The sequence below is a fragment of the Microcebus murinus genome, chromosome X, assembly GCF_040939455.1.
Source record: "Microcebus murinus isolate Inina chromosome X, M.murinus_Inina_mat1.0, whole genome shotgun sequence".
Classification (NCBI taxonomy): Eukaryota; Metazoa; Chordata; class Mammalia; order Primates; family Cheirogaleidae; genus Microcebus; species Microcebus murinus.
The window spans coordinates 8,713,779-8,967,500 of NC_134136.1; the positions used below are offsets into that span (position 1 = coordinate 8,713,779).

Here is a 253,722-nt window from a genome sequence, read left to right on the forward strand (position 1 = left end):
ATCACCTTTTCCCTTTCTTCTTCACTGACTTCCTGGCAATTCCCTGTATTTCCTGTAAAGGAAATGATAACTGGTCAAAGCTGTCTCTTTGTAACCTCCCCTGCCAACTTTCAAACACACACTTACTCTTTCTCAGTTTAGCTTTTGGCACAGAAAGAGGTGGCGTTGAGTTTGCTAACTCTCTCTTCCCTCCACATTTGAGTTAATCAGCCAGGGTATTCAATAAATCGAAACTTTAACATTCCATAAGTGCTTTAGCAGTCAACATTCCAGCAGGGTAAAGTAGGCCAGACTTAAGATATAAAATATTATAGATTTCTGCTTGGGGGGAGGAGGTAGTCTCCAAAGGCCATGTAAAGTAAATAGCTATTTGTTGTAATTGGAGAGCAGGGCCTCCAAGGATTACCCTGGAATCCATGTGTTCAGAACAAGTCAGGCTGAGCCCAAGAGCAGCCCCGACTCCAAATAATAACCTGTTGGCACAGCGTATGCTCCCCTCTCTCCATCTGCAATCAGTAGCCAGGAGTATTTCAATCCTGCCTGGCTGGTGGTATTTACATGAGGTTCACAGGGATCCTGACATTCTTGAGAGGCACCTGTGGACGCGCAGAGCAGAGCCCAGAGCCAGACTGGAGGAGAGGCCTCCCACCAGGTGGGACGGAGCAGGCTCATGCAGCTGCTTTGGTTTTTGAGTGAGCTGGTTCTTATGTGGCAAGATGCCAACGCAGCACTGTCTTGGCCCCGAAGGTCTGGAAGGATGGCTGAGGGAGCTTGGGCAAGTTCTAGAATCAGATTAAATGACACATTAACCTGTCATCCAGCTAGATTCTAAAGCAGTGGGGCTCAGGACAGATCAGTTGCGACTGAGGCCCTAGGGAGAGAGGTGTAAGAAGAGAAAAGTTTGGGAATTGTCAAGAAAAGGCCAGAGCCTGGGGTGGACAGGTCAAGATGAGGCAGATCCTGGGCCTTGAAAGGGTGAGAGTACTGAGGACAAACTTCGTCTACTTAATACTTCGCCTCAACACTTCGCTGTTAACACCCCTGTCCAGCTGTAGCTGGGAAAATATGAAAATGGCTTGTTTTCTCTCCCCCTTCATGCTGGCTGGGATTCAGGAGAAGGTTTAGGAATATCTATTCCATCATCATGTGCCACTGGGTTCCCACAGTTTGAATCCAGCTAATAGGAAAGTTGGCAAAAGGAAATGATGCCCAAAGACAGCTGGGCAGAGATGATTCCAGCTGTTGGAGACCCCTGTTACTGGACACAACCCAAGTGACTTCCTGTATGATCTGTCCTTTGGCATCAGGGTTAACAGAGAGTTGGAGAAAAACTGTGGTGACTCAAGTGGCCACACCTCTTTGGTTTCATGATTTGTTCTCACACCAGGTCTTGGGCAGTGAGATCACAAGCTGCCCTTGCTACTTAATGAGCTCGGGGTGGTCAGAGACATGAGATACTTAGAGAATGAGGGAAGTAAGACTTGAAGATCAGGAATAATCTGCCTGAGCAAAGCAAAGAACTGAAGGCTCCTGTGGATTGGTGTCCCTCGGAGTTTAGTATCCAGAACTGAATCATGACCTGGTTTCTAGTTTCTTTGCCATACTGGCCACTCTCCTTTGAACATGCTCCTGTTTTTTTCATATTCCTCTCTAAGCATACTAGAACTCAACACAGTGCTCTCAGTGTGGTCTAACCAGGTCAGAGCAGAGTGAAGCAATCCCCCCCCTTATGCTAGTTATTAGACCTCTATCAATGCAGCCTTGGATCACATTAGGTTTTTTCCCTTTTTATTCCTATTGCTGTATACTAGCTTTTTAATGATTTTCATATTGCCAGTTTTACATTAGCTTTTTAATAATCTCTCTAATCGCCCATCATACTGAGTTTACCTTGTTCAGTCGAATCTCTTAAGCCATTATTGTGTATGTTTTGGTAAGCCACCTCTCCCCATCGCAGAAATGGGCAGACTTGCATGTAATTAAAATGCATAGAACACAAAATAACAGTACATGTTTTCAAGAAAATATACATGGCCTGAAGTAGAGAGGTAGATGGGAGCAGGGCATGGAGATAAAAAAGAAAGAAATAGATAACTAAAAAGCTCTTGCACAGACTAATTATGATAATAGCCCATGAACTAAGGGATATGGTTAACTGTCTGCACTGAGGCTCACCCTCCCTCAACAAAACCACAGACACAAAACACCATGGGAAATTGGTTTGGGGGACCAAAGTGCAGGACTTCACAGTGATTCTAATTAAGCATGTTTTATTGTAGCCAGCCCATTTTTCCATCCTCTTGAAATCTCTCTGAATCCTGATTGTGTCATCCCTCTCTGCTATATGTCTCCTAGAACCAGGGTAAGCAGTCCTATGTCCTCTTTTTTTTTTTGAGACAGAGTCTCGCTTTGTTGCCCAAGTTAGAGTGAGTGCCATGGCATCAGCCTAGCTCACAGAAACCTTGATCTCCTGGGCTCAAGCAATCTTTCTGCCTCAGCCTCCCGAGTAGCTGGGACTACAGGCATGCGCCACCATGCCCAGCTAATTTTTTTTTTCTATATGTATTAGTTGGCCAATTAATTTCTTTCTATTTATAGTAGAGACGGGGTCTTGCTCTTGCTCAGGCTGGTTTCGAACTCCTGACCTTGAGCAATCCACCCACCTTGGCCTCCCAGAGTGCTAGGAGTGAGCCACCACGCCCGGCCTAGTCCTATGTCCTCTTATAAATCATTTGGTAAAATGCTAAACAGAGCAGAACCTTGTATGGTGCAACTGAAGATTTAGGTCCATTAAATCAGTGTCTGATTAACCCCTACTTCGGACTAGGTATTTTCCCTTGCCCTCCTATCATCTTATACCAGTGTTTTATTCCCTGACTCCTTTCTTTGTACTGTAAGAGTTAGTAACAACCAGACTGAGATGAAAACTTGGAGGATTTCGATGAGAGAGGCCAAAGGCCAAACCCTGAGTATTCTACAGAATGGCACCAGCAGAACCTTACATCCTTCTAACAGATCTGGGGGGGCTGAGGAAACATGTGCTCCCCAAAGCTGCTGCACCTGAACACCAGCCCACCAGCTCGAGTCACTGGGGTTCCACAGAGGACTTCTTAGTAGAATTTTGAACCTGATTTCAAAATTAGCCTATTAAAATTTTTTTTCCCTTTAAGAAATCAGTTCAATTCCCTCTGTAGATTACATAGAATATTATTACCCTTAAGAATTGCATTTTTGGGGCTGGAAGCGGTGGCTTATGCCTGTAATCCTAGCACCCTGGGAGGCCAAGGCAGGAGATCACTCAAGGTCAGGAGTTCGAGACCAGCCTGAGCAAGAGTGAGACCCGGTCTCTACTAAAAATAGAAAAAATTAGCCAGTCAACTAAAAATAGAAACAAAAAAATTAGCTGGGCATGGTGGCTCACACCTGTAGTCCCAGCTACTCAGGAGGCTGAGGCAGGAGGATTGCTCATGGTCAGGAGTTCGAGACCAGCCTGAGCAAGAGTGAGACCCCCGTCTCTACTAAAAATAGAAAGAAATTAGCCAGTCAACTAAAAATAGAAACAAAAAAATTAGCTGGGCATGGTGGCTCGCACCTGTAGTCCCAGCTACTCAGGAGGCTCAGGCAGGAGGATCGCTCATGGTCAGGAGTTCGAGACCAGCCTGAGCAAGAGTGAGACCCCGTCTCTACTAAAAATAGAAAGAAATTAGCCAGTCAACTAAAAATAGAAACAAAAAAATTAGCCGGGCATGGTGGCTCTCACCTGTAGTCCCAGCTACTCGGGAGGCTGAGGCAGGAGGATCACTTGAGCCCAGGAGTTTGAGGTTGCTGTGAGCTAGGCTGACGCCACGGCACTCACTGTAGCTGGAAGAACAAAGTGAGACTCTGTCTCAAAAAAAAAAAAATTGCATTTTGGGATAAGAAAGCCAGATAGGAGCTCATTTGATACCTCTGGATGCCTCAAACAGTCATAACAAGTTTTCGGTCTATATGTTGAAAAACATGGTTAGAGACAAGAAAATCAAAGAGGAATCTATTATGTCTGTATCCAGATTACTATTTTAGGACAAAACTGTAATCTTCAGTGTCACCAGGATTTCAGTTCTGGGTCCTTTTTCTCTCTTAACAGTTGATTTTTTTCTTTCTTTTTTTTTCCTCCCTCCTGCTGCTATTGGGTAAATGAAAACATTCTCAAATCTTCACCTGTAACCTTGTCAGCTAGAAGGACATTTCTGAATTTATTCCCTTTCGCCTTAAAGTTGCAACATCTCAAATCAGGGTTGAGTCCAATACCACCTGCCAACTCTTCACCGTGGATAAACTTAAAATTCTCAAGAGCGAAGGGGAGAATGACAGGCTTGTCAGCTTGGGGCAGTACTAGCTGAGAACACTTTTCAGGAGAAAGCTCTCATGAAGCCAAGTTTTGCCTCCTGCCATAAGCAGGGGGAACAAACTTCGTGAGTGGCCTGTGTGGCCTTTGTTACAGTCAGCTAGAGGCAGTTGACAGCCTCATTTGGCTTTAAGGACATGGAAGCTGAGAGGGTGCAAAACAAGTTCAGCCTAGAGGACAGTAAGGTACTCTGTACTCTAGGGAGGAGGGAAGTGACTTTGGGAAAGATACAGAAACCTAGCCTCATTCCTGCATTTAGAAAGCTGCCTTCCAATTTCTTGAAATGAGTGGTATTTGACAGCAATAGGACCTTGTACTCCTGTGGAGTTTTTGTCGCCAAAGCCTTCTCGTGGTCTCTTCCTCATAATGTGACTAAGAGTATTGAATACAGGCGGAAATGGTTTCCCCCATTTAACATATGGAAAAACTGAGGTCCACAGTAACTGAGTGCCTTCTCTGTCTGAAGTAACATATTTGCAGCAAAAGATGGTTTTGGTTTTTGGAGTTTTTTTTTTTTTTTTGAGACAGAGTCTCACTCTGTCATCCGGGTTAGAGTGCCAGGACATCAGCCTAGCTCACAGCAACCTCAAACTCCTGGGCTCAAGCGATCCTCCTGCCTCAGCCTCCCAAGTAGCTGGGACTACAGGCATGCACCACCATGCCTGGCTAATTTTTTCTATATATTTTTAGTTGGACAATTAATTTCTTTCTATTTTTAGTAGAGACAGGGTCTCATTCTTGCTCAGGCTGGTCTCAAACTCCTGACCTCGAGCAATCCGCCCGCCTTGGCCCCCCAGAGTGCTAGGATTACCAGCATGAGCCACCACGCCTGGCCAAAAGATGGGGTTTTTTTAGGATACCTTAAGATTTTATTATCTTTTTAGTGAAATACATATGTCTGCTCTTTTTTTTTTTTTTGGCATCTTAAACAGTTCTTCAGTCTTGATTTGGTTGTAATTATCAGTGACAGAGGGGACTTTTTTTTTTTTAACTTTTCAGAGTTTTTATTCCTGATGACAAAAGAAGTATAAACTGATAAGCCTCCCTTGTTTTCTAATTATCTTTTTTTCTTAAGACCAAGGTTTTTTATTTATTTTTATTTATTTTTTTATTTTAGCATATTATGGGGGTACAAGTGTTAAGATTACATATATTGCCCATGCCCCCCTCCCCCCTCGAGTAAGAGCTTCGAGCGTGTCCATCCCCCAAACACTGCACATCTTACTCGTTGTGGTTGTATATATCCATCCCCTCCTCCCCCCCACCCTCCCGACACCCGATAAATGTCACTCCTATATGTCCACTTAGGTGTTGATCCGTTAATACCAATTTGCTGGTGAGTACATGTGGTCAAAAGATGGTTTTTGTCAGGCAATTCACCAAAGGCACACAGGGCTGGCCTCCTGGGGACAAATGACTGGTAGCTCATGTCACCTGAACAGCTTTCTCTTAACTTGATGTCAGTAGCAGGAATGGTGTTCACTTTTTTGCCCTAGGAATCCTGGAGTTTATCAGCCTGGCCGTGGGGCTGATTAGCATCCGAGGAGTGGACTCTGGCCTGTACCTAGGAATGAATGAGCGAGGAGAACTCTATGGGTCGGTAAGTTTAAGGTTTTCTTTTCATTGGAGGCTGTTACCATCAGTGTTTGGACAATGTAAGGCAAAAGTATAAAAACATTTATCTAGCACTTGAAAGCACTTTTGTCAGCTGTAAAGGATTAGTGTCTTCTAGTTACTTCTTGGCTGCTCAGGGTCTGGCTACATAACACCTTCACTAATTCAGCCCTCATCGAAACGTAAGATTTTCTGTGATACATTTGCTTTTGCCTTTTTCGTTAGAGGGCCAGCTTGTCCGATGATAACAGTAAGCTGTGCTGGTTTGTCAAGTAGATGGGCAGGATTTGGGGCATTAACCACCCCCAAGGAGTACATCTGAATTTTAATGTGTGCCCAAAGGAGTAGCAGACACGCAGACACAAAAAATAGTCAGTGGAAGATTGAGGATTCTGAGGTTAACAACACAGTCCCTGATTTCCAGATTGCTTCAGCTGAGTCCCGAAGGCCAAATGAAACAAACAAATGAAGAATGAGGGTTCCAGGGTCTGGTGACAGCCCCAAGCCCCCAGCTAGGACTGGGCTGGCTGCAGTACGTTTTCTCTATTCTGGAAGCTAGCCCAGAGCTGGGGAATGGTGAGTGATTTGCTGACCTTAACCCTTTCAGAGGATCCCAACTCCTGGCTCTGGCTTTTGAGTCACATAGCATACTTTCTGGCTGCCTGCACCCCATGAAATCAGAACACATTTTTCCCTGACACCTACGAGATAGGCCCGTCCCCAGCACTCGGTATCGGCAACCCTAGCAAGTAGTATGGCGGCCGGATCAAGCGTGAGAAGGGACAGAGGCAAGAGACCCAGGAGCTGCCAGCTTGAAGTAGCCAGATTGGAGGAGCTTTTCAAGGAGATCTTTTCTGAGCTTTCCAACTGACAGGTCTGAGACCCTTCATTAGGAGAGATCACAGCTCACCTCCCATAGAGCTTTATATAGATCCGAGGCCTTTGCTGTCACTTGATGTGGTTGACTGTAATCTCAATGGATTTGAACATCATCAGCCCTAAGTAGAGAGAAAGGTTGGTGGGTGCCAGCAGGGCCTTGGGAGGCCATAGCAGCAATTCTCGGGCTCAAAGGGCCAGATGAAGCCATCTTCTCGAGTCTCCTCCCTTCAGGAAAGATCTCACCGAAAACATTTTTGTGTAGCTCATGAAAGAGAATGAAGGAGGTACAGTTAGGAGAGTGTTTTGTGCTACTTGGAAGAAAGATACCTCATTAATACGAGGAGATAGGACTGACATTTTCTAATATCAATGTGCTATTGCTATTTCAGGGTTTCTCCCCCAGCAAGCTGGGATGGGAGAAATAGTCATATAATGGGCTCTGCTTTATTTTCTTACCCTCACAGAAGAAACTCACACGCGAATGTGTTTTCCGGGAACAGTTTGAAGAAAACTGGTACAACACCTATGCCTCCACCTTGTACAAACACTCGGACTCGGAGAGACAGTATTATGTGGCCCTGAATAAAGACGGCTCACCCCGGGAGGGACACAGGACTAAACGACACCAGAAATTCACTCACTTTTTACCCAGGCCGGTAGATCCTTCTAAGTTGCCCTCCATGTCCAGAGACCTCTTCCGCTATAGGTAATGGACCTCTCGTGTGACTTCTGGGACCCATATACTCTGGGGCCACAGTTGTCCCTACAAGCACTATACTCATAGCTTTTCAATCCTTCCTTCCTATCAATTTAGATAACGGAGAAGCACTTACTGTTCGACTCAACCCAGTTGTTCTCTTGTTGTTCAAAGTGTATATCAGGGTTGGGTTACTTTGGGGGAGGGATGTTGGGGGAGGGGGTGGGCTTGAGGGAATCTTGTATATACTTTTTCTTTTCTCATGTTCTTTCCCCTGAGGTGGCATGACAAAGAATGGGGGCCCTTGGCCAAGGGCCAGGGGTGTCTTGCCCCACAATCTACCCAAATACCTTGACAATGGGTATAAACAAAAGACCAAGGAATCTGCCATAGACGCTACCTACAGAGCTTCGGAGAAGTCTCATTAAGAAAATCCTGGGGGCTATAGCCCTGCTGCAGATTTCTCATCTGTCCTGACATGCAGTTTCCCTGCCATTGGAAGTGGGAGATGGGGTAGGTTGTAAGAAAAATGATATTAAAATGTAAGCATGGATACTGTGCATAAGGACAAACTATTTATGAAATGTATATGCTATTTATTTTATATATTTATTTATTTCAAAATAATTTTATTTTTAATGAGAGATGCTATGACTGGATTTTCATCAGAAAGAATAAGGTCCTACTGAAACAGGATAAAACAAGTTATTAAAGGCTTTTATTGGCAATAAAATTGTCTTTATATTGTAAGCTTCTGTCTAATTCTATTTATTTGTACATTTAGTAGGATTAAAAGGTTGGCCAGTTTCTTTCTCTCTCACTTACTAGAACTTTCTGATGTCAGCATCATACTGTCTATGATACATGACTCCATTATCCAATATGTTAGCATTATCTAGGGGCCTTATGTGAAGGCCTAGTGATTCTTTCCGGTTCTGTGACTTTAAATGTAGTGGTGAATCAAAGCTTCAGGAAGGTCTGGACCAACAGCTCTTACTGAAGGTCCCATTTGTGCTTAGAATGAGGCATAGAGAAACTCTCTCTTGGGACTTGGCTAGGGCCCAAAGCCCTAAGATCAGAGACACTAATCAGTGACTTCTTACTTCAGATATGAAGATGGAAGGGATTCAAAATAAACAACAATCAACAGGGAGACTGATTTTTTTGAACCAGTCAACTTCCCTTCTGGAGATCTTCTCCCCCTCCCCCTCTGTACCTCCACCTTCAACCCCTGCCTAGTGCTTCTCCTGGGGAATTCTGGGAAGCTATGAACAAAACAGTAGTGCTCAGAGTACTGTACGTGGTCTCTTGACCAGTAGCGTCTCCTGGGAACTTCTTAGAGATTAGAAATCTCTATGGGAAGGGCCCAGAAATGTGCGTGTTAACAAGCCTTACAGCAGGATTCTTGTGCACCCTCAAGTTTGAGAACTACTGCCCTAAGGGAATATTTTGTTTGTTTGTTTGTTTGTTTGTTTTGAGACAGAGTCTCGCTTTGTTGCCCAAATTAGAGTGAGTGCCCTGGCATTGGCCTAGCTCACAGCAACCTCAATCTCCTGGGCTCAAGCGATCCTCCTGCCTCAGCCTCCTGAGTAGCTGGGACTACAGGCAGGCGCCACCATGCCCAGCTAATTTTTTCTATATATATTAGTTGGCCAATTAATTTCTTTCTATTTATAGTAGAGACGGGGTCTCGCTCTTGCTCAGGCTGGCCTCGAACTCCTGACCTTGAGCAATCCGCCCGCCTCGGCCTCCCAGAGTGGTAAGATTTTACAGGTGTGAGCCACTGCACCTGGCTGAAGGGAATGTTTTTTTAATTGTTTTTGCAGCTGTATGGCTTATAAATAAAGTTTTAGGGTAACTTCAGCCATAACACAAAGGTAGAGTGGCCCTAGGATGGTGTTATTTGGAGCTCCCTTTTCCCCCAGAGCAGCCCCTGAGGTATCTTGCTTAAAATCCCTAACCTCTTTACTGATATTTACTGAGGTAGGAGCATAGGGCTATTTGCATTTTCCTAATTAATGTTGTCAGGAGATAAGAATCAAAGGGATTAAAGTCTTATTGAGTATACAGGCACCATAAAGGCCTGGTGGAAGAAAGTTTTGTGTTTGGGGACAGTTTCCTAAGGCTCCTCAATTATATCATGTAGGCATCCACTATTTTTCCAACTAATTGTATGGCTGTGACAAACAGCTTAGGTAACAGCTCACTTAAAAAGCAAAACCAAGGCCAGGCGCGGTAGCTCACGCCTTGTAATCCTAGCACTCTGGGAGGCTGAGGCAGGCAGATTGCTCAAGGTCAGGAGTTCGAGGCCAGCCTGAGCAGGAGCGACACCCCATCTCTACTATAAATAGAAAGAAATTAATTGGCCAACTAATATATATAGAAAAAATTCGCCGGGCATGGTGGCGCATGCCTGTAGTCCCAGCTACTCGGGAGGCTGAGGCAGGAGGATCGCTTGAGCCCAGGAGTTTGAGGTTGCTGTGAGCTAGGCTGACGCCACGGCACTCACTCTAGCCTGGGCGACAGAGTGAAAGTCTGTCTTTAAAAAAAAAAAAAAAGCAAAACCAGAAAGTCTATAAAAGCTCAAATCTAAGTACCTGACAGAGAAGCCATGCATATGAGAATACATACAAAGAATAGCAAATAAGACTGTATGATAAAAAGTGCTCAATTGTGTCGCCTGTGTGATCATAGACTAGAATGCTCATCAGTGGAACCACCAAGGTGGAGATCTCAGTGGGCTAGAGTGATTAGGGTGAGTTTTGTGAAAGTGGTAATGCCTGCTACGAGGAACCAACGGGATTTGGAGAGGCAAAGGGGCTGATTGTGATGTTAGATGTTCGTGTTGGGTTGTGGGGAAGAGAAACCACCTCTAGAGGTTTCTGAGAGAAGAGTAAAAATTAGCTAGGTGACATTTTCTTATCACAATTATTTTTATGAGCAGCACACTTTATTTTCTTTTCTTTTCTTTTCTTTTTTTTTTCTTTTTTTTAGACATCAGTGGGCGTTGGATAGCACACTTTATTTTAAAACCCAAATTGTACCTATGTTATCTACGCAGAGATGTTCAACTATCTAGAACTTTTGATTCACAAGTGCAATTTCTGAGGGCTTGTGAAATACATGAGATCTGCTGTAACCACCAGTGTTGAGTCTAGCAGGGCACTTGACATAGGCCTGGCAAGGCCACAAGCAAGATACTGCAGGACAAGATTTGCAAGCAAAACGCCGCTGTAATGTAAAAGGAGAAAACTCCAAATCCTAGGGTCCTTTTTCCTCTGGGTGGAAGCAGAGGAAAGAAGACTAAAAGAATTATGTAGAGTTCCAGGGTGCAGAAGTTTACTCTTCAAGGATATTCGTGAACTTGGAAGGATAACAATGAATAGGGCATGTGGCCAGAAAATGGCAACGGGCAACTGTTTTCATTTTCAAAAAGAGGGAAAGATAAATTCTGTAAATGGAAATGTAAGATGGATGACCTAGTGCCACTAGAGCAATTGACATTTGATTGGCCCCATATCCCCAAAGTGCTAGAGTAATGGATTTTGTGCCAACCGAAAGGGAATCATAGACAACTAAGCTCTGGAACTCAGGTTTTGGATAAAAACATTTGCAGAGTTCATTTCTTATTCAGCTTTGTGCCCCTTCCCAGTGTTCAGAACATTGTTCCTCGAACAGAATAGGCACTTGGGAAATGTTTATTGAATAAACGAATGGTTGGTTGAAAGAATGAATGAGTAAATGAATGAATGGGCAAAGACATAGATGGCTTCTTTAATGAATATATATGACACAAATACTGGGCTAGAGAGAGCAAATGCATTATATAACAGGATTCTCTGCAGTGTTAAGTTCTGAGTATACTAAATAGGCACAATGACAAACTAGAGTGTGTCTTGGGAAAGATAGTTCCCTGTCACTGGAAGAGTTTAAGCAGAGACTAGACAACCACTTGACAAGGATATTGCATTATTTAGGCTGGGCGGGGTGGCTCACGCCTGTAATCCTAGCACTCTGGGAGGCCGAGGTGGGCGGATTGCTTGAGGTCAGGAGATCGAAACCAGCCTGAGCAAGAGTGAGACCCCGTCTCTACTATAAAGAAATTAATTGGCCAACTAAAAATATATATAAAAATTTAGCCGGGCATGGTGGTGCATGCCTGTAGTCCCAGCTACTCGGGAGGCTGAGGCAGGAGGATTGCTTGAACCCAGGAGTTTGAGGTTGCTGTGAGCTAGGCTGACGCCATGGCACTCACTCTAGCCTGGGCAACAAAGCGAGACTCTGTCTCAAAAAAACAAAAACAAAAACAAAAAACCCCACAAGGATATTGCATTATTTACAGGGGACAGGGTGAATATTAGATAAAGATGGCAGGATGTGGCATTAGTTTACTAACTACACAATCTGTGGGAATTCTGAGCACCAGTAGTGTTCCAAGAAAGAATATATAAGACCTAAAAGTGCTACCCAACTGCTATTCCAGGCCAAGAAAGACACTGTAGATCAGAGGTTCCAAACTTGGGATTCACAAGGTCCTTAAAGGTCCATGGAAAGCCTGAGGTCCCTGGGACCGAACTCCTCAAAACAGGACGCAAAATTTTATGTAGATGTACATTTGTCCTGAAAGGGTCCCCCAAAATGTTAGGAGCAACTACCCTGGGAGTTTCCAGAGCCTCAGAGCTCTGGCATAAGAATTGGTGGCCACTGTGATCCTAAGTGAAAACCTTAACAGAATCTTTAGGTGTTTTATTTTTTTTTCAAAAGTATAGATTTTATGTGTGAAACCTTTGACTCCCATCGTCTAGGATGATAGCTTCATTTTTTCTTTCTTTTTTTTTTTTTTGAGACAGAGTCTCGCTTTGTTGCCCAGGCTAAAGTGAGTGCCGTGGCATCAGCCTAGCTCACAGCAACCTCAAACTCCTGGGCTCAAGCGATCCTCCTGCCTCAGCCTCCCAAGTAGCTGGGACTACAGGCATGCACCACCATGCCCGGCTCATTTTTTTTCTGTATATATTAGTTGGCCAATTAATTTCTTTCTATTTATAGTGGAGACGGGGTCTCGCCCTTGCTCAGGCTGGTTTCGAACTCCTGACCTCGAGCAATCCTCCCACCTCGGCCTCCCAGAGTGCTAGGATTATAGGCGTGAGCCACCGCGCCCGGCCTAGGAGATAGCTTCATGTTTGGCAACAAGAAGGAAGGGAGGGAAGGAGGAGCTAGGATGGCTGTACTGCTCAGTGGTTCTGAACAAAGCCCAACCCCAGTTCCGAAAGTAGCAAGACTCTCCTTAGCCTCCCCACACAGTCCTCTTTTCACCCCTACTGCCACTACCAGGAGCTTATCAGAGCCATCAGGGCAGGTGCCCTCCTAAAAGGAATCTAGTCGAAGGCTTGAAATAATAAGAACCCAAGTTTATCATACCTTCAAGTCACTGCAATGCTCAGCCACCGAAGTCCTGGTTGTGTAGTCAGAAATCCATCAGGCTCAGGACTCTAGTGGGGCCACAGGTCACTCGGGCTCAGTCCATGTTGCCTGAAGTGCAGCCCAGCCTTCCTCTATCTGAAGAGGCTGGCCCTTGGGGACTACTTTCCTTCTCTGCAGGGTAGCTGGAGCTACATTGCCTTTCACCAGCACTCATGAGTTGGCCTCAGTCAGGGAAGAATATGGAAGGTACAGGGAAGGGGGACCAGAGAGGAGAGATCGTCTCTTTTGGAAAGATGCATTCTGCATCTCTGCATCAGTCATCTAACTCAACAGGAGGATCAGAACATCATTTAGTTTGTCCTTCCTAGAGCTCCCTCACCCTCAACAACAAAAAAAAAAAATGGAAGAACCTTTCTAGTAGGTCTCTACACCAGGGCCTTGTTGGCAAGTGCAGAAATACCCAACTGTCTCCTTGACCCTCGATAGCCTCTCTCCACTCTTCCATCCCAGCATGGGCCACATCTCCCCTCTGTATCTCTTTCAATCAGCCCCATTCTTTATCCTTGTACAATGGAGCCAAAGACACGCAGACAACATGTTCTTCAGGCCCTAGAATCAGACCAACCTCATTTTAAATCAGATCCCTTTTCTTCTTAATTCTTTGGCCCTGAACAAATTCATTCATTCGATGAGTATGTATTGAGTACTTGTCACATATTTAGACATATAAAGGTGAGTAAGACAGACATAGTTCCTCTCCTTGTGACATGGTATATAGTCAGGAAGACAGACATAAACAAGGAAATCTACCTGTTGTACTAAGAGCTGCCAAGAAGGAGTACAAGGTGCTATTAAAGTGTATATCAGGGAGGCATCACCTTTTGAAAGGGTTATGGAAGGATTCCTGAAAAAGTGTTGCTTAGGTTGAGCCCCGAAGGGTGACTAGGAGTTAGCATAGTGGCAGTAGACATAGCTTTCTACTATTGAAATAGTAGAATATTTCTACTGTAGAAATAGTTTTCTACAGAGGGTACAGGAATATGTGGAAGTCCAGAGGCAATGAAAACTACAAGACACTACAAGAAAATAGTCTAGCAGATTGGTAGTAAGCCGCAGTGCCCTCATCTTAATGGGGATGATCATAGTACCTCCCTCAAAAGCTGTTGCTGGGAAGATTAAATGAGATAATGTATGAGAAAATAGAAAGTACCCGGCACATAGTAAACACTCTGTGAATGTTAGCTATTACTATAACCTTTAGTATCATTATTTATTAGTAATATTAATTTGAAGACATATCTCAGAAGAAGCACGTGCATCAGTCCATCCTGTCTCCTAGATGTAAGATTCTGCTGGGGTTTTATGTAGGACAAGTGCCAGAAAGCAAGATGGCACGTGGGGCAGCCGTGCCATACAAACAAATGCTGGCCATTTACTAAAATCATCTAATTGGAGAACCTACCTAGAAATTCCATCTTCTAATGTACCTGGTATGAAACAAGCCAACGGACTCTCTCAGCCTTCCCCAGCTTCTATTCTAGTTAGATTTAGCAATGCATCCTAAGGCCCCACAGTTCTCCCTTTTCCAGGCTCCCATAACCAAAACATGAATTGAGAGTGTCATCCAGGTCCCACATATCCAGAACCCTCCTATATTCGTATCTCTTCTTTATAGTCCATATAATGCCTGCTGAGCCCAATCCCAGTCCCCCCCTTTTTTTTCTTTTTTGTTATTTCAGCATATTATGGGGATACAAATATTAAGGTTTCAAATAATGCCCTTTCTCTCCCTCCCCCCACAAGTCTGAGTTTCCAGTGTGACCATCCCCCAGATGGTGCACATCTCACTCATTATGCATATATACACCCGCCCCCTCTCCCCTCCCACCTGCCCAATACCCTATTACTGTAGTACCTATGTGTCCACCTAGGTGCTGCTCAGTTAATACCAGTTTGCTGGTGAGTACATGTGGTGCTTGTTTTTCCATTCTTTCCATACTTCACTTAGTAGTATGGGTTCCAGCTCTAACCAGGAAAATACAAGATGTGCTATATCACTGTTGTTTCTTAGAGCTGAATAGTACTCCATGGTATACATATACCACATTTTATTAATCCACTCTTGGATTGATGGGCACTTGGGCTGTTTCCACAGCCTTGCAATTATGAATTGTGCTGCTATAAACATTCGAGTGCAGGTATCTTTTTTGTAGAGTGTCATTGGATCTTTTGGGTAGATGCCCAGTAATGGGATTGCTGGATCAAATGGTAGATCCACTTGTGTCTCTTTGAGGTATCTCCATATTGCTTTCCACAGAAGTTGAACTAGTTTGCAGTCCCACCAGCAGTGTAGGAGTGTTCCTCTCTCTCTGCATCCATGCCAGCATTTGTTATTTGAGGACTTTTTGATAAAGGCCATTCTCACTGGAGTTAAGTGATATCTCATTGTGGTTTTGATTTGCATTTCCCTGATGATTAGAGATGTTGAGCATTTTTTCATATGTTTGTTGGCCATTCTTCTGTCTTCTTTAGAAAAGTTTCTGTTCAAGTCTTTTGCCCACTTTTTAATAGGGTTATTTGATTTTTTCTTGCTGATTTTCATGAGTTCTAAGTATATTTTAGTTATCGGTCCATTATCAGATGCATAGGACGCAAAAATTTTCTCCCATTCTGTAGGTTGTCTGTTTACTTTCATGACTGTTTCTTTGCCTGTGCAGAAGCTTTTTAGTTTGATCATGTCCCATTTATTTGTTTTTGTTGCTGCTGTGATTGCCAGTCCCCCTTTTAATGTGCTCTAAACTCCTAGTAACCCCCTGGTGAAAGGTACATGCTTGTCCTGTCAGTTTGCGGTTTTCCTGTGTCCCACCAGTTGTAAATGTTCTAAGTTTCCAAAGCCCATAAAACCATCCCTAACCTCAGCTAACACTATACCCTATAGATCTCCCCAGATTTCCCTCTTAGGCTATTATACCCACACCCAGGAGGTGCCAGAACTCTCCTCCAATATAAACCCAGGCATAACCTTCTTCATGTACAACCTGAGTGTCATGTATATATTTAGCACAGGGTAACCTGGAGGGCCCATACCCAAATCCCCATCCAACTCTAGTTGAAAATGCTCACTTTCTCTGCTTCTACTCCTTTATTGCCAGCATTGCTAGACAAAGCTATGAGAATTGGGTCATCACATGGCTCTGCTACAAATACAGTCTTATCAACCTCAAGCAAACTGGCCCTTTTCTGCTTGACAACCCTTTGATTTATCTAGTTTGGGTTCTGTCTGGTATTCATCATAGTGCATCATAAAAATCTCTAACATCTGAACACGTTTATATTGACTCAACATTGACCAAACTTCCCCGGTAAGCACCTGGTGTAATTATCTAAAAATACAGAACTCCTGGGCCCTAATTGGGACTTCTTAAATCAGAATTTCCAACTAAGAGGCTTGGTTATCTATATCAATTGTCTCTAACTTTTTGATCTCAGGAACCCTTATACACTTAAAAATTATTAAGGATCCCAAAAAGCTTTTGTTTATATGGACTATAGCTATTGCTATTAGAAATTAAAACTCAGAAATTATCTAATAATTCATTTAGAATAACAATAATCCAATTGCACATTAACATAACATTTTTATGAAAAATAACTATATTCTCAAAAATTCAGTGAGAAGGGTGCTATTGTTTTATATCCCAAACCCCTTTGATGTTTGTCTTGATAGAAGGCAGCTGGATTCTTATATCTGCTTCTGCATTCAATCTGTTGTTATATGTTCTTTTGGCTGAAGTGTAGAGAGAAAAATCTAGCCTGTCATTGATATGTAATTAGAAAAGAGAGGACCTCATGGGCCCCCAGGAATCCTTGGGTCACACTTTGAGAATTACTGATCTGTAGATTTAATAAATCCCCAAGTGATATATTTTTTATTATATTTTGTTATATTAAATTTTATACTAAATTAAAAAAATAAACTAAATATTTTTTCCTTATTTTATTCTTACCAAGTTCTAGAATGCACCCAAATAATTCTTATGAGAATAGGTGGCAAACACTGCATTCATTCATGTGAGATGTTACAAATCTCCATTTGTCTCAATCTCTCAGCTCCAGTCTGCTCTGGATCAGGAACTCTTCGGTCTATCACTGCAGATGAACCTCCTACGTGTTTTAACAAGAAGACCCAAGCCATCCAATAGTGGCTTCCTAGCAATCATTTTTTGGTGTTCTTCAGTTTTGCTTTTCTCTTTTTTTTTTTCTTATTTTTTTTTATTTCAGCATATTATGGGGGTACAAATTTTAAGGTTTCAAAAAATGCCCTTTCCCCCCTCCCCCCAAGTCTGAGTTTCCAGCGTGACCATCCCCCAGATGATGCACATTTCACTCATTATGTATGTATACACCCGCCCCCCTCCCCCCTCCCACCTGCCCAATACCCTATTACTGTAGTACCTATGTGTCCACTTAGGTGCTACTCACTTAATACCAGTTTGCTGGTGAGTATATGTGGTGCTTGTTTTTCCATTCTTGGGATACTTCACTTAGTAGTATGGGTTCCAGCTCTAACCAGGAAAATACAAGATGTGCTACATCACCATTGTTTCTTAGAGCTGAATAGTACTCCATGGTATACATATACCACATTTTATTAATCCACCCTTGGATTGATGGGCACTTGGGCTGTTTCCACAGCCTTGCAATTATGAATTGTGCTGCTATAAACATTCGAGTGCAGGTGTCTTTTTTGTAGAGTGTCATTGGATCTTTTGAGTAGATGCCCAGTAATGGGATTGCTGGATCAAATGGTAGATCCACTTGTATTGCTTTGAGGTATCTCCATATTGCTTTCCACAGAGGTTGAACTAGTTTGCAGTCCCACCAGCAGTGTAGGAGTGTTCCTCTCTCTCCACATCCACGCCAGCATTTGTTGTTTGGGGACTTTTTGATAAAGGCCATTCTCACTAGGGTTAAGTGATATCTCATTGTGGTTTTGATTTGGATTTCCCTGATGATTAGAGATGTTGAACATTTTTTCATATGTTTGTTGGCCATTCTTCTGTCTTTAGAAAAGTTTCTGTTCAAGTCCTTTGCCCACTTTTTTTAAAGAAAAAATCTTTGAATTTTTTATTGTGGTAAAATATATGTAACAAAATTTGTCATTTTAACCATTTTTAAGCATACAACTCATGGGTATTAATTACATTTGTAGTGTTGTATAACCATCACCACTATATTTCCAAAATTTTTCATCACCCCAAACAAAAACCCTGAAACCATTAAGCAATACCTCCTCATTACCCTCTCCTATCAGCCACTGGTGAACTGTAATCTACTTTCTGTGTGTATAGATTTCCCTATTCTGGATATATCATATAAATAGAATTCTACAATATGTGGTCTTTTGCGACTGGCTTCTTTCACTTAGCATAATGTTTTGAAGGTTTATCCATGTTGTAGCATGTGTCAGTACAAATACTACATTCCTTTTTATGGCTGAAGAGTATTCTATTGTATAAATACACCACATTTGGTTTCTTCATTTGTCAGTTGCTGGACATTTGGGTTGTTTCCACTTTTCAGCTATTATGAATAATGCTGCTATAAACATTCATGTAAACACATCCTTTTATTTCTCTTGGGTATATATCTAGCAGTGGAATTGCTGGGTTACATGGTACTTCTATGGTTAACCAGTTGAGGAACTGTCAAACAGTTTTTCAAAGAGGTTGCACCATTTTGCATTCCCACCAATAATATATGAGTACTCCAATTCACATTCTCAGCACCACTTGTTATTTTCCATCTTTTTATTATAAACATGCTAGTGGGTGTGAAATGGCATCTCATTGTGGTTTTTAAAAGTTAATATTATTTTTAAATGATAAATTTAATTGTATACATTTACAGGGTAAAATGTGATGTTTTGATATATGTATACAATGTGGAATGATTAAATCAAGCTAATTAACATATCCATCACGTCACCTATTTTTTTTGTGATGAAACATTTGAAATTTGCTCTCTTGGTTATTTTGAAATTCACAATACATTATCATTGCCTATCGTCACCCTACTGTGCAATAAGTCTCAAAATTTATTCCTCCTGTCTAACTGAATCTTTGCACCCTTTGACCAACAACTCCCCATTCCCTCCCTTCACCACCACCCTCAGCTTCTGGTGACCATCATTCTACTCTCTACTTCTATGAGTTTGACTCTTTGAGATTCCATAGGCAAGTGAGATCATGCAGTATATTTCTTCCTGTGCTGGGCTTATTTCATGCAGCATAATGTCTTCCATATTTCTCCATGTTCTTGCAAATGACAGAATTTCCTTCTTTTTTAAGGCTGAATAGTATCCTATTATGTATATATGTCACATTTTCTTTATTCATTCTTCTGTTGATGGGCACTTAGGATGATTCTATTTGTTGGCTATTGTGAATACTGCTGCAGTGAATATGAGAATGCAGATGTTTGATATATTGATTTCAATTCCTTTGAATATATACCCAGGGGTGGAATTACTGGATCACATGGTAGTTCTATATTTAGTTTTTTGAGAAACCTCTCTACCATCTTCCCTAATGACAGTACTAACTTACATTCCCACCAACAGTGTGCAAGGGTTCCCTTTTCTCTATACCCTTGCCAATACACTCTATCATTCATCTTTTTGATAAAAGCCATTCTAACAGGTAAAAGGTAATATCTCATTGTAATTTTAATTTGCATTTCCCTAATGATTAGTGATACTAAACATTTTTTCATAAACCTGTTGGCTATTTGTATGTTTTCTTTTGAGAAATGTCTGTTCAGGTCCTTTGCCCACTTTTTGCTTGGATTATTGTTTTCTTGCTATTGAGTTGTTTGAGTTCCTTATATATTTTGGATGTTAATCCCTTATCAGATGTATGATTTGCAAATATTTTCTCCCACTCCCTGGGTTGTCTCTTTACTTTGTCAAGTGTTTCCTTTGCTGTGTAGAAGATTTTTTTTGTATAATCTCATTGGTCTATTTTTTCTCTTGTTGCCTATATTTTCAGAGTCATATGCAAAAAATCATTACCCAGACCAAAGTCATTGAGCATTTTCTTCTAGTATTTTAAAAGTTTCAGGTCTTATATTTAAGTCTTTAATCTATAGAGTTGATTTTTGTACATGGTATGAGATAAGGATAAAATTTCATTTTTTACATGTGGATATCCAGTATTTCTAACATCATCTACTGAAGAGGCTGTACTTTCCCCATTGTGTGTTCTTGGCACCTTTGCTGCAGATAAATTGACCATAAATGCACGGATTTATTTCTGGGCTTTCTATCCTGTTCCATTGGTTGATGTGCCTGTTTTTATGACAGTACCATGCTGTTTCAATTACAATCACCTTATAATGTATATTTGAAATCAGGGAGTGTGATGTCTCCAACTTTGTTCTTTTTGCTCAAGATTATTTTGGCTATTCGGGGCCTTTTATGGTTCCATACAAATTTAAGCATTGTTTTTTCTATTTCTGTGAAAAATGACGTTGGAATTTTGATGGAGATTGCATTGAATTGGTGGATTGCTTTGGGTAGTATGGACATTTTAACAATATTCATTTTTCCAATCCATAAACATGACATATCTTTCCATTTATTTATATTTTCTTTGATTTCTTTCATAAGTGTTTTATAGTTTTCAGTATACAGGTCTTTTAGCTCCTTGGTTAAATTTCTAGACAACCAATGACATTGTAAAAGTATACTTAATTGTAAATATTGTAATTATATGACAATGACATTGTAAAAGTATATTTATTGACATAAAAAGATGTTTACAAAATATTGTAAAGTTAAGAAAAACCAGTTCATAAAACCATATGTATTTTATGATCTCAGTCTTGTAAAAATAATGTATAAGTAGCACAGGCTGAGCATCCCTAACCCAAACTCAAAATCTAAAATGCTCCAAAATCTGTAACTTTTTGAGCTCCAACATAATGCCACAAGTAGAAAATTCCACACATAAGTGCTTAATACAAACTTTGTTTCATGCACAATACTACTAAATATATTGTATAAAATTACCTTCAGCCTATTGTATAAGGTGTATATAAAACATAAATTAATTTTGTGTATAGATTTGGATCCCCTTCCTAAGATATCTCATCATGTATATGCAAATATTCCAAATCCAAAGAAACCCCAAATCTGAAACACTCTGGTCCCAAGTATTTCAGATAAGGGATACTCATCCTGTATATAATTTAGAATGTTATTTATCTAAACACATGCATGTGTAAATGATTGGAATATAGTCCTGATTCATAGTAAGTGCTCCACAAAAAGTTAGTTATTATTATTACACATCTTATCCCTTTTTTGAAGGGTGTCAGACCACTTTATTGAGGGGAATTGGGGACAAGGGACAAAGAAGGGCACAGGATGATGAAATCCGACGTCTTCAGCCAGGCCCTCCCAGACTTTTCAGATGCAGAAAGAACATCTTATCCCTTCTTAAACAAACTGTGGCATTCTGCATATGCTATTGTGCACCTTGCTCTTATTCATTCATAATAATATCTTAGAGATCTTTCCATCTTTATATTTGATAAATATACTTTTTTTTTTTTTTGAGACAGAGTCTGGCTCTGTTCCCGGGCTAGAGTGCTGTGGCATCAGCCTAGCTCACAACAACCTCAAACTCCTGGGCTCAAGCGATCATTCTGCCTCAGGCTCCCCAGTAGCTGGGACTACAGGCATGTGCCACAATGTCTGGCTTATTTTTTTCTATATATTTTTAGTTGTCCAGCTAATTTCTTTCTATTTTTTAGTAGAGATGGGGTCTTGCTCTTGCTCAGTCTGGTCTCGAACTCCTGACCTCGAGTGATACTCCCACCTCGGCCTCCCAGAGTGCTAGGGTTACAGGCGTGAGCCACGTAGCCTGGCCTATATTCAGTAAATATAAACCTATTTAATGGCTACATAATATTTAATCAGCTCCCATCAATGAATATTTAGGTGGTTTCTAGTCTTCTGCTACTACAACCAACATTCAAGTGAATATCCTAGTACCTCTATTTTTGTGGATATATCAGAGTATATCTGTAAGATAAATCCCTAAAAGTGAAATTTCCTTGGTCAAGTGAGATGAGCATTTTACATTTTCATAGATAGTGCCAAATTATCTTTCATGGAAGTTGTGTCAATTTATACTACAGCCAATAATTTATTAGAGAGCCTGTTTCCCCATACTCTTGTCAACAAAATAAACAATAATTTTATTTTTGTCAATCAGATATAGATGAAAATTGTATTTTAAACTTTCTTTGCATTTTATGAGTGAGATTAAGCATCTTTCCATTTGTTTAAAACAGATTTGTATTTCTTAACCTCCTTATTTTAAAAATGGGGAGACTGATGGCCAAAGAGGGTGATATGTATAAGGGTACCGACATCACTGTCAGAATCAGTTAACTCCATAGTTTACTGAATTTCAATCCTATACTCTTTGCATCACATCACTTTGTCTTTACCTGTACTACATATTACTACCAGATCATAGACAGCTCCAGTGTGCTATCTTTGTTTCAAGAACATCAGCCCTATCTTTCCAAACAAATTGCAAGCAGTACCATAAAAGAAAAAAAAAAAAAAAAGGAGTCTTTTCATGTGGCAGACTTGGGTTTGAAACCTGGATATTCCACGTTCTGCTTGTGTGAACCTTTGGCAAGCCTCAGTTTTCTCATCTATAAAATGGTGGCAATGTATATACAGGACTAAATGATATATAACCTAGGAGAGCGGTTGACACACAGAAGATACTTTATAAATGGGAGATACACACATACATCAATTTCTTTTTTTTTTCTTTTCTTCTTTTTTCTTTTCTTTTCTTTTTTCCTTTTCTTCTTTTCTTTTCTTTTCTTTTTTTCTTTTTTCTTTTCTTCACTTTTTTCTTTTTAGACAGGGTCTTGCTCTGTCACAGGGGCGTCAGCCTAGCTCACAGCAACCTCAAACTCCTGGGCTAATGAGATCCTCCTGCCTCAGCCTCCCGAGTAGCTGTGATCACAGGAGTTTGCCACCACACTTAGCTGATTTTTCTATTTTTTGTAAAAATGGGGTCTCACTGTTGCTCACGCTAGTCTAACCTCCTGGTCTCAAGCAATCCTCCCGCCTCAGCCTCTCAAAGTGCTAGGATTACAGGCGTGAGCCACCGGGCCTGGCCTATCAATTTCTTAATGCCAGGATCAAGATCAACACTTTTTCTCCACAACTTCATCTTATCCTGTCCAAGTGCAGGGAACTCAGTAACTGCTAACAAATTTCACTGACTTGACTTGAGGGGAGGCTTACAGTGTAACAGAGACTTGAAAAACAGAGAGAAATCTTATACCCCACAGCCTTCTGTCTTTTTGCCCTGGTGTCTCTTGTCCTCATGCACAATGATGGATTTTTGACATACCAAAACCATGCAACTGACTGGCAAAGGAAACAACTACGAGTTCCTCCCACACTAAACCTCAAGGCGTATCTGGATGGGTGGGGGGGCAGAAATCCTAAACTAAAGAGGCTTGAACCCGACTGGGCGCGGTGGCTCACACCTGTAATCCTAGCACTCTGGGAGGCCGAGGTGGGCGGGTTGCTCAAGGTCAGGAGTTTGAAACCAGCCTGAGCAAGAGCGAGAACCCGTCTCTACTACAAATAGAAAGAAATTAATGGGCCAACTAATATATATAGAAAAAATTAGCTGGGCATGGTGGCGCATGCCTGTAGTCCCAGCTACTCGGGAGGCTGAGGCAGGAGGATCGCTTGAGCCCAGGAGTTTGAGGTTGCTGTGAGCTAGGCTGACGCCATGGCACTCACTCTAGCCTGGGCAACAAAGCGAGACTCTGTCTCAAAAAAAAAAAGAGTTCTAATATATTAAAACATATTTTACAGTATTCATATTGGGTTTTTCAGACATTGCTGCTGGGATCACAAAAGGAAATGAAATGAGTAGCGCTACTGAAGAGGGACAGGAGGGAGTGTTCTGAAAACACCCAGGGGGAATATTCTGTTTTTTAAGCCCTTGCTTAAAGTAAAAACTGACAAGTGAGAGCTGATATGCAAAATAATAAAATGATAAGGTATTCTAAATTGCTTGTAAAAGGATGGGATTAAATCATAGTTCAAGGCCGGGCGCGGTGGCTCACGCCTGTAATCCTAGCTCTCTGAGAGGCCGAGGCGGGCGGATTGCTCAAGGTCAGGAGTCTGAAACCAGCCTGAGCAAGAGCGAGACCCCATCTCTACTATAAATAGCAAGAAATTAATTGGCCAACTAAAAACATATAGAAAAAATTAGCTGGGCATGGTGGCACATGCCTGTAGTCCCAGCTACTCGGGAGGCTGAGGCAGGAGGATTGCTTGAGCCCAGGAGTTTGAGGTTGCTGTGAGCTAGGCTGATGCCACGGCACTCACTCTAGCCTGTGCAACAGAGACTCTGTCTCCAAAAAAAAAAAAAAAAAATAATAGTTCAAGGAAGAGTTGCAGGCTTCTTGAAAGGCAAAAACAGAATCAGACATGTGCTCTGAATCCTGCCTCTTCTAGTTAGTTGTGTGACACTGGGCAAATAAGCTAATTATTTTAAACCTATTTCCTCATCTGTAAAACAGGAATAACAAAAAGCGACTGGCCATAGTGCCTGAAACATAATAAGCATTCAATAAATCATGACTGTTGTGTGAGAGAAGATTCAGAAAGGCGAGGTAATTTTGTCCAAGTTTACACAGATAGAACCAGGCCCTCAAATTCTAGCATAGTCAAATCATTTTGCTGTCTTTCAGTTCTTTGGAAATATGTCAACTATTCATGGTCCATGTGGCACATCTCTATAATTCAAGAACAGTCGCCCTTATTCTGACAGAGATCACTGTGCTAACACAGAGCTTTCTATTTTGTTTTCTTGTGAATACATCATTTCTCATTTGAAATAGAGGATTTTGAAGTACTTGGTGCATAAACTTGCCTGGTCTGAGGAAGGCTGAATGATTCTATTCTTGGCACTGGAAACTCAGATCCAGAAAGTAGAACAGAGTTTCTAGATCCCATTAGTCTAAACAATGCTGAGTGTGGTTAAAGAAGAACCTTTTAAACAAATTAAATATCCCTCTGAAAGAAAATCTGAAGCCAATGTTCTAGATGCCAAATTAAAGGCTTAGGGGATATGTCAGGGGGTCTTCGCCGTTTTATAATTGTCACTCACACAAGAATGTTTCCCTTTCACAGACAGTTCTCATTTTAAAGCTTAGTTCAATACCAATTATTCTGAAAATTTGCTTAATGTGGTCTGGCAGATTGAAAAAAAAATGAATTGGAATTTAAATGTAATAGGAGGCATCTGAATGGAGTGGAATGAAAATTGGACTATGAAGCTAAAAGACATGAGCACCATTGGCATCTTTCCTCGTCTTTGGGCCCTTTTTTTTTTTTTCCCCTGATTGTAAAGGGCAAGGCCTGGGATACAAGATCTCCAGGACCCCTACCATCTCTAGCATTCTAAGATTCTACAAGTCCTCTTCACCTCTGCCCATGCCCCACAAATTTAAGTATTAGAACAGAAGGGGGGTTTGTTTATGGATGTGTGCGGTAGAGTTGGGGGGAAATCGTTAAGGGAGAAAAATCGCAGGCAGGCACTTCATTTGAGCTTAGCCCAGCCAGGAATAGTGTATGCAAGATGTGGGAAGAGAAGGTGGCAAACTCACTGAGAGAATAAAATGTTTACTTTGCTAAGACAAGATCCAAGCAAGCCTCCCTCACTAAAGCCTGTGAAGCAAAACCTTTCCATGCTGTATTGTTGGAAACCTACTAAGAGTTGAGGATGAACTAACAAGACCTCCTCAGATGGTTATAAACCACGTTTCCCCTACTCCTTAAGTTTGGTTTTGTTTTCATTGAAATGTATTCAGCAGGTTAGACACAGGCTTATATCTGCTTTGCTACTGGCGTGTGGGGACAAGCAGCTACAGGAAAAAAATGATTACTATTAGTTTTCTTAGTTTTGTCACACGATTAGACTATAACACCTTCACCTCAAAAGGGATTCCACGTGTTGTTACACAAGAGTCAACATAAACAAATACTGCCTCTTACACTCTATAAATTTTATCCAGGCCAGACAATTTAAACATTGCTCTAATTTGGCTTTACAGTTATGGACAAAAGAATGGTAAATTACCAATCATTTGCTAAAAAGCGGAATTCACAAAAGCTGATTTATATTTTCCTTGCTGCTTTGTCATGCCCATAACCCAATCAGGCAACCAAGATACAACAATGAGATCCTTAAACATGTTTTCTCATTTTCTGCAATGAGTTCCAGAAGCAGTAAGGAACAGCTCTGGGATTGCCTCTGGGCAAAAGATAAAGGTTACAGCAAGTGGAAGTGGTAATTAGAGTCAATTACAACTTGACTTATCTGCTTTGTCATTAAAATGCTTGTCAGGCCTCTCATTTTTCTAAACAGAGGAAAAGAAAAGGTATAGCTTAGTGAGGGAGAGGGTTAACCGAAGGGAAAGGATTTCTAATGCTGTTTACAAATTTACCCTGTAACCTTAGACAAACACATCGCCTTTTGGCTTCAGACTGCGCTTTGCTCACAGTTTATCTCTGGGAGCTGAAAGGGATTTAGGAATTCACCTTGTTCATTCCCCTGCCTCCTAGCAGGTAAGGTTATTATTAGAGTCCCATTTTTTTTCAAATGAGACAAGAAAGACCCAGAGAATTTAAGTAACTAGTATGTTTTCTGCCCCCTTCTGCAATGGATTTGATTTTGGTCTCACTTTTAGCTTGTCATGAGAATATAATCATTCTATCTTCTCTCACAGATATGTTGTGTAGAGGTTAACACACAATAACCACAAAGTACTTTGAAAATACTAAGGGAAGCTTATAAATACAACATTCCCAACAGAGATACTAGTACTTTGAATGGATGAGTCTCAAGAAAAGGAATGGATTTAGCTCTTTGAAGAATTGATTTGAGGAAAGAAATAGAATTACACTCAATGTGGACCAACCTCACTTTCTGCAAATAAGTAGATGGGTATAATTAGAAGTAACAACAAATTGAAAAACAGGAAATTAATGGACATACCATTAAGTTTGAGAGAGAAATCAGAATAAGTGAAATTTTGTGTGTAAAAATCAAATCAGATATCCTGAACTAAGTCAGGTTCCTTTGGTAAAAGGAAATAAGTTTTTCTTACAAATACCATTTAAAAATGTCACTATCCTATACCTATAACCTCTTAAGATTTTTTTCCTTTGGTCCTTAACATTGTAGTCTGGCCACTGAATGCCTGGGACTCATTATCTCCGTCTCTTTCTTCGCCTTACATTCTATCCCATTCAAATTATCACCACCGCCCCCCCCAATCCCATCCCAATCTCCATTTTTATCTGCTATCTTGCACACACCATCCACTTCACAAGCGCTTGTCATCCTTTATATTGAATTACTTAATCAGGATTTCAAGGCCCTCCAATCAATCTAGTCTCTTTCCCAATCCTCTCTACCTTTGCTCCCTTTTTCAGTACTACATTTTTCTCCTCCTATACCTAAAACAAATCCCACACGTTTGATAAGCAATCTCGCTACACTTTTCTTGAAAACCAACACGTATTTGATGTTGAGGACTATAGGGATGGGCCTACCTATATTTAATGGGTAGACATCTCTTAGTACTTGCCTGATGTGCAAAGCTAGAGATTACTGCCAAGCTCACCTCCTTTACCTGTTGCTATCAGAGGAGGAAAAGGGCACAATGCTCAGGAGCAGAATGTGGAGTGTTGTTTGTGATACGTTCTGAGTATTAAAGAGGGCTTGCCTGCAATATTTTAGGATTTGTTTCATCCCTTCAATTAAAGTTGTATCTTTATTAATCATTTAACAAAGGCCTCAATTTATATGCTCTCTTCCTTGGCGAAGGTTTGTGTGCAGTGGTCACTAAGAAAAGACAGATCTATAGAGAGCAAAGAGGAAGAATAATTCCCTTAGTTTAGCAGGCAAAATTGTATCAGGAAGGTTATTCCAAAGAGAGTGGCAGTACATATTGCAAGGGAATTTTACAGTAGCACATACCCTGAGGAGTAAATCTCTTGGAGGTGGGGCACTACTCCATTATTAGATCCAACCCTAGTTTACAGTTTGGTTACCTGGCAGATATTGAGCTTAGACACAGTATGTATTTTGGATTTTTAATTTTTATTCACCCCATATAATAGCATATATATTTATAAAATGTTGCACAGATGAAAGCATTTCTGAAATGTGGTCACTCTTTTGGGATTCGCTCAGAATATCGACTTGGAAAAAAATCCATGGTGGAAAAATGTTCTTTCTCTAAGGGTAGATTTGATTTGTGGATAGCCAAAAGTCACTTGAGACTGGTAAAATAAGGCAGGCACTAACCTGAATATAAATTTTAGTGAAATAAACATGTAACAGAATTGACCTATTTTACTGTTAGAATAAGTATCTACAGCCTAACAACATGCTACCCTCAAAGAAAACGATGGTTACTAGGACAGGTAAGTATTTAGTAAACGCTTTTAAAGTTTTGTTTGGGGCACATAAATATGCATCTGATTTTACGATAATAGAGGGAAATGAGCATAGCTAAGGGAAAACTACAAAATATTCAGCTTCTTTGGAGGCCAGGTAATAAGGTTTCCATCTACCTGCTATGGCTTCTGGATGATAAGCAGCTTTTGTATTAAGTATGGGCTGGAAGCCCTGGCTTGACTTAAATGAGTGACACAGCTGTTGGGAAGCAGGAAATGGTGCTGGATTACACAGAGACAATCAAAACTAACACACACACACATAGGCTTCCTGGTATGTAAATTATTTTTGAGGTGAGAGATCTCCTTTTACAGAATTTTGTATATAACAGATCCAAAAACCAAACTTCTTGACCTCCCAATGTTAAATAACTAAATGTGCAAAAGAACCACCATTAAATAGGACATCAAAAGCTATACATTTTCTATGAAACAGTATGTGCACAGATTTTCAAAGCTGTGAAAATGCAATAAAGAGCACAACACATTTTGGTCACTTTATTAAATGACATTAAATAGTTTTAAGTTTCAACTACTAAACAGCACTTTGAATGGTGAAAACACAGATAGTATATTGTCATACTTGAATGCTTTTCTTTAAAAACACAATTCCAGTCCTTATATATATTACAAAACAGCCTTAAAGGAAGAAGTGACACCTTTCTACAGTACTTAAGATACTCAATACAGAACTGAAAAGCAGTCTAACAGAAACAAAGGCAAGTCTTCACAGCTGTATGATTTCAGCAGCCAAAGCTGGATGATGGACTGAAACATTACTATACAACTGGGACAAAAACATATACAATATCACAATACTAAGCAAAAACGCTTTACACCCAAAGAAATAAAACAGGTTACAAAATGTGGAGAATTTAGCAGGCAAAACTGTATTACAAGCAACATTTTAAATCGTCATTTTTAAGCCATTGCAACTATTTAAAACATCTAAAACAAATATAAAAATGAGCCTTTTAGTATTTTATTGATGTGATTTTTTTGTCTTTAAATATTTGTTAAAGCTTGATGTTATACTCAAAGTACATATTATGTAGCTAAAATGTCAAGTGAGAAGAGTGTATGCAAAGTGGTCCAAGTTTTATTTCAAACTCTCTGATTTCCAATGAATCCTTCTAAATATTATTAAGTTATAATTTCATTCATGGTGAAAAAGGTTTAGAAAGATGCCTAAAATGTTCACATCTATGTCTTTGAGTAAATAATTAGACCATGTTGAAAATTCTCAGGTCTAGTAAATCAGGTTTAAAGTATTCTGGACTTGTAGAAATACCAACTGATTAACAGTTGGCTAGAGTGTACTGCCTTCAAATATTTATCTCATGATTCTTGTCTTTTTCATCGCTTCTAAAGTAAACACACATTTGCCCCCCCCCCATTAAATAAATTTGATTACATGGCTGGCACAATATCCCAATATATGGAATTTATTAGTGATATCTCACCACGGGAGGGTAGGGGTGTAGATCCGCCAAACCTCACAAATTTTATATCACAAACCTAGTGTTCTTGGGATCTTTTACCACTAGTTATTCCAAGATAAAAATGGAAATCTCTTAATCATCCAAACAACTAAAAACAGTTTTAACTAATGTTAAAATCATTCTAAACCAGTGATTCCTAGAGCAAATCTTTCACCCAGCTTTCTTTTTTTCTGGAATTCTTTAACTATTTCCACTACCTATTACATCACCATTTCAAAAATGGTTTTGCCATATTGAGTTGACTCCCATAGTCAAAAACAATCTTTTTCTTTAAGACTTAAAGTAACCAAATTATACATGAATAAAATTATAGGTCATTTTTACAGACTTGGATTAAGAAAAATGTAATGATTTTCTAGTAAAACTCATAAAAGGGTATTAGATGAACTAATTTTGATCAAAAAATTGCCTCACAGATCTAAACTAAAAAAATCATACTTTGAAACAATTTGAAAAACTGTAAGGAAACTGGGGAGAAAATATGATGATGAGAGAAAAGAAGAGAGCACAGAAGCCAGTGATCCTTATCTTTAAGAGGAATTATTTCACAATACTGACAGTACTGGGAATTGTTAAAGCACATTCCTCATGTGAACTTAAAGTCAGCAATGGTTCTGCCATTTTGATGTTGTCATAAAACAGGGTGTGAATGTAACAACCACAACTTCAGCGTTAACCTCCTAAAATGCTAGAACTTGATTTTCTTAGTCTACATCCCACTGCCAGCAACAGGATGGAGCACTAGCACTGGCACCATGCAGTTAAGAGATGTGCTTTATATTAGTGCCAGGAGAGAGAAAATTCGTGTGTGGAAGATACTCCACAACCCTGAAATTTTACCAGTAATTATTTCAGCACATATAACTGAAAATAAAAAAATGGCAGAAAGACTAAAGAAGAAAAAGGAATTCTCTTCTTAGGCTGTACTTAAGGCTGTTTATACAATGCTAAGATAACTGCAAGACTCCTCCAACTTTAGAGCAGTAGTATTTAAGAATATTGCACACAATTCTGTCAAAGATAACCTTTAGTTTCTAACTTTCAATCACAGAGATGATATAGCAGGAGCCCCGTTTCAGACTTCAGTCAAAAGAACACTGAAACCATTTCAATCACTTTAATCAAGAAATGGATTAAGTACAAAAGTATTTTATAACTTGAGGAATCAACTCTAAGAACTCAGCTGTGTGTTTTTATGTAAAGAACGAATATATAAATCTTTATTCTTTCCTAAATTCATTAATTTTATGACAATTTTATTGTTGCTAAAAGCAGGCATAAAAATTTAGAGAGGAAATCTGTGGAGCTGTTACTGTTATGGAAGGACTTGTTTTCACTGAAAACAATTTGAAATATCTTCTGTACTCAATGTGTGTAAGAAGATTCTAGGCAACATCACTGACAAATGTCAGAGAGAAATGGTATGCCCTATTTTTAAAAAAAATTTAAACTAATATGGAAGATTGGCATTTAAGGGGACCAAACTATTTATACAGTTGAGTTCTGTTAAGTCATTGATTCCTAAAAAAATAAAAGATCTTTCTATGATTTTAACAATCCTTTATGCTTTTAGTGCAAAATCACATTGATTTCCCTTGGGAAGGTCCTGGATTTTTGCTTCTCATTGGGGGTGGTGCACGCTGTAATGGTGGTGGCTGCATACCACCAGCCACTGACTGATACATTCCTCTCATATCAATCTGCTGGTAGTTAGAAGGATTCATGATTAAATTTGGAGGCTTTGGCATCATGAGGTGACCCAGTGTTGCTTGTTGATAAGTCATTTGTTGCTGTTGCTGCTGATTGTACTGCTGCTGGAGCCTTCTGTTCATAAGTATTCGTTGAACACAGCTGATTAACTATAAAGAGAAAAGGGAGCTGTTACAAGTGCATGACCTGTCTCAACGAAGCAAGTATCAAGTTTTGAGTTAAAATCAATTTGTTAAGGGGGTACCATACCAAAAGAAAAACACATTATTGTTATCACCATTACTAATTTGATGGCATTCACAGGACTATTACTGTAGAAACCAGTTAGTAACACCATTTAGGGCTAAATTCTCTTAATGACTTGACTATTGTATTGCAAGCAGCATTTAGGTTAGTTGCCATAGTAACCTGTCCTACACTGTGATTAGACTCAAGTATTAGTTACAGCACTTTTGGTCAAACCTCCTTTCTTTGCCATTCTTTTGAATATTTCACATGATGACAGACAAATAAACATTTTAGTGACAAACACACCAAAGGGAAAAGCACTTGCAGTAGGAATAATTCCTACCTGGAATGTCTCAAATTTCCTAAGATAATTTAAAACCATATAATTCTGCAGTGCTTTCTAAGTAAAATTCATGCCACAGAAATTGATTCCCTGGTGTCAAGAGTTGAAATTTCCCAGTGCAGGGCAGATGGCTGGCAAACAACTGTGCTGGGAAAGATGATCAAAGATCCTAGAATATGCTAGCCTTTTAAAGAATTATATAATATAGTAGAAACTTATGATATATACCATCCCTAGCTCTACTTTTTATTCCTTAAATACATTAACATGTATACACTTTTATTCAGAAGTTGTTTAGAAATGGCAAATGTGATAAAAAGTCTAGTAAAAATTTCTATTTAGATGCCCAGAATATATTAAAAATAAAATTATATGGAATAGATCCTATAAAAACTTCAAGGAGACTCATTTGGGAAGCTGTTGCTCCTTTGTAACAGATATTGCCTTTAGCTGGCATTACTAGGTTTTTGACAAATTTTCTTCCAGAATAATCAATGACCATCCCATCCCTCCATAAGGGTGATGGTTATTGACACATCTGTCACACAAACTCATTATTATAAATTCAAGAAAATTAAATAACCTAGAGATAGTCAGAATTCTTACCATCTGTTGTTTTGTCAACACATCATTGTAGATTGCTTCTCTTCGTTTAACATCAAGCTCCTGGCTGGCTTGTCTACTTAATGCTAATGCCTGTACTTGGGCCTCTGAAAGATTCATGTTTTCCTTCCACTAAAAGAAAAAATTTCTATTTACTCTTTATTATTGTACAATTGAGGAAAAATAATTAAGGTACTTAAAGACACTCAGGATTTTACAAGCCCCCCCCCCATATCCTTTATTTTTTTCTAAAGAAAACAGCGATGGAGAAGAGAAGCAGGGTGCTAGTTGTCTACTGTTGTACATGGGTTGGCTATCTCTGGAATGAAACAACTGTTTGGATTTAATTTGTATAACTGGCAATTAAAATATGTTTATGTAAGCAATGGATACATTTCTATGCTTGATTTTGAATTCTTAGATTTTATCCATTTCTTTTTTGTGCTAACATCTATGTAAAATTGCTGGGTTACAGCTTAGCACTATTATCCAATTTACTAGCATTTTACTAATACAAATTAAGTTATAAGAAGTAAAGCAAATAAAAATAACAATTAAAAATTAAAACAAATAGTGGCCCGGGGAGGATACAAATTAGAGGTTGAAATAAGACAATTGCCAATTAGCTTACTACAGCTGAAATTATATCTTCAAGAGGCTGAATCCTCACTGCTGTCACACTATTTGTTGCTTCCACAACTTTTTCTCTTCCTTGATTAATGAGGTCCTAGAAAAGTGCAAGAAATAAGTTATACGGGACAGAAAGAAGCATAGTTTTAAAATACATGGGTCTTTCCTCTTGCCAATTTATTGCACTTGGATATAAAACTCTTTAAATAATGGAAGAGAAGAGCAAAATCCAGCATCACTAAAGTGCAGTAAAATTCATCACTGCCAAGAGGGTCTTGTTAGGAAGATAAAAGTTTGGGTTTTAATACACCAATAATTTAACAATTTAAATGAGTCCATAGGGACATTTTAAAAAGGAAACCACAGTTTCAATTAAGTTATTAAATTATTGGTATAATAAAACCCAATCTTTCCTCTTTAATTCATAATTGATTCTAGCTTTAAATTACTTATTTCATAATACTAGGTATAATCACCTATTTAATGGTACATCTACATTGCATTAGAATATAAATTAATGTATTTATCTTAATTTCAAACACTAAGTAATATGTTTATTCCAAATATTTTATAACTGAAGAAAGTGCTATTTCCCTAGCCAAGTCAGCTGCCCTATTGTTCCTTAATTAGACTAATTAAAACTACATTAATTCAAGGTCTGATTCTCTTATGCTATGAACAAACATTTTACTGTATGTTGGTTTAAAAAGGTCAACAAATAAAAAGCAAAATCTCTTGGTCTATTCAGAGGTAATCTTTTGGAGAATGTGATATTCCTGCATAGGGAAGCCTCAACAACAAGGCACTTGAAATTGCCTTTAATTTATGTTAAATTACTTTTGTAGTTCACAACTTACCTCCAGCTGTTGATTACTCATTGCTGACAGGGCTCCCAAATTAAAAGGAATATAAGGAGTTTGAGCGTTGAAAGCGACAGGGGGTAAATTGGTCCCAGTTGGGATGTTGAAACGCATGGTCAGTCCCTGAAAACAAAAAAATATGCACTTTTCACATTGTGATTTAAAACTTGAAATTCTACATCACCTACTAGTTTAGAAAAGAATCCACATTCTCAGATCCAGGAAATTATTAACACTCTTCCACACACAAACAAAACATCTTTTTCACCCGAAACCAAGATCTTATTACACAGAAAGCTTTAACCCCCTAAAGGTGTACTCTTTTCTTCCTGATAATTCCCACAGAATGGAACAACTCACAGAATTCTGATGAGACTCCTAACATCACATTAACATTAAAGACATTTGGTACAATGAGTTAGGAATTTAAAAAGGATTCAGGTATTAGGATAAGGTTTCTTATGCTCAGGCACATTTTTGCTCAAGTGGGTTGGTGTTTAAAACAGACATGGAATTATTTTCAGTAAAGTTGCTGTTGGAAATTGGCATTAATGTCTAATCGTGGAATATTTTTGTGTTCTGATAGCCCAAAGTTAGAATTCATGGTACACACGCTAAAGCAACACTGCCTCCCACCTCCAAACTCTAAGCTCCCATATGTTTGTTACTACAGAGAGGGTGTTGATGGGAGTCAAGTGATGCTGAATATATAGCTTCCCACTCAACTCTCCATTCAGCAAGTGCTAAGCAGAAATGGGGTTACATTCTTTAAGTGTAAAATACTATCTTGTTCTCGCCTACCCTCCCACTATACCACCAAAGACAACCAAAGACCATAAACAGATTCTTATAATTGGGGATTCTCTGTTCCTAAAGACCCACTATTATATATATTATTACTTGTTTCAAATGTGACCCTTTTCCTCCTCACTGCTCTCTCAAACAAATAACATAAAAACAAAAAGCATTTTGAACTACCTTCTTCTCTGCTTCATACTCAGCCCAAGCTGCTTTTCTTTCTTCTTCAGTCAACTCTTCTTCTTCTTTGTGGTCCAAAAGAGAATCATGTTCATGATATCCTACAATGTGTTCTTTATGTATCTGAAGAAGTTCTGCAAGTATGGTGTCCTATTTAGAGTGGTTGAAATAGAGAATTATTTTCTTCCTTAGGATTTTATCTCCACAGTTCTATGGCCAATTGTTAAACTAGAAACTGACTACTACACATATTTCTGATATATATGATAAATTACCTAGAAAGCAGCCACAAAACATGGACCACCAGCCTCTTTTGTAAGAATTTCATGTTTATATAGCATGTATTAGGGATTCAATTTTTTAAAATTACCATTTATCAGCTTTCAAGGTCTTTTCTCCAATTTAAAAGACTTTCATATACATTTTGTTTTGTGATTACTTTTGAGTTGATAAATGCTCATATAAGTCTGCTTAAGTTAGTGATTACACTGGATGCCTGTGCTAAAAATCTGGGCTACTCCACCTTATATATAACAAACAACTTTATTTTCACACGCACTTTAGCTACCAACCACTATACCAACAAAAAATGAATCTAATTTAATCTAAATAGTTACAGGACAGTATAACTGTAACATATAGACCTTTTATTCCAATTACAGGAAGTCGAATATAAATTATACTGTAAACTATCTGCTATACATTTTTCAATTTATTTTTTTTATTTTTTTTTTTTCATTTTTTGACCCCATTTAAAAAGTTTGAACATTTTTCAATTTATTATCATAGTGTCTTTCTAAAGAAATTATGGTATCTTAAGTCAATCTCTTAAGGTTAAAAACTTAAAAGATTAAATATTGGGATTATTTATATACTCAGTAAGAATATTAAACTTCTGCTCTGTATAATTAAGAATGTGAGAGTGAGACACAAAGAGAGATTGAGGTGGGGGTGGTTAAGGTGAATCACGAGGCCAGGTGCAGTGGCTCACACCTATAATACTAGCACTCTGGGAAACCAAGGGGGAGGATTGCTTGAGCCCAGGAGTATGAGGTTGCAGTGAGCTAGGCTGATGCCACTGTATTCTACTCAGAGTAATAGACCAAGATCCCATCTTAAAAAAAAATAAAATAAAATAAACCACAGATATGTTACTTACAATAAAAAATTTAAAATATTCACAAGGATTTTCCATAGCTTTTCACAAATGTCCCTAGAATATACTTTCTAAATTGAATGTGAATTTAGGAAAGGAACATAATTACAGATCAAATGAAGGTAAATGAGGTATATAACACATTAAATTCAAATTTAATCTGTATCTAGTGATGTTTAATTTACCATAAATTTCTGCATAGACAAAGTCCACATTTGAAAAAAATTATGTCTTTATATATTCAACTACACCTAGAGTATAGAATCCAAAAAATGGTAAGAACTCAAAAGTCTTAAATAACTGAAGATGAAAAACTCAAATTGTGAGGCCCTAAGTTTTGTTCTGTACAATAGCAAATGCGGACACTAATTCTAAATATTCTGATATTTAATATTATGTAAATAAATTTTTAGCTTGCTACCCCAATAAACATTTAAAATAATTCCTTCCTTTTGTGAAGGAAAAGGAACTGATTTTGTTAATAGATGCAGCTCTGATTGAGACTTTATAATTCATTCTGAAATGCAAGTATGTGCTATTTCCTTTGTTGAAAATAGAAAACATTAAAAGACCATACAAAGCAAGAGAGCTCAATCAAGTCTGCTGGTAGAATACATAGATACTAACAGATCCAGGTCCTTTGAAATGTTAACTAAACACTTCTCTTGTAGAGCAGTGTAGAAATCCACCATCAAAGCTGACTTCTCTGGCCTATGCCACATATGACAAGTTTATCACCACAAGATTGATCACCAAAAGCCAGAGTTATTGACCAGGCAGGCAGGGATAGGCCAGTCTGCACTGATTCATTCTAATCATGTGTAACTCTTATGTCTACCCACCCCCCACAAAGCATGATTTGAGAGAGATAAAACAGCAAAAACAAGACAATGTAATCATCTCAATAGATGCTGAAAAAGCATTCGACAAAATCCACCACGCTTCACAATAAAAAACCTCAAACTAGGCACAGAAGGAACATATCTCAAAATTATAAAAGCCATATATGACACACACACAGTCAACATCATGCTGAATAGCGAAAAATTGAAAACATTCCCCTTAAAACCTGGAACAAAACAAGGATGCCCACTGTCATCACTTCTATTCAACATAGTGCTGGAAGTCCTAGCCAGAGCAATCGGACAAGAGAAAGAAATACACAGTAACCAAATTGGGAAAGAGGAGGTCAAACTATTGCTCTTGGTTGACGATATGATTTTGTATCTAGAAAACACTGTAGATTCCACCAAGAGTCTCCTGGAATTGATAAACTAATCAATGTACATAAATCAGTAGCATTTCTATTTTTTAAAATTTATTTATTTATTTTTTGAGACAAGAGTCTCGCTTTGTTGCCCAGGCTAGAGTGAGTGCCGTGGCTTCAGCCTAGCTCACAGCAACCTCAATCTCCTGGGCTCAAGCAATCCTGCTGCCTCAGCCTCCCGAGCAGCTGGGACTACAGGCATGCACCACTATGCCCGGCTAATTTTTTCTATATATATTAGTTGGCCAATTAATTTCTTTCTATTTATAGTAGAGATGGGGTCTCGCTCTTGCTAAGGCTGGTTTTGAACTCCTGACCTTGAACAATCCGCCCGCCTCGGCCTCCCAGAGTGCTAGGATTACAGGCGTGAGCCACCGCGCCCGGCCAGTAGTATTTCTATATACCAATAATAGTCAAGCTGAGAGTCAAATCAAAGACCCAGTACTATTCAGAATAGCTACAAAGAAAACACATAGGAATTTACTCAACCAAGGGGGTAGAAAGATCTCTACAAGGAGAACTATGAAACACTGAGGAAAGAAGTTGCAGAGGACACAAAGGGAAAAACATACAATGCTCACGGACCGGTAGGATCAACATTGTTGAAATGTCCATACTACCCAAAGTGATTTACAGATTCAAAGCAATTCCCATCAAAATACCAATGTCATCTTTTATAGATCTAGAAAAAAATAATTCTACACGTTGTTTGGAACAAGAAAAGAGCCCAAATAGCCAAACCAATCTTAAGCAAAAAGAACAAATCTGGAGGTATCCCATTACCAGACTTCAAACTCTACTACCATGCTATAGTAACCAAAACAGAACAGTATTGGTACAAATACAGATACATAGAATAATGGAAAAGAACAAAAAACCCATATATAAAACTATCTACCTACAACCAACTAATCTTTGACAAAGCAGACAACAAAACACACTGGGGAAAAGATGCCCTACTCAATCAATGGTGGTGGGAAAATTGGATAGCCACATGCAGAAGAATGAAACAGGACCCCTACCTCTCACCACTCATAAAAATTAATTCAAGATGGATAAAAGACTTAAATGGAAGGCATGAAACCATGAGAATGCTAGAAGAAAATGTATATCAGCCTAGGCAAAGAATTTATGACTAAGACTCCAATGGCAATCACACCAACAATAATAAATAAATGGGATTTGATTAAACTAAAAAGCCTCACCATAGCTAAGGAAATAACAGAGTAAACAGACAACCTACATAATGGGAGAAAATATTTGCAAACTATACATCTGATAAAGGGCTAATATCCACAATCTACAAAGAACTCAAGCAAATCAGCAAGAAAAAAGCAAACAACCCCATTAAAAAGTAGGTAAAAGACATGAAGAGAAGCTTTTCAAACAAAAATAGACAAATGGCAAATATATGAAAAATGCTCAATATCACTAATCATCAGGGAAATGCAAATTAAAACCACAATGAAATATTATTACGTTACCCCTGTTAGAATGGATTTTATTAAAAAGTCCAAAAACAATAGATGCTAGCACGGATGCAGAGAGAAAGAACGCTTATACATTGTTGGTGGGACTGCAAATTACTACAACCTCTGTGGAAAACAGTGTGGAGATTCCGCAAAGAACTAGAACCAGATTAACCATTTGATCGAGCAATCCTACTACTGGGTACAGTGGAAACTTTACAAGCCTGAAGGGATTGGGGCCCCATCTTCAATGGACATAAAATGAACAACTGCCAGCCTAGAAATTTGTATTGTGCAAAACTCACTTTCACAACTGACAGAGAAATTAAGTCTTTTCCAGACAAGCAAACATTGAGGGAATTTGCCCTGACCAGATCTGCCTTGCACGAAATACTAAGAAAAGCACTATACATAAATCAGCACAACAGATACCCACCCTAGTGTAAATTCACCTAAAAAACCAAACAAACCCCAAACTCACAACTCTTATACAATAGAACAAGAGGTAAAACAAAGCAATAAGGGAACACCCAAAAAATGAATGAACCAACATCCTACATATCAATGCTGTCAATCAATGTTAAACTTTAAATCAAATGGACCTACCAGACATTCACAGAACATTCTACCCCCAAACTATGGAATATACATTCTTCTCAGCAAATTCAAAACAATCAAAATCATACCATGTACCTTCTCAGACTATAGTGGAATAAAACTAGAAATCGATTACAGGAGAAACACTCAAAACTAAACAAAGTCATGAAAATTAAACAACCTGCTACTGAACAATTACTGGGTTAAGAATAATATTAAGATGGAAATCAAAAAATTCTCTGAACTGATGATAAAAGAGAAACAAGCTATCAAAATCTTGGGACACAGCAAAAGCATTCCCCAGAGAAAAATTCATAGCCTTAAATGCCCACATCAAAAAGACAGGAAGATCACAAAAGAACAACCTATGGTCACACCTCAAGGAACTAGAAAAAGAACAAACCAAACCCAAAGGCATTAGAGGAAAAGAAATGACAAAGGTCAGAGCAGAACTAAATGAACTGGAAAACAAAAAAAATAATACAAAAGATTAACCAAACTAAAAGTTGGCTCTTTGAAAAGATAAATAAAATCAACAAATCTCTTGATAGACTAACCAAGAAGAGAAAAGGACCCAAATATGCTCAATCAGAAATGAAAATGATGACATTACAACTCATACCACAGAAATCAGTTAGATTGATACAGTCAGTATAAAAAACCTCCTAAGAAAAAAAAGCCCTGGACCAGATGGATTCACTGCTAAATTCCATTATGGATACCAGGTCTATAACATAGACCTGGTACCCATAACACAGAAATTATTCCATAATATGGAGAAGGAGAGAATCCTCCCCAACTCATTCTATGAAGCCATTATCACCCTGATACCAAAGCCAGGAATGGACACAACAACAACAACAACAAACTGCAGACCAATACCCCTTATGAATGTAGATGTAAAAATCCGGAACAAAATACTAGCAAACTGAATTCAATAACACATCAAAAAAATAATCCACCATGACCAAGTGGGCTTCAGCCCAGGGATGCAAGGATGGTTCGACGCATGTAAATCAATAAATACAATTCACCACATAAACAAAAGCAAAAACAAAGACCATATTATCCTATCAATAGATGCAGAAAAAGCATTTGAAAAATCTAGCACTCTTTCATGAAAAAAACCCTCAACAAGCTAGTAATAGAAGGAACATATCTCAGAATAAAAGCCATTTATGACAAATGTACAGCCAACATCATACCAAATGGAGAAAAGTTGAAAGCATTCCCCCTAAGAAATGGTACAAGGCAAGGATGCCCACTGTCACTTCTATTCAACATAACACTGGAAGTCCTAGCCAGAGCAATCAGACAAGAGAAGAACATTAAGGGTATCCAAATCAGGAAAGAGGAGGTGAAAGTATTGCTCTTTGCTGACAATATGATCTTGTATCTAGAACCCCACAGATTTCACCATGAGTCTCCTGGAATTAATAAATAAATTCAGCAAAGTCTCAGGGTACACAATAATGTACATAAATCAGTAGCATTTCTATATACTAACAACAGTCAAGCTGAGAGTCAAATCATAGACTCAAGACCATTCACAACAGCTACAAAGAAAATAAAATACCTAGGAATATACTTTACCAGGGAGGTGAAAGATCTCTACAAGAACTACAAAACACTGAGGAAAGAAATTGCAGAGGATACAAATAAATGGAAAAACATAGCATGCTCATGGATAGGTAGAATAAACATTGTTAAAATGCCCATACTGCCCAAAGTGATTTACAAATTCAATGCAATCCCCATGAAAGTATGCAACCTCCTTGACCCGAGTAGTGAAACCAGAAAGCCATCCAGTCATGGCAGCTGCTCCATCCATGCATATACTGACACAAAATGACCAACTCAGTTTTCCTGATATGTAATAATTCAAAGACTTGAATAGTTCTACAGCTGTGGTGTTGGCTGACAACAAAAGTACACATAAACTATCCTCATGCACATCCTCCTGAAAAACACTACCACACAAAAACAAGTATTGTTGCCTTGTTGTCAACATCAGTAGACTTGTCAAGCTGGATTGTGTACCACAGTGATTCATTAATCCTAACAATTTTGCCTCAATATCCTCTACTATTTCATCAATTTGTCTATTTATGGTATTAGCGGAAAAAGGAACACATGCCACCTTTTGAACTGCAGCCTCTCCTAAAAGTTCAAGGCAAATGTCCTTAGCAGCTGGCAAGATCAATTCTTTACCAATAGCATAGGGTTTCTTAGCTTTACCAATGTGGTTAGCCACTAAGACTGATGCTTTTAGTGCCGACACAGTTGAAGCTGGTAGCCTTCAATAATTGCTTCTGTTCTCTGTGTTCATGTTTTTTTTCCCTTTTGAAAAACTCCAAAAGCTTGTCTTGTAGTGCAGGGGGCTTGCTCATATGTGGCAAAGCAGTTTTGATGGGTTCATGGCCTTGCTGGATAGCCAGCTGCCACATATTATACAAAGGAGGCTTGGAGAATATGAATCACCTGTCGCAATGAACCCGTAATTTAAGTAGGACTCTTCGGATTTTCTTTTAAATGCAGTTTTCATTTTGTTGGCAGTCTTAGAGTCTTCTGCTGTCTCATCGTTGGGTCTTTCCCCCTTTTCAAAGAAGCTCTCCAGTGACGTTTCTTTTTTCACTGTTATTGCTAGGGTTAGCTTGTGGGCTTACCAAAACTGTGACTGAGACAAGTGTGCAGTGCATGAAAGAGGTGTGGATGGAAGTGGTAAATAAAATAATGGGTAGGCCACACGCAGACTAAAATAAGTGTCGGATTCTGACTTTAAGCCTGCCACCAGATGCAGCTTAATTGTCACTTGCCACTCACTGATAGGGCTTTAATATGAATCTATAAGCAACTGATTTAGTATGGTCTCTGCAGTTAAACCTCTCTGCTAATGATAACCTGTATTTGCAGCTGCTCCCCAGCGCTAGCATCACCGCCTCAGCTCCACCTCAGATCATCAGGCATTAGATTCTCACAAGGAGCGTGTGATCCAGATCCCTCACACATGCGGTATACAGTAGGGTTCGTGCTCCTATGAGAATCTAATGCTGCCGCTGATCTGACAGGAGGCGGAGCTCAGGCACTGATGTGAGCAATGGGGAGTGGCTATAAATGCAGATGAAGATTCACTGGCACACCCACCATTCACCTCCTGCTGTGTGGTCCAGTTCCTAAGGGGGGTTGGGGACCACAGGGTTAATGGATAAATTTTAATGTATTTCAATCACTTGTTCATACAATGATTATGCCAATAATACTCAAAAGACTTAAGATAATTATGCTTTCCATAATCTTCATTTTAACAAAGAAAAGACAATGCAAATAAGTTAACTGTTTTCTTTATAGAAAAGCATTTATATAGTTCAGAAGCAGGAAGGCAGAAATCTTTCTTTCCTCCAGAGTGCTGTGTAAGACACAAATAAGACAAAGAAGATACAGGGTTTCTGATACAAACTGTTGCTACATCTTCCCTTTTAAAATAAATGGCAGTACAGTATCAGTGTAAGAAACAAATGATGACATTAAGACTAAAAAGTATTCATAACAGGGATCTTCAGATTATTTATTTGAAAAAAACAGTTTTGCAAAGTCCAGAGCAAGTTATAAAAGTTAATAAAGAAAATTTTCATCCCAATATACAACGCAACTGGTGGAGAGGTTTTTGGTTTTTTTCCCTTAAAGCATGCATTTATATTAGTTGCTATAGTAACACTATTATTGAAAACAACACTGAAACAGAATCTATAATCACTGGGCCAACAGTCATCAAAATGAGGTTTAAATTACATCCAAATGTGTACCTTTACTTCTCTTTGTCTAAACTTTATTCTTTCTTAAATAAGTAAAAAAGCTTATAAGCTGGGAAAAGCACAGTCTCTATTCTAGTTAACAATCTAAATTATTTTAAGCTTTAAAAATGACTAGTTCGATTAATAAAAAAAATTAACAACAAATTACAAGTTTAAGTTAATTTATCTAGAAGTTTAAAGTGTTTGGCAAGCTGACAAAAATTCTCATCTAATTAATTCTGAAATTCAACCTTGAAAATAAAATTTTTAAGAAATAATCAAGGCTTTGCACCTGGGGGTAGGGAAGGAGGTTTGCCACATTTCAAAAATATTTAGCTTGCTATCACTTTGAATTTGACTTTTATATCTGGAAATAAAATCACTAGAATACTTAACTGCCAAATGACCCACTCAAAAAGCTATGAAAAAATGTCCTTTTATTACTTAAATAAGTCTAGATGTTTATTAAAGAAATTTAACATTACTCTTCAAAAAGCTTCTACTTACAAATTTGAAATCTGTTTCTTCCCAAACTACACGGGGAAAAAAATGCAGTGTATTTGATAAGTAACCAGAGAGCTTATTGAATGAAGTTCACATAACACCTCATATCAGATTTTTGGGACAAGAGCACATAACCTTTGCCAAAGAGCCTTTATAAATATATCCAGATTCCTAAATTGTTGGTATGAATAAGATAGTGACAACTACAGAACTTGTCACTTTCAATGAAAGAAAAGGCAGGCCTGCCAAACTGATTTTGGTGGCACATAAAAGCCTCCTTTGATAAGAATGTTTTCTCCCTAATTTAACATTTAAAGAATTAGATTCTATATTTAGCACTTAACCTTTAAAAGTGGTTATCCATTACAATTATTACACATGCCACATGCCACTATGAGGTAGAGAGTTGCCAGTCTAGATTTTATATGACTGTAGTGACTTTCTAGAGGTTGCGGCTTCCTAAACAGAGCCTGAATTGGAATTCAATTTTCACTCTATATAATTTGGAGTTCACATTATATCTTTATTTCACATTGTTACATCCTCTAATTCAACTATAGGTGGGTTGTAAAAAAGGAAACAGAAGACATATAAAACAGAAATGAAAGCAGTTATTTAGCATTTCAAATTATATCTTTTTTTTTTTTTTTTTTTTGAGACAGAGTCTCACTTTGTTGCCCAGGCTAGAGTGAGTGCCGTGGCGTCAGCCTAGCTCACAGCAACCTCAAACTCCTGGGCTCAAGCGATCCTTCTGTCTCAGCCTCCCAAGTAGCTGGGACTACAGGCATGCGCCACCATGCTCGGCTAATTTTTTCTATATATATTAGTTGGCCAATTAGTTTCTTTCTATTTATAGTAGAGACGGGGTCTCGCTCTTGCTCAGGCTGGTTTTGAACTCCTGACCTCGAGCAATCCGCCCGCCTCGGCCTCCCAGAGAGCTAGGATTACAGGCGTGAGCCACCGCGCCCGGCCTTATATCTTTTTTTTTTTTTTTTTTTTTTAAGAGACAGGGTCTAGCTATGTTGCCCAGGCTAGAGTGCAGTGGGTGGCTATTCATAGGCACAATCATCATATACTACATCCTCTAACTCCTGTGTTCAACTGATTCTACTGCTTCAATTTCCCCAGTAACTGGGACTACAGGAACGTACCACTACACCTGGCTTTCAAATTAAATCTTAAAGACAGAAAACATTAAAAGAAGTAATAAAAATGATATAAATAAGGTCATACAATAATTCTTATATTGATAAATCTCTCCTGCAATTTATATTCCTTTAAGGGTCCAACATAATAAATCTGACATAAAAAAAGCTTAGCTATGCAAATATTAGTAACTGAAGAGACAAAAGTGAGGTCTTCAGATACTTAAGCCCCTAAAAGTATCACAGCTTAAATTTCTTGCTATTCCTATTCCAGAAGTATTAAAAGACTTACATTCAAATCAACCTAACCAATAGAATAATACAACTGAATTTTTAATGTAAATGTAAATAGCCACATGGAGCTAGTGGCTCTTGTATTGGGCAGTGCAGATCTAGAATCCTAAGTGGAATTAAATCCTAGTTTTACCACTTATTAGCCCTATGTTCTTAAGCAAGTTTGCTTACTGAATTTCAGTCTCCTGATCTATAAAATGGGCCTAGTAAGTATCTACTTCACAGGATTATTGTGGAGATTAAACATTACACATGAAGTGCTTAGCATAGTGCCTGATTTACCAATGGCCATTGCATTGCTAAGTCTGATGGTCAGGTCTCAGACCTGATCCTATCTCACCCATCTCACCCAGTAACATCTGACAAAATTTAACCCCTCTATTTACCAAAATACTTTCTTCTCTTGGTCAGCTACTGGGAGAACTCTAATGGTGTTATTTTTGTTATTTCCAACACCTTTTATAAAGGTGGTAAAGCAGACACTCACCTACAAAAAAAAAAAAAAAAGAGCTGGGAGCGGTGGTATGTTGGTGAGCACCTATACTCCCAGCTACCTAGGAGGCTGAGGCAGAAGGATAGCTTGAGCCTGGGAGTTGGAGTTCAGCCTGGGAAACATACTGAAACTCTGTCTCTTAAAAAAAATTTAAGAAAACATCAATAATATATTTCCACAGAGAGAGAGGCATTTAATGCCTTAACCAAAGTTTTCTAATAAAAAAAAATTCAAGAGATGTTTGACAGGACAAATTGATATAGGAATTGTCCCAGAAAATCCTACATATGTAGCTGTCATGAAAAAGACCAATAAGTGATTACTTGTCCTGAGAATGTATATAAATATTTGTAAAAATGTACCTTATCATAAAGGACACCTCTTATTACCTAAAATGAAAAACATGATAAGCCTGAGCAACTATGTGGATCAGATAATGTTGAAACTATAAAGGACTTTAGAAGTAAGTTAATTTGTTGCTCTCACTTTACCAGAGACTGAGGCACAGAGAGGAAATGACCTGTTAATAATTCCTATGTTTAAGCCACATATCTACAGCCAACTGATCTTCAACAAAGTCTATAAGAACATACACTGGGGAGAAAGGACATCCTTTTTAATAAGTGGTGCTGGCAAAACTGGATTGCCATATGCAGACTATCTCTCACCATATACAAAAATCAACTCAAGATGGATTAAAGACTCAAATCTAAGACCTGAAACTATAAGAATACCATGAGAAAACCTAGGGAAAACTCTTCTAGACATTGGTCTAGGGAAAGAATTCACAACTAAGACCTCAAAAGCACAGGTAATAAAAATAAAAATAGACAAAAAGGCTTAATTAAACTAAAAACCTTCTGTACAGTGAAAGAAATAATCAACAGAGTGAACAATCTACATAATGGGAGAAAATATTTGCAAACTATGCATCTGACAAGGGACTAATAATATACAGAATTTACAAGGAACTCCAACAACTTAAAAAAAATCCCATTAAAAATACACACGCCAGGCATGGCGGCTCATGCCTGTAATCCTAGCACTCTGGGAGGCCGAGGTGGGAAGATCGCTCAAGGTCAGGAGTTGGAAACCAGCCTGAGCAACAGTGAGAACCCGTCTCTACTAAAAATAGAAAGAAATTAATTGGCCAACTAAAAAATATAGAGAGAAAAAATTAGCCAGGTATGGTGGTGCGTGTCTGTAGTCCCAGCTACTTGGGAGGCTGAGGCAGAAGGATCTCTTGAGCCCAGGAGTTTGGGGTTGCTGTGAGCTAAGCTGATGGCACAGCACTCTAGCCCAGGCAACAGAGTAAGAATCTGTCTCAAAAAAAAAAAAAAAATACACAAAGGACACAGACATGTTTCAAAAGAAGACATACAAATGGCCAACAAGCATATGAAAAAATGCTGAACATCACTAATCAGAGAAATGCAAATTAAAACCACAATGAGATATCACCTTACCCAGTCAGAATGGCTATTATTAAAAAGACCAAAAAAAAAAAAAAAAAAAAACCAAAAAAAAACCACCACCAACAGATGCTGGCAAGGATGTGGATGGAGTAAGGGAACACTTACTTATACACTGTTGGTGGGAATGTAAATTAGTACAACCTCTATGGAAAACACTATGGAGGTTTCTCAAAGAATTAAAACTAGAACTACCATTTGATCCAGCAATCCTACTACTGTGAATCCACTGAAGGGAAAAGAAATCATTCTATCAAAAAGATACTTGTACTCATGTGTTTATCGCAGCACTATTTACAATAGTAAATAGTAAAGATACAGAACAAATCTAAATGGCCATCAATGGATGACTAGATAAAGAATATGTGGTATATATACACAATGGAATACTATTTAGCCATAAAAAAGAATGAAATCATGTCTTTTACAGCAATGTGGATGGAACTGGAGGCCATCATCTTAAGATACAGAAAGACAAACACATCATGCTCTCATTTATAAGTGGGAGCCAGATAATGGGTACACATGGCTGTACAGTGTGGAATGATAGACAACGGAGACTTGGAAGAGTGTAGTTTGGGAGGGCTGTGGATGATGAGAAATTACTCAATGGGTACAATGTACATTATTCGGGTAATGTATACATTAAAAGCCCTGACTTTACCACTACCCAGTCTATGCATGTAACAAAATTACATTTGTACCTCATAAATATACACAAATAAATTCCTGATAAGGAAGGATCCCTTGAGCCCAGGAATTTGAGGTTGTAGTGAGCTATGATGCCACCATTGCACTGTAGCCATGGCAACAGAGTGAGATGAGACTCTGTCTCAAAAAACAAACAAACAAACAAAAAACTCATGTAAAGATAAAGGGCCTTGTTTTTTTTTTTTGAGACAGAGTCTCACTTTGTTATCCAGGCTAGAGTGAGTGCCATGGCGTCAGCCTAGCTCACAGCAACCTCAAACTCCTGGGCTCAAGTAATTCTGCTGCCTCAGCCTCCCGAGTAGCTGGGACTACAGGCATGCACCACCATGCCCGGCTAATTTTTTCTATATATATTAGTTGGCCAATTAATTTCTTTCTGTTTTTTATAGTAGAGACGGGGTCTCGCTCTTGCTCAGGCTGGTTTCGAACTCCTGATCTTGAGCAATCCGCCCGCCTCGGCCTCCCAGAGAGCTAGGATTACAGGCGTGAGCCACCACGCCCAGCCTGTTTTTTTCTTATCTTTATATATATGAATTTTGTTCATTAATAGCTGGGTGACCCCTTACTACAAAGAGATAATACCATCTACGGTTCACAGAATTATTGTAAGGATTAAATGAGATAATGTATTTAAAGGGACATAGTACAAGCACTCAGCATATATTACTGCTTTTTCCTCATACCTTATTCTGTTGTAAAAAAATATTAATTTTTTACACATCATATGTAAAACATTCTCGCCAAAAATATCTGTCACGAATCTAATCAAGCCCTTAGATCTAACTTCTGATTTCCAGTTTACAGAATATATCAGAGATAGAAGAATAAGTTCAAACATAGCATCAGGAAATAAATCCAGAACATAGGGAACGGAAGTTACTGCATTAAATTAAAAGATATAACAAAGAGAACCAACCAAATACAGTGTGTACAACTTGAGTGGATCTTGATGTGAATGAAGCAGCTATAACAGACATTTTGGGGTCAACTGGGATAATTTGAATATCAGTGTGCTATTAGAGATTGTTAAGGAATTAAGTTATGCATTTTGTGGTTATATAAGAAATGTCTTACTATTTTAGACACATACTGCAAAGTAAAGTATTTACAAGTGAAATACCATAATGCTTATAACTTAAAATATTTCAGGAAAATAGATGAGACAACTTATGGCAAAACATCAATAACTGATAAATCCGGGTGATGGGTATAGGAGTTTCCACATTTTTCTGGGTTAAAAATTTTCACAATGGGAAATTTTTGAAAATTAGCCAATCTTTACTTTTCAGATTTTCTTTGTAATAAGGGAGATGGAAAATATTAGAACATATAGCAGAATCCTGAGACAGCCTAACCTCTATAAAAAGAAGGCCAGTACCTTTCCCCTGGTTAGCTCTACATTTTAGCATATCAAAACAGTATTCTAAAGCTGGGATGTGAATCCAAGCATCCCTATGTAGATTTTTTTTTTTTTTTTTTGAGACAAGAGTCTCACTCTGTTGCCCAGGCTAGAGTGCCGTGGCATCAGCCTAGCTCACGGCAACCTCAAACTCCCGGGCTTAAGCAATCCTCCTGCCTCAGCCTCCCAAGCAGCTGGGACTATAGACATGCACCACCATGCCTGGTTAACTTTTTAAATGTATATATTGTTTAGCTGTCCAGCTAATTTCTTTCTATTTTTTTAGTAGAGACGGGGCCTCACTCTTGCTCAGGCTGGTCTCAAACTCCTGAGCTCAAACGATCCTCCTGCTTCGGCCTTCCAGAGTGATAGGATTACAGGCATGAGCCACCCCACCCGGCGCCTATGTAGATTTTTTTAAAGATAAAGTGAATGCATGGTTTCGTGTCAGCATTATTCTGAGAGCTTCACATGGAATATTTAATTTTCAAAATAACTATGAAGAGCATACATATTGTCCCATATTATGGACGAAACCATTAACATGGTGAACCAGCATGGGCTGCTAGCTCCCTCCCTGAAAACCAACTCTGCAGAAACTATAGAAGGAAAAAGGAAATAAGAACTCCTGAAACTTACAGACACACGTGTGCATATGTGCATGCAAATGCGCACAGACACAGACATCCCTGGAGTGACAACTGGCATCATATGCCATCTGAAGCAGAGTTATTGAAACACATGGAATAAGGGAAGGTATTACCAATATGAAAATCAAACAAAAATTATTTTTAAAAGTCAAAATATTAAGGACAAAAAATAACAGTTGAAATAAATATAAATAGTAGGAGGGGTACAGTTGAATAACTCAGTGGATTAGATCAGACTGAGGCACTCTTTCAGAAGACAGTAGGAAAGGATAAAGAAATAGGAATGCAAAATAAAAGTTAAAAGATATGGAAGCTAAAAGCAAGAAAGCAGGGAGCAGGAGATGGAGGGAGAGGAGGGGTGGGAGGAGAAGGGAAAGAGGGAAGAAAGGAGGAGGAAGAAGAAAAAGTACAGTCAAATCAAGGGAGAGTGTCTCAATTTACTTCTTGCACAAGTTTAATCTTATAAAATATTGATGTCAGCATAGTATATAGTGCAGTGGTAAAAAAGTGGGGAGGGGGTCTGGAGTCACAGCACTGAGTTCAAACATGTATGCTACCACTTGTTAGCTGGGTGACTTTTCTTCTTTTTTTTTTTATAGAGACAGAATCTCACTCTGTCAACCAGGTTGAATTGCAGTGGTGTGATCACAGTTCACTGTAACTTCAAACTCCTGGGCTTAAGTGATCTTCCTGCCTCAGCCTCTTGAAGCACCAGAAATATTTGCTACTCAAGATTATGGAAATCCCGAAATTTAAAATATCAGGTTTGTATTTAGTAAGTGCTCATTTAATAAAAGACTTACCTGATAAGAACCCTTTTTACTTTATAGACAAATTAAGCCTCTTGAGTAGCTGAGACTACAGATGCATGGCACCATGCTAGCTAATTTTAAAATTTTTTTTGTAGAGATGGGGTCTTACTATGTTGTCCAGGCTGGTCTCAAGCTCCTGGACTCAAGTGATCTTCCCACCTTGGCCTCTTAAAGTGCAATGATTATAGGAGTGAGTCCCTGCACGCAGCCTCTATGTAACTTCTCTATGCCATAATTTCATCACCCATAAAATAGAAATAAATGGTACCTGCTTTGTAAGGTGGCTATAAGGATTAAATGAGATGCTAGTATAGCATTATCTACACTATCTATACTATCATTTTATACCCTTAGCATAATGCCTGGCATAAAAAAAATCACTCTATAAAGGATAGCTACCATTTTTTTAATTCAAAAGTTTAGCTGATAATAATTGTAAAGGCAAATCATGCTACCACATACCTTGTACACACAACAGTGATGGACCTTGTTTTAAAAAAAAATCCAGATTCCCAGGGCCTACCTCCAGAAATTCTGATTTACTAGGTCATAGATGAAGCCAGGAATCTGCATTTTTATCAAGCCACCAGGTGATTCTGATGAAAGTTAGTCCAAAACTCACACAAGGAAAAAGACTATTTTAAAGGCAAGTCAACCATAGCCTCACAATGGTTAGCTTGTAATCTTAGGACAAAAGTTCATTTGTGCACATAATACATTTTTATTGAATAGTTAGTGAACAGTTGCTATGTGCTGTATTATGTATTATTCCAAGTACTGGGGACACGGTGATAAAGACACACTGATAGAGTCCCTGCCCTCACAGGCTAGTTTGAAGCTTATAGTCTAGAGTGAATAGGTTAACCTTTTAATTTGTCTATAAAGTAAAAAGGGTTCTTATCAGGTAAGTCTTTTATTAAATGAGCACTTACGAAATACAAACCTGATATTTTAAATTTCGGGATTTCCATAATCTTGAGTAGCAAATATTTCTGGTGCTTCAAACTGTCCATAGGAGACACTTTTAAAAGTCTATCCTAAACCTTTCCCAATGGAATCTCGCATACCACTCCCCAACTCTGCCCTCCAACCCAATGCTACCAGCAAGGATGCCTTATATATGTTGATATTTCCACTGGCAATTATTTGTAAGACAGCTTGCCAGGGTTAGGGAGGCTCCTATCTAGGGGCATGATTGGTACCATGGTCTCTGTAACCCAACTGTTTTCCCTAAAAGACTTGGTGCCTTTGGCTCCTTAAGAATTTTTCTTGTGTTATAAGGTGATATAATAAAAATAAGATACAAAGTAGCATTAAAAATAAAGCATGGTCAGTCTATTAATAAGTACTTATTGTGTAGTGTGTGGAGGGACACCAGAAGCACCTCCTCACTTTTAAATTTGCCACAAAGGTATCAGCTGGCCATAAGGTAGACAATTCTTCTATAGTTGTTTGTATTATTTAAGGGAAAAAACTCCTCAAACATTGGAAAAGGTAATATTCTCAGTCAACTGCATGCTAACTTTATTACAAGTGATTATCAATATCTAATCATTATCATAGTCCCTCCTAATTATATAATTGATCTCTAGGGGAGTTCAAGCTTCAAATACTTGTCTCTTCTACAGCCTAGCTGAGATGATTCTCTCTGGCTGCTAAATATTTTTACTTTTCTACTTTAATCTATCATGTCAAGCTTAATATTCTCCTAAGGAGCAAGAATTCACATGACTCCTCTGAAATTTCAAAAATTTAAGTCCATACTAGTTTCAGAGAAATGAATCTAGTATAATGGCAATATTAATAACAATTATGGAACCAAAACCAGCCACTAACATTTGTGCACTTACTATGTATGTGCTGACATTTGAGCACTTGCTATATGCTAGTGTGGTTTACATGGATAATCTCCTCTTTGAGGGAAGTACTTTTATCTTCTTATCTCCTTAAGAAAAGTGAGGCTTAGAAAGCTTATATGGCTTGTCTAATATCATACCTCGAAAAGGGTGGTTGGCAGGTTTTCTGGAAGAGGGACAGGGCTTAAATAAATTGTTCTTTTTACTTGGCCTCAACCATCCCAGCAAACACTGGAAGACTTTTGAAACTTACAAAGAAATAGTAGAATTAAAACAATTTCGCTGGAGCTTATTATATTTTCTGGTAGTCTTTTTTTTTTTTTTTGGTAGTCTAGTCTTATTCAGATGACTGATCATCATTCTTATACTAGTGAATACAAATATAAGAACAATACTATAATTTGTTTTACTAAACAAAAACATACTAAACTTGTGATAAAAGAGGCAAAAAAGGAGAAGACAATAACATCAAACCTCATATATGCTTTAATTATGAGCATGGCTTCTCAGAGGTAATTGTCAACAAATACTGAGTTCATATGCCACCACGTGGTTCATGCACTATAGGTTACTAACACTTGCTCTATAATTAAATGGGTTCTTTTGGACCTTTATTCTCAAAGTAAATGTACGCAAGTTCAGAAGTAGTTCCTAAAATAGGTTGATTAGCTATTTCATACTTCATATCAAATTATTTTAATGGAGTATATTTCACTCTAGTGTTAAAAATGACTAAGGTAAAGCCATATATTACCATCTGATGGCTAATAAAACTACACAATAACATCTCTGTTCAGTAAACTATGCTTTGAGGTAGCTTGAATAAAGGACTAAAGACAAGGGGAGAAAATTGTACATAAAATCAGGGTGGAGAAAGCAAACCTAAAGCCTTACTTAGGGCACTTTACTTTAAATCCCCATTTTGTTCTCCCTATAATTACCAACAAGCAGTCCACATTTAAAAAGACATAAGTAGTACAGTGATGGAAAAGGGAAATGTGAAAAAACCTTTTTATGCCAGTTTTACTGGCTTTTGTTTTTGTAATAAAGGGTACAGAGCTTAGATTGTGTACACCGTACTTAAGAGGAACAAAACACACACTTAAGCATGTTATGAAATATGACCTTGACCAATATTTTCATCTCTGATATCTATATAACTTATAAGTTTATTACCCGAAAAGGCACTTTCCCTAACATGATTTATATAAATGTTAACAGAGGTTAGCCATTACTCTAATATTTAAAAAACAAACAATTAAGAATCAGTCAACAAATTTACATCATTAGATATAGATTGACACGTGTTAAACTACTTATAAATTCAGATTATGCTGCGGTTTCAAAATGGCTGAAGAACATTATCCTTTACATATAGACGCTTTGTAGACATGGTTCAAGAGACCCTGAAATCAATTTATTAAAAAATAGGTTCACAAGACTACAAGATCATTATATTCCAAAAAGGTAAATGCAACAGCAGCAACAATAAGAATCCAGTGAGGAATTTAAGATAATATAAGTAATGATGTGGGATGGTGAATGAAGCTAAGATATCAGATTCAGTATAGAACTCAAGACACAAAAGACACACTAAAGCTCCAATTCTCTTCCTTTTACAAGCCCACTATGACATACCAATCACTCTTCATTTCAATTTTACTACTTGCAAAATAAGTCTGATTCTAGCACTGCTTTTCAATGATGTATGGATTATTCAGGAACAATAAAAGTTCAGTTAAATATCACTATAGAGGAAACAAGACTTTCAAAAAAGGCCCCAGATAAAAATGCCCAGCACTGTATTATTCACTACTGATGACAGACAAGGAGCAAAGAATGTAGTTCTTGCCTTTAAAGAGCTGCAAAGATCGAACTCTAGTTCTAGTGGGGGGAAAAAAAAAAAAGAGCTGCAAAGATAGGCTGGGCGTGGTGGCTCACGCCTGTAATCCTAGCATTCTGGGAGGCCTTGAGGCGGGGGAAGGATCGCTTGAGCTCAGGAGTTTGAGACCAGCCTGAGCAACAAGTCCCCGTTTCTACTAAAAAAGTACAAAAATTATCCAGGTGGCATGGCTTGTGCCTATAGTCCCAGCTACTCAGGAGGCTGAGGCAGGAGGATCACTTGAGCCCAGGACTCTGAGGTTGCAGTGAGCTATGATGATGCTACTGTACTCTACAGAAGGTGACAGAGGGAGACTCTGTCTCCAAAAAAAAAGCACAAACACAGAACTGCAAAGATAAAGACAAGGAAAATATAGTTAAATGGCTAATAAATTAAGTCTGAGATGTTAAACCAAATGAGAAGTAGAGAAGTAAAACACTAAACAAGAATAGGTCAGGCGTGGTGGCTCACGCCTGTAATCCCAGCACTCTGGGAGGCTGAGGCGGGAGGATTGCTCAAAATCAGGAGTTCGAAACCAGCCTAAGCAAGAGCGAGACCCCATCTCTACTAAAAATAGAGAGAAATTAATTGGTCAACTAAAAACATATAGAAAAAATTAGCCAGGCATGGTGGCACATGCCTGTAGTCCCAGCTACTCAGGAGGCTGAGGCAGGAGGATCACTTGAGCCCAGGAGTTTGAGGTTGCTGTGAGCTGGGCTGATGCCATGGCACTCTAGCTCAGGCAACAAAGTGAGACTCTGTCTCAAAACAAACAAACAAAAAAGAATAGAAATGCAGGAAGAGGAATTATGTAATAATGACTTAAAGAAGTAGTGATGAGGCAGAAAGAGATACGGTAATCACATATCAAGTAGGTTGCCTTCAGGAGTATTGAAGTACAAAGAAAAATCAATTCATAGAAGACATGCAATTTAATAACTATTTAGATAACAGCAATGGAGAGGTAAGAAAATATATCATTTTTAACAGTCTCTCATCTTAAAAAATTATGGGTAAGAAGGCGTTTGTAGTTGTATTGTACTTATTAATAAGAACCAACTTTGAAATATCTTTAATAAAAACAGGTTCAAATACCAAGAAATTGCTCACCACAAATATGAAAACACCTACTTGTACCCATTTCAGAGAACCAATTTTCAAATTCTATTAGAGGAGTGGCAAAGTTAAATGAAATTTCTATATATAAACCTAAGGAACAAAGTTAACATTTATTGAGTATCTACATTGTGCCTAGTCGTTCTCTGTCCCCATTGCTACCACCTCGCTTCATTTTTCCTTGCCTAACCCTTTAAAAACTAGAGTGTATCATCAGTTATTGAGTTCTACTATTTATTTTCTTTTTTTTTTTTTTTTGAGACAGAGTCTCGCTTTGTTGCCCAGGCTAGAGTGAGTGCCGTGGCGTCAGCCTAGCTCACAGCAACCTCAAACTCCTGGCTCAAGCGATCCTCCTGCCTCAGCCTCCCAAGTAGCTGGGACTACAGGCATTCGCCACCATGCCCGGCTAATTTTTTGTATATATATATTAGTTGGCCAATTAATTTCCTTCTATTTTATAGTAGAGACGGGGTCTCGCTCTTGCTCAGGCTGGTTTCGAACTCCTGACCTCGAGCAATCCGCCCGCCTCGGCCTCCCAGAGAGCTAGGATTACAGGCGTGAGCCACCGCGCCCGGCCTATTTATTTTCTTGAAATGTCTGATTCACCCCATAATCATCACCCTATTATGTTCTCATCCTGGATTTTACTACCAGGCTAATTTTCCAAAAGCCCACATTCATCATACAACAGCCCCATTCAAGAACTTATAATAAATACGATTTTAAAGCCAAATGCCTCCATTTGCTTTTCATGGCTTTCGTACTCATCCCACCTCAACTCTTCATCTGGCCAATTTCATCATCCCTTAAGCCTGGTACATAAATTCTTACCTCTCTCCCTTCACCCAAACTGTTTAATCCCTCACTCACACTTCATTCTTCCCTTTATCCAATTAAATACTAACCACCTTTTTTGGGTTGACTAGTCTGATTTTTTCCCATCAAAATTGTACCTGAATCCTCCATCCTCCCCTTCCTAACCATTTACAGCAAACATACTCAGTACCCCTCACATCAGCACTTCATTCTTTCATTTTTAAGAATGTTAATTTTTTGGCCGGGCACAGTGGCTCACGCCTGTAATCCTAGCACTCTGGGAGGCCAAGGCAGGCAGATTGCTTGAGTTAAGAAGTTCAAAACCAGCCTGAGCAAGAGCGAGACCCCATCTCTACTATAAATGGAAAGAAATTAATTGGCCAACTAAAAATATATACAAAAAAAATTAGCCGGGCATGGTGGCGCATGCCTGTAGTCCCAGCTACTCAGGAGGCTGAGGCAGGAATATCGCTTGAGCCCAGGAGTTTGAGGTTGCTGTGAGCTAGGCTGACGCCATGGCACTTACTCTAGCCTGGGCAACAAAGCAAGACTGTCTCCAAAAAAAAAAAAAAAGAATGTTACTTTTCTATTCCCAACTAGACTATCAGCTCCTTCGGGTAAATCTCATATATATCTTATTACATTCCCTTTTTAGATCCCTTGCAGGTTTTAGTTACTGTGACAGAAAGGTAGCATGGTATAGTGTTTTAAAACCATTTTTAAAGCAGATATATTCTCTCTTTAAATCTTATGCTGAAGTTTAATATATAAAAAGATAAAAGAAGAGGGACTCTGAAATGTGATGCAGGGCTTGGTGTGCTGCTTGCCTGGCCTCTCTGTACTTGTTTAACCACATAGTAGCAGCCTCTAAAGCACATCTGTGCAGATCTCTTGGGTTCCTTGGAACACAATTTGAAAACTACTGAGTTCAAGTTCTAGCTCTAACACTTACTGTCCATGTACCCATGGGTAATTACAAACTCCCTAAGCCTCAGTTTCTTGAGATATTACATATAAGAAAGGCCTTAAAAAACCTTAAAGCTTTCTATAAATTTGAAGAATTTAAACTTCACAAACCATGAGCTAAACTGACTATATTATACAATCTTAACAGTTTTATATCATATAATATTATTGACTATGAAAGCATTCTATATTTCAAAATCCAGATTTATTTAAAATAAAGGAATATAAATGTCATTCAGTTCTGGGAATCTCAGGCCCTGTGCCTTGTTGCTTGTACTTATAACTTTCTAATCTCCATGTGGGGGGCAATAAAGTACAATGATTAAGAGTATATGCTTTCGAGTTGGGCAGACCTGATTTGAAGGCCAGCTTCACCATATGGTGTGTAAACTTGGGTAAGTTAACCTCTCCAAGCCTCAATTTCTTCATCTTGAAAATTAAAACATTATCTGTTTTTCAGTTGCTGCCAGATTGAAGGAGATAATCTTAATAATGTACTGTTTTCTTTGTATGCCCTCACAGTACACTTCTCAAAGTCAGCAAATGATAAATGCTTATCAAATTAAAACAGATTTCCTACAACCAGAAATTCAACATATAAAAATTAAACTCAAGTCAATTTCTCCTTTTTCTAATTGGAATGTTTCCCTTCTATTAGAAATATATTAATAACTAATCATGAGCTATTTCTCCTAAAAGTTGAAGTCTGAGTATAATTTTAGGAAAGATGCTAATTATTTCTAGATAAAATTGGATATAAAATCATTCTCAAATTGAAAAGAGAGGGCCGGGCGCGGTGGCTCACGCCTGTAATCCTAGCTCTCTGGGAGGCTGAGGCGGGCGGATTGCTCAAGGTCAGGAGTTCAAAACCAGCCTGAGCAAGAGCGAGACCCCGTCTCTACTATAAATAGAAAGAAATTAATTGGCCAACTGATATGTATATAAAAAAAAAAATTAGCCGGGCATGGTGGCGCATGCCTGTAGTCCCAGCTACTTGGGAGGCTGAGGCAGAAGGATCGCTCGAGCCCAGGAGTTTGAGGTTGCTGTGAGCGAGGCTGACGCCACGGCACTCACTCTAGCCTGGACAACAAAGCGAGACTCTGTCTCAAAAAAAAAAAAAAAAAAAAAAAAGAAAAGAGAAACTATGCCATATTTAAAATTATAAATATAAACATATGTATAAATCCTTAAAAGAATACTTCTTTGCCATATAAAATTAAGCAAATGATACAAAAGGGTTGGGGTTAAGATATGAGTTAATAAAACAGGAAAGTAAACACTATGCTTGCTTTTAAAAAGGCAGTATAAGCCCAGGCACAGTGGCTCACACCGGTAATCCTAGCACTCTGGGAGGGCAAGACAGGAGGACTGCTCGAGGTCAGGAGTTCGAGACCAGCCTCAGTAAGAGCGAGACTCCGTCTCCACTAAAAATAGAAAAAAAATTAGCCTGAAGTGGTGGTGCATGCCTGTAGTCCCAGCTACTCGGGAGGCTGAGGCAGGAGGATTGCTTGAGCCCAGAAGTTTGAGGTTGCCGTGAGCTAGGTTGACACCCTGGTACTCTAGCCCAGGCAACAGAGCAAGACTGTCTCAAAAAAAGGAAAAAAAAAAAAAAGAATCTTAATCACATCCTGTAATAATATAATTAAGAAAGCCAAATCCTTATTAATTTAATATTTCACAGCATGGAAATTGAAATGATACTTTTTTAAAAAAGTATATTAAAATAGAACAATGGTAGATTTAAATTCCAAAGTGTCACTAAGCCATTATCCAAAGAATTTGATAAAGGTTATCACAAAAATAAACTCTCTCTTAAATGGTGTATCAGTGAACTCCAAGTAGTTCACAAAATATTTGCTCATATGTACAAATGACATTTAAAAAATATTTCCAAAATGCTAAGTGTATGTGTTACCTTGACACGTACACTAAAAATTTAAGTGGAGAAATCACTGATTTATATTAACATTAGGAAAACATTATTTCGATTACCTTTTGCTTTAATTAAATGTGTCCAACCACATGAAAAACTAATATACTTTTGAGTTTTTCACAAGTGACTACAGTGACTTTGGTATAATGATACCACACCCTCATAAGCTGCCTTCCCAATTCTCTTAACCAGGCGTCCTCAAACTATGGCCCTCGGGCCACATGTGGGTGTTTTTGCCCGTTTGTTTTTTTACTTCAAAATAAGATATGTGCAATGTGCATAGGAATTTATTCATAGTTTTTTTTAAAACTATAGTCCGGCCCTCCAATGGTCTGAGGGACAGTGAACTGGCCCCGTTTAAAAAGTTTGAGGACCTCTGCTCTTAATAGTTGCATAGAACATTAAGTGCTTGAATTTAAAACCAAGACACAGGAAATATACCCCTTCACACACAGAAAATTCCCCTAAATGGCCTTTTAGGTAACTAGAATAGGTTTAAATATATAAAATCTTTATTTAGATTAGAAAACATATAGATTTTCTCTTACATTCAAAGAGGTCAAAATGATATCTACCATCATATTAAATTTTATAAAATAAATACACAACCACCATTTTACCTAGGAGTGTGTTTACCTGTGATATTAATATTAAATAGCATGTTCTTATGCAAGAACAATGGACTAGAAGATATATGTAGATACTAGTCCTGGCCCTGCCACTTACTAGCTGAAAACTGTGGGCAAGTCACTTAATAAACCTAAATTTCCCCATCTATAAAAGAAGACAGCTTCACCAGATTGCCTCTAAGGATCCTTTTTCAAGCGTGGAAGTTTTACTTGCTTTACAAGAGTGAAAAAATATCAAGTAAAAGACACTGCTTTATTTGCTGATTAAATAGATGAATAAACAATTATTTTCCTCTGGTGGGCAATGTGTTAGAGCAGAAATAACAGAATTTATAGTGATGAAATCTGAATTACAGTACTGATTCAACAAATAAATTACTGACTTTGGCCCTGATATGTCATTTACTCTTTCTGAGACTCATGTTTTCATCTGTAGAATAGGAGTAATGATATTATTTACCATACCAACCCGAAAAGCTATTCCACTGATCAAATGAGGTAACATGAAAATACCTCAAAATTTCTAAGTACTATAGTTTTTAAGTAAAAATTCATTTAAATTTAGAGCTACATTTCCATAATTTTTTGACATACATAATGCTATAATGTATTCAACTTGGTAAGTTTGAAGAAAAGTATATACCCACAAAACCATAACCACAATCAATGCCATAAACATATCTATCACCTCTAACAATGTCCTCCCACCTTTATTATTATTTTGTGATAAGAACACTTAACATAAGATCTATCCTCTTAGTACATTTTTAACCACTTCAGGACTGCGCTCACCGGCCACGAAACCTTGCCCACACCCGGCACTCACAGTCCGCATGATAGTTTGTGCTGTGTGTGCATTGACAACGAATCTGTTTTGCTCTTGTGTGATGAGAAAAGCTTTAAAGCACTGAAAGCTTGTTTTACTTTGCAGGCAGCTTTACTTGTAATGTAAATCAGAATAGGTACCATATACATATATGTTTTCATTACGTTATTTTTTTTTTTTTTTTTTTTTTTTTTTAGAAGTTCACCATGGAAGGTAGTCATTACGTTATTTTTAAATGTTCACAATTTTATTTTGATAAATGAAAAATTAGAAAAGTCATATCACAGCTGTCGGCTAAAGTCACTGTGTGTGTTCATCTGTGGCTGTCGACTATAGTTGACGCTGGTACAGAACTGGTTAAGTATACAACACAATATTATTAACACTAGGCACTATGCTATACAGTAGATCTCTAGGACTAAATTATCTTGCCTAACTGAAATTTTGTGCCCTTTGACCAATACCTCCTCATTTCCCACTCTCCTCACCCCTGATAAATAATCATTCTACTCCTGGCTTCTATGAGTTTGAGTATTTTAGATTCCTCATACAAATGGGATCACATAGTATTTGTCTCTCTGTGTTTGGCTCATTTTACTTAGCATAATGCCCCCCAGGTTCACGCATGTTATTGCAAATGGCAGGATTTCCTTTTTCTAAGGCTGAATAATATTCCATTGTATTTATATACCATATTTTCTTTATCCATTCTTCTCCTAATGGACATTTATGTTGCTTCCATGTCTTAGCTATTGTGAATAATGACCACAATGAATATGGGAGTTCAGATATCTCTTCAAGATCCTGATTTCAATTCCTTTGGATATACACCCAGAAGTGAAATTGCTGGGATCACATCGTCGTAGTTCTATTTTTAATTTTGCAAAGAACCTCTACATTGTTTTCAATAGTGAGTGTACCAATTTATATTCCTAACAAGAACACACAAAAATTCCCTTTTCTCCACATCCTCACCAACACTTGGTATCTCTTTTTAAATAATAACCATCCTAACAAGTGTGAAGTGATATCTCATGGTGGTTTTGATTGGCATTTCCCAGATGATTAGTGACATTGAGCAACTTTTTATATACCTGTTGGACACTGGCTGATTCTTAATTGCTTTCTGACAGAAAAGAATGTTAAAAAAGAGACAGTTTAGTTTTATATAGAATTATTTAAATTGTATATGCCTGCTCTCTACTGGAGGTTTATTAAAAGAGGATAGTTTATTAAACTATACTATTTCCTTTAAGGTTTCTACTTGGAGACCTTTTTCTGGAAGGCTAAACTTTTTATTTGGCACAGAATACACTATCTTTCTGTGGTTGTTATATGAAGAACTAATCAAGCCCCCTTTCATTTATAATTATCTAGACAAAATTTATTAAATACAATTTTCTCTTTGAAAAGTTCTGAAATACAGCCTTGATCAGATGACTAACTTTCATAGCAGTAGTAAAATTTTCTTCATCCATGTTTTTTTTTAAAGCTAATAATCTAAATATGTTTACCTTTGGCAGCATGGGAGTATCCCTCTTCTTCTTCTTTTCTGAATTAGGGTCATCTAATAAGTCTGGCTCAAAAGTATAAAGTTCAGTAAGCTCATTCATAGTAAAATGACGCTCAACCTGTTGCTGATCAACGACTCGAAAAGACAGTGACTGTTTAGTTACTTGCCGATCATAAATCTTATCTTCCATGGTTCCCTTTGTAAAAAGAAGGAACAATGTACAAATAAAATTTATAAACATGAAACTTAATCAAGGAGAAACATAGTTACTGGTTAATATGTAATGGTAAAACTTCATGGTAATATATATACATAAAGAAAAATTCATTAGCAAAGTTGCTTAATTCATGAAAGATTTCAACTTTCGGCACAGTTTAACATGACAAATTAAGAAAATTAAATCAATGATAATAATTCTATACTATCTGACCAAAATGCATTCTTATGTTACTTTACTTTATATATTTCTACACTTGGTGGAAGGAGGAGAGCAGGCAGATAACCAGCACAAACAGAAAAAAAAGGGGCACACAAAATAAAAATTTAGATGGCTATTGAAGCTACAATGCAAGAAAGCAGTTTAATTTCTTTTTCAATATCATATAAGTTATCAACCATTGCTATAAACTGCCTTTATAGCATGTCTTACTTTCTATAATTTCAAGACAGAAAACTAATATAAAGTTCTATATCCATTACATATAAACTACATTACATTAAATGTATATTAAATATAATGTATTATAGATTATACATTAGAATATAAAGAAACTCTAAATTTAAATAATAGGAAAGAGTTTAGAATAAGGTTGTCAATCATATTAGGTACTAAAGAAGATCAAATAAGCAAGGATTTGCCAGTAAAACCCAGCTTCTGATTGAGAAACTCAGATTTGGAGGCAGGTGGAGAGTGGTAGCACCTGCTCCCAAAGCAGATGTACCAGTTAAAAAGGCAATTTGATCCTATAAACTTGCATTACCTTGAAATGTATTCGCTTCTTTGATTTCATTAATACTTATTTTTCTCAAATTTGAGTTTATGTTTTTTAAGACCTGAGTTTATATTTAAAGAAGAAACTTTAATATTTTTGCCTAGAAAAGTATTAAATATTCTTTGTAGTGAGTCTGTTATTTTTACCCACATTTTTCAAATTAAGAGAATATCTTGTGGCCACTGAAAAACAATGATCATCTGACTTTTTCATCCATAAGCAAATCAGATTTATTAACAGTTATTTGGCTTTTCTATCTTTGTTAATAGATGAACTAAAAATGTTTGACTTTCCTGAACTAGCAAAAAAATATCAAATTTGTTTATTCATGTAAAACAATTTCAACCTGAGAAAGCTGACATTACAGAAATTGACAAATTACAAAACAGAAAATCATGAGAGATGCCAAAATTGACTTCTGCTGCCTCATGTATAGGATTGATAGTTTCAACTTCGTTTGCCTCTCTGTAATACACGCATGTTCCACACCTTTAAAATATTATCAGTTTCATCCAGTCTTTCAATATGAAAAAGAAAATATAAATTATAAACCTACCTGAGCTAAGAACCTATATACATAAACAGGCTTAGTCTGTCCAAAGCGATAAACTCTGAATATACTCTGGATGTCATAAGATGGATTCCAAGAAGCATCAAATATAATTACTCGATTAGCCGCTACCAGATTAATTCCTAGAGATCCTGCTTTGGTGGAAATAATAAACAATCGCCCCCTGAAAGTGAAAATATAGAATAAATGTTTTAGTAATGAGTGATTTACAGATATTTCAATTATTATACGACTTTTTGATCTGTAGACAGTTTTTTGAACAATCAGTTCAGAGAATTTGTTTCTTACTTACTGAAGAAAACAAGACATTACTCTAAGGAATCAGGTTGATGATTTACATTCCCAGGGAGAAGTGCTAGAAAATGAAATAGTCTGATTAAAGAATAAAGATGAAATGAAAATCATATGTTTACAATGTAGTCAAGGTTTTATTTACAGATTGCTGAGTAAATTTAGAAAATGTCTGTGTAACTTGAAAGCCCATTCTGTACTGGGTACTATTAGGGGCACTAAGTACATCAAAATGAAGAGCAGTGTTCAAGGAACTGAGTACAATAGGGGTGACTCATATGCAAACATTTATAAAAGAGTGCAATGAATGTAAGGAGAGAAGTTAGACAGATTCACAGTACTAAGGCAGGTAAAATGGGAGCAAGAAGACAGGAAGGATGTACCTAAGGAAAAAAAAAACTGATGTGTTGGGACACAAAGATTTATAATATTTTTATGGGAGAACTGGGGATAAATTAGAAATAGGTACATAGAAAACTAAGCAAATGGTAAAAACAAATCAATACTTTAGCAAAAATAAACAGGTGCACAAAAAAGGAAAAGTAATCACAGTATTTTAAATGGCTTAAGAATATTTACATAGTCACAATAGAGCAAACACACCAAATTCATTTAGGCAAATATTATACAAAATTATGTTGAGAAAATGAATAAGGAAAGGCATGCATGTGCTTGTGGGTAAACTGCCACTTTAGACTATAGAAAGGTTATACAAGGTCTGTCCGGAAAGTATCCAGCCATTGTTAATATAAGGAGAACAGTTTGTGTGACATTGATGTAACCTGGCAGCCAAGAAGAGTGGACTGTAATGTGCATGTGTGAACAATGACAACTTCACTATACTAATAAATGGGGCACTAGATGCTGTTGAGTGAGCCTGTGTATTGTGTGGCCATCACATTCTAAATGACTGAGTGGGTAGAGCAACGAATCTCCATCAAATTTTGCGTTAAGCTTGAACACTGCCCTGCAGAAACTATTCAGATGATTCAGAAGGCTTTCGGGGATGATGCAATGAGTGTAACGCAAACAAAAGTGTGGCAAAAGCACTTCAAAGATGGTTGAGAATCTGTTGAAAGTGATCCATATTCTGGAAGGCCTGCAACAACAGAACACCTGAGAATGTTGAAAATGTATGGGCTGCAATCAACTAAGATTAGTGACAGACAGTGCAAGAACTAGAAGCTGATCTGGGGATTCCAAAAACAACTGCGTGTGAAATTTTGATGCAGGATCTTGGCACAGGATCATGGCAAAATACGTTCCGTAGCTTCTGCTACCAGAGCAGAAGGAACATCATGCTGCATTTGCTAATGACTTGCTTCAAACCGCTACCAATGAACCAGATATCCTCAAGAAGATCATAACTGGAGATAAACCGTGGGTCTATGGCTATGATCCAGAAACAAGGCCCAGTCGTCCCAATGGAAGTCACCTGGTTCTCCACGCCTGATGAAGGCGCAGAAAAGTTGCAGCAAGATCAAGACCATGTTAACTGGATCTTTTGATTGGGAAGGTGTTGTCCATCACAAGTTCACTCCTCCAGGCCAAACAATTAATAAGGAGTACTACCTCAATGTTCTTCATTGGTTGAGAGATGCAATGCGATGAAAACAGCCACAGCTATGGGTAACTGTTGATTGGCAGCTTCACCACAACGCGCCTGCCCATGCATCATGTCTCGTGCAGAGTTTCTAGGTGAAATATCAAATCACCCAGGTGAACCAGCCCCCCTACAGCCCAGATTTGGCACCCTGCAACTTCTGGCTTTTCCCAAAACTAAAATCACCTTTGAAAGGGAAGAGATTTCAGACCGTCGATTCAGGAAAATACAACGAGGCAACTGGTGGTGTTTCCAACAAAGGATTTTGCAGTGTTTTGAACAGTGGAAAAGATGCTGGGAGAACTGTGTGAGGTCCCAAGGTGCCTACTTTGAAGGGAACTGAGGCATCACTGTCCTATGTCTTGTATCTTCTTCAATAAATGTCTCCATTTGTCATATTACATGGCTGGATACTTTCCGGACAGATCTCTTAAGTAAGTAAATACAGAAGAAATGCCAAGAGTTGAAATTGGTTACTTCTAAAAAGTAGAAATCATGGGTAGAAAGAGGTTGGTCACAGGACTGCTTTTTATTTGAGGCCTTGTAAAACTATTTGGTTTTTTAGAACTATGTAAGTATATTACTTTGATGTTAATAAAAATTTAATTTGAAAAAGATTATATATAACATTTTTGGAAAATATAAACAAGTCTAAAAAAAAATTACTCAGTTCCACTCCCCAGAAACAATCTCCATTCAAATAATGATACATTTCATGTAGCTTTCTTCTTTTCTCAGTATCTACTTTTTGGGTTTTACACATCAAGATAACATCTGTACATACAGTTTATATTATGAGCATTTCCTCGAATTTCTTGGTAAACATCATTCTTAGTAGCTGCATTATATTTCACTGTATAATTATACAATATTAGTTAATTTATTGTTCACAACTTATATTAGAATAAGAAAATCCCTGGAATATAATAAGCTCTCAACAATCACCGTAAAATGCCTTTATACCAAACCTTATTTTCTTTCAAGAGAGAAAATTAAAGGCAAATGCCGTGCCTGTTATGTTTATGGCATTATATACTAGAGTGCAAAGAAACTCTAAATTTGGGGAAAGAGTTTACAATTTAGTTTACTAATCAATACTAAAGAAAAACCCGGTACAAAATGAACAGAGATACTAAATTCATATTTTATGTCAAGGTGGAGCTACCACACATTTAGGAATACAACTCCAGAAATTATCACAATAGTTGACCAATTTTCCAGAAAATACATTCATCACAGTGTTATTTATAATAATAGCATACAGTTGAAAACAAAAAATATGTAATAACATAGGGAACTAAATTATTCTCTGGCTATGTTACCATTAAAAATCCAAAATACTGGCCAGGCATGGTGGCTTATGCCTGTAATCCTAGCACTCTGGGAGGTCGAGGCGGAAGGATTGCTTCAGGTAAGGAGTTTGAGACCAGCCTGAGCAAGAGCGAGAACCAGTCTCTACTAAAAATAGAAAGAAATTAGCCAGACAACTAAAAATATATAGAAAAAATTAGCCAGGCATGGTGGCACATGCCTGTAGTCCCAGCTCCTTGGGAGACTGAGGCAGGAGGATCACTTGAGCCCAGGAATTTGAGGTTGCTGTGAGCTAGGCTGATGCCACAGCATTCTAGCCCGGCCAACAGAGTGAGACTGTCTCAAAAAAAAAAAAAAATCCAAAATATTATGTTATGTAGGGAAAAAAGCAAAAATAGAGCCTTATTAAATATAATTGTATTAAAACATATACATACATTGTTAACAATGTTTATCTCTGGTCAGTGGGATTATAATGACTATTTTCTTTTTATACTTACCTATAATATATTCATTACAGAGAACAAACAGTGGTTTAATTAGTGGACACATTTAAAGATTTAAGGGCAAATGCTACTCCAAAATTATTCAAGTTATTTAACATCTATTCCACATAAGCAAAAGATGACATAGAGCCATACAAAAGGATCAAGCACATAGAATGGTATAAACTACGTAGGTTAAAACATATACATACATACATGCACATATCCACGTACACACACCCACCCCTTACAGAGAACTTCAAAACTCATTCACTAATGAAGAGTTGAATTTGTTTAATAAGCATGTTTATCAAATTGCTAATGCTTCTCAAACACTGAGCTAAGCTGATAATACAAAAGATGAAAAAAATATTTGGTCATGGCAATAAAGGAGACCACCACCTACAATCAACAAACATACCAACAATTGTAAAGCAATATAATATAATTTGCAATAATAGAGCTATTTAATAGGTGTAGATGTGCTCGACAACACATTTTGACTTTGAAAAGCATACAAGTAGGAAGCAAACCTGTTTAACTCCCCCTAAAAGAAAAACAAAGTGTTAATAGCTGAATTGGTATTAAGAATTGATTTTATATCAGGGAAATGCAAATTAAAACCACAATGAGATATCACCTTACCCCTGTCAGAATGCTCATTACTAAAAAGTCAAAAAACAACAAATGTTGGCACGGATGTGATGAAAAGGGAATGCTTATACATTGCTAGTAGGAATGCAAATTAGTACATTCTTTATGGAAAACGGTATGGAAATTCCCCAAAGAACTAAAAGTAGACCTGTCATTCGATCCAGCAATGCTACCACTGGGTATCTACCCAAAGGAAGAGAAGTCATTATATCAAAAATACACCTGCACTTATATGTTTATCACAGCACAATTCATAGCTGCAAAGATATGAAATCCACCTAAGTTCCCATCAACTGATGAGTGGATAAAGAAAATATGATCTATATATAAACCATGGAATACTACTCAGCCATAAAAAGAATGACACAATGTCTTTTGCAGCAACTTGGATGGAACTAGAGGCCATTATCCTAAGTGAAGTAACTCAGCAACAGAAGCACATATACTGCATGTACTCACAAGTAGGAGATAAACGATGGGTGTACGGACCACACTGTATATGGAGTGGTATAATGGACACTGGAGACTCAGTGGTGGTGAGAGCGGGAGGAGGGTAAGGGATCCAAAATTACCTATCAGGTACAATGTACACTGTTTGGGTGATGGGTACACTAAAACCCTGACTTTACCACTATACAAACCATCCATGTAACAAAAAACTACATATACTCCCTAAACCTATTAAAATAATTAAAAAGTGCATTTTAAACACACACACACAAAAGAATTGATTTTAACTAATTAACTTGTAGTATTATTCAGTCTGGAATATGTAAGTCAACACTGAGATAAACTAACCAGGATATTTTAAAATTTTTTTAATACTAAGCATCAGTATTAAAGTATATACTCAAAACAAACACAATTAAAATGTGAACCATTATTTGTATAGTGCTCCTATAAACCTTCTTGTACATGTTTTTGGTAAAAGCACTTCTGTTAGGTACATATTCAAGCGTGGAATTGCTTAGCCATAGAGTATGTATATGGCACCATTAAACTGAACAAATATTTCTCCAAAGTAGTTATTCCAAATTACATTCCATTAGCAGTGTGTGATAGTTCCAGTTGCTCCAGATCTTGACAAATCATGGTACTATCTTTTTTCTTTTATTATAATCTTTTCAATATAGTTTAAGGTTCACAAGAATTTGCAATAGTAGTTTAGAAAGTTCCCATGTATCTTTCTTCCAGCTTCCCCCAATGGTAACTTACAATAACTTATACAACTACAGTACACTGTCAAAACCAGGAAATTGATATTGGTATGAACTCGGGTCCAGAGCTCATTTGGATTTCATCAGTTTTTGTTTGGAGTATAAGTTCTATGAAATTTTATCATGTATGTAGAATCGTGTAACCATTGCCACATGCAGGATATAAAACTATTCCATTATCACCAAAAAAAAAAAAAAAAAAACAAAAAACTTCCTTGTGTTATCCCTTAGTATTTACACCCATCCCCTAATCTTAAACCCTGGCAAGAACTGATCTGCTCTCCAACATCACAATCTTATCATATCAAGAATTCTATATGAGACTGGATGCGGTACCTCATGCCTATAATCTTAGCACTCTGGGAGGCCAATGCAGGAGGATTGCTTGAGCTCAGGAGTTCAAGTCCAGCCTGAGCAACAGGGAAACCTTGTCTTTACAAAATATAGAAAAATTAGCTAGGCGTGGTAGCAACGCGCCTGTAGTCCCAGATACTCGGGAGGCTGAGGCAGGAGGATGGCTTGAGCCCAGGAGTTTGAGGTTGCAGTGAGCTATGAAGACACCACTGCAACTGTAGCCCAGGCAACAGAGCAAGACTCTGTCTCTCCCCCCGCGTCCCCCCCCCAAAAAAAAAATTAAAAAAAAAGAATGCTATATGAATGGAATGATACAGCATGTAACTTTTTGAGACAGGCATTTTTCACTCAGCATAATTCCCTTAAGATCCTTCCAAGTTGTGTGGATCAATATCAATATTTCACTTGTTTTTATTGCTGAGCAGTATTCCATTATGTGGATATACCATGATTTGTTTATCCATTCACATCTTAAAGAACATTTGAGTTGTTTCCAGTTTGGGGCTATTACAAATAAAGCTGCTATAAACACTCGTGTGTAAGTTTCTGTGTGAAAATGTTTTCATTTCCATGAGATACATTTCCAAGAGCATAATGGCAGGGTTATATGATAAACATATGTTTAGTTTTATTTTTTAAAATAAACTGTCAAATTGTTCTCCAGAGTAGCTGTATTATTTTACATTCCTACTAGTAATGTAGGCCAGATCATTCCTCTGCATCCTCACCAGCATTTGACATTGTCACTATTTTTTAGTTTAGCTATTCGGATAGGTGTAAAGGGATAACTCATGGTTTTAAATTACATTGTCCTAAAGGCTAATGATGTTAAACATCTTTTCATATGCTTACTTGCCATACATACACCCTCTTCAGTGAAATGTCAGTTCAAATTTTTTGCCTGTTTTCTAACTAGGTTGCTTCCTTTCTGAGAATTATTTGTACATTCTGGATATGAGTCCTTCGTCTTTTTCTTTCCTTTTCCTTTCTTTTTTTAAGAGACAGGGTCTCACTCTGTCACCCAGGCTGGAATACAATGGTGTAATCATAGTTCACTACAGCCTCGAACTCCTGGGCTCCAGAGATCCTCCTCCTGCCACAGTCTCCCAAGTAATTCTGACTACATACATGCGCCACCAAGCCTACTTTGTCTTTTCCTTTTCTTAACAGGGTCTTTCACACACAAAAGTTTTTAATTTTATTGATATTTTCTTTAATGGATTATTTGCCTTTGGCATCATGACTAAGAACTGTTTGACTAATCCTAGTTCTGGAAGATTTTCTTTTATGTTGTCTTACACAAGTATAATAGTTTCACATTTGGATTTATGATCTGTTTTGACTTGGTTTTTTGAATAGGGGTAAGGGTTACGTCAAGGTTCGTTTTGGGTCTATGAAAGTCCAACTGTTCCAATACCATTTTTTGAAAAGACTATCCTCTCTATTGAATCTCTTTTGCACCTTTGTCAAAAACATTTTTAACTCGCATTTCTCTGATGATTAATGAAGATGAGCACCCTTTCATATGTTTATTGGCCATTTGTATATTATCTTTTGTGAAGTCCTTCCTGTTCAAGTTTTTTGTCCATCTTTTTATTGGATTGTCTGGTTTACCCTATTAATTTTCAAGAATTCATTATATATTCTGGATAAGAGTCCTTTCTAAATCTATATATTAGAACTAGCTTCTCCTACTTTGTAGCTTGCCCTTTCACTCTTAATGTGAAATGCCTTTTGTATTAGTCAGGGTTTCCCAGAGAAACAGAACCAACAGGAGTAAGAGTTGAGTGAGTGAGTTTGTGTGTATGAGTCGATTTATTATGGGACTTGGTTCACTGTGATTATGGAGGCCCATAAATCCTATAATCTGCTGTTGGCAAGCCGCAAAACTAGGGGAGTTAATGATATAAATCCTGGTCCCAGTCCAAAGGCCTGAGAACCAGGGGGGAGCAGTGGGGATAAGAGGGAGTTGGTATAAGTTGTGGTCTGAGTCTGAAGATGGAAGAACCAGGATTCTTAATCTTTAAGGGCAGGAGAAGATGCATGTCCCTGCTCAAATACAGAGAGCAAGTAAATTTGCCCTTCCTCTGCCTTTTTGTTCTATTCAGGCTCTCAATGGATTGGATCATGCCACCCATATTGATGAGGGCAATCTTCTTTACTCAATCTACTGATTAAAACGCCAATCTATTTCAGAAACACCCTCACAGACACATCCAGAAATGTTTTACCAGTTACCTGGGCATCCCTTAGCTCAGCCAAGTTGACACACAAAATTAACTACTACACATTTGGAGAATAGAAGTTCTTAATTTTAATAAAGCTCAACTTATCAATCTTTCCTTTTATGGTTAGTTCATTGTGTGTCCTGTTTATTCCATTTTTCTTACTGCAAGATGAGGAAAATAACCACAACCATTTAAGGACTATGACAAAAAAAAAAAGAATGAAAAACTTAAGGACTTTGACAAAAAGAAAAAAAAAATGAAAGAAATGACACAACCTGAAATGACGCAACAGATAGAAATTGAACGGAAAAAAAGGAGACTATATCAACAACAACAAAAAAATCTAACATTTTGGTCATCAGAGTCCTAAGGAGAGGAGAAAGATGGAGGGGCTGAAAAAGTATTTAAAGAAATGGCTGAAAATTACCAAAATTTAGCAAGAAACATAAACTTATAGGTTTAAGAACCTGAATGAACCACAAATAGGATACACTCAAAAGCCATGACAAAACACATCATAGGCATTTCTCTGAAAACTAAGATAAAGAAAAAAATCTTGAAAGAAGAGAGAATTCAAAGAGAGAAACACCTTATCTAAAGGGAAAAAATAATTTGAACAAACAGGTTTTTCATAAGAAACCATGGAAGCCAAAAGGAAGTGGCACAAATTTTTCGAGTGCTGAAAGAAAAGAACTGCCAACTCAAAGTTCTTTATCCAGCAAAAATGCCCTTTAAGAATGAAGGAGAAATCAAGAAATTCTCAAATGAAGGAACTCAGAGAATTTGTTGCCAGCAGACCTGCCCTAAAAGAATGGCTAAAGGAAGTTCTCTAAACACAAAGGAAATGATAGAAGTAATGCTGAAACACTAGGAAGGAAGAAGCAACAACGAAAAGAAAAAAAAAAGAGTAAAAGAGTGAATACAATACTTTCCTTCTGTTTGTGCTTTCTAAATTATGTTTAATGGTTAAGGAAAACATGATTACACTGACTGATATGGTTAAACACTTAAAATAGTTACATTATAAAAAGAGAACCTGGCCAGGCATGGTGGCATGCACCGGTAATTCCAGCTGGTCTGGAGACCCAAGCAGGAGAATGGCCTGAGCCCAGGAGTCTGAGGTTGTGGTGAGCTAGGATGACACCATTGCATTCTAGCCCGGGCAACAAAGCAAGACTGTCTCCCTGCCCCTGCACACCCCCCCCCCAAAAGGGAACTTAAGGGGGTAAGGTTTCTGCATGTTAATCAAACTGGTAAAATGATATCACCAGTAGACTGTAACAAGTTTATATTTACACACACACATACACACACATAATGTAATACTTAGAGTAACCTCTATGAAAGGCATAACAGGCGTCATATGCCACCCGCCTAGGACATTGATCCGGCCCACTGGGGTGTTTTTGCCACAGCTACCTGTCCTACTTAGCAGCCAACTTGTCCTGGGCCCACAGTGCACACTCTCCAATGGTCTGAGGGACAGTGAACTGGCTCCCTGTTTAAAAAGTTTGAGGACCCCTGGCATACAAAGAGAAACACTAAAAAACACTACAGATGAATCAAAAAAGATCAAAATAACCCACAGGAAGGGAGAAAAAAAGAAATAATAAACAAAAGAAAACAGAATGAAAGAACAAATTGAACAAAAAATATAATGGCATACTCAAGCCCTATATTCAATATATATGGACTATGCACACCATTTAAAAGAGATAAATGGAATGGGTGAAAAAGCATGACCCAACTATATGCTGTCTATAAGAAACTCACTTATAACAATACAGGTAAATATAACAATATAGGAGAGTTGAAAGTAAAAGAATGAAAAAATATATACCATATAAACATCAATCAAAATAAAACAGGAGTGGCTTATATTATTAATAGCATCATATAACATAGACTTCACAGCAAAGAAAATTATGAGAGACAGAGAGGGACATAGCAATCCTAAATGTGTATAAACTAAACAAAAGCTGAAAATATGAGAAGCAAAAACTGATGGAACTGATAGGAGAAACAGACAAATCCACAATTATAGTTGGAGGCTCCAACCTTCCTCTCTAAAAAATGAATAACCAACTAAAAAAAATCAGCAAGGATAAAGAAGATCAAAACAACCCCATCGAAGAACAAAATACTATCAACATTTACAGAACACTCTCCTTAGCAATAGCAGAATACACATTCTCTTCAAGGGCCTCTGTACCATATGCCAAGATACACAATATCTTGGGCCATAAAACAAAATGTAACAAATTAAAAAGAACTGAAATCATACAGAACATATTTTCTGAACATAATTAAAACACACTAGAAACCCATAACAGAAAAATAATAGAAATCTCCAGATGCTTGGAAATTAAGCAACATGTTATTAGCTATGTGTCAAAGAGGAAGTCTCAAAGGAAATAAAAAATATGCTGAACTGAATGAAAATATATCATAATTTGTATCATAGCTAAAGCAGTGCTGAAAGGGAAATTTATAACACTAAATGCTTACATTAGAAAAGAGGAAAAGTCTCAAATCAAATTGGTAATGTAAGCTTCTACTTTAAGAAAATAGAACAAGAACAAAATAAACCAAAAGCCAGATGAAATGAAAATAGAAAAAAAAATCAATGAAACAAAAAGCTGGTTATTTGAAAAGATGAATAAAATTGATATACCTCTAGCAAGACTGACAAAGAGAACACACAAATAACCAATATTAGGAATGAAACAGAGGCTATCACTATAGACCCTACAGATATCAAAAGGATAATAAGAGAATGTTATGAACAATTCTATACATAAATTTGAGATCAAGATGTAATGGACTAATTCCTCAAAAAGCACAAACTACTGTAAACCATTCAATATAAAATAAATTACAGGCCGGGCGCTGTGGCTCACGCCTGTAATCCTAGCTCTTGGGAGGCCGAGGCGGGCGGATTGCTCAAGGTCAGGAGTTCAAAACCAGCCTGAGCAAGAGCGAGACCCCGTCTCTACTATAAATAGAAAGAAATTAATTGGCCAACTGATATATATATATAAAAAATTAGCTGGGCATGGTGGCGCATGCCTGTAGTCCCAGCTACTCGGGAGGCTGAGGCAGAAGGATCACTCAAGCCCAGGAGTTTGAGGTTGCTGTGAGCTAGGCTGACGCCACGGCACTCACTCTAGCCTGGACAACAAAGTGAGACTCTGTCTCAAAAAAAAAAAAATAAAATAAAATAAAATAAATTACTTGAATAGTCCTAAAACTATTAAGGGAATTTAATTAGTGGTTTTAAAACTCTCAAAAAAGAAATCTCCAAGGCCAGAAAAGTTTCACTGGCAAATTTTACCAAACATTTAAGATTAACACAAATTCTACATAATCACTTTCAGAAAATAGAAGAGAGAATACTTCTCAACTCATTTTATGAGGTCAATATTATCCTGATACCAAAACCAGAGCAAGACAGTACAAAAACAATAAAATATGTATCACAACTCTCATGATTATCTCTCAACAAAATATTAGCAAATAGAACCCAGAACTATATAAGAAGAATTAAACACATAACCAAGGAAAGTTTATTCCAGGGATAAAAGACTGGTTAAATATTCAAAAATCAATCTATGTAACATGCCACATTAACTGGCTAAAGAAGAAAAAACAGATGATACTAAATGAGGCGGAAAGAGTATTTGACAAAATTAAACACCCATTCATAATAAAAACTCTCTGCAAATTAGGAAAAAGGGGAACTTCCTCAAATTGATAAAGAGTATCTACAAAAAAACCTACAGCTAACTTCATAGTTAATGAAGACTGAATGCTTGTCTCCTAAGATCAGAAAGAAGGCAAGTGATCTACTCTTAGCACTGCTACTCAACATATTACTAAAGTTCTAACCAGTACAATAAGGCAAGAGAAGGAAATAAATGTGATATAGATCAGAAAGGAAGAAATAAAACTATTCCTACTTTCAGAAAACATAATAATCTATGTGGAGAAAATCCCAAGGAAACTACAAAACAAACTCTTAGAACAACAAATGAAGTCGCAAGATCGCAGACAAAAGATCAAAACAAAAATCAATTGCATTTCTATATGTAAGCAATGAGCACATGGAAACCAAAATCACTTACAATCACTACAAGAAGGAGAAATACTTACATGTAAATCCAACAAGAGATATACAGGACTTGTATTCTGAAAACTACAAACACTGATGAAAGAAATCAAATAATGAAGAGATACCCATACTGTGTTCCCATACTGTTTTCTAAGATCAGAAGACTCAATATAGTAAAAATATCAATTCTCCACAAATAACAGATTTAATACATTTACTACTAAAATCTGTCTAAATTTTTTTTAGATATAGACAATATTATTCTAAAATTTATGTTGAAATTAGACTAGCTAAAACTATCCATAAAAAAGTAGAATAAAGTGAGAAGAATCAGTAAATGTGATATTAAGGCTTACTGTATAGCTATAGCAATCAAGGCTATGTGGTAATGAAAGAGGGACAGACATATGGATCAATGGAAAAGATAATGAACTGAGAAACAGCCTCACACAAGTATAGCCAACCGATTTTTCACGAAGGTACAAAAGCAATTCAATGAAGGAAGGATGGCTTTTTTTTTTTTATTTCAGCATACCATGGGGGATACATAGTTAGGTCCACACAAAAACCTAAATACAGTGTTCATAGCAATTTTATTTGTAATAGCCAAACCTAGACACAACTAAAATGTCCTGCAATAAGTGAATGGTTAAACAGCTGTGGTACATCCATACCATGGAATACTACTCTGTAATAAAAAGGAACAAACTATTGATACACATGACAACTTGAATGTAACTCAAGAGCATTTTGCTGAGTGAAAAAAGCCAACCTCAAAAGATCACATATATATTATGATACCATTTATATAAGTCTTGATATGACAAAATTATAGAGATGGAGTACAAATTAGTCATTGTCAGGGGTTAGGGATATTGATGAGGTTGATATTAAGGATGGATTTGACTATAAAAGGGCAGTATGAGAGGGATATTTGTGGTGATGAAATATTTCTGTATCTCGATTATGCACGTGATTAAAATGCACAGATACATACACACACTGAAACAGTATCAATTTCTTGGCTTTGATATTATACTATAGGTATGTAAGATCTAACCATTAGGGAAAATTAGGTGAAGGGTTCACAGGATCTCTCTGTATTATCTTTGCAAGTTAAGGAGAATCTATAATCATTTCTAAATAAAGACAAACAAATAAATAGAAACAAACAAACAAATAGAAAATAGTATTCACTTAACCAGGGCCCCTGAGACTACTGAAAACTACTTCCAGGTAACATAACACAACAAGGTTAAGTATGGTCATTATCTTAAGGTTTATCTTAATGTGTCCTTCAGATAACTTTAGTATAAACAAGGATTATATTTATAGCCTATTTTCTGAAAATTATTGAGTCATGAGAAGTTAGAATACATACAGACGTTTGTGGATTTAATCTGGATGGGTTCAGCTACCCAAGAGTAACCCTCCAAATCTGTAACATGTATACGCAGGTTAACATACCAAATCCAGCAATCTGAAGTCTGAAATGCTCTAATATCTGAAACTTGTTGAGCGCCAACATGATGCTCAAAGGAAATACTTGTTGGAGCATTCTGGATTTCATATTTTCTGATTTGGGATGCTCAACAGGTAAGAACATTCCAAAATTGCAAAAAATCTGACACCTGAAATACTTCTGCTCCCAAGCATTTCAGATAAGAGATACTCAACCTATAAGCATGAATTTGAATGAAATACTTTTTGGTATATATTTAGGGATGATTAATTCACTAGTGAGTAAGTCAAGCTGACAGCTCAGCACCTAAATTTCAATGTTGTTCCCTATTGGTCAAGTATGAATGTTATGGGACAGATCATATGCTATTGTGATATTTAAAATTTTGGTAAAGTGAGCAAGTCAAAGGTTTAGATTATGTTTAAAAAGTCAGAGTTACTGAATAAAATTACTTCTTCACAATCACACACAAATAATTTTTAAAAACAGGGCAAACAGAATATAAAATGTATTTATTCTGTAAACACTAATATAATCAATCACATATGTTTATAACTTAACTGTACTTAAACCATCCCTTTGTAAGCTTTCCTAAAACTATAGATTTTCAGTAACTATTAATCTTCCTATGATCTAACTAGAATATCTCTAGCTTTAAGCCTAAACCTAGCTCATGACTCTCCTAGAATTAAGACACATTTTACATACACAATATACTACCCTTCATAGTTTAAAACATTTCTTAAGGCATACTTTGGCCATTTTTCCATTAAATTAATCCCCTATCTAAAGGCCATGCTTTCACAGCTTTGTATACAAGGGCTATCTGGAAAGTATCCAGCCATGTAATATGAGTTGTTATATTAACTATGGCTGGATACTTTCCAGACAGCCCTTGTATGTGTGCATGTATCTATGTATAGTCATGTGCCACATAATGTTTTGGTCAGTGATAGACTACATATACGATGGTGGTCCCCTAAGATTACAATACCATATTTTCACTGTACCTTTCCTATGTTTAGACACACAAATACTCAAATACCACTGCATTACAATTGACACAGTATTCGCTACAGTAAAAGGCTGCACAGGTTTGTAGTGCAGGAGCAATAGGTTATATCATACAGCCTAGATGTTTAGTAGGCTACACTATCTAGCTTTGTGTAAGTACACTCTAGGATGTTCACCCAATGCAAAATTGCCTAACAACATATTTATCCAAATGTATCACCATTGTTAAGTGACACATGACTGTATATACAAATTTTTCTTTTCCAAATGCAGTTTGATTTTGTCAATTACTAACAGTTAAAAAGCAACATCAATAATGTAAACACAAATGTAAACACACCCTATATCTATAGCTGATGATATAAAAATGTTCAATAAGAGTACATGAAAAGATTTTCAACATCATTTATCATTAGGTAACACCAAATTAAAATCACAACAGATATCATTACACATCTATTAGAGTAAAATAATTTTTTTAAAAATATGACAATACCAAGTGTAGGCAAGGATACAGAGCAACTGGAACACTCATATGTTGCTGAGGGAAATGCAAAATTGTATAGTCACTTAAGAAAACTGGCAGTTTCTTACAAAGATAAACATAAACTTAGCATATAACACAGCAATTGCAACCCTGGGTTTTCATTTCACTTAAGTAAATACCTATGTTCACCCAAAAACTTGTACATGAATGCTTAGAGCAGCTTCAATTTTAATTCTCTGGAAACAACTCAAATGTCCCTAAACTGGAAACAGCTAAACAAAGTATGATACATCCCTACAATGGAATATTATGCAACAATAAATGAGAACACACTATTGACATATGCAACAACATGGCTGAATCACAAATGCATTTCACTAAGTGAAAGAAGTGAGACTAAAAAGGCTATAAGGGGCCAGGCGTGGTGGCTCAGGCCTGTAATCCTAGCACTCTGGGAGGCCAAGGCAGGAGGATTACTCAAGGTCAGGACTTTGAAACCAGCCTGACCAAAAGCAAGACTCTATCTCTACTAAAACCAGAAAAAACTAGGCAGGCATGGTGGCTCATGCCTATAGTCCCAGCTACTCGGGAGGCTGAGGCAGGAGGACCACTTGACCTCAGGAGTGTGAGGTTGCAGTGAGCTATGATTATACACTGTAATCTAACCAGGGCGACAGAGCAAGACTCTGTCTCAGAAAACAAAAAAAAACCCTCTCTTTCTTTCTCTCTACACATACACACAGAAAATTTTTCCTACCTCACATTAGTTTCATCATTAAATTCTTCAGCCCACTTCTTCCTTGACTGTGCAGTAGTAGAACCATCTAAACGGTAATAATCAATGTTTCGAAGCCACTTCCCTTCACCTGAAAATTTGACAAAAAAAAAAAAAGCACAAAAGGGATTTGATTAATTGCTCTGCTAATATTAGATTTTCCTCCTCGCTAAGTATTTAAAAGTGGGTTACATATAAATATTCTATTTGTATAGCAAAATACAGTATATACTTTTCTTAATCAAGGAGTAATTATATAACAAATAAATTCACCACAGATTTCATTCAAATAGATATTGACGAGTACAACTATTTTTAAAACCTATTTCATCTACATGAGAATTTCTTAAAAGAGTTTTCTTGATTAGAATCCACAAGAATATGATTAAATCACATTTTGCTTGTGAGGCTTGCTTTTAATTAAATCTATAAATGGCCAGGTTTTTCCCCTTCTTAACAACTTGATAATAATCAGATAAAAAATAGAGACAAAGAATGTCTTTATTCATTCACTGAACAAATATTTACTGAATGCCTACTATGTGCCCCAAACTATTCTACAGGCTAGCCACAAATGTCAGCATATGTTACCATTTCATGAGTATCATTTGTGTGTGTGTGTGTGTGTGTGTGTGTGTAAAGCATTGTAACTTTATAAATTGGTGATCTAATATGTCAATTTTAGACAGGTGAAATTTTACTCAATACTTGTATTGATATTAAAATACCGAGGGATTAAGTTAAGAGTTTATGATATTTTCATATTGTATCGTAGATAATTTCTATCCTAATTCTTTAATTGTAAACACAATACTACTATTCATCATCTAAGCAAAATTCGATTATAATGCCCTATCGTAGAGACTTAAAGACAGGTTAACAAAACTGAGACTTATATCTTTTCAGTAAACTCTTTAAATTTAGTATGTTAGTTAAAAAGATGCTTTTCCACACATTGATTACTTACTCATGTCTTTACTGATATTGAAAACCTAGAATTTCCTTGCTACAAATTCAGTAATGTCTAGGAAAGTAATTTTATTTATGATTTTCATTTCTTTCAATTAGAAAAAAGGCATATACATCTAAGGAAAAAAGAATTTGAGACAGATGATTGGATAAAAAGGTAAGAGGCTAGAGTCATATTTGCATTAATTGTTCACTCTAACTGGATAATTAAGGTAAATATGCTAATCATAAATGAATTAAAAATGATATGACTATTCTAAAAAGCATTTCAACATACTCACCTTTTGTGATAATGCAAATGAACAATCTCTAATAATACTACATGCATACATCCAACACTTACGACCTGATAGTCAATACAGGTTACTGGTTAAGAACACAGACTTTGGAGTGAGACTCCCTGAGTATAATCTCAGTTTCACCATTTACTAACATTCTCACTATGGCAAGTAATTAAACTCCTGTGCCTCAGTTTCTTTTTTTTATTTGCCTCAGTTTCTTTATCTATAAAAATGGGATAATCAGAGTAACTATTGATTGCACGGGGCTGCTGTAGGGATTGAATGAATTAATATTTTTTAAAAACTCACTTAGAATAGTTGTTATAAAGTACTTAAAAGCTTATTGAGGTCAGGTGTGGTGGCTCACACCTATAATCCTAGCACTCTGGGAGGCCAACGTAGGAAGACTGCTTAAGGCCAGGAGTTCGAGACCAGCCTGATCAAGATAGAGACCTCCCATCTCTACAAAACAAAATAGAAAAATCAGCTTGGCATGGTGGCACATGCTTATCTCCGGTGGCTGATGGCTTGAGCCCAGGTTGCAGTGAGCTATGATGAGGCCACTATAATCTAGACCGGCAATAGAGCGCGACTTGTCTCAAAACAAACAAACAAACAAAAAACATCACCACAAGCTTACTGAGCACTTAGTATTATGCAAGATCCCATAGTAAATTATACCTATCTCTATTATGGCAAATATTATGCGTGCTTGATCCCCCTTAATACCACGTAATGATTTTCTGTAGTACCCGTTGAACCTAGCTCAGTGCTCAATACACAGTACTAGTGGTAGTGGTAGTAGTAATAGTAGTAACTCAGAAGATAAACCAACCTGACTGATAGGTAAAACAAATGTTTGCTAAAGACAATTTATAAAATTAGAAATAAACTAGCAAGCATATGAAAAAAATATACAATCTTATTAGTTGTCAGAAAAATATAAATTAGAACAATGTGAATTGTTTTTACCCATTGTTCTAAGATAAAGACACATGTAATTAACACTACTAGAGGTATACATATTAAAAGGAACATTTTTCCATTTACTGATGGTGGCAGAGATAATGAAACACTGCCAGAACAAAGAATCTGAGTAATAAAATACGTAATGATAATAGAAAAAACATATTTAAGTGAAGATTATTCTTAACTGTAGTCAAATCATGGAATTACACATACACACTACACATATATATGTTAAAATAAGCCAATAAGGGATGCTAGAAACAAAAAGGGAGAGGATGAGAAGGACAAAAGGTGCTAGTGTATACCTAGCACTGAAATGTAAGGGGCACATAAGCAAATGCATCATTAGTGCATTATTCTCTATGTAAACAAAATGAGGGAAGATCCAAATAAGGGTAATTTATTTCCTTGCCAGTTCAACAAGTATTTATTATAGATCTACTACATGCATGTCAAGCTTAGTGCTAGACAGAGATGCAAAATGAATAATAGTGAATCTGTGCTCAATGACAGATTTTTTTTCCTTTTTTGTTTCCAACATGCTCCCCCCAATGACAGATAAAAATCCAATACACCATGAGGCACTCTGGGAAGCCTTGTTATCTGGTCTTTTACACCCCATCACCCACTTCTCATAGTCCCTGGCAAATATTATTCTACTTTAAGTCTCTATAAATTTCACTACTCTAGGAACCTCATGTAATACGAATCATACAATATTTGTCCTTTTGTGACTGGTTTATTTCACTCAGCATACATTCATGTTGCACCATGTATCAAAGTTTCTTTCCTTTTATCCATTTATCTGTCAATGGATACTTGAGTTGCTTTCGCCTTTTGGCCATTGTGAATGATGCTGCTATAAACATGGGTGTACAAATACCTCTTCAAAACTCTGCTTGTGAAGTGAAAGAAGCCAGTCATAAAAGACCACACATTATATGTTTCCATTTATATGAACAGTACAGAATAAGTCAATCTGTTAGAGACATAAAGTAGATTAGTGGTTGCTTATGTGTGAGGGAGTTGAGTAGAGGAGAGGGAAATAATAAAGGGCTCAGGATTTTATAAGGTGGTGATTAAAATGTTCAAAACTTTCAGAAACAAGATCTACAGGAAAAAAAAAATGTTCAAAACTGACTTGTGGTAATGATTGCACATATCTGTGAATATACTAAAACCTTTGAATTTTATACTTTACATAGGTGAATTGTACAGGATGTGAATTATACTTGATTAAAGCTGTTTAAAATGGCAAAAAATTTAATTTATTCTACAATTGCAACAATGAAGACTATTTTATTAGGGATTTTTGTTAACTAAGTAGATTTTTGCAGCTCTTATCACCAAAAAACACTACGTGAGATGATAGATATATTAATCCACTTCACTACAGTAAACATTTTACTATCTATATATATCCTGTAACATCATGTTGTAAACCTCAAATATACACAATAAAAATCTGTTAAAATGTTTGTATGATATGCTTAAATGAGTATTTTAAAATATATATATATATATATAAGTATTTGTAGCTCACCTTTATAAATAAGAGGTTTATCTTTATCTTCTGTCTTCTCCCTACTAGCCAATTCAAGAAAATCTTCAATCAAGTCCAGAGATATGAGGGACTGGCTGAAAACAAGGCTAAAAAAACAGATTAGTGTTCGTGGATTAGAAGATTCACCAAGTAAAGATATCACTTCTTCCTAAATTGATATACAAATTTAACGCAATTGTAATCAAAATCCCAGCAGGAATTTTTGTGTAGAAATAAGATGATTATAAAATTTATACATGAATGCCACATATAGAGTAGCCAAGATAATTCTGAAAAAGAAAAAGTTGGAGGCCTAACTCTACATGATTTCAATACTTACAAAGGTAATCAAGACAGTGTACTAATGGTAAAGGGCCAGGCAAAGTTCAATGTTCTGTTCCATTGAACTTGCCAGAGTCCAGATACAGAGCCACACTGTATGATTAATTGATTTTTGACAATAGGGCACAGGTAATTCAATGGAAAAAAGGACAGTCTTTTCAACAATGGTCTAGGCAAAACTGGATATCCATATGCAAAAACATGGACTTTGACCTAAAGCTCATACTTTATACAAAAATTAACTCAAAATGGAGCATAAATCTAAATGTAAAATGTAAAAACTACAGAATGCTTAGAAGAACACATAAGAAAATCTTTGTAACTTGGATTAAGCAAACAACTTTTTACACATAACACAAAGTATGACTGGTTAAAAAAAGTTGATAATAAACTTCATCTGTTTAATGAATGTAAAAAAAGTTTTTCCTATTAAAAGTATTTTAGTAATTTAAAATTATATGCATTCTGTAATACTTTGTCATTCCATTTCAATTATGTCCCAAATTCCTGATTCTTGATCCTAGCAGTTTTCTAAGTCCTTTTTAGCCATGAAAAAACTATTTGTTCACATGAAGTTTTATGTGGAGTTAAAATAAAATAAATAATAAAATCAAGCTGCTTTAGGCACTATGGGAAAAGAAGTAAAAATATGTGTTCCCTCACCTTTTGATCTAAGGTCACCAACTTGCAGGGGCTCTGAGAAAGTTTGCAAACCACTACTCTAACCTAACCACTACTTAGTGAGAAGTAAATGGACATAATTACCCACTGGAAATGAAAAAAATGAAAGAGAATGTAGGAGGTCTCCTTCTCTCCCTTATATATGCAAGCAAAAGTAGGTCAGTATCCAAGAAACTACATACCTGTGACAAGCATGCTTTCTTTAAGTTTTGTTTTGATTCTGAAAGCTATCCTATAGGAGAGGGAAGTGCTTATATGACTCCAGAAGATCTTCAACACATATTGCTAGATGTCTTCAGATTTAGTAGAACTAAAAGGAACTAAAGCTATGCAATATCTATTGGACTTAAACACATATGCATCTTCTATTGTATGGCTTTCTAGGTTCTGCACTGTTGGAGTCTACTATCTCCCAGTTTCCTACTTCTAGAATGCTGATAAAGAAACAAACTGACTCCTGGTGCTTAGCTTAAAGCAAAGGCTGTGCCTTAACCCTTTAGTATTTTATCTTTTCTAGAATCAAAATTTCATTGAGTTGATTCTTTATGAGCGATAAATTAAGTTCTTGACAGTTTCTATAAGTGGGAAACTTAACTTCTTAGAGATACTAATTATTTCATTGGAATTAACCTAGAATTTTGGTTACTATGCTGGAAAGAGGTTGAGCTGAGTCAGTTAGCAATTAAGGCTGTTTCTGGAAACCACTGAACTTAGACAAGTCTCATTGTGAGAAAGGTAAAGAGCTGTTAGGATTAAATGTCTATATACTAATGGTTATCTGTGTTAACCTTTTCTAGTTACAGACAACATGAAGAACTATTGTCTTGATTGATAATTCTCATACCTGCATAAACCATTTTGGTTTTATCTATTTTATTAATGATTCACATGAAAATATACTTATCAAATTTACACATAACAAGAAGCTGGGAATAAAGATTCAATCAAAATTAACATTTACATGACAGAAAAGAAATAAGTCAGAAGGGCTGAGCTGAAATCAGTGGTGTACTAGAGTTGGCTGTAACTACTCTGAAGTAGGAGAGTGGATTGTTAGCATCTCCTCCCACCTCTGATGTAATGCTGGTAGCTTGTAATTGGCTATGGTGGGAATATTTACACCATGGAAATAGCAAATGCTACAAATCAAGGCATTTCTTTTTTGTTTGCTTGCCTTCTCTTCTTCTTTTTCTTCTTTTTATACTTATTGTTATTATTATTATTATTATTATTATTTTGGGGAGGGGGAGAGCCAGTTGTTAAACATTTAATAGCACATTAGCTAAAATCACTAAAATTTGTTTATCTCTTGCTTTCTGAAATATCAAGTTTTCATTTGGATTCAAAAGATCCGCTGTGCAAATAGAGAATGGGGGGATCTGATTTGACAGCAATTCTTCTAGAATAGAAGAGTCTTAGTTGATCACGTTCAATATGAACCAATAGTGCTACTTAGATATTGACAAAATACCTCTATATTGGACTGCATGAATGGAAGTACAGGGTCCAGAATATAACTCTGTGTTAATAAGAACCCAGTTGAAGTGTTCTGTTTCTGAGACTGTGAGATGGGTGCTAACAAACTGAAGTTTATTCATGACGATGTGGTCAGGACTGAAATTATGGCATACAAAGAACAGATCAAGGAAATGAGAGGAAAAGGCTAAAAGTCACAAGAGGGATAAACACCACTGTCTAAAGAGAAGTCAATTTAAGTAGTAGTTGTGATGTCTGAAAACTTCTCTAAAATGCATCAAGAAAATAAGAAGGAAAAATAGAGGGAGAGAGAGTTAAAAAGATAGATGTATGATAAAGAAAGTACAGTAAAATGTTAATTATAGAATCTAAGTGATGGGTATACTGGTAGTCACTATAAAATTCTTTCCACTTTTTAGGATGTTTACAAATTTCCACAATAAAATGTTAGACAAATAAAGAATAGCACTAATCACAATTCTCAAAATACAGTTTTATAGTGTTAACATTGATAATATCTATGAGTTCGGCTTATAACTAAAAATAAGAATAAAAAATAAGTAGTAGATACATTGTACTTTAGATGAAAGGGGAGACAGCCATAGGGGTAAGGCCTAAGCTAAAGATAAGGACACATATCCTAACAATTTGAAGTATTCAACTATAGGGAACCTTCTGAAATGGCAAATATTCTATCATAGGAGAGGCTAGGAGGACATCTATTATGAACATGGTAGAAGAAATTCCTGCCCTGGGTAGGAAATTAAAAGACAACTAAAATCCTTCTCCCATTTTAAAATTCTTATATAGAAGCCAAGTAAAAATTAATTTTAAATCATAGAAGTTGACAGCAAAAAAAAAAGCATGTCTAACAACAATAATCTCATCTGACCTTTCAGGAACTCTGAACTCTAATATTCACTTCCCACTTGACATTTCTCAGGATATCTAATATGCCTCTCAAACTTAACATAGCCAGAGCAGAACTCTTTATTTCCTCTAATATTCCCTAATCTTCTCAATCGTAGTAAATAATACCATAATCCACCAGCCACTGAAGATGGAAGCCTAGGAGACATTCTTTGACTACTCTCTCCTCCTTACTGCCCTGTATTTAATCTATCTAACCATATTATTTCTACTCCAAAACATACCCTTTGTCTACACTACTACCACTGCAGTGGTATTAATAGTACGCCAACATCATCCCTTACATGAATCACTTGTTTCTGTGTAAATAAAGTGGCAATATACATCCAAAATAACTTTTAATGAGCACTTACTAGGTGCCAGGTATAGTGGTTAATAAAAAAGCATAAAACAGTCTGTGTCTTCAAACAGCTTACTATCCAATGGAAAGACATGTAAACAGGTACATTAAAATGCATTAAGAGCGTTAAGAGTAGAGTACAGGTATATTAAAAAATGGTATTGGAATGTAACAGAGGGTTTTGCCTCTTTCTAGGAAGGTTAAAGAAATCCAGTTTGATTTTTTTTAAAGATAAAAGATTATTTTAGTTTAGTCTTATATTAAATTATTGAGAGCATCACAGATACTTTTTAAAACTGTTTTATAATCAGATGTTGAGACCTTGCAACAGCCTAGACAATAAGTCTGATTCAGAACCTTAAAAATATGTTTTCTGAATAGTAATTTTTTTTTTATTTTGGCATATTATGGGGGTACAGATTTTAAGGTTTCAATAAATTTCCCCCCCTCCCCCCTCTGAATAGTAATTTTAAGGGTAAGATTGGAGGTGGAGGTAGAGATGCAGAGAAGGGAATGGTGGCACAAATGTTAAAAGTAAAACAGGAACAAAAAAAGAAAGGAAAAATGATAAGGAATAATCAAACAGGTGAAATAAAGTCTGAGAGCTGTCCACTAGATTTGGGGATTAGAAGGTCACTAGTGACTTTAGGGGGGAGGAAATCTCAGTAAAGTATAATAACAGGATAGAAGCCATACCACATGGACTGAAAAATAATTTTGAAGATGGCAAAACACAGATATCAACTGAAAGCTAGACTCAAGGAAACAAGCTCAAGGTGCAATAGCTAAAAGCAGAAAACAGCACTGAAGAAATAATCTAAATATTCAGTCAGAACTAGTGGCTTACAAGGAAGACAGTTGTTTGTACTGGCCTAGCACTATAATAACCAAAGAAAACACATATCTTTAGAAAGAAAAAAAACATAATAGATTTGTTCAAATAAATTGTTTAAGCAATAGAAAGGTTCTCAAAAGGTTCGTTTATATAATAAATATAGGAAAGCACTTACACTTTATCCCCAATTTCCTCTGCCATTCGAAGAATTTCAAAGAGAAGTACCATTTTTCCAGAATGCTCTAAAACCTCAGCATCAGCATCTGTAACAAAATCTTTGTACCAATCTGGAGCTGGGCTGCTTGGATTAGAAGAGGAAGTAGCTTTACCTAAATAAAATAAATGGAATATAAATAAGTAGGTAAATCAGGAAAGAAAATGAAAGTGAGCAAGAGAGACAGAAATAGATCAACCCAAAGAAACTAAGAAAGAAAGAGACTGATGGAGATTTGGGAGAGGGGAGAGAAAAAGAGACAGGCAGGAATGCATGCATGTAGCATGAAAAGAGAGACCACCCCCAGAGAGAAAGCTCTAGACAGAGAAAGACAGATAGTAAGTAGGGGAGGGAGGTTGAAAGAAAAATAGGAAGGGTGGTGATAAATGCCAAGTGAAAGAACAAGCAAGAGATGAAACCTGAGAGAATGTAAGTGTGAGAGGCAGACTCTGGGGAGAGGGGTAGGGGGGCTCAGAAAGACAGAGACCCCAAGAGATAGGAAACCCTCCCAGGCCCTGAGAGAGTAATACCCCTCAAACATACCCCAAAAGACAGGAATCAACAGAGATAGAGAGATTCAGAGATCAAGAGAAAAAAGACCTTGAGAGAGGAAACATTTTACTGTGCTACTATGATTCTGGAAAACGTAAACAGGAATGGACGCCAGAATTGCCATACCATGGTTAAATGATTTTGTCCTTACATATTTTCCCCACAAACTATCACCTAATCTATTAAAAGATTTAAATATAAATAATTTAATTTAAAATAAGGAAATGTACATGTTTAACCTGTTTATATACTTTCTTAATTGATTTTTAACACTAAGTACTTTAAAGTTATATTTTTGTTACAAAAATTTAAATACTCAGAAAAGCAGATGGAATATAATGAACAGCTATGTTTCCACATCCCATCTTCATCAAATATTAGTACTGTTAAATCTTCTTCTGATACAGTTGAAGCCTAATGTGTGACCCTACCCAATCCCCTTCTCTTTCCCTCGCTCCTTTCCCTTGAATTCTGTTTACCATTTCTATGCATGTTTTCATATTTTTACTAGTAATGCATGTGTACCCCTAAACTGTACATCATCTTTGCATGTTTTAAAACCGTATAAATGGTACCATATTATTTGTATCCTGCAAATAACTTTTTCACTCAATGTAGTTTTTTACTCAAAGTGATACTTATTCAGGCTTGTCATGGAGCTCCCATATAATCATTCTAACTGACATGTAGTATTCCACTGCATGAATAATATACCATCATTATTCAGTTCTCCTGTTCACAGATGTCTAGGTTGTTGCTTATTTTTGGCTATTATGAAATAACTGCAATGAACACTCAATGTTGTTGAGTTATATTTTTCTTGAACACCGTCCATTTTATCTAAGTTTAAAATTCTCTGACATAAAGTTATACTTATGATTTTTAAAATATAAATTTAGACATACTTATTTTATAGTCTTTATCCAATAAGCTCTATTATTCAAAGTTCTTAAAAATCTAATCATGCTATTTTGTTTTGTGTGCTAACTTTCCTCAGGTTGACTATTAACACTTTTTGTTGCTAGCTTTTCCTAAGGTTGTTTTCTCAGGTGTAGCTATACTCTGAGACTCCTGGGTAGTCTAGGTTACGGTCATAGATCTCCAGAGTGACTCTCTATTTGCTTCTGCCAGGTGCCTCAAGGGATTATCAACCTATGATTACTTTTGAAGTTAATATTTCAGCTTGGGATTCTTAGACTATATGAGTCATATAAATCCAAACCATAAAGTATGTAAGATCAAGGCACCAGTGAATCTATTTTCTCCAACTAAGAGCCCAAGCTGAAACACATAAGCTTCCCTGTCATCTCCCAAATTGATAAGCATTTTTTTTGGTATCCTGTTCTTCCATGGAATATGTACCCTTTAAAGGCATTCAGCTTTAAGAAGGGGTTTAAGAACTCTCCACCTTACAAAGGGCTTGAGGCCATCTTGTATCCTGTCTCTGGGTATGTGAAAACCAATGTCACTTGTCTCAAGACTAGATATCCCTAGGGCTTCCATGGCATACCTTCTTGACTTTACCATTTTGGTTCACAAGTTTCTTCTTTGTGTCTGGGCCCTGGTGATTTCCATTACTTTTAGAGAGCTCACTGTGCATCTGTATTCAAACCACAATGAATTACTGCTTATACATGCTACATACTTGTACAATTCCACACCTTCCCTTGAATTTCTTATATGATGTTCTCCCCTCTTTGCTAGGCAAAATTCTATTCATGCCTTACTGTCCTTCTAGTCAACTCAAATTTCATCATTTCAAAAGAGCTTCCACACAGGATGGCCCTTGGCTGGTATCTGGGAACATGAATGGTAAAAAGATCTCCCTCATACTGATATAAAACTATCCTTGATAACAGTGGCTCACTGTGCCTAGATTGTTTGTATAAACAATATGTTTTATTCTGAATACCTGCTTTCCTTGAGAGAATCTGGAATTTGCTAAGAGCCAGGCAGACAGTGCCTAGGTGACCACTCCCCAGTAAAAACCCTGCACACTGAGTCTCTCTACCTAGTTTCTCTGATAGACAACATTTCATATATGTTGTCACAATTCAATGCTAAAGAAATTAGCACATCCTGTGTGACTTCACTGGAAGCAGACTCTGGGAAGTTTGTACTTGTTTCCTCTTGACTTTTACCCCACGTGCCTTTTCTCTTTGCTGATTTTGCTTTGTATTCTTTTATTGTAATACATCATAGTCCTGAATATGACTACATGCTGAGTCCTGTGAGTCATTCCAGTAAATCACTAAGCCTAGGGGTGGTATTAGGGATCCCTGATACATAGAGCAAATGTTGACTAAACTCTTTTTTACAATTAGTCAACAGGTCAATAACCAGTACCTTTGGGAAATTCTGAACTTCCACAGATTACACACAGCTTCAGTAACTGTTACTCAAATGTATTAAAGATACTTTATGTAAGGTGAAAATATCAGAACTTAAAATATGGTGGCAGAAAGTAAAAATGTGGCAGCTGGGTAAGAGTCTCAAGGCTTAGGACGGGTGACAATTTCTGTGCAAATATAATAGATTTCATTTTAATTTTATTTCTATTGGCTATAATCACAATATCTTACAGTAATGTCTTGAAAAAGTGATCGAGAGAAACATGGGCTACTCCAATTAATATTAATAAATATCTGAGTATGTATGTTTTGTGCTGAACTTTCTTATTTCTTCATCCACATGGATTAATCATGACTTCTTTTGTAACTCTGCTATGTATATATACAGGACAAATAACAATGAATGAATTAGTTAATTAAAGTCATTACTTAAATATAAACTCTGGATATCACAACGTCTTTAGGTGGTACAGCAAAAATGAAATACAGAACAAATACAAGGCTGTGCCTTTACCCTTAATGTCTTGATGCATCTTAAATATTTAAATAAAAGGTAGTTTATTGCATTTGCAGCAAGATAACTATAATTTTAAAAAGAAAGTAGTATATCAACAAACTATTATGTGTATATATAGTAGTAAAATGGTAAGCTCCATGAATGCATTTTGTTCACTGATATAACCCAGGTCTCTAGAATAGTACCTGGGGCATAGTAAGCATTCCATAGACATCTGTTGTGTGAATATGGTGTATTAGTGCTAATATTATGGCCCTATATCATATACAATGATTCTGTAACAAAAGTTTATATCCATACAATTAATTACATACATTTTAAAATGTAAATGCTTATTAATGAAACTTTACTATAAAAATACTGAAGTAATAATAAATCTGACACTTTGAAGTTACATAGATTGGCTCATCACAAAATTTTCCTTCTAACTAACTACTTAAAACCCAGAAATGGGGATGATATAAGGCAAACTTTAATGACTTAGGCAAGATGCTGCTTCTCAGAAAAATCAGAAATCTACTGCAATAGAATTAAAGAAAATAGCAACTCTTTGAAGTGAAAATGAAATATGTAGGGAAAAGCATATAACAGCTCAATTAAATTTATCTGCCTATTTAATATCAATTTCAAATTCTAAGTGCAACATTGGTTGGTCCCTTAATACCTCCTATTTTTCTTACATTTACCATAAGACAGTGATATTTTTAAAAGTTATATACTATCACCTAGATATGTTCATATAATATGATACACTGTTTTACATGGAGTTTATTTAGATCTAAAGAACAAAAAATAGATTTTTATCATCTATTAGTTCTAGAGAATGTTTGTGATAAACTACACACGTATATAAGCTGCAAGAAATATAAAATACACCCATATATAAATGGTTTCTATTTACATACAACTAAAATGTAGCATAGGACTATGCACATGGTTGGTCTACTTTTTCTCTCCTATTCACCACAAAATATGACAGAAAACTTCAACAAGAAGTATTTTAAGAAAATCATGCCCAGGAACTTATAAACTTTATTTTTAGTGATGAGATGACAGATGGAGGAATTTAAGAGGAAAAGACAAACTGGGGGGAACAAGGTAGGAGATAAGAGAAACTTTCCATTACCTTAAACTATAACCATTTCTTTACTATTCTGGTAAAAATATTCTTTATATCTAATTGGAAGAACACTGATAGCAAACTGCCTTTCTGGGGTAGCAGGAGAGAAGAAGGAAAGAAATCTTACAGTTTAATTTTTACTATCCCCCTGATTTCTTAAGAGTCACCAGGGTCTGTGGTTAGGCTGCCATCTGTTTATTCCATGGAGGTACTAAAGAGAGAAATGTTTATAGAAGAATCATCAAGGCTAGGTGCGGTGGCTCACACCTGTAATCCTAGCACTCTGGGAGGCCGAGGTAGGAGGATTGCTTGAGCTTAGGCATTGGAGACCAGCCTGAGTAAGAGTGAGACCCCGTCTCTACTATATATATAAAGAAATTAACCAAAAAACTAAAAATAGAAAAAATTAGCCGGGCACAGTGGTGCATGCCTGTAGTCCCAGCTACCCAGGAGGCTGAGGCTGGAGGATCCCTTGAGCCCAGGAGTTTGAGGTTGCTGTGACCTAGGCTGACGCCACAGCACTCTAGTCCAGGCAAGGGAGTGAGACTGTCTCAAAAAAAAAAAAAAAAAAAAATCATCAAGTTAGTTCAGCTGCAGGCCTTAGACCAGCCAAGCTTGTTTGATCACAGGATCACACACTTAGCTGGCTCCCACATCCCTCTTCTTCTTACAGTTACCAGCTTTGTTCCACAATGCCCAAATGCCAAATATTTAGAGCCATTACATTGTTCTCTCTTTAGTTATTTGATATTTCAAATACTCAAATATTAGATACTATCTTTTAAGCTCTGAGATACACGGGCTGTAGGAGGAAAATACAGTTTTAACACTAATCCTTTAACTTATATATGAGTAAAGACAACTTAAACCACTGGGGAGTTCAATCTAAGACTTCCACTTTCATGCACAAGAGTGAAAAAGGAAGCAAAAGAGGTTACACAAACAGTACAGAATACAGGGGAAACCTAAAGTAGACAACAATTATAGATCATGAAGAATTACAAAGAAAAAAGATTAAATGATTAAAATTAGTTTTGTTGTATAACTACAATCACACTTGACTACTTGAAATACTTCCAGTCATTACCACAGAATTAAGTAACAATACTATGTGACTCTGAAATTAGACATATCCAGGTTGGAATCCGATTTCTATCACTCATTCATAAAACTAAAGATATCAACTACATTGCACGGCTATTCAAGAATTCAGTTAGCTAACACAGAGAAGGAAAATCATAGAGTTTGGAAACAAACATGTAAATAAACATTGGGTTTTTTTTCATTTTTCTTTTTTTTTTCCTTTCCTCACAAATACTAGAAAGTGCACAGTGGCTTGCCTATAATTAAACATTCATCAGATATTTGTTTTTTTTTTTTTTTTTTGGAAAGAAAGGTGATGCTGACAGATATTTGTTGTAATCACGTGTACCTGATTATCCTAGACTTTTACCAATTGAGTAAATAAATTCCTTTGAGCCAACTAGTTAGGATAATATATGACTGAAAAAAGCACTAATGACGTGACATTTTCTAAATCAATGTCCCATGATAAAGGCAAAATTCATTAGACTCACTTTCTTCCAGCTTTACAGAAACAGAAGGGTTGTTTCCTGTTTCATCAACATTTCCTTCACCACCTCCTCGAGATCTTGAATTCCAAACTTTAATCACTTCAACATCGTTGTCACTGCCACTTCCACTTGAGCTACTATCTTTTTTCCCCTTTTTCCCTTTTGTTTTCTTCTTTCTAAAAAAAGAACAAATTCAGATTAAGAAAGCATAGTAAAGATACAAATGCCAATTAGCAAAAGACAGTAGGGGTTTAAATGTGTCAATAAAGAACACAAAAAGTATTTAATTTACTTTGTATAATCATCGGAGCTTAAACTCATGGAGGTTTCATCGGAATCTGAGGCTATAAACTCATCCATACTGTCTTCATCAAAATATCCCTAGAGGAAAAAAAAATGAATGTTTTAATAGTTTATTTCAACTTATATTGGAAATTATGATGAGTTTTATTTCATTTAAGACTATGTTAATTGACACGAGCTGAGGAAGGACTAAGAAACTATCATTAGAGGAGACAAAGGAGACATGACAGGATATGACTACTAAATGCAATGAGAGGTCCTAGATTAGATCATGGAAGAGAAAAAGGACATAAGTAGAAACACTGATGAAATCCAAATAAAGTATGTTATTTAGTTAATGTTATTATACCAAAGTTAATTTCTTACTTTTGATAACTTTATTATGGTTATGCAAGATGTTAACATTAGGGGAAACCAGGTCAAATACAGGAGGAACACTCTGAACTATTTCTACAACTTTTCTATAAATATAAAATTATTTCAAAATAAAAAGTTTTTAAAAATGGGCTCGATAAAGATTAACATTGAACACTTCTTCCGTAATTATAAAGCATGCAAGACATATAGAAGTTAAATAGAAATAAGAGACTGAATTAATGTACAACAAAGCAATAGAAATTCTCAATGTACAGTAAATCCATATATCAGCCTTTCTCCTAATATTGTTCTGCTTCCAACAAATACCTTTCAAATAATTTAAGGTTACTCAATTTACCTTATTTTCTTTGCTAATGTAGTCCAGCTGCAAGCACCAAGGATGAGTCCATATTCTACTTAACATCTGAAAATCCTGGAAAAGTTTTGCACCTGCCTTTCCTCTTCCACCTTCACTGCTATTACCTACACCTGATCAAAAGAAAAAACCAAAGTCACAAAAATTCTCTATTTCAATCATGATGTTTCCAGATTAGGAGTGTTAGCCTTATTTGTAACACAGACTTTTTGGCAATGTGGAGAAGCTTGTAAGCTCTCTTTCTTAGAATATAATTTGAGACACATAAAATAAGTAGGATTACAAAAGCAACTCATCATATAGAAATTATCAAAATATTACAGAACAAATTTGTGGTACAGAAATATGTGCTATTTGAAAATAATTCCTTAAATAACAAAATATAGCAGCAGGTCTAATAAGTACCTAAAATTTTGAAGTATTCAGAAGAGCCCAGAACCAAATGGCTTCACATCTGAATTCCACCAAACATTCAAAGAACAATTAATACCAATCCTTCTTAAACTCTTCCAAAAAACAGAATTATAATGAATACTTCCAAACTTACTTTATGAGGCCAATGTAATATTTTTAAATGTTAAATTTAACTTAATAACTTATTAAAATAGCTAAAAGAAAGGATTGTGAATGTTTTCACCACAAAGAAATGACAAAGTGTTTGAGGTGATAGATATGTTAATCACCCTGATTTGATCACTATACAACATATACATGTATCAAAACATCACACTGTACCCCATAAGTATGTGCAATTATTATGCATCAAATAAAAACAAAACTTTAAAATTTTTTCTTATAAAAATTATATCTAGGCCAGGAGTGGTGGCTCACGCCTGTAATCCTAGCACTCTGGGAGGCTGAGGCAGGCAGATCATTTGAGCTCAGGAGTTAGAGACCAGCCTAAGCAAAAACAAGACCCTATCTCATTTCTATTAAAAAATAGAAAGAAATTAGCTGGACAACTAAAAATATATAGAAAAAATTAGAAGGGCATGGTGGCACATGCCTGTAGTCCCAGCTACTTGGGAGGCTGAGGCAGGAGGATCACCTCAACCCAGGAGTTTGAGGTTGCTGTAAGCTAGGCTGATGCCACCGCACTCTAGCCCGGGCAACAGAGTGAGATTGTCTCAAAAAAAAAAAAATTATATTTCTATATCTCTTAATTTTGCAATTTTTACAGAAATATAACAAGTAAAAAACAAAAGAATTAGCAATATTTCCAACACTTAGATTAAAAAAAAAAAACAAAAAACAGTTAACATTTCAGTGTAATTTCCCTATGTTCCCCTGGTCTATTTAAAACTCATCTCTTGGCCGGGCGCGGTGGCTCACGCTTGTAATCCTAGCACTCTGGGAGGCCGAGGCGGGCGGATTGCTCAAGGTCAGGAGTTCAAAACCAGCCTGAGCGAGACCCCGTCTCTACTATAAAAATAGAAAGAAATCAATTGGCCAACTAATATATATATATAAAAAATTAGCCGGGCATGGTGGCTCGTGCCTGTAGTCCCAGCAACTTGGGAGGCTGAGGCAGTAGGATTGCTTGAGCCCAGGAGTTTGAGGTTGCTGTGAGCTAGGCTGACGCCACGGCACTCACTCTAGCCTAGGCAAGAAAGCGAGACTCTGTCTCAAAAAAAAAAAAAAAAAAAACTCATCTCTTATAAAAAAAGAAGAAAAAAAAATCTGACATCATTTTCCCCACTAAAATAAAAAAAATAAAATAAAATAAATAAAACTCATCTCTTGGGTCTCAGCTTAAACTATAAACTATCTTACAAAGAAAAAAACTTAAGAGCAATGGTTCTCAAGCTAAAGGTACATCAAAATCATCTGTAGGACTTATAAAAATGCACGTGCCTGGGCCGTATTCCAGACTCACTGAATCAATCTCTAAAGGGTGGCACTTGGATCCATTCATTTTTAGAGACAAAAGCACATTATTGTGCTCCATTTTGGAGTACTTTTAAGGTTCTGGTGAAATATGCATGACAAAAACATATTGTTCTGACCATTTTAAGTGCACAATTCAGTGGCAGTAAGCAGAATCACAATGTTGTACAAACATCATCACTCTCCATTTCAAACTACAGAGTAAATTATAATGTTTATAATGTGCATGTTATTATAAACTTCTGATACTTGACAGTAAAAGGCAGACTACGGAATTACACTAAAAATGGAATCTAAAAAAATTAATAGGATTTTAGATTTCTTTGAACATCATTAAAAGCCAGTCCCTTATGACTTTCATTCTGCAAATATTAAATATATTATAAATTATCACGAATAAAATTAACATCAAATTGCTGCTAATGTTAAAAGCAAAATTTAAGTGAATTTCTTAAAAGTAAGCACAGTCTGAAAACAGTCTAATGTAGAAACAAAATAATTTTTGGAATATGTATCAGATAAAATATCAAGCTTTTTAAATGCAAGTGAGACAGATAACATTTCAAGAGAAACATTGTGATGGTCTGTACCGAGAATCAAGATAGAGTAGGTGTTAATATAATCATTTATACTTTCATGGATTTTTTTCAAAGGGGCTATTTAGTGCAGGTTATTCTACTTTAAGGAAAATGCCATATTTAGTAAGGGGAAAACCCTACATCCACAAACTGTGAAAGATTCACAGCCCAAGATGATAATTTAACAATCATACCTTTCAGAGGTTAATTTTGGCAATTAGTGCTTTAGAGATTTACTTCTATCAATCATAATAAAAAATAATGAAGCCCCTAAATTCTTAAATATTGCATTGCTCTCAAAAGAATACTTTTAAAACTGATGCATAATATTGGTACATATTTACGTGGTACATGGGATATTTTGTTACATGCATAAAATGTGTAATGACCAAGTTAGGGTATTTAGGGTATCCATCACCTTGAGTATTTGTTATTCCTGTGTTGGGAACATTTCAAGTCTGCTCTTCTAGCTATCTTGAAATATACAATACATTGTTGTTAACTATGGTCACTCTATTCTGCTATTGGGTGTGAGAACTTATTCCTTTTATCTAACCACATTTTGTTCCCATCTAAACTCTCTTTATGATCCCCTCCCTGCCACTGACATACACACACATTCTTTCCAATCTCTGGTATGTACCATTCTACCCTCTGCTTCTATGAGATCAACTCAAAAGAGTACTTTTTAAAATTCCAATATATTATGAGGGTACAAACATTTTGGTTACATTTTATATCCTTGCCTCTCCCTAGTGAGGATTAGAGGCACACCCTTCCCCCACCTCCCACAATGCACACTAGGTCCATTAGTTGTGAGTTTACCCCCCCACGCCCCATCCTTGGAGAATATTACTACCATGTGAGCACCATAGTGTTAACCAGTCAGTACCAATTTGATGTCCAGTACAAGTGGAGCCTATTCTTCAGATCTTGTGTTACCTGACTTCGGATAATGGGCTCAAGCTCAATCCAGGAAAATATAATAGGTGCTAGATCACTGTCGTTTCTTATAATTGAGTAATATTCCATTGTAAACATATACCAAATTTTAATAATCCACTCGTGAATAGACGGGCACTTAGGCTGTTTCCACATCCTTGCAATAGTGAATTGTGCTGCCATAAACATTCGGGTGCAGATGTCTTTATTATAGAATGTCTTTTGCTCTTTTGGGTAGATGCCTAATAGTGCTATTGCTGGATTGAATGGTATTTCTATTTTTAGCTCTTTGAGGTATCTCCAAATTCTTTTCCACAGAGGTTGCACTAATTTGCAGTCCCACCAACAGTGTAAGAGTGTTCCTGTCTCTGCATCCTTGCCAACATTTGTTGTTTTGGGATTTTTTGATAGAGGCCAATCTCACTGGGGTTAGGTGATATCTCATTGTGGTTTTGATTTGCATTTCTCTAATGATTAGATATGTTGAGCATTTTTTTTATATTTGCTGGCCATTATTCTGTCTTCTTTTGAAAAAATTCTGTTCATTTCCATTGCCCATTTATTGATGGGTTTGTTTGATTTTTTCTTGCTGATTTTTTTTAAGTTCTAGATAGATTCTTGTGATCAGCCCTTTATTGGATGTGTAGAGAGCAAATATTTTCTCCTATTCTGTAGACTGTCTATTAGCTCTAATGATAGTTTCCTTGGCTGTGCAAAAGCTTTCTATACCTGAGCTGTTAATATTTGTGACTGGTTACTAAAGACACCGATTCTCCAATATTTGAAAACACTGTAGTTAGCACTTTCCTAAGACAAAACAAAATTTTAAAAGGAAAAAAAATACTAAATAACCTAATTTAGTATCCCTTATTACTCAGAGATTAATGAAATATAGATCTGGACATCCCTCCCTTAAGCTACATAGTAACTACTCTCTCATTGGGATAACTATATTTGGCTACTTAGTTACGGCTGCAATTTTTATCATTCAAAACAGAATGGTATAATAAATGCAACAGCTTCTGATAGATATACAAATGAAAATGCATGCCTTATTTGAACTGATTTTCTTCCAAAAGAAAATTCTGCTTTTTAAGATAACAAAAAAGCAGTTCTATAAAATACTAATATTCAAATACTGTTTTCCCCAAGGCGGAATATTTCTTGAGGTTTATCATCATTCTACTCTGTAAGATGCACTGCTACTGCAAAAATACCACTTTAGCTATTATGAAGTATCACTTTAGTATGTGTGTACATACTTCCATCCTCCTTTATTTTTTTGACCAATTATTATATCCACAATGAGCCAATGTGCACCTTCTAAACTGCATCCCCTAACTAAATCTGGCACATCACTTGGAGAAAGGAACCAGAATAAGTGACCAACAAGTCAGAAATCTCACTCTAGACCAGATTCTAGGTTTTGTTGTGTGAAGAGGGACATCCTCAGGAACAAAGGGATGGATACACACATACACACACACACACACACACACACACACACACACACACACACACACAAAGCTTATTGATTATAAAACAATACCTATTCATTGTATTTTTTTTTATTCATTGTATTTTTTAAAAGCAATAGACAAAGACAAGAAATAAACTAGAAGGTCTTAATAACAAAACCACCCAGAAAATAAACTTCTGTTAACATTTTGGTGTATTTTAGGAATTTCTGTGTATTTTTATTATAACATGGAGAGCATACTGCATGCCCTACCTTCTATTTTGCCTGTTTTGTCTTCAACCTTTGTTATTTTAATAGCTGAGAAACAATCTCATGAATTTAATTTATATGCCATCTATTATTAATGTGGTTGAATATTTTTTACAAAATACTCTGGAATTTTGCATATCTCCTTTTAGGATTTATTCACATTCATAATTTCTCTGAAATAAAAGTTATTTACAATTAAGGGCATTATTCATATATGTTATATATGTTTTTCATTAGTTTGTTCCTAGATTTTAAGTCTATTTTGAATTAAATATTAGTATTTTTAAAATCAGAAATAGTTTATGCTTTTAAGCATACCCATTTATTAAAATGAAAAATTAAAAAATAATAAGTGACATGGTGACATTACCAGGACAGCATTCTTCAGAAAAAGAATGTCTTTATAGAGAAGATGAAAACAACAAAATGTATTAGTTACCTGTTAAGTGATCTAGGTAGTACTGATAGAGCTTGCACTGAATAGGAGTCATTCTCACAGCTAACACATATTCATGTTTTGGAGGCAAGAACTTTGTTAATGCTGTATAATCTTTCCTCTGTAATTAACAAGAAAGAGAATGAGAATTAATCTAAACATGACAGGAATGAACTGCTCTAAGAATGCTCACTGCTTGTAAATAAAACAAACATAAATAAGTAGGCATTAAACATAAAAGAAAACATTTTCTTAAACATATTTACGTTTACCCTCTAAAACCCACAATGATCACATATGATTATAGTTAATGTATTTTACATGACTATACAATATGGTGCACTTGTACAAATATATTATTAATACAACTAATCAGATAGGTTTGAAGTGGTAATATCACCAAGTGCACAATTTAAGTTTTCAAAATAGTCTCCTCTATATACAAAAAAAAAAAAAAAAATAACAAAAGGTGGGGAGGGGATGTAGTAGGTAATGCTAGCAAACTGACATCCTTTAATCATAAGGTAAAATCTATAAATCAAATTCTAATGCAGTCTGAATTGGTCTCTGGGCAAAATGTGCTAATATGTCAAATAATAACATATAACTTCAAGGGAATGCTTGCCCAATTAAGAAAGCAAACCATGTACAAGCACTCTTGAAACCATTTTATTACAGGGATAGAAAAAAAGAAGAAGAACACTAATGTGCTAGATACAAATGACTACTTAAACCAGAAAATGCTGCCTGGTAGTAGCAGCAATACAGAAACAGAGTACATGAAGTACTTAATAGTACATGAAGCCAACCTGACCAAATAGGATGACTTGCCTTATATGAGGGCAGTACAGTCATCCCTTGGTATCCACTGGGGATTGGTTCCAAGACCCTCCTGCAGATACCAAAATCAATGGATCCTCAAGTCCCTTATAAATGGTGTAGTATTTACATATAACACATGCATATCTTCCTGTATATTTTAAATCATCTCTAGATTACTTATAATACCTAATATAATGTAAATACTATGTAAAAAGTTGCTATACTGTATTGATTGGGGAATAATATCAAGGGAAAAAAATCTGTATGTGTTCTGTACAGATACAACTATTCATTTGTTAAAAAATGTTTTTGATCCCCAGTTGGTTGAATCTACAGATACAGAACCCATGGATACAAAGGGTTGACGGTATATCCAGCCAAAGAATGGCTTGTCTTATTTGTTACAATCCTTTGGCTATCGTTAGTATCTAGTGTCTGAGTGTCTGAAGAGAAAGTGAAGATCTTGAGATCTATTAACTGCTAGCTCAGTCTCTTAAGTACTTATCCATTCATCAACATAGATTCACTAAAGATCTGTATGTAAACAACACTATTAGCCTGATTATTGTCTCTACTTGAAGGTAATAAAACTGTTTTTTTAGGATTACTTTCAAAATGGCTCCTCTTTTAATTCATACTGGCCTTTCCTAAAATCATTTCAGAAAAGTGAATTTAGAATACGATACTACAGAATTAGGGTAAACATAAAAATTTCTTAATCATAACTGCTGTGTTACTCTTAAGGAACTCCCTATCTTAAGGATGAAGAATCTAAACATTAACACAATAAGATATGAGGTTTTATATTTGGCAAATGAATTAATTTAAAAATTGAATGCTACATAATTTTTTAAGTCAATGCAAAGGGATATAACTATAAAACTATACACTGAAAAAGGGGGAAAGAAAACACAAAATAATTAAGTTTAAGCTCTGAAAATATTTGGGGATTACAATATAAAAAAGTAACAATATTTTATTATTATGGAACATATTTGTACCTGAACACATCCAGCTAACATCTCATAGAGAATGTGAGCACGTTTTTTCATCACTCTGACATCTACCATGGTGGAATCTGCACACTGACCATTCTGAATTGGATTTATAAATCTATTCCTGAACTCTTTAATGGATCCAAGCAAATTTTCCTTGATAAAGTTAACCATACAATGATCTAAGGGAAAGAAGACATTAATTCATTAAAAACTAAAAAAATTCCCTGATGAAATACTTATGTCAAAAATGCATGCCATAAAAGCATTAGAATTAAGCTATAAAGCAAGAATATAAAGTACAGAATAAACATTGGTAATAAGTCTGATCTAGAACTAGATTATCTAAATCAGATGAGACATTGAACTAAAAATCATCCCTAACTACTAGGCATGAATGTTTTTTTAAAAAACTCAAGGACATTTTATTCTAACTCACTATTCTTTATAACAGATATGAAGTACAAAACAAGTGGTCAGTCTATCATTCTAACCATGATTTTATGGTCAGTGAAGGTACTATGTGAAGAAAGCAGATATTGAATCAAAATGATAAAAGTAGGTAATAAGCTACTATACCAAAATTTATATTAACTGATTCAGTTCCAGAAGTAAGGACTAATAGAAGGACTTAATAGAGCTATCAATTGTCCTATACTATATAGGACCACAATGTGAAATAGAATTTCTATAAATAGGGTAACAGATCAGAAGAAGGAAACTAGAACAGGCTGGGTGCAGTAGCTGACGCCTGTAATTCCAGTACTGTGGGAGGCTGAGGGAGGAGGACTGCTTGAAGCCAGCAGTTCCAGACCAGCCTGAACAACACAGCGAGGCCCTGTTTCTACCAAAAATTTTAAAAATAGAATAATTAGCAGGGCTTGGTGGCACATGCCTATAGTCCCAGCTACTGGGAAGGCTGATGCAGGAAAATCCCTTGAGCCCAGGAGTTTGAGGTTGCAGTGAGCTATGATGATGCCACTACACTCTAACCCAGGCAACAGTGTGAGACGCTGTCTCAAACAAACATGAAATACAGACTAAAGTGAAATAACAACCAGTATTATAAATAAAAAAATAGAAAACAGTTAAGTTATAACAAATATACTAATGGACTGTAACAAACATAAAAATAATAAAAAGCCTTTACAATAGAATAAAGAAAAAAGTAGGAGATTATAAAGGGAAATTTTTAATTTGTTAGATGCTGAATAATCTCATGTTCCCTTCTTTAGTGTCACCACATACATATGAAAATAAGGGAAATTTACAAATCACTTCCTTGGGTTCATATTATCTGTCCTCTGCCTCAGCAAACTATCCTACCATGGATTCAGGACAGCACTTCTCCCATTTCCATCTTCCTGAAATGTTCATATTTAGCATTTTTTAAATTTCTTAACAGTACCTCCTCCAAAGCTGGATACATGTCCTTACAATATCTCCTGAGTAACAATATATTCATATGTACTTTTTAAATAATCACTTCTGATACTTTTGAAATATTTCAAATTTCATATTTATATGTGAACACTCAAAATGGCACAACTCTTCACTGTGTTTACCACTCATATTTACGAAACATCTCACTTGAAAAGTATGGTATTCTTTCATAGTAGACTAAGATGGATCAATGTAGATCACAGTCAGGGACTAAACAACAGAAAGGCAAAAAGGCAAAAATATATCCGAGGCAATACCAATACTCTACAGCATAATCATAGATATTAACTCACACTCAATTAGGTTATTCTGAAGTGGTGTTCCTGTTAAAATAATCCTCCTCCTTGATCGTATAGAATTCATAGCTTTTGAAACAGCAGATGCTTCATTTTTTAGAATATGGCCTTCATCACAAACGACAAAGTCAGGACCTATAAAAATGTAGAAAAACAACACTGAATTAAAATATAACAAAATAAATAAAACTGAAAATGTGATCCACTTAAGTAAATAAAGTTAATCGTTTTAAAGTACTGGTCTTGTAGGAAGATAAAACAATGTCATTATAAGAATAATTTATGTTTATCTGCTGCTATCTTTAGTGACTATGGCACTAATTATTATTAATTATGTCCCAACTATAGAGCACTAAAGTACTACTATAGGTGGTCCTTTAGGTCCTCTAGAATGAATATACAAAAATAGGCAAGAATAAAAATAACCATGAGAAGGAAAAAGATCCCCCCAACAGATTTGGAGTATTTTAAAAAAACAAAAGCCTTTTAAAATTTAAAAGTCTATAAAGATATTTCAGCATTAGCATATCAAATTAAAACTATTGGCAAACACTAAGAGCAATTTATATATATACACACAGACAAATCTCAAAAGTTCTATTTTAATATATTTCATATAACCAAAATGTTTGTACCCCCATATCCTGAATTTAAAAAATGAAATTAAATTAAGTTTAAAAAAACAAAAGTTCTACTTTAAGAAATAATATATAAATCATAGTAGACCATGTAATGTTTCCCACTTAACTTATTACAAATAACTAATACCCACTGTTAAGAAAAATTTAACTGATAAAGGAAAGCTAAAGTGGTTACCACATGGGTATGGGCGGTGGGGAGAACACCTTTCTAGCTATAAAAGATCTCACAGCTGAGAATGATTCTTTCAAAAGAAATACTAAACACTTATTCATTTTTAAATAACATATATGTTATTTGCTAAAGCATCCTACATACACAATTTGCTTGGTTAACATACACACACATATTACTTAAATGTTGATTTCAACAAGAGCAGCTGTCAAACTCCCCCCTCACCCCTACCCCACATCTGTTAAGCATTAGAGAAAATTCATCTCCATGACCTCTAAAGTAACTGCTTCAGTATGACAGATCAAATAATACAATTGTTATTCAGTATTCAGATGGGGTTACAAAAGTAGTAAAAAATATTTTTAAATTACTAATATGTTTTCTAAAATAAAAATCTGTATCTAGCTTTGTATTAAAAGATTATATATGATTTCTTTTATAACCAAAATCATTTTTTCAGGTTTATAGCACTATTTATAGGTTATCATAGGTAACTTGACTTGTATCAGTTTTAAGTTCATTCAAACTGCATATTTAACAATTTCAGTACTAGCTGACTTAGCATGAAAATTTGCCAACAGATTTACTTGGTATTCAGTAAATTCCTGTTCTGCTTGATGTTGGGTTAGCAGTTTTATAAACTAACCAGTTTCTTCATTAGAGTTCTGGGAATTCTTACCCAGTTCAAAGGTATGATCTTAAAGTTACCAAACAACTGTACTTGTCAGAGTTCTTTCCATGAATCTCTTCAAAGACAAAACATTTTAGGTTTACAGTTGTTGACAACAGTTTTCAGGAAAAAATATTAGAGTAAAATAATTCGTTATGAATGACAAGAATTAAAATGAGCATGGATAAAGATATCATGAGAGTTAACACAATGCAACTGACAAAGAAATTTCATTATTTCTGTAACATACAAATTTGAAGATAACTAGAATTAAGACTGATAGTGTTATACCAGGACTATCAGATTTCTAATAGGAATTTTATATAATTCCTGAAACACATATTAATAACACACCCATATGATTTAAAGAAAGCTCAACATCATTTATTACTTGACAAGCTTCCCAAACAATTTAACATACCTAACAAAGATAATTAGTTTAACATCTTTCATTTTATAAGTAAAAAGATATTATTTTATGATATTCAAGGAGCACATCTGAAAACTCCCAAAGTTATTATGAAATAAAAAAAATCTTAATTTAAAATTTGATTTTGGAAAGCTGCCAAAAATCTCAATGAGTTTAAGACACCTGATTAAAGTAAGATTACAGATAACTGTGGAATAATATTTATTTAACTACAGTGATAATTAAAAGATTTCAAAGGCAAATAGGGAAAGCCATATAGCCATATGTACAATACAGTTGTACAAAAAGTCTTAACTCTTTTAATAGAGAGAACTCAGTTTTAAAGAAATCAAACACCTGAAAAAAATACATGAAATGCAGGAGATGATCTTGATAAAATAATCATTGGTTTCTAGGTCAATTACTTAGAAGGTAAAGAAAAACCTTTCACAGTTTCTTAGTAAAGGCAGAGCAATATGCCAATATCACATTATCTGAAAAAGAAATCAAAAAGCAATTCTATTTGCAACACCTACAAAAATATCAAGGAATAAACCAAGAAGGTGAAAGTTCTCTACAATGAAAACTATAAATATTAATAAAAGTGAAGAGGACATAAATAAATGGAAATATATCCTATGTTCATGGAGAAGAATTAATATTGTTAAAATGTCCCCATAACCCAAAGCAATCCTCAGATTCAATGCAATCTTTATCAAAATACAAACGACATTTTACATAGAAATAGAAAAAAAAATATGGGAGTCTGCTAACAGGTTAAACTACAGTATAAGTTGCAGAGTTAAAATTAGTCATGTATGTTGATATATTTCTCTATGTACAAACCTTGAAAGATATGCCAAATATATTATTAAATAAAAAGAAAGCAAGCTGCAGAATAGTTATCTATATTGTGATCCCATTTGTTTTTAAACCACCTCAAATAGGGTGATTTTATCTATGTATACATATATGCATGTATGTACAGTAAAGGATTATCCTTGCCCAAAGAAAGGTTTGAACTTTGCCTCCAGATCCTAGGAGGTACCTCTAAAACTCTTGGAATGTCCTGCCTGGTAAGTGTGTCTTTGTTTACCTGGAGGCCTAGGAACATGCCAGATGGACTGTCCTAATAATATGATTTATGGTAGGGGGCCTTGGGATATGTGGCATCTGACCACTGGAGGAACTAGAGACTAAGATCAGCCACATGTCACATGGGTAGTCAACCTTATCTACATGATCAAGCCCAAACTCTAGAGGCTCAGGTGAGCATGCCTGGTTGGCAATACTCCAAGAACAAATCATTGCTGGGAGAAGTAAGCACTCTCTGAATGATTCTCCTGGAAGATCATGCCTGGAACTCTCCTGGGCCCTGCTCTATATGCCTTTTCCTGTTGCTGATTTTAATTTGTATCCTTTTGCTGTAACAAACCATAACCTTGAGTATGATGGCTTTTCTGAGTTCTGTGAGCTCTTATTGTGAATTACTGAATCTGAGGGTGGCTTTGAAGGATCCCTTCAACATTCTAATATAGAAGAATATATATGAAACAACAGTGGGACAAAGAGAAAGAAACTCTTACTTTTCAGTATACACCTTTTTCTTCTGTTTGTATTCTGCTTAAGAATATGCATTATTTTTGTAATCTCTTTGACATAAGAGAGACCTATTTGTTAGCATGGTAATAGAGGGTGAGAGAAGAAGCCCTATCTTTAGTAAGAATATCTGAGGAACAAGAAGTAAAAAGAAAGAAGAAAAGCAAATATGCTTGGTAACAACCCTGAGTCAACAAAAAAGTCAAATGATGGTATTCATATTGTTAATATTTAACTAAGGTAGCAGTGTATATAACATTTTTGAACATTAAAAAAAATTTTAAATAAAAATTGTTAATGTTAAAAAGGAGTAAGTTTTAGTTAACTAGTAAATATATTTTGTGGAAAACTTCATTCCCAAACAATAATATATGTATGAGGTAGTAGGTTTGAAAATATCTATAGTTAGAAATAATTTTATAGAAACTACAAGGAGAATGGCAGCTGTGAAGCTCTGGAGAGCAGAAGAAAAGGGATTCACAGAAAGGTTTGAAGAAAATTTCTTCTGTTCAAAAATTAAAGCCTGACTGAAAGAATCTGCTAACTTAAGATGGTTCAATACACTAGGGAAAATCTGTCATTGTTTTATAAATTTACATAGATCTGTCTTACTGCTTAAATCAAATAGTACCTTGAATTAATGTGAGCTCATGCACACACACATGTATACATGTGAACTGATTATGTCCTCTGAAGCTAAAAATCTTGGAACATCCCTCTATAAACAGTAATGTGAATTAGAAAACTTCGCCAGATCAACATAAGTACATTAAATAGAAAAAGATGCCTCAGGATAACTGATAGGTTATGGAAGAAAGGCCAAATAAAGGTTTTGTTACTATTATATTTAAATATAAGTTCTTTTCAAGTATCTTACATTGCCACCTATTGGTGAATTTTTTAAAATCATAAATATATTTGGGAGAAAACTTGATGAAATGTCTGGAACTGTCCATATAAGCCTGTTCAAAATCCCTGAACCACTCAAACCAGGAGAGAGAAAAAAAAATGACTATTTATTGTCACTTTAAGCCACTAAGGTTTGGGGTGATTATTATGACTTAACATCTCTGGTCAGCTCTAAACACTGTTTCCAATCTTAATACATGCTCCCAATTTTCCAGGCTTCTGACCTAATAGCCAATTTTCCCAGTTGATGATATCACCTCATCTTTAAGAGTCTCATACTCAAAACTGTCTCTTTATGATACTTTGCTTCTATCCTCAACTTCAATTCAGATTTTTCTTCTACATTACACTGGATTTCACATACTCAGCTGCCATCTATATGATTCTTCACTACTACCAATTTGCCCAAATCAGAGAAGACAAATTGGGAAAAAGTTAAACAGTAGTGGAAAACTGAGTGTTATGCTTATCAGATCCCTTCTAATAAATTCAGAAATACTTAACAGACCCTGACACTTTAGACTTATGTGGCAAAGAAAATTATATCTAAAAGTTATTACTACCACTACATCCTGAAGCTTATTACAGTTTTAAGAATATTCTTTTTACTGTGCTACACATGATGGATATTATGAGATTCTTGCTGCAGTGCAGATAGTTTTCCAGATACAGCGAACCAGCTATCTCCAATCCTCCTATATACTTAGTTTCACAATGAACTTCCAATAAAACCTAATGGAGAGACCAAAGCCCTGCTTAGGTTCTAACAAGGGTAACCGGAGTATTTATTTTAAAAATTAACAACAACAACAAAAAAACAAGAAATAAAACTCAATGCAGAACTTATTCAACCTAATAAAATACATCTATTAGAAACCCACAGCTAACATCATACTTAAAGGTAAAAGAATGAAAGCTTTCCCTGAGAGCAGGAACAAGACAATTGCTCTCTCAACTCATATTCAACATTGTACAGAAAGTTATAGGAAGCACGATTAGGTAAGAAAAAGAAATAAAAGACATCTGGATCGAAAAGGAAGAAGTAAAACTCTCTCTACTCACAGATGACATGATCTTTTCAACATAAAACTCTAAATAATATATAACACAAACAAAAAATATTAGAACTTATAAATGGACTCAGCAATGTTGCATAATACAAGATCAATATACAAAAATCTGTTGTATTTCTATACACTTACAATGAACAATCTGAAAATGAAATTAAAACAATTTTATTTATGATAGACTCAAAATGAATAGTTATGAATAAATTTAAGAAAAGAAGTGCAAGACTTGTACACTATAAACTACAAACATGGCCGGGTGTGGTGGTTCATGCCAATAATCCTAGCACTCTGGGAGGCCGAGGCAGGTGGATCATTTGAGCTCAGGTGTTCGAGATCAGCCTAAGTAAGAGCAAGACCCCGTCTCCACCAAAAAAAAAAAGAAAGAAAGAAGAAAAGAAAGAAGAAAAGAAAGAAAGAAAGAAAGAAAGAAAGAAAGAGAGAGAGAGAGAGAGAGAGAGAGAGAGAGAGAGAGAGAGAGAGAGAGAGAGAGAGAGAGAGAGAAAGAAAGAAAGAAAGAAAGAAAGAAAGAAAGAAAGAAAGAAAGAAAGAAAGAAAGAAAGAAAGAAAGAAAGAAAGAAAGAAAGAAAGAATTAGAAAGAAATTAGCTGGAAAACTAAAAATATATATATAAAAAAAATTAGCTGGGCATGGTGGCTTACACTTGTAGTTCAAGCTACTCAGAAGGCTGAGGCCGGGCGCTGTGGCTCACGCCTGTAATCCTAGCTCTTGGGAGGCCGAGGCGGGCGGATTGCTCAAAGGTCAGGAGTTCAAAACCAGCCTGAGCAAGAGCGAGACCCTGTCTCTACTATAAATAGAAAGAAATTAATTGGCCAACTGATATATATATAAAAAAATTAGCCGGGCATGGTGGCGCATGCCTGTAGTCCCAGCTACTCGGGAGGCTGAGGCAGGAGGATCGCTTGAGCCCAGGAGTTTGAGGTTGCTGTGAGCTAGGCTGACGCCACGGCACTCACTCTAGCCTGGACAACAAAGTGAGACTCTGTCTCAAAAAAAAAAAAAAAAAAAAAAAGAAGGCTGAGGCAGGAGGATTGCTTGAGCCCTGGAGTTTGAGGTTGGTGTGAGCTAGGCTAACGTCACAGCACTCTAGCCCAGGCAACAGAGTGAGACTCTTACTCAAAAAAAAAAAAAAAAAAAAAAACCAACAAAACTACAAACATTACTGAAAGAAATTAAAGACCTAAATAAATGGAAAGACACTGCATGTTCATGGATGGGAATATTTAATATTGTTAAGTCAGCACTATTCCCCAAATTGATCTACAGATTCAATGCAATCTCTAACAAATCCCAGCTGGCTTACTGGTGGAAATATGTAAGCCAATCCTCAAATTCATATGAAATTGCAAGGGACCTCAAATAGCAAAATATCTTGAGAAAGAAAAATAAAGTTATAAGACTCACCACTTCCTGATTTCAAAATTTACTACAAGGCCACAGTAATTAAAAGTGTCATACTGGCATAAGGACAGACATATATTAATAGACCAATAGAATAGAACTGAGAGCCCAGAAACAACTATATACATCTATGGTCAATTTGTTTTCAATAAGAATATCAAGACCCATTGATGGAGAAAGAATAGTCTTTCCAAATGGTGCTAGGACAACTGGATATCAAACTGGAAAAAATGAAGTTGAACACTTACCTCATGCCATACAAAAAAATTAACTCAAAATGGACCATAGACAAAAATGTAAAAGTTAAAACTATAAAACATTGTAAAAGAAAACAGGCACAAACATTTATGACCTTGGATTAGGCAATGAATTCTTCAATGTACACTAAATACACAAGCAACAAAAGAAAAATTAGATGAATTGAACGTAATCAGAATTTTAAAATGTGTGCATAAAAGTATGATATAAAGAAAGTAAACAGACAACTCACAGAATGGGAGGAAATAGTTGCAAATTGTGTGTGTGTGTGTGTGTGTGTGTGTGTGTGTGTGTTATAGGTACAGTATCCAGACAATACAAAGAACTCTTATAACTCAATAATAAAAAGAAAAATAACCCAATTACAAAATGGGCAAAAGACTTGAAGAGACATTTCTCCAAAGATGATAAACATGGATGGCAAGATGGCTAACTAGAGCCAACTGGTGTGCACCTCTTCCTTGGAGAAGAATCAAGGTATCAATTAGATACCCACACTTCAGATAGATCATTTGGGAAAGAACACTTGAACGTAACAGAGAGGTAACAGGAGACACCCAGGGTGAAGGAAAGGGAAATGGAGCTGCCTGCTTGGGGTTGCTGAGAGCCTTGAGTGGTCACCACACCTAGACCCAGGGAAGGGATAAGTGGGAGACTCTTGCGGCCCATACTCCCATTGGAGACTTTTACAATTTTAGCTACGGAAGAGAGCTCCTCAGCCGCCACAGGCCTCCCAACTGGCACAGGGAGCTGCTTGGAGATCACACATAGGCACTGCTCAAATTTACATGCATTTCCACAGACTTCGGAACTCAGGGCACCTGCAGTGCAGAGCCATTCTGGGAGCCCTGCCCAGAGAGGGAGACAGCAACCTGGGCACTCTCACGCATCCCAAAGACAAGTTCTGCCACTGCAGCTGTAGGCAGCTATGGAACTGAGGAGTAGTCAGACCACAAACCTCACACCTTTTGGCTTTCCTCCAGAGCTGCCCACCTAGCTGCTCCACAGAGAAGAGCATGCCCATACTGGTAGTCGGTCCGCAGCACAACTACCCTGCTGACTGCCTGAGTGTTCCACAGGAAGTCCGGGACCAGCCCACCATTCCCTATCACAGCACTTAAATTCAGGGGCCTGAGGAAAGGCCCGCTCACCTGATCCTGTCCACCCAGGACCCAAACACATTGATGAAGGATATGGGGAGAAGATTTGCAATCTGATCTCAGGTGAGGAAGGAGCCCCCCCAGTCAGAACTGAGAAAAGAGTGTAGTGTGGGATCACACCTGAGCAGGGCACCCCTCCCTTCATAGGAACACGGGAAGGGTGTGCCAGAGATTTGGGTTTCTAAAATGAAGGAGGAAAGGCTTGTCGGTTTCTGTCCTAGATAAGGAGGCTTATGGCCTGTGGCGGCTTCTCCACCTGAATGCAGACTGCTTGGGACTGGCCTAGCTGGTATGGCCTGCTGCCCTTGGCCAGACTCTGGAGGGAGAGCCGCCAGGTCAGGGCAGTGGGACCTGAGCAGGTCCCACTACTGCCTGCTGAGCTGTGGATTTGATACCTGCACTCTTATGTTTATTGCAGCATAATTCACAATCACAAAGATATGAAATCAACCTAAGTACCCATCAATTAATCAGTGCATAAACAAAATATGGTGTGTGTGTGTGCGTGCACAGACACATACACACACCATGGAATACTACTCAGCCATAAAAAAGAATGAAATGTCCTTTGCAGCTACTTGGATGGAACTAGAGGCCGTTATCCTAAGTAAAGTAACTCAGGAACAGTAAATCAAATACTGCATGTTCTCACTTGTAAGTGGGAGCTAAGCAATGGGTCATACAGAGGGGAATAATGGACACTGGAGACTCAAAAGGGGGTAGAGTTGGAAAGGGGTGAGGGATGAAAAATTACCTATTGGGTACCATACAGAGGATGGTAAACTAAAAGCCCAGACTTCACTATACAACACATCCATGTAACAAAACTTCACTTGTACTCACTAAGTCTAATGAAATAATAAAAAAATAGAAGATAAACACATAGCCAACAAGCACATGAAAAATGCTTGACACCATTAGAAATTAGGGAAACATAAATCAAAACCACAATGAGACACTACTTCACACATACTAGGATGTTGATAATAACAAGTGTTGGCATAGATGTGGAAAAATGTGAACGTTCTTACACTGCCAGTAAGAAGATCAAATGGTGCAGCCAGTGTAGAAAAGTGGCATTTCTCAAAAGGTTAAACTTGGAGTTACCATGTGACCCAGCAATTCCATTCCTGAGTATATACATAAAAGAACCATAAAACAGATGCTCAAGTAAAACTTGTACATAAATGTTCACAGCAATATCATTGACAACAGCCAAAAAAAGTGGAATCTACCCAAATGTGCATCAACTGATGAACAGATAAACAAAATGCGGATATTATCCACACAATGGAATATTTTGTCGTGAGAAGGAATAAAGTACTGATACATGCTACAATGTGGATCCACCTTGAAAACATTAAGCTAAGTGAAAGAAGACAGATATTGTACCTGCCTTTATGAAATGTCCATAAATATTTTAATTAACATTCAGAAGAAGCCAGTCCATAGGGACAGAAAATAGGTTAGTAGTTACCATAGGATGGGGGAATAACCATTTAGAGAGACTTACTTATACATACAGGATTTCTTTGCAAGGTTATGAAAATGTTCCATAATTCAATGGAATAGTTGTGATGGTTACACAACACTGTGAATATACTAAATGCCACTGAATTGTACACTTTAAAATGGTTAAACGGTGAATTTTCATATTATATGCATTTCACAATTTTTAAAAATTCTAACTATTAAATTATATGTGGGAAACTGTAGACTAACAGGTTACCACTATGAACAATGCTTAGAATGATTTAACAAATACTTAGAATGATTAAAATGAATTAAAGTAACTATTAATAACTAAACTAGTTATTTTATGAAACAAAAAATCCAATTATAGTAAAGAAATAAAGGTTATAAAAAGACTATAAAAGGTTATAAAAAGATTAACTCTATTCATTTGTCAAAACCCACTAAATGCTGCATTGAAAAGAATAAACTTAATATATGTAAACAATAAAATATATTAATAGGAACTGACCTGTGTAACTTTGGAAAATGATATTTTAACTAGAAATTATAAAGCCACAGATAAAAGGAATCATACAAAAACATTGTATTCTAGTTGGTAAATTTGTTTCTCATGTAGGTATGGATGGACAATTCTGAAACTACTTTACATGTATAATGAGGAGGAACAAATAAGTAAATGGATGGTGGGAGCCAGGATCCTCATTGTTCGAATGGCAAGTTACAGATTAATTTTAAAAAAGGCAGCTAAATGAACCCAATGGTACTGGATTGGACTTGAAGACACCATTATCAAATCATATTTAGTTTAATATATACATACACACATATATGTGGATTAATACATATACACACATCATGGAGCTCTGTCTACTGAGAGGACCTAGTAGCAATGACACTTCAGTAACAACAAACACACCCGGTGCCCATATCATGGTTGGTAAATGCCATTTTCTATAAAAAGAACCATGGCATCTTGGAGAAATGGCTGATTCTGGGGCCAGGAAAATAAAACATGAACCTGGAGCATCTTATAGTACCAGAAAGTAATGAAGTGCTCAAAACCCAAAAGGATGGGGTAGGGGGATAGCAAAAGGTTACAGGAACTAAACTAAAAAGAGCTCCCTATGGCGAAAGTGAAATAATTTGAGGAATAAAATAAATAACACAGTATTATAGCCTAACATATAAACTAAAACTAGATGAGTCTATATTGATATAAATCAATGACTGAATAAATGGGTATGAAGGATACATCTTTCTTAAAGAAAAAATTCAAATATTATGTGTAGATACTGCCCACTTTAGGAGATGGAGCTTAATTTCTGCCCTCCTCCCATTAGAGTAGGCTTGATTTAGTGACTGGCTTCCAATGAACAGAGTAGGGACAGGTAAAAATAACAACTCTATAGGACAGAAACCTGGCAAACACTATCTTAACCAAGTGATGAAAGTGAACATCACCCGTGATGCCATGTGGATATGATGTACTCCCTGATATGTGACAAAAAGGATACTTCACCTCTGGTATATTCTTTCAAAACCAATAACATCATTCTAATCACAAGAAAAACTATAAATTCAAATTAGTGAATACTCCACAGGATATCTACCTAGACAGGACTCCTGAAGACAGATGAGATGACGAAAACTAAAGCCTGAGGAAACAGTCACATACCAGAAGACACTGCAGATGTGACAGGTAAATGTAACGTGGTCCTCTGGATGGAAAAACTGGTGAAATCCAGATAAAGTGTGGAGTTTAGTTAATAATAACAAGCCAACAATGTGTCAATTTCTTATAATTTTGACAAATCTACCATGGCAACACAAGATGTTAACAATGAGGGAAGTGATCGGGCGCGGTGGCTCACACCTGCAAGCCTAGCACTTTGGGAGGCTGAGTGGGGAGAACAACTTGAGCTCAGGAGTTCAAGACCAGCCTGAGCAACAGCAAGACCTTGTGTCTACCAAAAATAGAAAAAAATTAGCCGGGCATGATGATGTATGCCAGTATTCCCAGCTACTTGGGAGGCTGAGGCAGGAGGCTCGCTTGGGCCTAGGAGTTTGAGGTTGTGGTGAGCCGTGATGATGCCACTGTACTCTACCTAGGGCAACAAAGTGAGACTCCATCTCAAAAAAATCAAAAAATAGGCCGGGCATGATGGCTCACACCTGTAATCCTAGCACTCTGGGAGGCCAAGGTGGGTGGATCGCTCAAGGTCAGAAGTTCGAGACCAGCCTGAACAAGAGCGAGACTCCGTCCCTACTAAAAATATAGAGAAATTAGCTGTACAACTAAAAATATATGCATATAAATTAGCTGAGCATAGTAGCACATGCTGGAGGCTGAGGCAGGAGGATCGCTTGAGCCCAGGAGTTTGAGGTTGCTGTGAGCTAGGCTGATGATAGCACTGTAGCCCAGGCATCACAGTGAGACTCTGTCTCAAAATAAATAAATAAATAAATAAACAAAACAAAACAGAGTGAACTGGTTACAGTTGCAGAGTATATGGGAACTTTCTATGCTATTTTTTCAACTTTTTGTAAACACAAAATTATTCCAAAATAGGCCAGGCGTGGTGGCTCACGCATGTAATCCTACCACTCTGGGAGGCCAGGGAGGGAGGACTGCTTGAGCTCAGGAATTCGAGACCAGCCTGAGTAAGAGTGAGACCCTGTCTCTATCAAAAATAGAAAAATTAGTCAGGCATAGTGGCACATGCCTGTTGTCCCAGCTACTCAGGAGGTTGAAACTGGAGGATCACTTGAGCCTAAGAGTTTGAGGTTACAGTGAACTATGACGACACCACTACACTCTACCCAGGGTGACAGAGCAGGACTCTATCAGGAAAGGGAAGGGAAGGAAAGGGGAAGGGAAAAGGGGAAGGGGAAAGAGGAAGGGGAAGGAGAATAAAGGAGAAGAAAGAAAATTATTCCAAAATAAAACATTTTCTAAAATGTCACTAAATGATAAATGATAAAGGTACCCTTCATGTTAAGAGCTTTAATTTCTTTTTTTCTTCATTTCCTCATGAAAAAATAACTATACTAAGCACCTGAAATTATTTTCAGTTGTTTCAGTTGTTTTATAAGGAAACCTTATAAAAACTCTACTGCAATGATGCCAGTCACTAGCTTATAGTTCTCCAACAATAAACTAACCATAAGGTTAGTTTACTTTAATCATAAGAAAAAGATAAACTTACTTTTAGGGCTTAACTTTATAATAGCAAAAAGTTACTTTGGTATAAAGCCTCAATAGTGTCTTGAAGTAATATATGACAAGATAGCATTTGAAGAAAAAATTTGTACACACAACAATCTCAAATTTAAAAAAGTAATTTTAGTTTTATAGATAGTACAATTGTTGCTTTTCCAAATGGCAAATAATAATCAAATACTTGGCTTTCACATCAGATTACTGTCATGTAAGAATTGACAGTATTGCAAATATTAATCATAATGATGGCCCTTAAAAGGACAAGAGATAAGCAAGCAGCAATTCTTCTAATGACATCAAGTTAGAAAGAGACTTAAGAACTGTTTTCAGAGTATGAACAGACTTCTTATCATCTAATATTTATAATGTTAGAAGAATCTTCAATTATGACACAGGCATCTGGTGTATTTTTAATTGTTTACAAGGTATCCCCTGAAAACCCCAAACACTTCTAGACTCAGTAAATAAATTCTGAACAGCTGGCAACATTAAAAGTGATTTTATCTTACCGAAATACTAAGAATTTTAAAAAGGCAAAACCCTGAAGGATGAACAAAACAAAGACCAGCTACTCCGTAGTTGCTGAATTAGTATTTATTTGTTAAATAAAATATAAACACATTTTTAATTCAATTTACTTCTTTATGTCAGTGCCTGTTAATACCTTACCAGGATCAACCAAAGCTTTGTTAAATATCTCTTTAAGTTTCCGACTCTTCACATTCCTTCCTTGAGCAAGATTTCTGTACATCTCATAGCCTATGATCATAACACCACCATCTTCTTGCCACCTCTGCAGCATGTAGCTTCTCTCTTGTGGACGTTTCACAGTTGCTAATTCAGAGACCTTGGTGGGAAAATAAGGATTTTTAAAAGTAGCTATTAAAAATATATGAGTACTAAATATTCCTACTTAAACACACAGTATTGGTAATTAAAAATCTTTTTTACTATATTAATTCCATACAATTATTTTAACAGAAAATATTTAAAATATGATACCTCAAGCTTCTCATCATCTTTTAATCCCTCTTGCCACTTCTCAAATTCATTCATCCAGTTCAAAGCAGTATTAAGAGGACAAACCACTAAAGCTGTGCTGAAATCCAATTTGTCACACAAAAGAACTGTATGAAGAAAACTTACCACCTATAAAAAGAGATTAAGTTGCCACCTTCATTTAAATATCCACAAAAAATAAATTAAGCACTCTTACATCTTAACAGCTTTGTTTTGCTTTAAACAATAAAAAACCAACCAAAAAGTCATAATTTCCAAATGAGACAAATTATAGGGAAAGAGATAGCATAGTAAAATGACAAAGCTTAACTAGATGATATATAATGCCCTTCCAATGTTAAAATCTTCATGATTCTAAGATCAACATGAATGATACGTCACCACACTAAAACAGCTACTAAGTCCCTGGTCTCCACAGACTGTCCCTACAGCCTTTCAGAAAATACCACTGCCCATTTAAAAAAGAATTGTGTTATACAAAACTTTTCCATTTGAACATGTTCTGACTCACTGAATCTATGATAATTACCTTACGGTTTAAAACTATATATGTACTCACTAATCTAACATCTCTGGTACAACTCTGGCCATTTAGAAATACAATTTTAACAGTGAAAAAAATTTTACTTTCTCATTCCTGTAACATCATAGACAGTTAAAAATTATAAAGTTAATTTCCCACCTCAGTCTTTACAGTTTTTGTTGGCAATACCTGTAACCCCCACTGCCTCACTTCATTAAGATCTCTACTCAAACATCACCTCCTACACCTTCCCCAACTCAGTATCTTCCCTGAACACTTATTTTCTGAAAGTACATATTTCGTATTTTATTTGATTAGCAGCTCTCTCCTCCACTAGAATATAAGCTTCTTTAAGAGAGATCTTGTTATTCTTGTTCAGTGCTTTATCTTCAGCTCCTACAACTGTGCCTAAAACATAGTAGAATCCGATATATATTAATATATGCACAAAAACAGGATGCCTTCATATTCTTGAGTTCTTACCTGTAAAGTCTTACCAAGGCCCATACAGTGAGCAAGAATGCATCCTGAACCTGGAGATTTCTTTGTTTTCTTCACAGACTCACAGCAGCAATCCCACATAAACTGAACACCTAAAAATGACAGCTTCATTAAATTAAATGTAAAGGTCCAAGTTAAAAACCTTCATCTATAAACACATCACAAACAACTAAAACTTCTAAGAAATAGTGTTTAAAAACATAGAGCCAAAAAACGTCTTAAATGTAAATGGGATGATTTTTCCACTAAGGTAAACTAGAAATAAGTGAACACAAACACACAACAGGGTAACTTTCCTTCGTTCATCTTATCTAAGCTATCAAAGCAGACATTCTCTATTCCCTGGCATGGGTCAAAGACATATAAGAATACTCTAAAATAGAAATTTTGGCCGGGCACGGTAGCTCACGCCTATAATCCTAGCACTCTGGGAGGCCAAGGCGGGAGGATTGCTAGAGGTCAGGAGTTTGAAACCAGCCTGAGCAAGAGCGAGACCCCGTCTCTACTATGAATAGAAAGAAATTAATTGGCCAACTAATATGTATATATAGGAAAAATTAGCCGGGCATGGTGCCGCATGCCTGTAGCCCCAGCTACTTGGGAGGCTGAGGCAGAAGGATTGCTTGAGCCCAGGAGTTTGAGGTTGCTGTGAGCTAGGCTGACGCCACAGCATTCACTCTAGCCTGGGCAACAAAGTGAGACTCTGTATTAGATAGATAGATAGATAGATAGATAGATAGATAGATAGATAGATAGATAGATAGATAGATAGATAGGCAGGCAGGCAGGCAGGCAGGCAGGCAGGCAGGCAGGCAGGCAGGCAGGCAGGCAGACAGACAGGCAGACAGGCAGACAGACAGAAATTTTATCTGAAGAGGAAACCAGCCTCCTATCAAATATACCTTCAAATTTATTGAATCAATCAAGAAAAAAAAAAACCTAAAAGATAATTTATCATTTCTCCCTTTATTCAATAGTAAAGACTGAGCCAGAAAGGGGGTGAGGCACCTAAGATGTAGTTACTATAGAACTTCCCTTATGAATTAATTCACATAAACACTCAAAACTGACTTACTGATTCTACTCTACCAAAGCAGAGGGTAGGGATAGTTTGGTGTCTTTCTAATATCAATGTAAGAATATTATTTAAAAACATCTAAAAATGTAGCAAGAGCATTTCCTAAAGAAGGCTTTTAGCTAACTGTACTTCTTCCTACCCCTGCCTGCCCTTAGCCAACTACTCCAGACTAGGTGAAATCAACCTGTAATATATACTCATCTGTAAATATCACTTTCTTCCCCTTTTATACCATTCATTGTGTTTGCAATCACCCCATTTTGCTTTTCCTCATTTGTTGGTAAGTTTCCTAAGGGCAGAGGTTTGTGTATTTTTACTCACCAATGTACCTCCAGTGCTTAGCAGAATATGAGCACAAGTTCTGCCTCACACCCAACTACAGGTAAAATTTAATTAAAAATTATTGATCATCTAACAGTTTCTTACCATCTACTTGATGGGGTTTCAATTTGATAACCATATTTCTATGAACCTGCACTAAAGGTTCTTTGGTTTCTTCATCTTCATCCAAAACCAACTTGGTTGTTATTGGACATTTGGTGGGTGAAGCATCTTCAATTTCTATCACCTATAAGAAAGGGAGTTGTTGATGGTTAAGCTCATAGAAATCTTTGAAGCCACAGTCAGTCTAACCAAGGGAGACTTTCCAAATTATAGACACATTTACTACCACATCACACATCCAATATGTTGGTTCAATAAAGCCAGGATAGAGCCCTGATTTACATGGAAATGAAAATCAAAAATCTCCACAGGACTTTAAATCACTGTGTTAATGCCAGTAATTTAGCTCAATGGTTATCACTGTGGATATCTCAACACATATGTGTCACAGTTGTGAAAAAAGAAGTGCTAAAAACTAATCTGTGTGACCACCATTAAAATTGAATAGACATGCAGCTCCCAACCAGGGATAGTTCTACTCTTCTAGAGGACAACTGAAAATGTACAAGATCATCTATGGTTGTCACAACTGATGACATTTGGTATTTAAGGTAGGAGGAAGGTAGGGTAAATATAATGTGAAAGACACTCTCAAACGAGAACTCCCCCACTTAAGATGTCAACATGACTCCTAATGAAAAACACTGTGAATGTTGTTAAAGAGAAAAAACATTTAGAAACACTGGTTTCAGAACCACAAGCTCAAAAACCATGACAGGAACATAAAATACCTTCTAATTACAAAAGGAAAACAATTATGGATAGTTCCTTATTTAAAAGAACACTTAATGAGACCCACATACATGGCCAAAAGTATGTATATGCCTGTACATTTTTTGCTATCTTATCCTATCCCATCTATTACATATTATACTCAATAACTGTATAAGGTAGGTACAAGTATTACTATTCTACAGCTGAAAAAACCTGAGGGATAGAGAAGTTAAGCAACCTGCACAAGGTCATATAACTATTAAGTACTGTAACACTAAGATTATACCCAGAGAGCTGGCCTCCACAGTCAATGCTCTTAACCAATATAAAATACTACTTTAATACAAGAAATAGTGAGGGAGGGGCAAGATGGTGGAGAAGAAGCAACACGCATGCCTCTCTCAAGGAGAGGAAAAGTTGCAGGTGGATGCCCACATACAGATGGACCTTCTTGGAAAGAGCATTTTAAAACACCAGAGAAGCCGGGAGCAATCAAAGTGAAGAAGGTGACAGGGCAATTCATTCTGCAAGACTGGGAGGGGATTTGAGCAGCAAAAGCATCACAGATGCCACCCAAGAAGTCCTGCAGGGACTGCCTCTGCAGGACCTGGGTAGGAGGAAATCCCTGGCAGCCTGGGTTGGAGCCCCAACTATAGACCCAACCCTGAGAACTACCCCCCCAACAATGCCAACAGCCCCACACAGCTCCAGCTCCATGGTTCCTTGCTGCTATCCAACGACACAGCCTCACCCACACAGCTCCAGCCCTGCCTTGAAGACGCAGCTCTGGCTCCCACTGCCTAGCTTCCACCCCCACCCCCTACTTTGCCCTCTGAGGCTCCAACACTATTGCTAGGCCCTTCAGCTCTGCCTGAGACTCCTCCACTGCTGAAGGAACGTGGCTCCACCACTGAGGCTCTAGTGCTGCCACCAGGCCCTTAGACCCAGCTCCAAATCTCCTTGCTGCTATCCAGCCCACAACCCTGCCCTCAAGTCTCCCACTTGCCACTGTGTTGTGGTCCAACACTCAGTCATGGACCTGCCAGCCTTGAGCTGCCATCACGCCTGGACCCAGTTCAAGCAAACGCCTACAGCCCGGACACTCATGATCACACCTTGATAGCCTCGACCAGCTGCCACTGTCACATCCATGGAGAGATCCAGGCAGAGCAATCCCCAGCAACATCAGATTCAATGGAGAAGGACTCGCCCAGCCCCCAACTCGAGCTTCCTACAGTGGCTTAGGGGACAATCCACTATACCACACGAAGCTTATCCAGAACTGACTTGAACTATGATAATCACAGGGGACAGGACAAAAACAAACGGCTGCATTACAGGTTCTCAGTGTGCTCATCCCTCCCCTGCCAGGTTAATCGTCCAGAGTAAGACACATTCACCTGAACTTAGAAGTCTAAAAAAAAAAAAAAAAAAAAAAAAACAGAGTAAGACACAAAAGCACCATCTGGGGACCTCTCCTTCTTCTAAGTAGGAGACTTCCCAGCAAAAGAGAACAGGTGCACTGCAAACCTATCAGTCCTCAGCTGGGAGAAGATGATTCAGATGAGAAAAAGTCAGAAAAAGAACTCTGGCAACATGAAAAACAATACAGTTTGACACCGCCAAGGGATCACAAAGGAGCCACAACAATGGACTCCAACCAAAAGGAAATTATTGAAATGTCACAAATAGAACTGAGAATATGAATGACAAATAAGATGAACAAAAGTGAAGAGACAGCTCAAAACCAACTAGAAGAAGCCAAAAAAATATTTCAGGACATCCACAAAAACAATGAGAAAATCACCAGAGAACTAGGTAACATAAGAAAGAATCTAAAAGAACATAAAGAAATAAAAGAGTCATTTGTGGAATTTCAAAATACAGCAGAAAGCTTCAACAATAGGCTAAACCAAGGAGAAGAAAGAATCTCAGAGTTTAAAGACAAGGCTTGTGAACTAACAGTTACTCAAAGATACATAAAAGAAAATAAAAAATAATGAACAATCACTCAGAGAAATATGGGACTATGTCAAATGAAATAATATACGAATTATAGGTATCCCTGAGGTAGAACAAGAAAAAGCAAAAATCATGGAAAATCTATTTGAAGGAAGTATTGAGGAAAATTCCCCTGGTATTGCCAGAGAGGCAGATATCCAGACACAAGACAGTCTTCAAATACTGAGAAGAATCATATCAAATAGGACATCCCCAAGACATGTGGTCATCAACCTGGCCAAAGTCAAATGAAGGAGAAAATTCTACAAGCAGCAGGACGAAAGCAACAAATAACCTATAAGGGAACACCCATCAGGCTAACAGTAGACTTCTCAGCAGAGACCTTATGAACCAGAAAGGATCAGGGACTCATTTTTAGTGATCATAAACAGAACAACTGCCACCCAAAAATTTTGTATCCTGCAAAAAATAGTTGCCTAAATGATGGAGAAATAAAGACTTTTCCATACATACAAACACTGAGGAAATTTGTCACTACCAGAGTGCCCTGCAGAAAATATTCAGAACTGCATTGTGCATGGAACAACACAACAGATACCCATCAGTGTAAAAACAACCAAAAATTAAAGCTCACAGCTCTTAAAAAACAACAGCACAAGGGGGGAAACAAAACAATAAGGTTTCAACCAACATAATGAAGAGAACAGTATCCTACATATGATTACTAACACTCAACATGAACAGTCTGAAAGCCCCAGTTAAAAGACAGACTGGCTAAATGAATGAAAAAACACAACCAAAGTATCTGCTGTATCCACAAAACACATCTAACCCAAAAGGACTCACAGAGAATCAAGGTGAAGGGATGGAAAAAAATATTCCATGCAAATGTAAAACAAAAGCGAGCAGGTGCAGCCATTCTCATGTCAGATAAAACAGACTTTAAATAAACAATGGTAAAAAAAAAGATGGTCATTATAATGGTAAAGGGAGTAATTTAACAAGTAAATGTAACAATCCTAAATATATATGCAAATAATGTAGGAGCTCCCAGATTCATAAAGTAAATTTTACTATATCTAAGCAAAGAGATAAATAGTAGCATCATAATTTCAGGGACTTCAATACCCCCACTGACAGAACTGGACAGATCACCGAAGCATAGAATCAATACAGAAACACTGGACTGAAATGGGACTCTAGAACAAATGGACCTAACAGACATTTACATAACATTCTCCCCAAAATCTGCTGAATATACATTCTTCTCATGAGCACATGGGAAATTTTCCAAGACTGATCATATCTTAGGTGACAAAACGTGTCTCAGCAAATTCAAAAAAATTGCAATCATACCATGTATCTATCTTCTCAGACCACACTGGAATAAAACTAGAAATCAATTCCAAGAGAAACACTCAAATCTACACAAAGTCATGGAAATTAACCTGCTGAATAATCCTTGGGTCAATGATGAAATTAAGATGGAAATCAAAAGATTGCTCAAACTCAACAACAAAGAAGACACAAGCTATGGGAATCTATAGGATACAGTAAAAGCAGTCACAAGGGGAAAATTCATAGCCTTAAATGCCTACATAAAGAAGACAGAATGATCAAAAATTAACACCCTAGTGTCACATCTCAAGGAACTAGAAAAAGAACAGCAAACCAAACCCAAAGCTAGCAGGAGAAAAGAAATAACACGCTAGGCATTGTGGTTCATGTCTGTAATCCTAGCTCTTTGGGAAGCCAAGGTGGGAGGATCACTTGAGGCCATGAGTTCAAGACCAGCCTGATTAAGAACAAGATCGCTTTTCTACAAAATTAGAAAGATTAGCTAGTTGTGGTGACATGCACCTGTAGTCCCAGCTACTTAGGAAGCTGAGGCACAAGGATCACATGAGCCCAGGAGTTTGAGGTTGTAGAGAGCTATGATGACGCCACTGCACTCTAGTCTGGGGGACAGAGCCAAGATAACAAAAAAACAAAAAACAAACAAAAAAATTTTTAAAAAATCAAATAACGAAGCTCAGAACAGAACTAAATAAAATGGAAAATAAAAAAATAATACAAAGGATCAATGAAACAAAAAGCTGGTTCTTTGAAAAGATAAACAAAATTGGACCTCTATCTAGTTTGACCAGAAATTGAAAAGAAAGGATCCAAACAGGCTCAATCAGAAATGAAAAAGGAGATATCATAACTGATACCACAGAAATGGAAAATATCATCCATAAATACTATCAAAATTTCTACACACTTTAACTAGAAAACATAGAGGAAATGAATAGATTCCTGGAATTACACAACCTCCTAAGATTCAAATTAGGAAGAAAGACAAATCTTGAACACACCAATAACTAGAAGTGAGAATGAAGCAGTAATGAAAAATTTCCCAAAAAGATAAAAACCCCAGACCAGACAGATTCATGGCCAAATTCTACTGGATTCACAGCAAAATTCTACAGACCTACAAAGAAGAAGTAGAACCTATCCTACAGAAATTATTACATAACATTGAGAAGGAGGGAATCCTCCCTAACCCATTCAATGAAGCCAGTATCATCTTGATACCAAAGCCACAAAAGGACACAACAAATAAAACTAGAGATTGATATCCCTTATGAATATAGACACAAAATTCCTCAACAAAATACAAGCAAACTGAATTCAACATCACATCAAAAAGATAATTCACCATGATAAAGTGAGTTTCATCGCAGGATTGCAAGGATAGTGCAATAAATGTGATTCACCACATAAACAGAGGCAAAAACAAAGACCATATAATCATTTCAATAGATGTAGACAAAGCATTTAATAAAATCCAGCACCTTTCATGATAAAAACCGTCAACAAACTAGGCACAGACAGAACATAGTTCAAAATTATAAAAGCCATATATGAGAAACCTGTACCCAACATCATACTGAATGGGGAAAAGTTGAAAGCATTCCCTGTAAGAACTGGAACAAGACAAAGGAGGCCACTGCCACCACTTCTAGTCAACATAGCACTGGAAGTCCAGGCCAGGGCAATGAGGCAAGAGAAAAAGATGAATGGTATCCAAAGTGAGAAAGAGGAAGTCAAACTATCACTTTTCACTGACAATATGATCTTGTATCTAGAAAATCCTAAAAACACTCAGAATTGACAAATAAATTCAGCAAAGTCTCAGGTTGCAAAATCAATGTATACAAATCAGTAGCAGTTCTACATACTAATAACAGTCAAGCTGAGAGTCAAATCAAAGACTCAATATCATTCACAATAACTAAAAAGAAAAGAAAATACTTAGGAATATACTCAACCAAGGAGGTGAAAAATCTCTACAAGAACTAAGAGACACTGATGAAAGAAATCATGGATAACACAAACAAATGGAAAAACATCTCATGCTCATGGATTGGTAGAATCAACATTGTTAAAATGTCCATGCTACCGGAAGTGACTTACAGATTCAATGCAATCCCCATCCAGATACCAACAGTAATATTTCACAGATCCAGAAAAAAATAATTCTATGCTTCGTTTGGAACCAGAAAAGAGCTCAAATAGCCAAAGCAATATTAAGCAAAAAGATCAAACTGGAGGCATCACATTACCAGACTTCAAATTATACTACAAGGCTACAGTAACCAAAATAGCATGGTACTGGTATAAATGTAGAGACACAGACCAATGGAACAGAATGAAGAACCCATATATGAAACCATCTACCCACAACCAACTCATCTTCGGCAAAGCAGACAACAATATACACTGGGGAAAGTAAGCCCTATTCAATAAAAGGTGCATGCAGAAAAATAAAACAGGACCACTATCTCTTGCCATAACAAAAATTAATTCAATATGGATGAAAGACTTAAATGTAAGGCATGAAATCATAAAAGTTATACAAGAAAACATAGGGAAAACTCTTCTAGACATTGGCCTAGGCAAAGAATTTAGAATTTGCCTTTCCCAAAGGCAAATACAGAAACAACAAAAATAAATAAATAGGGCTTGATTAAATTAAAAGCTTCCGCACAGCAGAGGAAACAATCAACAGAGTGAACAGACAACCTACAGCATGGGAGAAAATATTCACAAACTATACATCTGATAAAGGGCTAATACCTAGTATCTACAACAAGCTCAAACAAATCAGCAAGGAAAAATCAACCCCATTAAAAAGGAGGCAAAAGACATGAACAGAAGTTTTTTCAAGAGAAGGTAAACAAATGGCCAACAAACATATGAAGAAATGCTCAACATCATTAATCACCAGGGAAATGTAAATTATAACCACAATGAGATATCACTTTACTCCTGTCAGAATGGCCATTATTAAATGTCCAAAAACAATATATGGATGCAGAGAGAAAGGAATGCTTATACACTGTTGGTGGGACTGCAAATTAGTACAACCTCTATGAAAATGGTATGGAGATTCCTCAAAGAAATAATTGTAGACTTACCATTTGAGCCAGCAATCCCACTACTGGGTATCTATCCCAAAGGAAAAGAAGTCATTTTATCAAATAGATTCCTGCACTCAAATGCTTAACATAGCACAATTCACAACTGCAAAGATGTAGACTCAAACTACATGCTCCTGAATTCATGAGTGGCTTAAGAAAATGTGTGTGTGTGTGTGTGTGTGTGTGTGTGTGTGTGTCTGTGTACCATGGAATACTCAGCCATAACAAGGAATGAAATAATGTCTTTTACAGCAACTTGGATGGAACTGGAGACCATCATTCTAAGTGAAGTATCTCAGGAATGGAAAAACAAACACCATATGTACTCTTTAATAATTGGAAGCTAATCAATGTGCACACAGGGGCACATAGAGTTTTATGCAAAGGTCAGTGAAAATCAAGAAGGGGGGAGGAGGGAAGAGATAAAAATCTACCTATCAGGTACAATGAACACTACTTGGCTCATGGGCACATCAAAAGCCCCAAACTAAGCATTATAAAAGCTATCAATATAACAAAAACATTTGTACACCTTTAGTATTTTGAAATAAAAAAGAATTGCTCATATAAACATTTTATGTTTCAATGAAAAGAAAGACTCATGATTCTAAAATTATAAACATTATGACATTTAAGGAATAAAATTTTAACCATATTTTTTCTTTACAATTTTAACTAGGAACAAATGGATTTTTAATGTTCAATGTAGATATTCTCAAACATACACAAAAGTAGACAGAATAATGAATCCTATTGCCCATCACTCACTTTCAAAACTTATCAACTTATGGCCAATTTTGTTTCACTGATAGCCTCTCACCCATTCTCCAACTCCCCAGATCCCACAAATTATTTTGAAGCAAACACAAAAAAATATGTAATTTCACTTGTAAATGTTGTAAATGTCTCTTTAACAGGACACTCTCTCTTTTTAAAACCATAACCAAAGGACCATTGCATCATCTTAAAAATTACAACTAAGTAACAGATTTAGATACTGTACTACATCAAATTGTATATGATATGCAAATCAAGATTAACACTGGGACACTATGTGGTGAAGTGGAACTAGCATAAGCCATTTAGAGCCAAATTTCATTTCATCAAGCTACCTAAACTCTTAGCTTCATTGTATGAATATGCAAACTGGGAAAGATTATCAATACCCCTCACAGAATCGTTGTGGAAATTAAATAAGGCAATGTATGCAAAGTACCTGGCACAGACTAAGTATTCACTAAATTATTGTTGTGTCCTAGCTTGGATGTGTACCCGCTTCATATCACTAACACAAAGCCCTTAGATAAAAATGGAAAATTCCCTAAATGTTTTATACAGTTTGTAAGGTGTGGTAGGCAGAATCTTAAAATGTCCCCCAAGATTCCCAACCCTCTGGTATAAACACCCTGCATAATTCCTTCCCATTGAGTGTGGTTGAAACCTATAAATATGATGGGATATCATTCCCATAACTGTGCTACTTAACAGTTGACTCTGACTTAATGAAAAGGGAGATTCTCTTAGATGAGCCTGGCTTAATCAAAGTGAGTCCTTTTAAGACTGAAAGCTCTCCTGTTGGTCTCAAAGATGAAGCAAAATGCCATGTGGTTGACAGAAGCCTCTAGTAGCTAAGGATCTAAGTGTTATAACTGCAATGAACTGAATTCTGCCAACAAGTGAGCTGGAAAGGTATACAATCTTAGATGAAAGCACAACCTGGTTAAAACCTTAATTTTAGTTTGGTGAGGCATTAAGCAGAGGACTCAGGAGAATCATATTCAGCTAAGCCATTCCCAACTTCCTGACCTATAGAACTGTAAGATAATAAATTTGTCTTAACAGGTTAGGTGTGTGGTAAATTTTTAATGCAACAATAGAAAACCAATACACAAAGCTTTAATTAAGAGTCTGGAACCATACATTCATCCCTGACTTGATGATAGTTTTGTTACTAAGGGCTGTCTTCGGGATTGGGGATTAGTGACCTTCATCTTGAAGGTAGGAGATAACTCATAAAGAAATCGTCTCCTTATTAATGACTAATTAGATGTGTTTATTCACTCAGGCTATAGTATAAAAGAAAGTTTACATAACTAATAATAGAAGGCAATGAAATGGAAGAACTTAGGACAAATGATCAATTAAGAAAAATAAAGACATGAAATGTATCCTACATCTGAATTAAAGGGTGAGAAAAGAAAAAAAATAAAACCATTTGACCAACACATTAAAAGCTTGAGCCTAACTTCTGCTTCCAGTCATGATGGCTTTTTAGGGACCCTCCTGCTGTAATCACTTAGAAAAGTAGGTAAAATATTTGAAAAAATATTTTCAGACATTGGATTAGAGGCACCAACTGGATCTTAACCCCTAAGAATAGGAAAAACAACAGGGAGAGCCCTATATTCTCCCTGAATTGGTACCTAAAGGTACATTCTAGAATCAGGGAAAGAGGGATGGATCCCAAGCAGAGCACTGGAGATGTGCTAAGTTGACAAGACAAAGGCCAGGCTGAGATGACTGGAAGTTGTGAGGCAGAACTGCAAAGAAAAGAGAGCTAACAAAAAGACCTCTAGAAATCAAGATAGGATTTACTGTGAGTAATAGTTGAATATTAAAATGCACACATGAGGAGTGAAACTCTGTGTGGCCAGGCAAAGAATGACCAAGAAGCTGTAAGATAAACAGTTCCCAGTGATTATACAGCACTGGGAGGCATTCAATTTCAGACAAAGCAAAGTGGAGTGTCTTCATGTATAACTCAAGGAATTCAGTAGAGACCACAGAAGGGCCACACTTAGCAGTGGGGCAAAATAATTAATTAAAGGGTACTTAAGATACCCATTAACCAAGTTTCAAAATTAAACTGAACTAAAAGTGACTTAAATGCCTGCCAAAACAATGCCAAGCACTCTCTAATACAACAACATATAGCCACTCAAAAATATCTAATTTAGAATGTACATTTTTTAATAAAACATTACTACAGTTAAGAGGAAAATATGAACAACAATGAAGGGAAAAAATAGTGAACAAAAAAGGACAAAGAAGTGAGAGACAATGAAATTGGCAGACAAGCACAGTAAACAGTTGTAAATAAATGTTCAAATATTAAAAAGAAAACATGAACACAAAGAGAAATAGGAGCCATTAAAAAAATCAAACAGAATCCCTAAAGATGAAAATTTCAGTACACTGCAATTCACTGAATAGAATTAACACCATAATAGCGCAGAAGATTAACAAAACCGAAGACAAAGCAAGAGAGAGTATGCAAAATGAAATAGATCTTATCTACAAATTACTATGTACATATAATCTTGCCTGTCTGAGGGATATCTGAAGGACTGATATAAGGCTCTAATTAATGCTTCACCTAACTCAGAACTCTGGCAGAAAAAATAGCTAGCACTGCTAAAAAGAAAAAAAATTGCAAGGTGATTACAGACCCACGGATGTCCAGGGCAAGACATTATAGGTAGATGCACACATACACCATCTAAGGCCCAGAAGAAAAGCTGGGGATGAGACAGTTTGGAATTTAGGGCATCCAAAAGCAGCCTAAGGGCTGGTCGCGGTGGCTCACGCCTGTAATTCTAGCACTCTGGGAGGCCAAGGAGGGTGGATTGCTCGAGATCAGGAGTTCAAAACCAGCCTGAGCAAGAGAGAGACCCTGTCTCTACTATAAATAGAAAGAAATTAATTGGCCAACTAATATATATAGAAAAAATCAGCTGGGCATGGTGGCGCATGCCTGTAGTCTCAGCTACTCAGGAGGCTGAGGAAGGAGGATCGCTTGAGCCCAGGAGTTTGAGGTTGCTGTGAGCTAGGCTGACGCCGCAGCATTCACTCTAGCCTGGGCAACAAAGCGAGACTGTGTCTCCAAAAAAATAATAATAATAATAAAATAAAAACAGCCTAAGTATAAAGGATAATTCAGAAAGCCATGTGTACACCTAGGCAAGATACATGCTTAATAAAGACCTAAGAAGACCTAAAGTTTTTCCCTCAGGCTGATCTTCAAATTCAGTGTGAGCCTACTTAAGGATTGAAAGAATGCCCCAGCACAGTCAATCTACAAAGACTGGGAGAAACATAAATATTTCTCTCAAAACATTAGCTGAACATGAATGAAAGGGACAGAGACTTTAGTGATGACATACAGCAAGGAACACTCTGCCAAAAATAATGTGAGGGAGTCTTAAAACTATAGGTCTACTACGATAAGTATATATTTTAAAACCCTTAAAAAGGGAAAAAACTTCTTACACAGAGTTACAAAGTTATAATCGTCAAATGCTCAATCTGCAATTTAAAAAAATATCATAAAGCATACAACAAAACAGGAAAACACGGCCCATTCAAAAGAATAAAATAACAAAAACTATCCCTGAGAAAGACCAAACTATACACTTTATATTAATAAGGTCTTCAATGCAACTGTCTTAAATATGCTAAAAGAACTAAAATAAACCATGAGCCAAAAAACTAAAGGAAATAATGAAAACAACATATGCACAAATGAGAGTATCAATAAAAAGGTAGAAATTTTAAAAAGGAACAAAACATAATAGAGCTGAAAAGTACAACAATTAAAATTAAAAATTCAATGGTGGCGCATGCCTGTAATCCCAGCTACTTGGGAGGCTGAGGCAGCAGGATTGCTTGAGCCCAGGAGTTTGAGGTTGCTGTGAGCTAGGCTGACGCCATGGCACTCACTCTAGCCTGGGCAACAAAGTGAGACTCTGTCTCAAAAAAAAAAAAAAAAATTAAAAATTCAAGAGAAAATCAATAGCAGATTTGAGCAGGCAGAAGAATCACCAAATATATACATATTAACTGAAATCATAACAGTAAAAAAAAGAAAGAAACCTGAGGGAATCCATCAAGCAGAATACCTTATTTATTATAAGAGTCCTAGAAAAAGAAAAGAAAAAGAGTCAAAGATGATTTGAGGAAATATAATGGCTGAAATATCCCAAATTTGAGAAGAAACCGAAAACTACAAATCCAGAAAGCTCAATGAACTCATCAAAGTGGAACAAGCTCAAATACATACGGACCAAGACATATTAAACTGTGGAAAGCCAAAGATAAAAAGAGAATGTTGTATGCAGCAAGAGAGAAAGAACTCATCACACACACAGTATCAGCTGATTTCTCATCAGAAATTTGGAGGTGAGGAGGCAGTGCGATAATATATTTCAAAGTATTGAATGAAAAAAAATTAGCTGAGAATTCTATATCCAGCAAAATTATCCTTCAAAAATGAGGGAGAAATTAAAACACATCTAAGCTGATGGAGTTTGTTAAAACTGGACCTGCTCTACAAAAAGGCTTGTTAAAGGGAAGCCATCAGGTTGAAAGGATGCTAGAAGTAACTCAAAGCCATATGAAGAAATAAAGATACAGAAAAGATACATACAGGAGAAAATATAAAACCCAGCATCACTGTAATTTTGGTTTGTAACTCCATTTTTTATTTTCTATAGCATTTAAAAGACAAAAGCATAAAATATAAGTATAAATGATATTGTACATAAAAGATATAAAAATATAATTTATGACATCAATAATACACAGTTACCACATAATATAAAGAGGAAAGAAGCTGTTTAAGAATACAGTTTTTGTCTGTGATTGAAATTAAGTTAATATCAGTTCAAATAAGATTGTTATAACTTTAGGATATTGTATGTAATTCTCCTGGTAACCATAAAAATATCTACAGAATATACACAAAAGAAAGTGAGATGACAATCAAAATGTGTCACTGCAAAAAAATCAACTAAACACAAAAGAAGGTAGTAATGAATGGAAGAAATGAACAAAAAAAAGCAGTTAAGACATACAGAAAACAAAAATGGCAGAAGTAAATCCTTACTTATCAGTATTTATATCAAATATAAATAGATTAAACTACTGAATCAAAAGGCATAGATTGATAAAATGGATTTAAAAACATGATCCAAATATTGGCTACCTATAAAAAACTCACTTTACATAGAAAGACAGAAATAGGTTGAAAATGAAAGAATGGTAAAAGACATTCCATGCAAATAACAACCAAAAGAGAGCTGGGATGACTACATAAACATCAGACAAAATAGAGTTGTTTTTTTTTTTTTTTTTTTTTTGAGACAGAGTCTCGCTTTGTTGCCTAGGCTAGAGTGAGTGCCATGGTGTCAGCCTAGCTCACAGCAACCTCAAACTCCCGGGCTCAAGCAATCCTTCTGTCTCAGCCTCCCAAGTAGCTGGGACTACAGGCATGAGCCACCATGCCCGGCTAATTTTTTTTATATATATTAGTTGGCCTATTAGTTTCTTTCTATTTATAGTAGAGACGGGGTCTCGCTCTTGCTCAGGCTGGTTTCGAACTCCCGACCTCGAGCAATCCACCCGCCTCAGCCTCCCAGAGAGCTAAGATTACAGGCGTGAGCCACCGCCCGGCCAGACAAAATAGATTTTAAAGTCAAAAACTGTTACAAGCCGGGCGCGGTGGCTCACGCCTGTAATCCTAGCACTTTGGGAGGCCGAGGCGGGCGGATTGCTCAAGGTCAGGAGTTCGAAACCAGCCTGAGCGAGACCCCGTCTCTACCAAAAATAGAAATAAATTAATTGACCAACTAAAAATATATATACAAAAAATTAGCCGGGCATGGTGGCTCGTGCCTGTAGTCCCAGCTACTCGGGAGGCTGAGGCAGGAGGATCGCTGAGCCCCGGAGATTGAAGTTGCTGTGAGCCAGGCTGACGGCACTCACTCTAGCCTGGGCAACAAAGTGAGACTCTGTTTCAAAAAAAAAAAAAAAACAAACAAAAACTGTTACAAGAGGGCGGGTGCAGTGGCTCACGCCTGTAATCCTAGCTCTCTGGGAGGCCGAGGCGGGCGGATTGCTAGAGGTCAGGAGTTCAAAACCAGCCTGAGCAAGAGCGAGACCCCATCTCTACTATAAATAGAAAGAAATTAATTGGCCAACTGATATATATATATATATAAAAAAAATTAGCCGGGCATGGTGGCGCATGCCTGTAGTCCCAGCTACTCGGGAGGCTGAGGCAGAAGGATCGCTCGAGCCCAGGAGTTTGAGGTTGCTGTGAGCTAGGCTGACACCACGGCACTCACTCTAGCCTGGACAACAAAGCGAGACTCTGTCTCAAAAAACAAAACAAAACAAAAAAAAAAACAAGAGACAAATAGGACATTATATATTGATAAAAGACCCAACTTATTAAGAAAATGATTATGAACATATGTAAAACAAATAGCTCTAAAATGTATGACGGAAACACTAACAGAAATAAAAAAAGAAATAGTTCTATAATAATAGCTGGAGACTTGAATACCACAATATCAATAATATACAGAACAAACAAAGATCAATATGGAAATACAGGACTTGAATAACACTATAAACCAATTAGACCTAACAGATATATAAAGAACATTCCACTCAACAATGGCAGCATACACATTTTGTCAAATGTACATTCTCAAGGACAGACCATATGATAGGGTACGAATCAAGTCTTAATAAATAAAAAACGACTAAAATCATACAAATTATCTTTTCCAATTAAAATGGAATGAAACTAGAAATCCATAACAGAGGACAACTGAAAAAAACACAAATATGTGGAAATCAAACATCACACTCTTAAACTACTAATGAGTCAAGAGATCACAAGGGATATTAGAAAATATGTTGAGAAAAATGAAAATAACAGAATACAAAAATTTATGGGATGCAGTAAACAACACTAAAAAGGATATTTATAGTGGTAAATGCATACAATAGAAAAGAAGATCACAATTAAGAACCTAACTTTGCACCTTAAGGAACTAAAAAAAGAAACCCAAACTAAACCCTAGCTAGAGAACAGAAGAAAAAAATACAGATTAGAGCAGAGATGAATAAAATGGTTCATGAATAGATAAAACAGATATGTAATAAAGCAAGCACAGAAAAATGATAAGAAATGAAGAAGCCCGGTGGTAGGTACATTAGTGTTCCTTATTACAGTTCTTTATATATATTTACAAATTTTCATAATAAAATTGGGGAAAAAACAAAAGTACTGGAAAAAAAGATGAGAAAAGATATACTGTATATTATTCAAAAACAAATTTACACTTAAGATTTGTGCATTTCACTGGAAGTAAATTTTACATAAAAAGGAAAACATGTAAAGAAATATTAAACTCTAGCTAATGATATGCATGCTAAATCATTTGGGTTAAATGAAATGTCTGCAATTTACTTTGAAATACATACAAATGTACTGATGGATAGAAATTGGTAGGTAAATAGGAATGTAATAAAGAAAATATAATAAAATATTAATGGAAAAATCAAGGAAGTGATCTCATGGTAAATCACTGAAATTCTTATAATCTTGCTGCATGTTTGAAACTTTTCATAAGCTCTTGGAAAAGAAAGAATGTGGCTACATCATTATCATGTAAAGTAGGCTCCAGATAAAGGAAAATTTCCAGACACACAGAAAGACATTGTATAATGTTAATGGGTCAATTCACCAGAAAGATGTAACAATACCTAACGTACATGTACCTAACAAAAGAACTTTAAAACACATGAAGCAAAATCAAAAAGAACTGCAAGGAGAAAGAAATATATCAGCAATTATAGTTGGAGACCTTGACACTCTAATTAGACAGAATACCATTAAAAATATAGAAGAGCTGAATATAATCAACCAACAACATAACCTAAGCAAAATGTATAGAATATTTTACCCAAAAACAGCACAATATAAACATGGAACATCCACCCAGAAAGACCATCTTCTGACTCATAAGAAATTTTAAAAAGATTATGAACATAAGAAAAATGAAACAAAATACCAAAATGTGCAAGATATAGTGTTTAAGCAGTATGCACAGTGGCAAATTTTATACCTTTAAATGCAGATATTAAAGAAGAAGATCCAAAATCCACTTTAAGTAGCTAGAAAAAGAAGAGCAAAATAAACCCAAAGAAGGATGATCATAATCAAAATAAGAATGGAAATCCACAAAATAGAAAGATCAAACAACAGGGAATATCGATGAAGCCCAAAGCTGGTATTTTTAAAAAGACAGTAAAATTGCTAAACCTCTAAACACACATACCAAGAAAAAAAGATATACAATTTACATAAAGCGGAAATGAAAGACAGGACATCATGGCAGAGCCTACAAACAAAGGATAATGAGGGACTATTATAAACAAATTTATATGAATAAATTTGACTACTTAAATAATAGATAAATTCCTTAACACATTGACTGCCACACTAGGAAAATAATTTTTTTCCTTGGGGCCATAGTGTTTTATTATGAAAATAAGAATAAAAGCTTCAAAAACAAAATAATCCTTTCTAATTTAATGAAAATTTGTTATTTTTTATTGTTTTCTTTGTGTGACTTATATTTAACTTGAAAAGCAGTTCACACAGCTCCCAAGGTGAAGAGACATGTGAGTTGCATATGCTTCATGAGGCCCTGGGCTCAAAACTAGCATGAGTTAAATACAACTCACATAACAGTTAATGTGTTAAAGTCAAAATTTAGCAAAATGACCTTTTGTATTTTCCTGGATAGAGCTGGAACCCATTCTACTAAGTGAAGTATCCCAAGAATGAAAAAATAAGCACCACATGTACTCACCAGCAAATTGGTTTCACTGATCAACACCTAAATGCACATATAGTAATAACATTTATCAGGCATAAAGCAGATGGGAGGGGGGAGAAGGGGACAGGTATATACATACATAATGAGTGCGATGCGCACCATCTGGGGGATGGACACAGTTGAAGCTCTGACTCAGGGGGGGAGGGGGCAAGGCAACACACATAACCTAAACATTACTACCCCCATAATATGCTGAAATAAAAAATTTTAGCAAAACGGACCTAACAAAGAAAAGATCAAAACAGTCCTCCATGTATTATAGAAATTAAACCTATTTTTTAAAAAACGAAGACCCCAGGCCCATTGCTTCACTGGAGCACTATACTAAACATATTAGAAAATATATAGGCAGGGCACAGTGGCTCACACCTGTAATCCTAGCACTCTAGGAGGCCCAGGCGGACGGATTGCTTGAGGTCAGGAGTTCGAAACCAGCCTGAGCAAGAGCGAGACCCCGTCTCTACTATAAATAGAAAGAAATTAATTAGCCAACTAATTAATATATATAGAAAAACTTAGCCGAGCATGGTGGCACATGCCTATAGTTCCAGCTACTCGGGAGGCTGAGACAAAAGAATAGCTTGAGCCCAGGAGTTTGAGGTTGTTGTGAACTAGGCTGATGCCATGGCACTCTAGCCCAGGCAACAAAAGCGAGACTCTGTCTCAAAAAAAAAAATAATAATAATATTTATCTTACAAATATTCTTTCAGAAGACAAAGGAGGCCGAGCATGGTGGCTCGCACCTGTAATCCTAGCACACTGGGAGGCCAAGGCGGGCAGATCGCTCAAGGTCAGGAGTTCAAAACCAGCCTGAGCAAGAGTGAGACCCCGTCTCTACTAAAAATAGAAAGAAATTAATTGGACAACTAAAAATACATAGAAAAAATTAGCCGGGCATGGTGGCACATGCTTGTAGTCCCAGCTACTTGAGAGGCTGAGGCAGTAGGACTACTTGAGCCCAGGAGTTTGAGGTTGTTGTGAGCTAGGCTGACACCATGGCACTCTAGCCCAGGCAATGGAGTGAGACTCTGTTTCAGAAAAAAAGACAAAGAAGAAAAAAATTACTTAATAGCTACAATGTGCACTATTCAGATAATGGTTACACTGCAAGTCCAGACTTTACAACTATGCACTGTATCCATGTAACAAAACTATCCTTGTACCCCCTAAATCTATGAAAATAAAAATAAATAAAAAGATGATAAAGGAGGTGGGAAGACTTCCTATTCACTTTATATGAAAACAGTATTATTCTGATACCAAAAGCAGACAATGGCATTACAAGAAAAACAAATCTAGCCTTCCTGAGGAAAAACAGTGGCGAGGCAGAAAAGAAAAAAGAAAGAAAGAAAAGAAATCTAGCCTTTCTATTTAACACTGAGATAAAAAAATCCTATTGAAATATTAGCAAATGTAAAACAACAATATATAAAAGGACTAATATACCATAACCAAACAAGGTTTATTCTAGGAATGCAAAATGAGATTTTCTTGGTCACTCCAACAGATGCATTAAAAAGCATTTGAAGGGCGGTGTGGTGGCTCACTCCTGTAATCCTAGCACTCTGGGAGGCAGAGGCGGGTGGATAGCTCAAGGTCAGGAGTTCGAGACCAGCCTGAGCAAGAGCGAGACCCCATCTCTACTATAAATAGAAAGAAATTAATTGGGCAACTACAAATATATCTATAGAAAAATTAGCCGGGCATGGTGGCGCATGCCCAGGAGATTGAGGTTGCTGTGAGCTAGGCTGACGCCACAGCACTCTAGCCTGAGCAACAGAGTGAGACTCTGTCTCAAAAAAAAGAAAAAAAAAAAAGCATTTGAAGACTTTCAGCATCTATAATTTAAAAACAGAAGTAAATGATAGACTAGAAAACAATTAGCTAAATGTTTTTTCTTTACATACAACATGAATATACATGTAAACATCCTAAAGAATTTACCAAAAACACTACTAGAACTATTAAGTAAATTTAGCAAGCTCTTAGGACACAAGGTTATTATACCAAAATTATTTGAAATTACATTTCCTGTAACATCAAACAAAGTGATAAATTTAACAAAATGCATACTAGACCTATACATTGAAAACTACAAAACATTGCAAAGAAAAATGAAAGGAGATCTAAATAGAGAGGTACACTATATTCATGCAACAGGAGAGAAAACATTGTTAAGATGTTACTTCTGATCAACCAACCTAAAGATCCAACACAATCCCAATAAAAGTTCCACAAGGACTTTTGCAAAAATCAAAACATAATACTAAAATTTATATGGAAATGCAAAGAACTGAGAATAGCCAAAATAATTCTGAAAAACTAGAACAAAGTTAGAGGAGTTAAACCACAAAAAAAGAGACAACCAGACTTAAAGTACCCCTTAGTGAGACTGAATCAATCTAAGTCTGATGAGGCCTCTAGATCCTACCATCCATTTTCAGGAAATGCAGGCACCAATGAAACTACACCACATGGATACAAACAGCAAAACTCCAAGTACAGGAAATTCTACACAAATAATCTGGTTTCTAAAACAAATGAACTATAAGAATGGGAGAAAGCACAGAAAGAACAAAAGGAAAACTATAGATTAAAATGGATAAAAGATACAGCATCCAAATGCAACAGAATAGGTACCTGGACCTTGTTAGAATCCCGATTCACACCAATTGTTGTAAGAAACCACTACTATGTTTCTGAGGAAATAAGGGAATTATGTGTAATAATAGTACTGTAGTAATGTTTAAAAGGTCCTTATCTTCTAACAATATATTCTCAACAATTTATAGATGGAATATGATTTCTGGGATTTCTTTCAAAATAGTCTCAAGGTAAGGGAATAGATGAAACAAAACTAGCCCTATGTTAGCAACTGTTGAAGATAGGTTAACAGATACAGAGAGGTTTATTGTATTATTCTTTCCACCTATTATTTTAATTTTTTTATAATATAAAGTTCATTAAATAACTGAAATCCTTTATGGATTTAAGAAATAATTTTGAAACACTTTTCTACCCCAAATACCCCATACTCATTTTGGTGATAAAAGGATCTCAACTCTTTCTATGTACTTGATTAAATTAATATGGCCTAATTGATATGGCCTAAAAATTAAATTAATTTTAAATTAGTGTTAAATTAATTAAATTAATATAACCTAAAAACAAGGGTTTTTAAGTTGCATAGAATACTGCCAATAGGAAAACACAACTGTGACTAGAATCTTTGCTCTACTCTTGCAATACTGAAATATATCTATGAAAGTTATATCTCAAATCTTAAAAATAATAGAAATAATCTGGTTACCTCTCTCAATTTTTCTCGTTCACGCTCCCTCTCAGCAATACGTTTTCGCCTCTCTTCCTCTTCCTTAAGAGCATTTTGTGTCTCTGTTCTTAGTTTGTCATCTTTAAGAATCTTTCGAATTTTTTTTCTGCCTTTTCCAGGAGACTTGGAATCATCATTTTCATCTTCTTCCTCTTCCTCCTCCTCCTCTTCCTCTTCTTTTTCTTCTTCTTCTTCGGAATTACTCTAGAAAATTTAAATAATTACAGGTAAACAGTATAAACTTATTTAATTTATCCATTTCATATTTCACTAACATACAAAGAAAAGGTGGAAGAAAACATCCTCAAAACCTTTAGAATTATTTACCAATAAAGAATACTGTTAAAAAAACAACCCAATTAAAGATGGGTTACGGACTGGAACAGACATTTCTCAAAAGAAGATTTACAAATGGCTAATAAACACATAAAAAGATGCTGAACATCACTAGTCATTAGGTAAAGGCAAATCAAAACCACGATGAGATAACATTTCATACCTATCAGGAAAACAAAAGAAACAAAAAGAAAATAAATGTTGGCGAGGATGTAGAGAAATAAGAACAATGGTATATCGCATAGAATTACTGTATAATACGGAAATTCCACTTTTCCGTATATACATAAAAGAATTAAAAGCAGGGACTCAGCATTATTCATCATTACCTTGTTTTCACTAGATGAATCTTCTTGAACTTTGATGCGTCGTCTTTTCTTTTTCTGTTTATAACTCCGCTGATTTTCTTCCAACTCTGCTTTCTTTGTAGACCTGAAGAAAATTTAAAACAACCCATATGTCCAAAATAGGCAAATCCATGGAGATAGGAAGTATATTAGTGTTTATTAGGGGACGAGGGCAGGGAGAATGGGACATGACTGGTAATAAATATGGGGTTTCTCTCTTGGGTGATAAAAATGTTCTGAAATTAGTAGCATTGGTTGCAGAACTTTGTGAATATTCTAAAGACCACTGTATTCTATACTTTAAAATATTGAATTTCACATTTTGTGACTTACATCTCAGTTTTCTTAAAACTCTCATTGTATCTTATTATTTTTATATTTCCCAGAGTATATATTGGTATACTCCATGCACAACTTGGTGAGTAAATGATTTAAAACTTACAAGTGCAGATATATATATATACACACACACACAAACACACACAAACACACACATACACACTCACACTAACACAAATATTTGCTAAGAAGGAAGCCAAATTTTAAATAACTGGTAATCTAGAGCAGTAACTGCACGTAATGTGAGAACAAACACAACTTCATTACTGTAATAGTATTAAGACCAATAATTAGTATTCATTGAGCACTTACATTGTCAGGTAGGTGCTGTTATAGCCCTTTACATGCACTGTCTCATTTAATGTCCACAATAATCAGTAAAGTAAGTATATCATAGTCTTCCACTATACAGATGAGGAAACTGAGGTATAGAGTATTCATACACATAGAAAGTAGTAAGTTAGAGTGAGGCAGTTTAACTACAGAGCCCCATAACAATCAGAAACTGGAATCAGGCCGGGCGCGGTGGCTCACGCCTGTAATCCTAGCTCTCTGGGAGGCCGAGGCGGGCGGATTGCTCAAGGTCAGGAGTTCAAAACCAGCCTGAGCAAGAGCGAGACCCCGTCTCTACTATAAATAGAAAGAAATTAATTGGCCAACTGATATGTATATAAAAAATTAGCCGGGCATGGTGGCGCATGCCTGTAGTCCCAGCTACTCGGGAGGCTGAGGCAGGAGGATCGCTCGAGCCCAGGAGTTTGAGGTTGCTGTGAGCTAGGCTGACGCCACGGCACTCACTCTAGCCTGGACAACAAAGCGAGACTCTGTCTCAAAAAAAAAAAAAAAAAGAAACTGGAATCAAGAGTGTTTTTGCACACTGAAAATCCACCCAGATTAGAACACACAATTCAACTATATGTAAGATATGCTCTTAATCACTCTTCTTAAATTAGTAATTTTAACAATTAGTTTCAGATCAAAATAATACATATTGCACTAACTTAACTTTACTGATAACAGTAAACATTCTACAAATAATTTGAAGACATGGTCAGTCAGATTAATTCCTAAAATGTTTTAAAAAACAATATAATACTTACCTTGTTCTGGGCCGCTGTTCATCTTCAGATTCACTAACTTCTTCACTAACTCCTGATTCCTGAAAATCAGAATCTTCTGAATCTTCACTGCTCACTTGAATTAAAAAAATATTTTAAATTATTAAATATTTTCTAATAACAACACAATTCATTTAATCTGCCAGTAACTTCATATAAAAGTTAGAGCACTGTAAGATATCAGTAGTATACATGTGAATGGGTATTACATCATATAGAATATACCAGTTAATGATGTAAATGGTATCTATAAATATGATTCAAATGTATTCCAAATATAATTATAAAACTATGGTTCTACATTAAAATATAAGTATTAAATTGCATGTATATTGACAAAATGAGAATAAATTAGCTATCAATAATATATACGATTAATTACTGAAGATAAATTAAAGAAAAAGAAGTCTGGCTATTCAAAACAAGCAAAGTAGGCTGTCAAGATGAAGTAAGATGATGATATATTCTCCCCTCGAATGATAACAAAAACATATGGGTAAGATACATAAGGAAACAACCTAAGGACTATGAAAGGGAAACAACAGGAGGCAGATTGGGAATTGAAATCAAAACTGGAGTAATGACTCCTCTATAAATGGGGAAGAAGGGGCAGCTATGAGTGTCATGGATTATTTTCCTCCTTTGTTTCTTGGCTTTGACTGGAAGGCAAGCTTAATTCCCTTAGTATGCAGAGGGTGCTGACAGCAAACTGTGGAAGAAACTCCCTATTTCTAGCCACACCACAAGGAAAAGGGGGCCCTATATGTCACAAAGAATCTCCCCACAAAATATTCACTAAATACAAATAGAAAAATAATATCTTTTTCTTGACAATGGAAAAACTAGCAGATACCAACTTAACCAAGTAATCAAGGTTAACAATAAGATTAATAAGACATATTGATATCATATACCTTTTATATGATGTACTGAAAAGAACACATCACTTCTGTGGTATTCTTATCAAAATGCATAATAACCTTAATTTAATTATGAGAAAACATTAGATAAATACATATCAAGAAACAGTTGAGAAAATAATAGATCAACACTCTTCACAAGTATCATGGTCAAGAAAGAAAAGACTGAGGATCTGTCGGAGATTGGAGTAGATAGATTAAGGAGACATTATAAATGAATGCAATATGGGACCCTAGATTGGATCCTTGAGCAGAAAAAGGACATTAGTGGGAAACCTAATGATATTTCAATAAGATCTATTGTTTATTTCAGAGGTCAGAAAATATTTTATATAAAAAGCCTGCTAGTAAATATTTTTCACTTTGTGGACCACATGGTCTCTGTTGCAACTACTTGTCTCTACTCAACTTTGCTATTGTACATATGTAAAAAACAGTAAATGAAAGAATATGGACATGTTTCAATTAAACTTTATTTATAAAAACAGAGAGAGGATCAGATTTGGCCCACAGGAGTAGTTTGCCAACGCCCAGCTTAGTTAATAGTATTATATCTGGCCAGGCGTGGTGGCTTACACCTATAATCCTAACACTCTGGGAGGCCAAGATGGGTGGATCGTTTGAGCTCAGGAGTTGGGGACCAGCATGAGCAAGAGCGAGACCCCGTCTCTACTAAAAATAGAAAGAAATTAACTGGCCAACTAAAAACATATAGAAAAAATTAGCCAGGCATGGTGGCACGTGCCTATAGTCCCAGCTACTTGGGAGGCTGAGGTAGGAGGATCCCTTGAGCCCAAGAGATTGAGGTTGCTGTGAGCTAGGCTGACGCCATGGCACTCTATCCCGGGCAACAGAGTAAGACTCTGTCACAAAATAAATAAATAGATAAATACATAGATAGATAGTATTACATGGATGTTAAGATCCTGGTTTTGACAATTGTACTATAAGTGTAAGGTATTAACTTGGGGAGGCCAGGTGAAAGCTATACAGGAATTGTGTACTATTTTTATAACATTTATATAAATCTAAAATTATTTTAAAAATGATCTACCATGACCTGAGATCAAAATCAACAGCTAGTTCTATTCTAGGTTTAAAAAAAAAAAAAACATGGGAGAACATAAATGCTATAAAGAATTGTTAAGGGGAATTATTATTTAGTGAGTACAGAGAATGATGAAAACATCCTGGAGACAGATAGTGGTAATGATTGTATAACAATGTCAGTGTACTTAATGCCACTGAATTGTACATTTAAAAATGATTTAAATGGTAAATTTTATATTATGTATATTTTACCACAGTAAAAAACAAACAAAAAAGAATTGCTAAGCAACTGTGAAGTTGGGAGAGCACCAAAAACACGCATACTAACATATGTGCCTACACACACACAAAAAAAAATTCTGAGGTTAAGTAAAATTTTAAACCTAGTATTAATTTTTCACCAAACACTTAATTTTTAAAAACTTCAAACCTACCAAAAACTTGAAAAAATTGTTGAATGAACACTTGTATCCCTTCTCCTAAAATCACTTATTTTTACAGTATGCCACATTTGCTTTCTTTCTCTCTCTACACACACACACATCCTTGTTTACACTGAACTGTTTGAAATTAAGTGAGACATCATGACACTGCACCCCTAAGCATAAGGATACTGTTCTACATAACTATATACCATTATCACACCAGAAAAAATAACATCATCATCTAATATAAAGGCAATATTTACAGTTTCAAAATTGTTACTAAAATAATTTTATAACATTTTTCCAATTTAGGAGAAAATTAAAGGTCCCATGCTATACTTTGTTCTTATACCTCTTTAATACATTTCAATTTAATTTTAATTTAATGATTAGATTCTATAAATAAGCTATTCTCTTTTGATTTTTCCCCATCTCCCAATTCAAGTTTCCAAACAACGTGCAGACACCAGTTTACAAAACTTGAAAATCATGTCATTTCAAATGTATCAATCGCTATGACCAGAATCCATATTAGACACATAAATATGATGAGATTTTAGGAGTTTACTCTCTCTTACACAACCAAACAACAGAAAAACACTTGGGTAACAAATTACCCACAGAAGGAGACAGCAGAAACACAGGTCACAGAAAACTTGGGTCTTAATAAAGTAAATCTCAAATGTAATCAACTACACCCTGAGGTGAGCCTCAGAGGCAAAATCAAATTGCTCCTTTCGTTGAAGATGTACACAAATACATTTTGTTACATATAACCTATAAAATGATTCAGTTCCTTCATAGAATCTGCAAGATGAGCCTGTAGTCATGCTGCAAAGAAATTTATAAGCATTCACAAAATGATGTACTATTATTTATTAACATGAAAACATCCATGGCATATTAACTGTATATGTGCATGGCAGGGACTTCCTCCTCCTCTCTATTGGAGAACTCTTTCTCAAAAGCCCCATAAATGTTTAGGATTCCAAGAATCTTTCTTTAGCCCTCAATTTGCAAAATATTACAGTTCCACTGAACAACCTCAACTATTTCTGTGGCATTAAACACATACCATGACAACACTAAAAACCTAACAATCATTCTAGACTTTTCCCTTTCATATCAGTTAAGACGACCTAATAATACAACTCCTGTATGACTCAGGTCAACCTTCCTGTTCTCCAACAACCCCACTTAGCATCAACTCTACCAATATCTTCCAAATAGATTCAATGCCTCCAGTCTCAACGAATAATAAGCAACCAATCCGATCACATTACATCCTTTATTAAAGCCTTTCCACAGGGAAAAAAGTGGTCATGCCTAGTTTGGGATCCTTGGGTAGTAGTAATAAACATCCGGTCCCTTGACCTGGATGCCCTCTGTGTGTGTTCATTAAGCTGTTCTCTTATGATATCAGCACTTCTTTGTATTATACTATATTTCAAATAAAAAGGTTTCTTTTAAAAAAGTGGTGGTAGCCGGGTGTGGTGGCCCTTGCCTATAATCTCACCACTTTGGGATGCTGAAGTGGGATGATCCCTGGAGAACAAGAGTTTCAGAACAGTCTGGAGAATATAGTAAGACGTCATTTTCTACAAAAAATGATTTCAAAAAATTAGCTGGGTGTGGTAGTACGTGCCTCTAGTCCCAACTACTTGGGAGGCTGAGGCAGGAGAATTGCTTGAGCCAGGCAATTGAGGCTGCAGTGAGCTATGATGAGGCCTCTGCACTCCAGCCTGAACAACAGAGTGGGACCCTGTCCCAAAAAACAAAAACAAAAACAACAAACCTTGCTGCTAATTCACACCTAAGTTGAGATGGATTCACTTCCACCACAGCTTTCGGCTCATTACCTACCTTGTTCTCAGGTTGCCCACATGGCTGACTTTCAAGATTAAACTCACCAAATAGAACTTTTCAAACCATTGATGCACTACGCATTCATTAGCCACACCCTTCCCAAACACTTCGTTGATATTTCGAGCTGTCTGTACAGCATTGGTTCCATGATGGAACTCATATTCTTAAATAACACCAATTTTGGGTTTATCCATGGTTTCACAAAAATTGCTCTTAAAAAATGTGAAAGATAATCACAAACCAAACTCTGCTGTTGAAAGACTAAGGATGGCAGGGTGTGGTGGTTCATGCTTATAATCCTAGCACTCTGGGGGGCCAAGGCAGGAGGTTCACTTGAGGTCAGGAGTTCTAGACCAACCTGAGCAAGCATGAGACCCCGCTTCTACTAAAAATAGAAAAATTAGCCAGGTGTGGTGGTGCATGCCTGTAGTCCCAGCTACTCAGGAGGCTGAGGCAGGAGGATCCTTTGAGCCCAGGAGTTCGAGGTTCCTGTGAGTTAGACTAATGCCACAGCACTCTAGCCTGGGCAACAGAGAAAGACTCTGTCTCAAAAAAAAAAAAAGACTAAGGATGTACCTTCACAAAGGAAAAAAAAATAAAAAAGAATTGTCAAGGTGAAATATCAGAGATATCAACTGTCGAACTTAGTACTTTAGGAATTCGGACATTTCATACTTAATAACCTAATATTAATGCTTCTGTTACACAATATGCCCTTCATAGTACTATAATATTTTATATTATAAATATCAATAATTCCTACTAAGCCAGTGACTATCCAACTTAGTTACATGGCAGAATCACTGAGATGCTTTTAAATCACTTAGATACCTAAGTCCCACTACAACCAATTATGATATAATTAGCTTGGGATGGAGCCCAGTCACAGATATATTTTAAAACCTGCCAGTTGATTCACATGTGTAGCCAGGTTGAAAACCACTATACCAGATAATTATCACCTTACTCATGTTTGTATTCTCAATGCTTACCATGATGTTAGAAACATGAAAGCCCCCAATGCAAAAGGATTCATACTTTCAATGAAATGAATATTTAATCTGACTACATGTAAGTCAAGTCTTGCATATAAGCTTGCATAAAACTACCCAAATTAATTGTATCTGCTACCTTTCCATGGGAAAGCACTATGTATTCTTGCAGTTGCATGGAATCTTATATCTATATAATATTTATGTAGATATAATCTTATATCTACATAATCATATCTACATAATCTTTAAATATATTTTATTTATTAAATCAAATTTATTTCTCCTTATAATCTAAACGTGTGTGACAACTAAAGGTTAAAAATATTTTGGGGGTCAATTCAGTTTTCTGGGTTATCTTCCCATTCTAAATTTGTTTGTCTTGAGACAGAGTCTCACTCTGTCACCCAGGCTGGTACATGCAGTGGCATGATCATAGCTCACTATAACCTTGAATTTCTGGGACTCAGGGATCCTCCTGCCTCAGCCTCCTGAGTAACTAGGACTATAGGTACACACCACCATGCCCAGCTAATTTTTTTTTTTTTTTTTGCAGAGACAGGGTCTCACAATATTGCCCAGGCTGGTCTGGAACTCCTGGCCTCAAGTGATTCTCCCACCTCAGTCTCCCAAAATGCTGAGATTATAGGCATCAACCACCGTGCCTAGCCCACTCTAAATTCTTTATTTCACTCTCATGTAAGAGAATAGTTGCTGCCGGTACACTGATATTCAATTAATATAGATTGTCAACTGAACAGATATACTTACATTTTATTCCTATAATTAGTTTATAAAATCAATATGTTCCTTACATTCAGAATGAAAATGTCTTACCCTTCCTTCTATTTCTGCCCTTGGCTTCTTTATGCTCTTTAGACTTTGTCTTTTTTTCTTCTCCAGATTCTCCATCACTCACAGTCAGTTTGTGCCTCAAAAGCCTATGTCTGTATCTTGGCTTCTTAGATTCTTCAGAATCTGAATCTGATTCAGAATTGACTTGGATTTTTGCTTCTAAATAAAGAAAATAAATCAATAAAACCTTTTTCTTCAGTCTTTTTCCTTTAAAATGCTTTGTAAAATTATTTTTTCTATTTATAATTATCACAATTTATGGGAAAGATCAAAGTTGTTCATATACCTTGGTATCAATGGTGATGCCAGGTAATCTCACACACGAGACTGGATATATTACTATTATTAAATATTGACTAAATATCACCAATATACATTTATAGAATTTTTTGTAAGATATAAAATATTACACTTTAAAAATTATGTTTATTGGCAATAACTGACAAAATTAGAGTGAAAAAACTTCCACAATTATTGTAAGATACTCAAAAGGAGTCATGGTAATAAAGTTCTAAGCATTTTAGTAAACTCTAAATGCACATATTAAGAGATTTCTTGGCCAGATATTTCTTCAAAGACTGAATTGGTCAAGGAATCATATTATGACATCCTGTACTTCTCTTTGGGGAGCTCACCCTCATCTCCTGGGTTTTCTTCATTTTGTTTTCCAGTTCTTTTTTTCCCTTCTTCTGGTTCATCATCTGAAGATCCATCCTCATCAGAGGAAAGATTGGCTTTAATTTCTTCTAAAAGCATCTTCTTGGCAATTCTTGAGAGTAAAAACACAATTAAAAAAACCATATATTTGGGAGTGAAGTATACCAAATTAAAAACAAAAACAGAATCATCTGTATCAAAACAGAAATAAATGTGCCAATAGATTTTATATTGTAAGTAAAAGGCTAGCAAAACATTTTGACCTAAGGTATATATAAAAACTTCTGAAAATGTTCTTTGCATGGATTATTTGTCAATATTCGTAATTCTGTACGATTCCACAATATAATAAAAATTTGAAGGACATATTCTATTGACTATTTTGCCCAATTGCAATTTGATGCTGGATAACCTTCCAATACTATATTTGCTTTGCTGCCATCATCCAACAACTACAATGTCAGACAGGCCAACAACAGTAAATCAGCTTATTCAGACAAGTAGCATTCCAAGACAAACTCCACGAGAGGTTTTAGTCAACAGCAAAACATATTCTTGAAAAATCAGCATGTAATAAACCATTATATTATGAAACAGTGCCTCAAACTGAAGAATATTTTTGGATCTTAGTTTCAATTTACTTCATAAATTCTATTAACCAGATGAAAGCATATACCAAATATTAAGTCTTGAAGTAATCAGGAATCTCTAAAAATATTCAAGCTAGGGCAGAAAAGAGACGGGACATGAGTGCTACTAATTACACATGGAAAAAAATACAAATTACCATAAGTAAGTTTTCACTTTTAGAAAAATACACTACACAGTAGCCTCGCTCCCACCAAAATTTCTCAAAATGCTACTGAAAGACCAATTTCCTAGGAAATTTCCATGTTTGCACTCAAAAAAGATTTCTGAAAATGTAAGATAAAAGCAATTGTGCAGATTTTATGCAAGAAAGACAAGGTGTTTTTGTAAGTCTGGGTGTCCTTTTCATATAAATTCATAAATCGCAGTAACAAAGAAATACTTTATAGAAAGGTTCAAAAAGAAGATGGCATGATTCTGGCAGTTAGCCATAGGTTAACCATTATGGGGTAAACATTCTCTTGGTAATCAAGACTGACTCTCTAACTCAGTCAAAAACTTGTAGCTGGTATTATGGAACCTTTGTTATTTCTGGATCTGAAACTCCTTTTTACATTTCTTAGCATGTACACACATTTCAATGAAGAATTCAATGGTAGGAGATGTTAATGCATGGTGATTCTTCCTCAATTTTATTTGACAGGTAGATTGTTCATTACTGTTTATATTCAAATTACATAGCAAAGACACTTAAATAGACTAAAGCAAAATAGACAATCACTTCCATAAATATTTATGATATGCCTTTTGGTGCTTTCTCCCTCAAACAGATGAATCCAGAAATATCTAGACAACACAGAGAATCACCATTTGCTAAAGGAAGCCACAGACGGGTTTGCTTTTCTGATGTTTCCTGCCCTGATTTGTATTTCAATAAAGTGAAGATCACCCCAATTTAAATCTTTAACTACAGTTGAGCTAAAAAGCTTTGCTCTTATAATTTTAGATCAATCGTTTGCAAACAGAAAACTTTTTAAAAATGAGGACTAATACAAGATTGCCAACTTTTCATTTTGTCAAGAAAAAAAATTTAAACTCAAATACCATTTACTTTCATCATTTTATAAAATAAAGAATATTCATAACATACCCTCCCCAAATTAGGATTCAGTTTCAGAATAAAAGCAAGTCCTTTAAATTGAATAAAAGTATCTTTCTGGAAAAAACTCTCTAAAATAATCTTTGATTTCACGGATATTTATTGCAATGTTTATTATAACAGCAAAGAATAAGAAAAAAATCTAAACATTCAATATCAAAAAGGGATTAAAGAGAGTATTATCACATGACTGTAAGATGAAAAGGTAGACATTCTAAATAAATAATATTCTAAATAGGATTTATTGACACAGAAAATATTTAAGTGAAACAGCAATTTATAAACCAATAGGCACGATATAATTCTATTTTATAAAAAAAGTTTCTAAAATTTTTATGTCTATAAAAAAGACTACAAGACTCTCTAATAAAATGTTAGCAATTTTCTGTGTGGCATAGCATTACAGTTTTTTTCCTGCCAGTCTATATTAAAATCATCTTTAATAATACTATGTTGCCATTTCTCATGAATCATGAAAACCTTTCTCAAACTAATTTGCAAATAAATTTTGGAATGAATGTATATGTATAAAATATGTGACACATTGGATACTAAATTAGAAATGGAAAACATAGTTTACTTGCAGTTACAAGGAGATCGTATATCATCATTTGGGTGGGACAATATATCACCAACAAAAATGCAATTGCTAATGTAGTTACTATAAAGGTTAGTTCAACAATCTGACTTCAGTTTGTGTTCACAAGTTCAAAAGAAGACTTAAAATTCTATATTAGCTATAAAGATTTGGTTGTTAATTGTAAGAAACCACACAATTTTTCTTCTTTCAAATCCTAGACTCCTAAGAATATGTCTACTAAATGAGAGATCAAAATATGTGAGGCTACCTAATTCATTCTCAAGTTCTGGACTGTCATGAAACTAAGAAAATATGATGTACATGAGATAAGATACAAGTATATCTCAACTAACAAATAAATCTTAGGAAATTAAATCAGATCCAAAAACTGAAGAATTACAATTTATCAACAACTTTCAGTAACACCATATTATGTAGAACAACCAATAGTCACTTTAGAAGCACAAAAATTACAAACTTCAGACAATGGTCTCCAAATTACAAAATTACAAGTTACCTACAAAGATGGAGACTTCATCCTCTTTAGCTTTACCTGGCTAAGATGTTTTATCTTTGCCCTCTAACACTATTTGACCAAAGGAAATCCTAATCTATAGCTATGTAAATTAAGCCCTAAAAAGAATAAATTGAATCATTCTGCATAAATTATTACTGATGGATCAAGTCCAATATGTCAAACGCCCCTGTACCATAAACCTATCCTATAGCATAACCTACATTTCAAAATTAGAACTTAAGTTAAAGGACCTAAGGGCTGAGGCTGACCTTCAACCTGAGTAGTCAGCAAGCATGCTGAGTTGAGATGTGTCCCATCTACAAAGCCTGCTGTGAGATGCTTTAAAGGGAAACTCCACTACCTTAACTCTGGAGTCACGGGCCACAGAGACTTCAAGGACATCATCACTTGAGAACCAGCTGAGGCTGGCAAAGCATCATTTTGGAGGTCTCGGCTGGACCCATGCTGGTATGCATGTGATGGATGTATAGTCATGATCCCTAGTTGATTCTGTTTGCTCTGAAGTTTCCTTTCTTGAGGCTTTCCAGGACGTTTCTGGGAAAATCATCCAGGCAACAAGGTACTGTCCCTGGAATCTCAATGCTCAATATTACATCTTGGGGCAGGTGTAGCATCCAAAGCAGTCACGACTCTATCAGAAGCATTAGAGGCACAGGCTGTGCCACTCTTGTGGCAGAAAACCTGGGCAGAACCGGAAGTAATGGAGCCACTCCTCCATTTTCCTGAAAGGGAGGGAAGGGAGAGGGGGGAGAAAGCAAAACAATATGGGAGGGAGGGTAAAAACCTACAAACAAACAATGACCGGAACTGGTGCATGAGAGAATAAATAACAGGACCCCAAAACCCACACAAACTAAGTCTCCCAAATCACATAACGAACACTAAGATAACGCCTTATTACACTTTCGTCTACAGAAAGAAAGCACAAAAAATAGTAGTAAAGAAATGAGCCTAACAAAGCATGACAAACAAGCAATCAGGGGAAAAAAAGCAAAAGCCAACAAAGCCTTTAATTCTGATCCTATCTAGAAAGAAAATGAGTAATCTCTTATTTAAGCACTTAAACAGGAAAGTGAACCATTTCTTGCTGGTAAGTAAATCAATAATTCAAAATGTTGAGTTTCTTAAAAAGGAGCAATCAAAAGAAAGATCTCTTACACCAGGGAGCTTTAGAGAAACAGCCACAACAAAAGCAACACAAAATGTTAGAGCTAGAAGAAAGGACCTTAGAGTCTACCTCCTTTATTTTATAGATGAGGAAACAGGTTTAGAGAGGGGAAATGACTAGCCAAAGAAACAAAGCTAGTTAGTAAGTGGCAAAGCCAGGAGTAGAACCCAAAATCCTAAATCTCAATGTGTTATTAATTTTACTATTATTTTGCCAGTACTATACTCTCTACTCATTAACACTTCTGTGGTAATAAGGTCCTGGAAAAATACATTATACTTGCATTTAAAAAATAATATGTATTTCACTGATTTCAAATTTATGTATTTAGAAATAAAAGAATTCAAGCTTTGATTTTTAAAGATTACAAAAAGTTCTAAACATCTTGAGTCCAGCATGTTTCACCTCTAAAATGCACTAACATGCAATCTGAGATACATCCTACAGCTACTATTTTATCTTTTAATAGGTATAAAGAAAATTGCTTAAAAATATATATATATCTTTAGAAGGCCAAAATACTAGGCGTTCATACACAGGGTGAAAAATTTAGTTTAAAAATTGTTTCTTTGCATCTGAGTCACCGCACCAAAAAATTTAAAAATTGTTTCTATGTTTTGTGTATCACAAATAATTAACAAAATTCTAAATAAAATCACAAGTTTAAATGCATGCTCTTTAGAGATACAAAATAAATAAATATATGTAGTACAAACCATATAAAGGTTGATAATATATAACAATTCAAAGGAGAACAGCCAAAGAATGTTAAATATTTTCTGTGAGAATAGGATGATAAGCACATATCCTTCTAGGATATGAGGATGTGAGGCTTTGTTTTAATAAAAGTCATGTACTTAAGGGATAGAAATTTTTTAAAATGTGTAGAATTATTATGGAATTCTTCAAAATTTATATTAGTATATATTTTAATTCTTAGGTTCAAATTTAGTAACTTCAGTTTTCTATTCAAAAATATGACTAAGGCATAATAATCTATACCCCAAAATGATAGAATTCATGAGATAATAATGAAGTCACCATATAATAAAAAAGTTAAACAATGATTTGAAACATTTTTTAGTCACATGTCTGCAGTTAACAAAAAGTAGCTAATGAAAGTTTTCTGTTTGGTGAGGGAAAAATTAATATCAAATAACATTTTTTAAAATCCTAGAAGTAGAAAAATAAAAGATGTATAATATTAAGAGCCCACAAGTCATTAATACTTTATACATAGGCTCTGATGTTTGAATAGGCATTAATAAAATGTGTATTCCCTGATTTTATACAAAAATCTAAGCCAGGTTTAGAGGGAATTTAACAAGAAAACACATATTAACACTGATATAAATATAGGAAATTTGATCATATTAAAGAATAAGTATGAATATTTTCATACTTAAATGAAAACAGAATTTACTCAAGTCTCAATTTTATTTTGAAATTTCAAAATTAAAAACAAAGAATATTAAGTGAGAAAAATGAATCACTTTTGCTAATAACAGAAATCCAAAGTCTTTATTTCTTTCTTCTTTTTTTTTAGAAAGAACTATAGAAATTTTTCTGGAAGTCCCAATATCACCAAAGAACAGAGAACAAGAAAGAAAGGCTGAATATAATGTTTAAATCTTAAGCAGAGATGAAGAAAGGTCACCACTACTGCCTATATTTGTTTCCTTACCAGGTAATTCTAATATAAAAAATAGCCAATAGCAGCTACTGGGTACCTGAGTTATACACTTAAATGACTTACAATACTTACCTGTGCTATATACAAAGTAAATTGAAAAAAATTACCTTAAAATTGCCAGATATTTAAAACCCTTACTCAAAAAGAAAAACACTTAATTTACTGAAGGACTTAATTTAAAATGCCACCTTTGTTTTTCAAGTACGATAAAGAAAAATCAAAGCAATTCTGCTAACCAAACAGGGCCACGATAGGAAAAAAAGAAAATCACAGAAAAAAATTATTCCAGATTTACCAAATTTACATAGAGAACAGATAAAAACGTATGTAGGAGACAGACATTTAGGAAAGTGTTTAAAATGGAAGTCAATGAAAGTCAAATGATTAAGGGACTTATGATATACTCATGCCATTAATTTTGCTGAAATCAGGAAAACAATCAATCATTAAATATCTTCATTAGCATAAACAACATCCAGAAATCATTAGTCTCTTCCCAAAATATGCTGGATTAACAGTACGGAGCCTTCATCAACAGAATACCCACACCAAACTAGTAGGAAAAAAAATTGCATATTTTCTAGTTTCAAAGGCAAAAGTATTACCAAACGATATAATAATTGGAAATTTAAAAGGCTACGGTCTAGTCCCACTCTAATTAAGTAGAACTTCTATAAACAATGGACTACTTCTGTGAGCAACCTCCACATCAAATTTTGCTTCTATGAAAAAAAATTATTTAGCCCCACTCACAGAGAAATTATGAAAAAAATTATGGAGTATTACTAGACCCAATGAAGTATCTTTCAACAATAAAGTGTGTGTGTGTGTGTGTGTGTGTGTGTGTGTGTGTGTGTGTGTGTGTGTGTGTGTGTGTCTATTAGTGTGGCAGTGGAGGATATCCACATAAAAATCTCAGCTTTTAGTCAAAGTTGGGGTAAAAAAACAATGCTTATTTAGAAAAATCTAGCAATTTGGTTTTTTACTCTCAAAAGCTCAATATTAAATATTTTTCACATCCTGCAAAATATAAGAATAACTTTAATCCAAAAATTCTTTTTTGGGGGGCAATGGTCTCTTCAGTGATTATTTACTATGTAATCTCTAAAGACAAGCCTGGTTTAATGATCCTTAACACTAGTAATGTTAAATTTGAACACAGAACCATCTTATCACTGAGGCTGATTCACAGTGTAGATATTAAATTAAAATATATAATATTATTAGAAAGTGTGTCATCAAAATATCTTGAGTTACATTGAAAATATAAAGCAATTATGATGCATTTTCAATGCCAGCCTAATTACTGAATTGCAACCACAATAAAAAATTATTATATATAAACAGATGTCTTCAAAGAAAGACTCAATTTAAAACGTAACAGGTATTTGAAAAGCAAATGAAACATTACCCTAATGGCACATTCAAAACAGACTTGAAAATTATGTTTATAATTTTGAAAATCTGAGAAGCTATTTGATATTACTATTCTGCCTTTCAAAAAATACATCAAACCTAAGCTATAAAATTTCAAGTAAATTTTCAGTTATACAAAATTCTAAATATAAGGCTTAGTCTACTATTCATATTTTTCCCCTAAAAAAGCTCCCCTGAAAAATAATACAAAAGTGTTGGTCAAGCGAGGTGGCTTACGCCTGTAATCTCAGAACTCTGGGAAACCGAGGCAGGAGGATCACTTGAGGCCAGGAGATTGAACTCAGCCAGGGCAACATAGCGAGACCCTGTCTCTATAAAAAATAGAAAAATTAGCCAAGCATGGTAGTGTGCACCTGTGGTCCCAGCTACTGAGGAAGCTGAAGCATGAGGATCAACTTGAGCCCAGAAGCCTGACACTGCAATGAACTATGATAATGCCACTACACTGTAGCCTGGAAAACAGACTCTGTCTCAAAAAAATAAATAAATAAATAAACAAATCCGGCCATGGTAGCCCACGTCTGTTCAGCAGTCCTAGCTACTTGGGAGGCTGAGATAGGAAGATCACTCGAGCCCAGGAGTTTGAGGTTGCAGTGAGCTATGACTGCACTACTGCCCTCCAGCCCGGGTGACAGAGCAAGACCGTGTCTCAAAAAATAAAAAAGTGTTGATCAACTTATAATATGTTGTGTCCTTGTTCATTAAATAAATGTAATTAATTAGCAATTAATTTACAGGTTAGACTACTCTATCTCACAATAATATAACTGTATTTCAAAATGTGAATCTAAATGACCTCAAAAGCTTTAGTTTTAAAATAGAAAAAGTAAATAGTGAAATGTGTGATAAAACTTTCACACAAATTTATGTATTTGTTTATAGAATTAAAAATATTTACTTCCTCAATTTCAAAATTTCAAAACTTCTTTGGCTACAAACTAGCTTATATATCTTGATTCTAACAAATTATTTCAACTCACATGAAAAAATATATTATCATTAAAATTAAATGCTTGAACAAGAAAAATGTTTTACACAAATTTATTGCATCCAAATACTTAAGCATTTGCAATAATACACTATTTACCTCTTTATAAACACCAACACTGAAAATATGTTACAATACTACTAAAAGGCAAAGCATATGAAATTTATATACAATTTATACACAATTACACAATTGTGTACAAATTTAGACATATTTACAATATGCTGTCTAGCAAAATATTTCCTACTCAAAAAATGTGAAGTTGGAAAAATAATTGCAAGACTTAACCATGATCTCCAAACAAATTTTTAAAAGTTGCTTAGTGCATATTCAAATATGCTCAAATACATCATCTATACTAAAATAGTGCAAAAAAGTATTTGCAATGCCATTACGACTAGATAATCCATGGGTATTAGATACCTCTTTGGTATAGTAAATATTAAACAAATTATTAATTGTTTATTTTATAAAAGCACATTAAACTGAATATAAAGAAAGACATGCTCAAGATAAAATTCCATTCTTCTCAAAAGTACTCAGCAGGGTTGTATTTTTTAATCACAAATACAAGATAAAATTAAAGATACTTTCCAATAAAATATTTGCCAGTTACAGAGAGATATGATCACGTAACTTAAAAGTTGAAAATGGTGTTTATTTATATTTTCACAAACTCTAACACAAAATTATCATACCTTAACAAAGCTCTTATTTGATGGTTAAATATGAAATTAGGGTTCATCCCTCACAGTTAAACTAGGATATAGAATGTTCTAAACATTATTAGCCTTTTCATAACATTTGAGGACTCATGATCTTTAGGAAAACAAATAGTAGCATATATAAATGAAGAGGGATTAAAGCATTTTAAAAGAGAATGAAATTTTAAATGCTTTCATAATCTGGCTGCAATGATATACTATAAATTCCCTTATGAATAAAGAGGATATACCTTTATCATTCAATTCTGGACCCCAGCTCCATCCCATAAAATAGCTAGATATACATTTTTGAATTTTAAAAAATGTAGGTAAGCAGAATCTGAGTCTGTGACCACAATTAAGCTCTATTCAGAAATGTAAAATAAAATTGTTCATTCACCTTAATAAAAACATTTTCTTAATCAGCAGAATGCTGATCTTTAAAACAAAGAAACCTATCAGCATCAGCAAGGTATAAAACAGAACTATACTAACAGCTGACCCCAAAGCATTTATTTAGTTAATGTCTTACAAAATTTTGACACAAAAAATTGCATGTATATCTTCATGTTTTCTTAACATTAGAGTTTACTATTGGGAATAAATGAATGGTTAATATAGTACTCTTTAATGAAATCATCTCAAATCTATCATATTTTTGGTACTAGAACTAATCAGAAAAAATTTCATCTGATCTTTTGATTTTAAAGATAGAAAACTTTGGCAAAAAGTAGTTAACTTCACGTGCCTAAGAGCACACAGATAGTTGTTAGAAACATTAGAAGTCAGATATCCTTATCCATATTGTTCCAAAATTCCATTCACTATACCACACTATCATCTTGTTGAAAGATGAGTGTGGGATATACTGTAGTCCAGGAAGTGTTTAAAAGATAGGTAGAAACACCATGGTTATATCCTTTAATACCTTTGTTTCCTTATACCTTGCTGCTATAATAGTGTGGTTTTTTTCCTTCTCTTCTCCCAGCCATCCCTTAGTTAAGTAAACCTGTACAGGCTATACTGTTTACATTTAAACCTATTATTTGAGTCTTATTAAAGTTAATACTATCATACTGTTTCCATTCTAATTTGAAAAATTCTTAAAATCTTAATCAGTCTAGACACCTTGTAAATTGATACTTACTTTGAAAGCTATTTCTTAATCTTAAATATCTGAGTTGTCACTTTTATTATTCTCAACAGGTCTTAATAAATAGGATCACAATAGTCAAATATAAAGGAGAAAGATGTCTGTTCTCACCAACTTATTGAGATATGATTCGCTTTCATCAATAATCTGTCAAAATTAAAATATTCTCAAAAAATTATCACAGTTTACATGAAAATATAAAATTGACAGTTCTGGATTTATAACACACCCTATGCTAGGTGTGTTAATAGTGATATTTACTTTCTCTTAAGGTTTCTGAGCTTTAGCCCATTTTCTGGCCTTTCTTTCAAACTTGCAGGAAGACTGTGAACGAGTCTTTCTAAGGCAGGCACTCCTTGTTTTTACAACCTGCTTGCTGTTCCGTTGCTGCTGTTTGCGCCCACGCCTAGGGTGTGTTATAATCTTTTTAAAGTCCTTACAGATGGAATCATACCTATTCTCAGGATCATTGTCGTCGTCATCATCATCCACTGTGACAGGCACTGATTTAGATAAGGCTTCATCTCCTTAAGGGAAAAAAGTGTACTTAAAATTAGTTTTGAATAACCTATATAAGTAAAACCAAGTAAAATAAAACTGAAAGCCATATACTTTAAAGCAAATTAGTGGGTTCTAAACTCTACTCTGGAAGACAAAACATGAGCAAAAAGAATCTACGGAAAACATAATGGGGAATTTACTAAGTGCCAGCTGTAAGATGACAAATAGTTGGATCTTATATGTTTCAAAGTTCCTTCCCAGAGCACAAGGGTTTTAAAGCCCACCCTTCTCAATAACAATTCTATGTCATCACCATGACACTGGCATAAGATTCTTGCTAAAATAAATCATGTATTGTCCATTTTAAGTTGAAGTTAACAGGTGTCTAATTTATCCTGTATTGCTGAAGAATAGCAAAAATTGCTATTAGTATTTTGGTAGTACCAAGTAATTTAAAAACGTATTTGAATTTGTATGGTACTCATGACCTGAATTACTCAGAGATACATTCAACTATAATAAAACTTATTTTCTTATTAAAAACTACATTTCTATTCTCTGATTAAAAAGCTCAAGAAATTACTATTTGTGCATTTCATCATACATAAATTTCACCTCAAAAGAAAAACAAACTTGGCTGGGTACAGTGGCTCACACCTGTAATCCCAGCACTTTGGGTGGCCAAGGTGGGAAGATCAATTGAGGCTAAGAGTGCGAGACTAGCCTGGGCAACATAGCAATACCCCATCTCTACAAAAAGTTAAAAAATTCAGACAGGCATGGTGGCATACACTTGTAGTCCCAGCTACTTGGGAGGCTGAGGCAGGCAGGAGGATTGCTTGAGTTTGGGCTTGCAGTGAGCTATGATGACACCACTGCACTCTACCCAGGGCAACAGAGCGATACTCTATCTGGAAAAAAAAATGCATGCTGAAGTATTTAGGGAGAAGTATGCTTATGTTTACCATTTAATTTGAAACGCATCAAAGATTTCAGGGGCATTACACTGAGTGAAAAAAGCCAACCTCAAGGCCGGGCGCTGTGGCTCACGCCTGTAATCCTAGCACTCTGGGAGGCCGAGGCGGGTGGATTGCTCAAGGTCAGGAGTTCAAAACCAGCCTGAGCAAGAGCAAGACCCCGTCTCTACTACAAATAGAAAGAAATTAATTGGCCAACTGATATATATATATAAAAAATTAGCCGGGCATGGTGGCGCATGCCTGTAGTCCCAGCTACCCGGGAGGCTGAGGCAGAAGGATCACTCGAGCCCAGGAGTTTGAGGTTGCTGTGAGCTAGGCTGACGCCACGGCACTCACTCTAGCCTGGGCAACAAAGCGAGACTCTGTCTCAAAAAAAAAAAAGCCAACCTCAAAAGGTTATGTATTTCATAGTTTCATCTCAAAATAACAAAATTATAGAAATGAAGAACAGATTGCTAGCTGTTGGGGTTAGGGATGGAGGCAAAGAGAGGGGTGTCTATAAAGCATAAGGGAGCCTTGTGATGAAATGGAAAAGTCTGGTATCTTGGTTGTGGTGGTTATATAAAGCTACACATGTGGTACAACTGCACAGAGGTATACACACAGACACACAAACACAAGTGAGTGTGTGTGAAACTGGTGAAATCAAATAAATCTTCAGTTTCCTAGTTTTGACACTGTATTATAGTTATATAAGTTATTACCACTAAGGGAAACTGAGTGAAACATATGAGACCTTCTTGTAACTTCTTTTTTGCAAATTCCTATGGATTTATAATTATTTCAAAATAAAGTTAAAAAGGCAAAAAAGTTAAATACATTGATACATACATAAAAGGATAGATATATGATCATGCAAATATAGTATAATGGTAACGTTAGAAACTTTTGTGTATATTTAAATGTTTTTCATAATAAAATGTTGGAGGGAAATATTAGAGGAAGAAATCCATAAAGAACAAAGACCCCTATGGGTTCAGGATACAAATGTGCTAAATATAGAAAGGCAAAAATAAATCTCAAAATACCCCAGCAAACTCACAATAAATACCTCAAACAAGCCGGGCGCGGTGGCTCATGCCTGTAATCCTAGCACTCTGGGAGGCTGAGGTGGGCGGATTGCTCGAGGTCAGGAGTTCGAAACCAGCCTGAGCAAGAGCAAGACCCCGTCTCTACTACAAATAGAAAGAAATTAATTGGCCAACTGATATATATATAAAAAATTAGCCGGGCATGGTGGCGCATGCCTGTAGTCCCAGCTACCCGGGAGGCTGAGGCAGAAGGATCACTCAAGCCCAGGAGTTTGAGGTTGCTGTGAGCTAGGCTGACGCCACGGCACTCACTCTAGCCTGGGCAACAAAGCGAGACTCTGTCTCAAAAATAAATAAATAAATACCTCAAACAGAATGATCTTCAAATGAATTATCACTAGAAATACTACTGTCATTCTCTCTTTGCTACACCTTTCAAAATTTAACCTATCTTCAGAAGATTCAAATACTTTCTGTCCTTTTAAGTCTCCCCTCAAATATTTAAGTAGCTCACTTGCCATTTGTTCCATAGTCTCACTGTAGTTTTATCTTTCTTCTGGTACGTTTTTTAAAAAAATTATTGATCCATCACTTTTTTGCATTAGACTACAATCTCCTAGGACCACGTTCTTCATCTTGGTTGCCCATACCATTCCTAAACTTCAATTTCTAGAAAAAATATTGTACATATAACAAGATACCCAAATACTGCTGAATAAATTAGAATCCTCCCAGGGGTCCTCAAACTATGGCCCACGGGCCACATGCGGCCCGCTGAGGACATTCATCCAGCCCGCTGGGTGTTTTTGCCACCGCTGCCTGTCCTGCTTAGCAGCTGACTCATCCCAGGCCCACAGTGCGCATGTGTGGAATGTGCGCCCGCACTCTCCAATGGCCCTCCAACAGTCTGAGGGACAGTGAACTGGCCCCCTGTTTAAAAAGTTTGAGGACCTCTGCAAGTCTAAACTCATTGTAGAGGTTGGGAGAGGCTTTTTTAAAGCTCCTGAAATTGTCACCTAAAATTAAGTTAGTCATGTTAGAGGAATATATGAATTCAGCATGCTCATATAAACAGGCAAGTAAATTCTTAAGGAATATCACTTATCATTAGCTCACACCCAAATTTATCTTCAAAAACAGTACTTTTTTACAGGGTGCTTATTTTCAAGGCCCTTCATATTCTATTCTGCTTAACTGTTTCTACTGACAAAGCCCAATATTTGATGGGTTAAATTCCCTAGAAAATTTATCTTCTTTTTTTCATTCAAAGTAATCAGCTTAATTCCAAGAAATATGCAACCAAACAGTTGAAGGATTGACAACTGCCAAAGTGATGGATTCTCAAGGTTTCTCAAGATACATACCCAAGAAAAAGTTTACCTCCCAATCAGCCCACTGGGCCTTCTGATCAAGGTCAAGTTGAATAAATCAAAACCTAGACCAGTGCTGAGTAAGGAATTATCAGGAGGTGCATCCTTAAGAGTATTTGCCATATGTTACCATCTCTTCTTTAAGGTCTAATGAATGCATATTATTTATTACACTAGGTATTAATAATTCCAAACATGAGAGATATATAATAAAAACTTTCATATGTGTCAAATCAAATAAGCTTTTGGGAAATGAAAAGTAGTAAAATATTTGAAATTAAACATATTGATTTCACCAGGGAAGCTATTTAATCACAGAAACCAATTTTCCAAAATTTAAGATGAGTTTGATAGCCTATAATTTGCTAAAGGGGATACTCCACATAACAAATAACAATTTATTATTATTAAACTCTAATTCTTAATAAGGGTTTTTTCACCTAATCTGGTAACACATTGATTTGACATTAAAACAACTATTAGATTCTGTATATTTACTACAAGTCCACAATCCCTTATGTGTAATTCTGAAATCCAAAATTCTCTCAAAACTGAGTTTTACAAGGTGGTGTCAAAGATCATTTGGCAGCAAAATCTGGTCTGAACTGTTTATTACTCTAATTGTGAATGCTCAAATGTTTTACTGCAGAAATACTATGTATTTGATTATGTGGTACTGCATCAGATCCTACTGGGGCTTTTATAAAATACATGGTAACTGTTCTATATTATCTTTTTAAAAGCCAAAAAGTTGCAAATTCTGAAATACACTGGACTCCCAAGAATTTCAGGCAAGGGACTATGAACTGGTAATTTCAATAACCGTACAAACAGAAGCCCATCTAGGCATCTGATACAGCAGAGCATTAAACTGAAGCACACATCATGCATCTCGCACTTGGTTTTGAAATCAAGTCATTAGGTAAATGCTTCATAAAAGAAATTTTAAATAAAAACAAAGATTTATGTTAATTCCATTAAAATCCAATGCAGATAAGAGGAAAACTCTAACACAAGGAATGAAAGGAAAAATGTTTTAAATTCTACCCATGTTGGGAACACATTTTTCTGTGAAACTCACTTTATAATTTTTTTTTAATTCTAAGTGTCCCTAGTTAATTGACAGTTCTTACTGACTTAAAAAAAAAAGGCAAGTGCACAATACAAATGACCAGTGCACATTTATTTTAAAAGAAATTTTAAAAATGATTAAAAAATTTTAATTATTTTTCTTGGCATCATTCACCAGTGACCCAAACCCTAATGTTCCTAGTACTCTATCTCATTAGGTTGGGGTGATCCACCTATTTCTTGGATTTTCTTTTTTCCTTTATATTTTGATGGTCTTTTTAAAAGAGAAACATTTGTTCATGTCATTAGAAACTAGTTAATGAGCATCAGCAAAGGATTTCAATGAAGTAAATTTAAACTGCTTCAGGGGATTTCATGAGACACAAAGTTATCTGTTCTAATTTAAAAAGCCATATATGCATGACTAAGCAGTTAAAACTTTCACACACCATGCCATGCCATTACCAAGCACTCATTTCTATAACATGAAATAAATATATACTGAACTACCAGCACCAGTCTGATTTTCCTTCATAAACTATCGCTCATTAACTCCAGATAAAAGCATTAAACACTGATAAAGAAATTTTGTTATTTACCCAATACATTTGGGATCCCTGATACAGAATACTAGCAATGTTTGAATTAATGCCCAATGATGGCATAAAAATAAATGGAAGAAGGCTTTGTACTAAATTTTTAACTAATTTTTAAATGGTATTTTCCTAAGCAGTAGCCTTGAATTAGAATGGCTTTAGGAAAAATTAAACAATATAGTGATTCAAGAGGGGAGGAGTACAAATTATAAATTTTTAATTTATTTTTGCATACCTGAAGACTGGCAAAATCCAGTATGTGAAGATAGCACTAAATTTTCAGTCACAGGCTTAATTTTCTGTTCATCGCTGCTCCCCTCGCCTATAGAATTCTGATCATCATCTCCTATATCAGAAGAAGATGAGGAAGTAATGTCCGCTTGCTTCCTTTTAGTGCTTGTTCTTAGGGAGTTTCTCTTTTTCTCCTTGACATTGACTGACTTCTTTTTAGATGAAGTTCTTTGTTTCTTCTTTTTATTATTATCTTCAGAACTTTCCTCAGCATCAGAAGATGATGAGCCACTTTGTATTTCCTTGGTATTTCTCTTTGAATTTAAATTTCTTCTTTCCCTCAATTCTATTCTTTTCAGTCTCTTATCAGAAGAGTCACAGCCATCTTCTTTCATGGAGTATTTCTCAGTATCAGATGATGAACAATCTTGTCTCTTCCTGGAACTCTTTCCAGGCAAGTTGCATCTTTTCTTCTCTCTACCAGATGCTCCATTCTTACTCTTTTTATCTTCTGAAGACTCACAACTATCTCCTTTTCCTGGTAACTTCTCAGCATTATCAGATAAATCATCCTTCTTTTTAGGTGATTTATGTTTTATCTTTTTACTTTTCTTTTCCCCATCAGTTGTATCATTCTTATTTTGTTTTATGCACTTAGGAAAATGGCAAATGTCTTCTCCCTCAGGTGACTTCTCAGTGCCATCAGATGATGATTCATATTGTTGTTCCATCTTAATTACTTTTTTCTTCAAGCCTGGAGTTTTCTTTTCTTTTTCTTGAGTTCCCTTCTTACTCAGCTTTTTATCATCTTCAGAAGATTCATCACTCTGCTCTTTCTTTGAGAATTTCTCAGTAACATGAGATAAGCCACGCTGTACTTTTTTACACATTTTGGTTTTCAGATGCTTGTTCTTTTCTTTAGTCTCAGCAACCTTTTTGACTTCTGAAAAATTAAAACTCTCCTCTTTCCCAGAAGGTTTATCAGCACCATCAGAGGAAACACTTGGCTGCTGTTGCTTAGAGAGTGGATCTCTTAATTCCATCATAGTCTTGTCTTTATCAACTGTGCCTTCTGAAGAGAAATTCTCTCTCTCTTGTTTCCTTTCAGCATCATCAGATGATCCTTCTTGCGCAGGCTTCAAACTTTTCTGCCCTTGATTACCCACTGCTTTTTTGCTGTGTTTTTCATCTTCAGAAGAATCATAGTCTTTCTTATTTGGAACTCTTTTTTTGGATGCTCTGGCAGCCCCAATTTTACTCATGCTCTTTATCTCCTTTTCTAATTCTGAGTCGTAATTAGAAGATTCAGACAGGTTTTGTCGTTTCTTTTTGGAAATTATAGAGCTTTTAGCTGATTTGCCTTTTTTAATATCGAAATCTGAGCCAGAAGTAGAACTTTTTCGTTTCCTTTTTCCTTTATCATCTTTCCCTGTTTGAGTCTTTAAATCATACAAAGTCTTATGATTTGTATGAATTTCATTAATATCAGTATCTGAAGAAGAACTATGATTTATCCTGCTTACCTCTTTAAGGATTGCTAACATTTCATCAGAATCTGAATTTTGATCTACAATCTCTGACTGCTTAGATTTAGGGAATTTATTAGGCTTAGGATTATCTATAGCACTGTCAGAAGAATTCCGCTTATCCTTTTTTCTCATTGGAACTGATAGTTTTTGTTTCTCCTTAACTGTTTCATTACTCTCTTCATCTGAATTAGATGTTGTAGGGTTGGTTTCTGTTTGTCGCCTCAAGGGTGTAGTTTTTACACGTGGGGATCTTCGAAGATCAGATTCTTCTAAAACTAATGGAACTTCAGTTTCAACCAAATGTTCATTATCACTGTTTTCCTGTCCAGATCCACATTTCTCTGACTTGGAGTTTAGACCAGAACTTTTATAACCATCTTTATCTTGTAGAACGTCCTGACAATCAGCACCTTTCATTGGGGAATTAGAAAGGGAAACAGGGGTGAGTTTAACATATAATTCTTTTGTTACTTTAGCTGCAGTTTTTGATTTAATACCTCCTCTGTTGTCTTTTGAAGGAGTATTTAATTTTGCAGATGAACTTTCTAGTTCTTGCTCAGTTCCACTGTTGCCATCTCCCTGATAATCAGCTGAACTCTGAACTTCCATAGCAGTCTCAAGATTCTCAAAAATGTCTTCTGGAACTGAGGAAGGAACAGACACAATATCCATGTCTAAGTCTTCCGAAGTGTTAGCAGGTTCATACTGAGGTTCTTCCTTTCTATCAGATCTCTTATGTTCACCACTGGTACTTTTATTTGCTCTTTGTTCCTCTGTTGAAACATTCTGATCTGTGTGCTCACTATCTACCTGTTTTCTTGACAGTTTAGCTTCTGACTTTGAAATATCCTTCCTTTCCAAAGCACAGGGTTTTTCTCCTTTTCGTACTTTTGTTTCAGACTTAGCATCTACGACTTTATGCTCTTTGGTATTTTTCTCTTTGTTTATAGCATCCAAAGCTCGAATCTCTAAATTCAAATCTTCTTCTAATGCAAGATGAGCCTTCTTGATATCAGCCAACACGGATTTAAAAGCCTTAAGCTGACGCAACTTTGTAGCAGGATTGATTTCTGAATTATCTGTTGTCTGCTTTAAAAATTTAACATAACTAGAGTTCATGTTGGCTGTGGTCTCAATCAGTTTTTTTGCCTTCTTAATCATCTCTTTGGGCACAATTAGTGCTGAATAAGAGTAGGTTACAGAACCAGAACATGAATCATCTAATTTCTTTTCTTCTCCATTACAATTTGAACTATTCTTCTTTGGAAAAAATCTGGGTGTATGGTCATATACTTTATTACTCTTTTCATTGTCAACTTTTATCTTCTTCTTATTTTGTTGCAATAACTGTTCTAAATTCTCAAATACACTGTTACATGCAGTGACCAAGTCCAACAAAGGCTCCGGGTGACAAATGTAGCAATACCATTGGTTGTTTTCATCCATTATTGTAGACAGCTCCTTTCGACCAAGGTTGCGTAGAATGCATTTCTTGCAGAAAGCATTATGGCAAAAGTCACAACAAATCAAGTTTCCACCTTCTGCACACCATCTGAAATGTTTTAAAGGTTAAAATATTATTCCTTTTCAGTAAAAGACCAAATTAAAAAATATTATTCCCAATAAAACTTATTTTAATTTCTTCATTACTAAAGTAATTTCCATTTTCCTGGCCAGGCGCAGTGGCTCTTGCCTGTAATCCTAGCGCTCTGGGAGGCCCAAGCAGGAGTACTGCTTGAGGTCAGGCGTTCAAGACCAGCCTGATCAAGAGTGAGATCTCGTCTCTACTAAAAATAGAAAAACTTAGCCAGGCATGGTGGTTAGCACCTGTAGTCCCAGCTACTCGGGAGGCTGATGCAGGAGGATCGCCTGAGCCCAGGAGTTTGAGGTTGCTGTGAGCTAGGCTGATGCCATACCACTCTAGCCTGGGCAACAGAGTAAGACTCTGTCTCCAAAAAAAAAAAATTCCTGCCAGCAATTTTAGTAGTAATTTAGGTCACCTGGCTATTCTTTATCAGAAATTTAAACTAGGCATAAACCCTAAAGCTTTGTGGAAAAGAACAACTTTCCGTTAAAGACATCAATGATGATACTACAAAAGATGGATCTAATAAAAGACTATGTAGGAATTCTCCCAAAAAGTAGACAACACTGAATTTTAGATCAATAGATTTATTACGTACCTACATTGTTCATCCATTCCATCTGAGTCACGGCTAATGTCATCACTCATGTAATACTTAAAGCAATTCTATTAAAAGAAAAGGGGAAGGGGAAATTTTATTAAAATTGGTAACATTCATAAGGAATAAAAACTTTATTTTCTTAACTCATTAAAAAAGTAAAGGGAATGTGTGTGTTTGTGTGTGTGTTTTAGAGACTCAAAACAAAACAGTATGCTACCTAATACTAGTATTTTCCAGACATCGAAATATTTCAAGAATTAATTCTTTGAAATAATTTTTCATATAATTCAATACCACTATTCCTTATATAATAGATGTTAGTAAAGCAAATTTCTGGTCTCTTACAACTAGCTACTAAAGCTCTACATAAAAATGTATTAGATGTTGATACTTAATAATTTTAATAGCCACCATATATATACAGCTAATATGTATACAGCTAAACAACTAATCTACGTTATCTGTAAATGTCCTAATACCTACCATTTAAGGTAGGAAGTATTATGAGAGAAAAGGCTATGGTTCATTAATATGTAAATAAATCTCATATCATATGACTAGTAAGAGGCAAAGCTGTTATTCAAATTCAAATCCATGTTTGACTGACTTCGAATTCCTTTCCAGTTGGACATTAGAAATGGAAGGGTCTGCGCTCACTGATAAAAGTATTGATTACTAAAATAGCCTAGGCTCAACAGACCGGTCATTGAAAAAAGTGATCATATATAAGAAAAAGGAAACTGATGTTATAAATCCAGCAATACAAGATTCTGCTGTTACAATTTAAAACTAGACACTATAACATGTACCCTAAATAGGCCCCCAGCTGAACTATATTTAAGGCAAGGAGGGACTGCTTAAGAACAAAGTTATGTTTAATACATTTAAGCAAGTCTGAATCTATCAAAAATTTGTGCAAGAAACTATGTAGGCTAGGTGTGGTGGCTCACGCCTGTAATCCTAATATTTGGCAGGCTGAGGTGGGAGGGTCACTTGAGACCAGGAGTTTGAGACCAGCCTGAGCAACATAGCAAGATCCTGTCTCTGAAAAATTTTTTTTTAAATTAGCCGGGCGTGGTGGCAGGCGTTTGTAGTCCCAGCTACTTGAAGGCTAAGGCAGGAAGATTGCCTGAGCCCAGTAGTTTGAGGTTTTGGTGAGCTATGATGATGGCACTGCACTCTAGCCCAGGCACAGAGCAAGACCCTGTGAGGAGAGGAGATGAGAGGGAGAAGAGAAGAAGAGGAGAGGAAGAGAAGAGGAAGGTGAGAGAAAGAGGAGAGGATTGGAAGAGGGAGAGGGAGAGAAGAAGAGGGAAAGAGAGGGGAAGAGAGAGCAAGAGAGGAGAGGAGAAGGGAGGAGAGGGGAGAAGAAAAAAGAGCTAGAATGCCAAGGAAACTTGGTTGGCTTGCCCTGACCCTGCATTTCAAAGGCAGCTTTTTATTGGTAAACAAACTAACACGGGATTAATCTTAGCAGTGAGATGAGTTGAGGAAACCATAACCTTAATAATATAGATATTTAAAATTAACTCCAAGGTATTACTCATAAAAAAGTGTACACAGGCCGGGCGTGGTGGCTCACGCCTGTAATCCTAGCACTCTGGGAGGCCGAGGCGGGCGGATTGCTTGAGGTCAGGAGTTCAAAACAAGCCTGAGCAAGACCTCATCTCTACTAAAAATAGAAAGAAATTAATTGGACAACTAAAATATATATACAAAAAATTAGCTGGGCATGGTGGCGCATGCCTGTAGTCCCAGCTACTCAGGAGACTGAGGCAGCAGGATTGCTTGAGCCCAGGAGTTTGAGGTTGCTATGAGCTAGGCTGACGCCACGGTACTCACTCTAGCCTGAGCAACGAAGCAAGACTCTGTCTCAAAAAAAAAAAAAAAAGTGTACACAGATTATCAAAACTATAATCAACATATGCAAAACATTTTTAATTGTATTATCTCCAAATTATGTCAAAATCCTGCTCCACATCGAGAGTTTAGATTTGGTGAAGTAGTGTACATAAGAGGGAAGGTTATAAAACACACAGATGCAACACACATACATTCTTCAGGTTTTCAAACACAGCAGGTTCTCCCTCAACTGCCAGCAGTTGAGTACCATGTTACCTCTGTCTAGAACACGGTGAACCAATTCCACTTACCAGGCTAATTCATTTTCATATTTCAGATATAAGCTTATATCATTTCCACCGGAAAGCCACCTAACCCAAGTCCTATTTACACAGGCTTCCTGTGTGCTCCCATAATCATAGTATCTCCCCTATCATGGCATGGCACATACCAGGCTTTTTATATAGCTGTCTTCCCCACTTCAATGAAACCCCTTCAAGGGCAGAGACCGTTTTCATGTTTCTCATGACTGTGCCCCCAAAGGTCTGGTACATGGGGAAGCATTCAAATATTTGTGGTATGAATTGTCAACAAATCATTACATACCTTACAAATAAGGACTTGAAGTGAAGGGTGTCTATAAATGGAATCTTTTTGAAAATGATTGACTTGTTGTCCACAAGCTGTGCAGCTCACAATTCCATGAAGCCCATCTTCTAGGAGAGAGGACTTAGCATTATTCACATATTTACACACACAGAGAAAAAGATATTTACTTTAGTCAGCATTTTGTAACTTTTATATTAGAAATGAAATACCTTATAATCCTTGGGAAAATGACATTTTGGACACAAGTTTAAAAAGTTAATAATTTTATTGACTTACTAAAAATATAACAACCTTGGCAAATTCCAAGCTACAAATCCTAACTTGATTACTTTTACAGATGCAAACACCATTTCTTACAACTTGATATAACATGAAGAGACCCCATAAAGTTCTAAAAACAAGGGGTAAGAGCTTTTTTTCATTTTGCTATTCCTCTGCACATAAATTCAGTATCATTTCTTAAAGAATGAGGAAGTAAGTGGCATACATGGAAGAGATCCTTTTGCAGCCTGATACTGAAGTTAGGCATGCCATAAAGGTCTCAAAGTGGAACTGTATACACAGAGGTGCAGGTCCTACCTATATAGCATGTAAAAAGTTGGTAATTTTATATTACCAATTTCCTTCCTGATATTTACTTCAAAACTAGCCATGATCCCCATTAACCTGCCTTCTTTCTATGTCTACTGCACTGTCCACTCTATAGCAATACTGTTTGCTATTTCCAAATAAAGACAAATAAGGTATTGCAGGTCTACCCATCTTGGCAGCAAAACATCAGAACGGCTGGGGGTAAAGGCAGAGCCCCATTCTGTACTGTCTGCAGAAAAACAGACCGAAGTCAATCTATGCAGAAAAGACTTACGAGGAAACCTCTTCTGCATCACTCTTGTCCCTAGTTCTGCTAAGGTAGTGCTTAATAACCTGAACTGAATATTGGAATCACCTGAACAATCTTATAAAAAACACAGCCATTCTCACACCTAAGCCACTGAATTGAAATCTCTCAGACTTTGTTTTTTAAGTTTTACAGATGATCCTGATGTGCAACCAAGACTTTGATCCAAATAAGATGGTAGATTATGATTGAAAAGCAGCCAGTGAAGATGCCTACATTCACAAATAAAAAGACGACTAAAAAGAAACAAACTCTTCTTCTATCCCCAAATAAAAGACAAAACACCAAATACATTTCTCACCTTTTAGTTTTCTATTTTGTGTTTTTGTTAGTCTTAAGGTCCCAAGCATCATGGACCCAAACATTATTGCAAATATTTTTATTTGCATAAGCTAAAAATTATAACATATAAAGATACCATCCTATTTTTTTAGAAGATAAAAGAGAGTTTGAAGGTATATTATATATATTGTTAACATTTTATTTTAAATCACATTGTCCTGTGTTTGATCTTAGGTATTCCTATATTCTGTATTTGTTTTAACAGTAACAAATACACAGTGTACTTTTTCATTTCAAATAATAATTTTATTCAGATAAACAAGATAAATAAAAGATAGAGTCTCAATGTTCATCCAATATTAAATAATATTTATTAAGCATGTTCTATATGCTTTTGTGCATATATCACTCAAGAATTAAAACTAGGTGATCCTTTGGAGAATTTCTCATGCACATGTGCACAATGAATCACATATGAGGATATTTGTTGCAGCAGTAATTAGAAAATTAGAAAAAAATATTGGAAATAACTTCATATTTGAAATAGATAAATAGTGGTTTATTCATACAACAGAATTCTATAGAGCAATGAAAAATAAACAGTACATTTATTGACATGGGTACATTTCAAAAACAATGTTGAATGAGGAATGTTCTCAAAGACTACATAGCATACTATTTTGTATATTTTTAAAATGAAAATGTTTAATGAATACATTATATAGAAAATACAGAAAAACATGCACACACATGCACATGCATAAAACTTCAAGACAATCATTACCTGTGAGGTGGGAAGAAGGGGAAATGGATGAGAGTAGGAATGAACCAATATTTTATTTAAGTGAGATCTGAAGCAAATATGGTAAAATGTTGAAATGTTACTTTATGTACTAGTTTCTGTACATGTGTGTTTTAATTTTATTTTTATGTATGAAATATTTATAAGATTTTAACAGTGTGTACATGGAAAAGAGCCAGTTTCGTTTCTGAGCTTACTACATTGTAATGGTTGTAGAGAGAGAACAAAATTATTGTGCCATGTAGAAAAGTTAGGTGTAAAATATATTTTCCAACAATTAGGGAAAGTATGTCAAAACAGGCTATGATATTTTTTAAAAGAACAGTGGTTCCTAAAATGGTCACTTTAGCTATGTCTCTGTTCTATAATTTTGTTTCACATCAACGTAAGATTTTTCTTTTCTTTTTTTGAGACAGAGTCTCACTCTGTCACCCAGGCTGAAGTGCAGTGGCTCACTGTAACTTCCAACAACATGAGGGCTCAAGTGATCCTCCTGCCTCAGCCTCCTGAGTAGCTGGGACTACAAAAGCACATGCCAACATGCCCAGCTAATTGTTTTATATTTTATAGAGACATAATCTCACTACATTGCCAGACTGGTTTCAAACTCCTGGCCTCAAGCGATTCTCCTACCTTGGCCTCACAAAGTGCTGGGATTATAGGCATGAGCCACTGTGCCCAGCCAATATAAGATTTTTTAATACATAAAGTTTACATTCTTGACAGTTTCCTAAATTAGGCTTCAATTTTGGAACTAATTTTCCCAAAGAGTTTGAATATTCACTACAGCAATTTAGTACCTCAGATCACTAGGTTATTCATACATGTGTATATAAGTAATCCTTGAATTAAATTTACTATGTGATTTCTGACAGCTTAAGATATAGGAAATCATTAAGGAAAAAAATCAACACAAAAGATTTAAGTGCTACTATATGCCTATAAACACACATATTACATAAATATTCTTACACACTCAATAAAATGTTCCAGAAACATCAGCTGAGACCAAATACCAGCAGCATACCAAAGTGGCACTAGGTAATGCCCTCCCCAACAATTGTGGTTCTTCTTTTATTTTCCTTTCAGCCCCTACCCACACTTCAAACATTGACTGCTCCAGAGTCCCTTCCCAAAAGACACCATAGACATTATTTTTAATATAATGCAGCACACTCAGTTGTCTGTCTTAACTAGAGGACTCATGAACAGAGGAAAGATCACTAGTTGTTACTCATCTTTACCATCACCTTCTACTTGCTGATTCTCTTAGGTTTTAAGAATACTACTCCAGTTGTGATGAGCTCTGGTGCTGCAATGGCAGTTTCCCTACTATGAACTAGATTCTCAAAAAGGGTTCCTTATGCTCAAAAGGGGTTGATCACCCCCTTGTGGACAAAAGACTAAACAACATTTCCTTGATTTTTGCCAACAACTTAATAAATTATTTAATCTAAATCAAATTTGAAAGTTTCTGCACAGCCAAGGAAACTATCATTAGAGCAAATAGACAACCCACAGTTGGGAGAAAATATTTGCTCTCTACACTTCTGATAAAGGTCTAATAACAAGAATCTATCTAGAACGTAAAAGATTTAACAAGAAAAAAATCAAACAACCCCATCAAGAAATGGACAATGGAAATGAACAGAAACTTCTCCAAAGAAGACAGAATAATGGCCTGCAAACATATAAAAAAATGCTCAGCATCTCTAATCATCAGAGAAATGCAAATCAAAACCACAATGAGATACCACCTAACCCCAGTGAGAATGGCCTGTATCAAGAAAACCCAAAACAACAAATGCTGGCGAGGATGTGGAGAGACAGGCACACTCTTACACTGCTGGTGGGACTGCAAATTAGTGCAACCTTTGTGGAAAAGAATTTGGAGATACCTCAAATAGCTAGAAATAGAAATACCATTCGACCCAGCAATAGCATTGTTGGGCATCTACTCAAAAGAGCATAAGACATTCTATTACAAAGACATCTGCACCCGAATGTTTATGGCAGCACAATTCATGATTGCACGGTCATGGAAACAACCCAAGTGCCCGTCAATTCACCAGTGGATAATTAAAATTTGGTATATGCTCACAATGGAATATTACTCAATTCTAAGAAACGACAGTGAGCTAGCACTGTTTATGTTATCCTGGATTAAGTGGGGTGACACAAGATCTGGAAAATGGGCTCCACATCTACTCGCCATCAAATTGGTACTGACTAAAACTATGACGCTCAAATGGTGGTAGTGTTCACCAGGGATTGGGGGGGACCTCCATTTTAGGGATGTGGCGAGCATTGTGGAGGGGAAGAGAATACCTCTAACCCTTCTCAGGGAGAGGCAAAGATATACAATGTAGCCAAAATGTCAAAAAAAAAAAACTTTTATCGGGTGGTAGACAGGTGGGGGGGGCAGGAGGGGAAGGGTGTATACTTACATAATGGGTGTGGTACGCACCACCTGGGGGTTAGACACGCTTGAAGCTCTGGCACAGTGGGGGGGAGGGGTGGCAGGGGCAATATATGTAACCCTAACAATATTTGTACCCCCATAATATGATGAAATAAAAGGAGGAAAAAAAATAAAACCTGGCATGTATAATATTTATAGGCACATATATATTTTATTAGTTCCATCAGGATAATCACAGCATTGAAATAAAAATCTACATAAAATTTCACCAATGTAAGAACTTCACTATAATTTCACAATTACATAACATGATCAATATTAAATGGACACACTTTCATCACAACTCTATTTAGAAATTTAGTGTCATGTTCTATCTTTTGAAAATTCATTCCTTTCATAGTTAAGAATTCTAGCTCTATTAATCTACCCAAAAAGTATACACATGCACTATTTAAGTCACACAAACAAGTGGGACACATATATAGTTCACTGTCATAAATTTCTGAATGAATCCTGCTCATGCAAACTTTCCTTAGAGGGTAGCCAATATGTTTGTGTGCTTAAGTGAGGGTAGACACAAAGAGAGGTGACTCAGACAGATGGAGGGAGAATTACTAGCTCTAGCTCCCTTCTCCTTCCTACTCAAATCCACATTGCTATCCAAGGATCTGAAACTTTAGTGTACATAACAATTTGGGGCACATTCTTGACCTCATCACCAGAAATATTAATTTGTTAGGAATAAAGTCAAGGGACTTGCATTTTTAATAAGTATCCCAGGTAACCCTAATGCAGATGTCCATCGCTCTATGTAACAATGTTCTAAATATGTATAAAGTTACCTGGAGGCCACAGACAAGATTTTGCACAAATCTGAAATTCTTTGAGGGTGAGGGAAGACACATGGTATTCTGGCATATAGGTTTTACAGAAGTAACATGTGGAAGAAGGAAATGTTAAACTTCTTGAGATAACTTAAAAGCCACTGAAGGCAAAGGTATTTTGATACATGGTGTTTATCCTTTTCTGCTTCAGAGCTCAGAGAGAAACAGAAGTTATTTTTAAGTAGTGCTTTTAATAAACAATGGGCAGAAAAGTGGAGGTATTTTTAGTAAGCACATCAGATTTTCCAATATGGTCATAAACAGCAATTTAAACTCATGTTTCATTTTCACTTGTATTTACCTCCGCGTTTTTTGAGATTTTCAGTTTTCATTTTACTTCTGCTTCTAAATTCAGGCCCTTTAAAATCATCTTTGTCTTCATTCAGCACTGGCTCTGGTTGTACAATCACTGTACCTAGAATGATTTCATTTAAAAAACCATTACACATATTAAATGTGCAAGTGAAGTACAAGACTTCAGTTCAGATAAAGCCAACATTGCTGGTACATAGTTTGTTTCTGTCAAGCTTTCAATATTTGTATAAGGACCTCACAAGAGTAAATAAAACAGGGAAATAGTAAAAGGGCCAGGTGTCAACAATCAGATTGCTTGTTGGAATATAGTTCATAAAAACAGGAGGGGAAGGTATTATGAACTGATCATAACATAAATGTGTGAATCAAATAGAAAGCCTCAACCCAGTTCTGATTTTTAGAGTGTTTATCACAAAAGCTATTATGAATATGAATATCTGTGCTAAGCTCCATAAAGAGTTTATAAAATACATGGTCCAGAGGGAAAAATTTTTTAAAAGACATCCTATTCGTCTCATAATTCAAATCATAAACTGAGAAAAACGATTTTTAAGTGTTGTTTTATATTACAGAGAGGATATATTGCAGGGAAACAATGAAGTTCATTCTACTACTGCTGTACCTATTCTGCACCATTTCCCAACGGGTATGTCAAAGCTTCATTACCCTGAAAAGTCCTTAAAGAGTATTAATAGAAGATTAAGAAACTTAAGCTGAAGTGCTCTAACAATAAATCGTACCAAGAGATCATTTGTTGATCCCTATGGAAGTGTTTTAGAAAGAATGTCCTTTCTTAAGTAAAAACATGTGAACTGAGAAGAGAAGTTGTCGATTTAAGTTTTCATTCGTTCTGTCAAGAGCAAATAAAACAGGCATAATAAAAAGGGTCCAGGTCTCAATGTTTACCTGCATTGTTGGGCTTAGTAATCAGCCATTATTGGCAACACTTAAGAAAGTAAAAGCAGGTAGTTGCCAGGGGTTCTTTCTGAAACATGGGACTGTGTCATTCAACAAGCAGATTTTGACAAGTTATATCATTTAGTTGTTAAATGAATTTCTGAATTTCAGAAAAAGGGGGGAAATAGGATACAGATAATTGAAATTTTATAGACTAGTAAATTTAAATAATCCCCACAAAAAAGTTATTCACAATAATCATTTCACATATATACTCTCAGAGAAACCCCAGCATTTGAAAAGAGCTAAAGATATAAAATCAACAAAAAAATAATGTAATTCTTCTGGAAGATTCTTCTCTAAATGGAAGCAAAGCAGTAGAGTGGAAAGAGCACTCACTAGCTTTGGATTCAGGTAGACCTGGGCTGAAATCATAGCTTCTCAATTTAAAGTTGAAAAAGTTCCTTGAGCTCTGAATTTGTTCCTTCATCTCTACAAGCAGAAACAATAACTACCTTACAGCACTGTTTTGAGGATTAAAAGAGTTAATTCTACAGGAGTTTGGTACCTATACATACTCAATATAGTATTATAACAATAATAACCACTCAGATTTAACCTTATGAAATGGTTCTATTTTCGTTTTGGTGTGACAGAATTAAGCATATTTCAGGTTAGTAACATTGTATACTGACTTTCTTCCACAGTACCATTAAAAGATTTGAATTCCTAGTTCTTTCATCATAAACACTCCCAGTGACAACCACTGAGAATGTAAAAAGCCAAAGTGAGTCACTGCCTATGGGACTTAAGACAATCATGTTAGTTGTTTCTGCCCTTGGCCACCAAAACCATTACATAAAATTGTCATAGATGATTTCCAAAGCCAAGTAAATGGTAGGCTCTTCAATTTTCCTTCCATCTCTCTTATTTCATTCATTTCCCTTCCTCGTTTCATTTCTCACCTCTGGTAACTCCTAAATTATCCAAGTCAAACAAAGGTCCATCCCTCCTACCCATATTTTTAAAACTTCCATAATTTAAAAATGTCACAAAAACATAAATACTGCTGCAAAGGGCTTAGTAAACACTGCTGCAGAAGATCTGACTGTGAGAATAAGTTTGCAAAATCTGCTAAGAAACTAGAACATATTATTTAACAAAGAAAAAAATCTAAAATATTGACTCTTTGAAACAGTGTGAAATTACCAAGTCCCTTGTCATTCTCTCATCATTCAATCATATAGCTCTCATACTTGGGCTATGAAGAGTCCAAGATTTTCATTTGATTTTTTCCCCCAATCTAATCAATGAGGTTGTATAGTTAGAACTGAGAGGTATGTGACAAGGTTTCTTAAAGAGGTAATAGCAAAAAATACACCTAAATCTATCTATGATAGTTAACTTCGGCTTTTAGGCTTAGGGAATTTAAGAATACAGCAAGACTAAACTAGATTATAAATATTTTTTTAAGTTTTCAGGAATAGTCATTGCATCTATGTATAAAGCAAGCACATTAACATTTACTGAACATAACATATTAAACTTTTAAACCTATGTTCAAGTATAATTTGGAAAAAAAACTCCTTTTCTAAAATGCAATAGAAAGAAAAAATAAATTTTGTTCTTTTCAAAGCTAACTGAATATTCCAAATTTTTAATCTCAATAACACAAGTTACCATTACCATACTAATACATTTCCAGACCACCACTAGTAAAATGCCCAGTTTGGTCTTTTACACACAGCTAAAAGTAATCACGTTCCAATTTTATATTAGTGATATTTAAAAATACATTTCAACTTTAACTTCCTATGAAAAATTAACACACATTACCTTTTGGCAAGCTTTGCATAGTAATATCATTTTCTGAATTCTCATTAGAAGCATCTTCATTTACAGTTTCATCCAAAGGTTTTTCATCATCGGATTCTACATACTTTGTTACAATTGAAGGCTTCCTATGAAAGAATTAAGTCCATAGAATTATGGACATTTGTGACAATTGGAACAATACCCGAAGAACATAAATGTTTACAGTGAGCAGCACTTCTCAACCAGGATGCACATCAGAGTCACCTAGGAAAGCATACAAGTCTCCGCCAAATCACTGAAGACTATGATTCAGTAGCTCTGGGATAGGACCAGGACATGTGTACTCTGAAAAGGCTACCAGGGAGATCTTGAAGGGCACTCTTTAAGAATCATTATTTTTAAAGAACAAATTAATAACAAGCAAGCTGTGTTTATTAAGGCATTTCCTCTGGTTAGAAACAACAAAAGTCCAATAGACTAAGCAGCAAACTCCTAGTAAGAACTATACTCCATAGCATTTGGGGCATTATAGTATGCTTAGAAGTAGTTTTGATCCTTATGTATAATTTGCTTTGACAATTTAGCACAAAAAGGTATTTTTACTATTCTTTGATCTCCTTATAACTTACAATTATGAAGACTATCTAACTCCCCTTCCTAGACAATTTCATATAACTTTAAAAAACCCATACTGCTTCATGAGGCATTCAATATTTCTCCTTTTCTCCTTTTTTAAGCACATAGATTATCTGAAGAAATGAACTACAAGGGTCAATCTTAAGGGCCACTGATACTTAATTCTGCTAAAAAATTTCTTTAAAATACAAACTTGGAATGAATTAATAATTGTTGGAATGAATTAATAATTGTTGAAACCAGGTGATAGATAGAAAGAAATCATTATATTATACTGCTCATTTTTAAATATGTATATTTATATAAAACAGTTTACTTAGAACAGTAGTGCTTGAAGTTCAGGGAAAAATTTTTTTTTTTTCTGAAACCATAAAGTTTTTTCTGAAACATAAAATAACCTGAAAAAGAAAACAACTTTTTTTCCTTTCAACATCAACCAACCTCTTTGATCGTGATGATCCTGAAGATTTGAATTTTTCTGAAGAGCTAGTTCCCTAAATGTGAGACATAAATACAAAGGTGAGTAAACTCTCAAAGCAACATCCATTCCTACAATTAACTATTTCCCTATAGCAAGATCTTTGATACAGTGATATAATGAGATACTATTTATATGCACAGAATATTTTTCTAAAAGGAAATTCAAAACTAATTCTCATTTACTATCAGGTTTCCTTTACTGAAGATTAAATTTCTATTTTTTTAAATGGTTGCTGTTGCATGGTTGGGGGGGCAGAGAAGAGGTACACAGCTGTATCATGACCTTGGTCCCGGTCAACAAAGACCAAACAAAGGTCCAGAAGTAATCAGATCTCAACAGATATACGGAGTTTTAAGGATCTAAAAATATGTCATTCTTCTCTATGCTAACATATGGCATGGAATAACTTCTACAATTTGCTTTAAAATACTAAATTTACCCTGATTTTGTCAGTATAATCAATATATTATATTGGGTTCAATTTTTCACCCTAAGTGGAAGAAATCCCAAAACCATAGTTGTAAGACCTGTATATCAGGTGAAGGACCTCAGCATGAGTTGCCATCATAATTCTTAGGAGACTCTGAATACCAAGTTTTGAGAGATCTCAGAACAATGAAGTCATGCCCATAACATCCACTTCAAAACCACTGGTGCAATGTAATGACAGTTAATTAAATACCTGTCTGTTAGCAAGCCTTCAGTTGTCTGACTTTAGGTAAACTGAAGTGAACCACAAAAAGAACAGGAACAATGAACATCTTATCAAACTGGAAAACTACCAAACTGAAGGATTATAATGACAACTGGGTATATCAATACCCTTAAACACATACATGCATTAACTAGAAGCAATCTAATGACATATACTCTAGTTGATTATTAGTAGTTAATAAACATCTTTAAAATGCTTTAAATTATTCTTACCTCTTCCTTGTTTTCCATCATATCAGAGTTATTTCCGGAACCACTGATTTTATCTAAAAAAGAAGAAATAAAAAATATTATTTATCTCTTCAGAATATGAATACCTAAAACTCCATGAACCTATTTCAAGCTATGAAGTATGGCAGTATTAGTAATAAATTACTCACATTAAAATATTCCTAGAAGAGTTTTCTCACTAGAATTACTCTCCTTTTGGCATACTAACCCCTTCTTACAAAGCATTCAATTTCCATAAAGAGTACTCTGGTAACAAAACATTTTTTATTGTAATTTATAAATATTGCAAGATATTTCCAAGTAAGAGAAAATTTAAGCTCTATCTTATACTAAAAAGTAAAAAATACAACTAATAAATTATATTTCATTTCGCCAAAAATACTAGAAAAAGAAGAGCAAACTAAATCTAAAGCAAGCAAAAAGAAGGAAATAATAAATGCTAGAGCAGAAATTCATGAAACTAATGGAATAGGGATATAGAAAAATAATAGGGGGGAAAAAATGAATGAAACCAGAAACTAGTTATCTGAGAAGATGAACAAGCAGGATGGTGGCCATGGAAGTTGGAATCTGCTAAGGAATGTATAAGAACTCACCTGCCAAGGGGGAAAAAAAAAGATGAATAAACTCTGGGCTAGATTGACCAAGAAAAAAAGAAACAAGACTCAACTTACTAGAATCATAAAGTAAGAGGGGATATTATTACCAACCTCACTGAAATAAAAGTATTATAAAAGAATACTATGAACAACTATATGCCAAAAAATTAAATAACTTACATGAAATGGACAAATTCCAAAACACATACAAACTACTGAAACTGACTCAAGAAAAAATAATGTGAATAGATCTACAACTGAAGATTAAATCAGGAATCAAAAAACCACCCAAAAAGAAAAGCAAAAACCCAAATAGTTTCACCGTTGAATTATACTTAACATTTAAAAAAGAAAACAAATTTTTCACAAATTCTTCTAAAAATTAGAAAAGGAAGGAACACTTCCCAGTTTGTTTTATGAAACCAGCATTAGCCTGATACCAAAACTAAATAAGATATCACAGAAAGACAAACTACAGACCAAAATCCCTTATGAATATTAACACAGAAGTCCTCCACAAAACAGTAGAAAACTTTGAATGGGAAGACAAGCCACAGACTGGGAGAAAATCTTTGCAAATGATATATTTGATAGAGGACAATTATTCCAAGTATACAAAGAACTCTTAAACCTAGACCATGATAAAACAACCTTATCTTAAAATGAGTAAAAGGTCATCTGAACAGACACCTCACCAAAGAAGATACACAGGGACAAATAAGCATATGAAAAGATGCTCAACAACATGTCATTAGGGAATTGTAAATTAAAATAATAATGAGATACCTCTACACACCAACTATGAGAATAGCCAAAATAAATAGCTATGAAAACACAAAATGCTGATGAGGAAAATATGGAACAGGAATTCTCATTTATTGCTGGTGAGAATGCAAAACAGTATAGCTACTTTGGAAGACAGTTTAGCAGTTTCTTATAAAACTAAACATATTCTTACCATATGATGTGGCGATCACACTCCTTAGTATTTACCCAAAGGAGTTGAAAACATATGTCCACAAAAAAATCTGTACATGGATGTTTATAAACATCTTTTATTATTTTTTTTTCTGTTTCAGAGACAAGGTCTCATTCTGTCACTCATGTTGGAGAGCAGTGGCATGATCATAGCCTCCAACTCCTGGGCTCAAGCTCTCCTCCCAACCTAGCCTCCCAAGCAGCTGGGACTACAGGAGTGAGCCACCACACCGAGCATTCTTATTTTATTATTTATTTTATTTATTTATTTTTTTGAGACAGTCTCACTCCGTTGGCCCGGCTAGAGCACAGTGGCGTGATCACAGCTCACTGCAACCTTTAATTCCTGGGCTCAAGCGATTCTCCTGCCTCAGCCTCCTGAGTATCTGGGACCACAGACACGTACCACCATGCTCAGCTAATTTGTTCTACTTTTAGGAGAGATGGGGTCTAGGTCTTGCTCTTGCTCAGTCTGGTCTCGAATTCCTGACCTAAAGCAATCCTCCCACTTCAGCCTCCCAGAGTGGAGGATGTGAGTGACAGTGCCCGGCCTTATTTTATATTGATATAAAACCTTTATAAGCAGCTTTTTTTCATAATTACCAAAACCTGGAAACAGCCAAGATGTCCTTCAGAAGGTGAATGGATAAACTATAGTACATACAGACAACGGAATATTATTCAGGCTAAAAAGAAATGAGCTATCAAGCCATAAAGAAACATGCAGGAAACTTAAATGCACATGACTAAGAGAAAGAAGCCAATCTGGAAAGACTACTTATGTATAATTCCAACTATACGACATCCTGGGAAAGGCAAAACTATGGAGAGAGTAAAAAGATCAGTGGTTGCCTGTGGTCATGGGGAGGAAGGGATGAATAAATAGGCACAGCACAGAGAATTTTGAGGTCAGTGAAACTATTCTGTAGGATACAATAGTGGATGCAGGTCATTATATTTTGTCAAAAACCCATAGAATGTATAAACACAAAAGGTGAACCTTAATAGAATGGATTTGGGTTGACAATGATATGTTAATGTAAGTTCACCAATTGTAACAAAAGTACCACCCTGTTAGGGAATGCTGATGGTGTGCAAGAGTATGTACGTCTGGAGGCAGGGGCATATGGGAATTTCACTGTACTTTCCCCTTAATTTTGCTATGAATCTAAAACAGCACTAAAAAAATAGCTCTAATAGCTGTCTATTTTTTAAATAAATTAATGAAAAAAGGAACTTCTTCAAAAATCTATGAAAAGCTCACGAGTAATATCATATTTAATGTTAAAAAGCTAAATTCCTTCCCTCATAAGATCAGGAACAAGACACGGAAATCTGCTCTTGCTACTTCTATTAAACTTTGCACTAGATATTCTTGTTAAAGTAAGTTTATAAGAAAAGAAGCAAAAGGCATCAAGATTGACAAAGAAGATGTAAAACTATCTCTATTAGAATATGACATTATCTTGCATATAGAATATCCTAAGGAATCCATTTTAAAAACTATTAAAATTGGACCAGGTGCAGTGGCTCACACCTGTAATCCTAGCACTCTGGGAGGCCAAGGCAGGTGGATTGTGCAACATCAGGAGTTCGAAACCAGCCTGAATAAGAGCAAGACCACATCTCTACTAAAATAGAAAGAAATTAATTGGACAACTAAAAATATATAGAAAAAATTAGTCGGGCATGGTGGTGCATGCCTGTAGTCCCAGCTACTTGGGAGGCTGAGGCAGGAGGATCACTTGAGCCCAGGAGTTTGAGGTTGCTGTGAGCTGACGCCACGGCACTCACTATAGCCTGAGCAACAAAGTGAGACTCTGTCTCAAAAAAAAAAAAAAACTATTAAAATTAATAGAGTTCAGGAAGATTGAAGGGTACAAGAATATGTAAAAACCAACTATATGTCTACACCTTTGCAATGAATGATCTGAAAATTAAATTAAGAAAAAATTCCACCTATTAATTCAATATAGAATTAAAAGGAATAAAATACTCAGAAATAAATTTAACAAAAATACAGAACTTACAGTCTGAAAACTACAACACATTGCTGAAAAAAATAAAGAAGATCTAAATCAATGGAAAAACACCTCATGTTCATAAATCAGAAGATAACATTCTTATGATGCAATACTCCTCAAACTAATCTACAAACACCATATCTGAATCCTAGCTGACTTCTTTGTAGAAACTGGCAAGCTCATTCTAAACTTCATATGGAATTAAAAGGGACTAAGAATAGGCAAATAATCTTGAAAAAGAAAAATAAGGAAGACTCACATGTCCTGATTTTTCCATTACTCCATGTTCTTGATTATCACTGTTTCGCAGTTTGCAAACAATGACAATCAAGACTATTGTTTGGCAGTTTGAAAACAATGACAATCAAGAATGTGCAGTACTGGCAAAAGAACAGACATAAAGATCAATGGAATAGAATTAAAAGAGTCCAGAAATAAATGCCTATATCTACAGCCAACTGATTTTTTGACAAGAGTACCAAGGCCATTCAATGGAGAAAGAATGGTCTTTCAAAAAAAAATTAAAAAGATTATAGTCTTTCAACAAATGGTGCTGACACAACTGAATAGACACCTACAAAATAATGAAGTTGAACCCCTACCTCACAACATATACAAAAAATTAACTCAAAATAAATCAAAGACTTAAATGTAAGAACTAAGTCTATAAAATTCTTAGAAGAAAACATGGGAGTAAATCTTCATCACCTTGGATTTGGTAATGAACTCTTAGATATGACACCAAAAGCACAAGCAACAAAAGGAAAAGTAGATAATTTGGACTTCATCAAAATTAAAAACTTTTGTGCTTCAATTAAAGACAACACAAACAACGGGGGAAAATATTTCCAAATCACATATCCTACCCAAATATCCACTGGCACATGAATGGATAAACAAAATGTGGTATATAAAGGAATGGTATTCTGCCTTAAAAATGAAGAGAATTTTGATGTGTACTATAACACAGATAAACCCTGAAGATATGCTAAGTAATAAGTCTGATGCAAATAGGTAAATACTGTATGATTATACTTAATATGATATTCCTAGAGTAGTCAAATTCATAGAAACAGAATGCAGAATGGTGGTTGTCAGGGCTGGAGAGGGAGCACTGAGGAGTTCCTGTTTAATGGATAAAAAATTTCAGCTGGACAAGATGAAAAAACTTCTGGAGATGGATGGTGGTGACAGTTGCACAACAATTGTACTTAATGCTACAGAAGTGTACAGTTAAAATTAGTTAAAATGGGTTGGGCACAGTGGCTCACACCTGTAATCCTAAGGACTTTGGGAGGTCAATGAAGGAGGATTTCCTGAGATCAGGAGTTCAAGACCAGCATAAGTAACATAGCAAGACTCTGTCTCTACAAAACTTTTTTTAAAAATTAGCTGGGCTCGGTGAAGGTAAAAAAAAAAAAAAAAAAAAAAAATCCATGTTGACTGGTGAAGGTAAAAAAAAAAAAAAAAAAAAAATTAGCTGGGCTGGCCGGGCGCGGTGGCTCACGCTTGTAATCCTAGCACTCTGGGAGGCCGAGGCGGGCGGATTGCTCAAGGTCAGGAGTTCAAAACCAGCCTGAGCGAGACCCCGTCTCTACTATAAAAATAGAAAGAAATCAATTGGCCAACTAATATATATATATAAAAAATTAGCCGGGCATGGTGGCTTGTGCCTGTAGTCCCAGCAACTTGGGAGGCTGAGGCAGTAGGATTGCTTGAGCCCAGGAGTTTGAGGTTGCTGTGAGCTAAGGCTGACGCCACGGCACTCACTCTAGCCTAGGCAAGAAAGCGAGACTCTGTCTCAAAAAAAAAAAAAAAAAAATTAGCTGGGCATAGTGGCACATGCCTGAAGTCCCAGCTACTCTGGAGGCTGATGCAGGAGCCCAGAGTTTGAGGTTGGTGTGAGCTATAATGACACCACTGCACTCTAACCTGGGTAGCAGAGCAATTCTTTCTCAAAAAAAATTAGCAAAATGGTAATTTTTTAATTTTTTTTGAGACAGGGTCTTGCTGTGCTGACCAGGCTGGTCTCAAATTACTGGCCTCAAGTGATCTTCCCACCACTCAGCCTCGTGAGTAACTGTGATCATAGGCACAAGCCACCATGCCTGCTTAAACAGTAATTTTTATGTTATACATATGTTACCAAAATAGGAAATTTACCAAAATAGGAAATAGACTATATAGAGAATTCTTAAAATCAACAATAAAAACACAAATACCCATTTAAAAACTGGGCAAAGAATCTGAATAGACATTTCTCCAAGCAACATATACAACTACCAATAAGCACATGAAAACAATGCTCAACATCATTAGCCTTCAGGTAATTGAAAACTAAAGTCACAATGAAATTCTACTTCATATGCACTAGGATGACTAGATCAAAGAGTCAAATTAGGCCGGGCGCGGTGGCTCACGCCTGTAATCCTAGCTCTCTGGGAGGCTGAGGCGGGCGGATTGCTCGAGGTCAGGAGTTCGAAACCAGCCTGAGCAAGAGCGAGACCCCGTCTCTACTATAAAATAGAAGGAAATTAATTGGCCAACTAATATATATACAAAAAATTAGCCGGGCATGGTGGCACATGCCTGTAGTCCCAGCTAATTGGGAGGCTGAGGCAGGAGGATCGCTTGAGCCAGGAGTTTGAGGTTGCTGTGAGCTAGGCTGACGCCATGGCACTCACTCTAGCCTGGGCAACAAAGCGAGACTCTGTCTCAAAAAAAAAAAAAAAAGAGTCAAATTAACAACTATTGGGGCTCACGCCTGTAATCCTAGCTCTTGGGAGGCCGAGGCGGGCGGATTGCTCAAGGTCAGGAGTTCAAAACCAGCCTGAGCAAGAGCGAGACCCCGTCTCTACTATAAATAGAAACAAATTAATTGGCCAACTGATATATATACAAAAAATTAGCCGGGCATGGTGGCACATGCCTGTAGTCCCAGCTACTCGGGAGGCTGAGGCAGAAGGATCACTGGAGCCCAGGAGTTTGAGGTTGCTGTGAGCTAGGCTGACGCCACGGCACTCACTCTAGCCTGGGCAACAAAGTGAGACTCTGTCTCAAAAAAACAAAACAAAAAAAAAAAAAAAACAACTATTGGTATGGATGAGAGAAATCAGAATCTTCATACACTCCTGGTGAGAATGTAAAATAATGCAGCCACATTGGAAAATAGTTTGACATTTGCTCAAATGACTTAACACAGTTACCACATAAAATCAACAATTCCACTCCTAGGTACATACCCAAGAGAAATGAAAATGAAATGTAAATGAAATGAAAATGAAAATGAATGGCTATACATAAAGTTTCACGCCAATGTTTATAGCAGCATTATTCATAACAGCCAAAAGGTGGGAACAAGCCAAATGTCCACTAATAGATCAATGGATAAACAAATGTGGTATATACATGTAAAAGAATATTACTTAGCCATAAAAAGGAATGGAGTACTAATATATGTTACAACACAGATGGATCTTGAAAACATTATGGCAAGTGAAAGCAATCAGTCACAAAAAAACACACATTATATGAGGCCATTCATATGAAAGTCTAAAATAGGGAAATCTATAAAGACAAGAAAGTAGATTAGTGATTGCTTAGAGCTAGAGGGTGACAGCTAAAAGGTATGGAGTTTCCTTTTGAAGAGATAAAAATGTTCTAAAATTGCGGTGATGGTTGCGCACATCTGTAAATATATTAAAAAGCATTGGATTCTATACTTTAAATGGGCAAACTGTACAATATGTAAATTATATCTCAATAAAGGTGTTTAAAATTTTACTACCCATTAAAGAAATGCAAATTAAAACCACAGTACATTATCACTAAATATCTACCAAAATGGCTATAATTTTAAAATCGTGTTAACACCAAATTTGGCAAGGATGTGGAGAAAGTGCATCACTCATACAATCCTATGGGAATATGAAATAGTACAGCCACTCTGGAAAACAGTTTAGGAGTTTCTTTAAAAAACAAACATGCAACTATCACATGACCCACCAACTGCGCTCCTAGGCATCTGTTCAAAAGGAATGAAAACTTAAGTTCATCGAGGGGGGAGGGAGACATGGGCAATATATGTAACCTTAACACTTGTACCCCTATAATATGCTAAAAAAAAAAAAAAAACTTAAGTTCATACAGAATCTTCTACACAAATGTTCACCATCAACTTTAATTGTAACAATCCAAATCTGCAATCAGCCCAGATGTGCCTCAAAAGGTGAATGGTTATGCCTGGCACGGTGGCTCACACCTGTAATCCTAGCACTCTGGAAAGCAGGAGGATCGCTCAAGGTCAGGAGTTCGAAACCAGCCTGAGCAAGAGTGAGACCCCGTCTCTACTAAAAATAGAAAGAAATTAATTGGCCAACTAAAAATATATATAGAAAAAATTAGCCGAGCATGGTGGTGCATGCCTATAGTCTCAGCTACTCGGGAGGCTGAGGCAGAGGATTGCTTGAGCCCAGGAGTTTGAGGTTGCTGTGAGTGAGGCTAACACCACGGCACTCTAGCCTGGGCAACAGAGTGAGACTCTGTCTCAAAAAAAAAAAAAAAAAAGTTTTTAAATTAGCCGGGCATGGTGGTGCGTGCCTATAGTCCTAGCTACTTGGTAGGCTGAGGTCGGAGGATCGCTTGAACCCAGGAATTGGAGGCTGCAGTGAGATATGATGCCACTGCAATCTAGCCCAGGCAACATGTGAGTTGGTCTCTACTGATTCCCTTTCTTCTTAGCAAGGGTCACATTTCCTTTCTTCATCTGCCTAGTATTTCTGATTGGATACTGGACATTGAGAATACAATGAAGACACTAAATTGTTATGTTCCTCCAAACAGTTGACACTTTTGTTACAACAAATAGTTAACTTACCTGAAATTAAACTCCAAACTATCTACCCCATGGCAGGAAACAGATGAAAGCCTTGTTCTGTTCTTACAGCCCTAAGGGGACTGCCTGGAATGTCAGCTAAACTTAGGCAATTCAGCCAGAGCTATAGGTAGAGATTCTGTTTTGTTTTGTTTTCTGCAGAATGTGGAGCTCCCATTCTGTGGCTCTCTTCTAGGTGGAATCTCTCCATTTACTTTACAGCTACTGTAGTCTCCCTAAATTTTTTCCTTTATACAACCATCCAATAAGACTGCACGTTTTTTAGGCAATCTTAACTGCCACAGATAGAGCTAACTGGATCCTTTTCTGAGGCAAAAAGGCTTAACAATGAGGAATTCAGCTCTCTCTGGGCTAGGACCTGGTTATTGGCAACCTGGTTAAACGCATCAAAAAGGTCTGAATTGTCAGTAAACACAGGACCAGCTATGAGGCCTCCCTCCAAAAAATGGTGAAGAAAATTGAAATCAGCCAGCACGCCAAGTACACTTGTACTTGGCATAATCAAGATAAAGAGATGAGCTGTGGGGATCTGGCACTATGGTTCCTGCATGAAAACAGTAGCTGGTGGTGCCTGGACCTACAAATGTAGGGCAGAGGTATTTGTAGGACAGAGGAAGGGCAGAAGAATTCTTCCAATTGTCGGGAATTTACTTGGGTGGGGCAATGAGCTAACCGCAAACTTTTGCTTCTGGTCATTGCTTGCTTGCTACACCGCTGTATGGGGAATTATGGGATGAGGTCATTGAAGCACGGGCGCCTGGCCCATCAGGCAATAGAGGGCAACCAACCCGCCAATTATTTCAAAAGGCAATAGTGGGCAACCAATCATTTTAAAGGTCAACGCATGATCCGTGTGTAGTCAGCTTGTGCGCAGCTTGTGCACCATGGGGATAAAAGGCACGCCGTTGTTCCGGTCAGGGTCCTTGCCTGCGAGAGTGGCCACTGCGTTGGTGCTCTGGGGCTTGGACCCTGGCTAGCCAGAAAATAAACCTCCTCTTGTGTGATTGCATCCTCGATGTCTCTGCTTTTCTGTCCAGTGGGGCTGTGGAAGGTCGGTCCCTAACACAAACACCACTTCTGTTGTCACAGTAGAGACCAGCATCAGAAGACTGAAGGAACTGAAAGACCAATAGAAGAAGCTCTACCTTTTCAAACATCACTAGTGTATAATAAGTGGGTTAATTTACGTAAAAAAAAAAAAGGCAGAGGGTAGGAATTCAGCCATTGGCTTTCCTTCTTCTATTGGTTGACTCCCCTCCAGTTTGTCTGCTTTTTGTCAATATCTAGTTCCTTCAGTATGCTGCCCAGAGTTTATAATTGGTATTGGTATGTGATATTTGTTAGTCTGCCACTACTAGAAGAACTCTTCAACTAACTAGTGAACAATGTAACTGCATTTTAAAAAATGAAACGAACTTTAAACAAATACTGAATCCTAGTTAAGGTTTCTTCAGTGTGGTGGTATGGTTGGCAATTCTGCAACTATGTGGGTATGATGAGGACTAGGCAAATGAATATATAAATCGAGGAGCCAAGTTTATTTCTGTTGAAGAAAGAAGTTAAAACTCTGTAAAGGGGAAGACTAAATGAAGTATCTGGTATCAAATCAGAATTGAAAATACCAATATCAGCTCATGAAAATAGAACACATATTGGCTTTCTCTATGAAACAACTTGGAAGCAAAGACCTCCTGGTGGCAATGAGCACATCATGCACCCTGATCTTGGTTTCTAAATATTATATCCCACTAAAAGGAATCATAATGCCTGGGAAAAAATAACTGATTTCAGGTTGGGAAAGGGACAGTGAAAAATAAGCCTTTGAACTTCTTGTGAGGCACAAAGTATGAAAAGTGTTCAAGAAATAATGAGGACTTGTAAAAAGGTCAGCAGGAGCCATCCAAATGGAGCTCCCACTAGCCAAAACTGGTACAATTTGAACATCTAAATAAATAATGATAGTAAGAGAATATTCATGGAAAAATAAAGAGTATATAATAAATAGAGAAGGTAGAACATAAACCCCTCCCTTACAGAATTAGATCAACTAAGAAACACAGAAGAAATGACAGATTATAACCGTCAGCATTTTGAAGCTATCGTAGTAATAAACCATTTAACCAAGACACAGGAATGGATGCTGTGATAACATCTCTAGGAATGGCCCACAAGATTCCACATCCCTAATCCTAATCCCTAGAACCTGTCAATGTGATGAAATATCACTCCCATGACTGTGTTATGCAATATGGCACAGCTGACTTTAAAAATTAGAGATTATCAGGAGGAGGTGAGAGGGAAGAGGACCTAATCAAATCAGGACTTCTTAAAAACAGAAAAATTTCTCCAGCTGATAGAAAGCAGCAGAAGCAACAAGAAAAAGGTATATCAGAAAGATTCAAAACATGAGAAAGACAATGTGCTGTTGTTGGTTTTGAAGATGGAGCCGGGGCAAGTGAAAGAAATGAGGACAGCTAAAAGGAGCTGCAAGCGAGGATCCTGGCCAATAATGAGTGACAAACAGGGACTTCAAACCTATAACCACAAGGAAGTGAATTCTGCCAACAATTTGAATGAGCTTGGAAATAGATTTTGCCACAGAGCCTTCAGAAAGGAACATGGTCCTACTGACACCTTGACTTTGACCTTGTGATATGCTGAGCAAAGCCCACTGGCTTCCTGACCTATAAAACTGTGAGATAATAAATTTGAGTTAAGCTGCTAAATTTGTGGTCATCTGCAGTAGAAAACACATTAAGTTAACTTTTGATAATAAAAAGAATACCTAAGTAATCTCAAAGTGCTCCCAATCAAATTACTTATTAGTTACAAAGGATTAAATCACAACTTTATAGTGCATTAATCTAGCAAAAACAATAAAGTCTAAATTAACAATACCAATTAAAGGGACAAATCATATCATGTGCCCTGTGGTATGTTCACTGAGAACATAATATCACTTTACCTAGTATTCCTACCCAAAAAATATATAACTTGAATCTAATCATAACTAAACAATCCACATTGAGGGCCATTGATAAAGTAAAAGACCTGTATATTTCAAAAATGTCATAGTCCCAACAGAGAAACTGCTTCAGATTTTAAAAAGACTAAACAGACATGACAACTATATTCAATATGTAATCTTGAACTGGATGCTGGACTCAAAGAGAAAAACAATTATCTGTTAACACTATTGGGGCAATTGATGAAAGAAAAATAAAAACTGTGGATTAGATACCAGTATGTATTTAGTTTTACTCACCTATTCACCCTTCCCATTGTTATTCATTACCTCCTGTATTTTGGTGTTGCCATTTCAAATTATTTTCCTTCTGATTTCAGAAAACCTTTAATTTCCTCTAAAGTAGAGGTATTTCTTCTAGTGCAGGTTTGCTGGCATCAAGTTCTCACGTATTGTCTGTCCAGATATGTCTTTATTCCACCCCTCATTTCTGAAGGATGTTTTCACTAAATATAGAGCTCTATAGTGGCAATCACAGTCACGCACCACATAAAGACATTTCATTCAATGACGAACCGCATTATGTGACAGTGGTCTCATGAGATTACAATATCATATTTTTACTGAACCTTTTCTATGTTTACATACACAAATACTTATAATTGTGTTCCAATTGCCTACAATATTCAGTACAATAACATGCTGTACAGGTTTGTAGCCTAAGAGCAACAGGCTATCCCATATAGTCTAGGTGTATAGAAGGCTACACCATCTAGGTTAGAGTAAGTACACTCCGTGATTTTTGCACAACGACAAAAGTCACCCAATGAGCCTTGCACAGTGGCTCACACCTTTAACCCCAGCACTTTGGGAGGCCAAGGTGGGAGGATCGCTTGAACCCAGGAATTCAAGGCTACAATAAGCTATGCTTGAGCCACTATGCTACAGCCTGGAGCAACAGGTTATACCATATAGTCTAGGTATGTAGTAGGCTACACCATCTAGGTTTGAGTACACTCCATGATTTCTGCACTTTAAAGAAATAATTTCATTGTTATCATTTTCCCAAAGTCCATCACCTCCCGAACCCCATCAGATCAGCAACCACATCAGACCCTCATAGAATCATGAACCCCGCTGCAAGCATGCAAAGAGTCCAGGTCGCCTGCTCCCCATAAGAATCCAACGCCTGATGATCTGAGGTGGAGCCAAGGTAGCGACACACACCCCCCCACCCGTGGAAAAACTGTCTCTCATGAAACTGGTCCCTGGTGTCAAAAAGGTTACAGACCACTGATCAAATGACATAAAGATTTCACTCTTAATACATAAATAACTGCTAAGATAATATATTTCTATACTACTCCTGCTTCTTCTAATACTATCTATTTTTTGCAGGCAACATTCATCAGCCATTCTATAAGACATTTCCATTATGCATAAAACCATAATAAGTGCTTCCTTCTCTAAGTTTCTATAACCATACAATTTTACACTTTTACTTGCCAAAATTAAAATCTCCTGTGTCAGATATTAGTAAAGATACATAATAGAGGGTTTTGCTAATCGTCATTTTCCACAAACTGAAAACCTTTAATAGCTGTTCCCCCTAAAAAATAAATGGAAAGAAGACTAGAAGATATAGCACAGGCATCCTCAAACTATGGCCTGCGGGCCACATGCGGGCTGCCTAGCACATTTATCTGGCCCTCCAGGTGTTTTTGCCATGGCTGCCTGTCCTGCTTAGCAGTCAACTCATCCCAGGCCCACAGTGTGCACTCTCCAACGGTCTGAGGGACAGTGACCTGGCCCCCTGTTTAAAAAGTTTGAGGACCCCTGACATAGCACATTCTTTTTCAATTTACCTGTGCTTTGATTCATAGGAAGTCGTGGAGGAGAACTTGTTTCTTCAGATTCTTCTGATGACTGTGCGAGGAAGTCATGAAGCTTCTGCACCAATGTATTCAACTTGCTTTCACTATTAAAACAAAAATTTAAAGAAGTCCCTTAATTGGCCTGCCATGTATTTAATTAAATATAAAGCTCTAACAAAAAGAAAACCTATCTATATTGTAAGTCTTCTGAAAGTAGGCATATTCAAAGTAAAATGAATTTTATTGTACTGAGGATATAAAAATATGAGTAACACAACTTACCTGGGATAGGTACAACTACCTGGTATCAAAATATCATTTAAGGAAAATGCTGATACTACCCACTAAACACTTCTAAGATACTGAGATATTTCAATGTGCTCTATCTGACATGTTTAAACAGAAGTTAAACTTTATTTCATGTTAAATTATTTAAGATGTATCACAAAATACTACTCTTAACCTAATTTTTAAGAAATAATACACCTACCTACCACAAAAGAGTTTTAAAAAAAAGCAAAAAAAATTGGGGGAGGAATAAAAGGCCAAAAGGCATTCATATTTACAGTATATCCATTCTTCATAATCAATAGCTGTTCCTTGTACATATCTTGTCATATTACCATTAAACACTTTAGTTACTATTTCCTCTCACTTGTGTATACCCTATATTTGGAAAAGTCTTAGAAACCAAAATATATATGTAGATCACATTTTCAAGGAAGATTTAAACTTGCCAACATCCAAAAAAGGGGAGGCCAAGATTTTGTTTTGCATCATTTAAAAAAATAATTCAGCAATCTATCAAATATATTTACTGAGCATTTACTCTCTGGAAGGCCTCAGCAATACTATCTCCTGCTTGGCACAGAATAACTGTATAATTGACTGACATAAAGGTAAATAAAACATAAAACAGGACTTAGAAGCACTCAGTCAGTCTCCCAGGGAAATATTTATGTAACTAAATTTTATATTATCCTGGGTGGAGCTAGAGCTCACTCTTTGAAGTATCACAAGAATGGAAAAACAAGAGCCACATGAACTCGCCATCAAATTGGTACTAACTGGTCAACACTTAGGTGTTCGTATGGAAGCAATATTCATCAGGTGCCAGGCCAGTGGGAAGGGAGTAGAGGGGATGAGTAAATTCATAACTATTGGGCGCAGAGTGCACTGTATGGGGAATGGGCACACTTGTAGCTCTGGCTTGGGCAATGCAAAGTCAATATATGTAACCAAAATGTTTGTACCCCCATAATATTCTGAAATTTTTTTAAAAAGAAAATAAGTAAATAAATTGGGAAAAAATAAAAAATAAAGTTTATAGCATAAACTTAAGTTATATAATAGGTATATCTATAATTCAAAATAGTTATAAGGAATTAAAAGTTTAAATACAGAAAGTAAACATTTGCCCCATGTTTTTTTTCTGAGACAGAGTCTCGTTCTGTCACTTGGGCTAGAGTGCTATGGTGTCAGCCTAGCTTGCAGAAACCTCAAACTCCTGGGCTCAAGCAATCCTCCTACCTCAGACTCCTAAGTAGCAGGGACTACAGGCACTCGCCACAAAGCCTGGCAATTTTTTTCTATTTTTAGTAGAGACAGGTCTTGATCTTGTTCAGGCTGGTCTCAAACTCCTGACCTCAAGTGATCCTCCTGCCTCAGACTCCCAGAGTGCTAGGATTACAGGCGTGAGCCACCATGCCCAGACACCCCATTTTTTAAAAAAAGAAAATTTTCTAAACTTAAAAGAGGTATAATAGATAAATATGACTAACAAAATTCAAAACTTTTGTGTGTCAAAGGACACCATCAAGAAAGTGAAAAGACAACCTGCACAATGGGAGAAAGCTATTTTCAAATCATATATCTCATAAGGGTCTAATAACCAGAATATATAAAGAATTCTTACAATTAAACAATAAAAAGACAACTCAATTTTAAAATGGGCAAAGGACTTAGATATACATTTCTCTAAAGATGATATACAAATGGCCAATGACCACATGAAAAAATGCTCAAGATCATTAGTCCTTAGGGAAATGCAAATCAAAACCACAACAAGAAACCATTTCATACTTAGTAAGATGAATATGATAATAATTTGAAAGACAAAATATAAGTGTTGGCAAGGATATCAAGAAATTAGAACCCACACACATTGCTGGCAGAAATGTAAAATGGTACAAACACCATGAAAAACAGTCTGGTAGTTACTCAAAAAGTTAAACAGAGTTACCAGATGTGACTCAGCAATTCTATTTCTAGATATATACCTATGAGAAATGAAAATATATGCCCACACACCCCTAAAATATTCATAATAAACAAAAAGTGGAAAGCACCCAAATGCTCATCAGCTGATAAGATAAACAAAATGTGGTATATCCATGGATTATACCCTAATAAAAAGGAATGAAATACTGATACATGATAAAACATGGATGAGCCTTGAAAACGTTATGCTACAAGGGTAAGGAACATATTTTAAGATTCCATTTATATAAACGAAATATCCAGAATGGGCAAGTCCATAAAGACAGAAAGCACATTGTGGTTACGAGGGGTCAGGGGAGGGAATTGGAAGATACAAGGTATCTTTTCAGGGTGGTAAAAATATTCCAGAATTAGGTAGTGGCCATGGTTTCACAACATTGTGAATTTACTTAAAAAAAAAAAACAAAACACTGAACTGTATACTTTCAAATGGTTAAAATGGTGACTTTCAGGTTATGTGAATTTTATCTCAATAAAAACTGCCCCTAGGCCGGGCGTGGTGGCTCACGCCTGTAATCCTAGCACTTTGGGAGGCCGAGGCGGGCGGATTGCTCAAAGTCAAGAGTTCGAAACCAGCCTGAGCGAGACCCCGTCTCTACCAAAAAATAGAAATAAATTAATTGACCAACTAAAAAATATATATATACAAAAAAAAAATTAGCCGGGCATGGTGGTGCATGCCTGTAGTCCCAGCTACTCGGGAGGCTGAGGCAGTAGGATCGCTGAGCCCGGAGATTGAGGTTGCTGTGAGCCAGGCTAACGCCACGGCACTCACTCTAGCCTGGGCAACAAAGTGAGACTCTGTCTCAAAAAAAAAAAAAAAAAAAACTGCCCCTAAAAACCAGGACAGAAATTCAAGAAAATACATACTTATTTAACTACATTTAAAAAAAAAAAAAAAAAAAAAGGCCGGGCGCTGTGGCTCACGCCTGTAATCCTAGCTCTTGGGAGGCCGAGGCGGGCGGATTGCTCAAGGTCAGGAGTTCAAAACCAGCCTGAGCAAGAGCGAGACCCCGTCTCTACTATAAATACAAAGAAATTAATTGGCCAACTGATATATATAGAAAAAATTAGCCGGGCATGGTGGCGCATGCCTGTAGTCCCAGCTACTCGGGAGGCTGAGGCAGAAGGATCACTGGAGCCCAGGAGTTTGAGGTTGCTGTGAGCTAGGCTGACGCCACGGCACTCACTCTAGCCTGGACAACAAAGTGAGACTCTGTCGCAAAAAAAAAAAAAAAAAACACGTGCACGTACCTCCAAAAAAAATTCACAATCAAAATTTAAAAGGAAAACTAGCTGGAAATTTTACATAAAAGAATAAAGATTTATTATATTAGAAAACTGCTATGGGAGAACAAATACTTCAACTTCACCATTAATGAAAAAGTGCAAACTGAAATACTGTAAATAAGGATGCAACTGTATCACAGCTTTCTGCACCACCCTCATGCAGGCAGAGTATTGAGAACCAAAAATCACTGGCCACTCTGCATGATTTTTCCATGTTTAGTTAGGAAGAACTTAAGATAGTTAGGAAAAGAAAAAGAAATGAGATATAACAAACATATTGCAACTAGAGATCTTGTGCGGGTATTTGGTTGTTTTCTTTTAGTGGACAGGGTTGTTTTGTAAAATTTTGAAATAAGCTTTGCCTCTAGAAAGAAGGTACCAAGAGGGTATGATGTCTACTTTTTGCCAATAATCCTTCTTTAGATAAGAGTCAGATGTACAAAAAAGTTTATCGTCAGGTCACTCAGTGTTCTTAAACACGTTAAGTTGCAAAATGGAACCTGAGGAAATGATGCTACATGTCAATTCACAGCATACAAAATTCCTCAGAATCAAAATTCAAAAACAGGAATGAATAGTGTCATATTATATCATATTCCATCAATGGACCACCAGAGAAAAGCTGTTCTCTAGAAATGAAAGGAATATAGCAAATTTGCAGAATTATGACTGCCCTACTCATTCCCAGAAATCATAGCAATCCAACTGCAGAGCCACCTATTCCATGAATTTATGCTGTGGGTAAGAATATGGATAAATTAGCACAGCCCATCAATAGTACCATCATACTATAAAAATAAAACCGAGAGAATATGAGAATATGATCAGCAGAACTTTTTATTTTGTGACAGACAGCACTCTGAGGCATAAAAATGTTTGTGTTGTGTTAGGTTGGTGCAAAAGTAATTGCGGTTTTAGCATTGTTGAAATTTCCCGGTTGATACCAGAATACATTCTTAAATAAATGTGGTTATGTTATACATCATTTTAATGCACATTTCCTGCTTTATGTTTTTTTGCTAATGACTTATTACTTGCTGTTTATTTTATATTTATTTTAGACTATGAAAATGATGTGAGACAAAAAGCAAATCTGAGCGATTTTCTTGAGTTCAAAATGGGTCGGAAAGCAGTGGAGACAACTTGCAACATCAACAACGCATTTGGCCCAGGAACTGCTAACAAACTTACAGTGCAGTGGTGGCTCAAGAAGTTTTGCAAAGGAGAAGAGAGCCTTGAAGATGAGGGGCCCAGTGGCTGGCCATCAGAAGTTGACAACGACCAACTAAGAGCAATCATTAAAGCTGATTCTCTTACAACTACACAAAAAGTTGCTGAAGAATTCAACATCGACCATTATATGGTCATTTGGCATTTGAAACAAACTGGAAAGGTGAAAAAGCTCGATAAGTATGTGGGGCCTCATGAGCTGACCGAAAATCAAAAAACCATCATTTTGAAGTGTTGTCTTCTCTTGTTGTATGCAACAACAATGAACCATTTCTCTTTCGGATTGTCATGTTCGACTAAAAGTGGATTTTATACGATAACCAGCAACAACCAGCTCAGTGGCTGGACCGAGAAGAACCTCCAAAGCACTTCCTGGAGCCAAACTTGCACCAAAAAAGGTCATGGTTACTCTTTGGTGGTCTGCTGCCAGTCTGATCCACTATGGCTTTCTGAATCCCAGCGAAACCATTACATCTGAGAAGTATGCTCAGAAAATTGATGAGATGCACCAAAAACAGCAATGCTCAGAGCTGGCACTGGTCAACAGAAAGGGCCCAGTTCTTCTCCACGACAATACTCAACCGCACATCGCCCAACCAACGCTTCTAAAGCTGAATAAATTGGGCTATGGAAGTTTTGCCTCATCTGTCATATTCACCTGACCTCTTGCCAAATGACTACCACTTCTTCAAGCATCTCAACAACTTTTTGCAGGGAAAACGCTTCCACAACCAGCAGGATGCAGAAAATGCTTTCCAAGTGTTCGCCAAATCCCAAAGCACAGATTTTTATGCTACAGGAATAAACAAACTTATTTCTCATTGGCAAAAATGTGTTGATTGTAATGGTTCCTATTTTGATTAATAAAGATGTGTTTGAGCCTAGTTATAATGATTTAAAATTCGTGGTCTGAAACCACAATTACTTTTGCACCAACTTAATAAATTACGAAACCAAGTAAAAGCCCAATGGTGGAAAAAAATAAATAAATAAACAATGCTGCCCATTCATTTGAAAAAGCTTTACTTTTTGAGGGTACAATTTCTGGAAACAGCCAGATGTCACTTAGAGTCAAATATGATGAATAATACAAAATGATCAAGTTGGATAAAACTAATTTTTTGCCAAAATGTTAAGTATTCTTGAAGATTTGTTTTCTTGTATGACTTCTAAACTGGTTATGAAAGGAGAGTTCCCAAAATATCCTTGAGGACTAACTAACATTAATGACAACATCATTAATGTCAATATGGCCTCCCAAGGTGACTATTTTTTTTTTTTTGAGACAGAGTCTCACTTTGTTGCCCAGGCTAGAAGGAGTGCCATGGCGTCAGCGTAGCTCACAGCAACCTCAAACTCCTGGGCTCAAGTGATCCTCCTACCTCAGCCTCCCAAGTAGCTGGGACTACAGGCATGCACCACCATGCCCGGCTAATTTTTTCTATGTATATTAGTTGGCCAATTAATTTCTTTTTTATTTATAGTAGAGACGAGGTCTCCTCTTGCTCAACTGGTTTCGAACTCCTGACCTTGAGCAATCCCCCCCCCCTCGGCCTCCCAGAGTCCTAGGATTACAAGCGTGAGCCACCATGCCCGGCCCCAAGGTGACTATTTAAAGAGAAACTTTATTTGCATATATAAGTTCTAACATCAATTTTTAAATTTTGTCTCATTTACAGAGTCACAATTTAGATGTGGTCCTTAGAAATGTGTATGTCCTATTTTTGGAAATGGTATTAAACACACCAAACCAAGTGCAACACTCACTAATCCTTTTTGTAAACCGAAAAATCTTTTCTTAAGGCAAAAGAGCACACATTAAACGTAACAGTTTTGTGGTTGTTAACTATTACAAGTTAAATTTTTCATTACAACTGCAGACAGTTGTCACTCTTACTCCCTCTACCAAAACTTGAAGCTCATTCATCTAATATTATGCATTACTCTAGGCTAGTTCAAAGTCCTTAAATGTATCTTTTCAGAATAGTTAAAAATCTCCATTAGAGAAGAGTGAGTTCAGCCTTTGGGTTGACGTTCCAACAATTACAACAGGCCCTTGATGTAGATGACAGCCCATCTACATCTGATCGACCATATCTACAATTGAACCCCAAAATTAAATCTAAATTCCTAAAATGTAAACCAACCAAATAACAAATGATTGGATTTCAGACAAGTTTTAAGTTTTAATGTCACTTTTTAAACCCTGGCCCATGTTCTTTCCCTTGAATGTTTTGCTGCTTTGTGGGCTTTTTTCCCACAAGGAATTATGGGGTTCAAAAAATTATAAGTGTTTTATATCAATTCAAGATGGATAACAGACTTAAACCTAAGGAATGAAACCATAAGAATTCTAGAAGAAGATGTCAGGAAGACCCCTTCAGACATTGGCCTAAGCAAAGAATTTTTGAAGAAGACCCCCAAAGCAATCACAGCAGCAACAAAAATAAATAAATGGGATCTGATCAAATTAAAAAGCTTTTGCACAGCCAAAAAAACTATCATTAGAGCGAATAGACAGCCTACAGAATGGGAGAAAAGATTTGCTCTCTTTGGTATGAATGAGCTCTAAAGTATCCAAAAAAAAGGAAAGAAATTAAAAATAAACAGATAGTAAAAAAGAAAAAAAAAAAGATTTGCTCTCTACATATCCGATAAAGGGCTGATAACAAGAATCTATCTAGAACTTAAATCAACAAGAAAAAAAAAAATCAAACAACCCCATCAATAAATGGGCAACGGAAATGAACAGAAACTTTTCAAAAGAAGACAGAATAATGGCCAGCAAACATATAAAAAAATGCTCAACATCTCTAATCATTAGAGAAATGCAAATCAGAACCACAATGAGAGATCACCTAACCCCATTGAGATTGGCCTCTCTCAAAAAGTCCCCAAACAACAAATGCTGGCAAGGATGTAGAGAGACGGGAACACTCTCTTACATTGCTGGTGGGACTGCAAATTAGTGCAACTTCTGTGGAAAAGAATTTGGAGATACCTCAAAGAGCTAAAAGTAGAAATACCATTCTATCCAGTAATAGCACTATTAGGCATCTACCCAAAAGAGCAAAAGAAAGACATTCTATCATCTGCACCTGAATGTTTATGGCAGCACAATTCACTATTGCAAGGATATGGAAACAACCCAAGTGCCCGTCAATTCATGAGTGGATTATCAAAATTTAGTATATGTATATAATGGAATATTACTCAATTATAAGAAACGACAGTGATCTAGCAACTCTTATATTTTCCTGGATTGAGCTTAAGCCCATTATCCGAAGTGAGGTATCACAAGATCGGAAGAATAGGCTCCATATGTACTCGCCATCAAATTGGCACTGACTGATCAACACTATGGTGCTCACATGGTAGTAATATTCTCCAGGGATTAGGGGGGTTGAAGGGATAAACTCACAACTAATGGAGGCAGTGAGCATTGTAGAGAGAAAGGGCATTCCTTTAATCCTCGCTTGGGTGAAGCAAAGATATAAAATGTAACCAAAATGTTTGTAACCTCATAATATCCTGAAATGAAATTTTTTTAAAAATTATTATTTTTTTACCTCTTTGCACACATTTATTCTATTATTTTTGGAGAAGTATATGTGCAGATGAACTAGCCTTTTTTAAAGTTAAACTTTTCATTTTGAGAGAATTACAGATGTGTATGCAGTCATAAGAAATAATAAAGACAGACCCTGTGTATCATTTATTCAGTTTCGCAAAAATGGTAACATCTTCCAAAACTACTTTTTATTCTTACCCATTCATCTACCTGTTCCCATAGATGGGCTGCTGTCTTGAAGATATAGCAAGGGACCATACAGTGCTGACATTTGGGTAAATGATCATGGGTATATTCACCAAAATGGTTTTATTATAAAGAAAAACAACAGTAATTAATTTAAAATTTTTGTTCTCATCATGATTGTTTAAAATAGAGTATTATAATCCAAATCAGAAAAGAAAATATAAAATGATCTCTGTTCACTGATGACATGATCTTGCATGTAGAAAACCCCAAAGATTCCACAAAAAAATTAATAGTTAATAAAAGAATTCAGTAAAGTTGTAGGATACAAAATCAACACACAGACTGGGAGTGGTAGCTCATGCATGTAATCCTAGTACTCTGGGAGGCCTAGGTGGGCAGATCGTTTGAGCTCAGGAGTTCGAGACCAGCCCAAGCAAGAGCAAGACCCCGTCTCTCTACTAAAAAAATAGAAAGAAATTAGCTGGACAACTAAAAATATATACAAAAAAATTAGCCAAGCATGGTGGCACATGCCTGTAGTCCCAGCTACTCAGGAGGCTGAGGCAGAAGGATTGCTTGAGCCCAGGAATCTGAGGTTGCTGTCAGCTATGCTGACGCCTCAGCATTCTAGTCCAAGCAACAGAGCAAGACTCTGTCTCAAAAAAAAAAAAAAATCAACACACAAAAATCAGTTGCACTGCTATACAATGAATAATCTGAAAAGAAAATTAAGAAAAGAATTTCATTTACAATAGCATCAAGAAAAATTAAAAACTCAGGACTAAATTTAAACTGAAGCAAGACTTATACACTGAAAACTATAAAACATTGCTAAAAAATTAAAGATGACATCTCATGTTTATGGATTAGAAAACTTAATATTGTTAAAAATTTAAGACAAACAATCCACAGATGAAATGTAAACCATATCAAAATCCCAATGACATTTTTTTGTAAAAATAGAAAAACTATCCTAAAATTCATAAGGAATCTCAAAGGATCCCAGTCAAAACCACCGTGAAAAAGAACAAAATTGGAGGACTAACACTTCTTGATTTCAAAGCTTACTACAAAGCTAAAGTAATCAAAACAGTGTGGTACTGGCAAAAAGACAAACAGACCAGTGAAACAGAATACAGAACCCAGAAATAAACTCTTATATATGTGTCAACTGCTTTTTGACAAAAATGCCAAGACCATTCTATGAGGAAAAGATAGTCTTTTCAACAAATAGCGCTGGGAAAACTGGATACATGCATACAAAAGAATGAAGTTGGGCTGGGCGTGGTGGCTCATGCCTGTAATCCTAGCTCTCTGGGAGGTCGAGGTGGGCGGACTGCTCGAGGTCAGGAGTTCAAAACCAGCCTGAGCGAGACCCTATCTCTCCTAAAAACAGAAATTAATTGACCAACTAAAAATATATATATACAAAAATTTAGCCAGGCATGGTGGCGCATGCCTGTAGTCCCAGCTACTCGGGAGGTTGAGGCAGTAGGATCACTTGAGCCCAGGAGTTTGAGGTTGCTGTGAGCGAGGCTGGCGCCACGGCACTCACTCTAGGGTGGGCAACAAAGCGAGACTCTGTCTCAAAAAAAAAAAAAAAAATGAAGTTGGACCCTTACCTGATACCACATAAAAAAATTAACTCAAAATGCATCGAAGCCATAAGAGCTAAAACTGTAAGACTCTTAGAAGAAAACAGAGGAAATTATGACATTGGCTTTCTTACATATGACACCAAAAGCATAGGCAACAAAAGAAAAAATAACTTAGACTTTATCAAAATTAAAAATTTTTATGGGCCAGGCATGGTGGCTCATGCCTGTAATCCTAGCATTCTGGGAGGCAGAGGCGGGCAGATTGCTCAAAGTCAGGAGTTCGAAATCAGCCTGAGCAAGAGCAAGACCCCATCTCTAATAAAAATAGAAAGAAATTAATTAGCCAACTAAAAACATATAGAAAAAATTAGCCAGGTATGGTGGTACATGCCTGTAGTCCCAGCTACTTGGGAGGCTGAGGCAGAAGGATCGCTTGAGCTCAGGAGTTTGAGGTTGCTGTGAGCTAGGCTGACACCACACCACTATCGCCTGGGCAACAGAGTGAGACTCTGTCTAAATAAATAAATAAATAAATATTTTGTGCATAAATGGTCATTATCAAAAGAATGAAAAGACAACCCACAGAACAGGAGAAAATATTTACAAATCATGTGATAAGAGTTTAATATCCAGAACATATAAAGAACTTCTACGACAAAAAATCAAACAACCCAATTCAAAAATGGCCAAAGGATTTAAAAAGATATTTCTCTGAAGACGACACAGAAATGGCCCAACAGACATGTGAAAAGATGGTCTACATCACTAGTCATTAGGGAAATGCAAATCAAAACCACAATAATACCACTTCACACCCATTAGAAAGCTATTATCAAAAAAAAATGAAAAATAACAAGCATTGGTGAGGGTGTATAGAAACTAGAACTCTGATGCATTGCTGGTAGGAATGTCAAATGGTACAGGCACCATGGAAAAATAGTATGACGGTTTCTCAAAAAGATAAACATAGTATTACCATATGATCCAATAATTCCACTTCTAGGTGTATATACGCAAAAGAAATGAAAGCAAGCACTCAGATACCTTCATACCAATGTTCACTGCAGCATTATGCACAATAGCCAAAAGGTGGGAACAACCAAAATATCCATCAACAATAGATAAATGGATAAATAAGATGCGGTATATATACAACAGAATAAAAGGAATGAAATTCCCTATAAAAGAAGGAAATTCTGATACATGCTACAATAGACATGAACTTTGAAAACTTTATACTAAGTGAAATAAGCCAGACACAAGAAAAGGATAATTTTTGTCCACTTATATGAGATATTTAAAATAGGCAATTTTTATAGAGTCAGAAAGTAAAATAGAGGTTATCAAGGGCTGGAGGGGAAAGGGGGTAATGGGGAGTTGTTTATGGGTTACAGAGTTTCTGTTTGGAGTGATGAAAAGGTTCTGGAAATAAAGAGGGGTGATGATTGCACAAGACTGTCAGTGAATTATAATGCCACTGAATTATACACTTAAAAACAATTAAAATGGTAACTTTTTAAAAAGGCATTTGATATATCATGCAAATACTAATGAAAAGAAAGGTGGTGGTGGCCGGGCGCTGTGGCTCACGCCTGTAATCCTAGCTCTTGGGAGGCCGAGGCGGGCGGATTGCTCAAGGTCAGGAGTTCAAAACCAGCCTGAGCAAGAGCGAGACCCCGTCTCTACTATAAATACAAAGAAATTAATTGGCCAACTGATATATATATATAAAAAAAATTAGCCGGGCATGGTGGCGCATGCCTGTAGTCCCAGCTACTCGGGAGGCTGAGGCAGGAGGATCGCTTGAGCCCAGGAGTTTGAGGTTGCTGTGAGCTAGGCTGACGCCACGGCACTCACTCTAGCCTGGACAACAAAGTGAGACTCTGTCTCAAAAAAAAAAAATAAAAAAAAAAGAAAGGTGGTGGTGTTCATGGCCACTAAGACACAAAGCCATGTACAAACTGCAGCACTGTTGGTACTAGAGAAAATTGGGAAATAACCTTATTTTTTTCCATAAAAAATGAAATGGATAAATTCACATAGCTTTATCTCCAATATTTTAGCTTACTTTTTAAATCTGAAAAACATAATTTTTAAAACAGCATATTATTTTTAAAACAAAGCAACTTAGCTAACAGGAGATGCCCAAGGAGTCCTTGTATCCAGGGGCAAGTGGAGCTGATTTGTACCTCCTGCCCTAGGGGAAAGGGGAGCAAGCAGGGGTCAAGCAAAGCATTCACTCCCTGCCACCTACATTACCCACTTCCCACCAAAACTCTACTCCCCACCCCTGCCTGTCCACACCCACCATGGCTACTATTCAGCAGTTTGTAGAAGGATGGCATCTGGTGCAGAGTTAAGACTTTAAATATATGAAGGAAGTAGGAGTGGGAGTGGCACTGTGAAACATGGGTGCAGTGGCCAAACCAGATTGTATCATCACTTCTGACAGCAAATCCTTCACCGTAAGAACTGTAAGTACTTTAAAAACACAGTTTTCCTGTAAACCAGGAGAGAAGTTTGAAGAAACTACACATGATGGCAAAAAAAAAACTATCTGCAAATTTACAAATGGTACATGGGTTCAACACAAGGAATAGCATAGGAAGGAAAACACAATCAGAAAAGTGATAATGGTGGACTTTCTTATGAACAATGTCACCTGTACTAAAATCTATGAAAAGCTATAATAAAATTTCCACTATAACTTTGCACAGGAATCAGCTGTAAAAATAAACAAGTTCAAGTTTGAGGAGCAAATCTTCATAATCCTTCTTTTTTCCATTGCTATGTTCAACTATCTCTATCACAAACATTTTACTTGCAATTGGCTTATTAGGATCATCCTTTTGGTTAGTAATTAAATGTGTTTGTGCTAACAAAATAAATCAATAAAGCAACATAAAACTCATTACTCTGCTGTGATTCCCTTATAGAAACTTTTGGAAAAAAGTAAATAAAATGCATGAAGAAATGAATAGGAAACTATAACTTATTAAACTCTATAGTGTTAACTGTGATACCACTTTTTTAACCTATCAAATATTTAGGGGATAAAACAACGACTCCTTTTGGGTCAAAGTGCCAAAACACTCTCATGGATGGCCTGAGATGATACATGCCTCTAGAAAACAACCTGGTATTAAGCATCAAGAGCCTTTGATCTAATAATTCTGCCTCTTTTTATCTATGCAAAGAAAATAATTCTAAATAACTTTACTCATAAAAGGTATCAATCTATGACATATTTACAATAGGGAAAAAAAACTGTAAACAATTAAAATGTACAATAGCTTGGAAGTCCTCATTCCCATCCTTAAAACAAGAAAACTTGCTAAACAAACTGAAAATCAGTAAGTTTATCTTTTTCTCTCCAAATACTGAGGTCACAGGGCAAACCACCACTAAAAAAAAAAAAGAGAGAGAGAGAGAAAGAGAGAGAGAGAGACAGGCAGATACAGAGAAGCACAACTTATCTAGAACAGAAATGCTTAAACAGCAATTGATGAACTGCTGGAAGCCCATACTTGAGTCAAACAAAAATCTTGAGGTCCTAGTCTTAGAGGGGTCCCCACACTTTCCTGGGTTTTAGCTCCATGAGCCCTACAAGGTTTTTAGGAGGTTTTCACCATAAAGATTTGAGAAAAATTTCCTTGTGCCTTTAGCAGGAGGAAGGGGAAGTAATCATATTGAAACATGCCCAGAGCATTATTTACATGGAAACAGAGCAATTAGAAAACTGCTGATCCTTCTAGTTTTCCGGTCTCATCTAAGGGGAGAGGAGGAGAGGGGAAGGTAATTAATACTTCTGAAGGTCACAACTCAGGGACTCAGGATCACTAAAACAAATAAACAAACAAACAAACAAACAAACAGCTTTCATTCTAAGATTACAGAACACTTCCCTTCCCCAATTCCTTACCACTACAGCACCAGTACTCCAACATAATACCAATGAATTACAACTGATAAAGCTGCAAGACACAGACATCGTTTAAGAAAAAATTATTAGGGAAACCCAAAGACAACAGGGGAGAAAAAAAAAACACAAGAAAACTAGAAGAAAATTGATTATCTCTGGTACCTACATCTACAGTAGACATTAAACACAGCCCAGCTCCTAGCCAGATTAACATAAAACTTCACACTAAAAGTATGATTACCTCAGTTCCTATTGCTAGATATATTATGTCCCGCTTTCAACAAGAACCTACAAGGCATGCTAAAAGGCAAGAAAAAACAGTCTAAAGAGACAAAGCAAGCACTAGAACCAGACTCAGATTTGATACAGAATTTGGAATTATCAGATAGGGAATGTATTTACCTATGACTAACACAATAAGGATTCTCATGGAAAAATTAGACAACATGCAAGAACAGATGGGTAATATAAGTGGAGAGATGGAAATTCAGATCATCAAAAAGAAATGCTACACATCAAAAACACTATAAAAGAATCAAAGAATGCCTTTGATGAGCTCACTGGACACAGGCAAGGAAAGAATCAGTGAGGCTGATGATATGGCAATAAAAACATCCCAGCACAGTGGCTCATGCCTGTAATCCCAGCACTTTAGGAGACTGAGGCAGAAGGATTGCTTGAACCCAGGAGTTCGAGGCTACAGTGAGCTATGATGGGTCCACTGCATTCCAGCCTGAATGACAGAGCAACACCCTGTGTCTCTTTTAAAAAAAAAAAAAAACTATATATATATATATATACACACACACACACACATATATATATAATCTTTTCATAGTATATATTTGAAATCCATGTGCAAATATATTTCCAGCACATCATATAATTAGTGGCTATTATATAATATTATACAGTGCAAATCTAGAGCTACATCAAAATCCCCAAAACGACACTGAACAAAAAAAGCAAGCTGCAAAATAATATGTACTGTATGGTGCCACTTACATAAACTTATACAACTGAAAGAATTCTAACTAATGCTTACGTTTATGAATACATATTTACATAGAAAACAAAATAATCCATGAGGCCTCAACTCTATCTGTAATATTTTATTTCTTTAAAAGAAATCTAAAGCAAATATGACATAAGATTTCATAAAGCTAAGCGGTGAGTGCAGAGCTATTTATATTATATTCTTTGTTTAAAATATTTCCCAATTAAATAAATTTAGAATATGCATGTTCTAACCCCCTATTTGTTTATATCCAATAACTTAAATTTGAAAATATGCTACCGAAAAACTTAGAGTATAAAAATCTCATACTTCACCTTGTACTACATAGACCCAGAGTATCCTTCTATGTTTCATGCAATAAGTTTGAATTAAGGATTAAAAACTGATGAATTTGTCTTGTTTATTCAAAAAGCAATTACCATGTGACTATTGTGAGCATTCCAGGAGCTCATGATGTGGTTAAATAGCTTTTTTTTTTTCCCACAAGTGATACAGTCATATAGAGATGAAAGTATACTTTGGCACTATACAGAACACCAAGATCAAACAAAGAAAATTAGCTAAACACTAAAAACAGTGACTTTGCTCCTCAAAGTAATTGCTCAATGGAAAGTTTTAAAAGGGATTCTTTTCTTTTGCATATATTTAAGTTGTGCAACATGTCTTTTTTTTTTTGGAGACAGAGTCTCACTCTATTGCCCTGTGTAGAGTGAAGTGGCATCATCGTAACTCACTGCAACTTCAAACTCCTGACCTCAAGTGATCCACCTGCCTCTCCCTCCCCAGTAGCTAGGACTAAAGGTGTATGCCACCATGCCTGGCTAATTTTTCCATTTTTAGTAGAAACTGGGTCTTGCTCTCACTCAGGCTGATCTTGAACTCCTGAGCTCAAGCAATACTCCCACCTTGGCCTCCCAGAGTGCTAGGATTACAGGCGTGAGCCACCGCGCCCAGGCTGTACAACATGTTTTGATACACATACACATAGTGAAATGATTACTACAGCTAAGCAAATTAATATATCCATCTCCACACCTAGTTACCTTTTTGTGCATATGCATGCTGTGAGCACCTGGAATCTAATCTTGGCAAATTTCCAGTATATGATACAATATTATTAACTATAGTCATCATGCTATATGTTTTATCATCCTATATAACTGCAACTTTGTACCCCTTGACCAACATCTCCCCATTTCCATCTTCCCGCCCATGGTAACCATGTTGCTACTCTATGCTTTCATGAGTTTGACTTTTTTAGCTTCCACGTGTACGTTAAGATCATGCAGTATTCTTTCTGTGTCTGGCTAATTTCACTTAGCATAAATGTCCACCAGGTTCATCCATATTGTCACAAATGGCAAGCATGTTAGTTTAGTGTACCACCCTGAGATACAATTACACCCCAGTTTTTTCTTTAAAGACTGGAAAAAACACACATGTGAAGCCCTTGCTATTCACTTTACTTAGTCTTGGTTAAATACTATATATATTATTTGTATATAACTAAATTCTAATAAAGGTTCACAGCATATGAAAGAAAAGTTCAAAATGGGAATCACTGTAACCACAGAGATTATGTGTTGTCAAAATATGGAACTTCAGATATAAACAGTCTTTCATAACAATAAGGCTTACACAAGAAAATAAAAACTAGTTGAAAATATGACTTAGTGCCTGTAGTCCCAGCTACTCCAGAGGCTGAGGCTGGAAGATTGCTTGAGCCCAGCATTTCCAGTTCAGACTGGGCAACATGGTGAGACCCTGTGAAGGAAAAAAGAAAAGAAAAGAAGGAAAAGGAAAAGAAAGGAAAAAGAAACAAAAACAAAGGAAAAAGAAAAGGAAAGAGAAAGAGAAAGAACAGAAAACATGACTTTAAAAACCGAAATTCAATTATACGGATATCTGTAATTTACTTTGAAATGAATAAGAAAATAAAATGGACTATTACATCACTGGTGAGTTGAACAGATGGAAAATACGTGATAAAACAAGAACAGCAAAATGTCAAAGGTAAAATCTAGATGCTAAGTATTCCTGGTGTTCACTGTAAAATTCTTTCAGCTTTGCTGTTTAAGTTTGAAATTTCTCATAATAAAATGTTAAAAATTAAACTTCAATAATGTGAGTATAATACCTTCTAAACTGCAATTATTATGACACCAAATTTTTAAAAATCACTTAAAAGAAATGAAGAAGCCAATCGTTACTTGCATTGGCACCAGAAGGGAAAAAAAAAAAATCAACTTGTCTTTTTGCAAGCACTTCATTTTAGGTAAACCTCCCATTGTATCATTTTTTAAGAAACATTTCAATACAATAATATGATGTCTGTAATTTGTTTCAAAATAATCCACTGAGCAGAGTATTAAACAAATTCAATTGGTCACAAGATGATAGCTGTTGAAGCTGGGTGAAAAGGACTAGGTGGGATTCATTATACTATTTTCTTACTTTTGAATATGTCTGCAATTTTCCAGAATGAAAAAGTTAAATATATAGAGAATTTTTAATACCTAGTTAAGTGTCTTATTTCCTAGAACAGATAAAATAAACTGTTTCGATTTTTTATATTAAAGGTATAACTAATACTAGCTCAACCTTAAACCATAATCTGTACAAAGGTACTGATCCTTGCTTTTATGGACAGCTAGTTCTAAATCTGCTGGATACTTCCATATCTCCATATTCTTTAATCTAATATTATAGTACACACTTAGAAAGGTATTAAGACAATTGACATGAGTTCCATTAAGTCTGACTCAAGCTTCTTGACTTTGCCCATTCTGATCAAAGATAATGTTAACCATTCTATGGCCAACTTCTAACTTATTCCACATTTTTCACAACAAAAATACACAAGTAATAAATGGAGATCCAAGTTCCAACACACAGAAGACATATAATGCAAAAGTCAAATAAGGAATATTTTTCTCCGTAGAAAGACTGGTAGAAATCACTCAAATTTTATAGAATACTGGTTACTCTTCTCACTTTTTTTCTCCCACTACAGACTTCTTCCTAGTATAGTAAGCATAAGCACTATTCTTTCTAGTAAGCTAAATCTACTCTGGTCTCTAATGACAACACTGTTAATCTAGTTATACTGCTTAAACAAGGTCAAAACTATACAAATCCAAAGTAAAAACCACACATCACAACAACAAAAACATATATGAGTTACTCTGAGATTAGAAAAAGAAATTTTTCTGATCAAAAACAACTATGTCATCCAGATGCAGTGACTCACACCTGTAATCCTAATACTTTGTAAGGTCGAGGTACGAGTTCAAGACCAGCCTGAGCAAGAGCCAGACCTAGCCTCTATAAAAAAAAAAAAAATAGAAAAAATTAGCTGGGTGTGGGTGCTGCAAGCCTGTAGTCCCATCTACTCCGGAGGCTGAGGCAGGAGGATTACTTGAGCCCAGGAGTTTGAGGTTGCAGTGAGCTATGATGATGCCACTACACTACACTCTAGCCTAAGCAACAGAGCCAGACTCTGTCTCAAAAAACAAAAACAAAGAAAAAAACAACTATGTCACTAATTCCATACTCTTAGAAAATCTCCTTTGCCTCTCTAAAGTATATTGTAGTGATTTTAGTAAATAATTACACCCTATCTTAATTTAAATATCAAAGAAACAGCTCTGAGGCATGTGAATAATAATACAAGTAATCAAGAAGATCCTAAATAATTGAGTGTCACAATAGAACTGTAGCTAATTAATTTCCTTAAGCATGAGGCAGTGATAGAGAAATGTAAAAATCACTTTATAAAAATCACATAACAGGGCCGGGCACGGTGGCTCACGCCTGTAATCCTAGCTCTCTGGGAGGCCGAGACGGGCGGATTGCTCAAGGTCAGGAGTTCGAAACCAGCCTGAGCAAGAGCGAGACCTCGTCTCTACTATAAATAGAAATAAATTAATTGGCCAACTAATATATATAGAAAAAATTAGCCGGGCATGGTGGCTCATGCCTGTAGTCCCAGCTACTCGGGAGGCTGAGGCAGGAGGATTGCTTGAGCCCAGGAGTTTGAGGTTGCTGTGAGCTAGGCTGACGCCACGGCACTCACTCTAGCCTGGGCAACAAGTGAGACTCTGTCTCAAAAAAAAAAAAAAAAAAAAATCACATAACAGGTGTCCTTTATTTTTTTGAACAGGAGCTCTGACACACGTTATAGAAAAATATTCTATTTTTTACTGAATTCTTATAAAATACATACAAAACAATTTAATGGTATGATTAAAAACATAGTACTACACCAAGAACCTTGAACTGGGAATCAGATAACTTTGGTTCCAGTCTTAACTACCAATTAGATCTATGACCTTAACTCCCCTTAAGCAAATTGCAACCTCAGTACAGCTCAATTTTCTGACTTATAAAATGAGAGAACCTTACGAGATGATTGTTAAAATATTTGCATCTATAAAATTTGCTTCTGAAAGACACCATCAATCCAACATAATAGATTTAAGAGTAAACCAGCTGCATGTCCACTCCTGGAAATAACCAATTAGCAATTTCCTTTTCCTCTGCAATGTATTGATCCCAACATCCCTCTGTTTTAACTCACACTATCCTCTAACCAAAGGAGAAGTCTAGCTCATTTAAGGATTCCCAACCCAAAACCATATTTCTGAAATGCTATTGCTTTACACTTTTTATCTAGGTTATCTCATAGGATTGTTTTTTTGTTTGTTTGTTTTGGGTTTTTTTAAGACAGAGTCTCACTTTGTTGCCCAGGCTAGAGTGAGTGCCCTGGCATCAGCCTAGCTCACAGCAACCTCCAACTCCTGGGTTCAAGCGATCCTTCTGCCTCAGCCTCCCGAGTAGCTGGGACTACAGGCATACGCCGCCATGCCCAGCTAATTTTTTCTATATATATTTTAGTTGGCCAATTAATTTATTTCTATTTATAGTAGAGACAGGGTTTCGCTCTTGCTCAGGCTGGTTTCGAACTCCTGAACTCAAGCAATCCACCCGCCTCTGCCTCCCAGAGTGCTAGAATTATGGGTGTGAGCCACCAGCCCGGCCTCATAGGATTGTTATATAACCCAGCAGATCATTGGGATAGAACTGCAGAGCTAAAAGCACTTTTAATTGAGAGACTAAACTAGAGAGTATCACCACAGAAACAATTGGGGCTCAGGGTCACAGTTATCAGAAGACCTAGAACTAAAAGTTATAGAAGGCATGGTCCAGTGCTTTTTCAATACTCCATTCTATTAATAACACTATGTCCTATTACCTGAAAATATCTTGACTTATTTTATATTACCCAAAGTTTCAAAGTTATTCTATTACTTCACCAACTATTTAAGTACAAGTAAAATCAAGCTATTATCACTTCATGGGAGATAGGTCATACTAAATCTACTTTGCCCATCACTCTTTATTTTTATTAATTTATCATCCTCTGTAAAGTAGGAAACTTAACAATCCTTCCTCCCAGAGATGTGTTCCCAGGGTAAGGAAAAACTTTTCCTCCCCTTGTTGTTTCCTAATTTTTTAGAAAATCATATACAACAATAACAAAGATTTATCTACCATTATACAAATAAATGCTGCTTGTAACAGTAACTTTAGTAAAACAAACATGAATAAATGGAAATGTTTGAAATGCTCAACTGGTTATTTTGGTACAGGAATTGTCCTTTTATTTTATTTTTTATTTAATCAACTGACTTTTTAAAAGTGAATCACAAATAAGCTCAAAACTAAGGAAATGTGAACCACACCCATTTCCTTAGAAGAATATCATTAAATCCACATTCAGGAAAAATTCCATTCTTGGGCAATTTTCTTACAAAACAGAGATATAGTAAATAAGTGATATGAATAAAACTAAGCACAGCTATGGACATACTTCTAGCCACTTCTTAGAAGGCAAAATACCTACCCATACCATTATCATAACAATACTTAAATCTAAGAAAATCTCACTTCTGAAAGCAATGTTAAGGGCTTTCCTTTAAGAAATCCTGCTTTAAAGTAACAAGACTCGGAGAGTTCTTTCTTATTTAATGTATCTATGTTGTTTTCAATGTCTGCATGGTAAATAAAAACACTTAAAGGATCAGAGTTGAGGGCCTATCAACTTTTTCTTTCCCCCACAAACCTTCATCACAATCTACAATTTTTACCCCAAAGGAAAAGAGTTGAGGATCAAAGGACCAAAATGAGAAAAGCAAACCAGGCACAATGGCGAGTGCCTGTAGTCCCAGCTACTCTGGAGGCTGAGGCAGGAGGATGAATGGAGGCCAGGAGTTCCAGGCTGCAATGCACTATGGTGCAAACTGTGAGTAGCCACTGCACTCCAGCCTGGGCAACACAGTGAGACCCTGTCTCAATGAATCAATCAATAAAAAATAAAATTTTCAAAAATGGGAAAAGCAGCAAATTGTCACACAAGGATTGGTTTTCTGCAAACTGTTCTTAGATTACTAAAACAATCTTGGCATGGAAGGCTTTAATACAATTTCCGCACACCTGTCATTATGTTGATTTTTTTATTATTTTCTACTATATCTTATTATCTTTCACTCTCATTTGTTTCATTATGTCAGTTTGCTTTTCTCCACGGTAATGTAACTTTCAAAATACATTTTATCAAACACATCTTTGTAAATGCCAATAATCTGTGCTGAAGAAGTAAATAATCACTACTTTTTAAAAAATCATACTAATAATTGAATGCTAAAACCAGTGAGTTTGTTTAGGAACAGGAGGATATTTACAGTCTCAAAATATCACCCCACAGGCCGGGCACAGTGGCTCACGCCTATAATCCTAGCACTCTGGGAGGCCAAGGCGGGTGGATTGCTAGAGGTCAGGAGTTCAAAACCAGCCTGAGCAAGAGGGAGATCCCATCTCTACTATAAATAGAAAGAAATTAATTGGCCAACCTAAAAATATATATACAAAAAAAAATTAGCCGGGCATGGTGGCACGTGCCTGTAGTCCCAGCTACTGGGGAGACTGAGGCAGAAGGATCGCTTGAGCCCAGGAGTTTGAGGTTGCTGTGAGATAGGTTGATGCCATGGCACTCTAGCCTGGGCAACAAAGCGAGACTCTGTCTCAAAAAAAAAAAAAAAAAAAAATGTTGGCCGGGCGCGGTGGCTCACGCCTGTAATCCTAGCTCTCTGGGAGGCCGAGGCAGGTGGATTGCTCGAGGTCAGGAGTTCGAAACCAGCCTGAGCAAGAGCGAGACCCCGTCTCTACTATAAATAGAAAGAAATTAATTGGCCAACTAATATATATACAAAAAATTAGGCTGGGCGCTGTGACTCACGCCTGTAATCCTAGCTCTTGGGAGGCCGAGGCGGGCGGATTGCTCAAGGTCAGGAGTTCAAAACCAGCCTGAGCAAGAGCGAGACCCCGTCTCTACTATAAACAGAAAGAAATTAATTGGCCAACTGATATATATATAAAAAAAATTAGCCGGGCATGGTGGCGAATGCCTGTAGTCCCAGCTACTTGGGAGGCTGAGGCAGGAGGATTGCTTGAGCCAGGAGTTTGAGGTTGCTGTGAGCTCGGCTGACGCCACGGCACTCACTTTAGCCTGGGCAACAAAGCGAGACTCTGTCTCAAAAAAAAAAAAAAAAAAAAAATGTCACCCCACAAATTATTTATGGGACCAACTGACATGCATCCTGTGTTAAAGAGATACGAAACCACACACCATCACTTCTATGGTACTTCTGCCAAAAATGTGTAACTTTCATCTAATCATAAGGAAATATCACACAAACACAAATTGAGAACATTCTAAAAAATAATTGGCCTATACTCTTGAAAAAAAAGCCAAGATCATAAAGACAATGAGAGGTGAGGGAACCACTCCAGATAAAGGACATTAGAGCAACTGGGAAATTTGAATATAGATTTTGGATTAGAAAAGCATATTGTATATATTTAAAATGTCTTGGTTTGATAATTACCCTGTAATTATACAAGATAATGCCCTTGTCCTTAGAAAATACTAAAGTATTTAGGGAAAAACAGGCATGATGGCTGTAACTTACGCTCAAATGGATCTGGAAAAAAATTAATATAACATATGCAAATGATACAGTAGTTGGGACAAAATGTGACTCTAGATAAAGGGTATATAGGAGTTCTTTGTCCTAGTCTTACAACTTTTCTGTAAATATGAAATATAACAAAATAGAAGTAACAAAACAATTTTGTAGCATTTTAACTTTTCTTCAAGTATCTTCCTTTTCTCAGAACACAGAGCTATTTTATGAGTGCAGTTTCAGTTAACCTGATTTCATGTCCAATCCAAGAAAGTCCACAACAATTTAAAATATATCATTCTGATAACCTGCTTGAAAAAACACACAACTTTGTATATTGGCCCACTTGACCTTCACTTCAAATACCAAGAATCTTCCTCAATACTGACATGTGTAAGAATTTTGACAAGTGTATGATGAAAAATGTCAACATACAGGGTGATATGATTTAAAGGTAACATATGACATCTAGTTTTAGGGGTTCTTTTTTCTTTTTTCAGCATCAGCAGTACCACACTAGACAGTTTTAGTTTTATATAAATTTCTATCCCTTCGTATTAAATATTTTCCTGCTTTATAGGCTAGAGTTATCTTGAGTTTTATATTCACCATTTGCTTCTTATCATTTCACTATATCATTGTTCTTTTAAAAAGACCATATTACTCTAGACTTTTAAAGTATTTGTTGGTTTTCTATAATGAAAAGGAAAAAATTGAAACATTTTAGCATTGTGTAAAAAGCGTTTCTCAAACCTGACCCCGAGGTCGGGCATGGTGGCTCACGCCTATAACCCTAACACTATGGGAGGCCGAGGTGGGAGGATCGATTGAGCTCAGGAGTTCGAGACCGGCCTGAGCCAGAGTGAGATCCCATCTCTACTAAAAAATAGAAAAAAAATTAGCCAGGCAACTAAAAATAGAAACAAAAAAATTAGCTGGGCGTGGTGGCGTGTGCCTGTAGTCCCAGCTACTCGGGAGGGTGAGGCAGGAGGATCTCTTGAGCCTAGGAGTCTGAGGTTGCTGTGAGCTAGGCTGACAGCTCGGCCCTCTAGCCTGGGCAACAGAGTGAGACTCTGTCTCAAAAAAAAAAAACCTGATCTCAACTACCTTCATTGTTTTTCAATTGTACCTCTCATATCCTCTCCGATCAATTTAATGGCTCTTTTTCTCAAGGCACTCAAAGGCCCTTCTACTGTGTCTCTAGACATGACCTTTCTACCACCTAGAACATCTCCCCCACCTAATCCCACTCACCACCATGCTACAAGACCCAATTCAAAACTGCCATCTCTCTTGGGAAAATAATTGCCATCAACTCTCCAAGGCAATTTTTTGCTATTCTTCTCCATCTCTTGATGCATATCTCTGTAACCGTATTTAAGCACATGGTGAATTTCAATCATTTACTCCTCCATTTAGCTCAGTATTCATTATCTATGAATCCCTATCATCCAGAATAGTGGTTCTCAAATTCACAGCACCCACGGGGACCATCTAGTAATGTCTGAAAACATCATTTTGGTTGTCACAACTCTGAGATGTGCTACTGGTAACTACTGGCCAAGGGTACAATGCGTAAACAGGGCAATCTCCTATAACAAATAATTTTCTGGATCAAAATGTCTACAGTGCCAAGGTTGAGAAAATGTGGTCTAAAATAATACCTGGCTCACATTAGGCCTTAAAAGTGCTTATCAAAATAGAAGGACACACTTATCAAAAACTTAGAAACATAAAAATTGATATGTAATATGAAACAGTACAAGGTTAAGAACAGCCAAGATAGTATAAAAAAGAACAATGTGAGCATTCATGTCCTATCAGATACCAAGATTTCTTAAAAAGCTATGGTTATAAAGAAAATGTGGCACTGGCATAGGGATTAAAAACAAACACACCAAGAATGAAGTCATACAAAATGGTGGAGCAGGGAACTCCAAAACTGTTCCCCTCCTCTAAAGCAACAATTATGCTAGTAAAAACTGTAAGAATCATTTTTTTAAGAACTCTAGAATCTAATCAAAAACTTATAACAACCAGGGGAACGAACGATGAAAAAAAGCTAAATTTCAATATGAGAGCATTGTGGTGTTTTAATTTCCATACCTACCATGCCCTACTCCCTGGCTCAGTGGTGGCTGGAAAGGCAGTGGTCTACTTTTTCTAGAAAACCAACAAATACTTTAAAAGTCTAGAGTAATATGGTCTTTTTAAAAGAACAATGATATAGTGAAATGATAAGAAGCAAATGGTGAATATAAAACTCAAGATAACTCTAGCCTATAAAGCAGGAAAATATTTAATATGAAGGGGTAGAAATTTATATAAAACTAAAACTGTCTAGTGTGGTACTGCTGATGCTGAAAAAAGAAAAAAGAACCCCTAAAACTAGATGTCATATGTTACCTTTAAATCATATCACCTTGTATGTAGACATTTTTCATCATACACTTGCCAAAGGAAGTAACACAGATCCTATTCTCAAAGAATTGTGACTGTGTGTTTCAACCAGTCTGGTTGTTACCTGAGGGACTGAGTCAGGGGCTTGCCTTTTTTTCATCCATCTCAGAACTTTCTCAGGGGAAGCTGGTCCCTGGAATGGGAAGGGTTTGTCAAAAAGCATTTAAAGGCAAATATACCAGCTACAGCCACCTGGGGCAAGGGATAACAGGTGGGCAGACAATAGAGAAGCCAAAAGGCAGGGAAAGAAGAGGCTGAGGAAAAAGTTACATGGGGAAATAACAGTTCTGAAAAGCTTCAGCAGGTAACAGGGAATTTGGAAGGCTACACGTATGCCCAGGGCTAAATGCATGCTCAAAAAAAAAAAAAAAAAAAAAACATGACAAGGCCATATAGCCTTTGACCTCTAGCTGACCTTTAGCTTCTGTGCAATCAAGAAATGAAGAGTTATAAACAGACTGGCTAAGCACAGAAAAGTGTGTCAACAGTGAACCAATCTGCAAAACTCTAGGCATTTAAGGAAATATCTGTCAAATCACTAGTTGACCAATAAGCTACCAGAAAAACTTCAGAGTCCCCACACAACAAAGAATATAGTCTTCACAAAAACAGTTTAGAAAGTTCACTAAGCAAAAACTATAACCCACAACAAGCAGCAAGCAACAACAAACCATGGGGAGGGAGAAAATCTGATTTCCAGAACTACCACACATCACAATACACAAACTGTCTACTTTTCAACAAAAAATTATGAGTTTGCAAACAAACAAGAAAGTATGGTCCATTCAGAGAAAAATAAGAAATTCACAGAAATTAGTAGGCCAGAACTTTGAATAAACTCTTAAATGTGCTCAAAGAGCTAAAAGAAATAATGGACAAAGAACTAAAAGCAAACTAGGATGTCTCACCAAGGTAAGAAGATCAAGAAAAAGACAGAAATTATAAAAAGAAACCAAATAAAATTTTGGAGCCCACCCAAAAGTACAATAATGGAAATGAAAAATTCACTATAAATGGGTACAACAGAAGATTTGAACAGAGTGAAGAAAGAATCAGTGCATTTTAGGATAGCTCCATGGAAATTACCCAGTATAAGGGCCAGGCTTACACCTGTAATCCTAGCACTCTGGGAGGCCAATGCAGGAGGATCACTTGAAGTCAGGAGTTTGAGACCAGCCTGAGCAAGAGTAAGACACTGTTTCTACTAAAAAATAGGAAAAAAGAAAAAGAAAAGAAACAAACTACCCAGTATAAGTAACTGAAAGAAAAAAGAATGAAGAAAAATTAACAGAGCTCTTAGGGACCTGTGAGACACCATCAAGCATACCAAAACAAGCATAATGAGCCACAGAATGAGAGAATAGAGAGAAAGGAGCAGAAAGAATAACCGAAGAAATAATGGCCCAAACTTTCCCAAACTTCATGAAATACATGAATCTACACATCCAAGACACTCAACAAAGTCCAAGTTAGTATAAACATGAAGATATCCGCACTGAGACGCAATAAATCAAATTGTCAAAAAGCCAAGGAGAATCTCAAAATAAGCACTTCTATAAGTGACAGACAATAGATTGGATCCTCATTACCAGTCAATCTTCAGTAACAGTTGAACACCACAGAGACCAGAAAACAGTGGGATGACATTTAAAGTGCTGTAAGGAAAAAAAGAAAACTATCAACCAAGAATTATATAGCCAGAACAGGTATGCTCTAAAAATAAAAGAACCATTCCTAGAAAAATCAAAAGCTGAGGGAATTCATTGTTAGAAATGCTAAAGGAAGTCCTTCAGGCTGAAATGAAAGGATACTAGACAGCAACCTGAAGCTATATATATAAAAAGAACCATGGTAAAAGTAACTACATAGGTAAATATCAAAGCTATATTTTTGGTTTGTAACTACTTCATCTTATTACTTGAATCCACAATCAAAAACATCCCAAAAAAGAAAAACCAAGGACCAGAATGGCTTCACTGGTGAATTCTACTAAACATTCAATGAAGAATTATGTTACATCCACCTTTCTCAAATTCTTTTAAAAAAAAAATAGAAGAGGGAACACTTCCTAACTCATTCTAAAGTTGGCATTACTGTAATACCACACAGACATCATAAGAAAACTGCACATCAATATCTCTGATGAATACTGATGCTAAAATCCTAAACAAAACACTAGCAAACAATATTCAATGACACATTTAAAGGATTATACATCATGACCAAGTGGGATTTTCCCAGGAATGCAAGAACCAGATGAAAATAAATCAATGTAATATACCACATTAATAGAATAGGGGAAAAAAATCACATGATCATGTCAATTGATGCAGAAAAAGCATCTGACAAAATCCAAAACCTTTCATGACAAAAACACTCAGAGAAGAACGGAACCTTGTCAATCTGATAAAGAGCACTTATAAAAAACCCATAGCTAATATCATATTCAAAGGTGAAAAACTAAAAGCTTTCAACCTAAGATCAGGACAAAAACAAGAATGCCCATTTTTGTCACTTTTATTCAGTAGCAATTAAGAAAAAAAAAGAAATGAAAGGGATCTACAATGGAAAGGAGGAGGTAATACTATCTCTATTTGTAGATGATGATATAATCTTGTATATAGAAAATCCTAAAGAATCCACCAAAAAAAAAAAAAAAACTATAAGAGCTAATAAATGAATCCAGCAAACTTGCAGGATAAAAGATCAACACAGGCCGGCGCGGTGGCTAACACTTGTAATCCTAGCACTCTGGGAGGCCGAGGCAGGCGGATTGCTCAAGGTCAGGAGTTCAAAACCAGCCTGAGTGAGACCCCGTCTCTACTATAAAAAAAATAGAAAGAAATTAATTGGCCAACTAATATGTGTGTATATATATATATATATATATATATATATATATATATAAATTAGCTGGGCATGGTGGCTCGTGCCTGTAGTTCCAGCTACTCGGGAGGCTGAGGCAGGAGGATCGCTTGAGCCCAGGAGTTTGAGGTTGCTGTGAGCTAGGCTGACGCCACGGCAGTCACTCTAGCCTAGGCAAGAAAGTGAGACTCTGTCTCAAAAAAAAAAAAAGATCAACACAAAAATATCAATTATATTCTTACACACTAGCAATGAACAATCCAAAAAGGAAACTGAGAAAACACTCCCATTAAAAAAAAAGCATCAAAAATAATGAAATACGTAGGAATAAATCTAATCAAAGAGGTTCGAGACTTGTACACTGAAAACTGTAAAACACTGCTGAAAGAAATTAAAGACCTAAGTACATGGAAAGACAACCCATGTTCATGAAATATTTAATATTAAAAGAGCAATACTCCCTAAAGTGATCTACAGATTCAATGTAATCCCTATCAAAATGGCAAGAGCCTTAACTGCAAAATTGGAAAAGTCAACCCTAAAATTCACATAAAAATTCGAAGATACTGAGTAGCCAAATCAATCTTGGAGAAGCTGGAATATTCTCACTTCCCAGTTTCAAAACTTAATACAAAACTAGGCCGGGCGCTGTGGCTCACGCCTGTAATCCTAGCTCTTGGGAGGCCGAGGCGGGCGGATTGCTCAAGGTCAGGAGTTCGAAACCAGCCTGAGCAAGAGCGAGACCCCGTCTCTACTATAAATAGAAAGAAATTAATTGGCCAACTGATATATATATAAAAAATTAGCCGGGCATGGTGGCGCATGCCTGTAGTCCCAGCTACCCGGGAGGCTGAGGCAGAAGGATCACTCGAGCCCAGGAGTTTGAGGTTGCTGTGAGCTAGGCTGACGCCACGGCACTCACTCTAGCCTGGGCAACAAAGCGAGACTCTGTCTCAAAAAAAAAAAAAAAAAAAAAAAAACTTAATACAAAACTAAAGCAACCAAAGCAGTGTGGTACTGGCATAAGGACAGATATACAGATCAATGGAATACAATTGAGAGTTTAGAAATAAACTCATACATCTATGGTCAAGTGATACTGGACAGGATGCCAAGACCATTCAATGGGGAAAGAACAGTCTCTCCATCAAATAGTTCTAGAAGAACTTGATATTTATATGCAAAAGCAAAGTTGGACCCCTATCTCATATCATATATAAAAATTAACTCATAATGGATCCAAGACTTAAATATAAAAGCCAAAATTATAAAACTCTTAGAAGAAAACAAAGGAATAAACCTTCATATTTTAGATTTGGTGATGATTTCTTAAATATGATACCAAGTGCAATACAGCAAAAAATTGACAAATTAAATGTCATCAAAGTGTAAAACTTTTGTGCATCAAAAGACACTATTAAGGCCGGGCGCAGTGGCTCACACCTGTAATCCTAGCACTCTGGGAGGCTGAGGTGGGTGGATTGTTTGAGCTCAGGAGTTCGAGACCAGCCTGAGCAAGAGCGAGACCCCATCTCTACTAAAAATAGAAAGAAATAATTGGCCAACTAAATATATATATATATATATATATATATATATATAAATTAGGCATGGTGGCACATGTCTGTAGTCCCAGCTACTCGGGAGGCTGAGGCAGAAGGATTGCTTGAGCCCAGGAGTTTGAGGTTGCTGTGAGCTAGGCTGACGCCACGGCACTCTAGCCCAGGCAACAGAGTGAGACTCTGTCTCAAAAAATAAATAAAAATTTTTAAAAAGATACTATTAAGAGAGTGAAAAGACCAACCCACAGATTAGGAGAAAACATTTACAACAAATAATATCTGTTAAAAGATTAATATCCAGAATAAAGGACTCCTGCAATAACAACAACAACAAAAAAGAAACAATTTAAAAATGGGCAAAAGACTTCAATAGGTAGTTCTCCAAAGATCTACAAATGGCCAATAAACACATGAAAAGATGTTGTGCTCATCACTATTCATTAAGGAAATGCAAATCAAAACCACAATGAGGTATTACTTCGCACCAATGAGGGTAGCTACTATAAAAAAAAAGAAACAGAAAATAAAAAGTGTTAGCAAGAATTTAGAGCAATTAGAACCCTCATCTATTGCTGGTAGAAATGTAAAATGGTGCAGCTGCTTTGAAAAACAGTACAGTAGTTCCCCAAGGGTGGTTTGTTCTTTGTTTTTTGAGAGTCTCACTCTGGTGCCTTGAGTAGAGTGTGGTGGTGTCAGTGCAGCTCACAGCAACCTCAAACTCCTGGACTCAGGCAATTCTCCTGCCTCAGCCTCCAGAGTAGCTGGGACTACAGGCATACCCCACAACACCCAGCTAATTTTTCTATTTTTAGTAGAGATGGGGGAAGTCTCACTCTTGCTCAGGCTGAACTCCAACTCCTGAGCTCAAGCGATCCTCCCACCTCAGCCTCCCAGAGTGCTAGGATTACAGGTGTGAACCAGGACACCCAGCCTTCCTTAGGGATTAAACATAATTCTACTTCTAGGTATACCCAAAAGATTTGAAAGCAGGAAATAGAATAAGTATTTGTACACCAATGTTTACAGCAACACTAGTCACAGTAGCCAAAAGACAGAAACAACAAAGATAAATATATATAATTTTTGTCAATTTAAGTAAATAAATAAAAGATTGTAATAACCCAAATGTCCATCAACAGAGGAAGAGATAAAATTTATTAGGTCATTAAATATGAAATATCTGATTTTGAATCGAAAGCTTAGTTTATCTCAAACAAGCAGTACAATTAATCAAAGTATGTACCTAAACTATCAACACAGGTTTGCCATCTTTTTTTTTTTCTTTTTTTGAGACAGAGCCTTGCTTTGTTGCCCAGGCTAGAGAGAGTGCCGTGGCATCAGCCTAGCTCACAGCAAACCTCAAACTCCTGGGCTCAAGCGATCCTCCTGCCTCAGCCTCCCGAGTAGCTGGGACTACAGGCATGCGCCACCATGCCCAGCTAATTTTTTCTATATATATTAGTTGGCCAATTAATTTCTTTCTATTTATAGTAAAGACGGGGTCTCGCTCTTGCTCAGGCTGGTTTCTAACTCCTGATCTCGAGCAATCCGCCCGCCTCAGACTCCCAGAGTGCTAGGATTATAGGCGTGAGCCACCGTGCCCAGCCACAGGTTTGCCATCTTAATGGTATCTTGTTTATGCCAGCAGCAAAGAAGCCTGGAGAGCTACTGGTGATGAAATCATAACAAGGGTTTTCCACAGCTTGTTGAGAATTGAATATTTTTCTTTGCAAGAAGTGGTCCAAAGCCTGGAAGAAGTGGTAGTCAGTTACTGCAAAGTCTGATGAATACAGTGGATTCCAGGGTTTCCAAGTCCAGCTGCTGTAATCTGAGCAGCATTTGAGGTCAGAGTTGTGCCACTTGTGGTAAAGAGTTGTCTTGTGGCCAGGCACAGTGGCTCACACCTGTAATCCTAGCACTCTGGGAGGCAGAGGCGGGCGTATTGCTCCAGGTCAGGAGTTCGAAACCAGCCTGAGCAAGAGCAAGACCCCGTCTCTACTTTGAATAGAAAGAAATTAATTGGCCAACTAATATATATAGAAAAAATTAGCCGGGCATGGTGGCGCATACCTGTAGTCCCAGCTACTTGGGAGGCTGAGGCAGCAGGATTGCTTGAGCCCAGGAGTTTGAGGTTGCTGTGAGCTAGGCTGATGCCACAGCACTCACTCTAGCCTGGGCAACAAAGCGAGGCTCTGTCTCAAAAAAAAAAAAAAAGAGTTGTCTTGTAAGAGGACTGGCCTAGTTCATGCCCACGCAGGGATGACAAAAAAAAAAAAAGAGGACTGGCCTGTCTCTATTGACCAATCTCAGCTGCTTAATTGCAAGCATCCTCATCATTTCTTCCAATTGTTTGCAGGAGACATCCACTGTACTCAACTGACCATGTTTCATGAAGCTGTAGTGGGTAACACCAGCACTGGACCACCAAACAAGACACCATTAACTTTTTTTGATGAATATTCAGTTTTGGACTGTGTTTTGGCACTTCATCTTTATCCAACCATTGTGCTCAATGCTTGCAATTGTCAAGAACCCATTTTTCATCACACATCACAATACAGTGTAGAAATGGTACACCTTTACGTCATGACAGCAAAGAAATGCAAGGTTTGAGACTATTTCTCTGCTGACACTCACTTAATTATCCACCTTGGTTTCAGGTAGCCCACGTGGCTCGTTTTTGGGATTAAACTCACCAGAATGGAACTTCTCAAACCCCTCCCAAACATTTTGTTGGTATTTCTAGCTGCCTGTGCTGCACTGGTTCCATGACAGAACTCATATTTAAAAATAACACGAGCCGGGCGCAGTGGCTCACGCCTGTAATCCTAGCTCTCTGGGAGGCTGAGGTGGGCAGATCATTTGAGCTTAGGAGTTCGAAACCAACCTGAGCAAAAGCGAGACCCCATCTCTACTATAAACAGAAACAAATTAATTGGCCAACTAATATATATAGAAAAAATTAGCCGGGCATGGTGGCGTATGCCTGTAGTCCCAGCTACTCGGGAGGGTGAGGCAGAAGGATTGCTTGAGCCAGGAGTTTGAGGTTGCTGTGAGCCAGGTTGACGCCACGGCACCCACTCTAGCCTGGGCAACAAAGTGAGACTCTGTCTCAAAAAAAAAAAAAAAAAAACCACAAATTTTTGACTTATCCATGGTTTCACAAAAATTGCTCTAAAAAATTGAAAGAAAATCACAAGCCAAAATGTGCATTTGAAAGACTGAGAAAGTACCCTCACATAAAAATAAAACAAGAAGTGTCAAAGTGAAATATCAGAGATAGCAACTGCCAAACTTAGTGCTTAAGGAAATCAGACATTTCAACCTCAAAGACATTATGCTAAGTGAAATAAGCCAGACACAGAAGGACAAATATATGATTCCACTTAAATGAGGTAACTAGAATAGACAAATTTATAGACAGAAAATAGAACAATGGTTTCTAGGGCTGAGTGGAGAATGGAGAGTTACTGTTTAATGGTTATAGAGGTTCTGTTAGGAATGATGAAAAAGTTCTGGAGATAGGTAGTGGTGTTGGTTATATAGCAATGTGAATGTACTTAATGCCACTGAACTAACTGGACACTTAAAAATCTATTGAGAGGGGAGATGTCTTGTTAAGTGTTTTTGCCACAATAAAACAAAAAAAATTTTAAATATCATATTTTATGACTTATGGTATTTATGATATTGTACAATTCCATTGATGTGAAATTTCTAGAATAGGCAAATCCATTGAGTTAGAACGTAGGTTAGTTGTTTGCCAAGGGATGGGGGCAGCAAGAACTGGGAAATAGGCCGGGCGCTGTGGCTCACGCCTGTAATCCTAGCTCTTGGGAGGCCGAGGCGGGCGGATTGCTCAAGGTCAGGAGTTCAAAAACCAGCCTGAGCAAGAGCGAGACCCCGTCTCTACTATAAATAGAAAGAAATTAATTGGCCAACATATATATATATATATATAAAATTAGCCGGGCATGGTGGCGCATGCCTGTAGTCCCAGCTACTCGGGAGGCTGAGGCAGAAGGATCACTCAAGCCCAGGAGTTTGAGGTTGCTGTGAGCTAGGCTGACGCCACGGCACTCACTCTAGCCTGGACAACAAAGCGAGACTCTGTCTCAAAAAAAAAAAAAAAAAAAAAAAAAAAGAACTGGGAAATACAGAGTGGGTTTCTTTTGGGGGTAAAGGAAATGGCCTGGAATTCGATAGTGATGATGGCTGTACGACGTCATAAATGTACTTAATACCACTGTATTGTACAATTTAAAATGCCTAAAATGTTAAATTTTATGTTGTATGTATTTTAAAAAGAACAGAGAAGGAATACAAAAATAACAAGGTTAGTAACCCTAATCTTCCTCCATTAATGCTCTCCCTTCCAGTATAAGAGTAACCTTTAAAAGCTGTTTTAAAAGTTCCTACATGTACATGTATAATAAGCTATCTCCCTATTTATTACAAGGAAAATATATTTACATGATTTATTAAAAAATTGCTTGTCTACGTTATTTTAGTTTACATGCACTCTTCAGGGCAGAACCTAGGTATTTCTGGTTTTACTAGGCTCAACCTACCTGGGCAAATAAATGCTATTCAGAATTTGTCTGAAAATGTCACACTTTCCAAACCATATTTTTTTTAAAAAAATGAAGTACTGAGCAAATTCTAGTCTTTCATTTTAAATACAAAGCTATAAATGCTCTAATGAAGTTAAGAAATTATAAATTTGAGTAATAAAGCAGCAATCAATATTTAATCAGATCTCCATTTTACATTATTACTTCAAAATAGCTGTCCCTACATAACGCTCAAAACAAAAAGATTAAATTGCAATAAAGGTTACCATATTCGTATAGGCCAAATTACTGGGAACTTCAAGAAATGCTTCAATTTTTTTTTAAAGAGATGAAGTCTTGGGCCAGGCCCGGTAGCTCACAAATATAATCCTAGCACTCTGGGAGGCAGAGGTTGGAGGACTGCTTGAAGTCACGAGCTTGAAACCAGCCTGAGCAAGAGTTAGACCCCGTATCTACTACAAACAGAAAAATTAGCCATGCATCATGGCGTGCACCTATAGTCCCACCTACTCAGGAGGCTGAGACAGGAGGATCACTTGAGCCCAAGAGTTTGAGGTTGCTGTGAGCTAGGGTGATGCCAGAGCACTCTACTCAGGGCAACAGAGTGAGACTCTGCCTCAAAAAAAAAAAAAAATTAAGGGGGTACAAATGTTTTTGCTACACGGATAGCTTTTATAATGCTTGAGTCAGGGCTATTAGCATGTCCATCACCTAAATAGAGTTCATTGTACCTGTTAGGTAGGTTTCTAATCCTCATTTCCTTTCCCCTCCCCCTCAAAGTATATATTAATATAGATTTTTTAAAGTGCAATGTAAGCTCCATGGTGACAGTGATTTATTTGTCTTGTTCATCAATGTAGTACCTATAACAGTTCCTGGCACATGGTCATAATAATCAGTAATAACTAATATTTGAGTAATTATCATGTCACAGATAGTAATCTAAGTGCTTTATGCCCATTAACTCAATTAATCTTTATGCCACCCCAGAAATATTTGATTAGTGAATTAGTATATTTTGCAGGATACCAACACAGTCAGTTCCTCAATAATGTAATATATGGGTTCCTAAAAACCACCAGACTATGCAAAATTGTGCAGTGAATACCATATAATTCATAGGAAAAATGGGGTTAGAAGCACAACACTCAGAAACCTCATCAGTGACACATTTTTTTTAAAAGATAGAAACCTAAGAAAAATGGTAAATTAAGAAATGCACAAATACAATAAATATGGCACTTTACCTTGAAAAAGACCTGAAGCTTGCTTGTGGAAGTGGGCATCAGCTCATGAATTATTGTGAAGTAGTAGAAGGAAGGTTATCTGAAATCGGATGGAAAATTGTAACAACAGATATGGATGGGTGTGGCTTATAACATACGTGAAGAACTGAGGCAGCTGGTAAATGTCTGAAGTATGTGCATGTATACGCATGCACTTTCACCCAGCTCTGTTCAGCTAGGTGCAGTTTCCAGCATTTACCTAGCACAGTAATCAGCAAACTCCTATAAAGGGCCAGATAGTAAACAGTTTAGGCTCAGTGGGCCATAAATTCTTTGTTACAGCTATTCAACTCTGCAATTGTTGTGCAAAAGCAGCCACAATGTAAACAAATTAGCATGGGTCTATTCCTATAGAACTTTACAGAAAAAAAGCCACTGGTTGGTAGGTCTTAGTTTGCTGATTCCTGACCCTGCAGACAAAATCCCAAATAAGCAAATGCAAATTTTGCCCTATAGTTCAAATTGTTCACTGATATATCAATGTTGTTGGAACAAATTCACATTTTCAAACCAAGCATTATAGCAGAACTAAATTTGGAATGCTATCAAATAAGCAAAATAATCCAATATTACTCAAAAATAATTTATTTTGGATTTTGGATTTTATAAGTCTAATGTTACCCAACAGTCAACCAACTACTTCAAAAAAAAAAAAAAAAAAAAAAACCAAATAAAGACAACTAAGCCCCGTAATATTCTGAAATAAATAAATAAATGACAACTAAGGATACAATTTGATAAAGACATTCAAAACCTGTACCTTAAATTCTACATAATCTTTAAGCAAAGTAATACTTTTGACAGTTCTGAACTGAAATTATCAGGCTCATTCAATATGACACATGTATCTTTTACAAGATTGTCAAGCCACAAAAGCTACCATATAAACCGCACAATAGTTACATAGTATTTGTCCAGGAATTGAGTTAAAAATTCTATGTTGACCTTCTTCCAAATAGAAAATGCTAATATATACAAAATTCCTTTGCTCGAGCTGCTATTCCTCACATTTGTAATCCTCCCACAGTCTTCTTTGTCAAAATTGTACCATCCTCCAAGGGCCAAATTCAAATGCTCGCTCTCTCTCTATAAAGCTTTCTTTGGTTCCCATCAGAAATGTCCTCCTACTTTGAACTCCCACAGCAACTAACTTTTTACCTCATGCAGCATTTATCACTTTATATCCTGCTCCAAAATTATCTATGTACATGTTGCATTTCCTCTGCTATGTGGAAAATACTAATCTTAAGCTATACTAATCCCTCTACCTGACTGCCCTCTCACAGCCAATCCTTATCTAAGTCATTCAAGACTCAATATAAATACCATCTCCACTGCAAAACTTTCCTAGACATCCCCCAAATTAGGCTTTCCTTCATTTGTGATCCCTAGCACAATCAATATATTTCCGTATTAGCACTGCTTTGTAACTGCTTATTCAGTTACATATCTCCCTTTAAAAATGCCTTAAGGTGGCAGGAATTTTGTTTTTTTCATCCTTTGCATATCCTAGCATGGTGCCATCCCTGGCCCCTAGTTGATATTCAAGTGTTTGATCAACTAATAAAGGATTTCCCCCGAATATGGAGTGTAAGATATATACATGTGAAAGCTATTGCCAATAATTTCTTGAAGAATTATTGTATGGAACAGTTAACAAGAGAGCTGGACTACAGATACCAGGAATGGCTACTTCAAGCCAAAACTAGGAGACATTTCAGCAGAGACAGGCTGAAAATAGCAACTACAGTACAAAATTCAAAGACTCTTTTGCCACGGCAAAAAGAACAGTTGGCTAGAATTAATAAAGGTTTTTTCAGAAGTATCATCTTCAATCATAAAATGGCAAAAATATACTGGCTATAGTAATCTTTCAAAACAGAAAGATCCTGAGCCACAATAATAAACTTCCCAGCAAAAATGGTTTTCTTTCCAACAAATGTTTGCACAAGTATGTGTACATGATACTATGACAGATATTAGCAACAAAACACCTATTTCCTAATCATGTAAGTTTGGTTTTTTTTTTTGTGTGTGTGTGTGTGTGTGTTTGTTTTGTTTTGTTTTTTGAGAGGGAGTCTGGCTCTATCACCTGGGCTAGAGTGCCGTGGAGTCTGCCTAGCTCACAGCAACCTCAAACTCCTGGGCTCAAGAGATTCTCCTGCCTCAGCCTCTAGAGTAGCTGGGACTACACGTGCGAGCCACAACGCCCAGCTAATTTTTCTATTTTAGTAGAGACCAGATCTCACTCTTGCTCAGGTATTGAACTCCAGAGCTCAAGCGATCCTCCTGCCTCAGCTTCCCAGAGTGCTAGGATTACAGGTGTGAGCCATCCCGCCCAGCCCTTATCATGTAGGTTTTAAGGCAAAAAAGATATAAATACATTGAATAAGGAAACTTTCTCTCACCACTACCCTTCTCCCTACCCCAGCAAAAGGCAGATAAAATAAGAAAATGATCAACACTCATAAAAGCAGAATTTTTTTAAAAACTGGCTTTATAGACCATCTAGTAAAAGTTCATTCTATAAATAACAAATCAGAGGCCTGGAAAGGATAAATGATTTCTCCACGGTCAAACATACAATCAGTTCATTGCTCATTTCTCTATACCAGAAGTGCTCAAACCATTTAGTCTCAGGACCTCTTTACACTCTTAAACATGAACGAAAACCCCAAAGAGCTTTAGTTTGTCTTTTAAGAACCACTGTTATAAACATGGTACCTCCTCCAGAACACCTGCAGTCTATCAAGAGCTATTAAACTTACTCCCATTTTACAGATAGAGAAATGGAGGTTAAACCGTGCATGTCAGCTATTAAACTGATCTTAAGATAAACATTAGGACACACTTACAGAGAGATACTACTTAGACACTCCTTTAACTACCCTCTTACATTCAACATTTCTAAAGGAAGTTCTCTGCATCATTTTACTCTAAAAGTGAAACAGGCACATAAATACACAATTTCTTATGAAAAAATTATCTCACACACCTATACCTAAATGGAAATATTATTTTAAGTACTACATTTATCTTATCTCTAGAAATAACAGTATATAAGTGAAAGCTCATAGCCTACTACAGCAAAGATTGCCAATAATAAAAGCTGGCCTGATCAAAATTAAGGTCACAAATGTCTTTTCACCCCAACCCATAACATAACCAAACAAATGGAATTTAAATGCTTTCAAAACCCTTTATAAAACTTGCATCTCCTCCTCTTCCACAGGCCTGGCTTAATGCTTTCCACATAGTGAAAATGCAAATATTTCACAGATAACATTTTTCAAAATTTCGGTTACCATGTAATTGCTTGTTAACTGCCACCTTAACAAACATTTTCAAAGACATTCAACATATCACAATTTAAACAACCTCTGCCTTTTTATACAGAAGACCAATAACAAGTTAATACAGCTGTCAGCTTTTCAAGTAATCAACTGTCATAAGAATTAGAATGAAGAGTTCCATCAAATCTCCCAATATCAAGATCTTTATATGAAAATAAAGCTAAGTTTATCAATCAGATGCTTATCTTTTATAATGTCAAAAACTTGAAGAAACAAGTCAATCTTATTTAAAGCAAAACAAACAACAAAAAAATCTTTAAAAATAACAAAACCTTTAAAGACAGAGCTACTGATTATTCAGTGTATGATTTAGCCAGGTCATCGGTTTATTTTCCTCTCCTGCCTTTTGGCCATTTTTCCACCACAGAATCCTAGAACATTTATTTTTTTATTAACATAAGTAAAAATTAGAACTAGTCTTTGTTTCTACTTTTTAATTGCTTGACAGAAGATGGATAAAGAAAAAATCTGGAACTACTGTGTAAAATAAAATTAATGATAATGCATAGATCTGCTTACATTATTTCTGCCTCACATTAGAAGAGATTCAAGAGTGATTTAATACTGTGGGTTCAACTCACTTAAGCATTACCTGTCAGATTCTCCTTTAACTACGATTATGGTTTGGGAGATGAATGACACTTCAGCCTGAGACAGTACTTCTGAACACCTACTTTGAGCTTTTTCATAGTAAATAATCAGGGAGTGTCACACTTTTTAATTAATTCCCTACATTTATATATGTGTTTCTTTACAAGGGGTTTTTCATATAATAGCTTAGGACTTTCCTGGAATTAAATGTTTCAGTTATCTCACTATATAGCATATCTGGACATAAACGGTACAACATTATAAACAGCTACAAAATCACAGTCCTACAACAAATGAGAGGAGGTAACACAAACTTCTTCCACCATAAATACTTGGCTAAATTAAAATGGTCATAATCAGGTTAGACCTGGCAGCTCAAGGAGGCATTAGTCCCGTTAAGAATATAAACTCTAGAGGCAAGACTGGATTCAATTCCAGTTCTATCAATTATAAGCTGCATACCTTTTGTCAAGTTCTTTGATCTCTCTGGGCCTCAGTTTCCTCATTTGTAACATGGAGAAAACCAAGTACATATCCCATAGAGCTATTCTGAGAATTAATCAAGATTACAAAGGACAACAAAAAGCAATCAGTCTTAGTTATGATTATTATTACCACCAAGATCTACAAAAATTCAAGACCAGCAAGAAAAACTAACCCTGGCATAAAATGAATTATTCTGCAGAAATTCTACATATAATTTGTTCACTCTAAAGAAAGGGAGAAAATTCAAGTTTCATTCGATAGTTTTAAATGTAGACATTGTGAAACTCAGTAAAATTTAGAGGTCATATTTAACCGTAAAATACACCATTCATGCATATGAACATGAGTGCCTGATAATAAACAGCCAACAAGTTGTACTGGGTATCTCTTATGTGCCCAATACCCCCATAAATAAAGGTTTGTTTTACTTGAGCCAACTGACACAAATTCAGAAACCAAGGCCACAATGTTTACACAACTAGGCCTCTATAATCTAAGAACTAAAGCATATTTTTTCCCGAGGTAAGAAAAACATCATCTATCTACTGTTTATTAATGCAGAAAAGCAGATACTAAGTATCACAGGCTCATTCCCAAATTCTACATTCTAGCTAAAGTGTTCTAAAGACATACGCCATTCGCCATACACCATACGCCATAATAGTTACTCAAAGGCACATTTTTGCAAACTACGAATGCAACATCCATGCTCCTTGTAATTTTATTTTGCCACTAGGCACCAAGGATGCATCTCGGAGTATAAAAATGCCTTAATTCACATCGTGGGATGAAAAACCAAATGTCAAACTGCCTGAAAAGCCAGCCAGCTACTTGGGTAAAAGTGGCATACATTTCATATGACCTACCCAAATTTTTAGACACTGTCAAAAGGCAAATCAGAAGCACACGAGAAAAACAGCCTCAACCTAATAAACGTGCTTGATTCGTAAGAGGCGGCCTGCCAGGCAGTTTCCCTCGCAATAAATCTTACTACGCATCAACCCACATTAACCTGTCCCCCATCCCTCATGGAATGAATGAATGAATGAATAAAAATAAGGCCTAATTACCTGTACTCGAAATTTGCCCAGAAAGTGGGGCAATCTGAGGTCCCATTAAAGCTGGACTTCGTAAAAAGTAGTACACTGGGGCCCTCTGGAAGCAAAACCCTGCGTTAGTATCCCCTGGCCTAGAGATAAGCCCAAGGATACCCTTCGAGATCTGGGGTAGAGAAGATAAATAAATACCTGGCAGGACAGCTCCCTCAAAAAAAAAGGGCTTGACTCCTAGGGCTGCAGAAAAAAAATAATTCCGCAGGGCCTGGGTACTTCCCGTCTCCAGCAGTCTAAAGGCCACTAAGCCGTCCCAGGATCTCACATCCTCCGTCCCGCCCACCTCTTCCCCTCCCCCTCTTCTCACCCTCCCCCCACTTCTTCCCCACGCAGTTTCTAGGCCCAAAGATTAGGAAGAATGACCGGGATACCAAAGACCGCCTCCGACTTAGGGGTCTCAATCCCACAGGCAGCAAAGAATAAACAGACGAGGTCAACCAAGCTTCACTGGTTAGGAGAGGTTGGAAGAAGCGCCCAATACCCCAGGCCGCGCCCCCCCACCCCCGCCCCCGCCCCCACCCCACCCCCACCCTCACCCTCACCCCCACCCTCACCCCCACCCTTGGTGGGAGCCTTCCGCCAAAACCCCCAAAACCCTTCTCACCTAAAGAGAAAATGATGCCTCTTTCCGCCAAGCAACACACAGGCCTAACCCACCAAGCGAAAGCCTTCCCAAACACCCGACTCAGAAGGTGCCTAGGCCCAGGCTGCTGGGGCCCAAGAGACGGGGTTGCGTTTTACCTCATGGGCTCAGTGGTCATGTTTTCGCTTGAACGCCTTGTCGGCTTCAGCGACCGTCGGGCGCCGCTCTGCACTCCCAGGCGCCCGGTTAAGACAGAAATGCACTGGACTCTTAGTCGTCACTGGAGCTGGTGCTGGATCCTCCCCACAGCTCAGAGGCCGCTACTATTGCCACCGCCGCAGGAGCCGCGGAAACAAAGCGACGCCGCCGCCGCCGCCATTTTGTTGGGCCGAGGCTCAGGCAGGAGAATTGGCGCGTCCTCCCTCTTCCTCTTTCCGTCATCCATTGGCTACCACCTCCGCAGCACAGAGCCTTATTGGCTACGGAAATTCACCTTCTTTGGGGGCCTGTTGCTAAGGCGGTCGACGTCATTTGATCCCCTCCACCTTTTCGCAGGGGGTCCAGTTCAGTCCCAATTGACCTGAAAGTGCTAGTGACGTATTTTGACTTTATTCTCAAAATGATCTTTTGGTCCATCCTCTTTTCTCTGACATACTGAGGAATCAATAACAGCAACTAACATTTATTGAGAGTTTACTATATGCCTGGCACTACACTAATCCTTTATCTGAATTATCTCATTTAATTTCTACACCCTTTGAGAGAGACCTACATTTTCCAGGTGAGGAAACCAAGACCCCAAAGTCCCACAGTAGAGGAGCTGAGATTCATACCATCTATAGGGCAATCGTATATAAATATTTCTTTCCTGTGTTCTGGATTACCCTCAAATTCTTTTCTTTCCTAGATGTTTTATGTATAACGCTCTGTATGCCAACATACTTACAAATGCATATGTATATATACTGTACTTATATATTACATGTATGCATGTGTGGGTATATGACATAAGACCAATTTGAGATCTACATACAATTCTTTCGATATGAAATACACTAAACTGCCACTTAGAACGCACATAGACATCGGCCATTTCCCAATCTGATATTATGTCTAGCTCACAAACCAACCAATCTGATCTGTTTCCTCCTCATTACAGAGGAGGCTTGGTTAGATGATCTCTAAAAGGCTTTCCAGCTTTTATGTTCTATAATTTGATTCTACATTGGTAATCTCTGCTGATCACAAATCAGTTCTCTAAAATAGAATATTTTGAGTGTTTTGAATTTATGTTTTGAATTTTATTTCCAAATGTATTCTGCCATGCATGATGTAGTTTATTCTATTTATTTTTCTTCAAATATGCAAGAGTTCCTGATGTACTTAGGTAACGGGGTTGCTGCTTCCTACTGAAATAGCAAGAGATAAGCCTTTTTTGAATGGAACACTTTGATAACCTTGACAGACTCAGGCAACTTTTTAATCAACAGAAGCCTGTACACATTTCAAATCATTTTTGGAATGGTCGAATTCCATTGCCAGCTGTAGAAACCAGCCTTCCGTAGCTACTATACTGATTCTCTTTTTATCTTACATATATTAGATATCACATAAACAGAGACTTTACAGGAGTCATTTTTCCTCCTTGGTCTCCTCCATCACAAGACAGCACACAAACATGCTTGCTATCAAGCAGACTTTACTATGGGAAAAATAATAAACAGGCCATTTTTTTTAATATGAATTAAAATTTTATTTTATTTTTTTGCTTATGAAAATCTATCTGGTGTGCTAAGTTTTTATTTCTTTTTTCTTATAATAGGTATTTTTAAGTTTTCAATTGATACATAATTGCACATATTTATGGGGTATAGTGTGATATTTTAATATATGTAAACAATGTGTCATGATCAAATGTGGGTAATTAATATATCCATCATCTCAAATATTTATCATTTCTTTTTGGGGGATCATTCAAAATCCCCTCTTCTAGCTATTTGAAAATATAAAATACATCATTGTTAACTATAGTCACCCTACCGTGCCATAGAACACTAGAATTTATTGCTCTTATTTAGCCATGATTTTGTATCTGTTAACCAATCTCTCTCCCTGTCCTCCCTTTTCACCTACACTTTCCAGCCTCTGATAAACACTATTCTGGTCTTTACTTCTATGAGTTGAACTTCGTTAGCTTCCATATGTGAGGGTGAACGTGCAGTATTTATCTTTCTGTGCCTGGCTCATTTCACTGAATTGAAATTTTTAAAGCAGAAATAATTGGTATTCACTTCTTTGTAATTTCTATACATCCACTATTTTTATTTCTTTTTCTTCTTTTAAATTATTCTTACTTTATTCTTTATTTTTTTGTTGTTGCTCTTTTCTTCTATATTCAGAGACAATGTCTATGATGGACATCCACTATTTTTAAACTAGCTCTTGGTAACAAGACTTCTTAACACTAAACAGTTTCGAATGACAAATCTCACAAATAGAAAAACATCTTAATAAAAAAAACCATAATCACAACATTTTTTAAATGTACTATAACTCACTATATTTGTAAAACATACGAAAGAGAATCCCTTTGCTCATAAAGGATGACTAGCAAAGTTTTACTGATATACATATAGATGTATCACTTTCAGATGATTCTCAATAGGTTTCCATCAACAGTATTTCAGAAAAAAGTCACTGGGGCCCGGTGCAGTGGCTCACACCTGTCATCCTAGCACTTTGAGAGGTTGAGGCAGAATGATTGCTTGAGGCAGGAGTTCAAGACCAGCTTGGGCACATATAGCCCAAAAATAAAAATTAAAAAATTTTATTACAAAAACGAAAAATTTATTTTTGTAATAAATGTCTCTACAAAAATTTAAAAAAATTATGCAGGCATGGTGGCATGCACCTATAGTCCTAGCTACTTGGGAGGCTGAGGCGGGAGGGTCACTTGAGCCCAGGAGTTTGAGGTTGCAGTGAGCTATGATGACACCACTGCACTCCAGCCTGGCCACGGAGTAAGACCCTGTCTTTAACAAAGTGTCTTTGGCACAGCAGAAGATTTGAATTTCAATAAAGGCCAATTTATCAATTTTTTTCTTTTATGAATCATGCTTTTTGTGTTGTACCTAAGAAGTCATTGCCACCTAGCACTCTGGGAGGCCGAGGTGGGTGGATTGCTCGAGGTCAGGAGTTCGAAACCAGCCTGAGCAAGAGCGAGACCCCATCTCTATTATAAATAGAAAGAAATGAATTGGCCAACTAATATATATAGAAAAAATTAGCCGGGCATGGTGGCTCACGCCTGTAATCCTAGCACTCTGGGAGGCTGAGGCGGGCGGATTGCTCGAGGTCAAGAGTTCGAAACCAGCCTGAGCAAGAGTGAGACCCCGTCTCTACTATAAATAGAAAGAAATTAATTAGCCAACTAATATATATATAAAATTAGCCGGGCATGGTGGCGCATGCCTGTAGTCCCAGCTACTCGGGAGGCCGAGGCAGCAGGATTGCTTGAGGCCAGGAGTTTGAGGTTGCTGGGAGCTAGGCTGACACCAGGGCACTCACTCTAGCCTGTGCAACAAAGCGAGACTCTGCCTCAAAAAAAAAAAAAATTCTATTTTCAATTTTTTGAGGAATCTCCATACTGTTTTCTATAATGGCTGGACCATTTTACATTCCCACCAACAGTGCATGAGGGTTCCCATTTCTCCACATCTTTGCTCACTTACAGGTAAGTACCACCATGCCCAGGTAATTTAAAAAAAAAAAATTTGTAGATACAGGGTCTGGCTACATTGCCCCAACTGGTCTTAAACTCCTGGCCTCAAGCGATCCTCTTGCCTCAGCCTCCCAAAGTGCTGGGATTACAGGTGTGAGCGACAACACCCAGCAAAAATACATATAATTTTTAAATTCAAGTGGTTTCAGTGAAAGAATAGACAAATAGATCAATGGAATAGAAATAGACCCACACAAATACAGTAAACTGATTTCTGACAAAGAAATGCATGTACGCCACGGCACTCACTCTAGCCTGGGCAACAAAGTGAGACTCTGTCTCAAAAAAAAAAAAAAAAGAAAGAAAGAAATGAAGGTAATTCAATGCAGAAAGGACAGTCCTTTCAACATATAGTGCTAGAAGAGCTGGACATCCATATGCATAAAAATGAATGTATACACAGACCTTACACCTTTCACAAAAATTAACTCAAAATGTATCACTGGCCTACATTTAAAACACAAAGCTACAATTTAAAACACAAATTTACAAATTGAATTTAAAACACAAAGCTAGAAGATAACATAGGAGAACATGTAAATGACCTTCGGTTTGGCAATGACTTCTTTTTTTTTTTTTTTTTTTTGGAGACAGAGTCTCCCTTTGTTGCCCAGGCTAGAGTGAGTGCCGTGGCATCAGCCTAGCTCACAGCAACCTCAAACTCCTGGGCTCAAGCAATCCTCCTGCCTCAGCCTCCGGAGTAGCTGGGACTACAGGCATGAGCCACCATGCCCGGCTAATTTTTTCTATATATATTAGTTGGCCAATTCATTTCTTTCTATTTATAATAGAGATGGGGTCTCGCTCTTGCTCAGGCTGGTTTCGAACTCCTGACCTCGAGCAATCCACCCACCTCGGCCTCCCAGAGTGCTAGGTGGCAATGACTTCTTAGGTACAACACAAAAAGCATGATTCATAAAAGAAAAAAATTGATAAATTGGCCTTTATTGAAATTCAAATCTTCTGCTGTGCCAAAGACACTGTTAAAAGAATAGGCCGGGCACGGTGGCTCACGCCTGTAATCCTAGCACTCTGAGAGGCCGAGGCAGGAGGATCACTCAGGGTCAGGAGTTCGAATCCAGCCTGAGCAAGAGCAAGACCCCCGTCTCTACTAAAAAATAGAAAGAAATTAATTGGCCTACTAAAAATATATAGAAAAAAATAGCCAGGCATGATGGCATGTGTCTGTAGTCCCAGCTGCTCGGGAGGCTGAGGCAGAAGGATTGCTTGAGCCCAGGAGATTGAGGTTGCTGTGAGCTAGGGTGACTCCATGGCACTCGAGCTCAGACAACAGAGCGAGACTCTGTCTAAAAAAAAAAAAAGAAAAGAAAAAAGAATAAAAAGACTACCTACAGACTGGGAGAAAATATTTGGTTTTTGTTGTATGTTTGTTTTTTGAGAAGTTTTCACTCTGTCCCCTGAGCTAGAGTACCTTAGCATCAGCCTAGCTCACAGCAACCTCAAACTCCTGGGCTCAAACAATTGTCCTGCCTCAGCCTCCTGAGTAGCTGGAATTACAGGCACATGCCACCACACCTAGCTAATTTTTCTATTTTTACTAGAAATAGGGGTCTCTCTCTTGCTCAGGCTGGTCTCGAACTCCTAACCTCAAGCAATCCTCCCACCTCGGCCTCGCAGATTGCTAGAATAACAGGCGTGAACCACTGCAACCAGATTGGAAGAAAATATTTGTGTAACACATATTTGTTAAAGAACTGGTATCCAAAATATTAAAAGAACTCTTACCACTCAACAGGAAGGAAACAAAGACCCAAAAAACCAAAGACCAAAAAACCTGAACAGATACCTCATCAGAGAAGATATATAGATGGCAAATAAGCTGCTCAGTATCATATGTCATTAGAGAATTGCAAATTAAAACAACAATGTGATACCACTATATACCTATTAGAATGGCTAAAATCTGAAACAGTGACAACACAAAACACTGCCAAGGATTTCGAGCAACAGGAACCCCATTCATTGCTAGTGGGAATGCAAAATGGTCCAGCCAATTTGGAAGACATTTGGCAGTTTCTTGCAATGCTAAACCTACTCTCACCATTTATAATTGCACTCCTTGGCTGAATGAGTTGAAAACTTACCTCTACGCAAAACCTTGCAAGTTCATGTTTATATCAGTTTTATTCATAATTGACAAAACCTGGAAGCAACCGAGATATCCTTCAATAGATGAATGGATAAATAAACCATGGTAGATCCACACAATGGAATCTTTTTCAGCAATAAAAACAGATGAGCTATCAAGTCACGAAAAGACATGGAGAAACCTTAAATGCATATTGCTAAGATAAGCAAGTATGATTTCAATGGTATAACGTTTTGGAAAAGCCAAAACTATGGAAACAGTAAAAAGATTAGCAGTTTCCAGGAGTTTAGGGGACCAGACAAGGAGGGAGAGAATGATAAACCAACAGAGCATAGGAGCTTTTTGGGCAGTGAAACTATTCTGTTTGATACTATAATGGTAAATATATGTCATTACACATTTTTCAAAACCCATAGGATGTACAATAAAAATAGTGAAACCTAAAATAAACTATGGACTTTAATTAATAATATATATCAATATTGGCTTAGCAATTATATCTAATGAACCACACTAATGCAAATTATTAATAATAGAGGAATCTGGAGGTAGGGGAGCCAGTAAGGAGGCATATGGGAACACTGTATTTTCAGCTAAATTTTTCTGTAAACCTAAAACTGCCCCTAAACTAGTCTATTATAAAACAAATGTAATTAACATCATAAAGTAACAATTTATTTTTTCTTTTAGGCTTGTCTAGTTTTTTAAACATAGAAGAAATAAAAACCACCTCTCCACACACATTGAAAATGATGGGAGAAAACAGAATCTTTTTTTTTTTTGAGACAGAGTCTCGCTTTGTTGCCCAGGCTAGAGTGAGTGCCGTGGCATCAGCCTAGCTCACAGCAACCTCAATCTCCTGGGCTCAAGCAATCCTGCTGCCTCAGCCTCCCAAGTAGCTGGGACTACAGGCATGTGCCACCATGCCCAGCTAATTTTTTCTATATATATTTTAGTTGGCCAATTAGTTTCTTTATAGTAGAGACGGGGTCTCGCTCTTGCTCAGGCTGGTTTCAAACTCCCTGACCTCAAGCAATCCACCTGCCTCCGCCTCCCAGAGTGCTAGGATTACAGGCGTGAGCCACCAGGCCAGCCAAAACAGAATCTTTAATAGTAACTCAAACAAGCTTAATCTGATAGCTCCAAATCAGACAATGCTTCCTGCTCATAAACCAGTGGGAGTTTTAATAAATGATGCAATATTTTTTAAAGATTCTAAACTTAAGGCAATATTATAATTAAGGCATTTAACTCCATTCTCCAAATCTTCTAATCTTTCAAAAAGAGATACCAAAAGGAATTTTTTTTTTTTTTGAGACAGAGTCTCACTGTGTTGCTCGGGCTAGAGTGCCATGGTGTCAGCCTAGCTCACAGCAACTTCAAACTCCTGGGCTCAAGAAATCCTCCTGCCTCAGCCTCCCAAGTAGCTGGGACTACAGGCATGCACCACCATGCCCGGCTAATTTTTCTATATATTTGTAGTTGGCCAATTAATTTCTTTCTATTTTTAGTGGAGATGGGGTCTTGGTCTTGCTCAGGCTGGATTCGAACTCCTGACCTTGAGAGATCCTCCCTCCTCGGCCTCCCAGAGAGCTAGGATTCAAAATGAATTTTTTTTTTTAAAGATCAGGCATATATGGGGGAGAGGAGGGGATGGGTATATACAAACATAATGAGTGAGATGTGCAACGTTTGGGGGATGGTCACGCTTGAAGCTCTGACTCAAGGGGGGAGGGGGCATGGGCAATATACGTAACCTTAACATTTATACCCCCATAATATGCTGAAATAAAAAAAAAGATCAGGCATATATGGAAATGGACCAAATCAACATCCTGATTACAAACCAAGCATGGTGGTACATGCCTGTAGTCCCAACTACTCAGGAGGCTAAGACAGGAGGATTGTTTGAGTCCAGGAGTTCAAGACCAGCCTGGGAAATATAGCAAGATCCCATCTCTTAAAAAGAAAAAAGAAATCCTAATTATAAACAGAGTGAAGTAAGAACTTCAATGGACTTTCTGAAGAAGAATGCAGCAAAGGAGGGAATTTTAAGAAAATACCTATGACAAAATAACAAAATTGTCTAGTTTGGGGGAACATCAAGAAAATTATAATTTTATTTTTCTTTTATTTCAGAATATTATAGGGGTACAAATGTTTGGTTACATGAGTTGCTTTTGTACAGTTTGAGTTAAATTTATAAGTGTGCCCATCACTGAGATAGTATGTATTGTACACATTAGGTGTGAATTTACCTGCCCCTCCCACTTGCTTGGGTTTCTGTAGAATTTTACTTCCATATCAGCCCATAAATGTTGAACGATCAGTTCCAATTTAATAGTGGTTACATATGGTATTTGTTTTTCCATTCTTGCAATACTTCACTTAGAAGTTGTTATAAAAGGTATTAGTTCACCATTTTTATGGCTGAATAGTATTCCATGGCATACATATACCAGATTTTATTAATTCACTCACGTATTGATGGGCACTTGGGTTGATTCCACATCTTTGCAATTGTGAATTATTCTCCTATAAACATTCAAGTGCAAGTATCTTTTTGATAAAATGACTTTTTTTCATTTGGGTAAATCCCCAGTAGTGGGAGTGCTAGATCAAATGGTAGGTCTATTTTTAGTTCTTTGAGGTATCTCCATATTACTTTCCATAGAGTTTGTACTAGTTCGCAGTCCCACCAAAAGTGTTTAAGTGTTCCTTTCTCTCCACATCCATGCCAGCATCTGATGTTTTGGAAGTTTCTGATAAAAGCTATTCTGACTGGAGTTGAGTGATATCTCATTGTGGCTTTGATTGGCATTTCCCTGATGATTAGAGATGTTGAGCATTTTTTCATATGTTCATTGGCCATTAGTTTATCTTCTTTTGAAAGCCTTCTGTTCATGTCTTTTGCGTACTTTTTTGTGGGGTCGTTTGATTTTTTCTTGCTGATTTGTTTCAGTTCTTCATAGATTCTGGTTATCAGCCTTTTATTGGCTATATAGCATGTAAATATTTTCCCCCATTCTGTAGGCAGTCTATTTGCTCTTTTGATTGTTTCCTTGGCTGTACAGAAGCCCTTTAATGTAATCAAGTCCCATTTATTAATTTTGTTGTTGCTGTAATTGCCTTCGGGGTCTTCTTTATAAATTCTTTCCATAGACCAATAACTATAAGAGTTTTTCCAATGTTTTCTTCTAGAATTCTTATAGTATCATGTCTTAGGTTAAATCTGTTATCCATTGTGAGTTGATTTTTTGAGAGGTGAGAGGTGTGGATCCTGGTTTAGTCTTCTACATGCGGATATCTAATTTTCCCAGAACCATTTATTTAAGAGAAATTCTTTCCACCAGTGTATGTTTTTGTCCTCTTTGTCAGAGATCAGATGGCAATATGAGTATGACTTTATATCTGGGTTCTCTGTCCTGATCCATAAGTCTATGTCTCTGTTTTTATGCCAGTTCCATGTTGTTTTGCTTAGTATAGCCTCATAGTATATCTTGAAATCTAGTAAAATGATGCTTCCCAATTTGTTCTTTTCATTAAGGTCGCTTTGTCTATTCAGAATCTTTTCTATTTCTATACAAAGTGTAAACTATTTTTTCTAGATCTGCAAAAAATTATGTTGGTATTTTAATGGGGATTGCATTGAATATGTAAACTGCTTTGGCAAATAAACAAAGAAACATTGGACTTAAATGAAACTCTAGAAAAAATGGGCCTAATAGACATTTACAGAACAGTCTACCCCAAAACTACTGAATATACATTCTTCTCATCAGCTCATGGAATATTCTTTAAGATTGATCACATCCTAGGCCACAAAACATGTCTCAACAAATTTTAAAAATTATAAATATACTGTGTATCTTCTCAGACCACAGTGGGATAAAATTAGACATCAATTGCAACAGAAACATTCATCTCTACACAAAGTCATGGAAACTAAATAACCTACTCCTGAATGATAGTTGAGTCAAGGAGGAAATTAAGATGGAAATCAAAAGATTCTTTGAACTATATAATAAAGGGAACAAAAGTTATCAGAATCTGTGGGATTCAACTAAAGCCGAATTTTCCCAAGAGGAAAATTCACAGCCTTAAAAATGCCTACATCCAGAAGATAGAAAGATCACAAATAAACAATCTAATTAATCATCTCAAAGAACTGGGAAAGGAACAGCAAACCAATTCCAAACCCAAGGCCGGGCGCGGTGGCTCACGCCTGTAATCCTAGCTATCTGGGAGGCCGAGGCGGGTGGATTGCTCGAGGTCGGGAGTTCGAAACCAGCCTGAGCAAGAGCGAGACCCCGTCTCAACTATAAATAGAAAGAAACTAATTGGCCAACTAATATATATAGAAAAAATTAGCCGGGCATGGTGGCTCATGCCTGTAGTCCCAGCTACTTGAGAGGCTGAGGCAGAAGGATCCCTTGAGCCCAGGAGTTTGAGGTTGCTGTGAGCTAGGCTGACGCCACGGCACTCACTCTAGCCTGGGCAACAAAGTGAGACTCTGTCTCAAAAAAAAAAAAAAAAAAAAAATTCCAAACCCAGCAGAAGAAAATAACCAATGTCAGAACAGAACTAAAAGAAATCTATAATAAAAGAACTATACAGATGATTAATGAAATAAAAAGTTGGTTATTTGAAAAGATAAACAAAATCAACAGGCTTCTTGCTAGACTAACCAGAAATAGAAAAGAAAGGACCCTAATACACACAATCAGAAATGAAAAAGGAGAAATTCACAACTGATACCATAGAAATATAAAATGTCATCTCAGAATATTATAAAAATCTCTATGCACATAAACTTGAAAATGTTGAGGAAATGGACAAATTCTTGGAAACACACAACCTCCCTAGGTTCTATCAGGAAGAAATAGAACTCTGGAACTGACCAATATCAAGTATCAAAATTGAAGCTGCAATAAAGAATATTCCAGCAAAAAAAGTAAAAGAATCCCTGACTAGATGGCCTTACAACTGAATTTTACCAGACGTACAAAGAAGAACTGGTACCTAAACTGCAGAAATTATTCTGTAACATTGAGAAGGAAGAATCTTCCCCAACTCATGAATACAAAGCCAATATCACCTTGATCCCAAAGCCAGGAAGGGACAAACACAAAAAAGAAAACTACAGATCAATATCCCTCATGAATATAGATGAAAAAATTCTCAATAAAATCCTAGTAAACTGAGCCGGGCGCGGTGGCTCACGCCTGTAATCCTAGCACTCTGGGAGGCTGAGGCGGGCGGATTGCTTGAGGTCAGGAGTTCGAAACCAGCCTGAGCAAGAGCGAGACCCCGTCTCTACTATAAATAGAAAGAAATTAATTGGCCAACTAATATATATATAAAATTAGCCGGGCATGGTGGCGCATGCCTGTAGTCCCAGCCACTCGGGAGGCTGAGGCAGCAGGATTGCTTGAGCCCAGGAGTTTGAGGTTGCTGTGAGCTAGGCTGACGCCACGGCACTCACTCTAGCCTGGGCAACAAAGCAAGACTCTGTCTCAAAAAAAAAAAAAAAATCCTAGTAAACTGAATTCAGCTGCACATCAATAAAATAATCCCCCATAACCAAGTGGGCTTCATCCCAGAGGTACAAGGATGGTTCAACATACACAAATCTATAAATGTAACTCACCACATAAATAGAAGCAAAAACAAAGACCATGTGATACTCTCAATAAATGCAGAAAAAGCATTTGACAAAATCCAGCGCCCTTTTTTGACAAGAATTCATAACAAAATAGTCATAGATGGGACATACCTAAAAATTATAAAAGCCATATAAGACAAACCCACAGCCAACATCATACTGAATGGGGAAAAATGGAAAGTATTCCCACTTAGAACTGGAACCAGACAAGGTTGCCCACTATCACTACTTCTATCCAACATAGTGCTGGAAGTCCTAGCCAGAGGTATCAAGCAAGAGAAGGAAATCAAGTGTATCCAAATGGGGAAAGACGAGGTCAAACTATCACTCTTTGCTGATGATATGACCTTAATTTAATTTGTTTTCAAGTGAGGGTTTGTGAGGAGGGGTGCTGAGTTTCCTCCTTTGTTTTTGTTGAGACAGAGTCTCACTCTGCCACCCTGGGTAGAGTGCAGTGACATCACTGTAGCTCACTGCAACCTACAACTCCTGGGAGCTAAGCAATCTTTCTGCCTCAGCCTCATGGGTAACTGGGACTACAGGCGTGTACTGCATGGACAGGCTGATTTTTTTTTTTTAATTTCTTTTTGGTAGGGACAGAATCTCACTCTTGCTCAGGCTAGTCTTGAACTCCTAACCTCAAGCAATCTTCCTGCCTCGGCCACTCAGAGTACTAGGATTAAAGGTGTGAGCCACCATGCCAGGCCTGATGATATGATCTTATATCTAGAAAACCCCAGAGATTCTGCCATGAGACTCCTGGAAGTGATAAATAAGTTCAGCAAGGTCTCATGTTATAAAACCAATGTACACAAATCAGTAGCATTCCTAAAGGCCAAGAAGAGCAAGCTGAGAATCAAATCAAAGACTCAATATTTTTCACAATAGCAACAAAGAAAATAAAATACCAGGGATATATTTAACCAAGGAGGTGAAAGATCTCTGTAGGGAGAACTACTGAAGAAGGAAATAGCAGAGGATGTAAACAGACATAAAAACATATGAGACTCATGGATCGGCAGAATCAAAGAAAATTATAATTTTAAATGATAAATGTTATTAACAAATACTGTTATCATAATAATGCTTTATTTTTCAAATTATCAAAATCAAGATAGTCACATGTTATGTTCAGAAGAAGAAAACAAAGTCAGTGCTTATATACAATGTGTAATGTGACAAGTCATCTAAGTATTACCTTGAGTTACAAAAATACAGAATTTACATATTCTTTTTTTTTTTTTTTTGAGACAGAGTCTCACTTTGTTGCCCAGGCTAGACTGAGTGCCGTGGCTTCAGCCTAGCTCACAGCAACCTCAAACTCCTGGGCTCAAGCGATCCTCCTGCCTCAGCCTCCTGAGTAGCTGGGACTACAGGCATGTGCCACCATGCCCAGCTAATTTTTTCTATATATATATATTAGTTGGCCAATTAATTTATTTCTATTTATAGTAGACACAGGGTCTCACTCTTGCTCAGGCTGGTTTCGAACTCCTGACCTCGAGCAATCCACCCGCCTCGGCCTCCCAGAGTGCTAGGATTACAGGCATGAGCCACCGTGCCCAGCCAGTGTGTATTTTCTTATAATTATCAACAGGGCTATCTCAAAAGACTGTGAGTTCCTCAAGGCCAAGAATTTTGAGAAGCAGTAGTGTATGGTGATTAAATCTATTGGTTTTGAGTTAAATGATTTTGATTCAAATCCCAGCTCCACCACAATTCCTTCTAATTATTTGACCATGGGTAAATTATTTAAGCTTACGTCTAAATTTACCCATTGGAAAAAATAGGGATAAGTGTATCTATTCATAAGATTATTGTGAAGATTATATGAGATAATCCATGGAAAGTGATTAGCACAGGACCTTGCAAATACATAGCCCTATCGGAATCTTCTGATCCATAGTTAGATGTGTTATCCACTGCACCCCTAAGCAAGCCCTATGAAATGTGAGCAATTGTTACATATCTTTGTTTCTTAATACCTAATATGATGATTGGCTCAGAGCAGGGGCTGGATATGCTAGCATTGCTAGCTGATTTCACATATTTTTGTTGTTGTTATTGTTGTTTATAACCAGATATAAGCTACTTTAAGGCAGCAATTTCTTTCGTTTAATGCATTTTGCCTACCACATTTCCAAGCACACTGTAGGGTCTAATGAGTGTTCTTTGAATTGGTTCTCACTATTTTTTTATTCACGCTCATCAAAGTTCTCTTTAATCTTCATAGGGTTGTCAATACAAAGTAGCACCAAATTTGTTTGTGAAGCCCTTTTCTTTGACTAGTTTTCCTTTTCTATCCCTATTCCTGTTTTATTTTCACCATGCCGGAATGGGAATATGGGCCAAATTCAAGACGTTGTCATTACTTGATAGAGCTAAAAAATTACAAAATATACTTTAAGAAACTTGATGCCTTAAGTTTTCCATTGCATGAACATAATGAACATTAGTAACGTTCAATGCTACTAATGAAGAATTTAAAAAGTCTCTTTACACTCCCGAAAAGAAGCTATATATAGTTCATTTACACAGTAGAGTTAATGTGAATTGCAGGAAGGGAGTGGTTTTATTTTATTGTGCTCTTTCCGGAGGCAAGACACAAAAACGGACAACAGGCCAATTCCAGATGAGGAGTTTTTCTTTTCTTTTTTTTTTTTTTTCAGACAGAGTCTCACTCTGTTGCCTGAGCTAGAAGTGCAGTGGTGTCAGCCTAGCTCCCAGCAACCTCAAACTCCTGAGCTCAAGCGATCCTTCTGCCTCAGCCTCCCAAGTAGCTGGGACTACAGGCATGCACCACCAAGCCCAGCTAATTTTTTCTATTTTTATTTGCCTGCCTAATTTTTCTTCTATTTTTTAGTAGAGACGTGATCTCGCTCTTGCTCAGCCAGGTCTTGCATGCCTGGCCTCAAACGATCCTCCCACCTCAGCCTCCCAGAGTGCTATGATTACAGGGGTGAGCCACCATGCCTGTGCCTGGCCAGGAGTTCATTTTTAATTAATTTGAAAATATGTCATAGGTCTACATCTCAAATACTTTTCTACCTTTAGCTCTTTTTTTTTTTTTTTTTTTTTTTTTTTTTGAGACAGAGTCTCACTTTGTTGCCCAGGCTAGAGTGAGTGCCGTGGCGTCAGCCTAGCTCACAGCAACCTCAAACTCCTGGGCTCAAGCAATCCTGCTGCCTCAGCCTCCCGAGTAGCTGGGACTACAGGCATGCGCCACCATGCCTGGCTAAATTTTTCTATATATATTAGTTGGCCAATTAATTTCTTTCTATTTATAGTAGAGACGGGGTCTCGCTCTTGCTCAGGCTGATTTCAAACCCCTGACCTTGAGCAATCCGCCCGCCTCGGCCTCCCAGAGTGCTAGGATTACAGGCAGGAGCCACTATGCCCAGCCAAGAGTTGTCATTCTGAACTGTTAAATGACCAGTCTATAAACAGATGAAAAAAATCCTGGAAATTCCCTTTCTTACTTTCTCTCCAAATTTTCCCAGTATGTCATTCTTTATAGCATTATTTTCAATGATATATTTTTGAAAACATTTAAGTAACATAATAGTTATGAATAGATAGTTTAATCTTAAAGTTCTAGGATGCAAAGTAACACAGATTTTTACAAAGCTCTTACTGGGTCTCCTAGACAAGGAATTAAACAATTGATATTCACTGTAAATACAGAATTCTAAGATGCCATGTCCTTAATTTTTTTA

The 253,722-nt window shown here is 36.6% G+C and overlaps 2 protein-coding genes across 11 annotated transcripts in view; one reads left to right on the forward strand and one right to left on the reverse strand.

The window, feature by feature from the left end:
* FGF16 (fibroblast growth factor 16) overlaps nucleotides 1-8,316 on the forward strand; it is a 10,739-nt gene extending 2,423 nt beyond the window's left edge. Inside the window, exons 2-3 of the mRNA XM_012755329.2 lie at nucleotides 5,884-5,987; nucleotides 7,345-8,316. Coding sequence (XP_012610783.1) covers nucleotides 5,884-5,987; nucleotides 7,345-7,590 — 350 coding nt within the window. The 3' untranslated portion in view covers nucleotides 7,591-8,316. The remainder of the gene's footprint in view (nucleotides 1-5,883; nucleotides 5,988-7,344) is intronic.
* Nucleotides 8,317-29,062: 20,746 nt separating this feature from the next.
* Nucleotides 29,063-238,886, reverse strand: ATRX (ATRX chromatin remodeler). 10 transcript variants are annotated; one of them, XM_075999517.1, is made up of 38 exons: nucleotides 238,609-238,886; nucleotides 232,287-232,365; nucleotides 213,232-213,318; nucleotides 196,448-196,560; nucleotides 183,105-183,157; nucleotides 182,138-182,190; nucleotides 181,082-181,206; nucleotides 179,645-179,737; nucleotides 178,335-178,448; nucleotides 172,743-172,852; nucleotides 170,292-170,359; nucleotides 166,584-169,660; nucleotides 161,254-161,326; nucleotides 150,770-150,903; nucleotides 150,117-150,293; nucleotides 144,009-144,102; nucleotides 142,552-142,654; nucleotides 141,866-142,090; nucleotides 121,700-121,841; nucleotides 120,178-120,287; nucleotides 119,154-119,300; nucleotides 118,821-118,998; nucleotides 105,146-105,283; nucleotides 103,416-103,591; nucleotides 101,596-101,713; nucleotides 96,003-96,133; nucleotides 95,277-95,365; nucleotides 94,988-95,160; nucleotides 88,832-88,985; nucleotides 84,053-84,159; nucleotides 80,273-80,381; nucleotides 64,284-64,461; nucleotides 62,737-62,931; nucleotides 35,439-35,588; nucleotides 34,458-34,583; nucleotides 33,602-33,697; nucleotides 32,974-33,102; nucleotides 29,063-31,945 (listed from the first exon to the last, which is right to left on the reverse strand). In XM_075999517.1, exons 4-38 carry the CDS (start codon nucleotides 196,461-196,463, stop codon nucleotides 31,667-31,669), a joined length of 7,440 nt encoding a protein of 2,479 aa, XP_075855632.1. In that variant the 5' UTR covers nucleotides 196,464-196,560; nucleotides 213,232-213,318; nucleotides 232,287-232,365; nucleotides 238,609-238,886; the 3' UTR covers nucleotides 29,063-31,666. The 10 variants fall into 10 exon arrangements, with proteins under 10 accessions (XP_075855632.1, XP_012610789.2, XP_012610790.2 ...); XM_012755335.3 differs by lacking the exon at nucleotides 213,232-213,318; XM_012755336.3 differs by lacking the exons at nucleotides 213,232-213,318; nucleotides 238,609-238,886 and adding an exon at nucleotides 237,826-237,918.
* Nucleotides 238,887-253,722: the final 14,836 nt, after the last annotated feature.

Coding starts and splice junctions, on each gene's coding strand:
- ATRX (XM_012755331.3), bottom strand. CDS start 238,628: ATGACCACTGAGCCCATGAG. Junction 142,091..142,551: donor ATTCATCTAGTGAAAACAAG/GTAATGATGAAT, acceptor TAAATTTTCTAG/AGTAATTCCGAAGAAGAAGA. Junction 103,592..105,145: donor TCAGAATAACCTAATTGAGT/GTGAGTTAATAT, acceptor TCTTTCCCTTAG/ATCATTGTATGGTTAACTTT.